The sequence below is a fragment of the Kogia breviceps genome, chromosome 15, assembly GCF_026419965.1.
Source record: "Kogia breviceps isolate mKogBre1 chromosome 15, mKogBre1 haplotype 1, whole genome shotgun sequence".
Classification (NCBI taxonomy): Eukaryota; Metazoa; Chordata; class Mammalia; order Artiodactyla; family Physeteridae; genus Kogia; species Kogia breviceps.
This window is the reverse complement of record NC_081324.1, coordinates 359232-640870: the sequence shown is the minus strand read 5'-3', so window position 1 is coordinate 640870 and position 281639 is coordinate 359232. Positions and strand designations below refer to the sequence as shown.

Genomic DNA, 281639 nt, shown 5'->3' with positions numbered 1-281639 from the left:
TGCCGGGAGGGAGAAAGGCAGTCACTGTAAGCCCAGGTATTTGGTGAGCTGGAAGCCGGCTGGGGGGACGTGGGCGCCAGCAACACCGCCAGCTGGCGGGTGCTCTCAGCAGCCGTGTCCCCGCCACTGCGTCCCGGTGCACCGTCAGACCTGGAATCCAGCTTCCCTGGAGGCCCCTGTGGCCGGGCAGGGTGCCTGGTCACCGAGGGGCCCAGCCCCCAAGGCCGGGCAGGAGGGGACTCCCCCAGACGGCCTACTGGGCAGCCTGCCCGCCCAAGAGACTGCCAAGGGCAGGTTCTCCCGTGAGCTGAGAGGCGGCCAGAGAGCGGGAGAGGGCGGGGCCCTCCAGGGAACGTGCAGGGAAAGCGACAGCCGAGGACTCCCAGAGCAGCCTGCAGCGGAGGGGCCAGCACCCGTGCACCCGGCCTGGACAAGCCCCGGCCTGCCCCTCCCCCTTCCACATCCCAAGTGTGGGCAACTCTAGCGTCCCTCCGGGACCGCGGGGAGGCCTGGCGCTGTGCGCACTGGCCACTCACTCCCCTTCTGTCCATGGAATGTTGGCCTGCGGGCTCACTCCAGGGGCGGCGAGGCCCGGTCACGCAGGGTGGGGCTTTGAAGGATGTTGAGGAGTTTTCAGCGGGAGAAGCATTCCCCAGCATGACATGTGAAAGTGCCAAGTGATTAAGCATCGGGCTTCTTCTAGAAATAACTAGACCCTCCGTGGCTGAAGAGCACAGTGTCTGAAGCGGGGCGAGAATGAAGCAGGAACTCAGCCTGGGACACCGGCCTCGTCCCTGGGTGCCTTCGTCTGTGCGTGCACGGCTGGGCCACATGTGAGCCTGGTCTCTGGAGGCTTCGAGAGCGGCCTCGGGGCAGCAGCGTGGGGCGGTCTTCCCGGGTCTGGCGGGGCTGCTGGCGTCCGGTGGTGGGGCCGAGGGGCGGGCACAGCTCTGGCCGAGGGTCCCGGCTGCGCGTTGCCCAGGTGGGCGTCCCTGGGGCATCCCTACTGATTCTGTTTTCAACCTCTTTCTGCCTAAAGTCATTTAAGTGATTTTGCTTCCGACTTAGCCACGGGCCACCAGGCTCGTTGCGGGAGGGACCGGGCCAGACGCTGGGCCTGCGGTATGTACCGAGGCTACTGCTGGCACAGTAGGCGCTCTATACACACTTGCTGGGAGAAAAAAGATGGACGGTCTCCGCATTGCTGCAGCAGGAGTGTGGACTAGAGCTGGGCGCCCGGGACGCTGAGACCAGAGAGAAAACCTAGAAACTGGCAGAAAGAGGGACCGGGTCCGATCCGCCCCGGGGGATGGAGAGGCGCTGGAGGGCTGGGACGCAAAGTGGGGGTCCGGGGTGCTCCAGTGGGGCAGCGGCCCAACAGCAGCAGAGTGCACGGGATGGACCCCGCACCTGTGGGGTGTGCTTTCAGGTGGGGCGTTCCTGGGAGGGAGACCCAGGAGGGGCGTCTGGAAGGATGAGTGTCTTCCTGGATGTGCCCGGTTCTGAATTCCTGGCTGCGACAGCCTTCGGGAGCCCCTCTGGTTCCTGCCACCTCTGCTCAAGTGTGTAGGGGAGCAGGAGAGAGTCCGAGCTGGGGCACCTCGAGGGCTGATGGGGGAGACTCCGTCCCTCCCCCAGGGCCCAGGGCTTGCCTTCTGAAGTTTGCACTTAAGCCCCCAGGAAGACAGCCAATTAAAGATCTATTTGGGTAAATAGCATTCTATTCTAAAAATGCAGATGTGTGTGGGCTATTAAAAGGCTATCAGTCATTTACACTTTAGTGTGAATAAGGCCAGGGAGCTACCGTGCTGTCGGAGCTCCGAGCTCCGGGAGGGGCTCGGCTGAAGGGGCCAGGCCCAGGTCAGGCGGGCCCCATGGGGCTGAGGGCCTGGGGCCTCCAACCTCAGAGGGCACCCAGGCCGCCTTGGGAGCAGCCCGAGCTCTGGGCAGCAAGTGAGGTTTGGAACCAAGAAGCTTTAGCTGGAGAACTTCCTGCTCGTGTTGAGAAAGGATCCCTCCCAATCCCAGCACCTCCATAGAAACAGCGTCCACAAGACATGGGCGCACAGGACCTGCAAGCGGCCTCCGGGGACGGCCTGAGGATAAGTCCGTGGACTTTCTCGCCGAAGCGCAACACACGCTCACGCACGCACGCACTCCTGTGCTCCCGGGACCCCTCTTCTCCACCTTCGCAGGGGTCGAGTCCCAGGAGAGGAGGTCGTGCTGACCTGTTTTCACTTGGATTCACCTGGCGCCAGGATTGTTTTAGCCCGTCCTTTTCCTCAGCAAATGTTCTTTATTAAGAGAAGTGTAATTGAGAACACTAGGCAGAGACCGAGGAAATGGTCCGTTTGGCGGTTGAGGCGGCAGCACCCTGGAGCCGCGGCCGTCAGCCTCCCGCCGCTGCCTCCTGGGGTTGGGGGCCTGAGCCCCACATCTGCTGCTGTTTGCGGCAGATCTTTCTTCACCGCGCAAGGAGCCTGGAGCAACAGAGTCCGGAGGAAAGAAGCAAAATCCAAACCTTCCCTTCAAAGCACCTTGGACGAGGGGCCTGTCTGCGAGCCTTTCTTCCCGCAGCCGAGGGGCGGTGAGTCCACAGGACCCCCTTTCCCCGTCTGACCCCCGTGTGCGTGTCCACGGCAAACCATCACAACGGGGAGGCTGAAAACAACAGAAACGTATTCCTCCTGGCCTGGAGGCCGTCAGTCCTGCCAGAGGCTCTGCGGGGGGTCCTTCCTGCCTCGCAGCTTACGGGGGCCCCGGGCGCCCCTCAGCTCACGGCCGCGTCCCCCTCTGCCTCGGTGGTCTCGACATCTTCCCTGGGCCTCGAGGATGGTCACCTCTGCAAGCACCCTATTTCCAAGCAGGGCCCTGTTCGTGGGTCCCAGGGTTAGGGCTTCGACGTATCTTTCTGGGGACACGATCCGACCCGTGACTCCCGTTTTCCCCGTCTACCGTGTTTTCCCACTAAATGAGCCGCGGGAGAATCACATTCCCCGCTCGGAGCTCGGCCCTCCGAGGCCTGATCTGCACCGCGGCCCAGCGGCCCTCACCCCGGGAGCTGCTAGAGCCCCTCGCCCCCTGCGGCCAGGCCCAGGCTGGCAGGCACCCGGGCTGCTGCTGCTGCCACCCCATCACCCGACACCCGCGGGGAGGCGCCGTGGGTGCCCCTGCGCTCAGAGATGAGGGAGCTGGGGCCCGCTGCTGGGGCGGGGGCGCGAACCAGGCCGCGGGGCCCGGGAGCCCACCCGGCTCTCACACCCACGTCCCGGTCTCGCCCTGGGAGCTGGGGGCACAGCGAGACCCGCCGGAGCCCCCGCAGACGTCGCCTACCTTCCCGGGCCTCCCCCCGGCCTGCGGGGGCCATGCTGCGGCCGGGAGTCCGCCTCCTGCCGCTAGGACATGGGGACTCTGGGGTCGCCGTCGCCCACGACACGCTGCCCTCAGTCCGGGGGCCCGTCTGGCCCAGGCCTCGGGGCAGAGGTTCCCGGCGAGGAAGTGCCCACTTTGTACACAAACCAGGCAGACAGACCCGCGGGCCTGTGTGTTCCAGGTCCCTGCTCGCCCCTGGGATGGGCCGAGCTGGCCGGCCCGCCAGGGCAGGAGCGGCAGGCGGCGGCTCCTGGGCTCGGGGACAGTCAGCCTCGGCAGGAAGCAGGGCCCGCTCTCCTCACCCGGCCCAGCTCCCTCTCGGCATGTAATGCCTTTTCCAGGGAGCCCGAGTCTGTCATCCTCCGTGGATTTGCTGCTCCCGGGCCCTGCCTGGCCTGGGCCCCTCAGCTGGGGTCTCATGGAGCCCTGGGCGTCGGGGTCACGGCCCTGCGTCCTTGGGCAGCTGAGCAGAGCGTGGTCCCAGGGCCCTCGACGTGGCGGCTCCCTTCGGGGCTGATCGGGGCGGGTCTCCTCTGCGGGCACCCGTTGCCACCAGAAGCTGCCCCTGTGCCGGCCGCGGGTGCCCCTCAGCGGGAGGACACACCCCAGCGGCAGAGAAGGGCCTCAGGAAGGGGCCCCAGGCTGTGGCCCTCAGCTCGGGGCCCAGAGGATGAGCCTGGGTGCGTCCAGACGCACAGACAGACCCGCCGGGCAGACGCGGGGCTCCGGGAGGAGGGAGACGAGGTGCAGAGGCCCAGGGCCACCGGCGGGAGGCGTGGACGGCTGCAGCAGGTGCAGGCTCCCTGTGCTGGGAGCCAGTCCCGGGCGGGTGTCGAGGGGCCGGCGGGATCCCACCTTCACCAGGGCAGCCCCCGCGCTCCTGGCCTTGGCCTCTGGGCCCTCGTGCGTCCTGCTCCCCCAGCCCTGGCTCCGGCCCCCCACTTGCCTGGCCCTCCTGCTCAGAGCAGGGGCGAGCTCACAAAAGACATGCCCTTGGCAGTTGAAGAGCCTTCCTCAAAATTTCCAAAGGAGTTCTGTATTTTGCATAATGTCAGTTTCTTTCAAATAACTCATATCATCAAAAACACACAATGATGTTACCAGAAAAGGCAGGCAGAATTATGAAATTTTTGCACCTGCAAAATCTTGCAGAGCATGACATTTGTGTCTTCCCAATACAGTAAATATGTCAACAAGAAAGCCAAATGAGTAACTGCTATTTTTGCACAGGTTATTTCTCACCCCCCCGCCCCCATCTAAAAAAATTGTTTCAAAGTACACGTTACATGAAACCACTGCGACCATTTTCGGAGCACAGTTCAGTGGTATGGAGCACATTCACGTTGCTGTGCAGCCGTCACCACCACGTGTCCCCATAACTCTTTTCATCTCATAAAACTGAAGCTCTGCACCCACTAAACACTCACTGCCCCCCACCACCCCCCGGCCCTGGTGCTCCCGTTCTACTGTCTGTGAACTGGACGACAGTTGGAATCTCGTACAGGTGGAATCATCCGGGTGCATGTCTGTGTCTGGCTTATTTCACCCGGGTTCACCCATGCTGTAGCCTGAGTCAGAGTTTCCTCCTCCGTTTAGGTTGAATGCTATTACATTGTGTCTATCACCACACTTTGTTTATCCACTCATCTGTGCATGGACACTTGGGCTGCTTCCACGTTTTAGCTATTGTGAATAATGCTGCTGTGAACGTGGGTGTGCAATATATGTTCAAGACCCTGCTTTCAATTCTTCTGAGTATAAGCCCAGACGTGAAATTGCTGGGCCATATGCTAATTCTCTGTTTAATTTTTTGAGGAACTGCCATACTGTTTGCACCGCAGCTGCACCATTTTACATTCCCACCAACGGCATACAAGGGTTCCAGTTTCTCCATAGCCCCGCCAGCGCCTGTTTTCTTGTTTGGGGATAATAGCCACTCTGATGGGTGTGAAGTTGTGTCTCATTGTGGTTTTGATTGGAACTTCCCTGATTAGTGATGCTGAGCATCTTTTCATGTGCTTATTGGCCATTTGTATGTCTTCTTTGGAGAAATGTCTATTCAAGTCCTTTGCCCATTTTTGAATCCAGTTGTTTGTTTTTTGTCGGTGAGCTTTAGGAATTCTGTATATATTCTGGATACTAACTCTTTACCAGATGTGTGATTTGTAAATATTTTCTCCCGTTCAGTGGATTGTATTTTTACTCTGTTGATATTGTCTTTTTTTAAAAAAAAACATCTTTATTGGAGTATAACTGTTTTACAATAGTGTGTTAGTTTCTCCTTTACAACAAAGTGAATCAGTTATACATATACATATGTTCCCATATCTCTTCCCTCTTGCGTCTCCCTCGCACCCCCCTATCCCACCCCTCTAGGTGGTCACAGAGCACCGAGCTGATCTCCCTGTGCTATGCGGCAGCTTCCCACTAGCTGTCTAATTTACATTTGGTAGTGTATGTATGTCCATGCCACTCTCTCACATCGTCACAGCTTACCTTTCCCCCTCCCCATATCCTCAAGTCCATGCTCTAGTAAGTCTGTGTTTTATTCCCGTCCTACCACTAATCTCTTCATGACATTTTTTTTCTTGGAATCCATATATATGTGTTAGCATACGGTATTTGTTTTTCTCTTTCTGACTTACTTCACTCTGTATGACGGACTCCAGGTCTATCCACCTCATTACAAATAACTCAGTTTCATTTCTTTTTATGGCTGAGTAATATTCCATTGTATATATGTGCCACATCTTCTTTATCCATTCGTCTGTTGATGGACACCTAGGTTGCTTCCATGTTGATATTGTCTTTTGATGCACAAAATTTTTAAATTTTCATGGAGTTCAATTTGTCGATTTTTGTCTTTTGTTACCTGTGCCTTTGGGGTCACATCCAAGAAATCACTGCCAGACCCAATGTCATGAAGCTTTTGTCCTATGTTTTTGTCCAAGAGTTTTGTAATTTTAGGTCTTACATTTAGGTCTTTGATCCATTTTGTGTTAATTTTTGTATATGGTGTGAGGTAGAGGTTCAACTTCATTCTTTTGCATGTGGACATCCAGTTTTCCCAGCACCATTTGTTGAAAAGACTGTCCTTCCCCGTGGAATAGTCTCAGTATCCTTGTCAAAAGCCATTTGACCTCACACGTCAGGGTTTTATTTCTGGGCTCTCGATTCTGTTCCTTTGGTCCTCACGTCTGTCTTTGTGCCAGGACCACCCAGTTTTGATGACTGCAGTTTGGGGATACATTTTGGAATCAGGACATTACACAAGTCATTTTTAAAGCTACGGTGGAACTGTGGTCACGGGAATTGAGGTGTGACCTTGGTGTGACAGTTAAGTCCAAGTCCTGAGGGAGCAGAGCTGGGGAACATGCTGAGCTCCGTGCCCAGGGATCAGGCAGCCCGGTGGGCAGGCCGTGAAAGGTGTGTTGAGAAGCTGAATTAAGGGCAAGTGTGGCAAGAGGGTTGCAGTGGTCCCGAGGGCCTCTGGTATGCTGGTGACAGGAGTTTCCCGACAGCTCTGACCGCAGCCCCTCGGCCAGGTTCCGAGGGCCAGCACTGCTCCTGTGACACTGACAGTGGTTCTGCGTGCAGCTCTGATTCTTCCCGTGCTGAAGGTGAGGAAACCGGCAGGTGGGCACCGAGAGCGGGTTTGGCCCTAGTCGAGGTTTTGTGACGCCTCCGGGGAGGTAGACTTGCCTGTGCCCAGTGGTGCCACCGACTGCGGGCTGACCGTCTCTCACACACACACACACACACACACACACACACACACACGCACGCACGCACGCACACACACACACACACACACACACGCACACAAGCTTCACACTGTCTCCTCTGCTCAGAGCAGGCCTGGTCCCTGGCTGAATGAGATCTGGGAGATGCTGGCCAGGGCCCTGCCCACGGCCTCTGTCCTGTCCCTCCTTTGTGCTGGAGCCGGTTTCCCGACCTCAGCACTCAGGACGTCTGCTATGTGATTCCAGGCGAGGGGAGCCCTGCACACGGGTGGGTGGTGGTCGCACCTGGCCTGCCCCCGCTGGATGCCAGCGCCCGCTCCCGTCCTGACCACCAGGAGTGTCTCTGGATGGTGCCCAGGGTCGCTGGGCCCACAGCCTCGGGAGGGGGGCCCTGAGCAGCCCCTGTCACCCGAGAGCCCTTCTGGGAGGTCCAGTGGGGCTCGGAGTCCTCTGACCGCCCCTGCAGGATGGCCCATCCGCAGGCTCCTGTTACCCCTGCCCCGGGGCCTCCAGAGCCTGGTCCCAACAACCTACAAGAAATTCAGGGGCGTGTCCGCTGTTCCATCATCAGGGAGAGACTTCCTAAGGAACTCCGAGCACTGTGCCCCCGAAGCTCACCCAGAGACTCCAAGAAATTTCCCTTTCCGATGTCTGTAGAAAATCAATGTAAAGATCATGCGTGTTCAGGACACGCTTCGGCCACCATACACCTGCAGCTAAGGTCATACTCGCCCTCGAGCTCCAGGCAGGGGGCAGGAAGGTTCGGGAATGCTTTCCCACACCTTTTGGTACAGGTGACACCATCTGGTGCAAAGTGTGTCTTTTCCTTTTTGGACCAACCATAGTGTCCGGCCAGCCGGTGCCACCACGAGGACGCGGCCGCGCTAAGCGTGCTTCACTGCCCAACGTTGTTCTGGAGAAGCGGCCTCTCTTCCAGCAGAACACGTGCAATCTTTCTCCAGTTTCCAGTTTTACAGCCAGAGGCGCGTTCCAGCGGAAACGCCCCTGGTCGGAGGGTCTGCAGGGCACGTGGTGCTGTGCTTCCAAACCTGTCCAGCCCGGCGGTCTGTGGGCGCAGCCAGGCCGTGTGTCCACGGAGGCTCGCGGCTGCTTTCCTGAACTTCCGTCCCGTGCTGTCTGCATCCCCCGCCCCAGGGAATTCCGGGGTGAGTTCCCGCCGCCCCCGCCCCAAGGACCCAGCCTGACTCTCAAAGCCTCGCGCTCAGGAAGAGCCAGCCAGGCCCTGGTTCTGCCGTCAAGTATTTGCATGTGGAGTGCATCCTCCTCTGGCCTCCGAGCCACGGACGCGGCTGCTTTCAGAGGCTCAGGCGCAGCTGCCAGCAGGACCTGGGAGGGAAAGAATGTTCCGGGCTGGCTGTGCTGAGGCCCTGGACGCTTCACTCTGGCAGAGTCGCTGCCCCCAGATCCCCCACCATCGGGACAGGCCTGGCGGTCACCGTCTTTCACTGTGTCTTCCTGGGCTGTCCGCCTTCCCCTTCATGTCGTAGGTAAACTCCGGGGGCCTTCTGGCTGGAAGTGAGCCCTGTTCTTCAGCCGCCCTGTGGCTTTTGGAGGCAGCAGACTTCAAATTAGTTCGTGACGATCCAGACACACATGGCAGCTCGGAAACCACACAGCAAGCCCGCCGGCGGGGGGGCCCCTGTGCTCAGGGCAGCCAGACTGAAAGTTATGAAGTCACCTGGGCCCCATCGGGCCTAGTGACAGGGTGTCCGCCGAACCACTGCTGAGTCACCCATGCGCTTGGCAAGATGGGTGGATGAGGAAACACAGGAAAGGTCAGACAGTAGGAGTTTGTCTAGACGCTCTATATTGGATTCTCCACGCGGCGTGTCCTGTAGCAACCTTTGCAAACACCGGTCTTTCGGCGACATCATGAAAGCTTTGTTCTCCTGCGACGGGGGGCCGCTCTGTCTGCATGTCAGCCTACCCGCCCCGCAGGGCCACCGAGGCCTCAATTTAGAAGCTGGAGGGAGACCCTCGGGAGGCCCCTCTCCTCCCCCGGGCCTCTCCCGGCAACGCCCAGCTCTCAGGAAGGACGCACCCCTTGGGAGGAGGCCAGGCCTTCCAGAGCACGTCCAAGGCTCAGAGGCAAAACACGCCAAGAAGTGGAAGCGGCTTGTTTTCTCTCTGAGCCTGATGGGAAGGCTGCTTGCGGTCCATCTCTAAGTCGTCTCTCTGAGGCTCGAAGCAGGCCTTCTGAGGGCTGAGGACCAGAAGTCACACGTCCCGAGCCGAGGAGATGCAGGAGGGTGGAGAGAACGCGGGGAGGGGGGAGAAAAGAGGCGGGGGCAGGTCCCGCCCAGCCTGTCTGCCCCCAGCTGCAGCTCCAGGGAGGCCTGACGACACCCTCCCCAGGGGCTCTCCACTCCACAAGGCGCAGGCACTGTCTGCAGAGGGGCCTCCAGAGGGCCACGGCCAGAGTGCTGTCCGTCGGACACGGCAGACTCATCCGGCGCAAGGGCCGCGCCGCCGAGGGGCAGAGACGCTGCTCTGGAGGCTCAGCCAGGCGACTGCGCCTCTGAGCCTCCCGCTGTCACTGCTTGTATCGCCTCCTCTCTCCCTGCACTCCTCTGCCTTTCGACGGCTTCCTGAGCACGGCAGGGAGGCCTGGCAGCCGCCGCACCCGCCCGCTGAGAGCGGGGAGCAGGTTTGCGGGGACTGGACCGCGGTCAAGGCGGGAGGAAGCCGGGCGCCAGCACCTGGGCCCTGCGCGCGGACGCGCACCGGCCTCGGTGCGAGAACGGCCGTGGGCTGAGGCTTCCTTCCCGGGATCCTTGCCGCGGGGGCTAGTGCGAGCCGGTTACTTTTACTCCTCGTAGCTGTGAGCTTTCTGAACGTCTGGAGGCCCCAGGGCCCCGTCCAAAGGGCTCCCCATGTGGCCGGGCCGCACTCTTTCTTCAAGGCAGCTCGCCAGACATCTCCAGGCTGGGATTGGGGCCATTCTGAGTCCTTATTACTTTGGAAACCTGTAGGACAGGCGACCCTCGGAGCAGGGTCCACATTCACCTGGCCGCTGCCCTGCGTTCACGGGCACACGCGGCCAGCACGTCCTCGTCACCTCCTTTGGCTCCAGGGTCACGGGGCTGCAGGGCCTGGAATTCCGTTTCCGAACAACCGCACACGTCACCTGAGGCTCACCAAGCAGGTCACCCCCAAGCTCACGCTGAGTACCTGACAGGGGTCTGTCCGCGTCAGAGGGAGGAAACCCACGGCACGCCTGTGATCTGACCCCGCAGAAGGGACCGTGAGACCTAGTTTGAATCAGAGCGTATCTGGGTGGTCACCCCACAAAGCACTGGAGAGGGGAGGAGGTGAGCAGAGAGGGCCACTTTCTCGGGTCGGTGACCACCACGTGAAACAGGGCTTGGCCCGAACAGCGACTCGGGGAGACAAAGCAAAACACTGTGGACTCGGGGTTCCTGGGGGGAGGGGCTGGTGCACCGGTCACGCCAGAGCCCCCCGGCGTCCGCCGTTCTGCCGAAAGAGATCTTGCTCACTTGAGCATTTAGTAAAGACCGTGCAAAGTCTGTTGACGGCCACAGAACCCATGCCGTAGAGTGAATTAGATATAAATTGGTAATTGTTGAAAAAATGTTACGCACTGACTTTCAGCTAAAAATAGTGAATAAACTGTCTCAGTTGTTTGTCTTCGCTGAAGTCACTTGGAAACAAGGAGACAGGAAGAAAATACAAACATTGTTTTTGACCAAACTGCAGACGCTGGGAATCTTAAACCTTCAACGTGGGGAGGCATCACCGATTCAGAGGAGATTGTTCCAGGATTGCAGACAGGCTATGAGTGGACCCTGCCACAGGAGGTCTCGGGCAGAGGAAGCAGGACACGGAATTCTGCACATTAGGTAGATACCCTGACATCAGAGCCCGTGATCCTGGGATGGAAAATGAGATCGGGGCCACGGGCTGGCTATGGGACCATCCCTGACCTTACTGGTGCCAGGGGATGGGGCGTGTGGGCTGACAAGGAAAGCCCCACAGTGGCCTGTCGTTGAGGTGAGCTGGGCGGAGCTCCCACTATGATTTCCCCGCAGGGCTGACCTCTGTTGCCGGAAGAAGTCCAGGTAAACCCAAGCGAGTGGTCCCACCAGGTGCACAGACTTGTGTGTGAGGCTCTGCTGAGAAGCAGGAAATGTCCTTCAGTCCTGGAACGCTGCTTTGACCATCTCCTGCCTGGACCTCTTGCAAATGGAAGGTCTGTAGAGAACTCACCATGTTAAGGGAGGATTAATAATCCAAAAGGATCTATGCAAAGATGCTGAAGGTAACAAGGAAAAGGGGATTAAAAACAAACAGCAGACAGAGAACACACACCATCAAAGAATACCCCAGGACAGATGAAATTATGTTGACACAGTGTCATAAATGCAAAGAAACGAAGGAAACACTCACCTCTTAAACAAGAGCTCAAGCAGAGATACAAGAGCTCATGAAGAACTGTTGAGATCATTGAAGGAAAGGAAAAAATAAGTAGCAGAATTTAGGACAGACATGGAAAAGAAAAATAAAACCGTCACAGGGTAAGAACTCAGAGAAGCTGAAAATAGGAAACTAGACTAATGAAAACATGGAAAAGTGAACAAAACAAACTTGTTATGAACAGAGGGGATGAAAAGATCAGAGGGAAAATCATTAAAATAGAAGACAGACCCCCAAAGAAGAGAAGTCAAAAGAGCCCGTCTCGTCTGCAATGTCCCAGTTCCTCCGAGGCTTCTTCCAAGGCTCCTCGTAACCCCTGCCCCATCCACTGCTGCAGCCCTCTCGGTGCAGCGCCCCTGGGATGAGGAGCCCCCCGTGAACCCACTCCTTCCAAGCTGGCCCAGGTGGCGAGTGTGGCCAGGGGCCAGGCAGCAGCGGCCAGGGCTCACCTCCTTGTGCCCTGGGCTCTCCCACTCTGCGTCCCATGGGCCCTGCCCCGCCCCTCCGGCTCCTGCGTGCCAGCTCGGCCCTTCTCAGCTCCCGAGGCGCTCATACCTGGGGAGCAGCCTGCCTGCGACACGGAGGGGGCCAGAAGGACCGGCCGGATTCTCCTGTTTGCGCTGCGTTTTCTTGTCATGGCAGTTCTTGAAGAGACCCCAGGGAAGAAACTTCTCCCCAGGTTAAATAGTTGAGCTAGTTTTGAGTAGCGGGGTGTAGCTTGCGACACTCTAAGGATGTTGGCGTTCTTCCCTGCTGCCCAGGAAGCAGAACACACAGCTGGCCAGCGTGGCAGGACCTCAGAACGTGACCCCATGGGGAACCTGGGTCTCTGCACATGTGATTTAGGCAAGGAGCTCGACGTGACGTGGTCCTGGATCATCTGGCAGGCCCCAACAGCCAGGGCGCCTGTCCCTATGGGAGACAAGGAACGGGACTCTGAGAAAGGAGTCTGCGTGAGGATGGACAGAGGAGAGAGGCCCAGCGGGTCCTGCCTTCAGGGCCGCCAGGAGGCGCTGACCCTGCCCGCCCTCCAGCTCGGACTCCTGGCCTGCAGGACTGGGAGGGAAGGAATTCCTTGAGCCGCCCCATCTGTGGGGCTTGGAGACAGCAGCCCCAGGAAACAGAACCACCCTTCACGGGGTGTGCTCTGGTGTCACGTCAGCCCCACCTTTGCCCCGGCCTCACTCCCTCGCCCCCATCTCTTTACAAGGGCTGCTGCACACGCGGCCTGCTGTAGCCTCACTGTGAGCATGCACTCAGGGCTCCTCTGGATTCGGGCATGGTGTCTGAGTGTCATCTGGGTGCTGCCGGCGTGTCCCTGGCATCAAGCCTGCGCCGCTGCCCGATGGCCCCGCACCTCCGTTGAACACCTTCCACCTCTTCACCGTCAGAGGTGACTCATAGCCTCCCGTGGGGGTGGAAAGGACACACGTCTTGGGCTGCTCCCACTCTGTCTTCCTTCCTGAGGCTCCAAGAGCCCCCGGTCGTGTCCTTTCTGTTTGAAAACCTCCCTTTGCCCATTGTTGGAGGGCGGGTCTGCTGGTGGCAAATTCATTCCCTGATTTACGTATTTATTTCTGCCTGACAACTTTGTTTCCCCTTCACCCCTGAAGAGTATTCGGGGTTGGCAGTGCTACTCTTTCAGCCCTTGAAAATATGCCACTTCCGCCTGTCGATGCAGGGGACACGGGTTCGTGCCCCAGTCCGGGAGGATCCCACATGCCGCGGAGCTGCTGGGCCCGTGAGCCATGGCCGCTGAGACTGCGCGTCCGGAGCCTGTGCTCCACAACAGGAGAGGCCACAACGGTGAGAGGCCCGTGTACCGCAAAAAAAAAGAAAAGAATAAAGAAAATATGCCACTTCCTTCTGGCCTCTGTGGTCTCAAGACGAATCGGCTGCTGCTGGAACCGTCAGTAATGTGTTTCCTTCTGGATATTGCAAAGATTTTGGTTTGTCTTTAGCTTCTAGAAGTGCAATCAGGATGTGTCTTGGCATGGGTTTGGGGGTGTTTTCCTATTGAGAATTTGTTCAGATTCTTGAATCTGTAGGTTTACGTCTTTTACCAAATTTGGGGAGCTCTCAGCCGTTGTTTATCCTAATTCTCTTTCAGCGTCACTCCCCTCCCATCTCCTCTGGGACTCTGGTGCCACAAAGCCACATCTTCTTAATTGTCCCACAGGCCCCTGAAGCTCCGTTCATGTCTTTTGCACTGTTCCTCTCTGCTGTTCAGACTGGGTGAATTCCCACGCGTGCTCAAGTTCGCCGATTCTATGCACTGCCTCCCCGACTCCGCCAAGGAGCTGGGGTTCATTCTGTTCGTGAGTATTTTGTCCTGGAATTCCCATTCGATTCATTATAATCACTCCTGGATTTTTGCTAAGATCTTCTATTTGGTTCAAGAGAATTTGTAATTGCTTGTTGAATCATTCTTAGGGTGGCTGCTTTAAAACCTTTGTCCAACAGTCCCAGCACCTGATTCATCCAGTGTTGGTGACAACTGATGGTCTCACCTAAGTTGTGATTTTCCTGACTCTAAGTCTTATCCTTGGGACCTCCCTGTGGTCCAGTTGCTAGGGCTCCGCGTTCCCAGTGCAGGGGGCCCGGGTTTGATCCTTGATCAGGGAACTAGATCCCACATGCCGCAACTAAAGCATCCCACATGCCACAGCTGGAGATCCTGCGTGCCACAATGAAGATGCTGTGTGCTGCAACTGAGGCCCGGTGCAGCCAAGTAAATAAATTTTTTTTAATGCTTTTTAAGTCTTATCCTGACATTTGTCCATTGTGACGGGAAACCATGGGTCCTGCTTGAACCCTCTGTTTTCGCCTGCAGTCACCTGTCTAGGCTTGGCCCTGGCTGTCCTGTGAGCTGCAGCTGGTCTCACGGGCACACACGTCTCGGCCTGTGCTGCCCTGCTGAGTCCGCTTGGTTTGTCTGGTTCCCGGGAGCTTGCACCGGCCCTGCTTGTGCTCCTTAGCGGCGGGGTGTGGGGGCGCGAGGAGATTCCCCAGGGCCCCTGGGTGCAGGGGGCTCTCTGGCCTGTAGGAAGGAAGGGGTTTCCTGGGTAGGCACATGCCCCTTCTGTAGGGCCCTCCCCTGGCCCAGCTCCTGGTCCCTTGGTAGAAGAGTCGGTCCGAGGGAGGAAGGAGCCGCTGCTGGGCCTGGTCCCCCTCCTCTGCTATCTCAGGGGGACGCGTGCTCCACGCCACCTGCGCCTTGGGCCTGGGCCGCCTCCCTCTGTGGTGAGATGACCGCTGCCATTTTGTTCCCCACTTCTGGCCCAAACCTCTGCCTTCCTTGAGGCGGCCCCTGCCCGGGGCTCCTCTGGCTGCATCCTGCTGCTTCCGGGGTTTGTAGCCTGGCTTAAGGAGGAGCAGGAAGGAGGCTCAGCCACCTGCCCAGGCCATAAGTGAGAACCATTTCCAACCTGACGTGGAACAGGGCAGACCATACGCAAGCGCAGCAGTGCAAGGACAGAGAAGGACCACGGGGACGCCCCAGAGGCCCCGCTGCACCCCCACTGCCCCCCCTTGGGGAGCTCACGGCCAGGACCCCAGGGGGCTCTGGAACCCGCCTGCCTCTGAGGGGCAGAGTCCGGCCCCACCCGAATCCTTCCTTAGAGGAGCCTCAGGAGCGGCCGTGTCCCCGCCCGGCTCAGCCTGTGAATCCGCAGCTCCACCTGGTCTCCACCCTCGCTTCTCAAAGGCCCTGGATTAACGTGGCTTTGAAATCTGTGTCTGCTGAGGGTCGTGACACAGAGAGACGGGTCCGACTGTAAACCTCACGGCCTCAGCGGGGGGCGGGCTGCCCGGGGCGGCGTTCCTGCCCCGAGACCGTGTCCCGAGCGGACGCCCGGGGCCCGGCGCCTCCTGCGACGCCTCCTCCGGCCGGTTCCCCCGCCCCGTCCCCGTCCCCGGGCTGAGCTGGGCATCTGGTGAACCACGCAGGTTTGCATTTCAAGCCGCTCCGTGAGGGAGCGGCCTGTGCTGGGGGGCCGCACAGCCGGAACAGCCAGCGCAAGCCCCGCCCCACAGGGCCCTCTGGGATCCCCGTGTCCCCTCGGGCGCGAGCCACCAGCCGCCCCCCGAGGTCCGGCCCTGCAGCCACACAAAGGCGGCTCTGGGGGCCCCGCTGGCAGTGGAGGCCGCCCCCTCCCCTGCAGCTGCCCTCCGAGGGGCCTGGGACGAAGAGCCTTCGGGGGGTGAGGCCGCCTGCCCGCCCAGCACCGCTGCAGGGCCGGCCGGGCAGCCTGGAGGTCCTGGGCACCTTCCCCCAGGAGCCTGAGCCCCTGTGTGCTTCCCCACGCCAGCCCTGAGCCGTCACCCCGCTCCCCTGCCAGGAGGAGCGACGAGCCCCTACCCTGCCGCTTCCGAGAGCGCAGAGCTGAGGACGGGGGCTCCTCCGAGACCAGAGCTCGGTGGCTGGAGACCAGCCCTGGACACAGCTCTCGTGTGTGGAACACTTAACTGCACCAGGGAGCCCACCCCTGGGTGGGGAGCGCCACCTGAGCGATGCTGGCAGGGCCTCCGGTGAGCCCGGCCAATGGCTGCTCCACACGGGGGCAGGTGTAACGCATCATCGCGACACTCTCGGCACTAATTAGCCGTGGCCTTGGGCAACTGCCCTGGGCCTCGCTCTCCCCCCGTGAGAAGGAGGTGGGGAAGTGGCGGCCTGCCTGGAGCAGCCGGGCGTGGGGCGCTGGGAACTAGGCCCCTGGGACCTATGGGTCCACAGCCCCCCAGAGGAGCAGAGCCTAGGAGGACAGAGACGCACCTGCCAACGCAGCCGCCAGACACATCTCACAGAGCCTTGTGTGCACACGGTGGCCCCAAACCGGCCACCGGCGCGGGGTGGGGGGGCGGTGAGGCAGGCAGTCCCCGGGCCAGACCCCAGACCTGCTGCCCCGGAAACTGCGCTCAGACAAGATTCAGGTGCTCCTGGCTCTAGACACTCGCCCCGCCCCGATCGCGCCAGGCCGTCACCTGCAGACCCTGATACGCCCTGTAGGGGCGTCGATAGCCCTTCTTTGCCTCCAGGTTCAGCCTCGGAGAAGCCGTCCTTCGGCCCCCAGCCTCACGCTGCGCCAGCATCGGTGCCTCAGACCCTCGTCCAAGAGCAGGCTCGAGGCGGGAGAGGTGGGGTCGTCCCCGGGCCCCAGCAAGACGACGCACGTGGAGTCCACCCTGCTCCCAAGGCATCCGTAGGAATCCGCGTTTGGGGCTTGGCGCGGCCTTCCGGGGAGTCGAGCTCAGGGCGGGTGGGCGGCGCCGGGGGCCTCGTGTGTCCCCCACATGCTGTGGGGCTACCATCTTCCATCCAGAGCGCGGCACGGGGCCCCTTGGGGACGCACACCCGCCCAGGTCCTCTCACGGAGCGGAGCTTAGTCGCAGGGTCTCCTTGCTGACAGGTGGGAACTTTTCAAGAGCAGATGGACCCAATTAATGGTCCAAGTTCTTCCAGGAAGCGCCCGCACCCGTCTCTCGTTCCATCACCAGTCTGTGAATTGCGCACCCACCCACCCTCCCTCCCTCCCTCGGCTGATGTACGGCTCTCAGGCCAGCCCTGGGGGTCCAGCGAGGACCAGCGATGCCCGGCTCCCTGAGACCGAAAAACTTGTACGGACAGCGTGTCCACAACATGACGGACGAAATACCAGCAACTGCACTTCCCACCTGTGGACTTGACACCCTTTGTACAGAATATCAAATAGCTCATGGGGTGGACACTTAGGGCCACCCCTCCAACCCTAGAACCTGCCTCGGACTCCACCACCAGCTCATGCAGAGCCAGGGCCGCCCAGACGGGCCCTGTCTGTGGCTCCCAGGCGCCCAGGGAGTGCACGGAGGGGCAGCTGGTCACGAACTGAGCTAAGCAGGGGTAGCCAAGGGACGCGCAGCCCGCGTCCGCCACCAGGAACGGGGCAGGGCTCCCCAGGGTTAAGTCGGGTAAGAGGCAGGCCACTCATTTGCCAAACTGTTTGAATCAGATTTTTAAAACTTGACCCTCCCCCCAGCAAAGGTACTCAACTGCTCAGGCCTGGAGGGTCAGGTGGGGACTGAGGCTGTCAGGCGCTCACACCGGAGACCACGCGTTGAGGCCCTTTTTACAGATGCGAAGACTGAGTCCCAGAGGAGCCAAGTGCCTTGCTTGAGCCTGAAAAGAAAAGAGGGCTTTATCCGGTGTGAAAGCTTTCTGTTTTAACACTATCCAGCAGTCTCGTCCGTTTCTCATTACTTTGCTTTAAAAGCCCCGCTGGTGAGGGGGGGCAGCTGCTCTCTGGCCCACGAAGCGCCAGCTCTCGCATCTGGAGACAGTGAGGGCGGCTTCCGGCTTCCTTAGGCCAGGGGTCAGGGCGCGGCCGGCCCTGGGAACTCGCCGTCCACGGGGACCTTCCTTCTCCGCCCCGACACCCACCCTTACCACCAAGCAGAGCGTCTCCGCCTACCAGGGATGCCAGAGAACAACGGGCAGGATTTGCATTGTTTTGTGGGTTTTGGGGGGTTTTATTGTTGCTGTTGTTGTTTACCATTGGGCAGATTCTATGGTCAAACTGGAAAGTTCAAACCACCCGAGTGAGCCCAGTGCAATTCCTGGAATGTTCCCTCTGGTGAATTTACCAGAAGGAATCATCAAATTTAAACCTAGAGCTTTTGTAGTTATTTCTGTAATTGGCCAGGAAAATCAACCTTTATAAAGCCAGTGTGTTGTTTGAACCATGCCTTATTCCGTCAGAACTTCGTTAAAGCAATTATATCTTAATCAATGTGGCCAAGATTATGGATGGCACTTCATCTCATAACAGACCCCGTATGCTGTAGCAATTAGCAGCCAGCAAATGAGCAGGACACAGCCAATCGCGGGGCCTGCGTAATGCTTTCATTACAGGAGCTACTAATAATCTATTAATCTCCCTCCAAACACGCAGCAACGTGAACACATTCCTCACCTCAAAGCTGGCTCTATGAAACAGCTTTAAGTCCACAAACTGGCGCGCAGGAGGTGGCATGTCAGCAGATGATTTATGGCATGAATTGAACACCTCTGTGTGAATAAAGACATAATTAACCCCCAGGAGTAAATTGTCATAATAGCAAACACGTTCGCTCAAGGCCGGCCCCGCGGGGCTCGCCCACGGCCCACGCGGCCTGCCCAGAGCCGTCCGTGTGCCCTGGAAGGCCCGTGTGTCCGGATCCATCCGAGCACCCGGGGGCATCCGTCTGTCCAGGCCTGCCTGCTTTGAGGAGTCTTCGCCCTGAGTTGGCCCTGACCCTGCTGGAAAGCCCCTGCAGCCGTCCCCAGGCCCCGGTCAGCCTCGGCCACCTCGGCAGGGTCGCCCCGACGAGGAACGGGCTAGGGAAACCGTGCCTTCTGCATTCGAGACAAAAACATTAAATCAGTTCATCTTTTCCAAACGCAGGTAAAAGGGAACGATGCAAGTCTGATGGGGCTCCTGGAATCTAACCTAATCTGTCCCTTATCGTCTCCAACAGAAACCAAACACTGTATGATCTCACTTATATGTGGAATATTAAAGAAAACACCCCAAACTGAGCTCACAGATACACAGAATATATCGGCGGTTGTCAGAGGCAGGCAGTGGGCGGGGGCAGAAAGGGAGGAAGGTGGTCAGAAGGTACAAGCGTCCGGAGAAACGTTAAATTCTGGAACAGCCCCTCCCTGGGGGTTGTGTCTGCTGCTCTAATCCTTGAGTCCACCGGCGGGGGTGAGCAGGACTCTTACACGCCCAGCACTTGGCACTGTTACGAACACTTGGGCCCTGACACAATTATGTTAAAATGCATGCATTGATGGTAGGTTTTTTTCAATACAAAAGGTTACCAAATCGGCTTAAGGTTAAAGTTACAGCTGAAGGGGTAGAGGGAGGGCCGGGCAGTGGCGTGGGTCCCGCCCGGCCAGACCCCAGCAGGGCTTAAGGGGAGGCGGCGGGTACCCCGCGGGGCGGCCTCTGTCCTGGAGGAGCCTCCGTCTCCGCGGGGGAGACCGTGCTCTCGGGACATGGGCGGTGGGGAGAGTGGGCGGGTGACGGGGACCCTGGTCGGGCAGTCGCTGGACGCGGGGGTCGGGGAGGACCAGCCCTCTGAAGGGACGGAGCGCCACGTGGGGGCAAAGGGGGGCTTCTCCCTCTGAGGTCAGACGCACCTAAGCCCTGAAAGCAGCCTTCCGCGACGCTGGGCCTCTTCTCACGGCTGGGGGTCACTCTTGCCTTGCGTCCAGGAAGCTCAGATGTCAGATCCAATCACCGCCCCCCCCTCTGGATTATCAGACTCGGGCTCTTTGCTGTCTTTGCATTTTCACCCTAACACAGACCTGTGTTCTCTTCACGGTAAAAGCCTCAAATGCCTTTTGGAAGCACATGGGCGATACCTGAAGTCTGGTGGGAGAACACACCCCGGGCAGCCCATGAGATCCCCTCTTCTGCACACGACCCCCCTCCACGAACAGGCCTGCTTTGCATCTGGGCCCCGGGGCCTCGGGGGTGTGGAGCGCCCACGGCCCTTCTCAGAGAAATGATTTTAATGCATAAAGTAAAAACGCAGGATTATGACAACTGCACCCAGCTGTGGAAATGTTTCTTTAAAAACACAATCATGAGATAGGGATATCAGCTCATTAAATAGCAATATCCTGTTCTAATGAATTCTGTAATCTTGACATAGTGACTCCTGTAAATGATATTCTGAGATTTCTGCAACAAGGGCAGTGTGATGTGAGCCATGGTTTCCGGTGACATGAACTTAATTCGCGGCGTTCAGAACCATCAGGTTCCTTGCGTGTCTCTACAGCCCACCGGCCCTGAACCCCATCCTGTAGGTAGGGAGGAGTCCAGCCTCAGCCTCCAGCGGCGCCCCTGCTCCAGGCAGGGCCGGGTGCTGGGGGCCTGACGCTCTGCCCGCCGTCACCGGGCCCCCCGCCCAGCCTGGAGCAGCCCCGACGTGGGTCCCGCCCGGCCAGGGCTGCCAGAGGGCACCGCGCGGCCCCTCCCCAGACCCCAGGGAGCTCCGTGTCGCCCACACCCCTCAACCAGTCCAGCTTCACCCCGGCCCGGAGCCGAGACAACAGAGAAGAGCCCTAGCAGGTGCTTTCGGTGCTGAGACCCGAGCCCCCAGGCGGGGGTCCGGGGTCCGTCCGCGCCCTGCGGCCGGAGAATAAGCAGCGTGTCCGATGCGTCGCCCGCACCGGCCGCCCCGGCTGAGCCCCTGGCCCCGTCCCGGCAGCCTCCCTCCCGGCTCACAGGGTGGGGGGCCTCCACCCCAACTCCGGCTCCCCCTTGTTTAGGAGGAGGTTTCACCCACAGGCCCAAGGTGTCCTTTCGGCCCAAGATCGGCCGGTCCCCATCCCCACTGGCGATCCCCTCTCCAGAACCCCCAGCGGGGTGACCTCCCGCCCGGTTTCCGGGGACCCGGCCGGGCTTCCGCCCGACTGCCCGCCGTCCCGGGAAACCCCCGTCCTGGGCCCAGGCAGCCAGAGAGCTAGTCGCCCTAAGGCCCGGCATCCTCCGCAGGCCCCCAGGTCCCGGGTCCGAGCACCGGTGGTGCCCCCCCCTCCCTGGAGCCTGCTGGGCCCAGGGGATGAGGGGAGCAGCCCTCGGAGGACACGGTGCGGGAGCTGCGGGCGTGGAGCCCGCGAGTTCCGCCACCTCCTCCCTGAGGCCTGCTTGCAGGTGGGTGAGGGTCCCGAGGCCGCCCTGGCCGAGCTCCCAGCCAGGAGGCTGGAGGCCTGGATCACAGTGTCCCGGGCCGAGCTCCCCAGAAAACCTACCAGAAGGCGCTGCTTCTCTTCCGGCCTCCGGTGGTGCTGACAGCACCTGGCCTGTGGCCACAGCAGCCCCGTCTCTGCCCCTTCACCTCTTCACCCCGCCTTCCCCCTGGGCCTGTGTGTCCTCCTCTCCCGAGGACAGTCACAGGGTTGGAGCCCCCCCAGGATGACCTCCTCCCGCTAATTACATCTGCGAAGACCCTCCATAAGAGGCCCCATCCCGAGGTGCCAGATGGACGTGAGTTGGGGGGTTACTGCTCAGCCCAGTGCAGCCGGCACCCGTAGCGGGGGAACCACAGGCGCCCCCAGCCCATCCCTGTGGGCCCCTTTGCTGTCTCACTCTGGGGTCCCGGGACCCCAGGGAGCCTTGGCATCTGATCCAGCTGTGGGAGCTTTCATGGATCTGTCCAAAAGGGCCGCCCTGAACCCCAAACCGTGAGCAGCCAAATGTCTCGAGACCTGCCCCCCACTGGCAGCTGACCAGCACCCTCTGCGGCCTGAATCCTCGGAGCCGCGGGCAGCACAGGCTGCAGAGCACGCGTGGCGCCAGACGCGGGCGGCCCGCTCGGGGCGGCGTGAGGGCCGCTCACGCCCAGCCGGACGCCCCACAAAGGTCAGGAAGGCACACGTGAGGGGAGCCTCGTCCAGCACCCTCAGGGGCTTGGGAAGCCCTGTGGTCAAACCTGTCCGCGTCGCCGCAAGGAAACAGTTTAATCCGCGCAGGAGGCGAATGAAGACTCCGTAGTCCACACTCATAGCAGGACGCCTGTCCCAGCAGGACTGCCCGCAGTCACCGATTCCCGTGCAAGGTCCCCCGTGCCTCCGTGGCAGGTGGCCTTTCAGACCAAGAGCCGCCCTATCAAATCAGTTTCTCCAGGTCCCACCACAGCCCCAACCTGCCCGACCGTGGCAAGTTAAACCTCATCCTTAGCGCTCTGACAAGGCCTGGGGTCCAGCAGACTCTGGGAAAGGGCCCTTTGCTCCTAGGGCTGCAGCCGCCTATATTGTCCACACCCAGGCTTGGCCCCGGGTCTGCGTGGAAGCCAGGACCCCAGTGGGCGTGGGCAGTGCAGCCCTGCCAGGTCCCGATGACTCCGGCGTGCAGCGCGGGCTGACTCTGCCCACACCTCTGACGCTCAGGAGCAGGCTGGAGCTGCCCTGAGGCGGGGCCAGGAGGCCAGAAGCCCTCAGGGTTCCCTCACAGCCCCCGCCTGGGGGAATGGCTAAAAGCACTCTCCTAAGCTCGGCGCTGTCGGGCCGCAGAGGCCGGAGGTGAGACCTCAGTGCGCCTGCGCTGGGTCCCAGCTAACGCTCAGCCTGGGCCCAGCCGCCCCACGCAGGGCCAGCAGGGGCCCAGGGCTCCGCCCACAGCCACGCCCCTCCCCGCTCAGCCTCGCGAGACTGGCCGCCCCGGGTTTGGGGACCGCGGTAGGAAAGCCGGCACGGTCAAGCACCCCTCCTTGAAACCTGAAAACTGCGGCCTCGTTACCCAGGACCCTATCTCGTCAGGACCAACCGCCCCTGGGACCCCAAGCCTGTGCAGAAAGACTCCGCAAAGTCACAAGAGGCAAGAGGGGAATAGTTTTCTTTTTAAATCTGACCGAAAGAAGAGGTTTTATCCTCTCCGTTATACCACTGTAATTTAAATTTACTTCTAAAATTGTTTAATAATTTTTTAATTTTAGATTCGTTTTAAATTTACATAAAAGCTACAAAAGTAGCAGAGAGTTCTCGTGAACCCCACAGCCAGTTAGCCGGTTGCTAGCGTCTTGCTTTACTGTGGTAAAATGTCGTAAATATGCACTGCATGATGCGCCAGTATTGACACGTAACTAAATTCCGTAACTGGTTCCGGCTTCCTCAGCGTCCCCTCATGTCCTCTCTCTGTCCCAGGATCCCACCCAGGTAGCCACAGGGCACTCGCTCATCGCGTGTCCTCAGGCTCCTCTGGGCCGAGGCAGTTTCTGAGACGTCCCCTGTTTCTGACGCCCCCGTGGCCTCGAGGAGAGCGGGCCAGCCGTCTGGTTCGACGTCCCTCTGCTGGGACTTGGCCGCTGTTTATCTCATGAGGACACTGGGCTGATGGGTTCGGGGACAAGTTCTCATCACATCGTATCAAAGGTGAGTTCCCTTGGGTCACCTGGCTGCGGCGTCTGTCTCGGGGGGGGGGGGGCGAATCCACGGAAATTGTTTGGAATTCTTCTGCACAGGAGATCTACCTGTTCCCTCCCTAAATGTACTTCTTATCATAATTCCTAAGCTTTTTAGAAAGTCTTTGTGTAGTCTTTGTTAGAAACGTAAGGGTAATTTATCATTTTTTTCTAACAGAAAAATGCAGAAAAACAGGTTCCTCTTAGCTGTCCTGCTCGCTTTTGAAGGGGGGTCGCTTCGCTGGCCTCCCAGGCTTCAGAGCCCAGGGGGGTGGGGACCCCCATCCCCCCATGGATGAGGGCGGCCACGGGAAATCACTCCTCCACTCCCCGCGGGAGGGGCGGCGGGGAGGGGAGCCCCAGCCTGTGATGGGGCCACCCCCCGAGGGCCCCCTCGAGAGATGGGGACCCCGTTGCACCCTCCACCCCACCCCCGACCCCTGTGTCCCCAGCAACCCATCAGGGACCAGAGGCCAGAGGCCCGGTGCCTCCCTGCCCCAGACAGGCATCTGCCCACGCACTCAGGCCTTTCCTTCCCCAGAACCCCCAGCAGGAGCGTCCCCTCCTAGGCCCCTCCAGAGTGGAGGGCGGGGACCGATGCACCCCCCAGCATCCTCCGCCCAGGGACGCCCCACACACCCGCTTAAAGGGAGTTTTCTGCTCCGAGAAACGGCCCGCGGGCCCAGCCCAGTGAAGGCAAGCAAGACCCCCGGCCTTCCCAGCTGGGCCGCGCCAGACCCCATGGCGGCACAGAGGGGAGCCTTCACCCCCAGGAGCCTCGCGACCCAAGACCCCTCCAGGGTCAGCACATGGCGTGGCCGTCCCCGCGGGGCTCGCGTGGAGTGAGGGAGCCCACCCAGTGGTGCCTGGTGGACGCTGGCCTCGGGACCTTGGGCCCAAGGGAGCCCCGAGAGGGTCACTCGGGGTCAGTGCTCGGCCTTGCGGGGTCCAGGAGCAGCTGTGGGTGGGAGGGAGCGAGGGCCGTAATCTAATATCTTCCTTCTGGCTGCAGCGATCGCACGCTAAGAGCTGCTGTCTCTTAATTAAGCTCCGCTCCCAAATCCTTTTAACCACGCAACTTTAAAAGGAGCATGTGTCTTTCCAAATTAGCTTTGTATCTAGGAGTAATAAGACAGCAAGAGTGTGTTAATGAACTTACAGGAGCTCCAAGGGCCCATCAGCGGGGGGGTTTTATTTGCTTCAAAGGGAACCAGCATCCATTACGCTAAGAGGATGATGCCCCAGGCCCCGCCGGGCACACCTCCTGCGTCCTCAAGGACTCTGCCCCCGCCGCAGACAGGAGGTTCAGAGAGCTGCCCGCGGGCCACAGCGGCCCGGGCTCCAGGACCCCCGAGTCTGCCCCAGAGAGCCCACGTTATATTACAAATGATATGAAGGTTTTACTCCAAATATTTGTTAAAGTAATATGCGGACTCTGCCTGGAGTAAGTGCTTTTTAAAAAAAAAGTCAGAGAAAATCTTCTTCAAAGAGTGGAATTTTCAAGGTACAGGGCCCGGACTCTGGACCCGCTGTCTCGGACCTGCGGCCTGGGGGCCCGTGCACAGGGCACAGGCCAAGGGCCGGCGGGTTTTCTGAAGCAGGTGGCGGGTCACGTTCCAGGCCAGCTGGGGAGGGGGTCGTTCTGGAGGGCGCTAGGGCCTCGCTGCCCCCCACTCGCCCCCGTCCCTCCCCCGAGCGCGGCCACCCGCAGAGCTCAGAAGGCGCTCGGGGACCATGTACAGGCTGCAGGATCAAAGTGGGGAGACTTGTAAGAGGAAGAGGCCGCGAGCTGGACGCGGTCAGAAGCACCGCCCGCCTCCCCCGTGACGCTGAATAGCCCTCGGCAATTCTCTCTGTCTGGGAGACAACTCTGAATTCTCTTTATAACCCACCATCGGAGGAAACATGCCCATCCGCCTTCCGGAGGCCGGTGTCGTCCTAAGTCCTAGGCCGTGCCCGGAGCGGAGGGACGGCCGGGTGACCCTCCGGGAGGAGTGCCTGCCACCGGGCTGGGCTCGGGCAGGGCCACGAGGACGGCGGAACAGAAGGGCCGCGGAAGTGAGAGGGCAGCAGCGACGCTGCACCTGGACACCACGGGCTCCGGACGCTTGCCCCGCGGCTGCAGGTCCCACCACGGGCTCCTGAGCAGGTGGCCGGCTCCAGGAGGGGCAGTGGTTCCCGCTGCCTCGAGGCCCAGCCGAGGCGTCTGTCCTCAGGCACAGGAGACACGGCCGCGGGCATGAAAAGAGAGAGGATGCTGAGGGAGGAAGAAGGTGCACGGAGATCAGCTGGGAGACGGGCCTGGCGGGAGGAGCTGGACCAGGAAGAGGACGATGACTCTGATTAAAGCCAGGAGACAGAGGACACGTGAGCAAACCCTGGGCAGAGGACGGAACTAATGTAGGTGAGCACAGAGGCCACCGCGGTGACTGGACGGAGCCCTCTGCGGGAAATGTAAACTCCTTGAGAGCAAAGGTGGTTCGCGCTGCTTTATGCCCAGCTCTGGAAACGGCCTGGTGCTCACCACCTGGTGTCCCAGAAAAGCGGGGGGCTGGGCAAATGACAGCGGGGGTGGATGCCTACACTGGGACAGCCGGGGGCCTCCTACGTGACCTGGGATGTCGTGCGTTTCATCACCAGAGAACGAGGGTCCAGTGATGCCAAGCAACTCGCCCAAACGGCTGTCGGGGTCCCTGACAGAACCAGGACCAGGACCTATGACCCCTGACCCCAGCGCCCTGGCCGGGGTCCGTTTCACTCTACCCATTTATCCAACCGCCGCCAGCCGGATAGCAGCCGAGATATCCGACTGGCTGTCGAGACGTCCGACTCCAGCTGCAATTCTGTCCCCAGAGCAGCGCTGGCTGGTACCAGTGCAAGATGTCACTGTCCTTCTCGGCCGTGTGGACGCCTGCCCGGAGGCAGGAGCTGTGGCTGGCAGGGCTGCTGGCCCCGAGCTCGAGCCCACGTGGCCCCGGGCGGTGCTGGTCTGCCACGCACGCGCAGGGAAGCCAGGTGACCCGCCGTCACCGAACTGTCCCGGACAAAGCAGACGATCCTGACTCGGTCACATGTGGACCCTCGGACACAGATCTTTTTACTGTTCTGTGTGAGCAGACGGGAAACACACATCCAAGTGCGATGGGGCCTCAAGAAGAGCGTGCGGACAAGTTGTGGGCTGAATCCACCCACTTTCACTTGAAAGAACAGCTGACAGGCTGTGGTCATTGGCACGTGGGCGTCAGGCAGACGTTTCTAGAAAACGAACAAGATGAGCCTGTGCTTTAAGTAAACAACTGACAGAATTTGTTGCCGATGACAAAATGTGAGCTTTCAAGCAAAAATTAGAGTTTTGGAACACTTGCAGCTGTCACTGCACTCTTCCAACGGTTCGACTTTTGCGAGGCACTTGGTGGTGACTTTCTGATACTGTACAAAGAAATGTGTCAACATGTGGAAGGTCTGCACGATCCGGTGAACTAACTTTCTCCAAACGACAAGCATCCAAACCGTGCTTGGGTAGCAGATCCACTCAGGACGCAGTATAGACCATCATGTGACAGGCTCTGAGAAGCCTGCCTTGTGTGGTTTCAGATTCCACAGGGCAGCTAACCTTTAAGAAACTACCATTTATCAACTTTTGTGCAATATCAAAGAAGACTGTGCACAATTATCTGAAAGGGGTAATAGAAGTAATCCAATAATCCAACTAAACTTTAGTGTGTGGCCCAATTTTCTTCTGTATTTCAGCCAGAGCAGTTTGAACACAGAAGCAGACATGAGAATCCAAGTGTCTGTTAAGCCAGACACGAAAGAGATTTGCAAAAAATGTAAAACGATGCCATTTTTTCTCACTAAAACTTGTTATGTTTCATAAAAATGTCATTGATGGTAACACTTGATGGGTTTATTATTGTTACTTTTAAATGAATCAATCAATAAATGTTTGTAAATTTCTGTTTTAATTACTACTATGGTGCATATCGATAGGTACAACCCACATAAACAAACAGAGATGAAGGACCATCAAGAGCTCTCCAGAGCCCGTGGCCAGGCCTCTGCGGGCGAGGAGCTCTGTCCATCTTTGGAAGGTGCAAGTGACGAGACTTCAAAGAGGCCATCTTGCTGACTGATCTAAATCTGGCCTAATTCCAGAAAGGTCGGAGGTAGATTAGATGAACTCAAATGCATGAAATGAATACAGAAAATCGAGACCCGAGAGACGGGTGGTGGGCCTGAGGCCCTTGGGGGGTGTGCTTTTCTCTCTCTTCCGGGAACCCGTCTATGTGCCTTAAATTCAGCAGAGGTGAGAGACAGAAAAGCGGCCTCTGATGAAGACCTGAGGCTGCAGCGAGGGGCAGGGGGTTAAAGCAGAGGAGGCGGGAGCCCCTGCCTCCCCGCAGCCCGGCCCACGCACGGGGCACACAGCCTGGGCCCAGGGCGGCCACTCGGCGGCCAGCCCGCAGGTGCATTTCCCGGGAGACGCCCTCGGGAGGCATCCAGCCTGCGCCTGCCTTGGGGTCTCATCGGGCAGAGCTGGTGAGTCCTGTGCAACCATATCTCCAACGAAGGGAGCAGAGTCCTGCGCGATGCCTCCGGGGGTCTGAATGGCCGGTGGGCTTGGAGCCCATCCCCCCCAAGTGTTTTGTTGGGAAAGGGAGAGGCGGGGAAAGGCTTTTTCAGTCTTGGAAAGAGAGGTGCACGCATTCCCAGCGCCAGCGGTCCTTTCGACAGACACGCACACAAGTGCGGTTATGGGCCTGTGTCCTGGTCTGGGCCTGTGTGGCCAGACGCACGGGCACGGGTGGAGGACCAGCACCAGGAGAGAAGCACTGGGCCTCCCGGGAAAGCCTGACCCGTCAGCGGGGGCTTGGGAGTCCGAGGAGGAGACCGTGGTGGGGTGGGGGGAGGTGGAGCCACTGACCCTCGGCTGGGCTTGAAAGACAAGCTTCCAACAAGCAGACTGCGTGTCCGAGGGGGCCATGCTCCAGGCCGAGGACCGTTGGGCCCCGCAGAGCTGGGCAAGCCGGGGAATGACAGAGGAAACCCTGGGACTCAGCGTCCACGTCTGTGAAGTAAGGGAGAGTCAAACCCATCCCCCTCATCCAAGTACTAATAAGACAAGCCCTGGGGATGGGAAGACTCCAGTTTCTAGAACTCTCCAGAATCACCTGAACACAGAGGAGGAAGACATTTCCGGTCCCCCTGCCTGCGTCTCTGTCAGCCTACTGGCTCCGAGGATAAGACCCCTGCCGGAGGCTGAGAGAATGAAAACGGGGTGTAAAGGACCCTCAGGGACCGGTAAGTTCAGCACCATTATTTTACACACCAAGAAACGGAGAATCGGTCCAGATTCTGTGCACACAGGATAGGCTGCTCCTTGTGACACACGCGTTTGGGAAGCCCGACCCAGCCCAGGTCTGGGGGTATCGCCCAGTGCAGTTCTGCCCTGCCATCAGTGAGGTTCCACGAGGACACGTGGCCCAAAGCTCCTCCGGGGGCGTGCCCGTCAGATCTCTCCGATACTGGGGCTGGGAGACCCGCACTCTCATGGCTCAGGTGCTGTCAGAAACCCCCTCGTGATGGCAAGTCGAACCGGCCTCACGATGAGACAGAACCGAAAGACTTTAAAGAAAGCAATCGTTTGGTGTCATTATTGAGCCAGTGGATCAAGCCATCCCTGACCTGATGCCCTGGACCTGTCAGCCGCAGGGGCCCGTAAATCTCCTTCGCTTTATTATCGTATAGACGAGTTTGAATGAACAGCAACCTAACCGATATAGCTGGGTATGCGTTAAAAGTTAGAGTTTAGTTTCATAGGGCCTTGAAGACCCACCTAGGCCAAGCGAAGCGCTATAGGTGGTATCATGCCAGGGAAACCCTCGTGCAGAGAGTCTTGTTAAAGATTTGCTAATTTGCAGTCGTTAGAGGATGGCTCTAACGGGGGCAGCTGCTGCAGCACCGCCTTACTCTCCTGTGGGTAGAGATTACAAACTTCAGGACGACAGATCCGCTGCAGGAAACCCAGTTTTATGAGACTTCTATCGAAAGCCTAATTCCTGGTATTAAAGAGAATATTTAAAATAGCGAAAACGACAACGTCATGCTTTTGAGAACAAACAGCTGCAAGAGGCCAACAAGCTGCTTTGTGAATGTCGAGTCCACTTACTTGTAAAGGAGCTTTAATGAAAATGTGGAACTCAGGGGAGGCCTGGGGCCCCGAGGGACTCTCCTGGGTGAGTGTCCACTCTGTACCCATATGTGTCACCAGTGGAGGGCTGTCTGTGGAGGGCTGCAAGCTAACCAAAAATACTCATGAGTGATCCAAGCTTCCTCTTTCAGAGAAAAGCTGGAAGTGTCCCCTTCCGCATTCCCGCGGAAGCCCTGGCAGGTGGGAGGGCACGAGGCTGGGTGTCTGGGGATCGGGCACCCCGACCGAGGCCCTGCGGCCCTTGACTCACAGGCCGGGCCCCGCTGATGAGGAACTGCAGCGCGTCCTGTCTCGGTTCGTCACCGGCAGCAGGTTCTGGGAGACGGTGATCAAAGCCTGAGTCAGTTCATCTCTTTGTGCTGGAACTTGAAAAAGCTCATGTTTCTTCTTGGAAAAGGACAAGAAAGGCAAAGCAAAACAAAACGAAAGCAAAAATCCTGTGCTTATAGGAGGATTGTGTCGCCAGCACACTGAGAGATTTAAGAAGATGCAGCCCTGGAAAGAGTGAGGGTCCAGCTCAGGCCCGGACAGACGGAGCGAGTGGGACGGACGGCACAGCCTCCGAGCCAGGACGCGTGGAGGCCACTGGGCGGAGAGCAGCTTCTTCAATACGTGGTACACAGACCACTTAGCGGACGGCATTGTCCAAAACCAACCCCAGAAGGGCTCGAGTTGGGAGCCTGGGGTCCTCCTTGCACGGACTCCCTCCCAGACTCTCAGCCATCGTGGGGCAAAGGGTCTGGCTCCCGATTCACCTCCAGGCTCCACGAGAACTTGGAGGTTTGTTCCCATCAGGTGCCGAGCCCGAGCCCGAGCTGCTCCTGGGGGAAAATCGTGGCCGCACGTCACCAAATGCAGAGAAAACGCACGCGGGGCTGAGGCTCCGCGCCCCCCTCCCTGGCAGGGCCGCCTTCCCCGTCAGGCCCAGGGACCCCTCGGCTGGCAGGAGCCCCATCCGGGGCGGGCAGCCGACCCCAGTCTCCCTCGAGGGGCCGCGCGCGCGGCAGCCCTCCCCGGGGCAGCCTCCAGACCGGCGCCCTCCGCCCAGCACGCACACCCCCCAAGGGCCTCAGGCCCACCGCCCGTCTCTCGGGTCTCGATTTTCTGTATTCATTTCATGCATTTGAGTTCATCTAATCTACCTCCGACCTTTCTGGAATTAGGCCAGATCTAGATCAGTCAGCAAGATGGCCTCTTTGAAGTCTCGTCACTTCCACCTTCCGAAAGGTGGACAGAGCTCCTCGCCCGCAGAGGCCTGGCCACGGGCTCTGGAGAGCTCTTGATGGTCCTTCATCTCTGTTGTGCTGCTCTCGGGACATGACCGTGGCCTCCGAGGTGCGTCAATTGCGCAGAGGCTCCGACGTGACAGCTGGTCCCCATTAGTGTCCACGTGGCCCCTCGGGGAGGGAGCTGTCAACCCCCGGCTAAGAATAACTGCACCGCGGCCCTGGCCACGGCCATCGGGAAGTCACCGCAGGTTCCCACCCGCTTTTGGAATCTGCATTTGGGAGAAGTCTGTGTTTAAAGGCCCCTAACAGACAGCAAGCAGCGTGCACGCGCCCACCCCCCCACCCCCCGGCCCAGGGCCGGCCTGATGTGGAGCCAGCTGGACAGGCTCGCTGGGTCCGGCACTGGCCATCTGGCCGCGCAGAGCGGCTCCGCCCCTCCAGTGCAGTGACCAGTCAGTGAAGGCACTGTTTCTAACACCCAGATAAGCAGGGGTCAGGCTTCTGCTGGAATTTGAAACTGGAGTTTCAACCTCCTCTCTTCCACTGGAAATGCAGCATCAGGGGATGCAGAGCCAGGCTGGGGTTCAGGTGAGGTCAGACGCCCCGGAACTTGGAGGCCGATAGCCTCGCGGCGAGGGGAGAGACCCGAGCAGGGAACGGTCCAGGGAAAGCAGTGGAGTCAGGCCCGGCCGGAGGAGCCCAGACGGGAGAAAGCGGGCTGGCTGGCCGGGGTTGCGGGCGAGACCCCCGGGCTGCGGCGGAAAGCCTCTCCGAGGCCTCTGAGCTGGGACTCGGTGTTCACTGCGGAGCCTCAAGGATGATGGTGACAGGCCCTGGGCCTTGAGGACGGCCCCTGGGACGGACAGACAGGCTGCCCCGGGCCAGCCACGCCCACACCTCACATACCGGGACCCGCGGAGGAGAGTCGGGGTGGCCGGGGCCTCGGGAGACGAACCCCTCGCCGGCCTGGGTCTCGTGTCCCACTTACGAAGCCTGGATTTCAAGACCGACTGCCCAAGTGCTCCGGAGGAGAGGGGCGGGAGGAGGTGCGGGGTCTGGATTCAGGCAGACCCTGAATCCAGAGGGATTCAGGGAGCGGCCTCCCTCCTGCTGCACCCCCCCGACCCCAGACCCGAGCTTGCTTGTGGGCGAACGACCAGCAGGGGGGCACCTTCCAGTGGGAAGTGACGGCAGGCAGTGACCAGGGTCCTCGCCGGGCTCGCGGCGCCCCAACGGGAACGGAACGCACAGCCTTGCCTCACGTTCGCCTAAAGCCCAGCCAAAGAGTGTAGACGAGGACGCGGCTGTGCGCTCTGGCCCCCCGGGAGCCCCTCCTCCCGCCGAGCGCTGCCCCGGCGCCGGGAACTGTCTCAGGCCGTAGGAAAGGAATCCTCAGGCCCTCGAGGCCCCAGGAGGGCAAGGAGGAAGTTTTGGGGCAGAATGGAATGATATGGGAAATTTACTGAAACATAACATAGGTTGGGGTGAACGTTGTTCTGTTGTCATTGAACCCCTGGCTCGAGGTAAAGAATTGAAAATGGTGCCTTTAGAAGGAACCTGGTCTGGAGAAGACTCAGAGTGAAAACACGTCTACCTCCGTTCTCTCCTGAAATTCAGTTTCTCTCTGCTGAAATTCAGCGCAGGGATATTGTAAAACAAAAGGGCACAGACGGGGCACAGAGGAGACAGACTGGGAAGTGGGTGGATTTGTGGCAGTGGCCTTCGAGACAGCAGGAGGGACAGCCACGCTGCCTGGTGTCGGGCGCCGCGGGTCCCCGAGGCTGGACGCCAAGTCTCCAGATGGGCCCTGGCCGGGACCAGAGCTCCTTCTCCGGGAGTCCCACCAGCCTGAAGGAGCCCTAAAATACTGACTTGGGGTGCCCCAACCAGAGGTCCCAAAAGGAAGCCCACAGCAGGCAGACCCCACTGCCACGCCTCCCGCTCCCTCCCTCTCAACTAGAATCAGACAAACATCAGAGCAAACGCGCTAACGTGATCAACGTAAACCTCCTGCAAAAGCTTATGCAAGTCAGTAGACACCGTGCAGGGAGAAAACCTTGATATCGTTTCCCTCAGAAAGGTGTCCCAGGCAGGAAATGTAATCAAAACACAGTGTTTACAACAGCAAACACAGGAGCCTGGAAATCAGAGATATGGTGACGATTGTTAAGAAAATCTACCAGGAAGTACAGCTGAAAGGCAACGAGATCAAAAATAGGAAAGAAAGGCTCAGAAAGCCCCAAGACCAGGCCACAAGACCAGGAGCCCCAGAAAAGGGGAGCAGTTAAGGTGGACAGGAAGAAGTCGACCAACGATGGAAAACAATTTCCCGGAGCTGAAGGCGTGAGTTTCCAGGCAGAGACCACGGGGGTCCCGCGCAGAGACCCTCGCGGCCAACCAGCGCTCGTGCAGAAGGAATGGAGCCCAGGAGACCAGGAGGACGCAGAGGGTGGGGTCTCGGCCTCCAGAGCAGCCCTGGGGGCTGGAAGTCAACGCAGCGCCTTGGGGTCCTGCCTCGGAAGAGTCCGGCGATCCGCGTCGATTCTCAGGGGTTGGAAACTGGGGGAAAGCCATCAGCTGGCTCCAGGCTGAAGTGTCCAGGGGGGACCGTGCCTGTGGTGGGGACAGGGCCGAACGGACATGCCGACGATCAGCACCCGGAAGGCGGCGAGGGCAGCTGGTGCCTCAGACGCGGGGTAGACGGCTGCAGGTAGCTCGGAGATCGGGAAGCGGGTGCCCCCGGAAAGGTGAGGGGCGGGCAGGGGTGCAAGGATGCTGCTTGAGAACACACTTAATAAAATTAAAATAAACTCCAACCTGAAGGATGCCAGCCTCTGACAGAGAAAGAGTTTTCCCTTGAACATCGTGGAGCACGGAAGGCCGTGTAACTCAATAACTGTGCCCTATCTTTATTATCATTACTGTTACCATTAGGGAGCTTTCGCTTGAAATTAGTATATTCATAATTAATATCGAATTGTCTTTGTGTGTGTCTCCCAGGGACGAGAAGATGCTGGTGCGGATGTGGAAAGTTCATCAGTTACTTCAAGTCTAATCAGCCTTCCAGATCTCGGTCCAGGAAAACACCATCGATCTGCGTGAGTTTCTCTTGTCTCCGGAGCCCCCGGGGCCGTCGGGTGTCCTGGGACGTCGGAGGGCGCGCAGACCGCCCTCCGTTGGCATGGGTCTGTGGGCAGAGCAACTCTGGGTGCCACGTCGGACGCGCAGCAGAGAGGCATTAACACCTGTATGCAGCCCAGCGCGACCCGTCCAGGCTGGCCCCGGGGTCCCGCTGCGGCCCCCCCCCCACCGAGCCATAGCGCTCTCCCCGGTCCCATGCCTCGGCTTCCCTTTGTCCTCGTGAGGGCAAGCGTTTAAGCGGACGGGAAATAAAGTGCCCCGGGGATAGGAGGGCTGTGGTGTGTAAGCCCACCACCACGAGGCAAAGCCTGTGACCCCACGGGCTCCTGACATGCCGCTGGGAGTGGCACAGCTACTACACCCGTGTGCGTGCGCGCGCAGCGTGTTCCTGAGCGTGCGTGCAGGCGTGAACGTGTGTGCCCGCGTGAGCGGGTGTACATGCACGCACGTGTGCGCGTGTGTGTCAAGACACGGTGGCGCACAGACAGCGAGAGCGAGAGCTGACCCGTCGGGGCCCCTGGTCCGAGGCGCTCGTGTGGCCCCTTCTGTGCGGCCGTCACTCTGGGGCTGGGACCCAGACGGAGCTGCCGGGCTGGGCAGGACCTGGAGGGCAGGACGCAGGGCTTTGAGCAGGTCAGCCCCTCCAGCTGGCCCTCCTCAGCACTTCCGTTCTTCGTTCATTTATCCCAGGAAGGAGTTACTGAAGGTGCGTTTTTCCTCGAAATGCCTGACTGATTGGAGGGAGAAAGGATGGAGGAGGAGAATCCAGAATCTACCGGCCGTGACCACGGCTCCAGGAGGGAAGGGCAGAGGAGGCCTCGGCCTTCACGCCCAGCTCACATCCTCCTCAGTCAGCTTCGTCAACCCAGCAAGCACCATGTGCATCTTCGTGGATCTCACGGGAGTGTCTGTTGAAGCATCTATGGCCTGTAAGTACCCCTTTGGGGGATTGTGAGCCCAGCTTTGAAGCAGTGCCTCAGATGAGAAGGTTGAGAGCACGCAGAACCCTACCGACGCGGTGGCGATGAGGGCGCCTGCCTGGAAGCACCCGAGCTCGAGCTGGGAGGGGGCTCGGCTGCGAGAGGCCAGAGGTCGCGGCCGGCCTGGCCGGCGAGGTGGGGGGCCCTCGGGCCGTGTCCCGACGCCATCCTCGCTGTGAGAGGCCGGAACCGCACACAGATTTACCCACTCACCAGCACGTCTGGGGCCTCCAGACGTCCCATCTCCTCTCAGGCCGATGCAGGGCCGCAGAGTGAGGGCCTGGGAGCGCAGGCCCGGCCAGGCCAACCTGGCACCCCTGCCCGTCACCACCGCGGCCGGGGCCCAGCTGCCCCGTGGCTCCTTTGCCCCAAGGACGCCTAGGGGAACCCCCGCTTGTGACTTTTCATGCGCGAGAACATTGAGTTAAGGTCGTTTAGGGAGAAAGAGAAAGAAGAAGGAGAAGCTGTTTTGGATGTCCATGTCCTTAAACACTGAACACAAAATTAAGAAATAAAAGCTGAGAACCACAGACTGTCCCAGGCTTGAGAACGAGGTCACATCAGCGACAAACCACAGGCCTTTGCAAGACTCCCCGTCTGGTGGCCCAGTGGTTCCCGGGGTCTGAGGGGTCCCGGGTGCTGGAGGCAGACTTGGGTGCGACCGAGGGGCGGTGGCGGGCTGGAGGTGGGCCCAGGCGGCCAGGCGAGGTGAGGCCAGGCCCTTGAGCCTCTCAGGAAAGGCCGGCCGAACATTCCAGCCCGAGCGGTGACCCCAAGAGCTCTGCCGACCAAGAAGCTGCTTCCGAGGCGTCTCCAGGGCCGAGCGCACAGACGGAGGGGTCGGGAGACATCCTCACGCCCAACCAGAGTGCTCACTGAAGGCGTTGTTAAAATACTCACTTTTTCCTCAAAAAAGAAGGCATTCTCGTTATGGAGTTTGGGAAAGTATAGAAAAATAAAAGCCGCTGGAGGTCACCCAGAGCACCACTTCCCAGATGCAGCAAGCTTGACGCTCCTGCGTGTTCTCCCAGCCGAACGCGTGCCTGTGATCGTGTGCGTGCGTGTGCGTGCCCGCAGAGGCCAGGGCTACCCCTCAGCGCAGCCTGGGCCGAGATCCAGCCCCGAACAACAAGGGGGCGTCTGTCCCGGGTCCAGAGCCCTGGTCCCCAGATCCCCCGTGAGAGGAGCCGAACCCTCGAGGCCGGGCCCTTGATCTCCGAGCACCTGCGCTGCTCCCCACGGCAGGACCATCCTTTGGAAATGTGGCTTCTATGAGATTATAGAGGGTGCTGCAGAGAACACCTCACGTGAGTCAAGGTGAGGGCCGTCTCGTCTCCCCTGGGAATTACTCGTGGACATAGAATTACTGACCAGAGCACGCAAACGCTTCAGGGATGGTGGCGCGTGGGGCCCAGCGGAGGAACTAGCAGGGCTGCGACCTCTCGTGGCCAGGGGTCAGAGTTCACCATGGCTTTAATTTGCTGCCCTGTGAACACCTCGGGCTCCGTGGGTGCCCAGCTCCTCAACAGCCGCCCCCCCCCCCCGGGTCCTAAACGGCCCCCAGAACCACTGGGTTGGCTTGCCGTGCGGCCCAATGTTCCAGGACATGGGAAGCGACACGGGACGGCCAGCATGTTGACCTTTGACCCGGGGCCATCCCAGGGCCTTGGGACTGCAGCAGGGGCAGGGTGAGAAGGAGGATTGGCCCCCGGGCATTTCTCCGGGCAGCATCATCTCCCACGGCCCTCAGCACCTCCCAGAGGGGGCCGCGCCCCGCCCCACCGCGTGGGACCCTCCTGCACAGCCCTCCACCGCTGCTCCAAAGGCGCCAGATGTGCTGGGAATTCCCTCAGGAGGCCCAGGTGCCTCCCCCCCCCGCCCCACCCCTCCGCCTCCCGCTGACCTTTGCCCTGTCTGTCCTACTTAAATCTGCGCCCTGCCCCCAGCGCTCCCTACCCTGGTTCTTTTTCTCGGTGGCTTGTTTCCCACCTGACAAGCACCTGCTTTGCTCCCTGCCCGTCTCCTGAACTGAGGTCCCCATGGCGTCCCCTGGTGTGAACACAGCCCCAGACATGGCCTGGCACACAGTGGGCCTGGATAGCTCACCCAGGCTGCCGGGCTGTGCCCTGCCGGACGCGGACGGGCCGGCCCCGCTCGCCACTTACAGGCCCTCCAAGGGCCCGGGATATGCGCCCACTCGGTGGTCTCGCAGCTGGGCCTGTCCTGCCGAGAAGGGCAGGCCGTCGTCCCTTCCTGGACATCACCCCACTCCGACCCCTTGACTACACGTCCCCAGATACACCCGGCCGGCGGGGGACAGCGGGCAGCCGGCAGAGGCAGAGGCCTCGGCGGCCGGAACAGAAACTCTGCTGTCCTTCCAGGTCCCCGGAGTCAGCACCGACATCCTGCTCGTGTTCTGTCCCGCGTGAGCCACGCAGCAAATGCAGCTCCTCCCCGACCCAAGGCCAGCCGAGCGGTAACGTGGGGCCCAGAGGGGACGGGGAGGCGCACAGGGAAAATGGGACGTGGCGTGGTTGGCAAAATCCCTGCGTCAGCAGCTCGTGTCACGGGCCCTCGGGGTAAGCGCTCAGGTCCGAGACCCGGGGCCCCTCGAGACCCCGAGCCTTGAGGGGACAGCTGGGCTTCGGGTCCCCCCGCCGCCCGAGCTCAAGGCTGAAACTTGTGTCTGAGTCCAGGGACGCGGAACTGCTGCCTTGAATCAGTTTTTGTTAATGTTGAATTTTCACTGTACTTGTCGTTTTGCGTGTGTATCTTGGTGTTAAGAGCTTTTAATACTTTTGGGGTGAAAAACCTTCAAGCCAAAACAGAAAGGTGGACGGTGAGAGGATCTCGTGCCGTGGCCAAACTCTTGAGGGGCCCCCGTGTCCAGGGGGACCCGTTCCTGCCCGGCAAGGCGTGTGAGTCACCTCCCAGGACCCCAGGTCTGCGGGCACGCGAGCGCTTCCCTCGTCGTGCGGCAGTCGATGCTCAGACGGGGGTTCGTGCTCTGCGCTGCCCGCCAGCCTTCACAATCTTTTCCTACTTCTGACGCATGAGAGCAGGTTTCCACGGGATGGGGAACTAAAGAAACTAAGGCAAATTACATTCAATGTTAGTTTATACTTGTATTTTTAAATACATTTTTTATTAGCGTGATGGGGTCCAAAGAGCTTGTAGGAATGCTCTAGGAAGTTGACACGTCTGGGAAACATCAGAAAAATAAATGATCCAAAACAAAAAAGCGAAAGTATAAGTAAAATAAATTAAATACGAATTCTGACTGTAAAAAAAAATCCCCAAATCTAAATGAAGACATGAATATGGGACAAGGGCTTCCCTGGTGGCGCAGTGGTTGAGAGTCCGCCTGCCGGTGCAGGGGACGCGGGTTCGCGCCCCGGTCCGGGAAGATCCCACGTGCCGCGGAGCGGCTGGGCCCGTGAGCCGTGGCCGCTGCGCCTGCGCGTCCGGAGCCTGTGCTCCGCAACGGGAGAGGCCACAGCGGTGAGAGGCCCGCGTACCACAAAAAAAAAAAAAAAAAAAAAAATATGGGACAAGCATGAACGTGGGCTGCCTTACAAGGGCTGGACCACATCCTGCCTCTGCGGCACGTTTGCTGCCGGCCAGGGGTGCGGGGTGGCCTCCTCAGGGACACCACGGTGTCAATAGATGTGGAATGACTTCTGCTTAGGGCAAAACTCTCAGGTACAAGGCTCAGGCCATCTCGCAGCAAAAGTCTACGTTCAGGGAAAGTAATTTATGTGCTACATTTATTGAAATGTGTTGAATTTATTGAATGTGTTCAATTGAATGTGTTCAATTTATTGAAATGTGTCTATAACACGTGACACAATCTTCATGAAGGACTATGTTACACTCTTTAGGCTGCATTTCTAAACACCTTCCCTCTGTCTGTCTTTCCGGGTGGCTCTTCTGCCGGACAGACGTTCCTCATCCTTCAGTCGCTTTGCTCTGTCATGTAGCTGCTCACCAACCAGCGTCCCCGAGTCCCCGCTGTGCAGGGCTCATCCAGGTGGCCTTGAGGTGAAAACTAAGCAGAAGGTCACCCATCCTCCACCCACATGGCAGTCCAGAAGGCGCCCTGACCACAGATACGGGCGTCGATGCGCAGTGACCCTAGGAGGGGTGACCTCGGGTGGGTGACCCCAGAAGGGTGACCCCAGGAGAAGTGACCCCAGGAGAGTGACCCCAGGAGAGTGACCCCAGGAGAAGTGATCCCAGGAGGAGTGATCTCAGGAGGAGTGACCCCAGGAGAAGTGACCCTAGGAGGAGTGACCCCAGGAGGAGTGATCCCAGGAGGATTGACCCCAGGAGGAGTGATCCCAGGAGGAGTGACCTCAGGAGGAGTGATCCCAGGAGGAGTGATCTCAGGAGGAGTGATCTCAGGAGGAGTGATCCCAGGAGGAGTGATCTCAGGAGGAGTGACCCCAGGAGGAGTGACCCCAGGAGGAGTGAGCTCAGGAGGAGTGAGCTCAGGAGGAGTGACCCCAGGAGGAGTTATCTCAGGAGGAGTGATCTCAGGAGGAGTGACCCCAGGAGGAGTGACCTCAGGAGGAGTGACCCCAGGAGGAGTGACCCCAGGAGGAGTGATCCCAGGAGGAGTGATCTCAGGAGGAGTGACCCCAGGAGGAGTGACGCCAGGAGGAGTGAGCTCAGGAGGAGTGACCCCAGGAGGAGTGACCTCAGGAGGAGTGACCCCAGGAGGAGTGACCTCAGGAGGAGTGACCCCAGGAGGAGTGATCTCAGGAGGAGTGATCCCAGGAGGAGTGATCCCAGGAGGAGTGATCTCAGGAGGAGTGACCCCAGGAGAAGTGACCCTAGGAGGAGTGACCCCAGGAGGAGTGATCCCAGGAGGAGTGATCTCAGGAGGAGTGACCCCAGGAGGAGTGACCTCAGGAGGATTGACCCCAGGAGGATTGACCCCAGGAGGAGTGATCCCAGGAGGAGTGATCTCAGGAGGAGTGATCTCAGGAGGAGTGACCCCAGGAGGAGTGACCTCAGGAGGAGTGACCCCAGGAGGAGTGATCCCAGGAGGAGTGACCTCAGGAGGAGTGACCCCAGGAGAAGTGACCCTAGGAGGAGTGACCCCAGGAGGAGTGACCCCAGGAGGAGTGACCCCAGGAGGAGTGAGCTCAGGAGGAGTGATCTCAGGAGGAGTGACCCCAGGAGGAGTGATCTCAGGAGGAGTGACCCCAGGAGAAGTGACCCTAGGAGGAGTGACCCCAGGAGGAGTGACCCCAGGAGGAGTGACCCCAGGAGGAGTGAGCTCAGGAGGAGTGATCTCAGGAGGAGTGACCCCAGGAGGAGTGATCCCAGGAGGAGTGACCCCAGGAGGAGTGACCCCAGGAGGAGTGACCTCAGGAGGAGTGACCCCAGGAGGAGTGATCCCAGGAGGAGTGATCCCAGGAGGAGTGATCTCAGGAGGAGTGACCCCAGGAGGATTGACCCCAGGAGGAGTGACCTCAGGAGGAGTGATCCCAGGAGGAGTGATCTCAGGAGGAGTGACCCCAGGAGGAGTGATCTCAGGAGGAGTGACCCCAGGAGGAGTGATCCCAGGAGGAGTGACCCCAGGAGGAGTGACCTCAGGAGGAGTGATCCCAGGAGGAGTGACCCCAGGAGGAGTGACCCCAGGAGGAGTGATCCCAGGAGGAGTGATCCCAGGAGGACTGACCCCAGGAGGAGTGACCTCAGGAGGAGTGACCCCAGGAGGAGTGACCCCAGGAGGAGTGATCCCAGGAGGAGTGACCCCAGGAGGAGTGACCTCAGGAGGAGTGATCCCAGGAGGAGTGACCCCAGGAGGAGTGACCCCAGGAGGAGTGATCCCAGGAGGAGTGATCCCAGGAGGACTGACCCCAGGAGGAGTGACCTCAGGAGGAGTGATCCCAGGAGGAGTGACCCCAGGAGGAGTGACCTCAGGAGGAGTGATCCCAGGAGGAGTGATCCCAGGAGGAGTGATCTCAGGAGGAGTGATCTCAGAAGGAGTGATCCCAGGAGGAGTGACCCCAGGAGAGTGACCCCAGGAGGAGTGACCCCAGGAGAGTGACCCCAGGAGGGTGACCCCAGAGGGTGACCCCGGAGGACTCACAGCGAGGGCCTGGGACCATCGAGCTCCATGTGGGCGGTGAGTGTCCCTCAGGGCCCAGAGCCCGAGGTGAGAGGGGACAGAGAGCCAGTCAGACGGCGCGGCGCGGCGGAGGGCGCTGAGGAGAGCAAGTGCAGGGCGCTGGGGGCCGTCGGTGCGTCGCAGCCACAGCCACAGCCATCCGGGGCCGCCGCCTCCTCCGGCCACAGCTGCAGGGCAGGCAGACAGGCCGGCGCGGGCCGGAACGTGAGGTGCAGGGGACATCAAGGTCCGGCTCTCTGGCCGCGCAGGCCCTGGCACTGAGCTCCGGCCGGCGTGGACCGCGGGGAGGCCGGAGCAGGCACGCGGGGCAGGGGCCTCCGGAGCCAGAAGGCGTCCCCCACGTCCTTCAGAAGGGGACTCCGCCGCCACTTCAACTGAGCACGCGGTGTCAGGCTCACGCTGCCCCAGGCCCGAAACACGCCCCAGATGTGCCCGCGGCGGTGACCTCGCCCCTGAGCCTGGGCCCCGCGGGCCACGGCAGCTCTGACTTGCCCCTGTGGCCTCAGCGAGGCTGAGGGGTAGGGGTCGGCTCTTGGAAGACTTGGGGGAGGGCTGGGCCCCTGGCCCCTGACGGGCACCGGGGGAGGAACAGCGGCCCAGCCCCGCGCGGGTGGGCCTCGGGCTGCCTGTGGCCTCTAGCAGGAACGGCCCCTCTGGTCGCTGTGACAGGGGCAGAGGCCAGGGAGGGCCTCAGAGAGAGGCCCCCCGAGAAAAGAGCAGGGCCCCCAGGCTCCCGTCCACATCGACGTCACAGCCCCGGGTCTGGAGAGGTGCTCGATGGAAAGCTCAGCCTCCGAGCTGGTCAGCGGGTTTCTGAGCCGCCAGTGCCCCTGAGGTCTCTGAAACTGGGCGGATTCCAGCTTCTTCTCGCGAGGTTCCACACTTGCCTCTCCAAGGCCTCCTGCTGGTAGCCCGGCAGCCCTGCTTCTCTCCTGGCCAGAATCAGAGAAGAAGGTGCCTGGAAGGGGCGTGTCCACCTGGCATTGTCACCAACCTTGTGAAAAATGTTATCGGTTTTCAATGTCTCTGTTTTAAAGTGAGAGATTGCTGATCAGCTCTGACCTCCCCTGCCGGCATCTGCGCCGAGGCAAACTTTGCCAACGTTTGGAAACTGTAAATAAGAAACTCCAATCTAAAACGTCTTTATGGACTTGAATGTTTCAGCGAAAACATTTCTTGAGAAGTTTCTGTAAGAAAAGAGTATTTATTTTGTTTCCGTGTAAGCTGGCGGGTTGCCCTGCTCTTCGAATTGTTCTAGCTGTGCTTTCCGTCCTCAGACCAGCGACTTGGGCTGAGACGCTTCCGATGGCGTGGGAAGGCTCTGAGGACACCTCCCTCAACTGAGGCACGTGTCGGCAAGGCGCCGCGGCCCTTTGTTCGGGGGAGGCCCCGAGCCTGAGTCGGCAGGAGGACAGGGACCCACAGGAGGTTCCTGGCAGCTGGAGACTTTTCCACTGGGAGTCTGAGTGGGAGGAAAAGGCCTTGGACCATCAGGGCAGGTTTTATGGGACTTGAGAAAAAGAATGACATCCACTTAAAATATGTCACAAATTCCTTTCACGGGATGGATGGAATGTGGCCGGCCATACTACACGGAGTGAAAAGGGCTGGGAGAGGGCGCAGAGGACGTGGCCCTCACGCACGTCCAGGGAGCACGCAGCTTCTCCCAGGGGACCCTGCGGGTCGACACCCTGACGGGGGCTCTGTCCCCTCTGTGCCTGAAACACCAGCTCCGAGCGCTGGTCCTAGCGTCTCGCTGTGATGCTGGAATTCCTCCTTCCCGTCTGAAAGGAAAGAATCAAAACAGAGCCCACACGTTTCGTGTCTTTGCCTCCGGAGGAACGGGGCCTTCAGAGGAGCCCTGCAGACGAGGCCCTCGCTGCACAGCAACCTCGGAGGGGCGCCCCGCGACGCGCCCGTGTGTGCGAGTCCTTCCGGTAACGGCGAGAGCTCCTTCCCTGTGTTTACAACTGTGACAAACTACACGTACAATTTTCCACCCTGAGCGTTTTCAGTGCACAGCTCAGTGGCATTTTAAGCACATTCACGCTGTCGTGCGGCCACCGCCATCCATCCCCGTAACGCTTCATCCCACAAAACTGAAGCTTGGTCCCCGTGCAACACCAACTCCCCTCCCCCTCCCCGCGGCCCCCCCACCCTCTACTTTCTGTGAATCTGACGAGCCTTTGAGCCCCTCTTACGAGTGGATGGGACAGTATGTGTCGTGTCGTGACGGGTTCATCTCCAGGCTCACCCGAGCTGCAGCCGGAGTCAGAGGCTCCTTCCTTTTTCGGGGATGAATCGTATCCCCCTGTGTCTGTCGTCACATTTCCTTACCTGTCTGTCAGTCAGCAGACAGACAGCCTTGCGGGTTGAGAATAGTGACACTGCGGGCACACAGCTCTCAATTCTCTTGCGGGCACACCTAGCCGCCGTCGTATTTGAACGTGTGACCTCACCGTGTTCTCTAAAAGCTACTTTTACGCAGGTTTCTAAAACTTAACCCCTCCAGCTGACATGCACCTGTAATGACTGATTCTGACATATTGACAACCAGTGTCATCTCCAGACAAGGGCTCTGCTAGTAGAAATCCATGGTGAGAAGGAGGGAGGGAGAGACAGGGACAGGGACAGGGAGGAGGCGGCTCCGGATCCTCGCCAGCGCCCAGCCCGGCCCCCGCCCGCTGGTCACACAGGGCCTGCTCTTGAGCCTCGGGGGCCGCCCGGCCGGGGCTCCAGGCTTTTCACCAGCGTCGACCCGCGGCGCCTATTAGACCCCCGTCTAGGCTTCGTCGGGCGTCACTCGGGGAGCCTCTAAAGGCTGCGCGGCGTGAGCCGGGCCGCCTTACGCCCTCGCCCCGCGCCTCCGGCTCCTCTGGGGACCCGCAGCTCACTCCCCGGCACGAGGACAGCGCTCCTCTCCGGAGCCCGGTCCTTTCTTCCCGCGACGACTACACCAGGCTTCGCCTTCTTCACGTGGAGGTTGCTGAGGACAGACACAGATCCCGCTCGCACACGCCCTCCTGAAGGTAAATTGCACCCCAGTGCGGTGACGGGGAAGAATGCAAACCGGAGAGCCCCGCTCCAACGTGTGGGTGACAACTGGTCCCCACGGGCGGCTCCGGGGGGGGACCCGCCAGGGACAGGGCGGCCACACCAGCTTCTCTGCAGAACTCTGGGTTCTGCAGATTCTGGTAGCTTGTGAATCCCTTCAGACCAGGTACCGTGTTTATTGTCCAATTTATCCATCCATTCATCTCAGCAGACACTGCTTCGTGCACGCGTATCCCCCGGCATTTTCAGCAGACGCTTTACTAGCAGGAGTGTCACCCCTTATGTAATATGATCACCCAATTCCACAATCCGTTCTCACAAAGGCAACGAGTTAGTCCATGAATCCCTCCCTCAAACCTGCAACACTCTCTGATGAGGAGGAACGCTGTACTGTCTCAGCTTCTCCATTCCAATTGTTCTCCCCACAAAAAAGCTGGCAGTTACCACGAGAGAGGACTCATGCGCGTATCTGTGCAAGTGCATTGTCGTGCGGGGGTGAGAACAATCCGGAGAAAGCATAATCCAGAGGGAGGACATCTGGGGTTAGAAGAGACCAAACTTCAGATGCCATTTCTCCAGTAACCGAGTACGTTGCTCAGCTGCTCTGGGCGTCCGTTTCCTCGTCTAGAAAACGGGGATTCCGCGGCCTCTCGCCTTACGAGGCTGTCAGGCAAATGAAGCCGGAAGGAGGCGAGCACACCCGAGCACGGTCCTGGGTGGGGTGGGGTGAGGAGCTGCGGGGTTCGCTGCGGCGAGGGGCGGCCAGAGTGGAAGGAGGCTGCGGAGCACCGAGCCACTCGCCCGGTCCCAGGCAGGGCTCCAGGCACGCACAGGTGCGCCTCTAGTTCTACGAAGGGCCGGCTTCCCAACCTGCGTTATCAGCGCGAGGAGGTTCCAAGCGACTGAGGGCAGCTCTCCGCCCGCATGGCTGGCTCTCTGAGAGCATAAACTAAATCCAAGGGCTCTCGCTTCAGAGGCCCGGGAGAACGCGAGTGTAAGAGCCATAGGATGACTCCCCGCTGATTAGCAGGCGGAGGACTCAGTCCATACGTGAGAGGATCGTTCGTTTCTGGAAACGAACTTCCCATCCTCGCTGTGGTTAAGGGGTTCTTACTGAACCCTCCCAGCACTGTCCCCAGAGCACAGTGGCCTGAGCACCCACACGGCTTCTGCCGCATTCACACGTCACTTGTGATAGTTACGTAATCGTTTTCTGTAAATTAACTTTAAACGTAATCCTTTTTAAAACAAAAAACGTGTCCTTATCCTCAGTAAGACAAATAACATCATGGCCTTAATGTATTCGTTGTATTTTTTCTATTACACATTCAAACAAATACATAATAAATATATAATGAATAAATTAAAACATGTTCGTCCCTAGGCTGCCTAAAAAGCCTCAGCGTCGCAATTTGGGGAAATTGCTTGAAACAACAATGTTTGCCTTTAGAGAAGAGCCGAGGACCCTGCAATCCAGCACCGAAGCCCTGCTATCCCCACCCCAGCACAACTCAGGACGAGGCTTCGCAGAGAAATTCGCTGAAGGAATGTCTCCATCTAGTGGCCGTGACCTCTCATTACACCGAGAGGCGAGCTCCTGCTAAACATTTTAGGCCCCCGGTTTCCATTTGGGGGAAGTAACAAAAGTTCTTGAATTAGAGAGTACTGATGGTTGCTTACCTTTTTGAATATACTAAAACCCACTGAATTGTACACTTTAAAGAGATGAATTACATGGTAGAAATTATATGTCGATTCTCAAAAAAGAACAATTGTGAAAGGATTCAATATGAACAGAAAGAGAAAATACTGTCACTGCCTTCTTATGGTGAAGTTAAATTATCTAGAGCATGGCGGCGAGGGCGTCTTTTTCTCTGCTTTGTCTTGGGGACATGAAGTTTACATCCAGGGGCCAGAAGGCTTAAATAGAAATCAATTTCTTCATTTGTTTGTTTGTAAACCGCAGCTACAGTTCCTACTCAACACAATTTTCCCAGGATTCCTTTGGCTGATATTCTAAAAAGTTGTTTCTTTTTAAGGCCATTTCATCCCCCCCCCCAAAAAAGTGCTTTCAAGCTGCAATTACACAGATCTGAAATGTGCAGCCTGTGCTTTGCTCTTGCTTCACAGTGGAGTTGGTGGGTGCGGTTAAATTATGATGTTTTATTCTAAGGGGAGGCTGAGAAACATCTGCTCCTTGATGGAAACCATGTGTTATTACAAGACGCTACGTCAGGCAGTTTAACACGATCTATTCCTTACAATTACACTTATGAAACAGAACCCCACTACAGAATTCCCACCCATGTTCTCATCACACACCAACTCAAGAATCTTCCCCTGTAACTCACAGGGGATTGATCAGTGCAATTACTTTGTAAAGGTCTTTGTCAGTGGATTCAAAATAACCAGAAACAGTAATTATTGTTATTTAGGATTCAAGTGTTAATTTTCCAGCTGAGATGCAGCCTCAGCCTCATGCAGCTACAGGTGTGGATAAAGTGGAAAACAAACGCTTCCGGGCACAGCACATTTTCTGGGGGGCAGAGCACTGGGGGTGGCCTCCCATCCTGCCGGGAGCTCCCGTTGCAATGCATGGAAACGTGGCCCCGAGGCCGCCAGAGAAGCCAACGTGACCTCCGTTCTGCTACGGGCACAGCTTGCGTCTTCACGCCCTAAGCTTGTCTCCCTCATCTGGACACTTAGGAGAAGGTGCCCTCGTGCGTGGGGTCAGAGAAGCTCCAACCCCGATCCGCCCGCCAGGAGGGCTGTGCTGCCCCCCCTGCTGCAGAAGCGGGGCAGCCCCTCCAACCTCGGTGCCTCAGCCAGGGCCACGGGGGCCTGAGCAGGGCCGGAGGAGAAGCCCGAGCAGCGTCTGGGGCCAGCTCTGACGGCCACACAGCTTCACCTCTCTCCCCTGCCCAGACCTGCTCCCGCTACGTCCCCCTCACATCACACACCTCGAAGCCCATCTGCACGTCAGCCCCAGTCTATTGCTCAGGACAGCCCTCCGCGACAGAGACTTCTTCAGCCCCAAATGTCAGTCGTTCTCAAGTTGAGAGACCCTGAGCTAGACCGGCCCAGGAGAAAGAGAAGAGACGCAATGAGCAAAACCGGCAGTGCAAGAGGGGCTACGACGACCAACCGTACTGACAAGGATGATACGGAAATACTCCGAACTTTACAGCAACCAAGATGAAATGGACAAATTTCTAGAAAGACACAAATGATCGAAACTGACTCAAGAAGAAACAGGAAATTGGAATGGACCTGTAACAAGAAAAGAAATTCAATTGGCGATTTTAAATCGCCCCAGAGAAAAGCTCAGTCCCAGATGGTTTCAACGGTGAATTCCATCCAATATTTAGAGAAAAGCTCTTTCAGAAAGAAAGAGGAGGTAACACTTCCCAACTCATTCTAGGAGGCCACCACCACCCTGACGCCAAAGCCAGACAAAGCATTACAAGAAAACTTCACACCAATCTCTCTCACGAACTTTAACGTAAGAACCCTTAGCAAAATCTTAGCAGCACATAAAAAGGATTATAAACCACAAGCAATTGGAATTCATCCCAGGAATGCAGGTTGGGTGAACATCTGAAAACCGATCAATCAATAGTTGTGGAAAAATCTCATTGACAAAATCCAACACCTATCCATGATGAAACAAACAGACCAAAACCTCTCAATAAACAAGGAAGGAATATCCTCAGCCTGATAACGGGCATGTAAACAAACCTACACATCAGAGTCAGTGGTGTGTTTGCCCTTCCTAAGACTGAGAACAAGGCAGGGATATCTGGCCACTCCCACTCAACGCTGTGCTGGAGGTCGTAGAGAGCAACACTTGCTCCGCCAAGAGAATGAGAGAATGGAAAGGACATTGAAGCATGAAGATTGAAAAGAAGTAATAAAACTCTCTATTTACAGATGACCCGATCCTGTACAAAGAAGATTCTAATATAACAAAATAAACTCACTAGAACTAATAAGTGAGCTTATCAGGATTGCAGGATACAAGCCCATTGTGCAAAAATCAATTCTATTTTCATATACAGTTGACCCTTGGACAACACAGGTTTGAACTGTGAAGGTCTACTTACATGCTGATTTTTAAAAATAAATTCACATATTACTGTAAATGTATTTTCCTCATGATTTTTTAATAAAATTTTCTCTTCGCTAGCTTACATTTTATAAGAATACCACATATAAATATATATATAACATACAAAACGTGTTACTCCACCGTTCATGCTGTCGGTAAGGCTTCCAGTCAACATTAGGGTATCAGCAGTTAAGTTCCGAGGAAGTGAAAAGTTATACAAAGTGTGACTGCATATGGGGGGGTTGGTGCCCCTAACCCTCATGTTGTTCAAGGGTCAACTGTACTATCATCAAACAACCCGAAATGAAATTAAGAAAATAATTCCATTTGCAATAGCATCAAAAAGAATAAAATACCTCGTATTAAATGTAAAAATAGAAGTGCAAGATGAATTCACTGAAAACTATAAAACATCACTGAGAAAAATTATAGAAAATTTACATGGAGGGACATCCCATGCTCATAGATTGAAAGATTCAATATTATTTATATGTCAATTCCCTACAAATTGTAGAGATTTAACGCAATCATTATTATCAAAATCCCAGCATATGTTTGTAGAAATTGACAAACTGAGCCTATTAGTTATATAGACATGAAAAGGACCTAGAATAGCCAAAACAATTTTGACAAAGAACAAAGTTGGAGAACTTACACTATTGGATTTCAAACTTACTATAAAGCTATAGAAAGCAAGATCATCTGGTGTTAGCATAAGGACAGACATAAAGATCAATGGAACAGAACTTGAAATTCTAGGACGTTCACGGTCTGTATCATAAAATTTAACACAAAATAACATTTGAAAGAGTCACTGGAGAGAGATTTCTTCCTCTTAAGGACTCTCTCAACCCCATAGTATATTTTCATGTCTGTCTTGTGCTGGATTCAGAGGATGGATTGACAGGAGAGGACTCCAACCCACTCTCTGATGTGAATTACACTAAGACGGTCATCTTGGGACCTGCTTTTTATAAACTCTTCTCTCCAGAGGCTGTAATGGAAACTTGGCAGTCATAAGATGAGAAGCATATTAGGAGGTAATGTGTAGATAAATTACACGCGGAATTTATGCAGGAAGATTATTTCCCCTAACAGAACATTTTACTTTTTATTATGAAAGTTTTCAAACATGCAAAATACTGACGTTTCTCTTACCCTTCTCCAGCAATTATCAGTACAGAACCTATCTTGTTCAATCATATGTACCATTCACTAAACCTGATTATTTAGAAATAAATCCAGGTATCCTATTATTTCATCTGTAAAATATTTCAGCACACATCTTTAAATGATAAACATTCTTCTTAAACCCACAGTCAAATAAAGCATCAATAATCTCCTATAGGAATTTAAGAAATAAACAGAAGAAATCCTCATAAGCTACACGGACTCTCTGCATTCAGCCTATAAAGGCTAGCTTTCTCTTGTGTTTTTTTTTTTTTTGTGGTACACGGGCCTCTCACCGCTGTGGCCTCTCCCGTTGCGGAGCGCAGGCTCAGCGGCCACGGCTCACGGGCCCAGCCGCTCTGCCGCACGTGGGATCCTCCCGGACCGGGGCACGAACCCGCCTCCCCCGCATCGGCAGGCGGTCTCTCAACCACTGCACCACCAGGGAAGCCCCTAGCGTTCTCTTTCAACAGCCTTTTTACACCCATCTGATGATGTAAAATCAAATGAGTCTCATGCTCATTTTCCCCAAAAATACACTTTTTGCAGCAGCAAACATTATGATATGCAGTGGTCAGGAGCCTGCTGTCCTGCTGTTCCAGAGGGAATATGTGAGATAAAATGAACACGGCAGAGCCCGTTAACTCATTCCCCCTCATGTAATGCGCTGGGCCCATCTCAGACCTAGAAACGCTGACCCTCAGTCCAGGAGAAGGGCTGACTATCTAGTTCTGAACCTGATAAATTTTCAAATGAAAACTTGTGGCTTGGAGTTGTGAATCAGATTCACTCTAAACTATGTTTTCTTAACATCCAACTTGAAATAATAATTTAAAAGATTAAACCCGAGCCATATGGGAAGGCTCCACTCGTAAAATGCCTCCATTCCATCTCTACCCCACTATACGTGACAGTCTACCTGGTGAGGGCGCTGAGAAAACCAAGCCCTTCTAACTCTCTGTACTGTCACTAGAGTCATAATCTCATGGGCTATTCCAGCAGAAGCAAGCAGACTTCATAGCATTTCCCTTTGCTGGGAAGTAAAACAGTAAAGAGAGCAGGGAGAATCCGTCTATTTCTTCTCTCATGAGGACCTAGCTGCTCCGAAGAGCTGGGAAATGCTCCTGGACAAGTCACGGTTCGTATGAGAAGCATCCTGGAAGGTCTCGCCAGGCACATGTGTGGGTTCTGATGCACACCCTCTATTCTGGTATTTTTCTGGGATTGTTTAAAGGGACTGTATCTGGCTCACGGTGAGAAATCAGCCCGCACAGCGCACCAGCTGCTCTCAGGGTAGCAGAGCCACAACGTCCGCATGCCTAGTGACGGCCTTCTCCTGAGCGCGAGGACCATTTCCGTGTTCCCCGCTGTCTTTTCCTTTTCCAAAATGCACACCCTGTGTACTACTGCCCCCTTTGTAAAAGAAATGGTAGAATGTTCCTTGTAAGCCAAAATAACTTTGCTTTCATTTTTCGTCTGTTCTCAAAGAGCCATTTTACTGAAAGTAAAATGCTGTGTAGCCAAGCCTATGGGAGTGGTAAAAAGGGTCAGTAAATCATTGCTAAGCTAGAATAGTCCCGATACTGACACGCTTTATAGAATAGATTTAATTGGTCTGTGTATTGCGTCGTACAGTACAATTATTCTAATCTACCGTGTAATAACATCCTATATGCAGATGTATTGGTGGTTTGTAAATACCTTCTCTTATGGAGATTTCTCCTCCAAATGACTTAAAATTCTTAAGTCACAATTATCTCTTTCCCAGACGTGTCAACAGTGCTCTTCCACTAACAGGAAATTTCTCTATTTCCACCTTTTTCCTCTGCCCCACCCAGCGAAACAAAAGGGACAGCGAGCACATGACTCCTCTAAGACCAGTCCCTCGAAATACAGACCAAAGAAGGGAGACAGACAGGTGGGGAAAGAGGGGAAAACCAGGAGGGGATAGGGGTGGGGAGAGAAGGAATGTCTTCTCCTTTGGTCATTTGATCCAGTTTAAAACAAACAGAGAAGAAAAATCCGAGAGAAGAATTTCCACTTTGGGTGGTATGGCAGTGTAGAAACTCTGAAGGAACCCTCACACTACAAAACAAGTAGATTTTTGTCTAGGACTTAATTTTCCATGTCAGTATTGGGCTCGAAGGAAGTAAGGGACATCCTGAAGTCTCTCAAATCAAGGAAATCCTAATGAGGGATCCAGGGAGGGAACTCCAGTAAGAAAATACAAGAAGCAGGGTTGCCTTCAGAGAACTTGCTAGTATCAGAACTACCTAAGGTTGCAGAGGTGGGGAGGGTAAGCCTTGGGCTCCTGACACAGCAGGAGAGGTGAACTCTAGACTCCTACCCTGGAAGGATCCAAAGTGTCCCCATCTTGGGCCCTCTGGCTCTCGCCATAGCAAATGTCACAAGGATCTCCACAGATTATCAACCAAATATGAGCTCACAAACAGCACCAACTGTAAAAGGAAACACACTTCTATAAATAAGAATGGGTAGGAAGAACTAAAAATACAAAACAGACCCACAAAGACATCAATTATTCAAATGATCAGAATCAGAATCTGACAAATTAGGTGTGAACCTATAAAAGAAAAAAGAAAATTACAAAAATTATAAGCAAGCATTGTAACAAATAGGCTATAAATGAACAGGCATATTTGAAAAATATCCAAACAGAACTTCCATAAATGTAAAAAATAATTTTTGAGGTAAAGCTTCAAAAGATGAGTTAGACAGCAGATTACACACAGATGAAGTGAGATTAATAAACTGCAGCCAATGTTTGATGAAATTGCCCAGAATGCTGGACAGAGAAATGAGGAAAAACTTTTAAAAGATTGAGATGATTATAGAATAAGAAATTTCAACAAATATCTACTCAGAGCTCCAGAGAGACTAAAGAGAAATATTTAAAGAGATAATGCTTGAGAATTTTCAAGAATTAATGAAATCCATGAATTTACAATATATTTCAAACAGTATAAACAGAAAGAAACCTACCATTAGACACACTGAAACAAAATTACAGAACCCCAAAGACAAGGAGAAGACCTATCACCTACGAAGCCACGACCAGATTAACAGACTTTCAACAATAAAAAATGGAAACCAGAATCTAATGAAATGTCTTCTAAATGAAAAGAGCCACTGTCACTCTATAGCTGTATGTCTACCAAAATTACCTTTCCACAATGAAAGTAAAATACAACATTCTCAGATAAACAGAAACTGAGAGTTTAACTCCAACAGAACTTTACTAAAGGAATTCTAAAGAATATACTCCAAGGTGAACCCTAATCCCAGAGGTAAGATGTGATTTACAATACAACATAGTATACACAAATGTGTATGACATGTACATGTCATATGTAGATTATATATTATACAAATATTTTAGGTATCCATCATTTTAGTAGAACCTGTTTATTTTCATTGGAATGTATCTCTTTCATAATAAATTGTTACCAAAAAAAAGGATGTGAAATGTTAAGAAAAAAATGATGAGAAATAAATTGATAAATATATGTTAAAGCAAAACTAACATTGTCTAGAAAATAATGTCTACTTTGGGAATTGTAAAAAGGCAGAACTGAAATATTAGACAATTATAGTGTGTAAGTCTGGAGAAGAACAGAGGTATAGTGTTTTAAGATCTATATATTGTTTGGAAGGAAACTGGAATATTCACTTTAAATTTACTAAGTTAGGAATACAAGGTTCTTTCGGCTTCCTGGACCCAATTCCAATGCATGTGTGTGTGTGTGTAGGCTTCCCCTCACCAACAAGAAATTCTCAGATGCCAGCAGGATGTCCAAGAATTCGAATCAATCCTGATACTGTCTCCCTGGAGATGGAATCAGATTCTACAGGTTAAGGATCAGTCCCACAAGACAGCCCTCCACTTCAGACTCCAGTCAAAAGCCCAGGTTTCATGCTCCTGACCCACCGGAAACAAATTCGAGATCCCAATGACCCCCTCCAACTCAGGATGCCAATCAAAAGTCCAGTTGTTACTTGTACTTCTGATCGACTGGCTATGAATCAGAGGTTTCCACAACCTCCACCTCAGGTTGGATTAATTTGCTAGAACAGCTCACTGCACTCAGGAAAACCCATTTTCTTACTGGATTACCAGTTTATTACAGAAGGATATGGAGAAAGGATACAGATGACATCCAGATGAGAGAGATACACAGGGCAAGGTGTATGGGAGGGGCGTGAAGCTTCCATGCTCCCTCCAGGTGCACAACTCTGCCAGGTCTCCACATGTTCACCAACTTGGAATCTCTCCAAATTCTGTTCTTTTGGGTTTTTATGGAAGCTTCGTTACTTAGGCACCATTGATTAACTCACTGGCCGTTGGCAATTGATTCAACCTCCAGCCCATCTCTCCTCCCTGGAGTTCAGGGTCGAGGTGGGGATGGGGTGAAAATTCTAACCCTCTAATCATTTGGTTGGTTCTCCTGGCAACCAGCCCCTACCCTTAGGTGGGGCCCTACTGAAAGTGTTTTCAGGAACTAAGGACAAGAAACCAAATATTATCCCATTGTTCTTATCACTCAGGAAATTCCAAAGGTTCTGGGAGATGTGATCCAGGCACTGTGGATGAAGACCAAATATATATTTCTCCTATAAATCACAATACGCAAAGATAAACTTCAATGGTGATCGCCAAAAGAAAAAAAATGGAGTAAGAAAAAATATAAGAAAATAAACAGAAAACCAGATCTCAATATATCCCCAAAGGGAAAAAAAGATGATAAGGGAGAAAAGATATCCAAAGAAAAATTGGAAGGTTAAATATAAATGTACTGGATTTTCCAACTAAAAGATGGAGATTGTCAGAATGAATTATAAAAGTCTAGCTAGATGCCATTTATAAGAGAATACCTAAACTAAAGGTGTAAAAAGTCTAAAAGTAAAAGTGAAGTATATACCAGGCAAGCATTTATTTAAAAAAAGTTAAGACAGTCATATTATTTCAAGCAAAAAACATTTTAATAGATAAGCATTATTCAGGATACAGAGAGCTCTACATAACAAAAAGTTTCAATTCCTCAAGGATATAAAAATTGTTAACATGTATGCCTTAATAACAACCTCCGCCCCCAACATGTTTGTGTATGTATGTATGCATACAATTGTGTGTACGTGTTGTGTGTGTACACACAAAAAACTAACAAAACTACAGAGAGAATTTGGTAAACTCACTATCACAGTGAGAGATTTCAACATATATCTCTCAATCATTGCTTGGTCAATCAGGAAAAAAAATGGGAAATTTTAATAACACATTCAACAAGCTTAACTTATTGAGTAGATACAGACTCCTGATTCAAATAAGGAAAGATGACACATTCTTTTGAAGTACATATTAACCATATACTGGAATTATGTTAACTGCATTAAATTTCAAAGAAGTAGAATCATTCAGATTATGCTATCTAACCATAATGCAATTAACTTAGAAGTCAACAATTTAAAAAAAGGAGAAAAATTCCCATGCTTTGGACATTTTCAAATATAACCCATTTGTCAAATAAAAAGGTCATAATGGATATAAATGAATAACTGAATGACTGGTAATGAAAAAACTACATATCCAGACTAGTGAGATGAAGCAAGAGTGATATGCAATAGCACACAAACGGCATTGAAGTTTTACTTTAAAAGAAGACAATCTAAAATTAATGCTTTAAACATCCAATTTAAGATACTAGAAATAAGAATGAATCCAAATAAATTGACAAAATTCCTAGAAAATGCAATTTCCGAAATGACTCAAGATGAAATAGAAGGTGTGAATAGACCTATAACTAGGATAGAAATTGAATCATCACGGTAAAATCTTCCCACAAGGAAATAGCAAGACCAAAGTTTATAAAGGCTAGTTACACCAAACTTTCAAGAAACAGATCATTCCACACTTACAAAAAAAAATCTTTCAGAAATAGAACTAGAAATAGAAAAGAAAAGCTCCGCAACTCATCTCATGACACCTACTGGCCTTGAAATCAAGTTAAATAAGGATAATATAGAAGAGGAAACATATGGACTATTCTCACTCATAAACATGGAATGCATAATTTTAGTTATGTAAACAGAATTCATATATCTGTGTGCATATGTGTATATGTACATGTATGCATATATATGCATATACATTATAATTTTAACAAAGGAAAAAGCCACATGATCACCTCAAAAGATGCAGAAAACATTTGATAATATTCTAAGATAGTCATAAGAATCTTTTAAGAGACTATGAATAGATTGAAGTTTCTTTTACCTGATCATGAATATACAAAAAACAGTCATCACACATCTTTCCTAATGGGAAAATGTTGGAAACATTCCCCTTAAAATGTGGAATAAAACAAGGATACCACAATAACTGATCCTGTTCATCATTGCAGTATAGGGATAAATTAGCACATTAAGACAAGAAAAGAAATAAAGCTTTAAAACTTGGAAAGGAAGCAATAAAACAATTATTTGTAAACAATATGAACTCCTACGTTGAAAACTCTGAAGAATCTACTGATACACTATTTAAAATAAAAGAACTTATTAAGGTAAATGGGTATAAGATCAGTTCACAAAAATCTACTGCATTTTTATATACCACCAACAGTCAATTAGAAAATGTCAATTTTTTAGAAGTATCATGTATCAACAAAAGTATCAACAACAAAAAATAAAGTAACTAGGAATAAATCTAACCAAAAATGTGCAAGTCCTATATGCAGAAAATTATAAAACCTTATTGGAAGATTTTAAAGGGGGCCTAAATAACTGGAGTGATATACTATTTGTGGGAAGATTCAAATAACAAAGATGTCACTTCTCCCCAAACTGAATTATAGATTCCATATAGTTCTGATCAAAACTCTAACAGGTTTTATCAATAAACTTGACACATTAATTCAAACATTTATGAAACAAAGGCCAAGAATAGCCACAAAACTTCTAAAGAAACTTCGAAATAAGTAAACTACTGTGGGGCAATTGCCCTCCCAAATGTCATGCCTTATTTTGAAGCTACAGCAATTAAGACGATACAAGAACAACCCAGAATAGAAAGTCCAAAATAAGCTCATACCTTTATGGAGACTTACTCTGTATCAGATATGGCACCACAGCTCAGTGAGAACAAGGTAAGCTTTTCAATATATAGTGCTGGGATAATTGGTTACCCACATGGGAAAGAAATCAGATCCCTGCCTTACAACATATACAAAACATCCATTTCTTATTATTTAAAGATTAGCTGTAAAAGGCAAATTTTTACAAATTTTAGAAGTAAAAAAGGAAGCTATCTTTATAACCTCAGGTTAGCGAATGCGTTCTTAAAATTAAGGACTTCTGTTCTCAAAAGATCATGAAAAAGACAAGCCAAAAATTGGTAAATGATATGAGTAACATATGAACAGTAAAGGAGCTGTATTCAGAAACCATAAGGAACTACCACCACTCAACAAGAAAAAGACAAACAACCCAATAGAAAGGTGAGCAACAAACTTGAATAGACATTTTGCAGAAAACAAAAAAAGTAAATTTTAAAAAACAGGAAAAGATACTAAGCCAAAAGGCTATCAGAAGAGTGCAAATTAAAACCACAACCTAATTTTAACACAGATTTTCATTTAGATTGGCAAAGATAAAGAAGTCTGATAATACCAAGTTGTTGAGAATGTGGTGAGAATATAAACTGAGACAACCATTTTTGCATTATCTCATAAATCTGAACATTTACATATCCTGATTCAGCAATTCCACACTTAGGCACATATCCTCAGATTTTAACTCTTTACACCAAGTAACACGGCAGAAGTATGTTCACTGTAGCAATTTTCAGAATATCAAAAAGCGAAAACAATCCAAATGTCCATTCACAAGATAATAGATAAATACATCCTGGTATATTCACACAATGAGCTATTATATAGAAGTCTCAATATATAAACTATACCCAGATAAAATAATATGAATAAAATTCGGATTCATAGTGATGAATGAAAAAGCCATTCAGATTTAAAAACATGATGCATTTTTATAAACCTCAAAAAAAAGTTTGACTAAACAGTATCTTTGTGCATACATATATACAAATGCAGTAAAACACCATACAAAAGGAGAAAGACAAACATGAAGCTGAGGATGGCAGATACCTCTGGTGGGGAATCAAGGAGATAAGATGGGATGGTAAGGAATGCATAGGTAGTTGTAACAATATTGGTCATGTTCTAGATTTCAGATTGGCAGATATGTTCATTTTAGGGTTACACAGTCTTTGGTATGCACATAATTTACATAATTTTTAAATGGGGGGAGAGAGAGAGATCCAACTAAAGACCATGACAGGTCTACCTCAGAGATATTACAGGTTTGGCTCCAGACCATTGCAGTAAAGTGAATATTGCAAGCCTCACAAATTTTTGGTTTCCCAATGCAAATAAAAGTTATATTTACATTATACTGTAGTCCATTAAGTGTGCAATAACATTATGTCTAAAAATAAGCATACATACCTTAACTTAAAAATACTTTACTGTTAAAAAAAATGCTAACCATTCTCTGGGCCTTCAGTGAGTCGTAATCTTTTTGCTGGTGCAGGGTCTTGCCTGGATGTTGATGGCTGCTGACTGATCAGGTCGGTGGCTGCTGAAGGCTGGGGTTGGTGTGGCAATTTCTTAAAATAGGACAGCAGTGAAGTTTGCCACATCAATTGACTCTTCCTTTCATGAACGATTTCTCTGTAGCACGCAATGCTGTTTGAAAGCATTTTACCCACAGTAGAACTCCGTTCAAAATTGGAGTCAATCCTCTCAAATCCTGCCGCTGCTTTATCAACTAAGTTTATGTAATATTCTAAGTCCTTTGTTGTCATTTCAACAATCTTCATAGCATCTTCACCAGTAGATTCTGTCTCAAGAAACCACTTTCTTTGCTCATCCATAAGAAGCAACTCCTCATCTGTTAAAGTTTTATCATGAGATTGCAGCAATTCAGTCACATCTTCAGGCTCCACCTCTAATTCTAGTTCTCTTGCTATTTCCACCACATCTGCAGTTACTTCCTCCACTGAAGTCTTGGGTCCCTCAAAGTCATCTATGAGGGCTGGTATCAACTTCTTCCAAACTCCTGTTAATGTTGATGTTTGGACCTCTTCCCATGAATCACGGATGTTCTTAATGGCATCTAGAATAGTGAATCCTTTCCAGAAGGTTTTCAATTTGCTTTGCCCAGATCCATCAGAAGAATCACTATCTATGGCAGCTATAGCCTTACGAAATGTGTTCCTTAAATAATACGACTTGAAAGTTGAAATTACTCCTTGATCCATGGGCTGCAGAATGGACGTTGTGTTAGAAGGCATGAAAACAACATTAATTTCACTGTACATCTCCATGAGAGCTCTTGGGTGACCAGGTGCATTGTCAATAAGCAGTAATATTTTGAAAGGAATCTTTTTTTCTGAACAGTAGGTCTCAACAGTGGGCTTAAAATATTCGGTAAACCATGTTGTAAACAGATGTGCTGTCATCCAGGCTTTGTGGTTCCATTTATAGAGCACAGGTAGGGTAGATTTCGCATAATTTTTAAGGGCTCTAGGATTTTCAGAGTGGTAAATGAGCATTGGCTTCAACTTCAAGTCACCAGATGCATTAGCCCCTAACAAGAGAGTCAGCCTGTCCTTTGAAGCTTTGAAGCCAAGCATTGACTTCTCCTCTCTAGCTATGAAAGTCCTAGATGGCATCTTCTTCCAATATAAGGCTGTTTCATCAACATTGAAAATCTGTTGTGTAGTGTAGCCACCTTCCTTAATTATCTTAGCTAGATCTGGATAACTTGTTGCAGCTTCTACATCAGCATTTACTGCTTCACCTTGCACTTTTACATTATGGAGGTGGCTTCTTTCTTTAAACCTCATGAACCAACCCCTGCTAGCTTCAAACTTCTCTTCTGCAGCTTCCACACCTCTCTCAGCCTTCATAGAGTTGAAGAGCGTTAGGGCTTTGCTCCGGATTAGGCTTTGGCTTAAGGGGATGCTGTGGCTGGTCTGATCTTCTATCCAGACCACTAAGACTTTCTCCATATCAGCAATAAGGCTGTTTCGCTTCCTGATCATTCGTGTGTTCACCGGAGTAGCGCTGCTAACTTCCTTCAGGAACTTGTCCTTTGCGTTCACGACTTGGCTAACTGTTTGGCGCAAGAGGCCTAGCTTTCGGCCTATCTCAGCTTTCGACAGGCCCTCCTCACTAAGCTTAATCATTTCTAACTTTTGATTTAAAGTGAGAGACGTGCGACTCTTCCTTTCACTTGAACACGTAGAGGCCATCGTAGGATTAATAATGTGCCTATTTTCAATATTGTTGCGTCCTAGGGAATAGGGAGGCCCGAGGAGAGATACTGAGACACGAAACGCACGTCAGTGGAGCAGTCAGAACGCTCACAACATTTATCAGTTAAGTTCCCTGCCTTACCTGGGCGCGGCTGTCAGCGCCCCAAAACTACAACAGCAACACGGAAGGCCACCAATCACAGATCAGCGTAACCAGTAACGACGGAAAAGTTTGCTTGAATTACCACAATGTGACACTCAGATAGGAAGTGAGCAAAGGCTGCTGCAAAAATTAGTGCCGACAGACTCGCTCCATGCAGGGTTACCACAAACCTTCAATTTGTAAAAAACGCAATATCTGTGAAGCAGAAGAAAGCAAAGCGTTGCAAAATTATGCACGTACTACTGTTGAGTTGTCTGCCTTCCTTAAATTACGTCAGCTTTTGCTTCATGCACCTGGGGGCTCTGCCGTAGGGACAGGTGCTTATGTTCAAATCCCACCAGAGAAAGTGCAGCTCTTCAGAAATCCTATCAAGAAAGACCTTGAAGGCCCCCGCTGACGACCGCTCCCACTCCTCCCTGACGGCTCGGCTTGTCTCCACAGTGGCTCCCGGTCTCTGCGTACAGTGCACCTGCCCTCCCCAGGAGGGCAAGACGGCGAGTCGGCTCCGACAGCGCGGGAGGGGCCAGACCCCTAGAAGACCCCCAAAACACGCACCCCAGGGCGATGCGGGAAACCCGGCGCCCACCAAGCTCCAACCCCAGACCGCGCACAGCATGCTGGGACCACAGTCCACCACTCCCGCGAGGCACGTCGGGATTCCAAACGCCTGACTAGGATTCATGGGACAGCGGCGCGCTGCACGCTGGGCCTCGTAGTCCCACGACGGACGACCGGCCTCACCACGTGATGGGAGGAGTTGTGGGACGTCAGCCCCTGTTGCATGCCGGGACCAAAAGCGCCTGATGGGGTTTCCGGGAATTCGGCCTCGCAGTCCTAAGACACCAGCCAGCCCTCAGCGCATAAGGGGTTGTGGGAACAGCAGAGCGTTGCATGCCGGGACTTGTAGTTCTCATAGACGCCGGCCCTCAGCCGGTGACTGGGACTGCGGGACAGACACCCTCGTTGCACGCCGGGATTCACGGCGCCTTACGGGGATTCGTGGTACAGAGGGGCGCGTTGCACGCCGGGACTCAGAGTCCCACGATGTCCAGCCTCAGCGCCTCACGGGGCTTCTGGGCCGGCAGCCCCGCGTTGCATGCCGATCCGCAGCCCCAGATGCCGGCGCTTATGGGGTGGATAGGACGAAGGAACACTGTTCCCAGCGGGCCCAGTCGCAGAAGCGCGGTCCTAGGACGCGCCCAGTTCCTATGGCCGGCGGAGGACTTCTCGGGCCCCGCGTGGGCGTGTTTACACCCAGGCCCTCGGCGCCTGCGCGCACGCACGCGGTGGCACGTGACGTCGCACGCTGTCCCGGAAGTCGGCGCGGAACGGGCGGCTGGTGGAAGCCGGTGCCGAAGGGAGAATCGCAGCGCCGCTGCCGCCTCCGCCTGGGCCTGGGTCGCCCGGTAGCCCGCGATGGGCGCCGAGCCCTGAGCGCCCACCGCCGCTTTTCCACAGCGTCTTTGCTCGGCTGTGATGGAGGCACCGCCCGGCGGCCGCGTTCCCGCCGAGGGCGCCCAAACGCCGGCCGTGGCCGAGGTGCGCTGCCCCGGCCCCGGACCGCTGCGCCTGCTCGAGTGGAGGGTGGCGGCTGGCGCGGCCGTACGCATCGGCTCTGTGCTGGCCGTGTGCGAGGCCGCCGCCTCCGCGCAGCCCACCGGGCCCGCCCCTACCCGCCCCGGCTCCGGGGGCTGCGTGCGCACTGAGCGCAGGCTGAGGTCGGAGCGCGCGGGCGTGGTGCGGGAGCTGTGCGCGCAGCCCGGCCAGGTGGTGGCCCCCGGGTGAGTGGGAAGGAGGGAGGGGGCTGAGTTCTAGAGGGAGTTCTGGGCTTGGGCTGGAAGGGGGTCCTGGCCCGGCACTGGGTGGGAAAGGGTCTCCGGGGCTGCAGCTGAAGGCTGCGCTTCGGGAGAACTTTGTAACTTAGAGCCCGCAGCTGCGTGGCTGCCTGTTTTTCTAAGACTGGATGGCAGTCACTACTAGTGATTTTACTAATCAGAGGCAGCTGACGTAAAAAAAAAAAACTCTCCGTCGCCGAAATTGCACTCTTTGTAAAACAGTTGTGTTCCCTTTTCTCTCTTCCTGTAATAGATGCCTCCCCCCAAGATTTCACGTTTGTAAATTATGAAAACTAGGGGGTCATAGTGCGTACAGGACGAATCAGGCGTACTCCATGCTTGCTGTCGCAGTTCACCTGTTGGGAGGCGTGCACTTACTTAGGTTCTAGTAAACCTTGTGAAACGTGCTTGTAAAACTTGGTGCAATTCTGCATCTCAGCTCAGGAAGGGGGTGCGGCCTGGGCACAGGTAGATCAGGATGAGTAGTAGTAGTGCACCCTCCTGCCACAGGCTTTTGCTGTCGTACTTCTGTTTTATAGTAAAGGTTTTTCTCTTCTGTTTTAAAGTGTATGAACCTGTCAGTTTATATCTTCTCCCTACCTTGACCAGTGTTGTGCACAAAGGCGTGTGCATGTGACTGGTGTGGTTGTTTTCATCGTCAGGAATAGAAACCTGGGGCAGGTGAGCATTCCTGCCTCCTGCTTTGTGACTGGTGTGCAGTTTTCCTCTGTGGGGACCCCAGTACCCTGGGTGCTCCGTTCCCTTTCTGCCCACCCTGGCCCTCCCCGGGGGCAGGAGGGGCATCAGTCCCTGCTTCTCTCCCTGGGGCCCTAATTGCCCCTCTGGCTTTTGAGCACCTTCTACCGAGTCCACACGGCAGTGGGTGGCCAGGATAGAACTGGTCTCCCTCACAATCCTGGGAGTCTCATCCCGCATCCTCACATCCCCGGCACTGGGTGGGAAAGGGTCTCCGGGGCTGCAGGTGAAGGAGACCAGCTCCGCCCCCAGAGCTGTCTGCCTGGCCGCCTTTAGGGGAGAGGGGCTCGCTGTGCTGTGTGTGTGTGTGTGGCACACTGTTGGCATTACTTTGAAGTCAGGTCCTACCTGACCATTGCTTGGTCCATAATGAGCCTGTAAACCTGCCAGCTAAACGATGGAGGTGCACCCTGATGCTGCTGTTTCACTGTGTAGAAAACCCCTGCGCGAAAGACCTCTTCTCCACGTGGTTCTGTTCCTCTGCATGGAAAAGGCCACCAAGGCCCAGACAGCCCAGTTACTGGTCACAGCAGTTAGTGAGACTCACGTGCGTGCATGGGTCAGGACAGCCAGGCCTGCAGATCAGAGTAGCCCTGTGAGGTCATGTAACCGATCAGCCAAGTAGCTGATAGAGCGGCAGGCTCCCAGCCGTGAGGAATTTTCTTTTTGGTGTGTTTTTGGTGTTTCAGGTCTCGGGGTATCTTACTGCAGCGGTTCATCGCGGGGCTTTTTGAGGACCTGAAGAGTGGTAGCATTTCTCCTGGAAGGCAGGTGTTGGGGGAGGAAAGCACCAGCGCAGCGCTGGGCTCACCTGGCTGGAGTTGTCCTCGTCTCCGTCTGCACTGTCCTCTGCTGGACTCATCCTCACCACGTCAGAGGTTGTCCTCCGGCAGTGAACCGTTGCAGGAATGTGGAAGTCCTGCCTCTGGGTGTAGTGGAAATAATCAGTAGATACTGTTGTGATCTGTCACGAGATTGCACGTTTTTGTAGTGCTTCATGCTGTTGGGGAGAATGGGAACTATTGTGACTGAGACAGAGGAAGGGGCTGAGGTCCCAGGAGGTTTTGATGCACCAGCACTGTCCCTGCTGAGGCTTTGCCAGGGCTTCGTCTGCGCTGTGCTCTCCTTAGGCTGCGTTTCATCCAGAGCGTCCCCCTGGGGCGACGTCGGTAGAATGAGAGTGTTTCTGTCTTCATAATATATATGAGGATTGAAATTGTTTTATTTTCTGACAAGGCCCTGTCTGCCAGAGAGTAAATCTGTTAATTGTGTGCCTGATGATGTCTTTCCCCCTCACCTGTCTGGTTTTTTTTCAATTCACTCGGGTACATTGATGTCTCCAAAAGAAAGGAAAATATATACATAAAATAATCAGGAAACAAGTCTGGTGATGGATAAGGACCGACACGGGAGGAGGCTGTGTAGGTGTGCCTTTGCATCTTCCACTGACATCCAGCCAGCTTTATCTGTGCCTCTCTGAACCTGCTGTCTTTATCAGGGCTGTACAGTGCCGATGTCCTTAATTCCATCGCCTCTGCTTTATTTCTTGCTTCGTTTTTAGAACAACTAATTTATCAGTGTGGATTCAGGGGTTCTTATTTTACTCAGTGGATTATGGTCCATTCCGATTACTTGCCTTAATGCTCAAACTGTCCTGGATTTGGAAGCGGGCGCCCTTCCAGGTCCCGCTAACGTAGAGCATGGTCCTGTTTTCTGACACAGATGGCTTCTGCTCTCCCAGCCCCAGCCCTGGAGTCAGCCATTTCTCCAAGAAACCCTGCTTTCTTTTAGTGGAGAATGGCATTTAGAAACCACGATCTGGGGCTTCCCTGGCGGCGCAGTGGTTGAGAATCCGCCTGCCGATGCAGGGGACGCGGGTTCGTGCCCCGGTCCAGGAAGATCCCACATGCCGCGGAGCGGCTGGGCCCGTGAGCCGTGGCCGCTGAGCCTGCACGTCCTGAGCATGTGCTCCGTAACGGGAGGGGCCACAACAGTGAGAGGCCCGCGTACCGCAAAAGAAAAAAAAAAAAGAAACCACGATTTGGGTGCACAAAATAGTCTCTTTTCCTCCAATGTTCTTCAGCACTCAGAGGTTTAGCACTTAGAAGAGATCCCTTAGCCCTCCTAACCTGTAAGACCTTCCCAGACTTGACAGTGACTGCTCCAGGGACCCAGCTCCCTGACACTGCTCTGATACACCCTGTGCTCTCTGACCTTCCTATTGGAGCAGACACCAAAGCTAATGAGTACAAAAAAAAAATCAGGAGAGTTTGATACTTGCGTATTTGGGGGAAAATAACTTGTTTAGGAATTGCATTTGATGACTATTCTATGGATTTTCTTCAGGGACGAACCAGGAAAGTTGACCTTTGTGGGTGACTGGCCTGGCATTCTGCGGCTTGTCTCCTTGGCTGAAGCGCTGTTTTTAGAGTTCACAGTGCATCAGTCCCTTGGCCATGTGGAGATTTAGGGTAGAACACAGCCCACTCGGCGCCTTTCGCCTGGCCTGGAGCAGCGTCTGGAGGAGGAAACAACTTGTGCCGAAAAGGACGTTGCTGCTCTGCTCCTGTCTCATTCCCTTTCCCTCCCTCTTGGCATTTTCTCTCCTTTGGGGGGAATTTCTTCAGCCCATGCAGAGATGCAGAAGTCAGCTGGGTCAGACAGCGTCGTACTCAGCTCTGACCCTGGACGGTAGTTCTGAGTGATCTAGTAATTGACAGAAAATACAGTCGGCCCTCCGTACCGCAGGTTCCGCATCTGTGTATTCAGCCAAGCTTGGATCGAAACGTTGGGGGGGTGGGGAGGGAACTTCAGAGAGTTCCAAAAAGCAAAAAACTTGAATTTGCCACATACTGGCAATTATTTACATCGCGTTGACGTTGTGTTGGTATCATAGGTAACTGAGAGGTTATTTAACGTACACAGGAGGATGCACGTGGGTTATTTGCAAAGACTAGGCCATTTTGTATAACAGGCTTGAGCATCCTCGGATTCTGATGCCTGCAGGGTCCTGGAACCGATCCCCTGTGGATACGGACGGGTGACTGTCAAGTCTGTTTCCCCTCCTTTTAATTTGGGCTGAGTGTTTCTGAGCTGCCGTACCCCGTAAGTTTCACTCCGCCAGCTGTGGCTGCCAAGAGGGGCCGCGTGTGGAGGCTGAGCCCCCAGGTCACCGCTCCTGGGCCGGGGGCCCTCGGGTCACTGATGTTCGTGTGGCCTGCACGTCCTCACAAGGTGGCAGGTCAGCGGAGCCTGTAACTGAAGTGTAAGCAGCGTCAGCATTTTTAAACCTCTGGGGTTGGTGGACGAGCCAGTCACTGTTTCTCAAACACCGGCCGCCAGCATCCCCGGTGGTGAGCGGCAGCCTTTTCACCAGGTGCCGAAGGGGCCACGCGCACCGCTGACCCGTGAGCAGATGTCTGAGATGCGCCTTTGACCTTGAGCAGAGCGCCTCCGGTCCACTTGCTGGCTCCACCACACTGTCACAGATGCTTCCTGGGGCGCAGGAGAGCAGGGCCGGCTGGGAAGGGGCCCCGGCGGGGAGGGGTCTGGGAGGGTGGGCGCCCTGTGTCAGCAGTGAACTCCCCCCAGAACCGACCAGGCAGGGAGGACCAGGTGCGGCCCGGCAGTGACCTCACCCTGGAACCCAGGGCATGGCCTGCGTGCGGCCGAGGTGCCGTGAGAGCTGGGAAAGCAGAGACCCCGACCGGGCGGCGGCAGAAGAGCCCTGGAGGCGCTGCTGGGTGAAGGGGTCGTGGGCGCCTCGTGGAGGGATTTGGGTGGACGTGGGGGGCTGAGGGGCCATGCGTGGAGAAGGCCAGCCAGGGCAGGGCTCCCCTGGGTGCCGATCGCCAGGGGCCGAGGCGGGCGGGGCCTGAGGGGTGAGGTCGAGGGAGGAGCCGCGTGCGCTCAGGGCCGCACCTCCTCCGCTGCTCCTGTTTGTCTAGGATCGGGGCGATGGGGGCGGTGTTGGGGAGAGGTAGAGACGGCGTTGAGGCTGGAAGAGGGGCCCGGCCGGCGGGGCCAGGGCTGGGCCTGGCGTGCCCTCCCCGCCCAGCACCGGGGTCGGGGGGCGTCCTGGCCCTGATGAGCAGCGGGGCCAGAAGGGTGGGGGGAAGGAGGCCCTGCTCGGAGGAGGGGTGTCGCTTCCCTGGTTTCTCCCCCCACTGGGCAGCTCTGTCTGCCCCTGAAAATCATTTGCAGTCCAGAGCCTTTAGGACAGAAACGGGTGAGGAGGGAGGGGTGCAGAGCCGTCCGCCCTCACGTGTGGGGCGCCGACCAGAAGGCTGCTGGGCCTCAGAGAGGGTCTTTGCTTTGTGGGCAAACGCCCAGCAGGGCCTCGCTCACGACACTGGCACGGGGCCCAGGTGTTTCATCATCGATGAAAAAGCCCTTCATTTTATAGCCAGAGAAATGGCACCCCTGGAGGGTGGTGTGAAGTTAAAGTTATGCGCGAGTCACCGGGAGAACTGGTACCAGAGTCCAGGTGCCTTTGCGCCCGCTCAGATGCTCTTTCTAGAGGAGCTGGGTAAAGCAGGAGATTTTAGTCCTTGCTAACTTGTGACCGTTTTCACCCCCGATTCTAGGGCGGTTCTCGTGCAATTAGAAGGATGTAGCCACCCCGTCGTCATGAAGGGCCTGTGCGCTGAGTGCGGCCAAGACCTGACCCAGTAAGTTCTGGCAGCTCGAGAGTGGGACACCGTTCCCCTGGAGCCGGAGGGCGGTGGGTGTGAGCGTGGAGGGACAGGACGCCCGAGGGGCTCGGGGGGAGGGTCTGTCTCCGCTGTCTGCCCGCATGCAGCCCGAGAGAGCCCGCCTCCTCCCTGGTTTGAGTTCGTGGAGCTCTGGAAGCACTAAAGCATGTCTGCCGCCCACCCCAGGTGTGGTAGGAGACAGCTGGTGGGTTGGGATTTGCCTTCCCGTCCCCGCTGAGTGAGCCGCGCTTCCCCACTGGGGCTGGCCGTCCCTGGGCGCAGCCGGCACTTCACCACCCCCAGGCCCCCGTCTCGCAGCCCGCGCTAGTTTGCCACCACCGTGGACTCGCTTCCCCCGTTTGTACGTGTAGAGCAGCGTGGACCGTCCTGTACTTGTGCGCTGTGGGCCTCTGTGTTTCAGTGGGACCACCTGTATTTTCAAAGGGAGCTCTGTGAGTGTGACCCTTACTTAATTTTTTCCTCGGTTTTCCTGTCTGTTTTCAGACAGTGGGGGAAATTTCAGCTCTGAGCCCGCAGGCCTCCTCAGCTAAAGTCTGAACTAACTTTTCCGCCTAAGTTAATGAGCTGCAGGTGTCGCTTCAGCAGCCCCTTCTCACTTCGCAGGCTGCAGAGTAAGAATGGGAGGCCGCAGGTGCCGCTGTCCACGGCCACCGTGTCGATGGTGCACAGCGTCCCTGAGCTCATGGTGAGCTCCGAGGTAAGTAAGTGCACCCCGGGCAGGGCAGCGTTTGGGAAGATGGTTCCCGAGAGCCGTGAGCACGTCTGCGGGCCGCTCGGAGCGACAGGAGAGGACACCCGCCCTGTCGTCGTCGTCACTGTGCTCCCAGCGTGCCCGCGTGGCTTATGTGGCGCGTGCGGGCTGCCCGCGGGTGAGGGCTGCGGCCCTTCCTCCCCCTGACCCAAGCGATCCCGCCTGCAGGCGGCCCTGCTCCGCTGGGCTGCGTTGGGTCGGGAGCTCTCCAGCGTGCTGCAGCCGGGCCCTGGGCTTGGAGAGCTGCGGGGAGGGAAGAGCCGAGGGGGGAGCTCAGCCTGGGCGGATCGTGAGCAGGGGTGAGGGGAGGGCATCTCGAGGGCTCCTGCCCGGGGTGCAGGGGCCGAGCAGGAGAGGGGAGGTGTCAGGTCTGATCAGCGCTGGCTGCGCGGACGAGGGGTGGAGGGAGAGGGCCCGGCGCTGTGCTTTCGTGTGCAAAGACGTGCGAGTGCTGGAGAAATGTCTGGAAAGGAGAAGGTTGCTTTTTGTACATTGCCGTGTTGGTCAGAGGCCTGACACCTGGGCCGGGGTCCACACGGTGGGGTGAGTGAGCGTGGCCGGGACAGGGCAGTAGGCACAGCACCCACCTCGCGGGGCTCTGTAACAACCGGCTTCTTGTCTTATCGCAAGGCAGTCTCAGAGCTCGGTGTTTTTGCAGGTGGTAGGTAAAAGCTTTCTTCAGTGTCATAATTGTATTAGGTGTGAGCTTTTAAATGATACGTACCTACTTTATTTTTCATGGGAAAGACAAAGTGCCAGGAACATGATTCTTGCTTTTCTGAATTGCTGAAATTTAAACAAATACAGATACGTAAGTGTATGTTTAAGACGAAATGAGGAAGTTTGAGGATAGAAAGAGAGGAAGGCGGCCCCCGTCGTTTCTGCTGTGAAGGGCTAACCCTTGCCCGTCCTGCACGAGCCGCTTCAGGAGCCGACAGTGGAGTCCCCTCCGCCCCACGCTCGGCTGACCGCGTGTCTCAGCTCTGCCGGTCGCTTGTCCTGAGCGGCTCCAGAGCCTTCAGCCGAGTCCGTGTAGACACGGCCACTTTCTTCTCAGCCCCCGTTCACTGGTCTACCTGCTTAAGGAAAAGTAGTCACAAGTCGGAGTGGCTTGAAGAGGGTTGGACCCCACAGGACTGGCTCTGGGCACTGGGACCTAGTCCGCAGGCCGCTAGGCTTGTGAGCGAGGCGGGCAAGGCGTGCAGGGCAGTGAAGACCACCGTCAGCTTCCTTTTCTGTCGTCTGATGAGACTGAGTTTTGCTTTGGATCCACACGTACTTCCTTTGTCATCTCCTTTTCCTTTTTAACTAGCAAGCCGAGCAGCTAGGAAGGGAAGACCAGCAGCGACTGCACCGCAACAGAAAACTAGTGCTCATGGTGGACTTGGACCAGACCTTGATCCACACCACGGAGCAGCACTGCCAGCAGATGTCCAACAAAGTGAGCTCCTCGGGGGGCGGGGGCGGCTCCTTCGGCGCTGGCACGGGCCTGCGCAGCGTGGCTACAGGCTTCGTCTGGAGGAGCGTGGGTTCCTGGCTCCGGAAGGGGGCAGGGGCAGGCGCAGGCCGCCGCGCGGAGGACGGTGAGGAGCCGGTGAGCGCTGGCGTTGAGAGCCTCGCCCCCAGAAGAGCGTGTGCTTTTCAGTTATGTAAGTTTTGGTGTCGCGGGCTCTCCTGTGAGATGCTCCTTGTGTGACGTCCGCGATTGGCAGGCATCTCGGGCGTTTCCTGCATCACAACCGACCGCTGCACTCAGGCTGGGCGGGGCAGAGCTTGAGGGCGTGAGCCACTCGGGGGGCTGGCTCTGCCTGCGAAGCCCAAGCCGGGCCTTCTCATTCCTTTCATAAGAGTTCGCACGGTTACGCCGCTCCCATTCTCGGCTTGTGTGGCAGGAGGGTGTCCTCGGGGCTGTGTGGACGGTGCTCAGCTGCTGCTGGGGGCTTCCCTGTGCCTCCGCCCACACCTGCCCACTGGCCAGGCCCCTCTGGACCCCCAGATGGCATCCGGGACACATGGCAACCCCCCTCCCCGCCCCCAACTCCGGACCCACAGGACACCTGCTGGCGACAGCCAGAGAGGCACGTTGAATCCTTAACCTCGGCAGAGATCCTAACTTGGGGTTTTAAGGATGTTTCCGTTGCAGCTTCTGGACGTTTTTAGCTGTTGGGTATGGTGGAAGGTGTTTTATACCATTTCACACTCCCAGATGCTTTACCAGAACAGCCCCATCATGAGGGGTGTGACAAACTTAGAGCCAGAAAAAAATTAACTAGGCCTCAGGTCATTTCCTTTCTTTTTAGTTTAGTACTGAGAAAATGAATGATAAGGAGGATTAAAAGGATCAAAGTTTAACTCCTAAGGAGAGTAGACGTGCGTGCGTGCGTGCGTGCGTGCATGTGTGCGTGCGTGTGTGCGTGCGTGCGTGCGTGCGTGCGTGCCTGTTAATCACGTATAAGCCGGTTGGGGTTACTGATTTTGTCTGTCTCCTAAAGATGGCTGCGAGTGCTGTTTCAGCGTCTTTGTTTCATGTGTGAGGTAGTAAAGGTGCATCTTAAACCGTCCACGCGTCAGACTGAGCGATGTGGGACCCTCGGTTTGTGTTCATCTCTAGCTCGGGGAGACACTGTCTGTGGCCCCTGGACATGGGTTCTAAGCGGTCCGCAGCGGCTCTGCTGCTGGCCGCTCTGTGCGGTGACTCTCTCGGGGGTGCTCACTTTGTCCGTGATCAGAGAAACAGTGTTGGCAAGATGGTCAGGGTGTGTAAGCGTCCACCGGTGTCCCGATAGCCTTTTAGTGAAGCCCTCGGACAGCAGAGGTACCAGAATCATCACAGGAAGTTATCCCACGTAGGTAGTTAGCCGGTCGTTCTGGGTAGCTCCGTGCTTGTCCTGGGTGCTTACCATAGGTGGTTACCACAGCAGGGAAGGTGGAGCCGCCCTCCCCCGTAGAGCGTGAGAAAGGAGAGCATTTCTGTGGAGTGGGCGTGGTCGACTCCCGTGGTGACCTGTGCAGCTGTCACGTGTCACGTGTCAGCCACAGGGCCGAGCCTTCACGGCAGCAGCCCCCACGCCCTGACCGGCGCTCCCGGTGCCCTGTGACCGGGCCTGTTCTCTGCAGGGCATATTCCACTTCCAGCTGGGCCGGGGCGAGCCGATGCTGCACACGCGCCTGCGCCCGCACTGCAAGGGGTTCCTGGAGAAGATCGCCAAGCTGTACGAGCTTCACGTCTTCACGTTCGGCAGCCGCCTGTACGCACACACGATCGCAGGTGAGCGGCCATGGCGTTCAGGCCCCCCACTGGACACTTAACGTTTGGCCTCTGTCTTTTTCTCGATGTTTCTGGAAGATGAAGGGGAAAGATCAGGAAGGTCTCCCAAGCTCAGCTTCAGAGTCCCAGCTGGCAGATGGGGGCCCAGTTAGGTCGGTCCACAGGCTGCAGGCGGATGAGAACCTCCCTGCTCTTGCGGGCCCGCGGGCCGTGGCCAGACGCGCTCCAGTCCAGAGGGCAGGCGGCCGGCACTCCGGCCAGCTGCGCGCCACGGGCCACTCTGCAAGTTGGTCAGGACCACACGTACGTGGAAAAGCAGAAACTCTTTCTATGAGGGCTCTTTGAAAAAGTGCTAATCCGCCTGGAAGTAGCTCTGGAGCCGCGTTGCTGGTGTTTGCCTGCGGTGAGCCCTTCCAGCGCAGACAGAACAGTCTCTCTCGCTTGGAAGGGAGCAGCGTGATGACGCGTTGACCTGCTGTCCTCGTTCAGGCTCGTGGTTCTGTGCTGGCTGCGCTCGCGCATGGACACAGGAGCCCCCTGGCCCCCAGCTCTGGCTGGGGACGGGGTGAAGGGCACCAGCTTCCTCTGCATAGAGGCACATTCGGGCTCCAGCCCACTGGGGCCCATCCGTGGACATCGGCACCTGCAGTACGTCACAGCCCCCTAGGATTAGTACAGGGACGTTAAACTAAGTACTTTTAAACGCAGACGCCTTTGCAGATGGGTCCTGGTCTTGTCAGTGGGGAAATCCATTTTAAATCCCCGTTTCACACTTGGTGCTTTTGCAGGAGACGTTAGTCACAAACACAGAGGCAGCGTGTTCGTTAACCCGTCTCGTAACTAACGTTCGGCGTGCTCGCCTTCAGGGTGTGGCTGCCCTGCGGCTCCCCGGGGGCGTGGTTCCGAGACTGACGCGACGCGACTCCCTTGCGGGGTTCTCACACCGCTGAGTAAACCCCATGCCACATGGAAATAGCGAGTGACGTCTTCAGGTGCGGCCTCGGGCTTCTCCTGTGGCCGTCGCCTCTGGAGCCTGGCCTCGCTAGGTGTCAGTCAGTGAGGCACGGAGAGCACCAGCAAAGGTCCCGGGGGGGCCTCCCTGCTCGGCCTGCTGCCCTGCCCCCCCCCAGGGCCTGTGGCCATCACCGCTTCCTGAGGTTCCTGAGAGCAGGGCTCGCCCCATCTCAGGCTGCGCCGTGTGCCATAGAATCCCAAGTTGCAGCAAGTCCAGACGAGGCCATCACGAGGAGACCGCAGGCAGTGTCCCAGCGACGGTGGATGCAGAGACCCACCAAGCAGCACCTCGACCGGGGGACCCGAGGTGATTCGGCCACCCCGGTGAGGGCGTTGAGAGCGACCGCGGCTCACCTGCAGAGCGGGCCCGGGAGGAGGCGCGTGGCCCCCAGGGCCGGTGCCCCACGTGGCTCTGGGAGCTGCGAGGCCTTCGGGGGCGCGTGGATTTGAGCTTAGTGGGCACAGCGCTTGTAGCCTGACGGAGTCGGCTGATCGGCCGTGTCAGTCTGATCGTTTGCAGGTGACAGGCAGAGGCCAGACGTGCGGAGGCCTGACTGGTTTTAACAGTGATGGTTTTCGTAACTTCCTCTTCCTGGTCAGCTTTACTGTTTTCACAGAACGTGTACTTTCGGTGTAACGAGGATAGAAACGCTTCCGTTGGGGCAGAAGTGTTAAGCGCTTTGCGTGCTTTTCATTTATCGTAGAGGCTCTGATAATTAGTGTTTTAGATTTAGCCACTGAGAAGCTTCAGCGTTCATGCAAGTTCTTTACGTAATAAAACGGTAGTGTGTGTTTCTCCTGCGAGATGGGCGTTGTCTGCGGATGACGCACTGACGACTCAGTGACCCCGAGGCCCTGAGCACCGGGCGGCTGCCGCCTCGCTGCACAGGGGCCCTCAGGAGGGGCGCGCGGCTCTGCTCGGAGGAGGACCTCGGGCTACAGGCCTAGCGAGCGGTGACGCATCCGTCTCCGTCAGTAGCAGGAAACAGCGAGGCGTGGGTGTCAAACCTGCAGTGTCCGGGGTCCTGTCACGGAGGGAGGCAGCTCTGGGCGGCCGTGTGGGAGAGGACACACGTGAGGCTATGAAGGGGCCGCCTCGTCCACGTAAAGAGAGGCTGGAGGAAGCACGGGTTCTCCTGTCCCGGTGTGAGTTTAGGCGTGCTGCCCAAACACCCCGCCCTCCCCTTTGCTTTGCGAACACAAAGGCTCAGGGAGATGACAAAGCCAAAGCAGCATTTGAACTCCTGTTTGGGGCCACTTCTCTCGGCGATGGGCTCCTCCCTGATGCCGCTGCAAGTCCCCTGCAAGGTGGGCGGCCGTGGTGAGTTCACGTGTCAGTTACCCGCGGTCTGAGCTTCCGGGGTGATGTGAACTTTGTTCACCCCGACTGCTGTCCTAGCAAGAGTCCAGGTGATGTGAGATTCAGTCACCGTTTCCTGGACCAAAGCCCTTACCTGCGTTAAAATTAGAGGGAAGGAGCTGTAAGAGGGTGACGGTCTCCCCTGAAGGAGGAAAGCGCGTGACGCCCGTGCTCTGAGTCTGCACGTCGCCGCACACAGGAAGGGACTCGGTGCATCTCACACACGTGACCTTGTCCTGTTTTCTTTTCAAAGGCTTCTTAGATCCTGAGAAGAAGCTTTTTTCTCATCGAATATTATCGAGGGACGAATGTATTGACCCGTTTTCCAAAACGGGGAACCTCAGGTACGTACCTGGCTGTGCACATCTCCGAGGTCACCGTTCAGGTTCCGTTGTAAAGTCTGCATTTTGAGAATCAGACCAGTCGTTCTGTATTTATTCTCCCGGTGACCAGCGTCCACTTTCTGGCACGAAGCCAGCCCGCTGTCTTCTAACCAGACCCCTCCTTTCCCTGCTCTCCTTGAATGTCCAGGCACTGGTGGCTCCTGGGGCACTCGGGCCAGAGCCCGGGGCGACGTGGGTGTCGGGGGAGGACTGAGACCAGGGCCTGGGGGGCACGTGGAGAGGGAGTCTGGGCGGCCAAGTCCCCAGAGCCTCCCCAGAGGGCGAGGGGGCTGTTCGGCCTAGTCGGGCGTTTTAAGGGGTGTTGGCACCTCGGGTTTGTGTTTCCTTAACACCTCGTGCGCCATGCAGCGTACAGTCAGTCATCAGGTCCTAAGTCGTGCTGCTCTGCACTGGCGCTTGGCCCGTCGCCACGCCCTTCCGTCCCCATGTGCCCCTCCCCACCCTCGCCTCTGTGCTCTTACACCAGGGCTCCCTGCCACCCCCCACGGAAGGACTGATTTCTAGTCTTGGGAGTTTCCTGCTCGCTCTGTACAAGGAATTTCTACCCAGAGAGGTAGCCTCCCCCCATTATGATCCTGTATCAGATACAGCTTCCTTCATGGCTGTCGATTCCTAAGACTTGGACAGTAAGAGCTGTGGCCTCAGTGGCCTTTTGGCTGGCGTTGGCCACCCTTAGCTAACGTTTCGTGTTTCAGATTTAGGGTATCCACACAGACCGAGACCTGTTTGCGTCTACGGGATGCGAGAAGAGAATCAGAGTACTTGTTTCAGAGGCAGTTCTCATGTTTACTGGTTAGGCGTCCGAATGAGCAGATACGAGGACGAAGGACGCTGAGGGAGGTGCGCTGACTTGTCCAGGGGAAACCTGCCCAAGGATGAGCGCGTCAGAGGGGAGGGGCTCCACGGCAGCCCCGGGGGCGGCACTTGCCTCTGTTCCCCCGTCTCGATTTGCTGTGGTTCTCACCTCCCTCATCTGGAATTAAATGTGCTAAAGGCATTAACTGTGTAAGTCATTTTAGCTACCGCTGATGTTTTTGCCTGTGGAAAACAGACTCACCGAAGACGATTCTGGACACGTGAACGTTTTTTGCTGACTAGTTGTAGCCTTCAGTAGCAGCTAGAAAGCCTGGACAATGACATGTATTTCTCCCGGGTTTGTTTCTCGATCCTAGAAAACAGGCAGGAAGCACTTGTCCTTCTGAACTTTGCACCCTTGCGCCCGTCTGTCTGAATCTAAGTGTTGTGGGCAGAAATCGAGTGAAAGCACAGAGCAGGCCTGTGTCCGTAAGGTGGCTGTTTGGACGCTTGTTAACATCCTTCCTCCACCCGTACATCCTCGTAGCTTTGGGGAATGCAACAGTCACGTTTTGGACTTGGCGTCATGTAGGTTCCCCAGCCGAGGTTTGAGCGAGGCCCTGCCCTCCTGCCTGTAACTGATAGCTCTCCCCTGGCACAGGCCGATTACCTGTGTTTGTAAACAAAGCCGTGTTGGGGTGTGGCCAGGCCCATTGGTCCGCGCCGGCTTCCCCTGGGTGAGGGCTTTCCGTGGCCCCAGACAGGAAACCTTTCGGTCTCTGGCCCTTTGAAGCGTTTGTCCTGACTCTTGCCTTGAGCAGCGTCAGACACTGGAGAAAAGTGTACTTATCGCAGTGTAACTGTGTCTGGAAACTTTTTAAAATGTGAGCTAAACAAAAGCCCTTCGGTGCAGCTTGCATCTGGTTCTGATTAATATGCTCTCTGCTGGTTTCATATAAAAGGTGATCTTGACATTCGCTTGATGATGACCTCTTGTAAATTGTGCTAGTAGTTCCGATGCATTTTTACTTCTAGAAACCTTTTTCCTTGTGGAGACTCCATGGTTTGCATTATCGATGACCGAGAAGACGTGTGGAAGTTTGCCCCCAACCTGATAACTGTGAAGAAATACGTGTACTTCCAGGGCATAGGTGACATCAATGCCCCATCCGGGTCCCGGGAGCCCCAGGCAAGGAGGAGAGGTGGGTGGCCTCTCCTGGCTGTCAGATAGCGTCAGCTCTGTCCTGTCTCTGCTGTGGCTGCTGTTAATTCAGGATTCAGTTCGGTTTGGGTCATTTATTTATATTTCAGTAGTCATAGAAGTTGTGTTTGGTTTATGTATATTATGCTGAAAAACGTGGTATCGTTTGGTTTCAGTTTGGGGGGTTTTTTTTTCTTTTAATAGTACCAGCCTAAACATTTTTCCCGTTGAGTAAAGGTTAAAGAATACTATTTAATTTAATGCATCTGAATACTACTTTTCATCCTGGCTTTCCTTGAAAGACGAGCGTGACACTGGACGTTCGGTGTGTGAGGCTCCAGCCCGCGGGTGGTGGGTGCCGGGCCCCGGCCCCGAGCCTGCGGGGAACCTCCCAGGCCAGCTGGAAACCAGAGTCTGAAAAAAATTTAAAGTTTTGGTTTAAAGTGTTTCTGATGATCTTTAGCTTTTACGTAATCCATTCTGAGGCATACAGTTATTGCTGTAGTCACTAAAGTAGAACTTGGAGGTGTAGGCAGGAGAGTGAGACCCCAGGGCACCCCCGGGGGCGAGGCTGCACGGCACAGCTCGAGCAGGGCCCGATCTGACCACAGCCTGGGAACCGAGCGTGTCGTGCGCATCTCGTACCACTGTGGAACCCAGAGCGAGGTGAGCGGCTGAGGCCCGCAAACCTGAGATACTCACCCTCCAGCCCTTCCCGGCTGAGGGCGCCGCCCCCTGGCCAGAGGTGGCTCCAGCCAGCAGCTGGGGGCAGGTGGATGGAGTTTGCTTCCACAGGGGGTTTCCTCTTAAATGTTAGTTAACGGTGACCTTGTCCCTCGTGCACGTGTGCAGTCAGTCCTTCTCCTAAAGGTGCCGACGCCACGGAGCAGCCTCCGTCCGTCAAGGATCCCGAGGAAGGAAGGCAGATGTCTGGGGTCGAACAGACCAACGGCCTCGGGAAGCCCACGCGGGAGCTCAACGGGGGCGCGGGCCCTCGTGGGGGCTGGCCCTGTCCTGGGCAGGAGGAGGAGAGGGGCGCCCGGCCCGCCGCCCGCACCCCCTCGGCTGACGGCCGGGGGCCCCTGGCGGGCACCCAGCAGCACGGGCGGACACCGCTGGAGAAGAGGCCCGTGCGGGGTCCGGTGGGCCCTGACCCGGACCCAGATGTCCCCAGTGACAGCGGGAGCAGCAGCGAGTCGGAGGGCCGGCCGTCCCCCGTCCCCTCTGATGGGGAGAGTGGGGAGAAGAGGACCCGGAGAAAGCCTCCAGCCACCTGCCATGCTGGGGACGTTGCGGCACAGGGCGGCCCCCCGGGCGCCAGTCCCTGCGTGGAGCCCGGGCCCGGCGTCCAGGCAGCCGTGCAGGGGGAGGGCGAGCGGGACGGCCTCTGCGGGCTGGGCGGCGGCTGTGCCGACAGGAGGGAGGCCGAGACGGAGTCGCAGAACAGTGAGCAGTCGGGCATCACGGTGGGCGAGTCCCTGGACCAGAGCGCGGAGGAGGAGGAGGAGGAGGAGGACGCCGACGCCGACGACCACCTGGTCCATCTGGAGGAGATCCTCGCCCGCGTGCACTCCGCCTACTACGCCAAGTACGACCGCTTTCTCCGCGGGGAGACCCAGGAGGCCCCCGACATCCGGAAGATCGTCCCCGAGCTGCGCGGCCGGGTGCTGGCCGACGTGGCCATCATCTTCAGCGGGCTGCACCCCACGAACTTCCCCGTCGAGAAGACCCGGGAGCACTACCACGCCACGGCCCTGGGGGCCAGGATCCTCACCCAGCTGGCGCTGGGCCCCGACAACCCCGACCGGGCCACCCACCTGATCGCCGCGCGGGCTGGTGAGTCACGCCCTCCTCCCCCACCCCCAGCCACCTCTGGGTGGGGCTCCGGGCTCCAGCTCCCCCTCAGAACCGGCTGCCGCCACGGTCCGCGCTGCAGGGGCACCCAGGTGTCACTGTGCCCCGAGGCCCCGGGCTCGAGGCTCTGGAGCGGCTACCGCTGTAGAGAAACGGGGCCCTTCCGGAGCCATCACGTGGCGGGCCCTGCCCTGAGGGCCGTTCCCTCCAGGGCCCCTGCTGTCCCTGCCGCCCCAAGCCCTGACGGCAGACCAGTGGCCCGCGGCGGCTCCGAGCAGGGTGCGTGTGCCCGCAGGCACGGAGAAGGTGCGCCAGGCCCAGGATTCCGGGCGTCTGCACGTGGTCAACCCCGACTGGCTGTGGAGCTGCCTGGAGCGCTGGGACAAGGTGGAGGAGCGGCTGTTCCCGCTGCGTGGTGACCAGGCCAAGCCCCAGAGGTGGGCACCCGTGCGCCGGACGTGGTCGGCGGCTCAGGGGGAGGGTCCGCGCCCGAGCCCCGCCCACGCGCACGGCCGCTGCTCCCCCTCGGGAGACGCCCACCTGTCCCCCCGCCCCGCCCCCCCCCAGCGGACGGTCACAAAAAGCATCTCTGACCAGTGTCACCTGGAGGAGAAGCGGAAGTGCTTCTCGTAAGACACAATTGTGTGAGCTTTAAGCAGCAAATCCTACTTTGCGGCTGTTTCTTCCACAGCTGGGACATGGTCCCATCGAGTCACAGGGTCTTTACAGAGTCCAGCGTGGCGGGAGGGGGTGGCCAGGACGAGGGACGGGTGCAGAGGGCCCATGGGTAGAGCCAGGCAGCAGTGACGGCACACCTGCTTCATCTGAGTGGGTGCTGTGTTTAGAGGTGAAGCCGAAAACAGTGTCAGAGAGATAGCGGTGCAGCCCACGCTCTCCAAGGGGCCTTGTGTCCGCAGCCGGGGTCGAGCCCCAGGCTTAACAGAGAACCACGACTTCACTTGCAGATTCACAGTCCCGGCGGGAGGGAGGCGCGGGGGGTCCCGATCTGTTCCAGCCCCTCCTCACCGCCCTCGTTCTCGCTCCCCCAGGGAGGACGGCCCGGCCGCCTTTCCCGACAGGCAGGGCCTGCTTCCGACCACCCTGTTTCATCCGACACCCGTGCATCCCAAGGCCTCGCCTGGCCCTGAAGTTCGGATCTACGACGCCAGCACGGGCAAGCTCATCCGCAAGGGGGCCGCGGGCCCCGGGCCCCCCGGCTCCCTGCCGGTACACGCGGAGCTCTCCTCCTTCAGGTACACGCACCCCGCATGCAAAGGTGTCCTCGCGGGGCTTAGCCGGCAGGCAGCGGAGTATGGTCCCTGTGGGCTCGGGCCGGGGGCACAGGCCTCACCCATGCCCGCGTCGGGCCTTTCTGCACGTTCTTCCGTCCTGTCTCTGGTCCCGGGACTGGGGCAGACGAGTCCGTGGCTCAGCCTGGGCCTGCACACGCCCCACCTTTGCTCGGTGCCAAGGGGGGGGCCTCAGGCGGCTGGACCTGACCCTCCTGCCTTGCCCTTCGGGTCCGTCCCCGCTGCCACCCCCAGAAGGGCCAGTCGGGAGTGGCTCTGTTCTGTAGCCCCGGCCCTCAGGTCACAGGTCACACTGAGGGCCCTGGTGGCCGTGGCAGTTGGTAAATAGGAACATAGAGACCCAGGTCGGGGAGGAAGGCACTGCCCTGAGGGAACGTGGCCCGTGGTTTCCACACGTGTCTCCGTGAGTGTCTGTTTCCTTTCTGCACGTCGACTGGAAATCAGCGGAGTTGGGGAGCTTACAGAGCACCCTGTAAACACCTTAGCACTCCGAGGTGTAAACGAAAGGGACCTGAAGCTTTGTTTTGTTTTTGACGAGTGGCCACTGCTTTGAAATGCTTGTGCTTGTGCTGAACGCACGTGGTCTTGCCTCCGGGCCCCCTCCTTTCTGGAGCCCTGAGCCCATCCTGAGAGCCACCTTCGCTGTTAGCGGCCCACGTGTGGCGGTGCATTTCTGCTGCTCTGGGGGCCTGGCAGGCCTGCGCTGACCGCGTGGCTCCACCAGACTGCTCTTTACAGTGGGCGGCGGCTCACCCGATTCCCTCCCCTCTGGCCATTCTCCGGCCTTGGCAACACCGCGGGGGCCGACACGAGCCCGCTCGACGCCAGCAGAGCGGATGTGGACGAGGGGCCCCTGGAGGCCGGCGGGGTGTCCGTCGACCCTGCGGCTGGGCTCCAGATGTGGACAGGCACCCGGGGTTTAGGCCAGTTTCAGTTGGGCTATTGGTTGGTGGATTATTTTGTTCTAAAAGCATCGTCGCTGATTAAGCTTTGATTTTCTTCCGACAACACGATATATAATTACTTAAGAAGATGCATCATGATCTCTTCGTGCTGCATATACTTCCCACGGAGTTACCTTCCAGAAGCAGGATTACTAGGTTAAAGATCGTGGATGTCCTTGACTTTAATAAATGGGGGCAGTTATTTGCTACTTTGCCAAAGGTTTGGTGGGGTTCGTGTCCCGCCCGGCAGGGCCGGCCCCTCCCTCTCCTTCCTCCTTGGCGTGCCTCCAGGCGCGGGCCGCCCCCTCTCCCCGCCGAGTCCCCGGTTGCCGAGCGGCGTGAGGGCCGCCGCACGTGTTGCTGAGTCTCCGGGGCCTCACCCCAGTGCACTGGCTTTCTTTACCCTTCATTGACCCCTGTTTCCTTACTGGGTTTTGGAAGCTTTGTCCCTGTCCCTTCTGGGACACGTTTGCCGTAAGGCAGGCGATGTCACCCCTTGGATGCAGGAGGGAGGTGCCTGGCCGGCTCCGGGTCCCGTGGTTGTTACCGAGCTGTGCTGCTGCTTCATCCTTGTTTGGATACGTGGGTTGCTGGGATTTTTTCTTTATAGTGAGCGTTCATGGCTCAAATGTTTATAATTGCCGTTTCACTGTCAGATCGTTCTTGACGTAGAGCCGGGGTTTGGGCATCCTCTGTCGCCAGAGCAGCAGCTAAGCGCGTTGCTGGTTGAGTAGAGGTCATGCTGAAGCACACGGTGGACCTGACCTGTGCTTACGGAGGATGCACCGTCAGCGCAGAAGTGCTTCAGTATTTAGAGCAGCTCATGCATGTCATCCTGCAAACAGTTTGAGTTTTGTTTTGTAGCTCTGTATTTTACTGTCCAAAAGAATCTCAGGTAGTTTGTTGCTTTAAACGTAGCCCCGTCACGCCTGCCTTGAACTCCTCACGTGTGTAGGCCTGTGGTTGTTAGGCATGTCCCGCTTGTCACCACCTGCTGTGTGTTTGTCGTGCGTTCGTTCTGAGGCTGAACTGTTCTTTAAAGTGTTGAGATCACCCCCATTTCTGAGGTCCCTCTATGTGAAAGTAAGCCCGACGGGTGTGCGGGACACACCTCCGAGGGGGACCCGGCCCAGGCAGGACGTGGGCCCGGGGTCTGCGGCAAGTATGGGGCTCCCGAGGCAGACACCGCCAGGCCTTGAGGTCAGGGTCAGGGTTAGCTGAGATGTTAAGAGAACTTCCAGCAAGGTTACAGCAGAGGCCGCCAAACACCCTGAGTTAGAGCGTAAGGCACCTGCTCAAAGGGAGGCTGACATCAGGGCGTGAGGGACACGCAGCCCTGGAGCCGTTGGGGGATGGGCGGGGATCTGAGTGAGCTCAGGACGCCGGGCGCTGCGGAGCAAGCATGGGCAGTGGGGTGACGGGAGCTGCGGGTGCTTGCGCGGGGAGACGCGGGGCCGGGCAGGTGGTGGCCAGGCCAGGGGGCAGTGCCGGCTGCCGTTTCTCACATCTTCAGCCAGCAGAAGATTTAGACGTGGTGGTCCAGGGCTGCACCGAGCCCGCCCGCCCGTGCTCGAGGGCTGTGGCCAGCACAGCGCAGCAGCTCCCGGCAGCGTCCACTGAGGACTGGCTCTGGCTCGGGAGTCCACTCCAGAGAGAGCGCGAGCCTGAGGTCAGCGCCCGCCAGGGGAGGGTTTCTGGTCCTGGCAGCCTGGCGCTGCTCGGGTTGCATTAACCCTCCTGCAGAAGGGAACCAGAATGCTGCGCAGAGCGTGTCGCGCGGCCACGTGAGGGTGTCAGCCAGCATCCGGCACAGCGGGTCCCCGAGGGCCCCGTCCCGTGTGGCTAGTGGGCAGCGCCGAGCCTGAGGCAGTGCCTCCCCGGCTCTGAGACGAGGTGGGGCTTTGAGGCCATCGGAACAGATCTCGGAGGGGAGAGTAGACAGGGGGAGCCCAGGGGCCCTCGAGTCCCAGGCCATACAGGCTCCTGGGCTCCCAGGAGCCTTCGGAGAACGGTGACTACCACGTCACTAAGACAAAGAAAGGACAGGCGTTAAAACGGGCGAAAAGGTGGAGAATCTCAACAGAAGATTGCAGCCTTTGAACATCCTTTGAAAAGAATCTAAGGGCTGTTCTAGAACTGAGAAACGCGAAGCCTAAAATTAAACGGAAGACGGCCCATGAAAAATACGCAAATTGGGTGCACAAAGGAAGGAATGGGACAGGGGAGACATGGGGACCCGCGAGACCCCAGAGGAGAGGAGGGGTGGGTGGGCAGGTCCGCGTGGAAGTTCCCTAGCCCACAGGGAACAAGCACTCACATCCCAGAGCTCGGCGTCCACGGGCCAGTTTCTTAAAACCAGACAGAGAAAGCCTGCTTGAGGTATCTGTTATACGACCCTGTATGTGTTATATAATGTCAGTTAGTGCTAATGTTAGTGGTATATCGATATTCTATCATACTGTTAAGTAACTTTATAATTGTACACTGCTACGTTAAGTGTAACTACATAGCTGGTTTTTACTTGTTAAACTTTAACATTTCTGTATAGCAAAAGAATTAAAGCAAGCTGTTTGTCACAAGTATGTCAGGGCTAATAAATTAATGGAAAATAAGGTCATCTAAGTAAGAGAAGCTAGGCATTGAGCACGACTCTGGCTGTGCACGTGTGGGTGGAACTGGGTGGGTGCGGGGCGTCAGGCGTCGGGCCGCAGGGAGCAAGGGTGAGGCTGGCGGCTGGTGGCCCTCCTGCAGCGGCCGCGCCTTCTCCGGTGGGGAGGCTCCGTCCGTTGGGCTTCGGAGGCCTGCTTATGTTTTAAGCAACAGAAAGCATGGCTGTTGGTGGCATCCTGGGAGGAGGTGGTGACGCCAAGCTCAGGGAAGCCACTGCTGTGAGCGGGGGCCCGGGCTGGCGGCCACTGTCACGGACCGAGGGGAGCGCAGGGAAGACCCGCACCAAGACAAAAGCCCGCGTGGGCTCGGGGCCCCGGCTGCCCGTGTGGCGAGGGCGGGGCGGTGCCCGGGGTGGCTGCGTCGCCCGCCCTGCCTGGGCTTGGGAAGGTTTCCCAAGAAGGCTGGCTGCGCCTGACGCGGGGGCGCCCACAGTGAGCTGGCCGCCCACCCGCAGCGCCTCCCGACTGGACTCGGAACCTGCAGGCAGCGGAAACGCCGAGGGCTCAGGCGCGGTGCGGGGGGAGGTGCAGTTGATGGGTAGGTGTCTTGAGGCCCCTCCGAGCGTCTAGCCCTGCGCTTTGCGGGGTGCTAGGGCCACGCCCTTCTGGCTCGCGGGGGAGGGTGTATAAATGGTGCTGGGAGGTGGGTGGTGATGGGCATCTCCACGAGCAGCTCCTTCGGGAAGTACGCCCCGATGCTTCCTTGTTTCCCAGGTCACATCCGTGTGGCCACTGTTATGATCGGACACAGGGGCCCGAGAGCAGCGGGGAGGTGCGAAGCGCCCATGCGCCTGTGCAGGGGCCCCTGCCCAGTAGGGGTGGACCTGGTAGGGGACGGGCCTGCGATGAGTCTAGAGTTTCCAACGCGGGTGAGAGGAGTCATGACACAGCCACAGAGATGAGAGCATTTCCGGTTTTCAGGAGGAGGTTCTGCGGTGTTAGTTCTTTGTTTGGCTCAGTCAACTTCCAGCCTTTCGCAGAGTTGACAAGCCTCCCTACGCTGCCTGGCGATGGTCGCTGCCTAGATTGGCTTAGATGGGCATCACGTGGAGTAAAACGACGTTATGGTCCCCGACACTTGAGATGAGGGAACACGAAGGATGGGCCGTACCAGCAGCAACCTGGGCCCCTCTTCAGAGAATCACATTTCACTGCCATCTCGCTGGTTGTGTGGTCGCGTTTCTGTTCCAGGGGGTGGTCTGTAGATTTGTAATTTGAGTCAGGAGCACATCGACAGGAAAGATGTGTGCGTTAAAATGGCACAGAAGTGCAACTTTACAGTAACAGTTATGTAATTTCAAGCATCACGAAGTCAATATTGTCCTGAGCTTTACCTGAGCTGTTCCTGGTTTTAGAATCTGCTTTCTTTTTTTTTTTTTTTTTTTTTTTTTTTTGCGGTACGCGGGCCTCTCGCTGCTGCAGCCTCTCCCGTTGCGGAGCACAGGCTCCGGACGCACAGGCCCAGCGGCCACGGCTCACGGGCCCAGCCGCTCCGCGGCACGTGGGATCCTCCCGGACCGGGGCACGAACCCATGTCCCCTGCATCAGCAGGCGGATTCTCAACCAACTGCGCCACCAGGGGAAGCCCTAGAATCTGCTTTCTTACCGCTGAAAATAAAATCACATATTGATTTATTTCTCTAACATGTAAAGAACAAAAGCACATTGTCTTAAACTGTTTGGAATGTTTAAAAATTAGGTACAAAAGTGGTTTTCCGGGCTTCCCTGGTGGTGCAGTGGTTGAGAGTCCGCCTGCCAGTGCAGGGGACGCGGGTTCGTGCCCCGGTCCGGGAAGATCCCACATGCCGCGGGGCGGCTGGGCCCGTGAGCCGTGGCCGCTGCGCCTGCGCGTCCGGAGCCTGTGCTCCGCAACGGGAGAGGCCACAGAGGTGAGAGGCTCGCGTACCACAAAAAAAAAAAAATGGTTTTCCAATTATTAAGCCCTGGTGGAAGACAGTAGCAGCAGGCTTGGGATTTCTCTGATGAGAGGAAGTGATTAAGTGCTGTCTGAACACAGACCCAAGGATGCGGGGAGAGTGCGTCTTTCTCGAGACGTACGACACTAATAATCAGGCGACAGATCACCACGTTTGTTCTCAGATGTGCAGAATGTACGTGAACAGCAGTAATTCAGTTCCAAGTGACATCACAGTGTTCCAGCTCTGCCCAACTTTTCTCTGGAAAACACACGCGTCGGGCTGTCGTTTATTCTAGTGACTTGACTTTGAGGAAATTTGTTCTTTTTTGAACTTGGAGGTGTGAATTTCACCAAGACATTAACTTTTTTGGTAATTATCAGACCGCCTAGGTACACAAAAGAGCGTTACTGTGACTCACTGAGTCTGCTGGCCGTGTAGGTTTTGTAGGGGCAGTGCTGCCACCCCCAGACCGGTGCCTGGTCCTGATGACGACGGTCACGGCGGGAGACCGCAGACGCGCCTTCTGGATAATGTCCGGCGCTCATTACACCCTTTCTCGCCTCGCTTGCAGGCGTGGGAAACTGCTGTTCTCCTGAAGTTGATGGATGTTGGTACAGCTTGTTGATAGTTCTGTGTTCAGAACTGATGAAAGGACCAGTTTGTATAAGAAAAAGGCAGAAGTGTGAGGAGACGGGCACCCGGCAGGCGCTTCCTTCCCACTTAGTTGGCTGTGGGGCCCCCAGACGCGTCTGTGCCTCACCCATCCACGCACCCACACCGCTGCGCCCTTGAGCCCTGGGCCCCCGGCCCTGCACCGGCCACCCCGCCGGGCCGCTCGGCCCTTGGCCGGTCCTGCTTCCTGGAGTGGCCCCTCACCCGCCGTGTGCAGAGGGCAGGAGCAGGGCCCCTCCCCGGGGTGGCGTCTCGGCGGTGTGCTGAGCCCGGAACCCCACAGACCCTAGCGTGACAGGAGCTGTCAGTCGTTCCTTCGTTCCTCGTGCCCGTCTGGGAGTTGTAAGTCTCTCTAGTTCCTGCTTTGCCCTTCTGGTTCTGGGCTAGGGTGCGGGCCCAGCGCGGGGCTTGGAGTCGGAGGTCCCTGGGGCGCGCGGGGCGGAGCCCCCCCCACGGGATTTCCGCACATGGAGTGCTGTCAGGGTGCGGACCTCGGAGCTGAGGGCCGTTGCTGGGCACCGTCCATCCCATGCAGCTTCAGTTCAGAGCCCCCGGGCTAGGGCCCGTGCGACAGGCGTGGCTCCAGGGGTCACTGAGCCTAAACTGGGCTTCCCGCAGGCGACGGCCTCAGGGGTGTGTCTGAGGGTGAGAGGTGTGGGGCGGGGGCAGCACCCCTCACGGAGACAGCGGGCCGCGAGCGGCCCCGGGCTCCCGGGCATCACGCACCGCAACGTATCAGCGTCTGCAGCGACGAACTCCTTTTCATTCACCCGTTGTTTGTTGTGCGCTATAAGTTGTGAGCATTTGGTTTTCTTAAGTAAAGGTTTTATTTTGAGGCGATCGTAGGCTCACAGGCAGTTGTCGGAAATAACAGAGATCCCAGGGACCGTTGGCCCGCTTTCCCCGTCGGCGTCATCTCACAGACCTGCAGCCGGTCTCGAGCCGGGACGCCGCCACTGGCCTGGTCCGCCCGCAGCATGCATCTCCACCAGGGCCCCCCGGCCCATCTCCAGCTCTCCCAGCCCCACCCGTGAGCCTAGCCCGGCCACCACGGGTCTGTCTCCGAGCCTGTCCTCCGTCACCCCGAGAACACGGGGTAAGTGGAGTCACGCTGTGTGCAGCTCCGCTCAGCACAGTCCCTGGAGATTGTGCCCCGGTGTGGCCGTGGCCGCTGCTGAGGAGTGGTCCGTGGGAAGAGGTACCGCGGCTTCTGGGGTGTTCACCCGCCAGAGGTCATCTGGGACGTGTCCAGCTCTGGAATGTTGCTGGTACGGCCGCTGCTGTTATGGACGTCCGTGTATGTCTCTGTCTCTCCTGAATGCGTGCCCAGGAGGGGGACTGCTGAGTTGTACAGCGAGTGTGTTTCGTTTTACAGGAAGCCGTCCACTTTTTTCTGCAGTGGTGGTACTTTTTACGTCCCCACCAGCAGGTGGGGGACACGGTTTCTCTGCCCCTGGTGCCCCCGTTTCCACTTGAGCCGCCCCGAGGCCGTGGGCCGTGTGGTTTCGTGCTCCCCCTTTCTCGCGGCCCTCTGCCTCTGCGGAGTCTCCGCAGCGACCCGTCCCGTCGCCTGCCCGTGCGCTCGAGGCGCTCAGGGTGCCTCGGGTCCTTGTCCTTCGTCCGTCGCGAGCCTTGTGGAAGCTTCCCGTGCTCTGGGGATGCCTGCCACCTTCTTAACAGAGTCGTCGGCAGAACAGACGTTTCTCGTCTGGGGGGGCGTCTCTGACTGGCCGTCTTCCCGCGGGTCGCGCTTCGGTGACAAGTCTGCGGACCCTGCCTGGCCTGGATCCTGGTCGTTTCACGTGTCGTGTTTTAGTCCGTGGCCCGTCTCGAGTGAGTCCGGGCCTAACGCGAGAGGTCTGAGGGCCGGGCCGCTCGTGGGCTCTCTGTCTCTTCCAGCGGCCGGTGGCATCTTTGCCTTTTCCTTAGTCTGAGGGTGAAAAGGTTGAGCCCCTCACCGTCGCGTGTGGTGTCGGCTGCGAGTTTCGGTAGCCGCCCTCGTCGCATTCCCGTCCTCCCTGGGTTTCACCCTGAATGGGTGTTGAATTTCTTCATCGCTTTATCTGTGTTGACCTCAAGCTCACGCAGTTTTTCTCCTTTGGCCTGTTATTTGAGTCGTATTTCCCTTGTAACTGGAGCAGCTTTTCTCTCACTGCTTTCAAGATTTGTTTTTCCTTGTCTTGAATTGCAAATTTGATGGTGATGTGTCTTAATATGGATGTGGGCGTTTATCCTGTTCTGGATTCACTTAAGAGTCTCGAATCTGAAAGTTTCACGTCTTTTTTGCCAAACTTGGAGCATTTGTTTCCGGCCATTATTCTTCAAGTATTTTTTCAGCTCCGCGTGTTTCTCCTCTCCTTCTGGGGCGCCAGCGACATGAACGTGGACTCTCCCTGTCGTCACGTGGGCCTGAGGCTGTGTGCGTTTTTCCTCTTCAGTCGGCTTCCTGCCGTTTACGTGGAGTACTTTCTAGGGTGTCTTCAGATTCAGATTTCCTTCTCTCTGTCCCCTGCGTCGCGATACTGAGCCCACCCAATGCATGTTTTTGTTTGTTTCCGCTTCTAAGATTTCCATTTGGTTCTTCTTTTTATCCTCTGTTTCGTTCCTGAGGCTCTTTGTTTTTTCCATTTATATCAAGTGTGCTTGTAATTGCTTGTTGAAGCATTTCTTTTTATTGCGGATACTTTGGAATCTTTGTCAGACAATTCTGTCATTTCTGCCACCTCAGTTGACGTCTCCTGATGGTCTTTTTTCAGTCACTTGGAGATCCTCCTGGCTCTTGGTGTGACAGGTGGTTTTCAGTTGAAACCTGGGGACAGGTCTCTCTCTGAGAGTCTGGACCTTGCTGGAACCTTCTGTTTAGCTGGCTTTCGCAGGCTGTGCTCCCGCAGCAGAAGTTATAAGGCACCTCCTCACCACTGCCGGGCAGGGGCAAAAAAAGTCCAGGGTCCCCGCTCGGCCTCCGCTGACGCCAGCCTGGGGGTCACTGTTTCTGCCGGGCAGCCTTGGCACGGGGTCCACGACAGTCTGACGCCTCCCGCTTTTTGCAGGTGGGTGGGCTCCACTGACACTGCAGGGCGTCACGGACCTGCTTAGAAAATGTAGACCTAGGATCTCGGACCAGGCAGGGTCCGCACACTTGACAGCGGAAGCATGACTCATAGAAAGAAAACGGATCGGGAGCTTCCTCCAAGCGAGAAACCTCTGCTCTGCCAGCGACCCTGCCGCCACCTCTGTGACCGCTGCCTGGGAGGAGGGCCCGGCCCCCACGCAGTGGGGCGAGGCGAGGCGAGGCGAGGCGAGGCAGCAGGCGGGGTTGCTCTCGGGTCCTGGTCCTGTCCCGGAGGCTGCGGCCGCTCCTGAGCCGGGCCTGCCCGTGGGTGTGTCCAGTTGCCGGTTCCCCGGATGAGGAGCAGGAAGCCAGAGAAGCCACCGCGGGACCTGGGGCTCGGGCTGTGCGTGCGGAGCCCGTTCAGAAGCCACAGGGAATCCGCGCGATTGCGTCTCGCAGTGACGTTCCCGTCGGGGGGAGACGTGCGAGCGGGTGGCAGCGGGCTGCGAGCTAGCCCTCCGGCCGTCGGTCCTGGGGGCTTCGTAGACTGGTGTTCACCAGGTTAGAAAGCAAAACCGAGGCTCCTTTAAAGTACTCGCTTTCCCTTCATCTCAAAAGAGCGATAAACCACCGCACAGTAACACTGTTTTAACCAAGAGTGGCTCTTCTCCAAATCGAAAAGAAATGTGATGAGAAGGGCGGCTCGTCTGCATTTCTGCAAATCTCTCTGGCTTAGTGGAGGACGGGGTTCCCACCTGCCTCCTGGTCTGCCTGGTGTGACACCGGAGGGAGTTCTGGCCTCGCCCGGTGTGTCTCTGGAAGAGGGAGGATCTTGCGAATGCCCCGAGGGGGTTCTCAGGAGCCCCCAGCGCGGTGGCCGATTTTCAGCGTCTTCCACATGGAAGAACATCCTGCCTTTCCAGGTGCTTGTGCGCAGCTCAGGCTGAGCCCACACCCCGCGGCCTTGAGGACCAGTCGGCCCCCGGGCCCATGAGCCTGACGTGGGGGGTGCACGTGTTCTCACCTTCCCCGTTCCGGGGGTCTGAAGGGAGGCTGTGCTAGTAAAAAGGTACTTCTGTCGTTTTCCATATTCGTAAGAGGAGTTCTGGGTGGTGGGGTGGCGGTGAGTGGGTGTGGGCCGAAGTGCAGCCTGGTGCCCAGGTCAGAAGACAGGACAGGAAGCTCTGAAGCCGCATGAATACCTGGAGGCGGGCAAGGTGGGCGGGCCGCCGAGAGGCTGGGGACAGAGTGGGACTTCGGAAGAAGCAGGCTCGGCCGTTTCTAGAGGGCCCTTCGTGCTTCTGGGCCAGAGGTCTTAACCACGTCAGATAGCGTGTGGTTAGCCCGGTACCGTTGCTTCCTTTCAGTTTTGTGACTCAGACTTACTACCACCGTTTTTCTTCAGAGTAACAAGGTTTTGCTGCGTCGTCTTCAGTTTCCTGGTGGCCGTGAGGTGCCCACGGCCAGCTCCAGAGGAAGGCACGGCCGCCCGCTTCACGAAGCCCCTTAAGTTCTGAGGCCGTCACGGGCAGTGACCCGTGCTGGGGGCCGGACACGGGATGAGAGCGTTTGCGGGGGGACGGGTGCTCTGGGGTCGCTTCCAGGTGGAACGGAGAGGGTAGCTCAGAGGACAGTCACTGTCACGCCAGCCTGGGCTCGGCTCCAGGACAGAAGCATTCTGGGAACAGAAGAGTGGCTCCTCACGCAGTGTTGATATTTAGTAGTTTAATAAAACCACCCGCGTGACCCCGAATGTTCCTGTCCTCTGTGGATGGGTGGGCTTTCACTTTAACCCAGGGCACTCTGGGTCTTAAACTCACCATCCCGTTATTTCTACTCTTGTAGCCTGGATGATATAGAAATGGTTTGTTTCTTGAAATCTTAAGGCTGCTGGATCTTGCCTTGAGGATAAATTGCACTCCGGCTGCTTTCTGGGCAAGTGTGCACCGTCTCTCTCCACCTTTGCCCTTTGTTCTCAAATGAGTCCGGCCAGGCGGATGCTCTGGACGGTGCGGTTCGTTGATGGGAGGAGCTAAGTGTTCACTTTTAGCTGGAAGAAGGGCGGGCCTGACTGGCCCACAGCCTGGCTGGACTAGCAGGGATTTGGTTTCGTAAACAAACCCATATCAAGCCTGACGAGACAGCGTGTGTGTGTGCGCGCGCGCGTGTGTGTGTGTGCGCGCGCGCGCGCGCGTGTGTGTGTGTGTGTGTGTGTGTGTGTGTGTGTGTGTGTGTGTTTACCTATCCCGAGAGTCGGGAATCTGATTCAGGGCTGGAAAGGTGACTTCAGACCGACTTGCCTCACATGGGGCCTGTGAAATTCCTTTCAGAGCCGTGCAGCCGCATCACCAGCAGATGTTTGGCGAAGACTTGCCAGCTAACCAAGATGGCGAGCAGCCCGGTCCTTCCAGAAGGAAGCGCCAGCCCAGCATGTCGGAGACTATGCCGCTGTACACGCTGTGTAAGGAGGACTTAGAGAGCATGGACAAAGAGGTGAGCCCCGGCCGCGCGGCAGCACGCCTCGCGCGTGGCCTCAGCCGGGCCTTCTGGTCGCCACGGGGCGCGTGGGAGAGGAGGTGACGACAGCAGGAAGTAACCGCTTGCTGTGTTGGCAACATAGAAGGCAGGTTTCTGCTCCCACCGATGGGCCTGACCTCCTCCTTCCACCCCGGGGCCCACAGCGATGTCTGGCGTTGTCGCTCATAAGGGGGCTCCTGGCGTCGAGTGGGTGGGCGCCAGGGGAGCCGCCGAGCAGCCTGCAGTGCCCGGGCGGCCCCCGCGTCCTCGGGGCCCAGGTCGAGACACCCTCTGCCCTGTCAGGTTGCACGTAGGTTTTGAAACACACCCAGATCTGACTGGGAGTCGGCTGTCCCACCACTAACAGGTTTCAGGCAGCGTGGGTAGAAGTAGTGTTTTTTTCCCAAGTGCTTAATTGTGGGAATAATGACAGTAGGACCCAGAATCCCTTTTGAAGTGAAGATTAAATACAGAGGGGCTCCTCCTTAGGAGCAGAGCAAAACTACAGGTAATTTTGCAAGTCCGCTGTTTGTCTGTGGCCCACGAGGGAAGCAGCGGGAGTGGCCGCCAGCCGCCCCGCGTCCCTCTCGCCCTGTGTCCCGTGCCGCCGCAGGGCCTGTGTGCCCCTCGTCCGTCCTAGGCCAGGCCCCTCAGAGGAGGCCCCCACCGGTGGAAGGTGGCCTGGGCAGCGTGGCTCTGGGGCTGCTGTTCTGCGCAGGCACCGTCGCGGACACCGCACCTCACGTCCCGCTAAACGGAGCCGGGCCTGGATCAGGACCCGCGCTTCTCCGGCTCCCGGGTCTGCGTCTTAGAGGCAGGCAGCCCCCGCGGCCACTCGTACTGCACAGACAGCGGTCGTCCTCGGACCGTCGCGGATGCCAGGGAGGGCCCTGAGGACAGAGATGCGTTTCAGCTCGCTTCCGGCAGCAGCAGGAAAATGTCATGTTCAGTATAGAATCCTACCAGCAAGTCAGACCATCGCCTTCAGACGATAATTTATCCCGTGACTCTTAAACCTGCTTTCAGATGTGCCGCATTTCTCTATTTGCCGTTTCCTGCCTTTCTGAGCATTTAGCCAGCACACTGCTGGGGTTTGTTCATAAAAATGTTTTCTTCTAGAAAAAGCTTTTTAGCCGTAAGCCTGTCTTCTTGATCAAGGATGTTGGTTGTTCTACGTGAGGGACGCTCCCTGCTAGGGCTTGGCGGGGGACAGCTGGACACTCGCTTCTCTCCTCCTGCTGCCCTCTCGCCCCGGTCTTCCCAGGTGGACGGGGTGGGTTCGCTGCTGGACCCCTGCAGAGACATGGTTCCATTGGTCAAGCAGTGGCGACGATTTTGCTGCTTGTTTGTTGCACATCAAAGGGTGTCGAAATCTCAACATGAAATAAGTGTTAAATACACTTCCCGTCACTCTGAAACCTGACTTTTCTTTCAGAAATGAAAATTAGCCTTAAAACCTTAGTTTTGGCTCTTCAGGAAGAAAGGTTTTGAAGGAGAGAGAAATCCTGGACTTGGGATTCCAGCAGACGTGGCTGTTGTTTTATAAATGAGGGAACCAGGGGTTGGTGTCCAGCAGTGCTCAGGGGGTCCTGCTCGATTCCCGGTGACATCTGGGCCCCAGAGAGACCGCTCGGTCAGTGCCGGGCACCAGATGACCAGGGGAGCGGGCGCCCGGCTCTCCATCTTCCCTGCGTGGCAGGGCGGGGGCCGTGTGGGGCTTTAGGATTTGAGGCTGGACAGAGCTGGGCAGAGACCGTGTCCACCCCCCTGCAGCTCTGCCCAGAGAAGGCCAGGCTGTGGTCCCCAGGGCCGCACGAAGGGCGGGAGGTCCCCGTGGAGCCGCGGCAAGCGGCTGAGGCCAGAGAGGTGTTCCCTCTCCTTAAAGTTCAGGGAAACAGGACTACTGAAGAGGGTGCTGCCTGTGTGCTCGTCTGGGCGGTGGCTCTGAGCCTGTTGTAGTTGTAGTTTACTCCACCAGAGGGGGCTCTTCAGATGGGCCCGGACTGGCAGCGACAGGTGCTTGCTTGTCTGCTCTACACTTTGAGGACCACGTCTGGGGGCTCCACAGCCAGGGCGTCCCAAGCACAGATGCCTCCCCAGCCCCCAGCCGCCCGGAACCCTTCGTTTCCAGGTCAGCTCTCACCAAAAGGCACATCTCACCAGCACCAAGGTGTTCTGTACTCGCAGCCTGCACCTAAACCTGATTAGGAATGCCGCTGTCCTTGTAACACGCCACGTGCAGGCTGGCGTTTCAGATGAGCACCTTTGCAGACCCAGAATCTGAGCAGAACCTCCTCGTTGCTGTTTTCAAAGAAGCAAAAGTATACGCACATCTGGTGTGGTCACTGCTGTCTTTGTCTTGTTGATGCCAGAGGGTTGTATTTGGGTATTGTGGTTCACGTGAAGAAGCTGTTTGCTGAGTAGAGGCTCAGCAACTCCCCCTCTGCCGTGGTTCAGGAGGAAGCGGTGAGGGTGTGGCCTCTATGCGTGCAGCCCTCGTGCAGACTTTGGGCAGCAGTTCCCTTTCGGCACCGCAGCAGCCTCTGTCGAGGAGGAGATTGTTGACTTTATTTGACAGTTTGGGGGCATATGCTCTGTCTCCGTTGACATGTACGTCTGTTTGGACTGGCGAGCACCACTCGTCAGCACAGCGAGGAAACCCTGTCTCCTGTCCCGTCTGTGGACGTCAACACGTTTCACTGGAGAAATTGAGGCCTCGGGCACAGGTTTCCTTTCTGGTGGGTTAAAGCCTTTGATACGCAGTAACCAACGTGTCCGAAGGCGGCCCCTTGACCCCGAGAGAGCGCCGCTGCACACGGGCGTGGCAGCTTCAGCCTGCTGCCCTCACTACCGTGCTCCATTTTGCCGCGCGTGTCGCGGGGCTGTTGCCCCAGGGAGATCTGCAGAGTTGCTTATCCCACCCCTGACAGCGGGTCCACTGTGTGCTGGCGGCAAACGCTGTCTTGTGAGGATTGTGTTCTGATTAAGATAGGCACATTTTCCACGAGCTTCGAAACGTTCAGAAGAAGCCAGGTGATCCCAGAAGCTACTTGAAGACCCAGCTTCAGGGAGTTGGAGGCTGGAGCAGGCGTGATCCGGCAGCGTTTGAGTTTGTGTTCAAACGTCAGGGCCGTTAGCGCATTCGTGATTCTTTGCGCAAATGATGATGATTCTTAGGATTGATGTGGTCTTCCATTCTGCGTGGTTGCCATAAAGCTGTCATCTCCCAGAGGCGGTGGCGTCTTCTCACAGCATGTTTTTGCTGGTGATCAGTTCTGTCAGCATTTGTTTTTGTTCCTAGCAGATGCACAAGAAAAGCGTGGCAAGTTCTCGTGGCGCCTGCCGTGCGGCGTCTGCTCGGCTGGAGGTGCGCAGTTAGCACGATGCACAAGCGGCGCACGCGTCGGTGGGGGGGGGGGGGCAGATGTGCGCGCGTGTGGGCGGCGCCCGTGTGGCCCCGCCCCCCGGCCAGTGCAGGGTTGGACTCTTCCTCTGGCGCGCTTGACGCGGCCGCATCTCATGCCTGCCGGTGCGCTGAGCGCACGGCACACCTCCCTCCTCTGCCGCCTTCCTGCGCTCCTCGCGCTCTGCGGTGGCCCGCGTGCGCGTGCGCGTGTCCCTGTGCTGCCTTGGCTTCCCACTCCGTTTCTGCTCCTCCCACTTTTTCTGTCTTTGACTGTTTGTTAGAAGTCGATCCCAGTCGTGCTGGGTGTGGGGCGGACAGCGCTGCAAAGGCGTGAAACTCACGTCGCAGTCCACGGCCGGCAGGACAGAACTTTCCATCTTAGCCTGACTGGGCTGGTCACCTGCTAAGACACAAGACCCTGTTCTCCAGAGCTTCTACCAGGACAGAATATTCAGGACGTCCAGCACACCATTTAACAGTTACTCAACACGTGAACACAGGAACGGGCGATTCCCGAGAGAGTGACAGCAGGCGCCTACCCGGATAGCCCAGGCGTTGGGGCCATCAGACCAGCACTACAGCAGTGGGCGTAGCCGTGGCCGTGGCCATTGGGAGAGGCACGGCCTTGAAGAGTGCAGACCACGAAGAAGAACCACGTGGAAACATCAGGACTGGACCCGCGCTCAGGCAGATGCCCTGAAATTCACCAGGAGGAGCCCTGGTGACGGGAGTGTCGAGGAAAGATTAAGTGACCTTGAAGACAGGGCTTTAGTAGCCACTCTGAGGAACGACAGGAGACCAGATCGGGCAGGGGAGTCAGAGTCTCAGGGACGCCGGGGTCAAGTCAGAAGTTGAATGTTTGTGTCGTCCAAGCTGATGAGAGGGAGAGATCAGTGCAGAAAAAATACTTGGGGAGATAACGGCTGAAAATCTCAAATTTGGCGGCATACTTAAATTTACTGCCTTTGATGGCATAAACTAGTTTGGCCAGTTGTGGAATTTCTTCCAAGGTGGTCACGACGTCCAGGCTCCTTCTCCCCTGGGATGGAAGTAGGCTGTGGGAAAGGCCGGCCCAGCGGGACACAGATGGTCACGGGTTGGGGGTCGGGGTTGACGCCCGCTTGCCCTCCTCGCCCCGCGTGTGGGCTCACCTGAGCTGATGCGAGGCCAGAGCACGCGTTTCTCGGGTACCGGGTGGACTTACTGCGTGTTTTAGGAGCAGTACGTGTCTGCGGAGGTTTAACGGTTTGTTTTCACGACCACCTGACTCTTCTCCTCCTTTTGTCTTCGGCCCTTTTGCTTGGCCGGCTCTCCCTGTGTTCCCGGGACTGTATCCGAGCCTGAGGCGGGACGGGCGCCCCCGGGCTCCCAAGTCAGCGTGTCTTTTACTGCCGTGCTGGGCCGCCTGGGTGTCAGCAGGGGGCGGCCCCGCAGTCGCTGTCGTGGGCTCCAGGCGTTTCGAGGTGCCGCACGCTGGGCTTTAGGAGAAATACTTGAGATCGAAGGAAACCCACGCACGGAAACACCCCGTTAGTGTGCTGACAGAGAGGTAGAGGCACGTCCTAGCCCGGCTCTCGCTTCCCAGAGGGACTGTTCCGCAGACTCTGCTGGGCCGGCCCGTTGGGGGGCGGGTGCCGAGCGCGCGGGGGCCGTCGGGGGCAGATGGCTGCCCGAGGCCCGGCCACCGGGGCGCTTCCTGCGGAACGTGGGGCTCTGTGGGCCCCAGGAGAGCGTCCCCTCCACTGCCGCCGAGGGGACAGCAGACTCTGGTGGTGTCCCCCTGAAGCGTGAAGTCTGGACGAGGGTCGACCACGCGGGTATGTACACAGCTGCCTTCTGGTCCCCTTTTCCGCAGTACGGGAACGTCGTCGGAGAAAGTTAAGTTTAATAGGCCCAGTAGTGCTTTCGGTTTTATTTCGTGAGAATGCAGCATATTAAAGGAGAATGACCAGGACGTTTGTGCTTCTGGCCAAGAGGGAAGTACATTGGTGCTGGTCTAAAGCCCCTTCAGGTGGTGTCATTCCTACCTTACCGGAAGCGTTTCTGTGTCTTGGGATTCACGCACGTGGTCCTCGGAGGCGCGTCCTCTCCCCAGGCGGTGCTGCTGGCCGCGTAGGAGCTCCCTCACGCTCTGCGCACGGCCCTCGCTGCGCCAGGTCCCTCCCGCTGCAGGCGAGGTAGCAGAGTGGGGAGGAGGTGGTGCTGGGACGAGGGCTGGGACGAGGCCGTGTCCCCTCTGGCCGCTCCTGGCTGGACTTGGCTCTGTCTCCATTTCTTCTGCTTCTCACTTCCACGGCTCGGAAGCTGAGATGAGTTTTACTCACTCTTCGTGATCCGGCAGCTTCCAAGTCGACGGATGGAAACGTTCCCGAGAGCATTGACGTCATTCGTACTTTTGCTCTTTGAGAGATTTCAGTACTTGAGGAAAAAGTGAATTTTGCATTTCTCTTCACATGCCTGCTTTTAGCTTTTCCCTTAATTACGATTTTTAAGCATTTACGCGAGCGTTTTTAAAACAGCATTCACGAAGTCAGTGGTTCATTGCAGACGCCTGTTTCTCAGGAGGCGCCAGGTTGTCCTCCTGCGGAACGTTGTGTGAGGGAAGCGGCGGGGGGAGCCCCCCAGGCAGGGCTTCGACGGGACCAGACCTCCTGCCGGGTGAGCCCGCGCTGTCCGCCAGGCCTGGTGCTCGCGCCGCCGAGGCGCGAGCCCTTCGTGGGGGGCCCGGCACGCGGCCCAGGCTGGGGTCGCCCCGCGGTCTCTGAGCTGCTGGGATTGCGTGCTTCGGGCAGATTCTGAACGATTAGCTTCTTTTAGTTCTTTCTTTTCCCCTGCAAAGATGGGATGCGGAGTTAAAGACCTGAAGTATTTTCAGAGCAAAATTTGACAAGAGGAGGTTTGCTTATCAAAATGAAGTTAAGTCCAGCCAACCAAATATACCAGTGAAGTGTAAGTGCCAGTAACCTGTTAGAATTAATATAATTAGATGCTTTTTGTTAAGTGCCTATAGTTTAACCCGAGAGGATATATTAGTGTGAAGATGTTGTGACCCCTGACGATAAAGCCAACACTTTAACTGTCAATTAAAACGTTTCCGTGTTTTAACTTGTGAGGTCCCTGTGCACCGTCCCTCCCTAAAGTGCGTGTTGATAGATTTGAAATTGGATACAGTGGTTCAAAGACGTCAGCCTTGGCCTGAGCGCTCAGGGTGTGGCTGGTGGTCGCTGGTCAGAGTTGCTCTGTAGAGGGGGTGTCCCCCCCCCCCGCCCTGGAATTCAATCAGAGGGTTGAAACCGGTCTGTCCCATTTCCGGTGCCTTCCCTGGGGTGTCCCTGCCATCCACTGCGAGTCCACGACTCTCACAGGGAAGCAGGCCCAGTAGAGCCACGGAGAGCGGCGGGTGTGCAGGGCACACACCCAGGGGGGCGCTGCGGGCGTGGCCCTCCTGGGTTCTGGGCCCCACGGGAGCCTCCCTGACTCAGGGCTCCGTTAGAAGTGGGTGGTTTGCTGGAAGAAGTCAGAGTTCCCGTGAGTGAAGTCCACCTAACAGCCTTCCTTCCTTGGTGTGTTTTCTGAGCTTGATCAAGTAGCCATCCCGCCCCGTAGTTAAAGTTCAAAAAGCCCAAGAGCCCGCGTGGGCGCAGCCCTCGTCAGCCCCCGCAGGCCGCCCTCTGTCTCTCGTATGCCGCGCGGCCCTCGAGTGCTGGCTGTTAGCTGGGTTCCAGCCTTGCTGTGCTGGAGCCGCAGGGGGTCATCCCCTGAGCGTTTGGTGGACGGTCGCTCTTGCTCAGTTGACCAGGGGTGTGGCAGTGCCCACCTGGCTTTGCCCTGAGACCTGCGCCCCCAGCCGCAGCCAGTAGTCGAGAAACCCAGGGCGCGCACGGCCCCCGGGACTCCCCGACGCCAGACGCCGTCGTCAGTGGGAGGTCCCGGGTTGTCACATGTCCTTCTGACCAGCCGGCCGCCTGTCGGTTCCCACGCCCCTGCCGGGACGGCTGAGAACCTGGGAAGCGCCGAATCGGGCACGCGGTCGAGGCCTGACCGGCAGCAGGTGCAGGGCACACGGTGTGGTCGGGAGGGTCCCGGCCAGAAGCTCCCGAGCCCTGTGCCTTGGGGGTTCTCGGGAGGCTTCCTGGGGCCGGGGTGGGGCGGAAAGGTCCAGGCCGCTCATCCGCGGTCGCCTCGTTAGAGCAGAGGCGCTCCCTCGTCCGGGAGACCCCGGGGGTTGGGGAGCCCTGGCTGGGAGCGGGGGCCGAGCCCGATGAACAGACCTCTTGTCCTTCCGCCCACGTGAAGTGGCTTCACAGGTCAGACTTGTCAAGTCATGACCCCGCTCTGAGGCCACAAGATCGCAGTTACTCTACAGCCAACGGGACATGGGTCTCTGCTCCTTCCCAGAAAAGGTGCTGGCAGGCCCGTGTTCAGGAAACGGGCCCATCCTCCTCTTGCCGCTGCCTTCCTCTTCCCAACGCCCCGTCCTCCGTCGTGGGCATCAGGTGTCGTCGGGGCCCTGCCCCCTGCCCCCCAGCCACCCTCCCTTGCCGTGTCTGTGAACACTTAAGCCTGAGGTCTGTCAGAGAAGACCGACGGGCAGGCACCCCACACGCGGCCGCGTGGGTCCCAGGAGCCGGCGAGGTGGGCGCGGAGGAGGGACGGCCTGGGCCGCCTCTGCCTCCCGTCGTCCACCCCGTGGGCCTCGTCCTCGCTCCTCGGTGCTGCTGGTTTGCGTCCGTCTCGCGGCAGGCCACGCGTTGGAGCCGTACGAGGTGTCCCGCGTGCTCCGTCACGGGACGCGGGGCCCGTGCAGAAATCTGCGGTGGTGTCACTCGCGGGGGAGGGGCCGTCGCGTGGACTCTTCAGAAGGGCGATCTTGTGCTGACTCTTGGCCCTTTGTCAGGTGGATGACATCCTAGGAGAGGGCAGCGACGACAGCGACAGCGAGAAGAAGAAGCCGGGAGACGCGGAGGAGCGGGAGTGGGGGCCGAGGCCCGGGCCGCCCGAGGTCCTGGGGGCCCCGGGGGGGGCCACGCCCCGCTCAGCGCCAGCCCCCGAGAGGAGTGCGGCAGACGGCCGGGGGCCCAGGTGAGGGGGCCTGCGAGAGGGGGGGGGCCGTCGGGGGGCTCAGGTGGGGGGAGGGGGTCCTGTGCGCGGCCCCGCGAGCGCCAGGCACCTTCCGTGCCGATCGGTGCACTGTCGTTATCCTGTTGTACCTTCCCGGCGTCGTTACGGACCGGGGCGTGCGGGTATCATTTTCAAGGCCATAGTGAAGGGGGTAAGAGACCTAGAGGCGTCCGTCTGGGTGGTCCTGAGAGGGCAAAGGTCACTGTCCTGTTGCTGAACCATACAAAGCACGCTATGGGTTTTTTAGAATGTTACATTGGTGGTGCCCTCGATCTTTATCAAGCTGTTTCTGATTCAGTCACCATTTGGGCAGATGTAACTCTTCCCCTTCACACAGTGCCCAGTGTCTGTTGTAGGTGGTGGTTCGTGCCCGGGTGTGGTCCCAGCGGCCCGGGAGCCCGCGGTGGGGCTCCTCTCCCTGAGTCCCCGCTCATGTCTGGAGGGCTGCTGCGTGTGGACCCAGGACGGGACAGGGCCAGGAGCAGCGTGCTGTCCACCGCTGGCGGCCCCGTGCTCTGTGTGCAGCTGCACGGTGTGTGTTTGCAGCCCCTGCGGGGCGGCATTGGTCTTCCCGGGGTTTCAAGCGTTCAGAGGCAGGTCGTGGTGAGGACCGGACCCCGCGTGACCTCACGCGTGTGCAGGGCGTGGGCCGGGGGCAGCTGCCAGCACCAGTGTCTGCTCTCGGGGTTACTCAGCTTGTTAGCACTGTAAGTGCTGACACTGAATCAGGTAGGACGGTACGATTGTGCTGTCTTTTTTATTTTATTGTATTTTACTTTATTTACTTATTGGTATGTACGTATGTATGTATGTATGATTTTTATTTTTATTTTTTTTTGCCATACCTCGCGGCATGCGGGATCTTAGCTCCCCAGCCAGGGATCGAACCTGTGGCAGGGGAGGGGTGGTTTCTTTCGGGATGATTCAAGGCATTATGTTTATTGTGTACTCTATCATTATTACATTGTAATGTATGATGAAATAAGCATACAGTTCACCACAGTGCAGAATCCGTGGGAGCCCTGAGCTCGTTTTCACTTGCCGCCCACCGATAGGGTTTTGATACGAGTCTGCGAGCCTTGGATTTATGACGGTCCCTGTGCAGCCAGACCTGCCTGCTAACGATCCTCTGTATTTGCAGCCGCTCCGCAGCGCTGGCGTCACGGCCTCAGCTCCCCCTCAGATCCTCGGGCGCTAGATTCTCCTAAGGAGCGCGCAGCCTAGATCCCTCGCGTGCGCGGTTCCCCGCGGCGCCCGTCCCCCTTGAGAACGTGATGCTGCCGCCGACCTGACGGGAAGCGGAGCTCGGGCGGTGACGCGAGCGACGGGGAGCGGCTCTAAATACAGACGGAGCTTCGCTCGCTCGCCCGCCGCTCGCCTCCTGCCGTGCGGCCCGGTGCCTAACAGGCCGCGGACTGGTACCGGTCCGTGGCCCAGGCGTTGGGGACCCCCGCCTTACACAGTTGTTTGACTCAGCTGCGTCTTCGGCTCAGTGCGAGGGTCCCGTGGGGCTCTCGGGGGACGCGGGGAGCTGGGGCCTCCCTGGGGAGTCGGCTCCCGGAACCCCGGTTCCAGTGCTGCTGGGCTGCTCTGCGTGCCTGATTGTTTCCTCTGCCAAGTGAAGAGAAAGACGTAAAGCCTTTTCTCTAAGACGGGGAAGGACGGGCCGGCGTCCTGCTTTGTCTCCTCGGAATCATCTGCCCGCACGTGAAGTAGCTCAGGGCCGCGCGGAAAAAGCCTCGCCTGCGGTGGTTTGGGGCTGCCAGCGCGGCCAGAGGCGTGTGGCCTGCGTCCACCGCGGCTCCGCTCAGCCCTGCACGGTGCCAGGGAGTCCAGCGCCGGGGACGGTGGCCTGGCCCGGGGCTGTGGTCCTCACTGGGCCGGCGTGGGGCGGGCGGGGCTGTGCTCCGGAGCCCCACCCCTGGCCCCAGTCTCCTCACCGGCCTCGGTGCAACTGCTGTTTCACACCACGCTGTGGGGCTCGACCTCAGTGGTGTGGGACCCTGAGATGAGGAGGGCAAGCCCAGGGTCCACCCAGACGCCACCTCCCCCGGGTGGCCAGAGACCCTTGTTCCCACCCCGCCTGCCCCTCCGCCGCTCGGCGTCTCCCCGTACCCGACGTCGAGTCTGCCCTGCGTCGGGGCTGAGGCGCCGTGATCAGGCTCGGGAGCTCATCCCTTTCTCTGCCCAGAAGTTGGCGAATGTGGTTTTCGCGTATGTTTTATCCTTGTCAGTGGGCTCTAGGTGCGGAAGTGTGGATGCTTTGGACTTTCCCATAGTCGCGTTTTTACTTGAAATTAAATCAGACGTGTTTGGGGGGTTTGCTTCTCGCCTGCGGAACATTTCGGTCCATGGCCTTCGCCGCAGGCGGTGGCGCCTCGCGCCCCGGATCGCGACCTGGCTTCTCCCGAGCGGTCGGCAGCGCGTCCTGCCGGCCCGAGTGGCCAGGCTCTTCTGCAGGATCTTAATGTCACTGGAACTTGGAGGTGACTTCTGATGGAAGGACAGGGGTGGGGTTTTGGCTGGTCCACTGCGAACCATCCACTCTTCTTTCAAATGCCCGTTTTACACAGGGCAGCTGGAGGGGCGCTTCCGCTCCTTGAGGTAAATCCCTGAGTAAGACGTCAGGGCTGTTTGGCAGGCACTTGCCAGACAAGATGTCCACAGGCCTTGGAGACGCCGCCCTGTCCCCACCACTCGCAGGAGACGCGCGACGTGGAGACTCGGCCTGGGGTCTTGCGTCGCGGGCGGTAGGCTTGGCCAGCGGAAGCCGGCCATCTCTCCCCAAAGACGGTTCTCTGAGTGCCAGGGAGTTGAGTCTCAGCACCTTGCCCGCCCCACCCGGCCCCGAGGCGAGCTAATCGGAGCATCACTCCACTTCGCAAGGCCAAACCCCTGGCCCGAGTCCCGGGCTCCCGCCACCCAGTCCCTCTGCCGCCTCCCCTCCTCCACAGGGGCGCGGTGGCCGCCGCGGTCCCAGCCGCACGGGTAGACAGGCGGTGCAGAGGTGTGCGGAGGCCCTCACGCGTGAGAGCGGTTCTCAGTGCTGGGTGGTCGCCGAGGCAAGGCTGGGGAGGTTGGTCATTTCTAAAGATGAAGGAGACGTGGGCCTGGTGTTTGTGACCAGAGAGCAGACCCAGCGCTGCTGCCGGGCTGGAGCCCGAAGGCCGCTTCCCAGCCAGCCCTCCGCCTCCACCCTGTCGCTGCTTTGCCGTCGGACACCTTCTGCCTGGGCTGCCAGCTGGCGACCCCGGGACCAAGGTGCTTGGTTCAGGTTGTAAACTCCCCAGGCTCTGGCTGAGGAACTGCCCTCTTGTTGCGTGGACACGTGGCTTCCCGTCGATTCCCGTGTCGGTCTGTGATGTGTGACCTGCTGTAGCCGACAGCACCGCGGCGACACCCTGGTGCCCCAGCCCTTTGCGTGCGCAAGCTCGTCACACACGGCCGGTTTCTGAAGGCGGGATCGCCGAGCTCGGAGGGCCTTTGCGCTCTTGACCTGGTAGCTGCATCGAGCTGCCCTCCGACCGTGGAGGGTCGCGCCGCTGGTGCGGGGCTGGCTGTCGCCCACCCTCCCTGACACGGTGCTTCGTGACGGCTCCTGGCCCCTGCAGCGTGGTGGATAAAAAGCGGCGCTGTCTTAGTTGTGTGTGCCTTTCTCTCTCCCCGCACTGAGCCCGCACCCAAGGCTGGACCCCCGAGACGTTGCGCTGTTGGCGGGCAGGTAGCGGGGGTGCCGGTGCAGCAGCTTCACCGGATCAGCCCCGCCCCGGGGGGAGGGGAGACCAGGGCCCAGAGTGGCTGCAACGCAGTAACTGAAACGTCCAGTTTCCAGCAAAAAGAATCACGAGACGTCGGAGAGACAGAAGAATGACCCACAGACAAGACAGAAGAGGCCAGAGAAGCTGCCCGAGAGGGCGACCGCGTATCAGAGGACCAGACGGGATACGTTCCCGGAGCCGCGGAGACTGAGCACCGCCGATGGGCCCGGGAGACAGCGTCTCAGATGGCACCGCCAGGCCCCCGGCGCGCACGTGGCAGGACTGCCGGGACGGGGTGACCGGCGCCTTCCCGAGTGTGACGGGGAATGTCATGTGACACATCCCGGGAGCTCAGGACCCTCCCCGGGTCAGCTCAGGGGTCCCCATCTGCACGCTTCACGGTGAAGATGCAGGAAGCCAAGACCCGGACAGGGGTCAGAAGACCCGTTTGTCTGAAAATAGGTGATGTCACCTGAGTTGTCAGGCTTTTCAGAAACAGTTGAACAGATGTGGTCGGTACGATTTCTCCTTGGAATGTGCCCTGTGGCCCTGACCCGATCGCACACCCCGGAGCCCGCTGTTGTGTTACAGGGACCTACACGTGCATCTCTTTGAAGAGGCAGCAGAGCCTCCGCTGTCGTGACCGGACAGGGCAGGCAGGAGCCCACGTGCGTCCTCTCTGCCTCGGGGTCCGGACGGCCTTCCACACTCTGCACGCATGTGGACACGTGCACACACGTAGCTGAAACAGCTTTTGTTAGGTAAAATAGTGACCTTACCACCTGCCGTGCTGCTCTGTTCTTTTTCTTTCTGCCAAAAATGCTAAGCTGGTTGTAACCAGCAATTTGAAAAATAAATGCGTTATGGATTGTTTGACTTGGTTGGTTAGACACCGGTATAAAATAATAATGTGTGTTTATTTGCCGTAGTTGCTAAAATAATTGTGTGTCTTATTAAACGGCAGACTTCAGGTGTGGGTCCACGTGCCTCTTCACAGCAAAGAGCTCAGAGGCCGGGACATGAGGGAGGCAATGTACATAGTGATTTATGTTCCTGTTCACGTTCTTGGTTTATTCCACGTTGAATCTGAGCTGATTCTTGAGCCTTAAATTTTCCCCAGATTAAATCTGTTAGCGTTTCTCTAGGGGACTGTGCTGTTGGTTGTGAAAACAAAATACAATTATTGCACGTTCTGCTGAGAGGAGAGGAAGCTGGTATCAACTTTAGGCATTTATTAACCACGACTTGCAGCTGTGTCCAGCCTTGGAGGTGATTTTTAATTACTAAAACGCAATCGTGTTGGGTATAGGAATACTCCAAACATTATTTAACTGAGACGGAAGGTTTTGCTCTTCCCAGCACAAGGCACTGCCACTGCGGCCCCCAACCCTGGTCCCCGGGCCCCAGGACACAGCCGCACGAGTGGACACCGAGGTCCCAGAGCCTCTCCCGCAGGACCAGCCAGGTTTCAGCACAGTCGACGTTTGTCTCTCTGCCCAGAGGCTGCGACAGCCGTGGGGTCCCGCCTGGCTGTTAGCTGGCGTCGCTCTGGGGGGCGGGAGGGACACCCTGCGCAGCCCATGCTGTCCCGAAAGGCTGCCCTGCCGCGGGGTCTCCAGATGCAGTGCGGGAGGCTTCGCCAACAGGACGCCCCGGGGTCCGCCTCCTGGGGGCCTGCGCTTCTCCTGCCCCAGGGTCCCTCCCCGGGCCGCCCGCGCCACCTGTGGGGCCGCCCCCGCAGGAGAGCACCGAGCCCGGATGACGCGGCCGGGCGCCATCCTCTGACTCGGCCCCGGCTTCCTTGTTGAAGCACCTCGGGGTGCATGAGCGTCTCTGTACACGGGCAGAGGGCCCGGCTCTTCTGGCCCCGGGGGCCTCCTCACCAGTCACGGAACGCCTCCTCCTTGCCCTTGTATCTGGAACTTCCTGGAAGCTCGTCCCCTCGGTGACCGGAAGACAGGGATCTGCTTCACAGCACCCACGGCACCCACCCCGGGGACACCCAGGAGGCGGGACACGCCGGAGGTGGAGGGCGGTCGGGGAGGAGCCTCGAGGACGGACCGCATCCCCGCGTGCTCTCAGCGCCGCCGGCGGTGCAGCCACAAGCGGGGGCCTGGAAGGTGGGCTTCAGCCCTCTCTGCCCGCCACCCGCAGCTGAGCACAGCTCAGGCCCGGGCACTGACTCTGCTCTGCTCTCGTGTGTGTTACTGCACACGCGCACACGCGACCCCCGGTTCTGTCCCCGGGCGGCGGTGCTGGGCGGTGCCCCGTGGAGCGTGGGTGTCGTTGGGGTTATTTGCAGTAGTTTGAACGGCAGAGGAGACAGCAGTCTCTCCAAGCTGTTCCATCTACACGTCGTTCCTGCGTTTATCTGTATGTTCACCACTCAGCGAAGGGGAAGCGTGTGAGCGCCTCCGATTAATTACGCCCAACACCGTCTTTTGTTCCACCGTCTCTCGCGAATCCAGACTTAACCCTACAGTGTGTCTGAGGGGCTGGACCTCGGGCCGCAGGGCTGCGCAGATTCGGCTCGAGCTGGCGAGGCCCGGGCGCCGTGCCCCAGGCAGTGCTCGAGCAACACCTTGGTCGGTGCCTCTCCTGAAAGCGCGTCACAGAGTTCCACACGGTTCCGTCCTCTTGTCCTCCCAGCCGCCCCGCTTCCTGCACCGACCTCCTCCCGGTGCCGACAGGACCCGAGAGGAGGGCTTTCTTTGCGGTTTACTTTCCCTTCCCTGTCCTCACGCCCCCTGGGGGCCCAGCTGCGGCCGCCGGTGCTGATGAGCCAGGCCGGGCGGCGGAGCCGGGGCGGCGCCGGGTCGCAGTAAACGTGCGCGTGCGCGTCCCCTTCGGGTCACGTGCTCCCTCCGGGCCGGGGTCCCTCTCCTCTGACTTCTGCCGGCCTGAGGGCTGAATGTGCTTCCCGACGGGCACCTTGATTCGCTTTTCAAATTACGTAGTAGTGTCTTTTTCAGTGTTCGTCGGCCCTTTTTTCTGCCAACTGCCCTCTTCTGTTTGAGGAGTGTTTCTCACAATTAGGTTCTTCCTTGTCTGTTGTAGAAATTCCTGGGTGTATCATAGGTCTTAGGGTGTAGACGTCATAATCTTGCACGTCATTTTCCCACCCTCGTGTGTGTCTGTGACTGCTTGAGATGCCTCTTTTGTCTCTAAGAGGTAAATCTTTTGGGGGGTTTCTTCCCTTCAGAAGGTTTCCCCAAACCATAGTAGTTGGGGGGGGGGCGTATATATATTCCTACATAACGTTTCGATAAATGATGTCCAGATTGATGTCCAAATGCAGAATAATTAATCGGAGCCCACAGTCAGAAATGTACTCAGCGGTTAACTCAGAAGACCTGCTCACGTAAAACATACACCCGTCTGCTGGCGGCCGTCCCCGCCTCCCTTCCCAGCGGCTTGTCCAGCTCCAGCCGTAGCCCCCGAGCTCGCTCTGGGTGCCGCCCTCACACGTCCTGGGTATTCCGTTACCCGCCGGAGACGGAGGCCTCACTGGTGCCCAGCCTGTGCTGTCAGGGCTGTTCCGGAAGCATGGGGGCTGGCGGCCGAAGGGCCGGGGAGCGTGGGCGCCCCGAGCATCTCACGGTGCGTGTGCTTCCCTCGCAGGGGCCACAAGAGGAAGCTGAACGAAGAGGACGCAGCCAGCGAGTCCAGCGGAGCGTCCAGCTGCGAGGACGAGGAGGGGGGCAGCTCGGAGGCGGACGAGATGGCGGCCGCGCTGGAGGCCGAGCTCGGCGACCTCATGTGACCGTGGGGCGGGCACTCGGGTCACCTGCGTCCCAGGGGGCTTCCCCTCCTCCAGAGGGACATGTCTGTTTGCAGAGCTCCACCTGCAGAAACACACTGTTTTGCAGAAAGAGGTGTTTTTAGAAGTTTCACTACAAGAAAGCCTACTTGTTAAGGAGAGCGGGGCAGGGAACGCGGCCATGCCAAAGATCCTGGGTGAGCCCAGCAGAGCTGCACAGCAAGACTGGAGTTTGCGGCTTGTTAATCAGGAAGGGGGGGTGGGGGGTGGGGAGGTGTTTTTCCTTTAAATACCGCAGCATATTACTTAGCGTGAAGGCTGGACGTCCGACCAGACAGAGGGGTGATGCAGCAGGAACCCAGCATCCTCTGCTCTTTCACAACTGAAGCTACCAGAACACGCACAGGTTTCAAGCAGGGCCGCGCATCGGCGGTGACGAGGACAGGCCTGGGGCCCCCAGCTGCCCCCGGGGCCCTGCAGCTCCCGCGGGCGCCGGGACGAAGGGCCCTGCCCTCGCGGGCAGCCTTTGGCTCCTTTGCGAGATCGGGTGTAAAGTTTTGTATCTCTCTTTCATAATTGACCCACCACACAGATTTTTCTTTCCTTTAATAAAAGTCCCTTTTGTAAGCCTTCTTCTCTGCCCGGTTCCCTCTTCACGGGATCCAGCTCTCGCACCCGCCGCGTGCGCGGGTGAGCCGCCCTGTCCTGCTCCCCGCCAGGGAGCTCGCGGCGCAGATTCCTGGGTGAGCGACCAGGGCCTTGGACGTTGAAACAGAAAAGCAGGTGATCCTCTCAAGCCGGTCCGCGGCTCTTGGTCTCTCCCTTACTGCACCAAAGCTTCAGGAATGCCAAGGACCGCCGTTATTTCTAATCACTAGATTTATGAAAATCTGACCTGAGACACCCAAAGAAACCGGAGGCAGTTCTGACCTGGGAGCTCAGTGCTGACAGGGTGTGAAACTCGTCGTATTCAGTGTGTCAGCCGGACAGCATGGCCACGTGAGGTCCCGCCTCCGGGGTCACAGGTCTCACCCACAGGCACCGTGCGCTCGGGCGGCCCCAGGAAGACCCCACCCGGCACCGCTGGCCCGAGACCCCCGGGCGTAACGCTGGAGAACTTGCCTTCGTGCCTCCTCTGAGACGGCCCCTTGGTCCTTCCTGCGTGATCCCTCCGGGTCAGGCTGCAGGTGGAGGCACCGGAGCCCGGGCTGTGCCTGTGACGCTGCGTTCCGCCGGGCTGCTGGGTCACCAGGACACGGAAGGTGTGCCTCCGTGCAACTCTACGTCAGCACACAGCAAACGTTCTTTCCTTTTCCTGGGCTAATTACTGGATTAAAAGTGAGTGTCAGGCTCGGGCTGTGTCCTCTTCACACTCTTCAGCTGCAAGTCACAGCCACAACTCCAATGAGCTTGTCTTCCTGTACCGACTGGCTTGTCTGAGGAGTGGGTGGGGAGCTTCAGGTACAGCTGGATCCAGGTGTCCACCAGACGCTCGGGTGTCATTGGGAACCTGAGTCCTCCTCCCGGGGTCTGTCCTCGCTCTGACCGTCCGATGCCACACCCCCTCCTGCTGATGGGGGTGGGAGGGGAGTGGGAATCACGACGCACTCGGGGCAGGTGTGGGCCGGCAGGCGTCGAGAAGCCAGGCACGGTGCCGCCTAGCTTCCTCACCAAGGTGAGCGTACCTTCGTGTACTTGCCAGACTCCACGACAGCAGTTCCTGGCCAGAACCACTCCTGGGGCACAGCGAGGGGGAGGTCCCTCTGATGGGTCTGTACTAGGGCAGAAACGGAGGAGACGGAACTGGGAACGTGAGTGATCTCAAGGTTTCCCCCTGAAACCCGGCACAGCCTCTCGGGTGGATATCCCTGAGAGGGATGGGGGTAGTTAAACGTCTCCTTGCAGCCTTGTTCTCAGGGGCACGTGCTTGGGATGCTGAGCCGTCGCAGGGGGCCGGGGTGGCACCGAGGGTCCCCGGGGCCCCTCGAGCCTCCCGAGGAGGTGGCGCCACCCTTGGGGGAGGGTTGCCTGGGGAACGTGCATGCTGTCTCACAGAGAGAAGTGCACTCGAGTCAGGGAAATGCTGGATAATTTGTGCAACTCCTCCAAGTGACATCCTTTCTAGAAATTTTAATAGGAAGCTTGAACGTGCCATCCTGAACGTAACTTAAACGTCAGGCTTTTTGCTTAAGACAGCTGTCTGGAAATTCATGACCAGGAACTGGGAGAGACAATCCCTTAGGTCCATGAGAAATCTTTGCACAAGCAGATCGTAAATTTAAGCCACTTTTTACACTCAAAAGTCTGTAACACTTGAAATGTAGTGAAATTTTACCCTCTTCCTTGAAAAACGGAATGTTGAAATTCTGTGTAAACGTGGGTGGATCTCATGTCCCATCTGAGTTTTTCATGTTTTTTCACGTTTTTAAAACAACCGTGAAGCTGTGAGGTGGGGACACCTGTCGTGTGAGTCTGAGCCGTCTGTGGGCCCACCCCCTGCGGGAACCCGAGTCAGGGCTGGGGGCTGCCCAGGTGTCAGGGCGGGGACACTGGCGTTCCCTGCAAGGACCCGGGCTGCGCCACGCAAGCGGAAGAGCCTGGAGGGTGACCAGAGAGCCACCCGCTCGCGCGCCACAGGGCCGGCTTCATGGTACACGCCTTGTATTTTCAAAGTCAGGTTCGATCCAGTGTGGACTGCTGAGCGTGTGCATGTGTGTGCGAGCATGTACACGTGTGCACACGTGTGTACACGCACACACGTTCAGCGCTGCAGCCTGGTCTTTACATAAAGCTTTTCCATTTTGAAAGTGCTGCCCAGGTGGAAAAATTTTCAAGTACAACAAGGAAACAAAGGACGTTCATCACACCACCCAGAGGTGACAGTCGCATTTAGCGTTTACAGTGCTTTCCTGTGGTCACGTGCCTGGCTTTTAAAAATGAACCTAATTGTGAAATTTTAACATAGACCCTATCGAAGATGAGGAGGAAAAATTGCTGTAATCCTGCCACCAAATCTAACCACATTAGCATTTCAATGTATTGTTTTAGTTTTTCCTGCATATTGTTTTAATGGAATTTCGTTTTTCGAGTAGCTTAAGGCTAGCAGCGGTTGAGGGGGAGGTGTGGGCCTTTCCTGCGCGCCCCCTCCCGGCCCGTGCACGGCCTCTCCCGCCATCACCATCCGCACCGGACGGTACCTTTGTTACAGTCGATGACCCGACGCTGACACATCATCACCTAAAGTCTGTAGTTGACATAGGCTTCACTCTGGGTGTCGTACGTTCTGTGGGTTCGGACAGATGTGTAATGACGCGTATCCGCCATCATGGGGTCATACAGGGTGTTTTCACTGCCCTAAACATCCTCTGTGCCCCCCTGTTCCTCCCTCCCTCCCCCAGCCCCTGGCACCACTGATCTGCTCACCGGGTCCACAGTTTTGTCTTTTCCAGGACGTCCTGTAGTTGGACACACGGTGCGCAGCCTTTTCAGATGGGCTTCTTTCACTTAGCAACATGCGTTTACGTCTCCTCCACGTCTTTTCATCGTCGATATCCAACATGCAAAAGGCAGGCTGCTGGAGAGTCCGTGAGACAACTTGGCTTCTTCAAAAGATAATTTGCAAAAAAAGCAAAAGAGATGGAGGGGAACCTATTGATTAAAGACTGAAGCGTGCCAGCCAATCCCAACGCGTGGGCTTGTTTGGATCCTAATTCACACAAACTGAAAGTAACACAGACACAGCGTGACAACAGGAATTTTCAACGTGAACAGATGTGTGATATTAATGAATATTGTTCACTTATTTTAGGTGAAGTGTAGCTCTTTTAGGAGCCCCCTTTTTAAGAGGACGTACTGAAAGATCTGTGATGGAACGGCGTGGTGTCTGGGGTTTGCACTGGAACCGTACGAGGCGCAGCGGGCGGGCTGAGCTTCCGAGGGGAGCGAGGAAGGTCAGTGCGATTTTCGCTGGGAAAGCCTGAGTCCTGCCTACTTTGTACGTGTTGGGAATTTTCTGTAACAAAAAGTGACGACAACGTGAATAAAGTCGCTCGGTCTGAGTTTTAAAGATGCACAGACAAGGCCAGTTGCTTTGTAGCAAAGGCCGGTTCGGTCGGCCCCGCGCGCCAGGCTGCAGACCCAGGCCCCGGTCGCCCCAGAGACCCCAGACCCCAGCCGGGCAGCCGGGCTGGCCCCCGTTGTCGGCTTTCCTGCCAAGGGGCCCCAGGGGCCCGAGGTCAGCGATGTCCGTGGCCCACTCTGGACCCGCTGTACTGCTCGCCTAGTCCTGCTGAGCGTGTGACACCCCCCCCCCCCAGGCACACGCACACGCGCCACCCAGGGTTGACCGGTGCTGCGCGCACGGGAGATGGTCTCCCGCGGGCTCTGACCTCTCTAACAGCTGAGCGCCCGCCGCATCCTGGCACCAACCAGGGGCCATCTGTGCGGAGACGAAGGCCCCTAAGGACCTGGCCTTAGAGTCTGAGCTCCGAAGCAGCAACACGAGTTGACAAGGTCACCGTGTGTCGAGTCACCCGAGAGGCTGCACCGGGTTCCAGAACGCTCTCCAGGCAGCTGCTTCCAGGCTCTCTGGCTCCCCTGAGACGGCAGTGCTCCAGAAAAGTCGGCCTGGATTTGAGGTTGGGGGCGAACTGGATTCGCGTGTGTGCTGCAGGGATCACGGTCAGGACTCCCGGCTCTCGCCACGGGGGACGAGGGGCCACGATAGGTTGGGTCAGCCCTGCAGACCGAGCCCCCCGTGAAGTCTGGGGCCCCGACCTGCTCGCCCTGTGAGGGGCCTCCTCAGAGCCCAGCAGGCTCTCGGCCCCTCCCCTGCCCTCTGCAGAGTCGCTGGGGGAGGCTCAGAGGCAGGTCTCGTCCAGCTGCATCTCTGGGGGCGGAGCTGCCGCCCAGCACTCGGCTGCCATCGTCACCTCTGCTGAGAAGGAAACAGGCCAAGGCCCATGGGCGCCACCCTGCTTGCCCTCGGGGAGGCGGGAGCCGCTGGGGGGCGCGGGGCAGGAGAGGAGGGCACCGCCCGCCCCCTCTGGACCAGGGTCTCCAGGGGCCACTCCGGCTTCTGCGGGGCAGCTCCCCTCTGACCCCCTGGAGGGTCCCAGGGTAAAGACCCGGGGCTGCGGAGCCGGCAGCCCCTCCTTGCCACGGTGATGCCCCCCAACCCCCCAGGGTTTCCTCGTGGACTTTGTGAGGAGGAGGAGCCTCCCGACCCCGGGCTGAGATTAACGTGTGGCCCTGGTTCCTCTCTGTCCCCACAAGAAAGAGCCGCCACCTCGACGCCCGGCGAGCGCCGAATCCTGCTGTTCGAGATTCACTCCGACAGCAAAAGTATGTCGTGGATTCTGATCCCTGGGAGCGAGGGGGGGCCGGTCCACAGCCGCTTTATGGTTAGAAACGAAGTGAAGCCACGGGGCCCCGGGGATGAAAGGGGCCCGGCTCCCGGAAGCGACTCCCCCCGTGCCCCCCGATGAAGTGACCCGGGAGCCCCCGTCCGAGCCCTGAGTGCCGGTGGCGCCCGCCGGCGCCCAGGCAGCGCCCAGTGACCTTCTGTTGCTCCAGATCCAACGGGTCCCCGGAAGCAAACAGGAGCCGTATTCTGCCCCCGGCCCCTGCTTCCCTCCCGGGACTCTGTGCCGCCCCGTGGCGCCTCCGCGAGCACCTGGCGGGCGGGGGGGGGGGGCTCCCTGTCCGTCCGGTGTCTGAGATGGCAGCGGCGGCGAGAAGGGAGCCTCTGGCTTCCGGGAGGGTGTCGGCTGGACCGATGGGTCCTGGACGGCGCCTTGCCGGGACCCCAGCCGTGGCCCGGCTTGTGCCCTCGCGGAAAGGACCCGCTGCCCTTCTGTCGGCTCACGTGCAGGTGTGCACGCGGGACCCAGTGCGAGGAAAGGGCTTCCTGCTAAATAAATAAGTGATCAGAGCAACAAGGGGAATAGCAATGCTTGAAACATCTCTGACTTAATACCCTGATAGGTACTTTCAGCACCCGAAAAAAAAAAAAAAAAAAGACATCGTCTTTTCCTTTGCTGAAAAAGTCACTTGATGTGAAAACGCAAACCCGGGGGAGACCAGTGCTCATCCTCACAGGAGCTGGTCTTGACGAGCGTTTCTGGTCAACGCAGTGTCGTGAGTGGCTCGTCCGTCCAGGGGGTCACACCTGCACTCAGTGACTGGAGAGAAAACAGCGCCCGCACTGTCAGCGCCCACACCCAGGGCATCTACAAGGAGCAGCTCGGGGAGAGAACAAACCCTCACCCGGGCCCACGCAGAGCCGACCTCGCCGCGCAACGGGGGGGCGTGAACTCTGGGACCGGAAGCCTGGGAGGGCGGGTGGTGTTCGATCGCCGCCCCCAGCCGACGCGACCCGCTCGGCAGAACCGGGCTGGGTGCGGGCGGCGGGGCTGGGTCCCCAGCCACCACCACCGGCTCGTGCTGTCCCCGCGGGGCCCTGGCGGCCCGTGGCTGTGTGTCACCGGGGGCGGTGGGTGAGGAGCGGGTGCCAGGGGCCCGGCCACCTGACACCCTGGGGACAGGTTGTCCCCTAGGGTCCCCCGTCTGGCCCTCGGTCCGGCCCGGCTCCGGCGTTTCCTCAGTCGTCGGGCCCCCTCATCCCCTCCAGGTCCTCAGTCTTTTTCTGTCACGACCCAGACCTTTGGACCAGCACAGCCAGGGGGTCCCGGACGGTCCCTCAAGGTGGGCTTTTCTCAGGTTCCTGGGACCACGCAAGGGGGGGGGCGGTCAGCCTGTGTCGGGGCTGCAGTCAGAGCAGCAGCCGCCAGCTTTCTACTCCACTGTCAGCAGTTTCTGAGACCTGCAGCCACCCTGCCCGTGGCGGAGCTCCTGCACTAATTTTAGCCGCCGTGGATGGTCTTAACAACAGTTACTGCTCTGGTTTTTGCCACATAGGGGGCCTTGAGGCCCAGCCCGCTCTCCGGGGGCCTCTAGCAGCCACGGGCCCCCGAGGCCCTGCCCACCCAAGCTCTGGGCACACCCGGGGGTGGGCCGGGCCGCGGCCGGCGGCGGCTACCCCAGCAACACACGCACTGGAAGACAGTGCTGGTCTCCAGCACCCAGGAGAGCCTCAGAAATACCGTCCACGTGAACGAGCGAGCGGCCGTATTTGCTTTGATCGGGGAAAACTAGACTTACACCTCCTAATAGCTGAGCTGCATAGAGGAGGTTTTAAATTCTTCTTTGGTTTGTCTGCGTTGCTTTAACCCTCGCCCCGTAGAGAGCGGCACGGGCGAGCAAGCAAGCCGTCCACTGCCAGATTTCCTGAACGTCGGGCCAGGCCCTCCATCCGCAAGGCGGGTCCAGCTGTCCGCGTGGTGGGCGCCCGAGGGACCCCGGAGCCGGCAGCGCCCGCTCTAGGCAGAGGCGGGCTCCGCGGCCGTGACCAGCACTCCCGGCTGAAAACGCTCAAGACGCGATGCCGCGAAGGCGCAGAGACCTTCCCCAGGCGCCGGAAGCCCCACGTGCCTCCGTGGTGAGAGCAAAGTGGGCGGAATAGACTGAACGAGGTTAAGGCGGGATTGAAATCGGGGCCTGCGAGGCCAAGGCACGCGAGGGCTTGAAAAGTGGCGGCCCCGGTGGACGCCCCTCCCCGAGGACGGACATGGCAACCTCAGAGTCTGGTCCCTGCACAGCAGCTCTGGAAACAGGATCATCAAAGGAGTAACAAGGGGGCCCTGAAACTTCCAGAAAGATAGGCAGGCACACAGGACGCAGTCAGACCAGTGCCCGGTGACCAGCATCAAACACGCCCGTCGAGCTTCTAACGCCTTCGCGTTGGGGGGTGTCCTGAGGATACAAAAGTATTCGGCTATGCCGGAAAGAAAACCCAGCGAAGCCTGCACCCCAGAGGTCAGAGCCCACTCTGCCCTCTGACCTCTCCGTGCTGACCGCTTCCTGCGGCCCCTCACCTCCTGGCTGACCTCTTGTCAGGCCGCCCCTCACGCCTCTGTCCCTCGGCCTCCACCTGTATCCAGCCTCCTGGTTGTGGCCGCCACCGTGGAAGCCTGGGCCACGCTTCTAGAGGGACACGTGTGTGGCGTCCAGAAGGGCCGGGGGCTCCTCCACTTCTCTCAGCGCGATCTGGGGTATTTGCAGCCGGTGGGGGACGAGGGCTGCCCCCTGGACGGTAGCCTCCGTGCCCTGGAGCCTCGCTGGCCCCTCCTGTCTGCGCCCGGCTTCCAGGAGACCCGCTGGCTCATTTCACAAGCCTGTGCTTCTCTGTTTCACTTCCACTGACAGTTACTCAGCTGCCCGCTGGGCCCAGGGGACTTCTTCCTTGTCACCTTGACGCGGAGCCTGCGCTTTCCCATTTAAGAGGCTTTGTGGGGACAGCAGCTTTTACTGACCTCCACCTTCTCCGATCTGTGAGCCGCAGACCCGGTGCGGCAGCCGCTCGCGCCCCTCGGACTCCGCCTGACCCGGGAGCAGCCCGTGGTCCCGCGGCGGGGCCTCAGACGCCCAGCGATGCTCTGGGGCAATCTCTGCACAGAGCACACGAGGAGAAAGGAAAATCCGACCGCGAGCTCTAGAAGAACCAGCGTAGGGGTTCCTGTCCACTGTTCAAACATCAGCGTTGTCTGAAGTATATGAAAAAGATAAAATATAAAAATACGCTGGAGACAACACAATCCGTGTATCAATGATTTATTTATATATACGTACGTATAACATATTTAGCAGCAGATTCATTTCTGCAACAGAAAAATATAAACATGAAACCCACACGCGTATGAACTTAACTTTTGCTTGCGTTTCTTCCACTGTAAACACATACGTGCGTCGAGAGGAGAACGGTGCGGCCCAAACGCAGAGCCTGGCGGGCGGGGCCCCTGCTCCTCCGTCCAAGTCCACGAACCTTCCTCCGCGGTGCGAAGCGGGTCCTGGTCAGACCCTCTGGGCCGCTGAGTCATCCCCCCGGCTCCGAGTGGTCGGCGGGGGGACAAGCGGGCCCCGAAAACGGGCACGAGGCTTGGTTTTGAGCTTGCGCCGAAAATTCCTCCGACGGCCGTCAGCTGCGCCGGCGCGCGGAGCATCCGTGAACAGCCGCTGCCCACGCCAGCAGCACGCCCTTTGACGCGCGTGTTAGAGAGTTGCCAGCGGGCCGGTGACGGGACAGGACCGCGCCTCCCGGTGGGGCTGCCTTCTCATTCGTTCGCACGTCTAACACGTATTTATTTGGTGCTGGTCAGCGCGCTCGGCAGCGGACGTGCAGCCACGAGGCGAGGGCAGGATGGATCGAGGGGAGACCCGCTCTAGTGGTCATTGCTCAGCGGGCCGGGCCGGGCGGAGGGCAAGGTGCAGCCCGGGAGGAGCGGCTCCGCCTGCCGCGGGGAGACCCGGCCATCTGCCGGCGCCGGCAGCCCGCGCCCTGCAGCTGCTGCGGAGGCAGGGCGAGCCCCCTTTGGCCTTCTGGTGCAAAAGTCTCCTCCTAATCACGTGCGAGTAAAAAGGTGCACACGCAGAGCCCCGGGCTGCTCCCAGGGGATCCTGTGACCCCGCTCGCCTTCTGTCTCAGACCAGGCCCTGGAGTTCCCGAGTCTCGCTGGAAGCGGCCGTCCCCCCCGACTCACAGCGAGGCTGTGGACAGACAGGCGCCTGCGCTGGGGACGGATCAGGATCCCCGGGGGCTGGTGTGCGGCATCTGCCGTCCCCGCGCTGTAAGGACTCCCACTTGGGGCTGGTTTCAGACCCAACGCAAGTGACCCAAGAGGCAAAGCAGGACGGCAGTCAGGAACTGATGCGTTTTGTTCTGCGATACATTATTTCACGGTCAGGTTGCGAATGCTAAATGGTCGATTCACAATTTTAATAACAGCACCGCTGCACACGCCCTGCGCAGACATTGAGCACGAAGGTTCTTCATCAGCATGTTGTGCTGTTGCCCTTTGGCGAGAGAGTCTCTCTCCGCTGGTCCCTTTATGGCCTCTTAAGAGCCTTCCCTCTTGTCATAGAATCAAATAAATGCAGAGCTGGACGGACTTCAGAGATGGGAGGCCCAGCCTCGGGCACGTGCTTGCAAGCGGATGAGTGGCCTGGGGCCTGATAAAACGGAGGTTCTGCTCCGCGGCCGGGGCGGAGCCTGAGCCTGAACCTCCAGCTCCGGGGCTGCAGGCCTGCCCTGCGGAGACCCCACGCGGGCAGCTGCGGTCCACCCGTCACACACCCAGAGAGCGTCCGTAACTTCCCCCAGATCGCACTTTTAGTCACGTGGACAGACTAACTGCCTGCCTCTCCTCCGACTTATTACAGATTTTCAGCTCTTTTCAGTACACTCACCTACACACGCACACACTTACTAAGCAAACCTCAAGAATGATCGGAGATCCCTCTGTAAGTAGAACCCCCCGGGGATATTTGGCTACGCAATTACACAGCGTGAGGTATGCAGCCCCCCCATACCGCGGAGTAACCCATATGGGGGTCCGAGCCTGCAGACACCTGCTCTCCAGGGTTTCACCCCCCAGCAATGACCTGGGGAAACGCAGGTGACAGGACTGTGCTGCCAGGGCGGTTCGGGAACGGCCACCGTTAGGCCTGAGTTGCGCTGGCCTTTCTGGACCCGTTTCTCACAATCACCACGAGGCAATAACCCGGCCCGCGGTTTATCGAACAGCAAATGTCCCCGTTCTGGAGCTGAGCGGACCACCCCCCGCCCCTCACTGAACCCAGCACAGGCACTGCTTCAGGCTCGGTTTGCAGCCGCCTCCCTGGCCCTGCCTCTGCCCACGTCCACCGATCCGTCCTGGCCCAGAGGCCCCGAGCACCAGGGCCTCCCCCACCGCCGAGAACACTGCGGCATGAGTTTCCCCGCGTGCAGCCCCCCGGGTCCAAGCTAACGCTTTGCGATTGGCCAAGCGGCCCCTCCCAGGCCCTGCGTCCCCTCCGGACGCTGCCCTCTGGCTGCACAGCGTCCAGGGCAGAGCGGGCTCCGTCCGCTGGGGAAGCCAAGACCCACAGCCTCCCCTTCGTCTCCTTGGGGCAGGAGGGCAGGGCCGGCCAGGTGCGATCTCTGTCTCAGAGCCTCAGCCGCGGGTGAGCGGATGGGTCGTCCCCCAGGGAAGCCCGTGGAGGCCTCTGCGTGTGAGGTCTCCCTACCAAGCTCTTGTCTCGTAGGGGCGTGGACTCCCGGGCACGTCTGCGGTTGTGATGAAGGTAGTAATGCTGGGAAGCTTTTAAATTATGCGCTGGTTATATTTGGAAACAACGCAGGGTACGGTTCATAATGCGGGATCTTTCTCTCTGTATGTGTTTCGTAACAATTGTTTCTGCAAGACCTGGTATCACTCTTGAACCCGTGGGCTGTTGCGTTTCTTTCTAAAATCTAAATGTTCAGCTTTCGAAAGTGGCCAGAGTCCAATCTGATAAAAAGAAGGATTTAGAGCTTAGCAGCATTTGGTACTTTTTCCCCTAATAGCAACTGTCTCTCTAATTGCTTGGCTGTCTTGGAGCCCCTGATGGGGCCGGTGGAGGAGGGCTGGGGAGCCTTCAATCACCTCACTGCTCCTCTTTGAAAAGCTGTGGGTATCTTTTTATTTTTGGTTCTGGTAATCTCTGGCTCGTAGGCGTTGAGGGATGGGGAATTTTCCAGTCACTCCACAGCAAATACAGGAAAATAAGCGAGCAGGGTAACCGTTCAAGTACCGGGCCTCTGCCTTCCGAGCCTCTGCAGGGCCGTGATTGTTCCCGAGTTGTGTTACCACAGCTGCGTACCAACCAAGGGGGAGGTCGACCACGGACGCCCCAGCGCCGCAGACCCCTGAAGGCGGGGGTCTGTCTTTCAGCTGCTGAATCAGTCCCAGCGAGCGGCCCGGCACCCGGCCCTGGATGGGGCCCTGGAAACTGCCTTCGCGACAATAAACGAGGGGACAGCTGAGTGTTCACGTTCAACCCGAACAAAGCGACGCTCTCCTAGAAGCGCCCCTTTCAGAACGCCTTCACGCGCTGGGCGGCTGGGTTTAGAGACACCCGGGCCGCGTGGCTGCAGGCGGGAGAGGCTGGCCTCTCTCTCTCCTCTTGGTCCCTCGTCTCTTCCAGCCCTGGTCACCCCTCCTGTGACGCTGACCCCGATCCCTGCCCCCGAGGTCGCTGTGGGAGCCTCACTGCTCCGTGCTCGGGCCGGCGGGGGTTGGGGGCTCCCGGGGCTCCATCTCAGGCACCCGGGAGCTGCAGGCTGAGCCCAGAGCCACACCTGCTCCCCCGCCCTCAGCAGACCACCCCCCAGGTCACGTGCAGCGACACGCCTTGCAGGAAGTGAGGCGTGCCCAGGGCATCACTCGCCTGGCTGTTAGAGCCCGTCCATTCTGCCCGGAGCTGGACGGGAGTCGGGGGCCAGCTGAGAGCCAGTGGAAACGTCTAGAAAGACTTTCCAATGCTCTTCAGATAGGTCCTTCCAAAAAGTGATGTCCTGTCAACGCTTGTTATCCTGCTGTCAAACAAGTAAAACTTCCTACCCAGAGCAAACCTGTAACCAGCACCCTTGTCCGTTACCGACGATTCCTCACCTGGTAATTCTCTTTCCCACTTCTGATAATAAGTAGGAGAGTCCACCCCACTGGGGGAGGGAGGGGGCGCGTGGGCAGAGAGCGAGTCGAAGGGCAGTAGAAACAGCCTGCAAGCAGCCCAAGGCTAGTTTGCCCCCTGACCCCGCCCCCGGCCGCATCGCCCATTCACGGCGAGCCTGCTCCGCTTGTGACATCACGTGGGTGATGATGTCACACTTGACGTCCCACAGCGACAGGCCCGTCGCCCGTCCCTTAGACCACCAGCCCAGCACTCTGCAGGGAGCCGCAGGGGGAGATGTGACCTCAGCGTGGGTCACCGGCTCCCTCCTTTCCATGAGGGTCCCAGAGCCACCTCCACTGCTCTGTCCTGCAGGCTTGGCCTCCCCCAAGGACACCGCCCCCCAGACACCCGGGGCCCATCGGGCCCCGTCCTGTCGTGCCGTGAAATGACCCTTCTGACCCTTCATCCAAATACACAGCCCACCACCGCCGGGTGTGCCCTACACGTGTCCTCGTGGGAGGGGATCGGGGGCAGGAGGGGCGCCAGGGCCAGAGGCCTTCTCAGCGTCCGACGGTGTCCCAGCTGGGAGCTCGGGGGTGGGGGCCTGCATCCACAGGAGGCCACCCTCGGGCTGGACTCGAGCCCGCAGAGGCTGCCACGCTCGGGGTCAGACACGGCAGGCAGCGGGGGGGGGGGCCCGTGGCAGACGCCGGGCTCGGGGCCTCCATGCTCCCGGCCCCCGGAGGTGGGCGGCGTCACCGCCCTGAATCCGTGCGCGGCAGCCGCCCGGGGCGTGTCCCCCGGGAGGCAAGCCGAGCCCGGCGCCCCCTCTTACACGTGGCTCGGCCGGGGGCGTCCCCCCCCCGGCTGAGTTCTTCCCTGTGGATGCAGGCACCGCTCTCCCCCGAGGAAGCCCAGCCCAGAGAGGGTCTGGGCCTTGCGCCCGGCACCCCAGCACCGTGCCCATGAGCGTCACGCCCCGTGAGGTCCCCGCCTGCAGCCCGGCACCAGTGGGCCTGGGGCTGAGTCTGTGTCTGCTGCCAGCTGAGAACGTTCTAGCATCTCTGCTTCCTGGGGCCGTCTGTAGAGGAAACGATAGCTCTCGTCCTGTTGTCTGTGGACCCTGCTCTTTCAGACCACACATGCTCCTCTGAGAGTGGAAGCCGGGAGGGGCCGCGGGCGCTGCAGGCACCCGAGTTTCTGTAAGACCTGGGGTGCTGAGCAGGGGAGGGGCCCGCCCGCCCGGGAGGGCGTCAGAGCGAACCTCCTCACCATCTTCGCCGTCCGCACTGCTTACAGCTGCAGAGCTGGGCCACGGTTCACCAGGGCTTCTCCCCGGAGCCTTGAGGGAAAAGGGCACCTCGGTCCCGGGATCTTCGGGAGCCGGCGACCCCTGTCAGGTGGCCCTGGGGACTTGGTGCGCTGACTTGGTGCGGCGGCCGGAACTCAGAGGCCTCGAGCCCATTTACACCTTCATAAAGGCCCTGAAAATGCCTGGTGCGGAGAAGCACCCAGTCCCGCCCGGGTCCAAACAGCGTGCCAGGAGCATCTGAACGACAGTGACACGTCTGACCCCCGAGAGCCTGTCTCCTTGGACGCCAGGAGGGTGAGGGTGCAGGAGGAGCCTCGCTTGCAGCACGCTGTTGCTTCGTAACTGGGGCAGAGGCTGGGAGCGGGACCGCTGTACTGGGCGTCGCCCAGACACTTCTGAGAGCGTGAAGCAGGGGCCACAGGACCGTCGGAAACCCTGAGGCGGCCTCGGAAAGATGTGGACGTGCAGGGAGGGGTGCGTTCGGAGGACAGGCCAGAGCGGAGTCAGCAAAGCGGGAGGGAGGCGGGGCGCAGCGGGAGGCCGCCCAAGGGCGTCTCTGGCCGAGTCCCCTCCCCTCCGCGGCCATGGCTCTGCCCAGGTGAACGGGAAGCCGCACTGCGTCTGGACGCTGCCTAAAGAGCTCCCTGCCTGGCCAGGTGCCAGCTCTCCCGGGGCTCGGCTAACAGATGTCTTTCCCCGCCCTGGAGGAGAGACACTGAACCAAGGCCCACGTGTGACAAGGGCAAGGGCATCCGGTGGTCCGAATGTCTGCACCGCCACACCTGTCTACCCACATGGTCACACCTGTGTACCTGAGCATCACACCTGGCCACCTGCGATGTCACACGTCGACCTGCACGGCCACACCCGTCTGCCGGCACCACAGCGTCGGACACCTGTCTACAGGTGTGTCTCCCCGACAAGAGCAGAAGCTCCTTGGTCACGGGAGCCCTTTGCATGACAAGCGCCTGGCACAGACCCCGCGCCGAGAGGGTCATTAAGGAAAGTTCGTAAATGAGAGAGAAAAAATTGCAAGAATGGAAAACGCAGCTAAGGACAATGTCCACGCACACCAACAGGTGCTTCCGTGGTGGATCCGACGGCCAGTTGCCTAGAAAACGGGAGCCTCCCAGGTAAGGGCGTCGCTGTTGGTAAAGGGCGTGTGGGCTGCAGTCGCAGGACCGGCACCGCGCCCCCTGCCACACCGCGCAGGGCGCAGGGTGAGTTCCCCTCGAGACGCTCAGCTACGGCTCCTGGACGCCACCCGCTCTCTGCGCCCCGGGGCCTCGAGCCAACTGGACCCACTTCGGGCGCCAGCTCAGCCCTGGTCTCCCACAGCTTGGAAGGGAGAGGCAGGGCTTGGGGCCGTTTCCTGCGGAGCCACACACGCGGGTAACTGCAGGGTAGAGAGGGCTTGTGAAACATTGTAACGGAGTTGGGATAGTTAGCTGGAAGAAGGGAGGAGACAGGCTGCATTTGTCACTGGAACATGTCAATCTTTAGCTCCCGAAACTCCCATTTTTGAGGTTTAGGGCTTCGGAAAACTATGGGAGGCCGTCAGTAGCCGCAGGGGCACACAGGGCAGCTCGTGATGTGGCCACACATTCTGCGCCTGTGTTCTCCTGCGTTCAAGTTCATTCGTTGCAGTCGGTAGTGAGCCCTGGTGAAAATCAACCAGAGCTTGCCTTTTCTATTCCTGTAAGTTGTATCTGAGACATTAGTAACCTGTCCTCACCTGTCAATGAGAACAGGTCCAAACGAGCTCTGCCATTAGTAACCTGTCCTCACCTGTCAATGAGAGCAGCCCAAACGAGCTCTGAGATTCAGTCCAAGCCAACTCATAACTGATTGCAGCTCCGAAACGCGATTTCCTTGCTTCGTTCTCACAGAGAATTCCCGATGGCTCTCACCGGGGCAACCCCGCCGCCGCTCCGCGGGGACACTGGGCTGCAGCTGGAGAGCCCTGGTGACACGACGGGGTGGAGGGCACTGCGTCTCGGGCCGGGGGCAGGCACGTGCTGCACCTCGGCCACAGGGCCCCGGGGACGACCCGCCCTGGAAGCTGAGGGAGCTGCGCCCTGGCGCGCCCCTCCCCGCCGTCCCAGGCGGATGTGCCGGGGGTCCACGCCTCTGGACGCGGTGACCCGAGCTTAACCAGCCAGGTCCCTCCTGCAAGTGTTGCCAGAACCTTCCCTCCCCTTGGAGCCGACAGGGCCTTGGCTCAGGTGCGGTCCTGCCGAGGGCAGGCCGAGGGCACAGACCAGAGAGACATGTGGGCCCCGAGACAGCGTCTGAAGCCTCGGCTCACATCCTTTGCCGAGAGGAAGTGAGGTGCGGGGCCCCGTGCCCGCCCACTTACCTATGTAACAACTGTTTCCAGTAAGGAGGCAATCGGCGTAAAGAAATATAAAGTCACTCACCATTTAATAGCACTCTAGGAGAACAGGGAGTGATTTGGCCAAGCCTACAGTTCTCTGATCTGAGGCTGGAAATGTGTTTCTCCACCGGAATTAGTTTTCTTTCCTTCTTCCCTTTTTAATGTGAGGCATTTGGTTTTTCTCTGTTGAACTTTCTTTCTTCGCTCGGCTGGTCTATGGGTAGAAAAAGCACTTTCGATCCGCAGTTTTTACCAAATTGTAAAAGAACCTGTTCTCAGAGCAGGGCTAGGCCTTCCCGGAGAAAACCCTGGGGAACCCTCAGGTTTTCCAGGTTAAAACACAGGCTTTTCACCCTGAGGGAGGGCCCAGGGCTGGGGGGACCCCTGCGTGCTGTTCATTTCCCACCGTGTACGGTTATGAAAGTTAACCAAATGGTTTGCAGGAAATAAGGCAGATGCATAAAAGTCACTGCAACCCACAAACGAAACGCAGGACACAGCACGGGGCGCCGACGCTTCCGTCCTCTGTTCTCTGGAGCAGACGCCCTGCCTCGGGCCCCCTCCACGCAGTTTCACACCCTGTCCCGAAAGCAGGCTCTCTCGAACGCCGAAGCGCCCTCCACGAGCCGGGATCCTCGGGACAGTCTGAGCTTGACGCTGAGTCAACCCCCATTTCCCAATATTATATGATTGTGTCTCCTGTAAACACTCTTAGAGCCCAACTTTTCCATCTCCAGCCCGTTGCCTTCAGAGGGGTTTTCAGAACAGGGTGACTGGGACCGTTGGAAGATATTTCTTTTCATTAGGAAAAGTGGCATCTTTTCAACTTGCAGTGTTTACTTATAAGTGAGCGTAAACAGTTTTTCTAAATGTTTGTTGACATTTTGATTTTTTGTCACTTTCATTTTAATCCCTTGGGAAGGAGCCACTATTCCCAGAAAGCAAACAAACAGAATTAAAACATCCCCTGGACCCAGAGCGGACGGCTGCCCCTGCAGGGGAGGCGGTGCCGCGCAGTGCGATGAGGTCGCAGGGGCCTTGGTCACGGTCTCCACAGGATGGGGCTGAGCTGTCCCCCGTCCCCGCGTCCCTCCCCCAGCTGCCCAGAGGACCCGGCACAGAGAAGAGCCTCCTGCTGGAAGGGCTCTCTCGTCCCCGAAACCAAACGCGGCCCAAGGTCTCCGTCAAGCCGGTCACGGGACATAGGTCGGGGCCTGCTACTTCTAGAAATTCACACTAAAGATCTGTCTGCCTTGAGAGCTAAGTACTGTAGCCCTTCTGATGAGCAGAGAGCTGGTTTACTACTTTTCAGTGGGAAACTGGGGGTGAAGAGCCGCCACCTCGACCCTCAGAGAAGCTGGGAGCAGGGGCCACCAGCACCGGGGCCGCGGCCGGGAGCCCGGGCCAGTCCGAGGGCGCGAGCGGCCGGCCCGTCCCTTAACCAGCGCAGGGAAAGCTCTCCAGACGGCTGGGGCTGTTCCTCGGGCCACCACGTGGGCCCTCCTCGCGCCCGGCCACATCCGCGCTCCACGGGGGGAGGACAGACCGAACTCTGCCTAGAGGCTGACCCCACCCTCGCCGCCCTAGAGCCACAGCCCTGGTAGCCCCCACCCGTGTCCCCGCTCCTCCACCACGAGGCCGCGGGGGGCCCCCGAGCCGGAGGGGCAGATGCAGACTTGCCCCGGAGGCAGGGGAACTCCGCTGCCCGCCTGCCTGGCCCTCCTCTGCCCCTTACAGGGTCCACCTGGGGCCGTCCTTCCGAAGGGCTCGCCCCATCTCAGCCGCCCCCGGATAGGAAGTCCGCGGGGCGCTCACGCCCAGGGCCCCGCCCTGCACCCCGCACCGCACACCGGGCCCAGCATCTCCGAATCCCGGAGGCTTCCTCCCCCAGGAGTGGGAAGGGGCACGGAGGGGTGGGGGACGGAGGGGAGCAGCTGAAATCAGGACAGAAGGAACCCCGGCATTTCCCACCTGAAGCGCCGTGTTCCTCCCCGAGCGCGCGCACCTAGCGCCTGCCATGGCACAGCGCGCACGCACACACACACACACACACACACACACACACCCGCCTCACGGGTGCACGCACACATGCACGCACACGGGCTGTCTGCCCAGGGCCCTCGTCTTGTCCGAGGGGGACGTGACCAGACTCCCAGCCCCCCGGGAAGCGCGAAAATCCTCGATGACTGCGCTGTTTCGTAAGCAGGGCAGGAGCTCCGCCCCGCGCGCGCGCGTAACCGCCGTGGGCGTGCTGTTCTCTTGTGGCAGATGCGGGCAGGACAGCCACAGATGGAAGTGTTGTCAGAACCGAGGGGACTCCTTGTAATTAGGATCGGGCCTCGTTATTCCTCAGCAAAGAAAAACCCCAAAGCCAGCATGGGAGCTCGAAGCTGGCATCCCCGCCAAGGCCTTCCAATGCCCCAGAGCCACGGCGCCCGAACCGTAATTAAAGCCCAGGCAGACTGAGCCCCCCCCCACCCCGCCGCCGAGATGTCGTGGAGGTGGGTGTGTACGAGGGAACTGTTAGCAAGGGTGCGAGGCTGAAAATTTACCCAGGAAGGAGGCCAACAAACAGGCATTTCGGCCTGAAGCACAACGCGCTCTTACGAGCAGCGGTCGTGCCGTGTGTTGCGGGGAGACGGGGCACGTGCAGGATGGATGGCAGCCTGTCGCCCGAAGGAGGGGGAACGTCGTGAGCGAGGACCACGGGCGGCCGGGAAACGCGGCGGGGCCACCGGCAGGCCTGACCTTGGCGCCCGGACAGCCGGGCACCCGAGCGGGCTCGGGGAGACCAGCTTAGGCCCTGCGAGCAGCACGTAGGGGCAGGCAAGGGTCACGGCGCTGGAGGAGGCTGGATTTTACGTGTTGGTTTGCCTGCTTTTTAGTTAGGAAGCTCTCACCACCACCCCGGCGAGAAGAGGCGGCTGGCCGGCCAGGGCGGCGTCGGGGGGCGGGGAGGCGGCCCTGCTCCGCGCTCGGGCCTGACGGGGACGGTCACCCTCCTTCTCGGGGACAGAGGACAGTGCGGTCAAGGGCGGCTGGGGTGTCGCTGCTCGGCGTCTGGGTTTACTTGTGTCGCACCCATTCTGCTAACCCTTTTCCGAGCGTCTCCTGCACTGCTTTTTTTTTTTTTTTTTCTGCGGTACGCGGGCCTCTCACTGCTGTGGCCTCTCCCGTTGTGGAGCACAGGCTCCGGACGCGCAGGCCTAGCGGCCATGGCTCACGGGCTTAGTTGCTCCGCGGCATGTGGGATCTTCCCGGACCGGGGCACGAACCCGTGTCTCCTGCATCGGCAGGCGGATTCTCAACCACTGCGCCACCAGGGAAGCCCACCTGCACCGCTTTTAGTATTACCTGCAGGAGATCCTCTGTGCAGCCCCTCTGATCCATTCGTCATTACCTGAGGAGGGAGCCCACGTCCAGTACAGGCCATCACGGGCCCGCTGCTTGCTACTGCTTCGTCCAGAACAGCTCTTCGCTCCGTCTGGGCGTGTGCGTGTGTGCCGGGGGCGCGGGGTAGGCTGTAGCTTCTCCCTGTGTCTCTCTGTCTCTTTCTCACCACTGTCCCGGCCTCTGTGACCTGAGACACCACTGTTCTGCAGAGCTTGCCGGTGAAGCACAGCGGGTTCCTGCTCGCGGAGGAGAAGTTTAAAGCTCGTTGAAAGGCTGAGCCGATCCGGCATGAATGATGACTTACTGAACTGCGTGGGGGTGACTGGCCTGTCCCCTGACACTTGAGCCGTCCAGGGCTCTGCCCTCTTCACAAAGGCAAGAGAACTATTTCTCTGCAGCGTGTCGCTGACGCCAAAGAACTCAGGGAAGAAGCAAGTCCCAATCAGCCAGACCCTCACTCAGTACTCTATACAGGATTGAGCAATTCAAACAATTTAAAATGTTACTGCATCGCATTTGAGGCCGCTTTCGAGCGGCATGACACAAGTGAAAGTGCATGTTGGAGTCATAAGCACGAACTGAGACTGGCAGCAAGACCCTTGCATCCCGCTGTAGCTTTAAATTAAATGACGAGCGACTCCTGTGGAAAGCCTGCTGCGCTTCTGGGATCACGAACATCTCATAATAACAAAAGCCACGTGGAGAAGTGTCGCACGAGTCGCCCACTGAGGCACAGATTCTGAAGTTCACAGATAGAAAGCAGCAGAGCCGGGCCCACGGGCCTGGACCACAAGTGTGTCTGCTCGTTAGGACGAGAGGAGGGCCCAGTCCCGGGAGGAGCCTCGCTCCTCAGATGCGTGGGGTTAAGAGACTGCAAACGCGTGAGCCGCCCACCCCCCAGCCGCGGAGCCAAGCTGGCTGCTTACTCTTGGCAAGAACCCACCGCAGGCCCCTGTCCTCAGAGGCTGCCCTAAAGTGATGCACACGTTTCAGAAGGACATCTCTCCCCTGGGTGAAACGCCGTCCTGTTCTTGAACCACAGGCACGAGGAGAAGGCCCCGGGCCTCCTGGACGATGCGCTGAAGCAAGCGATCTACCTTTTAGTAGGTGGTGCCCCTGTATGGAGCTCAGAGTAAGATGAGGAAATGGAAGAAGAGAAGTGCAGAGCGGGGGGAGTGGGGGTGGATGATGAAAGAGACGAACAAAGGGGAAATTCTGGGGAAGCTCAAAGGCCTGGCCTCCCGTGACTCGGGGCGTGTGATCCATCAAAGCAGGAGGACGGGGTGGACACGGGTGGAACAGCCACCAGTGGCCTGAGGGTGGGGGGAGCACAGATCATGGGCGTCTGAGGGAACTACAAAGTCACCAGAGCACGTGAAATGCTGCAAACGCTCCGGAGAAAGAAGAATCAGAGAACAGAAAGGCAGAAAGAGAAGTGTTTTCAAGTAGCAGCGGAGTGAACCAGGAAAGGTGATTCAGGTGGGGAGAACCACTGACAGGGAGAGGGCTGGTTCCCCGCAGCGCTCAGAGGTGAAGGGTGACACACGCCAGAAACGGACATGAACAAGAAGAGACGGCAAAAAAGAAAGCCAAGAACAGGCAGATAAACAAACAGAAGAATGCAAGTGTCTGAAAGGCCGACAGGCTCTTGAACGGAGCTCTGAGCACCTTGCACTCAAAAGGGACAGGTGGACAGACAGACAGACGGACGGACAGAAAGTGGGTTCGTGTCACCAGGGTCCGGGGTTCTTTACGCGGAGGTGAAAGTGCTCTGTCACTGACTGTGACGGTTGTGCGGCTCTGCGGGCATCCTAAAAGCCACTGAATCGCACACCGGAAGGGCACGAATTGTGCGGTACCTGAATTATTTCTCAGTAAAGCTGTTACCAAAAAAAGAGGAGGGAATGTATCCTCTTGTTTCAAAAAGGAGCCAACTCGTGAAAATTTCAGTTAAATACCCAGAAGAAAAGTACTAACTGGGAAAACATTGGTAAAGAATGTAATTGGACGTGCTTATACACTCACAGTAAACACCTTCCAAACATGTACATGGGTGCCAGGTCCCATCTATGCTAAGGACAAGGAAGTGAAAATAAAAATTTCCCTGCACAAGAGGATTACTATCTGCTGAGATTTACTATCTGCAAACTTCCTATTTCTTCAAGAAAAGGAGTTCATTCACAGCAAGGATTTTCCACTAATAACATACCAGTCAGTATTTACTGATATGCTACTATAGTCAAGAAAGTGGGTTGAGATATATCTCGAAAGCTGTTCTGGCAGAAGTATTTTATGATAGTGGAAAACTGGAGAAAACATAGATGTCAAACCACAGAGTTACAGTACGGTACCAGCCACAAGAAGGAGTCCTGTGTAATCATTTAAAATGATGTTGGAGCCTGGAAAACACTGAAGATGTTCATTTCCTATTAAAGCCAGTGAAAATCCAGGAGCTACTATGATGCTATTTTTATATCAAAACAAACAAAAATATATTCTTACAAGTCCAAAATGGGGCTTCCCTGGTGGCGCAGCGGTCGACAGTCCGCCTGCCGATGCGGGGGACGCGGGTTCGTGCCCCGGTCCGGGAGGATCCCACGTGCCGCGGAGCGGCCGGGCCCGTGAGCCGTGGCCGCTGAGCCTGCGCGTCCAGAGCCTGTGCTCCGCAACGGGAGAGGCCACGACGGTGAGAGGCCCGCGTACCACACACAAAAAAAAAAATCATCAAACAGCAATGAATTTAATATTATTCAGAAAAAGCAACGATGAGTCTGCCGGGGCTGATGGTACCGTCTTCTGCAACCCTGTCCCTGACTCCCGTCCTGTGGACCAGCAGTGCATTTATAGAATACCTGCAGTGCTGGATCCCCAGACACGTGGCTGCCAGAGGGTCTAACACCCACAGCATTAGCTCCTTACTGACGCTGCCTAACAGTGGTTTCAAAACGATCAGCAAAACAGGGCAAAACATTCAGAAGTCCAGAAACAAAGCAATAAAGATAATAAAAGGGAATGAGACACACATAATGAAGGAAGTTAAGGGGCTTAGAGAGACAAGAAGAGTACTTAAAAAGCAAGTGTGAGAATGGTCTGTCCCTCTCCGACACGCTGAACTATTCGCTTGGTTTTAGGGGGAGGAGTTGGCCACGTGGAAGGGTGCCCACAGTGTCCATGGCATCTGCGGGTGCCAGGCAGCCCTCGGGCGGAGGCTGGACTGCGTGTCCTCCCCAGGGGCCCCTGGGCCCGGAGTTCAAAGCTCCTCGGTTTGCAGACGTGCTCAGCCTCTTGTTTCGGCATTCCTACCACATTCTAGATTGTTACTGCTCTGTAAGCACCTCAAATAATGATGATAATTGGTTTTGTTTGCTATGGCCCAGATGTGTCCTAGCATCAACTCATTTCAGTATCAAAACGGTGAAGGAGGTTCTACTGTTATTTATAGACAGGGAAAGTGACACACAGAGAGGTAAGTGATTTGGCCAAAGACGCACTGAGGCTCCTAAGTGATGGACCAGGATGTGCGCCCTCTGCCAGCAAGCCCACACTGCACTGTTTCTGAAACAAAGTGCTGACGGTTAGTCCATCACGACGAAGTCAAGTTAAACAGACCACGCGTGTTATCCTTTTCTTTTCATTTTTGTAAAATTGGTAGACTTACCAGTTCAGATGCCGAATGAGTTTTGCTTCTATCTCAGAAAGGCATTCAATTAAGTCTCCCAAAGAAAACAGAAAGTGTGCGTTGCGAGAACAGTCTAGATGGGGGTAGAGTGTCCCTGGCGCCATGATACGGCAAGTTGATTGCAGTCGGCACCAAACAGAGGCACAGCTCAGTGGAGGCCCCGGCCCCTGGGCGTCCTCCTCTTCGGAGAACGTTGAGTCTCCGCTTTTCCACCAGCTCAAGGTGAGGACAGAGCTAATACACTGTATGATAGGCTTAAGCTTCTGAAATACCTGACAGGCTCACCAAGGAGGTTAGTAAAAACTAACGAACACGATTTAATAGAAACAAATCTACTGCACCTAGATTTTAAAGAACCAAATAGCTGAAAACCGCAGATCAGGAGAAACCAAGAACAACTGCACCAGTAGAGACTGGGGAGATGGAGAGATTTGTGCGGACTGGAAACGCAGAGCTGACTGAGAACGTGACGTGGTCCCAGGAAAGGCTAGTGAGTGCTTCGGCTGGATGCACAGAGGCACGGGGTCTGCAGGGGGGAGGGGGAGGGGGTCGTGCCACCCTGCAGATCACAACCACGGCACAAGCAGTGAAGGGGCAGCCGCGGGGGAGCTGGGGCTGGAAATTTCCTCCCATGAAAAAGGTTAGGGTCCGGGGAGTATTTAGCCCGAGACATCATACATGCCCATCCACACTCAGACCTATGTAAGCCAGAGGCTGGGCATTCGCTGTGCGCCAGAGGGCGCCGAGACGTCTCCATAAGCCGCCTTGTTTGCTCCTTTATCCCTTAGTGTTTCCTGGAGTTGGAGGGCTTCTGTGTTAAAGGGATCCTCCACCTAGTTCTGCCTCGGCAGCTACAAAATCCATGCCCAGGAGGCAAATGCCCCACCATCCAGAACAGGTTCTGCTCAGCCTAGGACCGACTCTGTGCGGAAAACGCGGGACAGCCAGCGCCCAGAAGCCATCGCTTCCTGGGGGAGAGGTGGCCTTTCAGGGACAGAGAGGTGGCCAGGCCTCTCCGGCTCTGATATTCAGTGAGCGTTTCTATGAAGAAAGAAACCTTCTTTCCAAGGTTTCGGTGTCCAGGCTCAAGCTGGAGAGGAACATCTTCTTCGTGTAAATACACATGGTGAAACAGCCCCTCACAGAGGCCGTCAGGATCCAAGACACACTACACACGCATCTGGCAGTGCCGGCCCGCAAAGAGCAGGCTCTCCTGGTGACCGACCGAGCGTCTCCAGACCCCCCAAGCGCCCTTCCTCCGGGCTCTCGCGACTGCGCCCACTGGAGAGCCCCTCGCCTGCCCCTTTCCCGCAAGGGCTGCTTCCGCGTGTGGTTATGGGGGTGGCGGGGGTCTCTGCGCCTCTGGAGCCGCCCCTGTGTTGCGGGGGGGAGCGCGAGCGCCTGTCGTGTCGGTGGGCGCGGGGCGCAGAGCGGGATCCGCGCCTCGTGCGCCCCCGAGAGTTCGCCCTGAGGACACGTCCCTGGGCTCCCGGCCGGACCGCCGCGCCCAGGGGTCCGCTCGCCCTAGGGACCCGCGGCCGGGCGCGAGGGGGCGCCGCGCCACAGCCGCCGGGCGGATCGCCGGGGCCGGGCCGGGCCGGGGGCGGTGCGCGGGGCGGTGCCGGACTCCGCGGGCTGCGGGCTCCAGAGACGCCGCGCTCCTCCTGGAGGAGGCCGCCGGCCCGGCGAGCCGAGCGGCAGCCCGCGGAGTCGGGGGCCCCGAGGTGAACTGCGCGCGCGGTGGGGCCGGGGACCCACAGGGGAGGGTGCCGGGGCCGGAGCGGGGCGGGAGGGCGCAGTAGGATCTACACCGGGGGGTCCCGAGGCCAGAGGGGAGACGGGGGGCGGGCGGGCGCGGCGGGGAGAGAGACCTACGCGGCAGTCTTCCGGAGCCGGAGCGGGGACAGGGGGTCTACACCGTGAGATCCTGGCGCGGGAGCGGGGGCGGGAGGGGCGCGGGGTCTACACGCGAGCGTCTGGGCGGGCGCAGGGCAACGGGGGCGCAGGCGCCTGTCCCGGAGCGGCGACAGTCGGCGCGCGCGGTCTCTACTCGGTTGCGCGGGGGGCTGGGGCCAAGCAGATTGCGGGAGGGACATTTAAGCGCCCCTCCCCCACCCCCCGGCCACCGGAGCGGCGGGCGGGGCGGGACTGGGCTGGGCGCCGCCCCCGGCCCCCGTCAGGCTCCGAGTCCCGCGCTGGGCCGGCGCCCGGCCGCTAGGCGCGCGCGGGCTCCGCCAGCTTCGTGCGCTTTCATGGAGGTCCGGGCGGCCTTGGCCGGAGCCTGGTTCCAGCTGCCGCCCCGTCTGTCTGTGTCGGATCTGCAGGAGCCCAGGTGAGGGGACGGAGGGGTGGGGGGACAAAGCGGCGTCCGCGACCGGGAGCGGGGCGGTGACCTAAGCGGAGCTCGGGGTGGGGGCACCCGAGTGCGATGGCCAGGGATCTCCCAGGCACCCTCCCTGGCTGGCTGTGGGCGCACCGGCTCCGCGAAGAGGGCGCGGGACGTGGGCGAGTCCCCGGCGCTAGGGTGCCCTTTCCTCGCCCCTTCCTGCCGCCCCTGCTGTGCAGAGGGGAACGTCGCCCCGTATACACAGCGGTGCGCGCAAGGGTAGCCTTACACACACACACACACACACACACACGCACGCACGCACGCACGGCCGCCCTCCCAGCCTTGTCTTCTCTGGCCCGGGCGCGGAGCCGGGGCGCGGACCTGAACCCGGGAGACGGTCCGCGAATTCTGCCAACTAGGAGCCCAAGCGCTCCCCGCGCCCTCCCCGTCCGAGCCGAGCCCAGGGGGCTCCCACACTCGCCCTCTGAGCCCAGAGCGGGCGCCGGGGCTGGGGGCTCAGAGAGCAGCCCGGGGTCCGGATAGAGGCTCCGGAAATGAGGTGGGCGGGTGCTCAGGGGGTCCTGGGCTTCAGCAGGGATGACAAGGACGTCCAGAAGGGCGAGCTGGGGTCTCTCTGCGCCCCTAATGCTCCCCCAAGCCCCCGAGTCCCTGGGGACGCTACCGCGTCCCCGCGCCCGCGCGGGTTTGCCCTCCAGGGGTTTCGGGTGACCGGTGGAGCCCCCTCCCAGCGCCCGCTGGTCCCAGCAGACTCGGTTTCTGATTTCCGACTCTCCGGGCAGGGCTCTGATCGCGGGCTGTGTCTCCTTTTGTCACCGTTTGTCACCTCATCCGAAATTCCAGCCCAGAGCTGGGTTTGGGCTGGGTGGATTCTACTTGGCCTTTGCAATTCCCTGCCTGGGCCTCCCCTTCTCCTCCGTCTCGCTGGGCTGCAAAGATGCCAGTTTCCTGCGTCCTGTACCCAAGGCCAAGATTTGGAGCCAGTGGCAGTGACCCCGCTGGGAGGTGGCCTCGAGGAGGCGGTGGTGGCACCTGGTTTGCCCCCACTCGTCCCCCGGGGCAGCTGCCAAGGGGGTCAGTTAGGAGAACCCCCAAGGTCTCCCTGTCCACCGCGGGTGAGAGCACAGAGACCCTCCGTCTCTGCGGCGACCTCCAGGGCGATCCCACAACCCAGGCAGTTTAAGCAGAAGAGGGCGCCGTCCTTCCCCCACCGCTAATCTCTAGATGGTGCAGTGTATACAGTAGGCCTCCCGAGGCTTCACTACATCTGTGATTCCCCGTTAAGCAGTGGATGGACTCGTTCTGGCTTCCCTTAAACTGCATGCGGGGGGAGCATTGTGGCTCATTTGGGGCTGGAATCCCCTGGCTGTGGATCCCTGTTGCTTATCAGCCACGCACACACTAAGCATTACACAGTATTGCCAACGAAAGGCTAGCACATCTGCACCTTCACTGGGGACACGTTAGGAGAAACCTCCCAGATCCCTTCCGAGGCCAGTGCCAAGTGTCCTGATCCTTTTCATCTTACAATTTGTGTATTTCCACTTTGCAAAAAAATTTTTTTAAATACCTTGAGATTTCCATAATTTAAGAAAAAAATTGGATGTTTTTGTAGGCATGGGAGAAAAGGAGGGACGCCAGTTCTTGCCTGGTACTGAGGCCTGCGCACGCCAGATGCTCAGAAAATATGTGCTGGTCGATTCATTGTTTGAGTTTAATTCAGAGTTTCTACCCAGGGTATGTCTGGGACCTGCACTATCATAATTACAGGTGTGTGTGTGTGCAGACTCATAGGTCGTGTGGAACACGTGGGTTGGTAGGCAATGATAACATGTTGGGTTTTGCGCTGGCAAAAGCAGGTGGGGTCTGTGTCCCTGGAGGATTTGAAAGCCAGCGGTGCGGGCAGCCGCGCCCCTACCCCAGCTCTCCCACCCAGGCACCAGGCGTTTGGAGCGGGGGGCTGCCTCTCAGCTCCCGCGGCAGCGTGGATGGGAGGGGTGGGAGTGAAAGGGGAGCAGATGAGGCGGCGCCAGACGTGAGGGCCCGGGGGGTCCGGGAAGAATGGCCACGTGTGTCTGAATGTCTGAGCACCGTGTTCGAATGGGCAGTTTCCCGAGGGACAGGGACATTTTAGGGCTGAGACAAGGAGCCCGCACTGCCCGCGACGTCACTCAGGGTCGGGCTGAAGAGGGCGCCACTGGGTAGCTCCAGGCCGAGGTGGAGAAGGGTGCCAGGTGAGAGCCGCTCACACCCCAGCACCCTGGCCACCCCTCCCCCGCTGCCCCACAGCGGCCCGGAACCCGCAGCGTCACCCCCAGAGCTGGTCAGGGCTCAGACTCTGGCCCCAGCCGGCCTTTCAGTGGGTGATGAGTATGCACGTCACAGCTGAAAGTGGGTCCGCTTGGGCGTTGAAGAAACAGCTGTGTCATATATACAATGGAATATTACTCAGCCATAGAAAGAAACGAAATTGAGTTATTTGTAGTGAGGTGGATGGGCCTGGAGTCTGTCATACAGAGTGAAGTAAGTCAGAAAGAGGGAAAAAAATACCGTATGCTAACACATATATATGGAATCTAAAAAACAAACAAACCAAAAAAAGGTCATGAAAAACCTAGGGGCAAGACGGGAATAAAGACGCAGACCTACTAGGGAATGGACTTGAGGATACGGGGAGGGGGAAGGGTAAGCTGGGACGAAGTGAGAGAGTGGCATGGACATACATACACTACCGAGTGTAAAACAGATAGCTAGTGGGAAGCAGCCGCATAGCACAGGGAGATCAGCTCGGTGCTCTGTGACCAGCTAGAGGGGTGGGATAGGGAGGGTGGGAGGGAGACGCAAGAGGGAGGAGATATGGGGACATATGTATGTGTATAACTGATTCACTTTGTTATACAGCAGAAACTAACACACCATTGTAAGGCAATTATACTCCAATAAAGATGTTAAAAAAAAAATTAGAGGTTACTACAAAAAAAAAAAAAAAAAAACAGCCGTGTCTCTGTCACCTCCCAGTGGCTCTCCTGAGAGCTTCAATGCTTCCCAGCCGAAGCAGACGAGACACAGGCCCGCTCCCCGCTCGGCGTCGCGCCTGCGGGCCCCTGCCAGGTACAGATGGTTACTCGGTGCCCCGTGCCATTAACGCACCCAAGCAGGAACAGGTGCGCGTCGCTGTGAGGCCAGACGCACGCGAACTGGGCCTCCTCGGCCGTGAGCCGGTGGGCAAATGTTTCAGCTGCTGCTGTTTTATCTTTTCTGATCCCTCCCGTGTCAGACGAGAAGGCTGGGCTGAACCATGCCGGCTCCCTGACTTTCGGGGGAAAACCCGTTTCTGTGAGACGGGGCCGGGCATACGTTCACGCAAGATGAAACTCCCAACGCTTTAATTTGATGGTCTGTTTAGAAAGAAGACAAATTGCGACGTCACGTATCAATAGTACAGGAGACATTACGTTCTTTTTGAAATTAATGAAGCCGAGGGGCCAGAGCAGACCGCGCACACGTAGGGGCGGACGGCGCCCCGGGCCCCCGACGCCCTGCGCGGCTCCCGAGGGGCTCAGGCTGGGCCGCGGCGCTCCGCCCCCACCTCACCCACCCGACACCTGCTCTGTTCTCCCCCCGCCTCCCTCCTCCCTAGACAAGCCTCCTCGGGCGGGAGCAGATAAGCTCCAGTGGCGGCAGAGCCAGAGCCCTGGGCTGCAGTTCCCAGAATTTAATGACCTTCCGGGATATTTTTAACCTTCTCAGATATTTAAACGACGGAGTTTAAACCTTAGATTAGACTTGGGAAGTGTTGGGCACATGAAAATCAAGGCTAGGATTATGGGGCCCCGGCATAGCCTCAGAAACCCTCGGGCTGATCTGAATGTTGGGTTTTTACTAAATTCTAGCTTGAAGAGGCAGATTTATTTTTGTAAAGGGTTAGCCTTTTCCGGTAGGAAAGGCTGTGATCTCTGTGTTCCTGACTCAGTCCTCGCCGGCCTGCAGCCACCCGGCCCCAACAGGACTCAGGGAGGGGGTGTGTGGACGGAGGGTCTGCCCCGCGCTGGCGTGGCTTCCCGGGGCCCCTGCGCTCCCAGCCGGGGGTCTCCACATGCACCCTCCCCCCTCCCATCCCCAGAGGGCGCCTGCCTCCGTCTGTCCGTCCGTCCGGGGAGTTGGCCTGGGGCCTGGGCTTCGGAGCCTCAGCCGGAGCCCAGGTGAGTCCCACCACTGGGACAGTGGGAAGCTGGTTGTGTGGGTTGTAACTGGCGTCTTTGTAGCAGGAGTGGAACAGAAAGTGCCGGCATGTCACGTATTATGGGTGCAGTTCTCTGTGTTCTGGGTCACGACGTTAAACGGGTTCAAAATAACGGAAAGGCCCTGCCCAGAACGTGAGGCGGATCTCCCCGCTGAGGTCAGCCGAGCCGGGCGGCCAAACGGCCAGGCTCACAGCAGAGCGCAGGGCTGCCCACAGGGGTGGGGCCGGCCTGGGCCGGGGGGGTGGGGGCCGGGGGGGGCGGGGCGCTGGCTCAGGCCCCGCCCCTTGCTAAGCAGGCACCTGCCGGACTCCCTGGTCCCGGAGTCCCACCCCCAGTGCGGTGGGACCCCAGAACTCAAGGGTGCCTTCGCCGGCCCCTGGGGCAGAGGCCCCGCGCGCTGTCTGAGCCCCCGACCTCCGGGCCAAGCAGATTGCAGATCGTCTCCCTGAACAAACAGCGGCCAAACCGGGTCTGGTAACGGCCGGGAAGAGGGTTCCCCCTTTCCGGGGGTCGAGGAGGCGTGTAGATTAACATGGGAAAAAGTGCACGACGAGTGTTAAATCCGAATGCTTTATGTAACATCATAGCAATGCATGCAATGGAGCGTAACGCTTCAGTGAAAGAAAACGCCTTAATAATTAACGCCCGTTCCGTAGATTAGCTACTTAGTCACGGGAAGGGCACAGTCTTGCTTCTCAGCCTCTGACGTTTGACTGTGGCGCTGTAATGTTGTGAGGCCCCGTTCTGGAGAATTTAGCTGGTTCCCAGTAACTTCAAGAAAATGACCGCCTCCGACTGTGGACAAATTTTCTTGATTTTTTTTTTTCCACCAAAAGAAAAAAAAAAGACATCTTTTAGATGAGGAAAGATAGGAAATATGTATCGTTGGCTTCTTGAATACTCACCAAATTGGAAGTAGAAAAATTCTAGAGTCTCAAGAAAACGCAGAGGTTTGCGGGGCAACAAGTACGACGAACAAGGTGGATTTTTATCTCCCGGAATCCTGGCGTGTTGTTTTCACACGAAACCTACAACTGAGGGGCGGAGGCTTTGGCGAGTAAGACGCTTCCGAGGGGCTGTCACTCCCGGGAAACACCTGCCGGCCGGCCGGGGGCCGCGACGCACCCGAGCCCACGCCCGGCCCCCAGGGAGGGGGGCGCCCGGTGCAGCCACCGGGGCCGGGCTGCGGGCAGACAGGCCGTCGCGAGGGAGAGGGGCCCCCTCTGCTCGGCGGCGTCACGGGTGGGTCACGACCGGGCTGATGCCCCGTTATGTGAAGAGCCTATTTCACCCCGAAGGGAACGCGACCAAAGAGAAGCCGGCTCCAAGCCCAAGGAGCAAGTGGAAAGGTGGTGCCTCATGTTCCCAGATACAACAAATGCAACGAAAAATACCTGCTATTGCTTCTCCTTCACCATGAAAGAGGTTCTTTTTTATCATAGAGGAACTGGAAGCGGAGATTAAAGAGAAGCATAAGGTTAAGAAAAAGCTTGTGTAATTCCACTCCTAGAGGGAACGGCTACTGAGTTGTTAGCATATGTCCTTCTTTCGGGGTTTATATACAGAATTACCACCCACATTCCCATGTACACACACTCTCACTCAAGCATTTGGGATCATTTTATGTCTTCATGTTTTCACTTGTTAAATTGAATGTTTTTGGGTGGATTTGTCAAAATGTGTTTGTGTTTCCTTCTATTGTTGGCCATGTGGGTTGTTTCTCATTTCTCAGTATTCTATAATAGACATCTTTATCTTCAAAAAGCGCTTCATTTGGGCGCAGCGCATGAGCTCTCCGGCTTTTGATACAAGACGCCAAATGGTTTCTCGGGACAGTTGTGCTGAAGTTCCCTGCACGCCCCCTTGACTCTCATCACATCTCGAATCTTAATCCCTACGTTTCTAAAGCCGAGGTCTTTCTGTCGGAAGGTACCGCGGGGTCGTTACAAAACACGCGCGCAGGAGAAAGTGTGAATCAGGACGTGTGCTGCCACCGAGCTGGCCAGCTCCTGGGCTCTTTGTCACGCACGTCCCTGCATGTCCTGCACCGGGAGACGCCTGGTTTCCTGCGTGTGTTTTCAGGGATCACTGCTGCCTCGGTTGTCCCGTCTGTCTCCCAGGAAGGCTGAGCTTCTTCCCCCGCTGCTTTTTCCTCCTGTCCTCTGTTTCTCTGTGGCGGCCTCACTTCCCCCATTTTTGGCGTGTGCGTCTCCCCGGACCACCGTTTGCCCGCGCTGTTTGCATTTACCTCCAGCCCTGCACTGGGCGCCCACCCTCTGGCCTTGGCCACATGGCTGTGTCCGTGCTGCAGGGCCCAGCACGCATTAGGTCAGCAGACGCCTCTGAGTGTTCACGGTGAGCTGGGTTCTGTGCTAAGCATCAGAAAGTATATCTTGAGCCTCTAAAATCTGGAGTCCAGTTGTGGAGGAGGAGATGTATACAGATACAGAAGGATGGACGCAGCTACACACACATGCACATCCATACACACGTGTACACACCCACGTATACACCTACACGTGTGCACATCGACACACACGTAGACATGTATACACACGTACATACCCAGCCACATGTGTACACGCCCACATATACACACATTCACACGCACGCACGCATGCACAAGCCTGGCGGGCAGGGGAGACCCTCAGAGAAACCACCGGGCAACGCCCAGTGAGCCACATGGCCTGGAGACCTGGAGTGGCGCCCAGGGGTTGGGGGGTCTGAGCTGGGTGGCCCGTGTGCGCACGTGGGGGGAATGTAGATGACTTTGAGACGTGTCCTCACTGAGCGGCGTGCGGCCGTCATCAAGCCACACGCCTGCCCTGGGGCTCCCCACCGTCCCCCTCCACTCCGCCCCCCCCCCCCCCCCCCCCACTGCAGCAAGGCTTTGTCCGCGCTCGGTACTCAGTCGGCCTCTCGCTGCACCTGCCCTGCAGCCCGTGTGGCCCTGGGCCAGGTGCGGCCTGCCCTCAGGCCTGGCACGGGCTCCTCCCCTCCCACCGCCGCAGCCCCGGGGAACAGGAATTATTCTGTCCCCACACACACAACGCGCGCCGCCTAACTCGGCCTGGAGGAGAAGGACCCCGGAATCGGATGTCTGTTGGCGCCATCCACGGCTGCGGGGAGGAGGCCTTGGCACGCGGCTCTCCCACAACCCCGGCCTGGGAAGGGACGTCCCGCTGTCCCTGTGGCGGTGAGACCAGAATAAGGGCTTACAAGACTCATGTCAGGCAGGTGAAGGCAATGTTAATGGAGAACAAAGAGGACAGCTCTGAGCATCTGTTTTCGAAACTGCCATTGGCTCAGGGCCCGAATTAGAAGTTTCTGACTTGAGTTTTGCAGCGTTTTCTTTCTTCACCCTCCCCATGGGTCTAGGCTCCGTGTAGAGTCTCAAGGCTGAACTCCCTCATCTTTTTTCATGCTTAAATATTAGAATTAGCCCCAAACCTGGGCCACCTGAGACTCCCAGGTGTTGAGCTGGAAAGAACTCGGGGAGACTCACCCTAAGGACAAGGAAGCTGACCTGCCCGCAGTCCGTCACGGCCCTGGGCTCAGACCTTGACCTTGGGTCGGTGCCTGGGGTCTGCAGGCAGGCGGGCGGCCGTTCTCTGCTCGCTCTTCCCCGACAGCGGGGCCTCCGGAGGTGTGTTTTGAGAGGCCTGTGCCCCCCGGGGCTTGTCTGTTCTCACTGTCCATGTGACTCCTGCCTCTTGGGGCTCCATCTGCCTGGGGTGTCGTCTCCCAGATGTCCTCTCGCTGGGGGGACAAGCCCTGCCGCCAGAGGTCCCTGGGCGGGTCATTTGCTCCGTTGGATGATGAGAAACATCTGAGTGATGAGCTCAAGGCCACACAGCTCCCGATTGAGAGGCCAAGGCTCACATTTTCTGACTCACAATCCTTTCTAGCCCCCGTGGTTGCGAGGCCCCAGATCCGGGCTGGAGTCTGCACTTGAGAGCCTGGTGTGCGGCCCCCAGCCCCATGCAGACACCCCGGCACACGGACTCCTGATGGGGCATCCCTGCCATCCCTCCCTCACAGCAGGGCGGGCACTCGGGCCCACTGCTGACACCTCCAGACGGCACCTCTAGGCATCCCCGCCTAGAACAGAAGCCTTCACTTCCCCTAGGCACTGTTAACAGGAGTCTCGCCGAATGCCTACCGACTTGGGGCCCAGCCTCCCTGCCTCCGTGATTCACTGCTGTGGTTTCCAACCCCTCCTCCTGCATCATGGGCGCCCAGCCTCCAGGGGTCGTGAGGTCGCTGAGCTGGTGGCCAGTGTCCATGTCACTCAGGCACCTGCGGCCGGGTTCAGTCTGGTCCCACACTGCTCACACGACTGCTGTCCCTATCGTGACATGGAAACAACCCCCGTGGCCTTGCGGGCAGGAGAGCAGGCAGGAAGCGCTGTCGGCACCCAGTGTGGAGCTTCCTAGGTAAAAGCCTTTCTGTTTTAGGGCAGAAACTGATATTTCAAAAAGAGGAGGAACTTGGAAATAGCCTGAAAGAAAAAAAATCAAAGTGAAGAGGGACAAAAAGAGAAACTTAGAAAGGAAGTGTTGGGAAAGAGACAGGAGAGGCTGGAGAAAGACGCCCATGTCGGGAATGTGGCACTCATGATGGGGCACAGGCTCTCCTGGGACATGGGGTGGGGCTCCATGGCACTGAGGGAGGCTCATCCTAGCACTCCAGGGAGCAGGGCAGGCTGACCAGGATGCTGGGGCCGGGGCTCAACCAGTAAGAGGAGACCGACTTTGATGTCATCCAACACCAGATACTGAGTAGAGGCTGTGCATACTGAAATCAAACATTTTAAAACAAACTAGAAAAATCTACAAGTTACTATTTAAAGTCTCTGGAGGGACAGGACTTTCCAACCTCAGAAGCAGTGGGCGATATCCATCAGCAATGACTGTGATAAAAACAAACCAGAACTTAAACAATACTCAAAAGCTGGTTGTGTTTCTATACACTAGCAGTGAACAATCTGAAAAGGGAATTAAGAAAACAGTTTCATTTATAACAGCATCAAAAAGAATAAAATACTTAGGAATACATTTAACCAAGGAAGCGCTTGTACACTGAAAAATACAAAGAAATTAAAGACCTAAATAAATGAAGAGACATCTTGTGTTCATGGATTGGAAGGCTTAATATTATCAAAGTGTCAGTACTCCCCAAACTGCCCTACAGATTCAGTATGCTCCCTGTCAAAATCCCTGCTTCCTGTTTGTAGAAATGGCTGGTCCTAAAATTCATATGGAATTGCCAAGGACCCAGGTAAGTCAAAAAAATCTTGAAAAAGAAGAACAAGGTTGGAGGACTCACACTTACTACTTATTGAAACTTACTTCAAAGCAACAGTAATCACAATGGTGTGGTCTTGGCATAAGAAGAGATGTATAGGTTAATGGAATAGGGTGGGGAGTCTGGAAGTGAACCACCAAATCTGTGGAGGTTGATTTTCAACAGAGGAGCCAAGACCATTCAGTGGGGAAAGAATAGTTTCCTCAACAAATGGAGCTGGAACAATAGGATTCAACATGCAAAAGAATGTCCAAAAGTGTCTCTGATACAAAAAAAAAAAAAAAAATCACTCATCATACCAAGAACCAGAAATATCCAAACCTGACTGAAAAAAACACCATCAATAAATGCTGAGATGAATCAGATGTTGGAATTATCTGACTAGTCTTCTAAAGCAGCCTTCAAAAAAATGCTTCACCAAGCAATTATGGGTTTTCCTGAAACAGACAAACAAACAGAAAACAGAAAATTTCAGCAAAGAAATGCAAGTTATTAAAAAAAATACAAAGAAATTATAGAAGTGAAAAATACAATAATTTAATTTAAAAACTTGCTGCATGGGGTAAAAAGCAGAGAGGACATAACAGGATAAAATCAGTGAACCTGAGATTAATCAAAACTGACCCGTCTCAACAACAGAGAGAAAAAAAGACTGAAAAAAAAAAATAAACAGAGTCATAGGGACCTGTGGGAAAATAACAAAAATATCAACATTTTTATCATCAGGCCTCAGAAGGAGAGAAGAAAGGGAATGAGACTGAAAAAGTGTTTGAATAAAGAATGCCTGAAAACCTCTCTAACTTGGCAAAAAATACAAACCTACAGACTCAAGGAGCAGAGCAGAAAAATGACAGAAAAATCTCTAAATTCTTGGGAATTAGATAAAACACACAAACAATTCATATGTCAAAGAGGAAGTCTCAAATTTTAAAATATATAGCACTGAAAGGAAATGAAGACACAACAAATCAAAATATGTGGAATGCAGCCAAAGCAGTGCTGAGGAAAATTGATAGCACTAAAATGCTTATATTAGAAAAGAGGAAAGATCTCTATATATGATACTATGTCAATAATATAACTTTTTAAATTGTGTTAATTCTTTAAGAACTCCTAAAAAAGAGAAATCTCCAGGTCCTGGGGGTTTCACTGGAAAATTCTACCAAACATTCAAAAAAGAATTAATCTTACCAAACATTTAACAAAAAGGAGGGAACACTTTCTAAATCTCTTTGAGGTTAACATTACCTGGAGACCACATTAGACAAAGACAACACACAAAAAAGAGAACTACAGATCAATATCATTCATGAACTTGGACACAAAATCCTAAACAACATATTGGCACTTTGAATCTAGTGATGCATAAAGTTACGGGACCAAGTGAGATTTAATCCAGGTATGCAAGTCTGGTTCAACATTCAAAAATCAGTCAGTATAATTCACCTTATCAACAGAACAGATATACAATCACATCAATTGATGCAGAAAAAGCATTTGATAAAATACAACACCCACTAATAATGAAAACTCTCAGAAAACTGGAAATAGATCCTCAACTTGATAAAGAGCACCTGAAAAAAAACATACAGCTAACATCATACTTAATGGTGAAAGGCTGAATGTTTTCCCCCTCAGATCAGGAACAAGGCAAGGGTGTCCCCTCTCCACCTAGTACTGAAAGTTAAATAAAGCAAGAAAAGGAAATAAAAGGCACACAGTTCAGAAAGGAAGAAATATAACTACCCCTCTTTGCAGATGCCATGATTATCTGTGTAGAAAATTCCAAGGAATGTACCAAGAAAACTCCTAGAACCAATAAGTGAATACAGCAAGATCACAGGGTAAGATAATAAGACACAAAAATCACTCACATTTCTGTATACCAACAATTAACGTGTGAAACCAATTAAAAACACAAGACCGTTACAGTCACTTGAAAGAAAATTAAATACTTAGGTATGAATGATGCAAAACACTTACAGGGTCCATATGCTGCAAATTATAAAATGCAGATGAAAGATATCAAAGAAGACCCGAACAATAGAACGACATACCATGTTCACAGATTAGAAGGCTCTACACAGTACAGTTGTCTATTCTCCTGAAACTGATCTATGGGCTTAATACGATTTCTGTCAAAATCCCAACAAGAATTTTTGTAGACATGTACAGCTTATACTAAAATTCATATGGAAAGGCACAGGCTCTAACATAGCTAAAACAATCTTGAAAAAGAAGGATAAAGTGGATAATTACTCTACCCATTATTAATGCTCACTATATAGCTCCAGAAATAAGACGCAGAGGGATAGACAGATGCGTAGAACACGGAACCCGGTAGTGGACCCACACAGGTACACCTAACTGATATTCAACGAAGTTACAAAACCAATTCAGTGGAGGAAGCATAGCCTTTTCAACAAATGGCAGTTCAGTTGGTCATCCACAGGAGAAAAAAAGAACTCATCCTTAACTTCACACCTTCTATAAAAATCAACTCAAACACAACACTGTAAATAAGTTATACTTCAATAAAATAAGTGTTTTAAAAATTAACGCAAAAATGGATCACCGACTTTAATGTAAAATGTAAAACTGTAAGACTTTTAGAAAAAAATAGGAGAGAATCATCTGGATTTAGGGTTAGGCAAAAAGTTATTAGACTTGACACCAAAAGCATGGTCTGTAAAAGGTAGACTTGATAAATTGGACCTCATCAGAATTAAAAACTGCTTCCCCAAAGACCCTTTGAAGAGCATGAAAGGAAAAGCTACAGCGAGGGAGACAATATTTGCAAACCACACATCCAATAAAGGACCCAAATCTGTAATATATAAAGAATTCTCAAAACTCAATAGCCAACAACAACAAAACCAAAAATATCCAGTTAAAAATGAGCAAAATATATGAACAGCTATTTCACTGAAGAGGATATAAAGATGGTAAATAAGCACATGAAAGATGTTCAACATCATAAGCCATTAGAGAAGTGCAAATTAAAGCCACAAAAAGGTTTCACTACACACTTATCAAAATAAATTAAAAATATACACCAAATGCCGACCGACAAGGATGTAGAGAAATGATCTCTCACACATCGCTGGTGGGAATGTAAAATGGTACAATCACTGTGGAAATTTGTTTGGCAGTTTTTTATGAAATCGATTATGCAGCTACAATATGACCCAGCTGTTGCACCCCTGGGCATTTATCCCAGCGAAATGACAACTTCTGTTCACATAAAAGCCTGTACACGACAGTTTACTGCAGTTCTGTTTGTAATCATCAAAAACTGGATACAACCCAGATTCTTTCTATGGGTGAATGGGTGACTGTGGTCCGTCCACACCATGAAATACTACTTGCAATAAAATAGGAGTGAGCTATTGATACCCACAGTAGTTTGGATCAATCTCCGGGGAATTTGCTGAGTAAAAACACTTTTTACAATGAGAAATCTATTTACGTGTTAGTTAGTAATATACTTTAAAATATATTTCTATTGGGGGTAGGGAAGGCTTCTCAGAGAAAATGACTTGAATATGCAAAAGGGTGTTCTCTGCAGCCTTCATACAAGTGTCTAGCTGTAAAGTAACAGTAAACTGGTGTCCAGTGCTAGGGCAGCGCTGAGGGAGGGGTCACGGCTCATCCTCGGGGTGAGGTGCCCCCCAGCGCCCGCCCACACGCTTACAGGCAGGCAGAAGAGCTTAGGCAGGACTTCGAGGGGCGTCGAAGAAGAGCCAACGTCCTGTTTCCATGGGGTTCCCAGTGCCAAGGAGAGAACCACGCTTTAGCAAAAATGTGGGCGTTTCCTTACAGCCCCCGCTGCCCGCCGACCCCGTCCCACCAGCCAGACCTCTGCCTTCCCGTCTGGCTGGGAGGGAGCAAAGAGGAGAGCTGTGGAGTCTGAGGACATGTGAGCTCCAGTGCTGCCCCGGGGGCTTTCTTGACTCTCCTGCTGTGGACGTGGGGGGGGCCTGCAGGCGCCCACCCGTCCATCTCCCTCCCCGCCGGGCACCGTGCCCGCCGCAGCTGCCAGCAGCCAGAGGTCAACTCAGCCGACGGTGTCAGGACACGCCAAGAAAGGGGTGGGGGGCCCCCGGATCTACGACGGTTGTCGGTGGTGATGGGATTAAAGGTAATTCTTCCTTCTATGTTATTGTACTGTCCAATTTTCCACGCCTCCCATGGCTTAGGTTTATAATTGGAACGTTATTCTTTATGAAGATGAACGTCTAAGACTCATTTATGCAAATTAATGTAGAGATGAATAAGAAACATCAAAACATACCCATCTTGTGGCTGAAAGGAAAAGTGTTGCGTCCGTGGTGGGAAGTCTTGTCGCACGCCTTTCTGACAGACCTCCTCCCCTGCGCCCAGCAGCCGACCCGTGGCACCTGGGGCTCTTGCAGGGTGGACGGGGCACAGACGCCCCCCTCATTGCTGGGAGCTGGGTCACAGTGGGATCGTAGTTTGGGCTCAATCAACCCTCCAGTCCCGTTGAAGCAGCTGGACCGCGTGGGGCGGGTTGGGCAGGGCCGCAGGGGCGCAGGGGCGGGGCGTGTCGTCTCGGGGGCTCGGGATGCTGCGAACCACGTACGTTCACATCCTCCCGTGAAAAGCTCGGAAGCTCCTTAGGACCCGGCGACGCTCGGGATGCCGCATACCTGAGACAGGGTCCGGCAGCCCTGCGTGTCCCCTGGAAGGCGGCCGCTGGAAAGGCCCAGTGCCGGGAGGGCTGCCAGGAAGCTGCTAGGATCAGGCTGTGGGCTCTTCCCTGACGGAAGCTTCTGGCGGCAGCGGCCCCCTGCCCCCTGACTGGGGCTGCTCCGAGGGACCTGCTCGCTGCCTCCGCCCACACCCCCAGGAAGACCTGGCCGCTGCTTGGCCGTCATCGCAGTCGTGAGTGCGAGGGGCCGGGGACCCCCACTTGTTCTCCCGCCCCAGGTCCCTCCAGGCCACGCTACGGAGGTGCCGACGGAACCCGCTGGGTGGGGCCCCCAGGTGAGGTGCCCGGGTCGTGGAGTCCCCTCCCTCGGGGCTGCCCTGGGCCTGTTGAGCCCCTCCCTGCTTCCTCCTCATCCCCGCACCCCCACCCGCTCTCCCGCCCTCTGAGAGCAAGTGTGCATTGGGAAGGTAAGAAAGTACGTGGGGGCTTGGCTTCCCTGGTGGCGCAGTGGTTAAGAATCCGCCTGTCAGTGCAGGGGACACGGGTTCGAGCCCTGGTCGGGAAGATCCCACATGCCGCGGAGCAACTGAGCCCGTGCGCCACAACTTCTGAGCCTGCGCTCTAGAGCCCACGAACCACAACTACTGAGCCGCGTGCCACAACTACTGAAGCCCACGCGCCTAGAGCCCGTGCTCCACAACGAGAAGCCACTGCAATGAGAAGGCCGCGCACCACAACGAAGAGCAGCCCCCGCTCGCCGCAACTAGAGAAAAGCCCGCGCGCAGCAACAAAGACCCAACGCAGCCAAAAATAAATAAATTTTAAATATAGATAGATATTTTTAAAAAAGAAACTACTTGAACTGAAGAGAAAATGTTCTTGAAGCAAGTGGCACAACTGTTTATTTTGGGGACTCTGTTAACATCAAGCTGTATAAACATGAAATGACACCAGTTCACCCCAAGTAGCTCGTCGTGTGCGGCAGCCCCTCCCCAGTCAACGGAGTTTCCCGCTGCGCTTCCCCGCAAGCCTCACCTGAGCCGGGCGCCTCGTTCAGAGCCGGCCCGAGGGCCTGGGTACCCCGGGCCATCGGAGAGCGGTGGCAGGGCCTCCCACAGGCAGACACGTGGGCTTTGTTGTCATGGTAGAGACGGTCACACGTGGGCTGCGGGAAGGTGATGGCGCTGCCTGAAATGAGCAGCGATGGCCTCGCTGGTTCCCTCCCTGGTGATACGGGCGCCGTCACTGCCACGTGCCGTCGCGGGTGGAGAAACGGACACAGGGAAGGCAGTCGACTTGCGAATGTCACATAGCTCTCGAGGAACAGGCCTCGACCCTCGGACCCCGGGCTGGAGGCAAGAGCCCTTAAGTCTTTCTTGGCTGGGTTTCTGGCCCTTAAGTCTCTCTTGGCTGGGTTTCTGGCCCTTAAGTCTCTCTTGGCTGGGTTTCTGGCCCTTAAGTCTCTCTCGGCTGGGTTTCTGGCCCTTAAGTCTCTCTCGGCTGGGTTTCTGGAAGCGAGCGGCCGGTGTTGACCTTGATGGGAGGAACACCGGCTGGGAGGCCGGCGGAGCCGTGGCAGCCCAGCTTCTGGAGCGGACCGGAGGGCTGAGACTCGGGGCCTCTGGTTCGTGTGGCTTTATCAGCTGCGCCCCTTCGATATTTACCCTGAATAACTTCAAGAGAACAGGGTGCTTGTGGTCGTGTCGTTGGTTAGTTATTCAGGCTGTGGGGGTTGCGGTGAGGGGCTGACACGTCCATCTGGGGATGGTTCCCACGGGCTAAAGCTCAAGTATCCGGACAGGTGCCCGACCCTGGCAGTTCCCCGGTGGCTCCTGAGCACAGCCTCGGTGGGAAACAGGAGAGTGGCCTGGGGGGGGGGGGGGGGACACAGCCGGGCGGGGAAGGAGGGGGTCTCGGGGTGCATGCCAGGGAGGGGAGCCCAGGAACCGGAGCTGAGCCTGTCGGCGGGAGCCCCTGAGGCCTCCCAGAATAGCCTCCTTTGTGCTGAGTCCAGGTCAGCCTCCAGCCCCGGTTCCCACCACCTCCTGAGAGAAGTGGCACGGCTGCCAGCCGTGGTCCCACGGGGACTCCCTCGCGCCCCCCGGGCGCCGCAAGCTTGCGGGGCCCCCAGGAGAGCAGGCGGGGGGCCCCCCTAGGGCGGGGGCGGCTGTCAGTTTCTGGGAAGGCTGAGAGTCCCTGCTTGTGACCTCACAGCACACGGGACAGTGGGTCTTTGCGGCGGCTCCACGCTGCGTCACTGCGAGCGTGAACCGTGTGCAGGCTGCTCTGGGGGTTCCGAGGCAGCCTTCTGGGAGGGACGTTTTAGCTGAGAAGGAGGAATGGACATAGGAAAGCTCGCGGAACCACCGCGTGTGCCAGAGGGAAGGTACAGACGCCACGGCCAGGGTTCCTGAAACATGACCGAAGTTTCACGTTTTGGGCGTCTAAACAGTGCTGTTGGGCTTCCCCGGTGGCGCAGTGGTTGAGGGTCCGCCTGCCGATGCAGGAGACACGGGTTCGTGCCCTGGTCCGGGAAGATCCCACATGCCGCGGAGCGACTAAGCCCGTGAGCCATGGCCGCTAGGCCTGCGCGTCCGGAGCCTGTGCTCCGCAACGGGAGAGGCCACAACAGTGAGAGGCCCGCGTACCGCAAAAAAAAAAAAAAAATTAAAAAATAAAAATAAAAATAAACAGTGCTGTCTTCACGATCCCTGTAATCTGAAAACCAATCAGGGATAAGATCTAGGCAGCTACACGGCTGCTTGCAGTAAACTACACTTAACGTAAAGTTTACCATTTGAACCAGTTGTAAGCGTACAGCTCAGTGGCATTAGATGCATTTGAATTCTGGTGCAACCATCCCCATCCTCCGTCTCCAGAACTTTCTCATTTGCCAGTTCACACTGTCCCCGTGAAGCGCTCACCCCTCCTCCCCTCCCCCAGCCCCCGGCCCCACCCTGCTTTCCGTCTCTGAATTTAACTCCTCAAGGGACCTCCTACAACATTTGCCCTTTTGTGACCGGCTTCTTTCACTTAGCACGGTCTTCTCAAGGTGGGTCCGCGTTGTAGAGGAATTTCTTTCCTTTTTATAACACGACACGAGAACATCCTCCGCGTCCGTCAGCGCCTGCTGCGAATCCACCCGTCTGCTGGTGGACACCTGGGTTGCTCCCACCTTTGGCGGTTGTGAATCGCGCTGCTGTGAACGTGGGCGCACAAGTGTCTCTTCGAGTCCCTCCTTTCGAGTTCTTCTGGGTAGACACACGGACCTGGCATTATTGGACCATACGGTGACTCTATTTTTAATTTTTTGAGGGACGCCTGTACTGTTTTCCACAGTGACTGTACCATTTTACACTCCCACCTCCAGTGCCCGAGGGTTCAAATTTCCCCGCATCCTCGCCAAGACTCTCTTTCTGTTTGTTTGTTTTCCTTTATAGTAGCCACGCTACTGGATGTGAAGCGGTATCTCACGGTGGTTTTGATTTTCATTTCTCCAATGATTAGTGTTGTTAGAGCATTTCTTCATGTGCTTATTGGCCATTTATATATTTTTTTCTTTGGAGAAATATCTATTCAAGTCCTTTGTCCATTTTTAAAATAGGTTTTTTCGGTTGTCATTGAGCTGTAGGAGTTCTCCACGTATTCTAGATATCAGTCCTCTATCGGATATACGGCTTGAAAATATTTCCTCCTTATCATCTAATCTGTGGGCTCTCCTCCCACTCTGTCAACAGTGTTCTTTGGTGAACAAAATTATTTAGTGTTGACGAAATCCAGTTAATCTACTTTTCCTTTTTTTCCTTGTGCTTTTGATGTCATATCCAAGAAATCATTACCAAATCCAGTGTCATGAAGCTTAGAAGACAAGCTCCATTTTCTTCTTAGAGTTTTATGGTTTTAGCTCTTATGTTTAGGTCTTTGATCCATTTCGAGCTAATTTTTTTATTTGGTGTAAGGTAAGGATCCAACTTCCTTTTTTTTGCATACAGATATCCAGTTTTCCCAACACCATTTGTTGAAAAGGTGGTCTTCCACATTGAATGGTCTTGGCACCATTCATTTAACCATGTATTCGGGGTTTATTTCAGGGTTCTCGATTCATTCTGTTGGTCATAAATCCATCTTTATTCCAGTGATGCACTGTTTTGCTTGCTACAGTTTTGTAGTAAGTTTGGTTTTTTTTTGCGGTATGCGGGCCTCTCACTGTTGTGGCCTCTCCCGTTGCGGAGCACAGGCTCCGGACACGCAGGCCTAGCGGCCATGGCTCACGGGCTTAGTTGCTCCGCGGCACGTGGGATCCTCCCGGACCAGGGCACGAACCCGTGTCTCCTGCATCGGCAGGCGGATTCTCAACCACTGCGCCACCAGGGAAGCCCTTGTAGTAAGTTTTGAAATCAGGAAGTGTGAGGCCTCCACCTTTGTTCTTTTTCAAGATTGTTTTGTCTGTTTCGGGGCCCCTGAGGTTCCACATGAACTTCAGGATGACTCTCCTATTTCTGCAAAAAACCTCAGTGGGATTTTGACAGGGATTGCACTGAAGCTGCAGTAGTGAAGATATCATAATCATATTAAGTCTCTCAGTCCATGAACATGGGATATATTTCCAATTACTTGTGTCTTCTTTCATCCCCTTTAACAACCTTTCATAGTTCTCAGGGAACGGGCTTTTCCCTCCTTGGTCGGGTGTATCCCTAAGTGTCTTGTACGTGGACGTTTCTTACATTTACAACGGCCGGGCCTTGATATAGCCCAGCTTGTAAAGCAGGGCCCACCCCAGCAGCCCTTCGGGCACTGAGCCCCCGCCCCACCCCCATCCCCGGCCCTCCCCACACAAGCCCCCTCCTGGGGCCCAGCTGCCGAGCCTCCCTTCCCCTGCTTCTGCCCGGGGGTCCTCTGGGCTTCCGCCGCGGACGGAGCCCCCTCCACCTCTGGTCCAGCCGTGTCCCCGGTGAACCCTGTGCGGTGAGGTGGGACCACGACTGGGACACATCCTTACTGCTAGTGCCCTTGGCCTCCGAGGAACTGACTTCCCAGAGGAGAAAATGTAACCAACACAGATGTTTCCCAGGAAGGGATCTCCCATCGCTGACTGACGCCTGGTCCCTTCAGGAGCCTCACGGCTGGCGCCCCATTGAAGGGAGGCGCACGGGGCCTCCACGTGGCAGGGGGGGCCCTCCTGACTCTGCAGGAGCAGGATGTCAGTTTTTACTTATTTTGACCCATTTTTATCTATAGCAGCTGTGGATAAAGGAGAAGGGGGGAAGAGTCTTCCCATTGCCGACAGGAAACAGCATTTCTTCTAAAAACGTTTTCTGAAGACTGAAGTCACAGCGGAGGCTCCCCCCCAAATCGCTTAAGGGCTGCGAAGGCGTCTCCTCAGGGGCCCTAATTACGGAGAATGTGGGTTGCTGTCAGAGCAGCTAAGTCATCACCTCTGGGTACGTGCGATGCTGAACCAGCCCACACCTGCAGAGCCTCTGCGTCCCCAGACAGAACCTTGTCCTGGAGACTCCGGGAGGCTGGCGCGGTGCTCTGCGTGCCGCTTTCAGGGTGAGCCTCTCCCAGGGAGCAGAGGTGGGCGTCCAGCAGCCCAAGGTCTGGCCAGGCTGCTGGGATCACCTGTGACTCTCGGTCCAGCCCCTCGGAGCCCAGGGCCCAGCCCGGTGCCTTGACGGTATAGCACCTCAGTGAACGTGTGTCAAAGAAGAAACTGAGGCATCTGCAAATGCTCAAGAGATGCAAGAAGCAAAGTAAGAAGAGCAGAGAGGTCACAGCCATGGTGGGGGGGGTGGGGGGGGTGAGACCCCCTTGACTCGAGGCCAGCAAGTGGCAGTGGCCACGTGGGGAGGCCAGCAGACGAGGCCACATGCCCACAGGGCGCCGGCTATGGGAGAAGCCGGCAGGACAACGCAGGCAGGACCCCGCGGGCCGTGGCCGCCTGGGACGGCTCCTCCGCCGGCACCGCCTGGCTGTCCCGGGCACCTGCCCTGGGGCAGGACACTCGGCCTCGCTGTCCTGGGAACTTCCCTGGCGGCCGATCGGGAACAGCTGGGGCTCAGGTCACAGCGTCGTGAGCAGACGGGGAGGGCTCCTCCATACCCACCGCAGGTCCCGTCACTCACGGGTGTGGGTCCGCCCCGGGTACCACGCTGAGCACGCGGTCCACGCAGGCGGTGCGCAGCTGGCGGCTGCTGTCTGCTCTGCTTGGGCTGCGTCGGGGCCGCGTCACCGGTCAGGGTCACGAGTCAGCCCAGGCCACAGCTGGAGGCTCCCCACCGCATACAACGTAGAGTTGGCCGTTTAAACCATTTTAAATTGCACCGTTGTGGCATTAACTACACTCACCGTGTTGTGTGACCGTCACCACTATTTTCAGAATCTTTCATCACCCCAAACAGACCCTGTGCCCGTTAAGCAATAATTCCCAATTTCCCTTCTGCAGCCCCTGGTAACTTCTTTTTTTTTAAATTTATTTTTATTTTATTTATTTTTGGTTGTGTTGGGTCTTCATCGCTGCGCGCGGCCTTTCTCTAGTTGCAGCGAGCGGGGGCTTCTCACTGCGGTGGCTTCTCTTGCTGAGGAGCACGGGCTCTAGGCCCGCGGGCCTCAGTAGTTGTGGCTCGCGGGCTCAGTAGTTGTGGCTCACGGGCTCTAGAGTGCAGGCTCCGTAGTTGAGGTGCCCGGGCTTAGTTGCTCCGCGGCGTGTGGGATCTTCCCGGACCAGGGCTCGAACCCGTGTCCCCTGCGTTGGCAGGCGGATTCTTATCCACTGCGCCACCAGGGAAACCCCAAGCCCTGGTAACTTCTAATCTACTTTCTGTCTATACAAATTTGCCTCTTCTAGCTGTTTCATACAATATTGGTCCTTTTGTGTCTGGCTTATTTTGCTTAGCACAATGATTTCAAGACTCATCCACCTGCTACGACACCTGCTGTAGCATGTGTCGTTACTTAACGTCTTCATGTCTTTCTGCGGCTGAGGAATATCCCCTTGCGTGGATGGACCACATTGTTTATTTGTTCATCTGTTGAGGGTTGCTCCCAGTTTGGCTATTGTGAATAATGCTGCTGCAAACACTGGCTGATATATGACTGTTGGAGTCCCTTCTTTTGATTATTTTAGTATATACTTAGGAGTGGAATTGCCGGGTCATATGGTAATTCTGTGTTTACTTTTTTGAGAAACCATCAAACTGTTTTCCCCCGAGGCTGCACCATTTTACATTCCCGCCGGCGCTGTGTGGGCGTGCAGTTTCTCCAGTTCCTCCACATTTCCAGTCAGTGCTTTCCGCTGTCTGTCTATCTGACTAAAGTCATCCCCATAGAATCTCACTGTGGGTTTGCTTTGCATTTCCTCGGGGACTAAGGATGTGTGGCATCTTTTCATGTGCTTTTTGGCTGTTTGCCTTCTTTGGAGAAATGTGTATTCAAGTGCTTTGCCCATTTTAAAACTGGGTTGTTTCTCTTTTTGTTGTTTAGTTGTAAGAACTCTTTCTATATTCTCGATATTAAACCCTGATGAGGTATGTGATTTGCAAATATTTTCTCCTGTTCTGTGGGTTGTCTTTTCACTCTGCTGATAGAGTCTTTCAATGCACCAAAGTCTAATTTTAATCAAGTCCAATTGATCTATTTTTAGATTTTGTTGTGTATGTTTTTTGTGTCCTATTTAAGCATTGCCAGATTTAAGATCGTGAAGATCTGACCCCGTTCTTATTTAATTTTTATAGCTTTAGCTCTTAAACTTAGATCACTGACCCATTTTGAGTGAAGTGTCACGTGTGGTGTAAGGTAGGGGTTCAAGTTCATCGTTTTGCACGTGACTGTCCGGAGTTCCCAACACCATCTGTTAACAAGACTGTCCTTTCCACATTGAGTGGATCTGGCACCCACGTCTAAATCGGCTGACTGTGATTGTGACGCTTCGTTCTGGGTTCTCGATTATGTCCATGTGCCAGGACCACACTCTTAGTTACTGCAGTCTTGTGGTATGTTCTGAAATTGGAGTGTGAGACCTCCAACTTTGCTCTTCTTTTGTAAGATTGGTTCAGAGTCTCTGGTGTTTCGTGTGAATTTTAGGATGGTTTTTTAAACTTCTCCAGAAAGCGTTGTTAGGATTTGATAGGCCACACTAGAAGTGGGCTGAGTGTCTGGAGGTTTTGCCTTTGAGGAAATCCCAGCGCTGATATCGGGGGAGGGGGCGTGAATGCTTAAGTGAAACTCATCAAATTCAGACTCAAGGTGCTTTTCATTCCAGTGCCTCAGGGTTTAAACAGAAAAAGTTAGATTCAAAAAAACCTTCTTATTTGAACTATTTTAAACTTGCAGAAAAGCTGAAAAATTAGCGCAGAGTTCTCCTGTATCCCCACCGAGGTTCCCCTCATGTTAAGATCTTCTGCGAGGAACACAATGCAACCAGGGAACCAACACTGGTCCTGCACGGTGACCGCGCTGAAGCCCGTTCTGGGGTCGCCCGGTCTCACTTGTGCCCCGGGGCTCTCGGATCCCTCCCCACGTCTGGGCTGTGTTTCTCCTTCATCTCCTGAGTCTGCAAGTTCCGGTTTTTCTTTGCATCTCGAGCTGCTGACACTTCAGAAGGATGTTCTCAGCCTCAGAGTTTACCTACTGGACACAGCCTTTCACGCCCAGCTCTTTGGTCCGTCGCCTCACCGCCGTCGATGCCGTTTCCCACGATGCCGTTTCCCACGGTGCAGTTTCCCACGGTGCCGTTTCCCACGGTGCCGTTTCCCACGGCTTCTCGGGCGGGTTCCTGTCCTCCCCCAACCCCTACTGTGAGGCTCTTACTCTTTCCTCTCCCACCCGGCTGTTGGTCGTTGGTGGCAAAGGGAACGTGGAGTGAGTGGCTCTGGGAGCTCAGGGGAGGCCTCCGCCCTGTGCTCCCCACCTGCCCAGCCGGGGACCAGTCTCCGTGGTCTCTGCTTATCCTTCCTAAGTGTCTCCCGCACAGGCAGCCCCGTGCGTGTTATATGCCTCTGTCTCGCTAGACTGCGCGTCTCCAGATGTGCGTTTGAACGCACGTCCCGGAAGGCATCACGCCCGGCTGCAGACCTCTTCCGCGGTCTCTTTGCAGTGGCCGGCCCCTCACTGTGTGGACGACGGTAGTTACTCGGTCACTCTCCTCTGTGTGGGCAGTTAATTGGGTTGTTTCTGATATTTTTTTTTTTTTTTTTTTTTTTGTGGTATGTGGGCCTCTCACTGTTGTGACCTCTCCCGTTGCGGAGCACAGGCTCCGGACGCGCAGGCTCAGCGGCCATGGCTCACGGGCCCAGCCGCTCCGCGGCACGTGGGATCCTCCCGGACCGGGGCACGAACCCGCGTCCCCTGCATCGGCAGGCGGACTCTCAACCATTGCGCCACCAGGGAAGCCCATGTTTCTGATATTTTGCAGAAACACCGCGGCCGAACCAGAGAGAGAATTTCTGGTGCGTGAGGTCTTCAGAGGGAGGCAGTCGCTTCAGCCTTGGATTGAAGACGTATTTCTGCAGAGACTAGGCAGCACCCCCTCTCCTGAGCTGCGCTGCTCCGTCCTTGAGGGGCTCGGGGTGCACAGGAGTCCCTTGCTGTCGGGACTCCCTGGCGAGGGTGACAGCACAGCGGCGCCCCGCGGCCTCGCAGGGGCTCACACGGGCTCACGTACGTGCGTCACATTCTGTTGCAGAAGGTGTGGGAGTGATTAATTACTTGTTTAATAAAATTGATTTGAAAAGGGAATTACCAGTTAAGAATTGTCCTGACTGAAAAGCAAAAATTCAATTATCTAGAAACTCTGCTTTGTTCACTTCCTGCTCAGGGAGCTGAGATCGGATGTTTGGAGCCTGTGAGGAGGCCACCTGCTCTTCCTGGGATCACTGGAGGCCTCTGGTCTTTTATGGGGATGCGCTGGAGGCCTTGGGCCTCCTTCTGGGGCCCCTCACTTAAGGCCCCAGGGAGCCCAGCGGCCCCGGAGCTGGGGTTGGAGGGTCTGGGGGCTGGTCCGGGCCAGCCCTGTGCCCTCAAGCTGCAGGCCCTCCTCTCAGGTGCCGGGGATACTGGTCCGCACAGGGACGCCCCCCGACCCCCTGTGTGGTAGGCAGAGAGTGGTAGCGGGTAGCGGCCGTGACCCACGAGAATTTCAAACCATCGTCTTTCCAGTCACTGCAGTTTCAGTAGCTCCGTCCTGTACAGACGTCTGCTCTGGGGTCAGTGTCCAGGGCCAGGCCGGACCGCAGGTCCGGCCTCTTACCTCGGGAAGCCCCCCGGGGCCCGGCGAGAGCTCAGGCCTCCACCAGCGGGGCAGGGCCAGGGGGCTCGCTAGCTCAGAACAGCGGCTCTCAGACTTCGCCGTCTATTTGAGACCATTCGAGAGCTTTTATTACGTGGGTTTAGAAATTGATAGGGGTGGGGGCAAACCCACTGGAGGGCCCTTGACACACTGAGGGCGCATCCACCGTCCCCGAGAGATGCTCAGGATGGGTTTGGGAAACGCTGTGGAGAGACAGAACGCCAGTGTGAACCCCTCCCTCGGGGCGACGTTTCCTCCAAATCACAGGCTGGAAACCGGGAAACCACGCGTAAGGGATGGGGCGACTCCCTTCCCGCGGCTGGCGCCGCAGCTCCGAGGCTGGGTGGAAGCCCCTCTCCTCTGGGCTCCAGAAGCAAAAGCACCTATGCAAATAGCGATTTCAGAGGAGAAAATGGATGTAACGGACGTCTGCATTCAGACGTACTAATTATAACCCTCTTAGCTATACACTGACGCCGACTTAGCAGTTACGATTGGCCTGGAACACAGGATGCTTCTTCCAGCCCGCAGGCTCACGGGCACAGGGAGACCCACTGAAATCCGCGAGGAGGTTCGCGCCGAGGACCCGGAGACCCCAACCCTGCTGAGGGTGAGGCCCAGGCCGCCTCCGAAGCGCCGCTGGTCCTGTGAATCGCACAGCAAAGCCCGGGGCCCGAGCCCGCCCAGAGGCCTGGGCCACGGGCAGGGGCTGCGGTGCGCACACGGGTCAGCTGGGCTCCGCGCGGCCGAGAGTGGTGGGCGGGCGGCCTGAGCCCCGGCGAGCCCTGGGCTTCGGCCCCCGCGGCTCCTCGGCTCGGGGACAGCTCACTTACAACGTGCCAGGAGGACGTCGGGCCTGTGGGGGCAGCGGGGCGAGCCGGGGAGCCCCGGGGGGCCCCGGGAGGGGAGGGGTCCAGAGGGACGCGCCGCTCAGCCCCCGAGTGCCGTGTGGGGTGGGGGCGGGGGCGCGCCGTGGAGACTCTCGCGCAGCAGGGAGGGCCGGACAGCCGGGGGGGCTGTCCTGGCACTCGGGGCAGGGGTGTCCATCTGTGAATTGCTCGTCTGCTGATCAGAAATGCCCACGGGGGGCTTGGAAGGGGGACTAATTGGGGAGGCGAGGCGGGATGAGGACACAGGACACGCGCCGGCCTCCAGAAAGAATCCTCTCCCTGAAACAGGGAACACGTGGTCAGGGGCCTTGCGTTGGAGGCTGGAGGTGACAGTTCTTACATTTATAGAGCGATACGCCGAGCGTCTGTCTAGGTCACTGATGGGAGACCGAGAGGCGATAAGAAAGGAACAAGTTCTGAGAAGCTATTATGTTTCCATTTGTCTTGTCAAAGCCCTGCACTCAGAGCACCTGCACACCTTGGAGACGCGAGTGAGAACGTTGATTGGGGAAAAGTACAATAACCGTCACGACGTCATTAAGTGGGTCATTGGGATAAACATAAACTTCCCCCCGGGACCGTGGGGCCCTGTGACCACGGCCGATTTCAGAGGGTCCTCAGAACCCCAGACCGACCGTGTACCTTATGAGGCAGTGAACCGTGTTTCCTGGATTCTGTAAGAAGTCAATGACCAACCAATGTCCAGACACGGCGCCCTAAAGGAGGGCCGACCTGTCGTTTCAGGGGTTGGAGACGCACCGGCAGACGGCCTGGGAGACAGCAGCTCTGGAAGAGGGCTCCCTGGGATGAGCCCTGACGCGGGGACACCAGCCAACGGTAAGAGGGTCCTGCGTGTGGCCCGGACGCCCCCGGGGAGAATGGGCTCATCGAATTAAAACCATCACCTGAAGAGTCTCAACACGTTGACACCTGAAAACAGCGATTTGCTCAGAGGTTAATGCACAAGAGGGAGGAGGATAGAGCTTTGGGGAAAGAACCAGCGGGATGGACTGGCCACTCGGACGCCTGTCCCCACCGGACAGCCCCCCAGAGCCTGAGGCTGTGCTGGGGAGGAAGGAGAGAGACAGAGACAGAGAGAGAAAGACAGAGACAAAGCGAGAGAGACAGAGACAAAGAGAGAAAGAGTCAGAGGCAAAGAGAGAAAGAGGACAAAGAGAAAGAGACAAAGAGAGAAAGACAGAGTCAGAGAGAGAAAGACAGACAGAAACAAAGAGAGAAAGACAGAGACAGAGACGAAGAGAGAAAGACAGAGACAGAGACGAAGAGATGGCCACGAGGAGCTCTGAGTAGAGAAGAGTGGGCTGGTGGCAAAATGAAGAACTCGGGGCCCCCAGAGAGCCTGTGTCCACTGTCCCCTCCCATCCTTGTCCCCTGGGTGCCCCGGGCTCCAGCCGACCTCATTCTCCTCGGGGCTGCCTCTCCCCAGGACACAGAGGTCACAGAGGACACGTCACTTTGTCCCAGGACCCAGACTGAAAGTTGGGCTGGTGGTCGAGGGTGCTAAACCCGTGGTGGAACTGTGTCTACCTGCCCGCAGGTGTCCCCCACCTGCCCAGGTCTCTCTCTTCTTCAGGCTTTGCTGCTACTGCCCTCCTCCATCTTCCCGCCCTCTTTTGCTTTTTTCCAAGAGGCCAGGCTTTCCGTCTTTTCCACTCTTATCTGCTATTTATGGACCTTGAGTCTGGAAGAGGCCTAGGGATCATCTCATCCAATTCCTTGATTCACCGATCGGACCCTGAGACCTTGAGAGATTTTAAATAACTTACAAGTAACTGGCCCGGGCACCTGGCTTCTGGCTCCATCCCGGGTTTTCCCGCCTACATGCGGGAGTCTCGCTGCGTGCGGCACCTGGCAGGCTTACGAGGTGTTCGCACATTTACACGTGTTGTTTTCAAAGAAATATGGTCTTGGCTCGTTCCCTTCTCGCAGCACGTGCCGGCCCTGCGAGAGCCGGGCCGGTCCCGCCTCACCTGCTCGCCTGCCAGCTGGCACCTACCTCCCCGTCGCTGGGGCAGGCAGAGGCCCGATTTCCCTTAAAAACTGGCCGGGAAGGACGTTGCGTAACTTTGCTCAGTGTTTCTCAAGCTTATAATGAATTGAGGCTCTCTCACCACGTAACCTAAATCTCTCCTGCTGCAGTTGGATGTGACTGTTACGGTCCTTGGGAATTTCCCTTGTGACTCTCATTGTTTTTCTTTCGACACCCACGGTGTGAGTGATGTTTGCAAAGTGAGAAATTAGTAAGGACGAGTTTGTAGAACAAAACCCAAATCTGTGGCCACGGTATTTTAAAAGAAACGAACTTTCGCAGAACTCCCCCACGGATGGACAGGAGCCGCTGGGAATGGGTCAAAGTGTGCTGGAAACGTGAATGACTAACGGACAAGTCAATATGTGTAAAAGAGCCATTTGGCCCATCTGGTCAAGGCCAGTGTGGTCAGTTCTGAGCGATGGTTCTGATTGAAACAGCACTAAGGCAGATCCACACGAGCAAAGCTGAGCCCTTGACCGCGGCCTCTGTGTAGGAGGGTGTGCGGGGCTCTGTCCTCGCACAGCTGGCAGGCGCCGGGAAGGGAAAGGAAGGTGGGGTGACCCGCAGCCGACGTAAGCTGCCAGCCCAGAGACGCCGCGAGCCGCAGGAGCAGGGACCTGGCGTCGGGCGCCGGTGGACGGGGGAGGGGGGACCTTGCAGGGCCGAGAGGCAGCGGGCTTGGCTACATAGCAGGGTTTTTATCTTTAAAAACCTTCCTGCTAAGACATAAGATGTAAGACACCCACGTCAGGGAGGGCAGTCTGCTTTACTCTACAGATTAGATGTTAATCTCATTCAAAAACGCCTCGGCGGAAACACCCAGAAAAGTGTTTGACCAGATATCTGGGCCCCCCGTGGCCCAGCCTAGCCGACACAGCATAATCATTATTAATGTTTCCATAAATAACAATGGAGGCGTATGTTGTTCCGCATCCTGCTTTGTGAGGAGAAAAGTAATGTCATTAGAATTACGTTTTGTTGGTTTTGGCAGGGGGCTGCTTTTTCCTAGCTCCTCTTTTAAATTTATTTATTTTATTTTATTTTTGGCTGCGTTGGGTCTTCGTTGCTGCACGCGGGCTTTCTCTAGCTGCGGCGAGCGGGGGCTACTCTTCATTGCAGTGCGCGGGCTTCTCACTGCGGTGGCTTCTCTTGTTGCGGCGCAAAGGCTCTAGGCGTAGGCGCGCGGGCTTCAGTTGTTGTGGCTCGCGGGCTTAGTTGCTCCGCGGCATGTGGGAGCTTCCCGGACCAGGTCTCGAACCCGTGTCTGCTGCATTGGCAGGTGGATTCTCAACCACTGCACCACCAGGGAAGCCCCTTTCCTAGCTCTTTTTAAGTGAAAAATTTCAAACATACAAAGAAGTTGAAAGCGTAGTACAGTGAAAACCTAGCCATCTGTGTGGAAGTATATATATATATATATAAAATGTGTGTATATATATATGTGTGTGTGTTCATATATATATGAAATGTATGAACCATTTGGAAGTAGTTTACAGAAACCAAGACAATTATCCCTGAATAGTTAAGCATGCATCTACTAAAAATAAGGTCATTCTCTTCTGTAACCAAATTCCACTGTAACACCTAAACAAGTTAACAATAATGAATATACCAGGTCCAAATTCAGATTTCCCCAGTTGTCCCCAAACTGTGTTTTGTAGGTTTTTTGGATAAAATCTAATCAAGGTTTATGTACTTCATTTCGTTTTGTCTCTTGATCTCCTTTACCCCACCTTCTAGAACATCCCTCCCACCTTTTATTTTCCCTGGTCATTGACTCTGAAGACCCCAGTTGTCTCTCCCTCTTCCTGTATCCTCCAGACGCAGAGACTTGGGTCTGGACACCTGTTGGAGCTCGTCCTTGGCCAGGGCAGAGCCGGACGGCTGCTGGAGGCTCTGACCGCTGCACCTTTACCACAGCCCAGACCCTTGGCGCCAAGTTCGGCTACGGGATTCGGGGTGGACATGGTTCGCACCCGTCGTGAAGCCCGCCCCCCTCTCGATGACCTGGTAGCCAGCGCCGTGCGGATGTCTTGTTTTCCGACGGTGAGTGTTTTTTCTCTTTCTTCCTCTCTTTGTCACTGTGTAGACTGTATGTACCATAGACTCGAGGGCTTTACTTACTCGTGTTGTAAGTCCAGTCACTATGGATTTAGACTTTCAAAGTCTGCCTGAAGGAGCCCTTCTGTGTCACCCTCGACCTTCGACACATGCCCTTTCACACTGGAGCTCTGCTTTGCTTTCTGGCACACGGTGTCTGATCTCACGTTGGACCTGGCCTGCTCCCGTCAGAAATGAGCCGCTTCTGGTGAGAAACGGTTCTTCAGTGGGAAGAAGTGGTCCCAGGTGGTGAAGTGCGATTGCGGTAGAAAGAGAAAGCGTTTAGCTGTACGAACCTACAAGCTGTGCTGGCGTGTTCATGTCTACGCTCTGAGCAGATCGGGGATTTCTTTCCTGTTTATGCAGTAGAACTATCTGAGCTTAATAAACACTTAGAGGTAAATTAACCCAGTCTAGGCTTATTGATTTCAAATCCCCAAAAGGCAGAGGTTGAACAGAGGGGTCTGAGTGAGAACTGGGCCATTACTGCCACCAGGTGCCGGTACAAGGTGGGAGGCAGGTGTCACATGCTGCTGGGACCAGGGCCGGCTGTTCCCTCAGAATTGGGTGGCGTGTAGGTGAAGATTACTATTAAAACTCTGAGTCATCCTGGGGAGGCCAGAGCCACTTTCAGTGACTGCTATTCTAAGAATAATTTTAGAAAAAAATATTTGTTTGGGAATCAGAGTCAATGGACACCTAAAACATCTGTTTACATATTTATATTTAGACACAGCTTCCAAAAAATTTGTAAGATACTGAGCAGCTAGAACATGAAGACACACTAGATGCTCAATGCATATCATTTAAGTAAATTGTAAAATTTTTAGAGGAAAAATTACATTGGTTTTATTTTATTGTAACTTGTTTCCAGAGCCGGCAGAATTTCTTGAAAATGACTCTATTATAAGTCACAAGCTTAGTGAACATTTTATAGCTTGCTTTCAAAATCTTTGGGGGCTTCCACTTCTGGGAAGATGGTGTAGACATACTTTCCTGCTGAACACCTAAGTCCCACACATTATATAAAAATTAAGTCAAATTAAGTCCGACTTAAACGTAAAATGTAAAACTATTAACTCTAGAAAAATAACTGTAGAAAATCTTGGGGATGTTGGATCGTGTACATCATTCTTGATACCAAAAGCGCAGTGAGGAAAAAAAGAAATGTACATGAGACTTTATCAAAAGCAAAAACTTTTCCTCCACTGGCTATTTAACCCAGATAGGGGGAAAAAACCTTTATGGAAATGCTTACAGCAGCTTTGCTCATAACCGCCCGATCGTAGAAGTAACCCAGGTGTCCTTCACCTCGCGGGCGGTTAAAGAGCTGTGAGCGTCCACACCATGAGAGCTCGTGGAGTGAACTGCTGATACAGTAGCAACCCGGTGAATCGTCAGAGAATTATGCCGCGTGAAAAGAGCCAGTCCTCAAAGGTTACATAACAGTGCGGGTCCTTTTATACACCATTCTCGGGATGACAGGAGTACAGGGACAGAGAACAGACCAGTGGTGGCCGGGTTAGGTTTGGGGCTGGGGCCGGGAGGGCTGGAGGTGGGTTGTGGGGGACCCTGGTGGTGACGGATGCCCTGTGTCTGGACTGTGTCAGTGTCTGCACCCTGCGGTTTTGCGAGATGCCACCACTGGACAAATTGGGTAAAAGGATGTCTACAAGCTCAAAATTGAAAGTTGAATTTAAAAAACCTCTTCAGGGCCATTATATGCAGCTCTGCTGTATGTATACATCATGCTTTGTGAATAAGAGTGATCAGTTATCAAATGTCTATGTGTCTTACAGATTTGGAGATTATATGTGGTTCTCATAAATTATAACTGAAAAATAATCATCAATCTTCCTCTCAACAACATGGCTAAAAATTAGATCTAATGAGCAAGCTTTGAGTTGTGTTCATATATACACTTTAGAAGCCTTTTGTAATTTGTGTAACTTTGACATATAGAAAATAAATGCATTTGAAAACAAAATAGTTGAACACACTGGAGTTTAACAATTGGAAAGAAATTACAGGAATGACACTAATAGTACTTATCTTTAAGGCTGAAATTTCCTAAGAATCATGTTTTATTTAAAATTAGTTCTTCGCCTTTGGATCTTTGTTTTTAAACAATAGATGATTTTTATTTTAATTCCTATGATGTTTGTCTTGGTAGGACAATAAGAATTGAAAAACAAAAAATGCAGCGGCTCACCAGATATTAACCTGTGCTCTCTTTATTGTCAGGAGGTTAGATGCATTTTTATTTTAAACTAGCTCAGCCGCAGTCATCTGCTAGTTGGTTGGTTGGAGAAAAGCATTTCTTATTTAGATCACTTTTTCCATGCTGTCACATGGCCTGTTTTATGTGTTCGTTCTCGTGAACCTGTGTCAGCTCAGAGGTTAAGCGTTTCAGCTGTAAAGCAAAGCAGGTACCTGGAAGGAGAGACCAGCCGAGAGGCTGGAATGGTCTTTGTGGAAGGGCTGGGTCACGGCCCCCTTTTCCCGCAAACCACGGCGTGGCTGACGGGGAGGAGAGGGGAGGGAGGAGGTGGCGTGTGAACCGAACTTGTGAGGATTCCGAACCAGAACTGAGGCAGGAAATAGTTTATCAGAGCCTTTAATCACTGGATTAACTATCTGGCCACATTTACGGTGTGAAATAATGTTTCAGATCCTAAAGCCACTGGCTTTTAAGCTGAGATCAAACGCCCACCTTCTGGACTCATCTGGGGGCCTCCTGTGCCCTCGGGGTGCCTGGTCCTCCCACCCTACCCCCCTGCCCCACCCGTACCCCAGCCCCGCCCCCAGCCCCGCCCCCTACCCCCGAGTCTGCACTGAGGCCCCTCCCGGGGACGGGGCCTCAGGGTCTTCGCCACCATGGCAAGAGCTGCCCCGGGGAGCAGGAAGGCTCAAGCGTCTGTGGCCTGTGCTGGGCAGGAAGGCACAGCTGGGAGTCCACCAACGTGCACCCAGACCAGGGACGTGGGGGCCACGGGGGGGGCGGGGTGCCCAACACCACGGGTCCCTCGTCCCAGGTACAGCCAGGGGTCTCATTTTAAAGGGCACCTTCTCCAAGTAAGAAGCTGTCTGTTTTGTACAAGGAAAGAAATCTCTCCTAGAGAATACTTCGCTTGGTGACACCCCAAACTTTATCTCTGCTAAAGAGGTTTTAGTCTGTTCCAGTTCGTGGTTTTAAGCCTAAATTGGTAAATTCAGCTACAGAATAAATATTTCCTCCACTGTGGGTTGGCCTTCTGGTATTTGAGAACCCCTTCCCAGTCATGTGCTTCTCCCCCTCTTCATTGTCATTCACACACGGCCCTCTGCCCGCGCTCCCTTGCAGGGCCCCCCCGGAGACGCATCCCTAACCGGCCCCACCCATGCCCGCAGCTCCAAGGACCCAGGGACGGAACGCGGGGGTGCCAGCCGGGGTAGGACCCGGTGGGCGCACAGCGTGACGGGCAGACGCCTCCCTCTCCTCTGGCCACGGCTGCCTCGGAGGCAGTGGACCAGGCCCCTGGCCCTTTCTGCGGTGACCGCTGAGTGTGTCCAGCTCCAGTTACAGTGTCACGGGGCTTTGAGATGAGCGGGAGGGAGGCTGTGCCGGACATGGTGGCGTCTTTCCCCAGAGTAGCTACGAAGCCAAGTCCCACAGCACACATTCCTTTTGAGGACTAAAGCCCCCAGGTCTCCCTGTAAAGCGCCAGGCGTGGAATCTCCTCATCCTGTCTGTCACTGAGCCTTTGCAGATGGATGTCTTCCATCTTCACCACATTTTCGTCACTTGGTTTATTTTCACCTCTTCTTCTGGGATTCCTAGTAAACAGAATTGATCACTTTCCTTTCTCCTTTGCTTGCTCTATGTGTCCTTCTCTCTGATGTCTGTCTTCCATTGACCCCTTTTGGAGGGTTCCTGGGAGAGAATGCCTCCACCTGACCCAACCTGACCTCAAGCTGACCTAACCTGACCCAACCTGACCTCAACCTGACCTCAAGCTGACCTCAACCTGACCTAACCTGACCCAACCTGATCTCAGCCTGACCCAGCCTGACCTCAGCCTGACCCAACTTGACCTCAGCCTGACCTCACCCTAACCCCAACCTGACCTCACCCTGACCCTAACCTGACAGACTCTACTTTCAGTCTCATCTGTTCACCTCTGGAAACTGTCTTCCTTATTCAGATCCTCCTGGGCTTTGTGATAATGTCCTTCTTCCTCTGGGGTTTTAATTCCTTCTTTGATGTCTGTAAATATTTTTGATAATCCTATCATCTCAAGTTCCCAGGAGCCTGATCCAGTTATTCCTGTGTCTGCTGGTGTTTGCTCGGGTGGGATTTGGCCCTGTGTATTTTATAATTTCAGTGTGTAAATTCATTCTCAGTTGAGGTTTCATCAGCGGGAAGCTATGAGGCTTGAGTGGTGAGTCGTCCCTCTAGACCAGGGGTGCTGATGGCATTGGGCTGGGTCTGCCCTTATTCTGGGGTGTCCTGCACGTACGCTGTAGGGTTTCATAGCACCCCTGGCTCCTTCCCACACCCACTCACGACAACCAAAAATGTCCCGGGCCGTGCCAGGTGTCCCGGGGGCAGAGTCACCCCAGTTGATTATGTGTGTCTCCGGGATATCGCCAACCTGGGACCACTTTCACGGGGGATAATTTTTTAGCTTTGGGTTTCAGAGACAAAAGTTTCAACCTCAAATCCATTGTGCAGGTAGGCTTTTTGACACATATTCTTGTAGAGCCAAGCAGAGGAATCTTGTAATCCTCCTATACCATAGGCAGATTTTTTTCTAGTTTACCCTTTCACTAGGGCGTAGGGAAAAACGTTGGTGCTTCCTGTAGGATTAGTTCAATCCCTCCGTCTCCTGTCATGATGGTTTACCAGTTTACTATCTATCAGAAATGAACACGTCCGAGAGACCCCACATCCTTGGCAATTAAGTGTCATCAAACCTTCCCACCTTACAATGTGGTGATTTGAGATGTTTATTTTTGCTATTAGAAATGAACTGGAGGGACTTCCCTGGTGGTCCAGGGGTCAAGAATCCGCCTTCCAATGCAGGGGACGCGGGTTCGATCCCTGGTCGGGGAACTAAGATCCCACATGCTGTGGAGCAACTAAGCCCACGCACTGCAACTACTGAGCCTGTGCTCCTCAACTAGAGAGCGAGAAAACCCACGTGCCACAACTAGAGAGAGAGAAAACCCGTGCGCCACAACTAGAGAGCCCGTGCGCCACAACAAAGCCCTCTTGCCACAACGAAAGATCCTGTGTGCCACAACTAACACCCAAGGCAGCCAAATAAATTCATAAATTTTTTAAAAAAAGAAATGAACTGGGGCATCTTTTCATATATTTAAAGTCTGTGTTTTCCCTTTACTGTAAACTCTGTGAGAATTTGCCCATTTTTTTCTATCGAGCTGTCAGTCTTTTCTTAAAATCCACGGCACTTGAATGCCTCTTAATGCCCCACACGGCGGATAGGGACGCACTTCAGGGCTCTCAGCAGTGACTATCAGTCTCTTAAGAGAGAACCTGACTTAAAAACACTTAGTAACATATAAGTTATGTTTATATTTGTACATGTATACTCCAGGGAAGAAAACCCTTTACAGGAAAGTCGTAGGATCTGGCTGATTACCCAGTTATTTTAACGATCAGTCATCCTTACCTACAAAGAATTCGGAGCACACATTTGGTGTGGCTACAAAAGGAGTTGATTAGCCTTTGCTACAGATTTGTCACGTGGCTCCGCGGGGACAGGAAGACGTGGAGGACCCCAGCCTAGCGCAGGCAGGGTGGGCTTTCCCACTCCACACTTGTCTCTGCTCCTCACGGTCTTCCAGGCAGAAGCTGCTGTCAGCTCTCGTTCTGATAGTTACGGGGAAAGGACGTGAGGTCACGTGGCACTTTCCCTCGGGCACACCTCGGCCTCAGCCCAGAAACTCGTGAGCCTGCCCTGGAGGAATCCATCCTTCCCGGTGGCCTCGCACGGCTCCAGAGAGCGGGGCACCTCCCGTGGGGACCCCCGCCTGCCTCCTGGGCAGATGCTGAGCCCCCTCCGAGCTGTCTGGGGAGGAGGTCGGCTGGGAGCCGCTGGCATCCTCGATGTGGAACTCGGAGCCGCCGTCCCTGGGTCCTCGATGAGAAGCAGTAGCTTGGGAGATCTCTGCAACAAGTTTCTGCGACCTAAACAGCTGACTGCGTTGGAGGAAAGCAGGCTCTTCCTCCTCAGCATAACCTCCTCAGATTTCCCCAACCTCCTGCCGGGCCAGCGAGGCTGCAAAGCCCTCGGGGCAGCCTCTCCTCTGTGCAGAGCCGGCCTCGCAGTGTTGGAAGTGCCGGCCGTCCTCGCGCCCCCGGCTCTCCCCGCCATGAGCTCCAGCATCGCGCGTCCAGCACCAGCATTTGCTGCATGAAACGCCAACCCCGAGGCGTCAGCAACACGACTGAGCCCTGAGCGCCTCTGCCTTCAAATCCTGCAGTGACTGGGCAGGCACGCTGGCTCTCTCCCCACGCACGACCCCTTCTGTTTGGTTTTCTCCCCCTCCCAAATCTCGGGGTCCGTGGGCACCCGGGCCGCATGCCGAGCACCCCTTGGGCGCCCACCGCTTTACGGTCCGTGAGTCGCCCTGGTGGTAGGTTTGCCTGGCAGTGGTTAGAGCATGAAATCCTTGACAACAATGAAAGGTCTTGATTTTGGCAGTTGAAGCGGTGGTTCTCAGGCTTTGGTGCACTACACCTGCTCATTGACATGCACAGAACCGGATGTCAATTTTTTTTTTATTGAAATGATAATGTCCATTTTAATGTGTACAATTCAGTGTTTTTAGTGTTTTAACCCTCACCACTACCTAATGCCAGAGCATCTTCATGACCACCCTGTCACCATTAATCGGTCACTCCCCCACGCCCCCGGCCCCAGCCCCTGGCAACCACTAACCTACCTTCGTGTCTGCAGATTTGCCTCTCTGTCCGGCCTCTTCCACTTACACCATGTTTTCAACATCCATCCGTGCCGTGTCCTGTGTCAGCACTTCATTCCTTTTTGTGGTTGATTGTGTCCCAGGACGTAGGATGGAGCACATTTGCTTATCCCTGGGGCAGCTGACGGACACTTGGGTTGTTCCCACATTTCGGCTATTGTAAAGAACGCCGCTGTGAATATTCACGTACACGTTTTTGCGTGAACCTAGGCTTTCATTTCTCTTGGAGTAACACTGCTGGGTCCCAGGGTAAGTCTATGTTTAACTTTTTGAGGAGCTGCCCAGCTGTTCTCCCCAGCAGCTGCACTATTTCACATTCCCACCAGCAGCGTACGGGGGTCCTGAGTTCTCCACGCCCTCACCGACACTCCTTTTTCCGTTTGTTTGGTCGCAACCAAGCTAGTGGACGTAAAGTGGTACCAAGTCGTTTTGATTAGCGTTTTCCTGATGCCCCATCACACTGAGCATCTTTTCAAGTGTCTATCAGCCAGTTTTGTATCTTGTTTGGAGAAGTCCTTCAAATCCTTTGCCCACGTTTTAATTGGCTTGTTTGTCCTTTTGTTTTTGAGTTGTAGGAGCTCTTTGTATATTCTGGACACTAGACCCTTCTCAGATATATGATTTGTCAATTTTTTCTCATTCCATGAGCTATCATTTCATTCTCTTGATAATGTCCTTTAGTGCACAAGAGAGTTTAAGTATGACAAAGTCCAGTTTATTTATTTTTCTTTTGTTGCTTATGCTTCTGTTGCATTTCAGAAACCATTGCCTACTCCAAGGCCGTGAAGATTTATTCCTGTGTTCTTCTAATCAGATTCTTCCCCTCCCCAGGGTTTGTTGTAATTGCTGTTGTTTGTTTGAGTGACTTTTCTGGACGAATTAGGCAAAGTCTATATGTCTTTGTCTTGTGTGGCCACTGATATCTCTGTCCCATTAGCTTAATGGTCAGCAAGTCACTGGACAGAGATTCTCACATGCCTGGAACAAAAACAGAAACAAACCTGTCTTTGCAGACGGGCTCTGTGTGTCAGGGCACCCTCAACGCCCAGCAGGCCTGTCCCTTGCCTCTCGCTTCACCTGCTGCTTGTGCAGAGCTGCAGGGCAGCTGGGGTCGGGGCGGGGGGAGAGTGTAGGGCCTTCTCAGGTCTTTCCTGAGCGTGCACACGGCCCCAGGCACGTGAGCAGCGTTGTAGATTTTGAGCAGTTTGTCGGAGCATTTCCAAAGCGTCTCATTCCCCAGCCTCTTCTCCCAAGCTTTCTGGTTAGTCTATTTTTTGTCCCAACAATAATGTTCATCCATTGCCTCAGCAAACATTTTCGTGTAAGTGATTTCCACAAACTGCCTGGGTGGCCACTTTAGCCCTGGGAGAGTCCTGAGTTAGGGGAGGTACAGGCAAGCCTTCTGACGCGTCTTTCGGGGGAGCCACCAGAAAGGTCCAAAGAGTTATGTTTCCTCCTGAGTCGGGTCCACTCGCCTCTTCCAGTACCAGTCCTGGTACCAGGAACGCAGGCTGTCATCTTCAAGGCGAACGCTGAGCTGGGAAGCAGGTTAAAATGCTAAGAGCTCACTGTTGTTACCAAGATTCAGCTGTTTTTACTCAAGTGTTCCCCTGGCTGCTGCTACCCTTTGGTTAGTGTCCAGAGTTCCACGAAAAGTTGATTCTGATGGTTTTACCGGTTTTCTCATTGCTTTAATGGGGGGGATATTTGGGGGTCCTTACTATGCAGTTTTCCAGTCACTCAGAATTTTAAGTGTAGAGGCAGGAATATACTTTTTTTTGCAGGTTCCCTTGATAATTTTGGTGCTGTTGGCCCTCAGTCCACACTTTGAGAACAAATCTGGAACTGTGTCCCTCCGCTCCAGATTACTGCCTAGCCGATGTCTTAAGATGGTAAATGGGACCTTCGGAGTTTATGTCCCCGGATTGGTATTTGCCTGTTTGCTCTGCTCTGTCACTGTTGCCACAGTGCAGAGAAGTGCCTGGTGCCCAAGTGCTGACCCCACTGTGTGAACAAGTCAAGGGGGACCCTCTGAGCAGGATCTGGAGGAGGAACAGAACCGCCCTCCCGCGGTGTGGAAAAGAACCCGCAGGAGTCTCTGCAAAGGACGGAGTCATCAGTGTTACTTATGGACCCTTTTTGATATGGTTCCTGAGTCAGGGACCCTGTTTCCAAACAGATACATAGACGTTAAGGGGTGACCCAGCACTGAGCAGAGGAAGGAATGTCAGATGCGGCTGTGGGTATATACGCCACAAAACTTTAAATGTCCACATCCAGGGCAAAAATGATTTTGTCTCAGTAACATGTTTTGTGACACGTCCTTTTAACAAGTGCTGAGTAAACCAACACACTGAGGAATTTTGGTTGCTGGTCTATGCACAAGCTATGATGAGATACTCATTAATAAGAATACGATTTCTTTTGTGAGTTTCTTGAACCCTGGTCAAAGAATAAAACAAGTAATCATTCATATAAGAAACTCACCTGGAATCTTACCTTTGCCCAAGCATTCTTAAGAAGGCATCCGACAACGAATGCCAAAGTGCACATGCCCACCAGCTAGTGTGGGTGACCCATGTTCAAAATATTTTAAAGGGGATCCGGGCTAGCAATTCCCACACTACGAGGATATTTCCCTCCCTTATATGTTTGGAGCTGTGAGCTTCATTAAGCTTTGGGGCCACAGATCCCTTTGAGAATCTGAGGATCCTCTATTAGAAAAATGTGTACACACACAAGTTTGCATCTAATTTTAGATGCAAATTTTAGATCCCTGAAGAATTCCCATGGACAACAAATAACCTCTGGTTTAGAGAATCAAGGCAACCGAAGAAGCATCGTTAGTTTCTCTACATCAGTGCCTCTCAAACCCAGCTGTGCAGCAGAATTATCTGGAAGATTTTAAAAGGCAAAACAAACCCGTTTTTATTAGGGACGTTTGTAAATGTGCGTAAAAGCAGAGCGAAAGTATAATGGCCCCGGTGTTCTCATCACCGGGCTCCGGCAGCAGGTGAAGTGTTTTGTCTGCACGCCACCTTGAGAAAGATTCGCTTAATGAAGTTTCAGACCTCATTTCACGTGACTACCTCACTGTGGACCTCGAAGGGGCTGAAACCACCGCCTGCTTTTCACGAGTGCAGTACTAGTCTCATGCCTTTAAAAAGGCTTTAAAATCATAGATAGTGCTGGGATTTTCTTATTTACTCTTAGATGTCTTTTTATAGTTGGTTCGCTCGAATCCGAATCCAAACAACGTCCACAGGCTGTTCTGGCAGTTTGGCTGACGCTTCTTAAGGATCAATACATCCGTAGCAGCCCCCTCCCCTGGCCCCCACTTGTTAACCAGCTGGAAACACTCCAGGTGTGGCCTTGCCATCATCTCCTGAGGCAGCATCTCCTGGGCTGCCCGCCCTCCTCCCTCGTGCTGCCCGGCGTTGGCCGCGTCCCTAGCCTCCAGGCAAGAAATTAAGGCCCTGGTAAGCGGGGGCCTGCTGGAAAGATGAGGGGCGGGCTCCTGGGACCACCTGCAGGCATGAGGGATGCAGGAGAGAAGAACCGAGCTGCTGGGCCAACGGAGCCCTTGGTTTGGTTCGCTCCCCAAGCCCCAAGGTCGTGCGTGGGCGGGGGTGTCCCCGAGCTCCCGGCCGGTCTGAGGCCTAACGCGCGCTCCCTTCCTTCGCAGGCCCAGCCTCCGGACCCTGGTGCGGTGCATGGGGCCATGGCCCTCCCCCCCGGGCCCGCGGAGCCCCCGGGCCCCGAGCCCCCGGTTGGCGGCGGCGGCCTTGGCGGGGCCCGCGCCCGGCACGTCATCATCAACGTGGGCGGCTGCAGGGTGCGCCTGGCCTGGGCCGCGCTGGCCCGCTGTCCCCTGGCGCGCCTCGAGCGCCTCCGCGCCTGCCGCGGCCACGACGAGCTACTGCGCGTGTGCGACGACTACGACGTGAGCCGCGATGAGTTCTTCTTCGACCGCAGCCCGTGCGCCTTCCGCGCCATCGTGGCGCTGTTGCGCGCCGGGAAGCTGCGTCTGCTGCGCGGCGCATGCGCTCTGGCCTTCCGCGACGAGCTGGCCTACTGGGGCATCGACGAGGCGCGCCTGGAGCGCTGCTGCCTGCGCCACCTGCGCCGCCGCGAGGAGGAGGCCGCCGAGGCGCGCGCGGGGCCCGCGGAACGCGGGGGCCCCGGCAGCCCGGCCTGCGCCCCTGGGCCCGGCGGCGGGCGGCTGGCGCGCGGCCGGCGGCGCCTGCGCGACGTGCTGGACGACCCGCGCTCGGGCCCGGCCGGCAAGCTCTTCGCCTGCGTGTCCGTGGCCTTCGTGGCCGTCACGGCGGTCGGCCTCTGCCTCAGCACCATGCCCGACATCCGCGCCGAGGAGGAGAGGGTGAGCGCGGGGCCGGGGCGACTGGGCCGGGCCGGGGGCGGCTGGGACGGAACCGGGGAGGGAGGGCGGCAGCTGGGCCGTGAGGCGCCCGCTGGGTGGTGGTCTTAGGCACCGCGACTCCTTTGGTCGCTGAAACTGCAGGCCCTGGAGCCCTGTGCACCCGCCCAGGGCAGGTTCGCCGGGAGTGAGCCCTTGGCGCGGCTGCCGCGTCAGGCCGCCCGCTGTGCGCTGCCAGCAGAGGCTCCAAATTCCAGCCAATTTCAAAAACTCGGCAAGGCTGCCGGGCCCGCGGGCCTTCTCACTGAAATTCTCTGACGGTCGGGCCTTGAGGCTTGGACAACTTGGAGTTAAAACGCCCAGTCTAGAGAGTGCTGTGCTCTAAAGTCAAGTCCTGTCGTCCTGGACCACAGGGACAGGACCTCTGAATTCTTCCAGGAGCCCAGCTCTGGCTCACCCAGGGCTGGCTTTGTGGAGTTGCTGGGGCTCGTTTCTGAGCAGACAGTAGACTTCCGGCCTCGTCTGTTGTCCCGTGAGGCTGCGGGCAGAAGTGTCATCCTGGGGTCAGGATGTCACCCGAAGCTCAGCAGCGTTTGTGCGATGTGCGCGCTGCGGAATGTCTCGGCAGCACTCGGGGAAGGCCCGAGTGGGTGTCGTCCGGGTCGGGCTTAGACGAGAGGAGGCGCTGCAGTATTTGAAGGATGCGGCTGCGTGTTGCCCTCAAAGCGTTGCCTGTGTTTTCTCACCGGGTGGCGGGGGCGTCCCGCCTTAACCTCTCCAGCTCCAGCTTCCAAGGGGTGGCAGAGGCTCGGACTTGAACCCCCCGGCCCCAGGCACTGCAGGGCAGAGCTCGTGTCAGCCTCTCAGTGAGAGCCCCTCCGCAGTCCGGGGAAGTGCGCGAGCTCGCCCGCTGCCGTCAGCTCATGATTCAGAGACACAGAGCTCGGTTCTCGTGGAACATTAGCTGTGAGCGGCCTTGACCAAGAGCCTGGTGATCCTGACTGCAGATTAAATTGAAATGTAAATTTTAGGAGATTGGTTTGGCTTCCTTCATTGTTCGGGTGTCTGATTCCTGAGCTGTCGTTTCCAGTTGTCTTAACTAGGCCCCAGCTGGGGATTCTGCTTGTAAAGACGCTCGACGTGTTTGGACTTTCTCAGTAGCAGGAACTCCGTACAATCCGAGGAAGGAAATCACTTACCCAGGGATCAGGGAACAGAAGTTAGGGCTGTGTCAACTAATGACAGCGTCACCGGAGGTCGAGCTGACCCTGAGAACCCTCTAGGCGTCATCTGGTCCCCACGTCAGCCACCATTCACGTCCGTCACCCACCTCTTCCCCATTTCCAGAAACACTGCTTCACACCCCCCAGATGCTGTCTCACCAAATCAGTCATCAGATTAGGAAGTAAGGATCCCAGTGCTGGTGAGCACGTGGTGAGTGTGTCCATGTGCTTGTGAGGGGTGCTTACGAAGCCCCCGGCCCGTTGCACACAGTAGGTGCCAAATAATAGTAGGTGTTGTCACTGCCACAGGAAGGGAGAAGTTTTATGTTTCATCAACTCTGTGTGTGTGGTAAAAAAAAAAAACATAAAATTCACCATCTTGGCCATTTTTATGTGCAGTTCAGTGGCGTTAAGTACGTTCACAAGGTTGCGCGACCGTCAGCACGCTCTGTCCCTAGAAATCTTTCGTCTTCCCAAACTGAAGCTTTGTCCCCATGAAGCACGAACTCCCCAGCCCCTGGGACCCAGCCTGTGCCTCTGCCTCTGTGAATTCAGCTACTTCAGGGACTCATTTAAGTGGAATCACACAGGCAGCATCTTTCTGTGACTGTCTTGTTTCACTGGGCACAGTGTCCTCCGGGGTCCGTCCGTGATGCAGCAAGTGTCAGAGCCCTTCCTGTTTAGGGGCTGAGTAACACTGCCTTGTATGTATCGCCTCACTTTGTTCATCCATCATCCGTCCGTGGACGCTTGGGTTGCCTCCTCCTTTTGCTGTCAGGACTAACGCTGCTGTGGACACGGCACAAACATCTGGTGAGTCCCTGCCCTCGGTTCTTTGGGGTTTATGCCAGGGGTGCACTAGCTGGATTCTGTGGTGATTCTGCGTTTACGTTTGCGGGGAGCCTCCCTGCTGTCCCCTGCAGCTGCACCCTTGACGGTCCGACCACAGAAGTTTCCAGGCACGAGGCCATCAGGGATGGAGGGCAGAGAAGAGAAAAACTTGGAATCCTTCATTATTTTCTTGTTTGTTGGGGTTTTTCCAGTAGAAATTTTTAAATTTTATTTACTTATTTCTTGGCTGTTTTGGGTCTTTGTCGCTGCACACGGGCTTTCTGTAGTTGCCACAAGCAGGTGCTACTCTTCGTTGCAGTGCGCGGGCTTCTCATTGTGGTGGCTTCTCTTGTAGCACAGCACGGGCTCTAGAGCGCAGGTTCAGTAGTCGTGGCTCGCAGACTCTAGAGCGCAGGCTCAGTAGTTGTGGCTCGTGGGCTCTAGAGCGCAGGCTCCGTGGTTGTGGCGCACGGGCTTAGTTGCTCCCCGGCATGTGGGATCTTCCCGGACCAGGGCTCGAACCCGTGTTCCCTGCATTGGCAGGCGGATTCTTAACCAGTGCGCCACCAGGGAAGCTCTCCAGTAGAATTTAGCTTGCAAGTCACAAGGCTGAAGTATTATCTCTATGTGATCTTTGATTTTGATTAAGTGGCTAAATAATTTCTTTGTGAGATTTCAGGTCTTCTCTTGAAGGCTCCAGAAAGCATCCTCTGAGAGGCACAGCACCGACAGTTCTGTGGGCCTGAGGTCCTCATCCTCCACCAGTGACAAGCAGGGATGCTTCCCCAACGCACCCACATTCTAGTTGGCACTCCAGTTAAATGCACCCAATTCCCTCCTGAAAAACAATCTTGGGGGAGCAGGGAGTGTCATGAAGAATCAGGGGTGAGCTGGTGCAGCTCCCTTTTCATCAGTCTGTCTGGTGACATCTCTTGTCATCTCAGGCAGCATTGGCATTGGTGGTTATTTTTGTGTGTTGGTGCAGAAAAGCATCGAGGGAGAAAAAAGATTATTATCCTCCATTATTCAGGTACTCAGGGGAAAGTTGATTCCTGATGCCGATCCATGAAATGCCCCTTGAGTGGCCGGGCCCCCACCCGGGCTGGAAGGAGGCCCCCACTGCACAGAAATCCCAGCCCCCGGCTCCAGGGTGGCCGGGACGCGGCCTTTGGGTGCAGGGGCCAGCTTCCTTCGCCTTCTGTCTTGGCCCCAGGACAGACTCTGCATCCAGACGCCCCAGTCCGCTCTGGCTGGTGACGTGGCCTGAGTCCCAGGGTGGCTGGCAGAGCTGGGCGAAGTCCCCGTGCTCCCCAGGCCACGCAGGCGCCGTGTACTGGTGGGTGGGCGTCCTTGCGGTCCGCGCGCCTCTAGAATCCAGGCTCTCGCTGTCCAGCGCTGCCCCTGTGTCTCCTCGGTGCCCTGGAAGTTCCTGTGCCCGGTGGTGGCTCCATCCAGAATTTGCTCTTCGGCGTTGTAACTGAGCGAGAGCTAGGTGTCCGCTTTTCACGGTTTATGGGAAGAAGGATGTTGTGAAAGCATACCTGCGGGGCGAATCTTGAGGACGTTTTGCCTCATGAAACAAGCCAACTGACGGGTCAACAGGACAAATCCTGTCTGATTCCACTCATATGAGGCACTTAGAGCCACCAGATCCGTGGAGTCGGAGTGCGGACGGGCCGGGTGGGGGCCGCAGTGATCCGCAGGGCGCAGGCCGTCCCAAGTCAAAGTAGCTGGGGCTCCGGTGCGTCCGACCGACTCAGGAGGCCCCGAGGACCCTCAGCCAGTGGGGGCCCAGCACCCTCCCCCATGCGTAGTGAGAGCAGCGCAGCCCCGGGCCGAGCAGACCCGGCATGGCTGCTGCAGGAAAGGCCACAGGGCCCACGGACACACCGGGACTCCTTGCTGCCTCCTGCGCCCCCATCAAGGTGCGGGGGGTCCCTGGGCAGAGCCGCCCCTCCAACTCCATGGCCGTTTGGTGTCCAGGTGGGCGCGCGGGTGGGGGCCCGGTCCCCAGGAGCGTCTGCGGGGCAGTCCAGGTCTGGGCTCGGCCTTGGGGTGGGACCCGCGGGACCCTCACGGCCCCTCCTCTGGCTCCTGCCGTTCTGAAGGCGACACGGTGAGCAGTTAGGCCCCGGCTCCGACGTGGACTGCGCGTGTCCCCTGCTGCCGTGAAATAAACCACCACGAGCTGCCTCGTGAAACGGCACGACTTGCCCTCGAGGTCCCGGTGGGACCTGGGCCTCACGCGCAGGGCTGGTTCCTATAGAGGCTCTGGGGGACCCGTCGCCGGCCCTCGGCCCTCCCCTGTCCTCCCAGTGCGTCACCTGGTTCTCCTCTCCCACTACCGTCCCCTCCTCGTGATGGGCTGTGGGGACCCTGTGACCACCCTGACCCCGTAACCAGGATGCTCCCGGCTCCGGCCTCGCCGTCTTCCACCCTCTACGGCCCCTTCTGCCATCGGAGGCGACGCAGCCGTGGCCCGAGGACCAGGATGTGGACGTCTTCCAGGCATTATGTGGCCCACCACCGTCATGAAAACACTCGAGGGCAAGACCCCTGCTGCATGGCCCCACCCCCCCTTCCCGGTCGGGGCCACGCCGGCGCTGCCCAAGGAGCTGTCTCCCTCCTGCGCTGAGGTCTCAGCCGGGAGCCCCTTCCAGCGCTCAGCTCTGCCCTCGTGGACGCCTGTCCTCAACCTTCCGTGTCCTGTTCATAACCTCAGACCCAGCGGACGTAAGGATCCCACCCCTGTCTGAGGGCTTCCGAGGGTTCGAAACCCCAGGCGACATCAGAGTTGTCCGTGCAGAATCTCCAGGCTCGGACGCTGGTTTTGCTTTGGAGATGAAGACAGGTGTTTGCAGGGTGAGGAGCTGGCCAGCGGGAGGGCAGGACACCGCCACCCGGAAGCCCCGTGGAACGCACACCAACCCCCAGTTATCTTAGCGCAGCGTTCACTGTGTGTCGGCAACGGCTCTCGGGAGCGCTGCTGTGGCGTCTCGGATGTGTACTGGGTCCGGAGCACAAAGAAGGACCGGGGACCCCCGGCCCCCCGCCCACTGCTGCACCGGTGTCCCCCCAGCTGAATGAGACTTCGGGGGCTGTGGCTGCTCTTGCCTCCGCCGGCAGGACCCAGGGGCAGGGGTTGGGGGCGTGCACGCGGGACCTGCTCCGTCCTGTCCCGGGAGGTCCCCGCCAGAGGGGGCTCAGCCCCTGTGCCTGGTCCACGGCGGGACCATCCACGCGGGAAGGAAAGGCTCCCTGGCATCCAGTGGGTCTCGTGACCAGGCCTCGGGGCTGTCTGCTCAACAGTCCCTCCTCGTCTGCAGAGATGGAGATTAGTATAACCAAACCCCTAAACACCGTGGCCACAGAAAGTTACCGTGAATTCTCGGACCCCAAGAGTACGTTCTGAGCCAACGCACCGCCTGGTTCCTGGGAGAAACGATCGCGGCAGTCACCACCCCGAGATGCTCCCCGTCTCATTACCGGGCTGGACAGTCTCCCCTTGGCACGCGAGCAGAAGTTTTAATGCCAGGCGCTCAGAGGGAGCAGGAGGGGTCTGTGTCCCCCGACCCAGTGAGGTGAGGTGGGGGGGCCAGTGCTGAAGGGACGCCCCCCAGCTCCTGCGGACGGCGAGGCAGCTCCAGCTCCAGGGCTGACCCCAGACCCCACCTGCAGGTCGCTGTGGGAGCCCCAGGCCAGAGGGGAGGCGAGGCCCCCGACCCGCTGCCTCAGGGGTCTCCAGGGGGCCGCTGGCCTCACTCCTAGGGCACTGGGGGCTCTGTGAAGGAGACAGAGCGTTTCTGCAGCCCTCCCCACCCCACCCCCTGTCGGGCAACACGCAGGCCCGGGACCTGGGCACCAGGCCAAGCCAGAGCCCACGATTGCTGCAGGATGATCCGCCCTCGTGAGGCTGTGTCGGGCGTGGTTAGGGGACCACGGGGACAGGTCGTGCCATCGGGGCCCTCCCCGTGCTGGACGTCACCCCACGGCACCTGCCCAGCGATCAGATGCTGAGGACAGGCCTTCAGAACCTCTGGGAGGATGGGACAGAAGCCTTTGTTTCAGCAAACAGCTCGCAGATTCCTTCATGCGGTGGCGGCTGTCGTTGCCTGGAGACAGTGCTGAGCCTGGTGGCATCGGGACGGGCTGCAAACCGGCCTGGGGGGAACAGCGCGTCCTCAGGAAGGCTGCGCTCAGAGCCAGCACTTCCTTTCCACGGAGGCTGGTGTTTGGCTTGCGAGTCGATTTTTTCCTTTAAGCTCATATGATTAAATCAAGACCCACATAATTAGTTATGGATTTCATGACTGGGACTTCACGTATTGAACCCACTAAGACGTTTGGCAACAGCATCGGAAGCTGGTGACAGAGCGTCCGCTGCGTGTGGGCACAGACACACACGTCGAGTTTGCCAGCCTGGAGCTGGGGTGAGAGCTTTGCTGCTTCAGAGCTGTGTCAGCCAGGGTTCCTGGGGGAAACAAACGGAACCAGTGCAGCGGGCTGTCTCTCCCTGCTTCTCCTCGGTGGGACCCCGGCCCGCCGTGGTGCGTGGAAGCACGGCACTGTCTGGTCACAGGCTCACAGCTGCAGGGACTCTGCCTCCGATGACGCGGCCTGCAGTCCCCACCACCCGCCCCCAGCCCGCCTCGGATGACGTCAGGCCTTAGACTCTGGAGTTGATGCTGAAGCGATTTAGACTTTGGGGGCTATTGGATGGAATGCAGGTGAGAAGGACATGAACCGGCGGTGGCGGGGTGCAGAACGCTACCAGCTGAATGTCACGTCCCCCAAATTCACGTGCTGAATCCGAACGCCCCGGGTGTCGGGGCCGGGAGGGCTCTGGGGGTGACGAGGTCATGAGGATGGAGCCCTCGTGATGGGATTAGTGTCCTTGTAGCGGCGACCGCAGAGCTCCCCCGCCTCTTCGCCATGTGGGGATACAGTGAGAAGGTGCGTCCGTGAGCCCGGGGCAGGTCCTGAGCAGACACCGATTCTGCCTGGACCCCACGCGTCTGGCTCCAGAGCTGCGAAGGATGAACACCTGTTGCTTCAGCCCCGGCAGCAGCACAAATGGACTGCGCCGGTGGCAAAGGAGCCCCTGAGCATGGGGACCTGGGCTTCTTCCCAACTCCTGGCAGAGCGTCTCCTGTCCACGACGGTGTAAGAATGCTGCATTCGGGCCCTGCCACAGGGCCGGACCGTGGGCCTCTCCCACCAGCATCCTCTGGGCGCTGGGGCTGCATGTGACCTCCCCCTCGTCCCAGGAGGCTCCAGTCCCCACCCAGCAGGGGAAGGTGGCTTCCCTGTGGAAACGTGGCCCGTGATCCTCTGTGTCCCATCGTCACACGCATGCGAACGGACTGGGGGTGCTGTCCTGACCTGGTGGCCACAGGGCCCAGTGAAGCTGAAAGGAAAAAGGAAGGATGGAAACCGGCTAGCAGCCTCTGCCGACACAGCCACCCTGGGGCTGCAGGGAGGGCCCCTGTGACCCCAGGACCCCCAGGGACTGAGCTGGGAACAGAGGCTCCCGGGACCCCTGAAAATGGATAATAGGTTTGGCTGCTTTATTTTCTTGTTTGCAAAGATCTGATGCAGGAACCCCCAAAATCTGGTGGCAGATATTCTGCTGTGGGCAAAACCTCATGTGAGAGCCGGACGTTCCTGGTTCAGGTCCTAACGCTGATCATCCGTCTCTTCTGTAAAATGAGGATGATGGCTCCAGGGCTGCTGAGAAAGGCGAGGCTTCAGCCCCTCCCCATGACGCGTCCCTTCTCCCCCGCCCCTCGCCACCCAGAATTGTAGTCCAAGGCCCCTAGCAGTCATTGGCCGCCACGTTGGAGGGACGATTGCCTGTTTTCATGGGAGACCCTCTCACGTGGCTCTTAGAGGCGCTGGAAACCGAGCCAGATGTGCCAAGGGATAAACATGAAGCTCAGGGCACTTTCCTCTACTTTCCATGTAAATTTGGCAGGAAAAATAGGGGATTTTTGTTTTGGATTTGTGCTTTAGTCTGAGGGGAAAAAAAGACTTGTGCTCAAATGCCCAGAATAGAAGCTACAAGACTCTTTTTTTTTAAAGACAATTTTTTAGAGCAGTTTAAAGTTCACAGCAAAATTGAGAGGAAGGCACAGAGATTTCCCATAGGCCCCCTGTGCACCCCCCCCAGATGCACAGCCTCCCCCAGGATCAGCACCCCCAGAGTGTGGGTGTTTGTTACAAGTGATGAACCTATGCCGACATGTCATAGTCACTTAAAGCCCACAGTTTACATGAGCGTCATTCTGGGTAGTGTACATTCTGTGGGTTTGGACAAACGTAAAATGACATGAATCCAGCATAATAGCGTCACACAGAATCATCCCACTGCCCTAAAAATCCTCTGTGCCCCCCCGTATTCATCTCTCCCTCCCCTTCCCCAGGCCCTGGCACCACTGATCTTTTTACCTTCTCCATAGTTTTGTCTTTTCCAGAACGTCTTATAGTTGAAATCCTCTTCAGATTGGCTTCTTTGACTTAATGATATGCATTTAAGGTGTCTCCATATTTTTTTCATGGCTTGACAGCTCATTTCTTTTGGACCTTGAATAATATTCCATTGTCCGAATGCACCGTAGTCTCTTATCACTGAAGGACCGAAGGACATCTTTTGGTTGCTTCCATTTGGCAATGATGAATAAAGCTGCTATACGCATCTCTGTGCAGGTTTTTGTGTGAACATAAGTCTTCGTTTCCTTTGGATAAATACCAAGGAGCTCGATTGCTGGATCGTCTGGTAAAACTGTTTAGTTTTTGAAAGAACCAAAATGTTTTCCAAAGTGGCTGCACCATTTTTGCGTTCCCACCAGCAATGACGAGAGTTCCTGTTGCTCTGCATCCCCACCAGCCTTTCATGCTGTCAGTGCTCTGGGTTTTGACCATGCTAATAGGTGTGGAGTGGTGTCTCATTGTTGTTTTACCTTGCATTTCCCTGATGACATATGATGTGGAGCATCTTTTCATGTGCTTATTTGCCATCTGTATGGGGTTTTTTGAATTTTATTTTATTTACTTTTTACACAGCAGGTTCTTATTACTTATCTATTTTATACACATCAGTGTATACATGTCAATCCCAATCTCCCAGTTTGTCCCACCACCGCCACCACCCGCCACTTTGCCCCCTTGGCGTCCATACGTTTGTTCTTTACATCTGTGTCTTTATTTCTGCCCTGCAGACTGGTTCATCTGTACCATTTTTTTAGGTTCCACATATATGCATTAATATGCGATATTTGTTTTCTTCTTTCTGACCTACTTCACTCTGTATGACAGTCTCTACATCCATCCACCTCTGTACAAATGACCCAGTTTCGTTCCTCTTTATGGCTGAGTGATATTCCATTGTATATATTTACCACGTCTTCTTTATCCATTCGTCTGTCAGTGGACACTTAGGTTGCTTCCATGTCCTGGCTATTGTAAATAGTGCCGCAGTGAACATCGGGGTGCATGTGTCTTTTTGAATTATGGTTTTCTCAGGGTATATGCCCAGTAGTGGGATTGCTGGGTCATATGGTAATTCTATATTTAGTTTTTTAAGGAAGCTCCGTACTCTTCTCCCTAGTGGCTGTATCAATTTACATTCCCACCAACAGTGCAAGAGGGTTCCCTTTTCTCCACACCCTCTCCAGCATTTGTTGTTTGTGGATTTTCTGATGATGCCCATTCTAATTGGTGTGAGGTGATACCTCATTGTAGTTTTGATGTGCATTTCTCTACTAATTAGTGATGTTGAGCAGCTTTTCATGTGCTCTTTGGCCATCTGTATGTCTTCTTTGGAGAAATGTCTATTTAGGTCTTCTGCCCATTTTCTGATTGGGTTGTTTGATTTTTTAAGATTGAGCTGCGTGAGCTGTTTATGTATTTTGGAGATTAATCCTTTGTTGATTCGTTTGCAAATATTTTCTCCCATGCTGAGAGTCGTCTTTTTGTCTTGTAGTTTCCTTTCCTTTGCAAAAGCTTTCAAGTTTCGTTAGGTCCCATTTGTTTTTGTTTTTATTTCCATTACTCTAGGAGGTGGATCAAAAAAGATCTTGCTGTGATTTATGTCAAAGAGTGTTCTTCCTATGTTTTCTTCTAAGAGTTTTATAGTGTCCAGTCTTACATTTAGGTCTCTAATCTGTTTTGAGTTTATTTTTGTGTATGGTATTAGGGAGTGTTCTGATTTCATTCTCCTACATGTAGCTGTCCAGTTTTCCCAGCACCACTTATTGAAGAGACTGTCTTTTCTCCATTGTATATTCTTGCCTCCTTTGTCATAGATTAGTTGACCATAGGTGCATGGGTTTATCTCTGGGCTTTCTATCCTGTTCCATTGATCTATATTTCTGTTTTTGTGCCACTACCATATTGTCTGGATTACTGTAGCTTTGTAGTATAGTCTGAAGTCAGGGAGTCTGATTCCTCCAGCTCTGTTTTTTTCCCTCAGAATTGCTTTGGCTATTCAGTCTTTTGTGTCTCCATACAAATTTTAAGATTTTTTGTTCTAGTTCTGTAAAGAATGCCACTGGTAATTTGATAGGGGTTTCACTGAATCTGTAGATTGCTTTGGGTAGTATAGTCATTTTCACAATATTCATTCTTCCAATCCAAGAACATGGTATATCTCTCCCATCTATTTGTATCATCTTTGATTTCTATTATCAGTGTCTTATTGTTTTCTGAATACAGGTTTTTAACCTTCTTAGGTAGGTTTATTCCTAGGTATTTTATTCTTTTGTTGTAGTGGTGAATGGGATTGTTTCCTTAATTTCTCTTTTTGATCTTTCATTGTTAGTATATAGGAATGCAAGAGATTTCTGTGCATTAATTTTGTATCCTGCAACTTTACCAAATTCATTGATTAGCTCTAGTAGTGTTCTGGTGGCATCTTTAGGATTCTCTGTAATATCATTACATCTGCAAACAGTGACAGTTTTACTTCTTCTTTTCCAATTTGTATTCCTTTTATTTCATTTTCTTCTCTGATTGCTGTGGCTAGGATTTCCAAAACTATGTTGAAAATAGTGGTGAGAGTGGACATCCTTGTCTTGTTCCTGATCTTAGGGGAAATGCTTTCAGTTTTTCACCATTGAGAATGATGTTTGCTCTGGGTTTGTCATATATGGCCCCTAATGTGTTGAGGTAGGTTCCCTCTCTGCCCACTTTCTGGAGAGTTTTTATCATAAATGGGTGTTGAATTTTGTAAAAATGTTTTTCTGCATCTGTTGAGATGATCATATGGTTTTTCTTCTTCAATTTGTTGATATGGTGTATCACATTGATTTGCATATATTGAAGAGTCCTTGCATCCCTGGGATAAATCCCACTTGATCATAGTGTATGATACTTTTAATGTGTTGGATTCTGTTCACTAGTATTTTGTTGAGGATTTTTGCATCTGTATTCATCAGTGATATTGGTCTGTAATTTTCTTTTTTTGTAGTATCTTTGTCTGGTTTTGGCATCGGGGTGATGGTGGCCTCATAGAATGAGTTTGGGAGTGTTCCTTCCTCTGCAGTTTTTTGGAAGAGTTTGAGAAGGATGGGTGTTAGCTCTTCTCTAAATGTTTGATAGAATTCACCTGTGAAGCCATCTGGTCCTGGACTTTCGTTTGTTGGAAGATTTTTAATCACAGTTTCAATTTCATTACTTGTGATTGGTCTGTTCATATTTTCTATTTCTTCCTGGTTCAGTCTTGGAAGGTTATACCTTTCTAAGAATTTTTCCATTTCTTCCAGGTTATCCATTTTATTGGCACAGAGTTGCTTGTAGTAGTCTGTTGGGATGCTTTGTATTTCTGTGGTGTCCGTTGTAACTTCTCCTTTTTCATTTCTAATTTTATTGATTTGAGTACTCTTTCTCTTTTTCTTGATGAGTCTGGTTAAGGTTTAATTTCGTTTATCTTCTCAAAGAACCAGCTTTTAGTTTTATTCATCTTTGCTATTGTTTTCTTTATTTCTGTTTCATTTATTTCTGTTCTGATCTTTATGATTCCTTTCCTTCTACTAACTTTGGGTTTTGTTTGTTCTACTTTCTCTAGTCCCTTTAGGTGTAAGGTTAGGTTGTTTATTTGAGATTTTTCTGGTTTCTTCATTGTAATTTGTCTCTAGGTATTTTTTTATTTTCTCTTTGATTTCTTCAGTGATCTCTTGGTTGTTCAGTAATGTATTGTTTAGCCTCCATGTGTTTGTGTTTTTTACGTTTTTTCCCCTGTAATTGATTTCTAACGTCATAGTGTTGTGGTTGGAAAAGATGCTTGATATGATTTCAATTTTCTTAAATTTACCGAGGCTTGATTTGTGCCCCAAGCTGTGATCTATTCTGGAGAATGTTCTGTGTGCACTTGAGAAGACAGTGTAATCTGCTGTTTTTGGATGGAACGTCCTATAAATATCAATTAAATCTATCTGGTCTATTGTGTCATTTAAAGCTTATGTTTCCTTATTAATTTTCTGTCTGGATGATCTGTCCATTGGTGTAAGTGAGGTGTTAAAGTCCCCCACTATTATTGTGTTACTGTCCGTTTCCTCTTTTATAGCTGTTAGCAGTTGCCTTATGTATTGAGGTGCTCCTGTGTCGGGTGCACATATATCTATAATTGTTATATCTTCTTCTTGGATTGATCCCTTGATCATTATGTAGTGTCCTTTGTTTCTTGTAACGTTCTTTATTTTAAAGTCTATTTTATCAGATATGAGTATTGCTTCTCCAGCTTTCTTTTGATTTCCATTTGCATGGAATATCTTTTTCCATCCCCTCACTTTCAGTCTGTATGTGTCCCTAGGTCTGAAGTGGTTCTCTTGTAGACAGCATATAGGTGGATCTTGTTTTTGTATCCATTCATCGAGCGTGTGTCTTTTGGTTGGAGCATTTAATCCATTCATGTTTAAAGTAATTATTGATATGTATGTTCCTGTTACCATTTTCTTAACTGTTATGGGTTTGTTTTTGTAGGTCCTTTTCTTCTCTTGTGTTTCCTACTTAAAGAAGTTCCTTTAGCATTTGTTGTAGAGCTGGTTTGGTGGTGCTGAATTCTCTTAGCTTTTGCTTGTCTGTAAAGTTTTTGATTTCTCTGTGGAATCTGAATGAGATCCTTGACGGGTAGAGTAATCTTGGTTGTATTTTCTTCCCTTTCATCACTTTAAATATATCGTGCCAGTCCCTTCTGGCTTGTAGAGTTTCTGCTGAGAAATCAGCTGTTAACCTTATGGGAGTTCCCTTGTATGTTATTTGTCGTTTTTCCCTTGTTGCTTTCAGTAGTTTTTCTTTGTCTTTCATTTTTGTCAATTTGATTAGTATGTGTCTTGGCGTGTTTCTCCTTGGGTTTATCCTGCCTGGGACTCTGCACTTCCTGGACTTGGGTGGCTCTTTCCTTTCCCATGTTAGGGAAGTTTTCGACTATAATCTCTTCAGATATTTTCTTGGGTCCTTTCTCTCTCGCTTCTCCTTCTGGGACCCCTGTAATGCAAATGTTGTTGCGTTTAATGTTGTCCCAGAGGTCTCCTAAGCTGTCTTCATTTCTTTTCATTCTTTTTTCTTTATTCTGTTCCATTGCAGTGAATTCCACCATTCTGTCTTCCGGATCACTTATCTGTTCTTCTGCCTCAGTTATTCTGCTATTGATTCCTTCTAGTGTAGTTTTCATTTCAGTTATTGTTCTTCTCTGTTTGTTCTTTAATTCTTCTAGGTCTTTGTTAATCATTTTCTTGCATCTTCTTGATCTTTGCCTCCATTCTTTTTCCGAGGTCCTGGATCATCTTCACTATCATTATTCTGGATTCTTTCTCTGGAAGGTTGCCTGTCTCCACTTCATTTAATTGTTTTTCTGGGGTTTTATCTTGTTCCTTCATCTGGTACAAAGTCCTCTGCCTTTTCATTTTGTCTGTCTTTCTGTAAATATGGTTTTCGTTCCACAGGCTGCAGGATTGTAGTTCTTCTTGCTTCTGCTGTCTGCGCTCTGGTGGATGAGGCTGTCTAAGAGGCTTGTGCAAGTTCCTGATGGGAGGGATTGGTGGTGGGTAGAGCTGGCTGTTGCTCTGGTGGTCAGAGCTCAGTAAAACTTTAATCCGTTTGTCTGCTGATGGGTGGGGCTGGGTTCCCTCCCTGTTGGTTGTTTGGCCTGAGGCAACCCAACACTGGATCCTACCCGGCTCTTTGGTGGGGCTAATGGGGGACTCTGGGAGGGCTCACGCCAAGGAGTACTTCCCAGAGCTTCTGCTGCCAGTGTCCTTGTCCCCACGGTGAGCCACAGCCACCCCCCCCACCTCTGCAGGAGACCCTCCACCACTAGCAGGTAGGTCTGGTTCAGTCTCCTATGGGGTCACTGCTCCTTCCCCTGGGTCCCAATGCGCACACTACTCTGCGTGTGTCCTCCAAGGGTGGAGCCTCTGTTTCCCCGAGTCCTGCCGAAGTCCTGCAATCATATCCTCCTAGCCTTCAAAGTCTGATTCTCTAGGAATTCCTCCTCCCGTTGCCAGACCCACAGGTTGGGAAGCCTGACGTGGGGCTCAGAACCTTCACTCCAGTGGGTGGACTTCTGTGGTATAAGTGTTTTCTAGTTTGTGAGTCTCCCACCCAGTGGTTATGGGAGTTGATTTTATTGTGATTGCGCCCCTCCTACCATCTCATTGTGGCTTCTCCTTTGTCTTTGGACGTGGGGTGTCTTTTTTCGTGAGTTCCAGTGTCTTCTTGTCGATGACTGTTCAGCAGTTAGTTGTGATTACAGTGTTCTCGCAAGAGGGAGTGAGCGCACGTCCTTCTACTCCGCCATCTTGAACCAATGCCCCGTATGTTTTCTTTTCTCCCATATTTACTGTAAGAACCTCATCGAGCTCTTGGTGGTAAATCTCACAATATTGAGGGCCTCCCCTGACAGGGTGCCCTGGAGCTTATAACTCTCAGATTTGTTCACACTGAGCCTCCAGCAATTGAAAAATCACAGTTCAGGTTTTCCTACCTGGCGCTGGTTCCCATGGCAGCTTCAAGTCTCTGCCCCAGGAAGCTGGACTCCCTGTGTTCACCCATCTGTTTCTCCAATCTTGGGGGCAGTGATTTGCCCTGTGACCTCACCTTTCTTATGGACCCAAGAAGAGTTGTTGACTTTGCAGTCTGTTCAGCTTTTTAGTTGTTGTTTGGAGGGAGGAGCCACTGCCATGCACTTGACGTGCGGAGCTGGAAGCTGGTCCCAAGGTTCTCTGTGTCGTAATCTAGCCAAGGCCTTTCGTTCACCGTCCCTGTCACCAAAAGAGGCAAAGCTGGGTGCTGGTTAAGTTCTCAGACTTAAACGCGGACCAGGGCTCCCACCCCAGCTCTTGTAACCCACTGCTGAAGACCTGACAACACTTCCATCTCCTTTCAGAGCCAAAGTTTCCTCATCTGTGAAATGCAGATACTTCAGAGCTGCTGAGGTTAAATTGAATAATGCTTGGAAACTGCTGTGGACGGTGCTTTGCACACAGAATTAGGTGACAGCTTTTTACCCTTTTGCAGACAAGATGCTAAAGCACGTGCGGGATACAGGGTGGGCGGTGGCGACGAGGCCGCGTCCAGGCACTGACTCTCCTTCCCCAGACACGGGTTTCTGTAAAGGACACAGCGGGAGTTGTTGGTCCACAGTGGGAGCAGAGGGGAAGCCAGTCCGAAGGGGCAGCTGGGGAATCAGACGACCGGCCCCTGCATGGCTGTCAGCTGGCGCCTCATCGCACTCGGGATGTGACCCGGGCCCGTGGCGGGGGCCTCTGTCTCCCCAGCCGGTGTGGAGACCGCAGGGCAGGGCGACCGGGAAGCCGCTGTGCCAGGAAACAGCCCTCTGGTCGCTTCCCCACCCTCCCTCCTGGTGCCACCGGGGGTCCCCATGCCATCCCCACACCCCAAGTCTGCACTGACCCCCTCCGGCCTCCATGGGAGAGACTGGCCACTGCCCTTGGCTTCAAGCGAGGAGGCCTGAGTCCTGGTCTCCCGACACAGCCACCTCGATTGGGCCCTTGGACAGTCCCTCACTCCAGGACAGAGCGGGGACAGAAGCGGACAGAGAAGAAAGTGGTGGAGCCCACGGGCCTCCCTGAGCCCGTCCCCACCCAGCCCGTCCCCACCGAGACCCCTCCCTGGGCGCAGGCAGGGAGGACGGGCGTCACCTTGTGTTGCAGTCAGTGCCAGAGGACCCCCTGCCCCCCTCCTCCACGGCAGCTGGTGTCGGGGCAGCTGTGAGAACATTGAATGTGCCTGGAAATGAGTGGGGGTCAAGAGTCTCTCCCAGTGTACGTGAGGCCATGGCCTCAGCACTTCCCTCACAGGGTTGAGGTATTTTGCTTTTTATAAGCTGCACGTTTAAGGCAGCAAAATTCATCCAGCACCAGCCAGTTTGTGGGAACAGACCTGAACATTCAGGTGATTTTAGGCTCACTAAGCCTAAAATATTAAGTATAACATGAAGGAATGTTTTTAATCTTTGTGTGTGTGTGTGTGTGTGTGTGTGTGTGGTATGCGGGCCTCTCACTGTTGTGGCCTCTCCCGTTGCGGAGCACAGGCTCCGGACGTGCAAGCTCAGTGGCCACGGCTCACGGGCCCAGCCGCTCCGCGGCACGTGGGGTCCTCCCGGACCGGGGCATGAACCCGTGTCCCCTGCGTCGGCGGGCGGACTCTCAACCACTGCGCCACCAGGGAAGCCTGAAGGAATGTTTTTAATGAGAAGACATTAACTATTGTAATTCAGCAAACTGGCTGTTCCCAGATGAGGAGCTTGTGCTGTTTATTTTACCCCAAATTCTAATTTATCAACACCCATAAGATCTTTGGTGAGGGTCAGGGTTACTTCAGTGGGTCGGCTTTGTTTGTGAAATCCCCACGTTGGCAGCTTGTAGGGAGGCGGGCGGTGCCCCGAGGCGCAAGGTCTCAGCAAAGACTGGGGGGGTTGGGAGAGCTAGTGTTTTCTGATGTGACCCGGCAACGAGCATCTTGAGAAGTAAACCCTGTGCTCCTGTGAGAACGGCCACGTGGGCTCAGTTGGGTGCAGAGCTGGGAGAAAACAGCCCCCAAACTGCAGATCCTGTCCTGGACGCGGTCAGCCAGGCCCCTCGCCCGCCCAGCGCGCCGGCCCGGACGGCCTGTCCGTTTGCTCCCCACCAGCCTGAAGCGTACCCACTCTAAAGAGTGTTTTCCTGGTTGTAAACGTGATGCTCCTTCTTTACGGAGGCTTGGCAGGTACAGAGCCGTGTACAGAACAAGTGAAAATAAAATGAGAGGTAATTGCTGAAGCCTGAATGCATTTCACTGCCTCAGCTCGCGAAGCCTCTCCGTGCAATTGTGAAAGTGGTGCGGTAGCGCGTAGGCAGTCTCGTAGCCACCTGGTTCCCGTAACAGTAACGTGAAAGCAGTGCTGTTATTTGGTCCTTTTACGCGTTCCCTCCCTGCAGCTCGTTTCCAGCCCTTCCTGTCACGCTGCTCACGGTCTTGCACCACTCGACCACTCGGCTCATTAGGTCCTCAGCTGTACCCGTCGGGGCGGGGCTGTGAGCCCACGCCCCGAATGCTGCCCCAACGGGGCCTTGCGACGCCTTCGTGGGCTCCAGTGCCTGGACCCTGGCCCGGCCAGTGCTGGGCGACCTGGTAACATTTTGCCTGGCTCTTAAAACAAAGGCCACTTCTTGGCTTTTAAAATTTGCATTCGCTCACTAGCAGGCTGACGTCTTTTCTCATCTCCACCTCCACTTGTACTTGGCGACGATTCCCTTCTTCTTTCACCTGCCTTGGGTGGTTGGTTCTTGATTCGGTGTGTGCGTTGCGGACGCTCCCCCAGTGTGAGGACACACACCTACCGCTCCCCTCCTGAGCAAGAGGGGCCCCCGCCCGGGGTCCCCCGCCGCGCCCCCCGCTCAGCCTGCCCTGCCCGCCTGGCCCTCCGTCCTCTGCCCCAAGGCTGTCTGTGCGGTGTCGGCACCGCCCCGGGTCCTGCAGAAAACCTGGGCTGGTCCTGCGGGTCCACAGCGCTGCCGCTGCTGTCCAGTCTGTGACAGGGTGGCTTCATGACCCTGCTGATGCCCCAGCTGCAGGCGACAGCTCGGCTTGGCTGTTTGGACCGACGCAAGGTCCGCGATGGAGGGATGCCAATCGGTCCAGAGCTCACACAGGCAGCAAAGGGACGTGAGCGTTTTAAGACTATAAATACACCCTAGATAAGCACAGGGAGAGCCTGCGAGCCTCGGGGTCTTTGGTGGAACGCTCCCTGGGGTCGGATCCCTCGGGCCAGGGCGACAGGCGTTCAGGCTGAGCTCAGCGCTGCCCTCGAAGTTACGGGTCCCACCCTCCTGCCCCCGGCCCCCCGGCCCCGGCTCCTGTTCCTCTCCTCGGCCTCACACCTGGGTTTATCTACGAAGCGTGATGGCACACAGTCTAATAGTGTCAGCAGCTCCTGAGCAGGACGAATGCGACTGAATCTTTGATGCTCTGAAATGAGAACGAAGCAGGCACTGGAGGTGCAGCCAGGCCAGGCCTCTGCTGCCCCCCCACCGGCCCACCGCGCCGCCGGCCACCCCTCAGCCTCTGCCACTGAAGAGACCCGGCCGGCTGTTTATTTTCACTAGGAAATCAAAGCAGGGTCGGTGTCGAGTGAGGGCCGGGCCGTGGAGGCCGTGCGCTCCGAGAACAGTTCCCAGACGGCTTGGTGTCCGGAAGCCCTGGTGTGGAACCAGCCTGACCTGTGCCCTGGGCTCCACTGTCCCGACGGTGCTGCTTCTGGCCGCCTGGCCCCCAGGAGCCCTGGGCCCAGGAGCGGGTTTGGGGTGCAGCCGCGTAGGGTGTGGGAGAGCCTGCCGTGACCGACCTCAGCCGCCCCGCACCCCCCGCGGGCACCTGGACGACCCTCCTCTGGAGGCGCTTTCTCCCGACGGGGGAGAGTCCGGCCGGCCGGCTCCGGGACCCCGACGTGGCCGCCATGCCAGCTTTTCACCTGCGAAGCCCGGCGGCCGACGGGCCCGTGGTGCGGGCAGCTTCCACATGGTGCCCCGGCCCTCGGAGGAGGAGAGGCCTGTTGGGAGAGGAAGCCCATGGCAAAGATGGGCGAAGGTGGAGCTTGAAGGAAACAGGAGACCCCAAGGAGCCTCACTGGCACCTGTGGAGGCCCGAGGGGAAGGGCCGCGTCCACAGAGCCAGCGGGGGGTGAGAGCGGCCCTGAGATGTAATCGCAGCACCTGGTCGGAAGGGTTGGCGCCCGTCTAGGGGGCGCTTAGAGGCGCCGTGGAGACGTGGGGGGAGGGAAGGAGTCGGGGGGTCGAGCCAGGAGGGCAGCCGTCCCTGGGAGGAGATCAGGATGAGCAGACAGAGAGGGGGATAAGGGGACCCTCAGTCTCTGAGACGCGAGGGCCCGGGTCCTGGGTTGACCAGCCCCGAGAAAATACCCGAGAACTTCCGCAAGGGAGGGAATCGTGACGGGTGAACAGTCCCCGCGGCGCTGGACCTCAGGGGAGGGACCTTGGGGCGGACCTCGGGGCGGAGTGGGCCTGGGCGTGGCCCTCAGGTGGACCTCAAGGAGGAAGCCTGGGTGGCCTCAGGGTGGCAGGCTCGGGAGGCTCAGCTGGCCATGTTTGGGTTCCGACCTCTGCCGGCTACACGGTCGCCTCGGTTGGAAATGCACTGACTGAGATTTAAGCACTTCCCCCTGTCAGCGTTAAGCTTCACCAGCAACACTGAGAGCTTGGACGTGATGGGGCAGCCCCCTCAAACTTCCGAGTGGACATGGACTTTCTGCCCATTGCCTACATCAGGCCAGAGCAGTCCAGCACGCAGGTAGAATAAGGACTCTCCAGACATGCAAAGGCTCAGAGAGGCACCCGCCGCGTACCTCCTCTCGGGGGGGCACCAGAGGATGTGCTTCGGCAGGAAAATGGAGTAAACTGAAGAGGAGACACCGCGTGTCACGGTGCACGAGGAGCCCCAAACAGAGAGGAGCGGAGAGCCACTCCGGACCACAGTTTGCAGCAAGAGGGCAGAGGCCCCTGGAAGGGGAGGCAGGTCTTGGAAAGGAAACAGAACCATCCGATGTGTTTTCAATTTGGAGAAAATACACCATGATTTATAGCAAGCTAAGCAACTTTAGAACAGGGCCATAAAACCTGAGGAAAAGAACAAAACATTTTATGAGGGAAAAAAAATGTAATGCAGCGTAGCCCACAACCTGGCTCGGCAGTGAAGCGTCTCCACCTTATCTTAGTAGCTACAGATTTTACCTCAAAGCGTGACACTAACTGTTTCCAGAGGAAAGGGATCATGGAGTGGTGGGGATGGTGTCAGAGAACCGAATCCTCAGCTACACAAGGTCATAGAAACGTATACAGTTAGTACATCAATAACTAGCCAGGTAAGTGCATTATTTAAAAGTATGGAAGTAACTATCTGATGGCGTAATTGAAAGCTGTCGCCCCTGGGAGATGAGTCGTGGTAGGAATACTGTTTTTTCCTTTATAAGTCTATCCTTTTTGTTTCGTAAAACAAAAATTAAATTAAAAACATGTTCAGTCACCAAAACTCATTCAAGAAGGAGCAGATAAGCTATGCTGATTACAGAAATTTAATTCATAGTTTAAAACCTTCCAAAAAGAAAACTCCAGTCCCACATGGTTTCACTGGTGAATTCTACCAAAAGTTTAACAAAGAAATAATACCAGTTCTGTACAATCTCATCCAGAAAATAGAACACTTCCAGTATTATTCTGGCACCAAACCAGACAAAGACACTACAGGAAAGAAAAAAAGCACAGACCGGTGTCTCACATGAACATAGATGCAAAACTCGAGCAAAATGTTAATAAGTGAAGTACGGCAATGTATAAAAAGGGGAACACATCATGACTAAGTGGAATTTTTCAGGAAAGCAAGCCTGGTTCAGCTTTGGAAAATCAGTCAGTGTAAATTCGTAAGATTAACAGAGCAAAGAAGAAGAGCCATCGGGTCATCTCAATAGGTGTCGAGAAAGTGTTTGACAAAATTCAGTGTCCATTCACGATTAAAACAAAAACATTCAATTCCAGAAATAGGGAATTCCTTTAACCTGGTGGAGAACCCCTATTTAAAAAAACCTACAGCTGATGACATACGTAAAGACGAAAGATAAATGACGATGCTTTCTCCCTGCCATTGGGAATAAAGCCTATTTATTCGGCATCATTCTAGAAGCCCTACCCTGTGCAATGAAGCAAGAAAAAGAAAGACAAGTATGTGATGGGAAAGGAAGCAATAAAACTATGAACACACACAAAAATCCCAAGAAATCCACAAAAAGTTTGTAGAATGAATGAGTGAGTGCAGTTACACGGGGTCAGTGCCCCCCTGGGTATTTATCCAAGAGAAATGAAAGCATGTCTCCACGAAAGCCCCAGACTGGAAGGCACCGCCGCACACACCGCGGATGAAGGGGTAATGACACATCTACGCAACAAGCCGTCAGCAGTGGAGAGCAGAGCAGCACAAGTCTCAGGATGCGGCGTGGGAGAAGCACGCTCGCAGGTCTGCACACGGTGTGAGTCCGTTGGTGAGCTGTTCCGGAAAAGGCACAGGGATCTGTGGTTGCCAGGTTGGGGTGGGGACGGCCTGGCTGTAAAGAGGCGGCGCGGGGGCCTCGGGGTTGGTGGCGGTGGCTCCGCGGCTCCACCCCCGGCCTCACCGGAGTGCGTCTCCTTGCACGTAAGCCCGTGGCCACGTGTCGACAGTCCCTGAGGACCCACTCCCCAGACGGGCTTTCCAGGTCGAAGGGTACGCACCCCGTGAAGGCTTCTCAGGTGTGTCCGTGAGACGTTCGTACCGATTTACACTCTGCCCAGTGTTCTGGGCCCCTCTCGATCCTTGGCCTGGGGCCGCGGCCCCCGTTCCCCCGGCCTGGTGGGGAAGCGGGTGAATTGCGGAGCTCCTGAGGGCAGCAGCTCAGCAACTTCTGATAAACGTGAAAATGATCTTGTCTACCAGCCAGAGGCTGCCACAGCCCTGGAGGAGCGCTGTCAGTTTCACTGGGTTGGTTTTTCGGTGACGGTGGATGATAGTGTTCACGTGAGGTTTGCAGTCCGGCCCGGCATCTGATGTGCGGCCTTGAGATTTCCGGATGTGCGGGGACACGGACAGCGTGGCCACGCGGCCCACTGCCCTGCGTCCACGGCTGCGGTCAGCTCAGACTCGACGCCGCGGTGACAGAGCTGCTTCCTCGGGGGCAGCTGGCCTTCGGTTCTTGAGCCACAAGTACTTGAAGGCTGCCCAGTGACTATTCCAGAAGAACAACAAACTGAGGGAGGGGGAGGGACCCGGTGCCCAGGGCAGCGCCTGCCAGAGCGTCACGCACAGACTCTCAGGCCGGCGCCGAGATCCCGTCCTGGGGGAGGGGGCGCGGCGTCCCGCGGCCTTTCCCCAGGAAGGGAAGTCTCCCGTGGGACCAGACAGGACCCAGGGCCCTGGGGGAGGTGGCGGTGCCTCACGGGAGGCCTGGCAGAGCCCATGAAGGGCGCCCGTGCAGGCTGTGGGGGGGGAGTGCAGCCTGGGGAGAAGGCCCTGCCTCCAGTGCTGGGGGCCCTGCCCACCCCCATCCAGCTGCCACCTCAGCCCCACAGCTGTGCTTCCGGCCTCCCGAGGCCAGTCCCAGGCCACCCGCACCTCCCTGTCCCTTCTCGGCCCTCCTCGGGAACCCTCTGGCCTGTGGGGGACCCTCCCTCCCACCCCCAGCCCGGCTCTCGCACCCTCAGTGAGAACCCCCCGCGCCTGGTCCTGGTGAGTGGCGAGCCTGTGACGGTTGCGCGTGGTCCGGCCTGCGGAGCCCGGGGCTTCCTTACGGCAGGTGCCGCGCCCTCAGCTCCCCGCACCCACGGGTGGCCGGACGTGGAGGGGCTGAGAGGGGCCAGGGCTCCGGTGCGGCAGCGACGCAGCCAGAGAAAGGGGCTCCGGGTCCCGGGATTTCCTTTGCTACTCCCGCGTTTCCTCTGTGGAGCCGAGAGGTGCTTGTGACTCTGAAGGGGGAGCCCTTTCCCTGGGCTCTGAGGGTTGCTGGTCCATTTGAGTGGCTCTGGCACATTCCAGGCCATCTTCCTGGGGTCAGAGGTGTCCCTGCAGCCCTCGTGGGGAGCCCCCGGGGGATGCAAAGGGTGGTATGGAGGTGGGACGGTCCCACTCACTGAGACCAGACACGGAGGCTCCCCCACCGCCCGCGACCGGCCCAGGGTGTAGGGTCCACCTTCTCTCCCTCCGGAAACGACCGCTCCGGGGTCTCCGTGTCCTCCCCAAGCCCCCGAGACCGGGCCCTCGCCTCCCGCCCCGGCAGCCGAGGCCGCGGCGGCTGTTAGCAGGCGCCCCGTCCGGCCCCTATGGTCAGCCCCAGCCTCGAGCCAGGCAGGCAGGGTGTGAAAGGTGCACTCGGCTCGGGCAGGGGCGGCATAGCCCCGCGGCCGGCGCACAGCAGCCCGTGCGGGGCAGCTGTGGCCTAATTACCGACGTCCGCGCAAGTGCAGGCAGCGGGGCCTTCAGAAGTGGGTGAACCGGTGGAACATAGATTTATCGCTGACCCAGTTTTGGCCAGAGAGGCCAGATGTGTCAAATTATGATAAATCAGCGTCATTTTCTGGACTGAAAGTTCCAGAAATAGCTCCCTCCAGTGAGCCTCCTGGCTGGTCCTTAAGGGGGTGAGGGGAGGCACGCACAGTGCGCCTCTTCCCGGACCCACCGGGTGATCTGGCTCCAGGCCGGTGCGCTGGGGTCGCTCCTCCAGCAGGGGGCGGGGCGGCCGGGGCCTTCGTCCCTCCCGCCACCAGCACACGTGGCCGAAGCCCACCTGAAGGGGGGCCAGCAGCTGCACTTGGCCCAGGGATGGCGGACCCAGAGCCCCAGGTCGGCCCGGACGCGGGGGCGTCGTCGCGGGTGCTCCTGGGGCGGTGGGTCACGGGACCCCCAAGCGCCCCTTGGGCTGAGGCCATCAGAGTCCTGAGCAGGTGAGGCAGGTACGACCCGGGGCTCCACCCCCCCTCCCGCTCACCGACCCGCGGGTCTCCCTCCTCCGCCCAGGGTTTGCAACCCTGTCAGTCCCCGCGGCCCCAGCTGCGTCTTCCTGCCTGAATCCAGTTTTCCTGGAGCTGCTGTGTCCTGGGGCCCCAGGCCCAGCGGGAGACGCCTGCTGCCTCCTGTCCAGGGCCCGTGCCTGGTGGTCAGCGCCGCCCGGGAGGCTCTGTAACCTCTCAGAGCCTGACAAGGGTGTACCCCAGGCTCACCCTCGGGGCTTGGAGCGCCCGCTCCCCGGTGCTCGGGGGTGGGCTCAGCTTTTCCGCCTGTGCGCCCCACGAGCGGGTCCGAGACCGAGATGGGGTGGGAGCCTTTCGTCCAGCTGGAGCCGCCATCACCTCTGTTTGAGAATGGACCTGCCCAGTGACATTCAGGGGTTTATCCTAAAGCTGTGACCTTCCCCGGGGCCCACCCTTGTGTCCGGGGCCACGCGGGGAAGTAAGCACACGGCTGGTTTTTCCAGGCGCACGACCGGGAGGCTGACTGATGTAGAGGCCAAGGCGCTGGGCTCAGACAGCTCATTAACGAGAACGCCAGGCTCCGCTCGATACACATAAATCGCCCTGGGCACTGGGCGGCTGGCTCAGAAAGTGCAAGTTGGTGTCCGGCTCGGGGAGCAGCCCTGCAGGGTCCTGCTCACCTCTGCGCCCTCAGGGCACCGGGGCCAGTGCTGCAAATGTCTCCTGAACCACGACCTGCTCCCTGCTGGGAGCACCAGGCGGGTCCTCACGTCCGGTCCACGTGGCGATGGGAGGTCACCGCTTCTTGCTGGGCGGGGACTCAGAGGGACGTGAGCCAGGTGGGGGCGGTGCGAGGCCTCGGGTCCCCTCACGCCCGGCGTGAGCCGCGCCGAGAGCAGAGAGCACGAGGGGCGTCCGCTGGGTCTGGTGTGTGCTCCTGACCTTTCTTTCCTCCTGTTACTCAGCGGTGATAGAGGTAACCTGGGGAGGGGACTTGGGCTGGCTAGGGGCTCAGGGGCAAAGGTGAGGCGTGGCCAGACGGGGGCTGCTGGGGAGGTCTGCACGCTCTCTGGCTTCTGCTCTGGACGCCCTTGCACACGGAGCCCCGACACCGGGGTCCCCACTCACTCTCCACCCCCAGCCAGCCACACTCTGTGGGATTAATTAGTAAGTCTTTTTAAAAAAATATCTTTGCTGATATATAATCCACACACTATACAGTTTGCCCAGTTTTGAGTGTACAATTCAGCGGGTTTTCATATGTTCTCAGGTTGTGCCGCCATCACCACCGTCTGATTTTGGAGCATTTTCGTCTCGCAAAAGAGACCCAGTGCCTTCAGCACTCACCGCCCGGCCCCATCTCTCCCCCCACCAGCCCCGAGCAACCACAGATCGACTTTGTCTTTATAGATTTCCTTGTTCTGGATCCGTGAGAACGGAACCATCCAGCACGTGTCTTGTGTAACTGGATCCTTTCACTCTGAAATACCTTCAGGGTTCGTCTGTGTTGTAACAGGAGTGAGCACTTCATTCCTTTCCGTGGCCCGATAATGTCCCATTGTATGGAGCTACCAAATTTTGTTGATCCATTAATCACCGGATGGACATTTGGGTTGTTTCCACTTCTTGTGAGTCATGTGGGCACGAACATCCGTGAACAGTTTCTGTGTGCACATGCATGTTGACTTCTCTGGGCTCACTCCTAGGAGTGGAATTGCAGGGTCATGTGAGGAACTGTATGAGGAACAGCCAGGCTCTTTTCCAAAGTGCCTGGACGGTTGCGTGTTCCCGTCAGCAGCGCACGAGGCCCTGATTTCTCCAACGCTTGTCTGCTCTTTCATTCTGGCCATGCTGCTGGTGGGTGTGAAGTGGGACCTTCGAGTGGGTTTGATCTGCACTTTCCTGATGATTAACGGTGCTGAGCCCCGTTTCGTGCGCTTCTTGGCCGCCTGTGTATCTTCTTTAGAGAAAGGTCTATTCAGGTCCCTTGCCCATTTTTTTAATTGGGTTGTTTGTCTTTTTTATGGTTGAGTTGTAGGAATTCTTTCTATAGTCTAGATACAAGTCCCTATCGTATATGATTTGTAAATATATTCTTCCAATCTGCTGATTGTCTTTAAAGGCCTCACCTCCAAAAAGTCACCTTCTGAGGTACTAACAGTCAGGGCTTGAACGAAGGATTTTGAAGAGGAGCAGTTCAGGCCATAACAGTGTCCTTTGAAGGGATTACGTTGTAAATGTGATTAAGTTTAATTCATCTATTTTATCGTGTGTGCTCCTGCTTTTGGTATCACATCTAAGAAGACTCTGGGATCACGGGTTTTCAGCCTGCAGACCTTCCTTGGGAGTTTTTGTAAGGCGTCTGGGCAAGTCTTCATGTCGCCCTCATTTTCTGATGACGGCGCTGCTGGATGTAGGAGTCTCGGGCAGGCGGGTGTGTTCTGAGCACTTTGAACGCGTCGCCCCCTGCTTTCTGCTGAGATGGAGGTGTAATCTCACCCGAGTGAGCTCTCGGGTGACCTGTCGCTGTCTCCGCTGCTTCCAAGGTCTCCTCCTTCTCTTCGGCGGTCAGCATTCTTCCTGTGATGTCTTTTCCCTGCTGGAGCTCAGTGAGCTTCCTGCGTGTGTAGGTCCTTGTTTTTCAGTAGATTGGGAAGTTTCCAGCCACGGTTTCTCGAACACCCTTCTCCTCCTCTCCTCTCCCCTTCCCGCTGGGACCTGGATCCCTTGGTGCCAGCACGATCCTTGCGTCCCTCTGTCCTCAGCCTGCGTAATCGCCACCAGTCCATCTTCAAGTTCACCAAACCTTCCCTCGGACAGTTCACATCCACTGCTGAGCTACTGTAGTGAATTTTTTGTTGTTGTACTTTTCAACTTCAAAATCTCCGGTTGGTTCTTTTTAAATTTTTCTTTATTGATAAGCTCCATCTGATGCAATGGACGGTGGTCATACCTTCCACTACTTCTTTAATCAAGTTCTCCTTAGTTCTGTGAACGTACTTATAAGGGCAATTTTGAAACTTTTCGTTAAATCTGACGTTTGGTCACTCTCATAGGCAGTTTTTGTTGCCTGATTTCTTTTCTGATGTATGGGTCATACTTCACTGTTTCTTTGCCTGCCCTATGATTTTTTTATTGAAAACTAGACATTTAGACAATACAATTCAGGAACACTGGATATTGCCTTCCCCTGCCCCCCCGTTCAGGGCACGTTACTGTCATTTGCTTGTTTAGTGATTGGTTGGATTATTTGAGTGAAGTGTATTCCTGCCCTGCCCCCGCCGCACGCACGCATGCACGCACGCACGCACGCACACGTGTTCAGCCCTTGGCGCTGCTCCTTTAAGAGGCCCAGTCACCCTGGGAGGACACTGGTTTTGGTAGCACTTGGGTCTCTTTCCCTGACCGAACTTTGAAACTCCTCTAATTGCTGGTTGATTGCTCTCTTGTTTTCAACTGCCCTGGGGCATAAATTCCTCTGGAAACCAATCCAGCCACATTGTGGCTCTTAGGATGGAACAGTTTCTGAGGTCAGTACTGATATTTGTTCTGACCCCAGGAGGGCTCCTCCAGTTCTGTACCCCAGTTCTCTCCTGCAAACTGGCCACCCCACAGCCTAGGCTGTGTCTTCATTAGGTCCACAAACGTCCTCTTGTTTTCCTTCACGGCAACCTCTACCACTCTTGAGAGCACCCTTGGGTTTGAACTTCACCACTTTCTGTTGCAAATGAAGTCAGTTCCTCTGGGAAGTGATATGGGGCATCTGTCTTACAGTCTGCGTCTCCCCTACACAGTCCCTCTGGGCCAGGGCTCTGGGGGTGGGGCAGTGGCAGGCTCCTTCCTTGGTGACCCCCATTCTCTGAGCTGAGGGCCCTGCAGAGAGACGGGGAGCCGGCGGGCTGAGGTCCTCCCTGTCGCCCCTCCTGGCACGGAGCCACCCTCACAAGCTGGGGCGGGGGCTCTGCGGGTCCCGGCGTCCTCGGGGTGCAGCCTCCATGCCGCTGCAGGAGTGGGGGTTGCGTGGGAGCAGGTGCCCTCTCCCCAGCCGCACTCCCTCCCCGGGGACTCAGCCCACGGGGACAGGGAGCCCGCGTTGGTGGCTGCAGCCTCTGGAGAGGAGACCCCCCCCCTCGCTGAGCCGGGACGCTGGGGGAGTCTCGGTTCACATACCGAAGACTCTCCTTTTAAAACCCGTTTCCGTAGATTTTCTTGAATACATTTTTCATTTGCCGTTGTCCTTAGGAGCGTTTCCAGAGGCTTTAAATGGTTGTCTGGTAACGATTCTCTCTAGTTTCGCTGGGGAGCCGGTCAGCTGAGCTCTGCTTGCTCTCCTGTGGGAAGCTAGCCTCCTCGTAAATTTTTGTTGCCGTTTTCCCTACAGGAATCGGGCTTTTCTGGTTTGCGACCCTTGCCCTCGCAGTGGCACCTGCGCACGGGTGGGCGTCAGCAGGAGGGGCGGCCCGGGAGGGGCAGGCCCCCCCCCGCCCCAGCACGTGTCCCCTTCTCCCCCCAGGGCGAGTGCTCCCCCAAGTGCCGCAGCCTGTTTGTGCTGGAGACGGTGTGCGTGGCCTGGTTCTCCTTCGAGTTCCTGCTGCGTTCGCTGCAGGCTGAGAGCAAGTGTGCCTTCCTGCGGACACCGCTCAACATCATCGACATCCTGGCCATCCTGCCCTTCTACGTGTCGCTGCTCGTGGGGCTGGCGGCGCGGCGGGGCGCGGGCGGCAGCAAGCTGCTGGAGCGCGCGGGGCTGGGGCTGCGGCTGCTGCGCGCGCTGCGCGTGCTCTACGTGATGCGCTTGGCGCGCCACTCGCTGGGGCTGCGCTCGCTCGGCCTGACCGTGCGCCGCTGCGCGCGCCAGTTCGGGCTGCTGCTGCTCTTCCTCTGCGTGGCCATGGCGCTCTTTGCACCTCTCGTGCACCTGGCCGAGCGCGAGCTGGGCGCGCGCCGCGACTTCTCCAGCGTGCCGGCCAGCTACTGGTGGGCCGTCATCTCCATGACCACGGTGGGCTACGGCGACATGGTGCCGCGCAGCCTCCCCGGGCAGGTGGTGGCGCTGAGCAGCATCCTCAGCGGCATCCTGCTCATGGCCTTCCCGGTCACCTCCATCTTCCACACCTTCTCGCGCTCCTACTCCGAGCTCAAGGCGCAGCAGCAGCGCGCCGCCAGCGCCGAGCCCGCGCTGCGCGAGGACAGCACACACTCCGCCTCCGCCGCGGAGGACGACGGCTCGCAGGGCCCCGACGGCACCGGCCCGGCCGGGGACTCCGTGGCCGGGCCGTGGGCGCCCGCGGGGCCGCCCTGATCCGGCGGGGACGCGGCACCGGCGAGGAGGCTGCTCCTCCGGAGCTGCGGGACCGGAACCGCCTTCTCGCCTCCCGCCGCGCGGAGGGACAGGGACGACTTTTGCTCGACCCGCGCAGCCCAGAACTTGGCCCGGGGCTGACCCGGGCCTGAATCCGGGGCCAAAGCCGACTTGTGCTTTGAGTAAAGAGTTGAGCTCCAAGGAGCGTCACCAGCCTGTTCTCCGCTTTCCTTTTGTCTCTGGACTTTTGGCTCCGTGACGGCCAGCTAAAAATAAATTCAACAATCCCAGAAGCTCCAAGCCTGTAGCAGATGCCAGAAGGCCACGCTCGTCCCCAGGCCTCACCTTGACCTTCCCCTGCTCGTCACTGGCCGGGCGCAGACAGGCTGGGAGAGGGCTCGGTCCCTTTCTGCTCCTGCTGTGTCACCCAGTGGGCCATGCCGCATCAGAGGGGGTCTCCCCGCCACATCTGCAGAAGCCCACATCCCTGCCCAGCGAGAGCGACAGAGGGGTGACACGGATGCTCACAGCACCCCAGTTCCTTCGAGGGGGGGGGGTCCCTGCCCTGACCTCTGACCTCCCTTCCCTGGCACGAGCTCCGTGGGGATCTTCCGGGATCCCTCCTCACCTGTTCGCCCCTGAAAACGCCCAGCAAAGCTGAAGGCCTGCAAGGCAGCCGGCCCCACGCCTCCCCTCGGGCACCTCGGCCCCCGGCCCCGCCCGGGGTGACTGGGCTGCTTCTCTGGAGGCCACAGGAATCTGCTGACGCATCGCTCTTCACCCAGCACGGCTGGTCGTCCGGGAAGAAACCGCTTCCTCCTGCGGGGCAGGGAGGCCTCGCCGATTTTCCCTCCAAGGGTTCGGTCAGTGGTGGACTGACCCAAGGCAGCTGTCTCCTGTCCCCGCCCCTCCTCGCTGCAGTGGCGGTGAGGGCATCCAGGCGCCCTGCAAGACCAGAGGCCACCTTGGATCACGGGATGGGGTGCCCGTCGGCCGTCCTGCTGGGAACCGCGGGTGTGTGGGGAGGGGCGGAGCGCCAGCCGCCGGCTTGGCTGCCCCGTGTCCCCGCCGCCACCCCGAGCCCTCCAACACAGTCCCTCCGGCTGCGCTCTGGCAGGCTCCGCCGGCTGTGGCCTCGGCTGCCCGTCTGGGTTGGGGGCCAGGAACTGGCCAGGTCCCCGCCGGCCTGCTCCCTCCCTCACACACGCCAAGGACACCCGGAGTGGAGACACAGCCCTGTGCGCCTCCTGCAAGATGGGGTGCTGCCATCGCTGCTTCCTTGGCCACCTGCTGAAATCGCTCGAAAGCACTGCAGGACGGAGCGCAGGAGACTGGGTTTGCGAATGCAGCTGTCTCAACCCCCCAAGTGCTGTGCAGAGAGCCACGGTCAGTTCCCGCCGTCTCACGACTCGCTGACGCGGGGGCACTGGGTTTTGATTGCTCTGGCCACCAAACCAGTGGGCAGGCTGAGTGGGCCAGGCGCACACACCTGTTTCCCCACCGGTAAAGCCAGAGTGACCCCGAAGAACCCTCTGGCTCCACAGCCCCAAGATGCAGGATCCTGGTCCCTGCCAGAGCTCTCAGGTTGACCTCAAAACGTCTGTAAAGCGTTTAAGCGGGAGACTTGTATCTAATCAGCCAACACTCCCCTTCCCCTCAGGGCTGCTTTCTGCACGTGCTTTGCATCCTCCCTTGGGCCCTGACCCGCCCTCCCCCACCCCCGGCTGACCCACGTGTGCCACTCAGACTGAACAGGGCGGCTCCGGGGCGGAACATGCTCCACGGTCAATGTTGAGGGTCGGAGGCCCCCGTCTTGGCTTCCAAAATAGCCCCAATTCCTGTACCCCTTGTCTTCGGGGAAAATGCATCCCCCCCCCCCCCACAAACACACACACACAGTTTCTTCTTGGCCAGCTGGATACCAGGGCTGGGGTGGCGAGGGCAGCCGAGGGCTGTGGGCAGGGTGCCGGCACCGTTTGCAGCTCTGTATCTGCTCAGAGCTTTCAGAAGCTCAACTGAGTGAGATGAACTTTCTCACGCGCCCCAGGATTTGTTGCCGTTTCCAAAATACTCTCCTTGTTGAGAGGAGGAGCTATAAAAATAAACAGGACCTTTAGGGTTTGGGGGGAAAAGTGACCTTCATATATTGTTTTCAGTAGAAGCCCCGCCTCTCGGGGGCTATTAAAAGCGTCCGCCCTCTCGCTGGTGGATGGCTGTGCCCAGAGCCCGGGGCTCAGAGCGCTCTCGGCCGGGCCGGCGGCTGGGCCTGTGAAACAGCTCCCTCTGCTCTGTGCGTGAAGGGCGGCTCTCGGGCTCGCTCCTCACGGGGGCACGGGGGCTGTTCGGCGCCGCCTCCTGGCTCATCAGTGAGGCCCCCAGACAAAAGGCACCTTCGTGTATTTCGGGGGGTTTTTTCGTATTTGAACTTCTACGGCATTAATTTTTTAACTAAAACAGTTATTTTCAATTAACACGTCAGAAGGAAAACAAAAATCCACCCCCAGAGCAGGACGCCTGTCCTGCGTGATGCAGTACAAGGGCTCCAGGGTCCACACCGAGGCTCCCTGCTGCCTGGGGCGGCCACATCGGATGTCACCACCTTTGATCAGCTCGCTCAGACTCTCCGAGGCCAGCGCTACAGGCTGGGGTGACTCACTGAAAAAACTTAAAATACATCACTTCCGTGTATTTCGACTTTGTTGATTTTTTTGGTCTTGCCCTCAGCGTAAATACTCTGCGTGAAAAAAATAAAAACTGCTCAGTACAGACGGATCCAACCCTACTTGCTATACAGAATTACCGGTTTTCCTTGAAACACTTCTTTTGGCCTTTCAAGGAGACACTCCCCAACCCTTTGAGGCAGCCCATTGTTAAGGGAACTGCGTGAACTGGTGGAGACCAGGGGGCCACCGCCTCCCCCCGCCCGGCCCTGCTGGTACAGGGCGGTCACTGTCCCCGGGGGCCTGAGGGAGCAGCCCCGGTCTCACAGGGGCCAGGACTGTCCCCCTAGGAGGAGACTGCTGGCCCAGCCCTCCCCTGGGGTCCCCGGAGGCGAATGAGGACGAGACCGGTCCTTTACTCTGCCCTGGACCCCCCACTCCGACTCCACTCACAAGGCCACACTGGATCCGCGAGCAATTTATTGAATTAAAGCCACCCTGACAGAATCACCAGTGCTCCCACAGATGGCATGTAGGTCACCCCTGCAACTGGTAATGTTTTAATTTGGAGGCAATGACTGCTACAGACATCTCCTTTCATTTTTTAAAAATAAACGTCTTCAAAGCATCTTGCAGGCCAGAGAACTAAGCAGGATCCTCAAACATTCAGGAGTTTTTGAGGAAAACTCAGGAGGAGGAAACAGCTTCGCACGCCTTCCACTGGCCACGGCAGATGCTGCAGCTTTGGCACCAGCCCCAGGACCGTGGACACTACAGAGCCACCCCTCTGCCTGGGGGAAGGGAAAGCGCCTGCGGGAGCCGTGTGGAAGCATCTAAACACTCGCCCTGCGGGGCCTGCAGCTGGAGCAGGGCCGCTGGGCACGGCTGAGATGCTCGTGTAAGCCGAGGGGGGACCAATGTCAGACCAGCAGCGCCCCCCACGCCAGGCACAGCGGGTGCAGAGGGCTGCACAGGAGGAGGGGGGCGGCAGGGATGCCCCGCACGGCGTGGGGGACACCTGCCTCGCTGTCCCCTGCCCTGACCCGCAGGCATCTCCAGGCCTGGAAGACAGACACCTAAGGCCTCATCTGCAAGCACACGGTTCCCAGAGGAAAGGGATGCCTGTGCAGTAGCCCTCTGTGGGGATGGCCGGGGGCTCTGCCCGGCCCCAGGCCCAGGCTCTCGGCCTTCCCAGGCGGCCCCGGGGTCTGCTGCACCCGCCGGGCCTCAGCACCCACCGAGAAGCCAGGCCCCGCTCCCAACACCCCAGGGCTCACGCTGGCCGGAGCCCAGCTGGAGACGGTGGGTCCACAGCAGCCTGCCCAGGAGGGGCTGCAGAGCAGCAAGGCCACTGGGGGCCCTGGAAAGGTACCTACCTAGGGTTTTGCAACCAGAGCCCTGTGATGCTTCGGTACCTCATCCCCACGAGTCCCGGGCCCACCCTGCTGTGAGTCACCCCCAGCCAGTCTGAGGCTGCGGGCTCCGTGGGCTGGGACCTGGCCTCTCCCGGTGCCATTTCTCACTCCTGCCCCCCGTCTCGCCTATCTTAGGGCTCCCCAGCCCAGCTGCAGGCCGGCCCCCTCGGCCCCATCAGCCACGTCGAGGCCACGGGGGCTGAGATGTGGAGGTTTCCTGAGGTCCTCGGTCCTGCAGGGCCCAGGGTGGCCTCCTCCTGGTATGTGCACATGACCCAGGCTCCAGCCAGCAGTATTTTGAGCCAAAGTGGGAGAGGAGACCTGCTTTTCCGTCACCTTGAGCACAGCAGGTGCCCAGCCTGGGGGGAGAACCTGCTCACACGAGTCCTGGATGACAGAGCACAATGTCAGCACCCAGGCCCGCATCGCCCCCCGAGAGCCACAGAAGCTGAGCAAGACCCCAACGCTTGGGACCCTGTCTCGGGGCCGCAGCACCCACCTGCCCCACTCGGGGAGGACAGGTGGCCGGGCCGGAGCCCACAGCCCGTGGTCCTGCATCCTCATCCTCCCGGCTGCCTCAGAGGGCCTTGGCGCTGGCCGGGTGCGCCGCGTGGGGGGCCGGCTTTAGGGGGTGGCGGGTGAACACGTAGGCCTGCCCCAGGATGGCCAGGTCCACCAGCACTTGCAGCAGCCCGCACACCGAGAACTGCAGGGGCGCGCCGTTCAGCAGGAAGTAGGCCGTCTTGAAGGTGTCGCCACTTGTCCACATGAGGACCATCTTGATGCTGTGGAGACATAAACGGTGGTCAGGGGTCAGGGGCCAAAATCTAGGGGTCAGGCGACATAACCCAGTAGTTAGGGGTCATAATCCAGGGGCCAGGGGACATAGCCCAGGGGTCAGGGGACATGCCAGGCCTCGGCCCACCCTCCCATCCCTCCTGTCCTGCCCATGAAGCCACCGCGGGCATGGCCACAGGGACAGGAAGGCCCAAACCGGGAGAGGAGCCCATGGCCCAGTGCAGGGATGTCCACGTCCCCTGCTCTGCCCACTGACCGTGCAGAACCGGGACAGGAGGTGGACAGCTCCCCTGACCTGCACCCGCAGCGTCTGGAGGCTTCTATGATCCTTAATCAGGAGAACGACTCAGGGCTCGGGGAGGCCCAGAAGGCTGGTTCCCGTCAACCCTGCAGCCGACCCTCCCGTCGGAACGGCCCCGTGCGTCTCACTTGGCTTGTCGTGTTGACTCACATGGCATTTAAAGACTTTTGTTTTTAATTAGCTGATAACTCTGCATTTAAAAATCCAGGTTATTCTACATCGTCAGTCCTTTTTCTCTGGCTTTCAACATTTATTTGACTTCGGTTTTTAGCAGTTTGTGATGTAATGCATGTTTGGGACTTGCTGAATATCTTAAATCTGTACGTTGATCTTGCATCAAATTTGGGAAGTTTTCAGCCATTATTTCTTCAGCATTCTTTTCTGCACCACTCTTTCCCCTCTCCTGTGGTCTCAGGTGACACGAATGTTAGATTTCATGGTGCTGTCCCTGAGTCTATTCTCTTTTTTCCCCGATTTTTTTTCTGTTGTTCAGAATGGATGACTTTTATTGATCTTCAAGTTCATTAATTCGTCCTCTGTCATCACCATTCTACTACTGAACTACTGAAGTACAGTTTTTATTTAGCTACTGTATTTTTCAATTTAAAATTTTCTAGTTGGCTTTTCTTATAGCTTTTATTTCTCTCCCGAGATGGTCTATCTTTGCACTGATTTAAGAGTGTCTGCTGTTGCTCTTTAGAGCGTAGTTATACTAGTGCCTTTAAAATCTGATCATTCCAGTATCTGTGTCACCTTAGTTGACTGTTTTTCGATTCTTTGTTGTCTGTTGATTGTCTTTTGAGAGTTGTTGAGATTTTCCTACTCTTCATGGTGAGTCATTTTGGTTTATATCCTAGACGTTTTTAACATTACGTAAGGAGACTCTGTCTTGCCTCAATCCCGTGGAGAATGTGGTTTTTTATGTTCTACCAGGGAACTGACATGGTTAAGTTCAAGCTGCAAGTTCTGGCTGGTTTTCAGGGGCTGCGGCTCAATTGCAGTTCAGTTTTCAAAACCACTGCGGCGCTATTTGTATCTGCACCGCGTGGGCAGCCCTCGGTGGCCAGGCTGGGACTTGGGTGGCGGTCTGCCCCACAGGTCCTGGAGGAGAGCCCTTCCCGCTCCTCGGACCAGGCAGAGCGGCTCCTCCCGGACCTTTCTACCCAGCACACCGTCCTGGACTTGGGCCTGTGCCGGAGGCCAGGCTGGCAGATGTGAAAAAACAAAACACCTCGTGTCCTTCATACTTCCTCCCCGCAATCTGTCTGCTCCAGCACCCAGAGCTGCTCCGTGCGTCCCGTGCAGATTTGTAGCTGCGCCCAAGGGGAAAGGTGGGCCCCTCCTGGAAAAGACCTGAGATCAGTGGCGTCCCATCCCTGGCCGCCCTGTGCCGCATGCCGCGTTTCGCCGGCCGTCGCTGATTGGCCCCTGTGGACGCGTGACGAGCAGACCCTGGGCGACGGCCTAGGAGCAGCAGGGAGGACGCCTCGTTGCTGTCGTCTCTTCCGCGTGGCGTCTGTCGCCGCAAAGTTGCGCCTCTCTCTCCGTCTGATTTCTGTCCCGCTCTGGTGCACCAGCTCGGAATTTGGGAGTGAAGCGGTGGTGTGACGAATGGCCTGTAGGTGACTCTGCGTCACGGCCCAGGGACACGGGGGACTGGACAGGGGCCGCCCAGCAGCGGCTCAGGTCACCCTGCACACGCAGAGCCCCGGGGGGATCGCAGAGGCTGGGCGGGAGGGAGATGCACGTGACACGGTGGAGAAACGCGCCAGGGTGACAGCTGCGGCGGGAGAGGCGTGCGTCGGGGGGCTGGGCACCGGTGCGGCCGGGTGGCACCAGGAGGCTGCGGGCACCTGGGCAGGCCGGAGCCAAGGTCCTCCCATCTGAGCTACAGAGATGCCCGGCCTGCCGGCAAGGCTACCCGCAGCTCGGAGCACTTCCACTTCAAAGGAAAACCCACACCCACAGAGCAAGCATTTCAAGAAGCTCCGACAAGCAGCGCAACCGCTGTTTCTGCAAAAGGCCGTGAAGACAGGAAGAGAACCAAGGAGTCATAAATGAGTCTAGTTCCATTTCACAGAATTAGGAGCTGAGGCACAGTCTCCCCCAGAGATACCCGAACTTAATAGGAGACCCAAAGACCCTCCCTCCAAAAACAAACAGCACGGGGCGGCCTGTGCGGCCCCTGCTATGGAGGAGCGGCTGAGGCACAGAGAAGTCGGGTGGCTCGCCCAAGGGCACACAGCTAGTGCCTCGCACTGTGGGAAGGGCTGGCGGGGGAGGGGGGCAGAAGGCACAGCTGGAGCCTGTCCCGGGCGGGTGTCCCTCTGGGCCCTGAAGGCACAGGTGCACCTTCACCCCGCAAGTGGAGACGTGAGGTCATCGCAGAGAGCTGGGCCCTGCCTGACGCACACGAACGTTTTTAGCTGCCCAGGCGCCTCCCGGCCCCGGCCCGCCGTCGGCTCTCGCCCCTGGGTCAGGAATCCGACAGGCCCCGCCACCGGCCCCACGCGTCCAGGGCTCGGGGCAAATGTTAATCAAGCTGCTCCCGGCCCGCCCGTCTGAGCAGAAGACCAGTGCCAGCCTGAGCGACGTGAGCCCTCGTGCAGGGCGCTCTGGACGGACAAGCTCGTGCCTCGCACCCTCTGGTCATCCCAGACCCTGCGGCGCCCTGGGGACGTGTGCCGAGCCCAGGCCCATTCTCCCCACACGGGTGTCAGGTCATCGTTTACCCTCAACAGCTATCGGGCGGGGCGAGCCCCGAGGCTTGGCTACCACCGGCCAGCAGGCCAGGGACGTCCTCGTGGACACCACGTCCGGAACTCGCCTGCTGCGCACAGCTGGGTCTCCAGGAAGACTCCTCCTCGACAGAGGGCTCAGCCGGCCCAGGGCTCCGACGATGCCGGGGCCACAGGGCTCAGAGAACCTTGCAGGAGCCCGTCTGGGTGGGAGGGGAGACTGTCCCCAGGCTGCATTCCTCCAGCTCAGGGGTCGCCTGGAAGCTGGATTCCTTTTCCTAGGTCCCTCCTCACACCGGTCCCCAGCCCAGCTGCTGTCTCAAGTGCCTGGCCCTCCCCGCCCTCCTGCTATTTTAATCTGGGCTCCCGTTACCTCATTCTTGGCTCCAGCATTTTTCCTCCCAAAGTGAGCAGGCAGAAGACGATTCCTAAAATACCTCTCACCTCATCCTCGCCCCATCCGGCTGACCAGAAAGCCTCCGCCCGGCCAGTGCCCACGAGGTGACAGCCTCACCCCTGCGCCTACCCCGGCCCCACGAGCAGCCCACACACCTCCCCGGCCGCGCCTCATCCGCACCTCCAGGCCTGGGCCACACCTACCCTCCTGTCCGCCTATCCAAAGCTCCCCGAAATTCAAACCTTACCCAGAACACATCCCACAGGAGTAGGTCTTTGTGACCGTGGGTCAGAAGAAACAATGGTTTCTTGGGTGTGACATCCAAAGCATAGCAATTTTTTTAAAAGATACATTGGACTTCATCAAAGTCAAATCTTTTGTGCTGCAATGTGAAAAGACAGCATACAATGAGAGAAGATATTTGCAAATCATATATCTGGTAAGAACAGTTAAAGATCTCTGCAACTCAATGATAAAAGACAAATAACCAAATTTTTAAATGGGCAAAGAATCCGTATAGACCTTTCTCTAAAGAAGACGCACAAATGGCCAGTAATCACAGGAAAAGATGTTTGATGTCATTAGTCACCAGAGAAACGCAAATCAAAGCCACAGGAGATCCCACTTCACACCCACGAGGATGGCTACAATCAAGAGGTCAGACGGTAACAAGCATTGGTGAGGGTGTGGGAAAGCCAGAGCCCCCGAACAGCCCTGCTGGGAACGGAAGATAGTGCAGCCGCCGACTCGGCAATTCCGCTGCTCGGTGTTTTCCAAGGCAAAGGAAGACATACGTCCACACAGAAACGGGTACACAAACGCTCACAGCAGCACTGTTCACAACAGCCAAAAAGATGTCGAACCCAAACGTCTACCAGCTGAAGAAGAAATAAGCAAAACTTGATCTGTCCGTACACTGAAATATTATTCAACCTTAGAAAAGATGGACACTGACAGATGGTACATGGACGGACCTTGGGAACATTATGCGGAATGAAAGCAGCGAAGGACCTCGTGTCGTCTGATTCCATTTACGTGACGTGCCCAGAGCAGACCGGTGGTTGCCCAGGCCTGGCAGCGAGGTGGGGGGCGGGGAATGGGGAGCACTAATGGGCATGAGACTGCTTTCTGGGGGACGAAAAGGTCCTGACGTTAGATTGCCGTGATGGCTGCGCCACTCTGTGAAAGTCCTGAAAGCCACTGAATTGCGTACTTTAAAATGGCGATGGTGGGATAGGTTACATCTCAGTGAAGTTTTTTTTTTTTTTTTTCAAAGTTCCAGGGCTTTTGCTGAATTCTCATTCCAGCCCTCCTCGTCCATCGACTGGACCCTGGGTGGGGCGTGTGCGTCCGTGTACTGTGGGAGAAGCGTGTGTGGGAGCCCACGCGTGCGCCGTTACCACGTGCATGGCATTCTCCACTCGCACCACTGTGGGCTTATTACGTGTCGGGGACGACAGAGGAAGATGAGTGGGGGGCTGAGAAGTGATGTACATGCGGCCCCCGGGGGAGACGCCGCCCTGATTCCCGAGCAGCCAAGGCTCCAGGCGCCCAGCCCCAGGTTCAAGGGCAACGCCGGAGCCGGACCAGGTGGACACTTCCCGGACGCTGCCTGTCAAGGCAGGGAAGTGTCCCCGCTGGGACAAGGCAGCAGGCTGGGGCGGCCCCAGGTGCTGCTGCGCCTCGGCATCCCCACCACACCACGGGGGCCACGCACGCACGCAGGCGCGTGCACGCACACGCACGCAGGCGCGCACACGACCTCCTCTCGCGGGCCCTGCTTGTCCCTGGGCTTCCCGCCTGCCCCTCCCCCTCCTCGATCGTAACCGGTTCCACGGCTGGTTTTCCCCACAGCTGGCCGCCTCTTCCCGTCCCACCCGCCCCCAGGCTTTCCAGTAATTACTTGTTGGGGAACATCTTCCGATCTGGCAAAACGCGGAGGAAGGAGGAGGGAACTTCTGCACTAATTAGTAACATGATTTCAAAAGCTGCATCACTTTCTATTACTGGTTCGGAAGCAACAGTCACTTAACATTTTGTAAAGGGAAATCATCAAGTATCTCTTGCGTTTCCTCCAAGAAATGTACGTGTGTGAAAATGAGTGTGTGCATGTGTGTGCGTGAGCACGTGCATGTGTCTGTGTGCATGTTTGAGCATCTGCCTTTGTGCGAGTGTGTGCGTGTGCACGTGCATGTGTGCGTGGGCTCACACCCTCTAAACGCGTCCATGGGTAGGCCCTTCCAAGCAGCTCCGCAGGAGACGAAGTCAGCCCTCAAAGAGGACCTCACAGCCCCTTCCCTTCTTACACCTCCTGAAGCAAGTTGAGGCTGAGTGTCCTGCAGCAGATCTGTGGTGGCCTTGACCACGGGGCTTTGAGAATCCCGAATGCCAGCGGGTCCAGGGCTTCTCCATCACAGAGAAGGCCGGGGGACGAAGCAGCCCTCCCGGCGGGCTCCCTGGATGGATGCCTGAGGACGCTGGGTCAGGCCACGCAGAGTGGCTGCTGGGAAGTGGGGACGAGGGCCAGAGGCAGGCCTCAGACCAAGCCCTGAGTCCACCCCTGGGTGCAGGGGAGAGCTTGGGACGGGAGCAGCCAACCTCAGCGGGCTCGTGTGTCCACACCGAGGGGGGCTGAACACACAGCCGGCCGGGGCATCCTGTGTCGGGGCAAGTTCTGGTCTGAACCTGGGCCTAACCGACCCCGCTAAGTGACCACAGGAAGCCCCAGCCTCTCTCTTCCAGGCCGGGATGTGGAAGGCGCGAGGGGCGCTTCCCTCACAGCCCCACTCTCCTCGCCCCACCCAGGAGCCCGCGATCCACCCTGTAGCAATCAGGCTGCAACGTGACGGGCCAGACGCTCGGGGGCAAACGTGCTCGACGGAGCTCGGGCTCCAGCGGGCATCCAGGCTCCCTGAACACACGGGGTGGCGCCGCGCTGGCCCTGGGGACGAGGAACGGGTCAGACGCAGGTCAGACCAGCCCAGCCCGCACAGGGGCACCTGAGAGTCTCATTTTCCGGACCGTGGAGTCGGGTTTATTGACCTTTGACACCAAGCTGTTCTGGGTGCTGGGGACACATCACTGAGCAGGGAAAGAAGGCCCCCACCCTGGGGACAAAGTGACAACCGAGACGGACCTTGGCAGGGATGGAGCAGAGACCGGGGTGCGGTTGAGGGAAGACACGCAGAGGGACACACACAGGCCCCGGTGCCCGTGAGCTGGGCTGGGAGAAGCCGACGCCGGCGTTGCGCTGTTTACGCACCTGCTTCAGGTTTAATCCATCACTGCGTGAAAATTCCTTTACCTTAGAGTTTCTCTTACACAGACTTCTTCGAAGAAGCACGAATTTTACAGGAAACAAAACTGTAACCAGGCTGCAGCCCTCACCCACTCTCTCTCCCAGCACTCAGTCTGTGCTCACCGCTAAGAAAAAGGGTGTCGGCCCTTTAAATACACACAGAGCAAGGTCACCTCTCTGTTAACTCCAGCTGAGCAGAGGACCTGTGACCCGCCCATCACCTCCGGTCACCTGCAGGGCACGCCACCCCACACCACGTGCAGAGGGCAGGGCCTCGGCTCAGGGCCCAGCTGGCCCCCAGCGGCCTGGCCCTGCAGACCCACCCACGGAGCCCTGCCTGCGGCTCAGCGGCCACGACAGCAACACTGAACAGGCCCCGAACCTAATTACACCTCCACCCAGAGCCCGTCTCTGGGCGGCAGGGGCCACGACTAGGTTAATCGTCTTAACGAGGATGCGTGGGCTCTTGAGAGGAGCCTGCACTCCAAGCTGATTGAATTAGCGGCCCGTGTCCGTGTCCGTGACAGAGACTGGCCCCCCTCTGCTGGCTTCGGGCCCTGCCGGTTGGCACGGAGCGGGTCCTCGTCCCCGCGCGGCCGGGCCTTCTCGCCAGACCTGCTCACGGCACTGACCGCGGTCTCCTTCCCTTCCCTTCCGCCTTTGCCTTCTGTCTCCTTTACCCAGCGCTGCCAGGCAGGCGGGTGGTCTGTGGGGGGGGCACTGGGGGAGAGGGGCTGGGTCACCGGAGGCTGACGACCACACGCATCCTTTATGCCCTAAAGCCAGAATCTCAGGAGCATGTGCGCCACCCGGCCCCTCAGGCCAGCGCCCCAGGGACCCGGGCCTCTTCTGCGCATCCTGTCACTCCCGAGGTCACCCCGAGACAGGAAGTGGGGCAGCACAGACCTCCACGGTCCAGCCTGGCATCCTTCCAACACTGCCTTTGCTGGATGAGTCACTGCAGCCCCACCCGGGACACGGTTCCCACCGGGGCCTTCTGCAACTTTTGCCGTTGTGCACAAATTCTCCAAGAATTAGCCCGATCAGCTGGGTACCTGCACTGGTAAATCTTCCACAGTCATACCTGCTTCCCCAAGTGTTCTCCTATTTCCCGAAAGTGATTTAGAGAGTCAACTATTTTAGTCCTTCATGAGTTCATTCAATAAATATTTACTGAACTGAAGTGCTGTAATTTTCCAAGCACGTTGTCAGATGTTGGGGAAAGAAAGAAACGCGATACAGGCCTTGCCTTCAAGGCTGTTGCTTCCACGTTTTATCTGTGATGAATAGTGCTGGTATGTTATGAACATGGGTGTACACTATCTCTTCAAGACGCTGCTTTCAATTCTCTTGGTTATATGCCCAGAAGTAGAACTGCTGGGTCGCACTGTAATTCTATTTTTAATATTTTGAGGATATGCCATATTGCTTTCCACAGCAGCTGGACCCTTTTGCATTCCCACCAACAGAACACAAGAATTCCGACTTTTGCACATCCTCACCAGCACTTGCTGTTCTCTGTTTTTCTGACAGTCACCATCCAGACGGGTGACAGGTGGCATCTCCCCGTAGTTTTCATTGTACAGGTCTTCCACCTCCTTGGTTAAGTGATTCCTAAGCATTCTATGCTTTTTGTGATGTTCTCATAAATGGAACTGTGCCTGAGGGAGGCGGGGAGTGCCTGAGAGCTGCTCTTGGTGGCGCTAAGGGGGAGGAAGCTGCCGCGTCGCCGCCGACGTTAGAGGGCTTGAACCTTCTGGAGACATCTGTGGACCCCTCCCCTCCTCTCTATGGCCCGCAGTGAGCTGCCTCACGGGAGGGTCTCGGCTTCCCCTCACCCGTTGCACATCAGGAGGTCCGAAGAGCAGCGTCCTAACCCGAAAGTGCTCTTGGACTGGCAGCTTCCCAGCAGAGCTGAAAGTGAAGCAGCAGGTTTGCACACGGGTCCCTGCCGCGCCCCTACCTCATGCCCTCGGTGGACTGGTGGCGGTGGTTGCGGCAGAGCTGCGGCATGCCCAGCATGGCCTCGGTCAGCACGGCCAGGAAGCCCAGGCTCTCCACGAACAGGGCTGAGTCGATGGACAGGTAGGTGACGCAGCCCGCCACGCCGGTGAAGGCCAGGACACACTGCACGTAGTCCGCAAAGCTGCTCCAGCGCCAGAAGTGCTGGGGGTCGAAGTCTAGGGCAGAAGGGAGAGAAATGTGAACTAGGTGTGCAGGCCAAGGTCAGTGTGGGGAGGACGGGACCGAGTGGGGAGGCCAAGGTCAGTGAGAGGAGGACGGGACCGAGTGGGGAGGTCAGGGTCAGTGAGAGGAGGACGGGACCGAGTGGGGAGGTCAGGGTCAGTGAGAGGAGGACGGGACCGAGTGGGGAGGTCAGGGTCAGTGAGAGGAGGACGGGACCGAGTGGGGAGGTCAGGGTCAGTGAGAGGAGGACGGGACCGAGTGGGGAGGTCAGGGTCAGTGAGAGGAGGACGGGACCGAGTGGGGAGGTCAGGGTCAGTGAGAGGAGGACGGGACCGAGTGGGGAGGTCAGGGTCAGTGAGAGGAGGACGGGACCGAGTGAGGAGGTCAAGGTCAGTGAGAGGAGGACGGGACCGAGTGGGGAGGTCAAGGTGAGTGAGAGGAGGACGTAAAGTGTGGACGCCATCTGCCTCCATTACGGCATTTCCGAAGGAGCCTTGATACAGATATTAGCTCCCCATAAGAGACACTAAAATCCTTAAATTTTTCCTGAAATAGTCTGATAGTGTACTGCGGGCTGGTACCAGAGCCTCTGGAACCTCTCTCCTGGTTAGAATCCCCATTCCTTCTCTCTACAACTTTGGATTAATTTTGTTTCTCCATTTCCTCAGATGTAATAGAGGAACAATAGTCCCTACCTCCTAGGGTTGTTTTATTGGTTAAATGAGTTAATCTTATGAATCTCAAAAGTACCCAGCCCATAATAAGGGCCCAGTAAAACTGTACGATATCACCACACACTTAGCTGATACGATGTTATCGTTTGCTGCATAGACGTGTCCTGCCGAAACCAAATTCACAAGCACTCACACAAATGAGCAGTTTGCGTGAGGTTCCTGGGCTCTGGCAGAGACACACGGGGCTCCTGGACACAGATGTGGCGGCCGGGAAGGTCAGGGAATGGGGATAAACACGGAGGGAGTCAGGGAGGGCGCGAGGTGCCGAGCCTGACCCGGTCCTTAGACTGGGAGGGTCCAGAGCCCGGCACCCCTTCGAGAAAAGGCCCGGCAACGGCTGCCGGCACGGGCGAGGCCACCAGGAGCCAGCTGTCCAGGGGGCTGGGAGGTGCCATGGGGGAGGGTCCAGGCTGCACCACACGCCCTGCCCCCCACATCCGGGTCCCCCGCTACCTCACCCCATGTGAGGACACTGTCGGCATCGGAGCTGGGAAGGGGGATGCCCTCCCCCTTCTGGCAGGGGCGCCAGAGGCGGAGTGGACGCGGCCTGCGGCTCTGAGGTCCCCTCCCCGAGGACCTCAGGCTCCTGAGCCTGGCTGCTCCCTGAAGAAGCCCCAGCTGTGGTGTGTGGGCCTGAGTGGGGAGGTGGGCAGGACACGGAGCCGCGGGCCCACGCACAGGCATCCCAGACAGAGGGCCCGCGAGGGTGTGGCAGGGGAGGACTCGCAGGCCTGCCGAGTTAGGTCCTGTCTCTGTGCCCGAGGAGCGGGGAGAACATGGTCACGGCTGAGAGCTCGGGCAGGACAGGGACGTCTGAGGACCCAGGTGAGTGTGCAGGGACCTCAGGAAGCTGGGTCTGTCTGTGGTCAATCGATCGGAAACCTTTCTATTTTAGGTTCTCGGAGCAAGTCAGTTGGCAAATGGCTACCCAGAAAACCCTTGTCAGAAAGTTCCTGAGAAGAGACTGAGGTTGGGCCCCTACCTTCACGTGCAAAAATTAACTCAAAATGGACCAAAGACTAAACATACTAGATAAAACTAGAAAACTCTTAGAAGAAAATACAGGGAGAAAACATCATGATACTGAATTTGTTAGTGATTTCTTAGATATACCAAAAGCACAGGCAGCAAATGAAAAAATAGATAAATTGGACTACATCAAAAAAACTTCTGTGCTTCTAGGGAAAAAGCTCCTTGATATGGGTCTTGGCAACGATTTTTTGGATATGATTCCAAAAGCACAAGCAACAAAAGCAAAAATAAACAAGTGGAATTACATCAAAGTAAAAAGCTTCTGAAATCCAGAGATATAAAGAACAACGAACTAGTAGTTATGGGGGGGGGGTCCAATACAGGGCTGGGAGGGCGCAAGGTACAAACTACTGGGTGTAAGATCAGCTACAAGGACGTACTGTGCAACACAGGGAATATGGCCAATACTTTGTAAATGGAGTGCAACCTTTAAAAACTGAATGAAAAAAGAAACAAAAAGCTTCTGCAGAGCAGAAGAAACAACCAGCAACATAAAAAGGCGACCTGTGGAATGGGAGGAAATATTTCCTATCATATAAGGGGTTAGTATCCAAAATATACACAGAACCAGACCACTCAACATCAAAAAAACAAACAACCCTATTAAAAACGGGCAGAATGGGACTTCCCTGGTGGCGCAGCGGTTGAGAGTCTGCCTGCCAGTGCAGGGGACACGGGGTCGAGCCCTGGTCAGGGAAGATCCCACGTGCTGCGGAGCAACTAAGCCCGTGCGCCACTACTACTGAGCCCGCACTCTAGAGTCCGCGAGCCACAACTACTGAAGCCCAAGAGCTACAACTACTGAGCCCACGCGCCTAGAGTCCGTGCTCCGTGACAAGAAAAGCCACTACAGTGAGAAGCCTGCACACCGCAACGAAGAGTAGCCCCCGCTCACCGCAACTAGAGAAAGGGTGTGTGCAGCAACGGCGACCCAACGCAGCCAAAAATAAATAAATGAGTGAAAAATTTATTTAAAAACGGGAAAATAAAGTGGGCAGACGAACTGAATAAACGTTTTTCCAAAGAAGACATATAAGTGACCGACCGACAGGTACATGAAAAGATGTCCAGCATCACTAATCATCAGGGAAATGCAAATCAAAACCCAAATGAGATGTCACCTCACACCTGTCAGAATGGTCATCATCAAAAAGACACGAAATAACAAGTGTTGGCGAGGAGGTGGGAAGAGGGGGCCCGTGCACTGCTGGTGGGATGTAAACTGGTGCAGCCACTGCAGAAAACAGGACGGCAGTTTCTCCACAAATTAAACACAGAATTACTGTATGATCCAGCAATTCCACTTCCGGGCATACACCCAAAAGAACTGAAAACAGCTCCTCGAACAGATATTTGTACACCCAGTCCTGAGGCTACCGGACGTCAGCGCGAGCTTGGACAGAAGAATTGGTGCCCAGAGAGTAGCCGTGCCAGAGTCACGGCATCTCTGCCCGCCCGCTGCCCCCCGGGAGGGTCAGGCCTGGGGCTTCACCTTGGCTCCAGGGAGGCCGCAGGGGGCCCACGTGGCCACCTCCGACTTCTCGCTAGTTCTCTTCAGGCCATCCCGGGCCCCTGGTCTGCTGGTCCACATCCCGCTGCGTCACAGGCAGGTTCTGCAAAGCCGGTGTAGCCAAAAGATCATCCACACAAATGCCAGAAACAGGGCACAGAGAAGGTCGAGGCCACCCCACGGGCACTCGGTGGAGTCAGCGTCCTGTCAAGCCCCCTGCTCAGCTGACGCTGAGGACAGGACCCCTCCCTGCGTTCACCAGGACGGACTCACGGGAGGGACATGAGGGCCAAAAGTGGGGTCGAGACGAGGGGGGACGGCGTCCGTGGGAGCGCGGAGGGGCCGGGAGCCCAGCTGCCATTTGCCAAAGCACATGACTGTGTTAAGTCTGCCGAGCGATCTGCGTTTACACGCGAAAACACAAAGTTGCGTTTTATGTAATTAAGCTCACCTGTGGCAGAAAACACAGCCTCTTGGAGACATTTTGAAAGAAGTCCTTTTGGAAGCAAAGGAGTACGTACAGGCACATGAGCCCTCGCCCGCCTTCCGCCCCCAGCATGACGGACGGCTCGGCCTCCTCCCATCGGCCTGGCACCAGCCGGGGGGCCCTGGGCGGGCGAGCCGGGCCGGCTGGGAGGCCACGCGGGCCGGCAGGACGCACGGCGCGCGCCCGCTCCCGGGACTCGACGCTCAGGAAACTGGCCCCTCCGAAGGATTAGGTGCCAACGGTTCACTTCGAGAACCTAGGAGACGGGCCCTGTCACCGTGACTCACCGTGATGACCCGTGGAAATGAGCGTAGTTCCTGCCGTTCAGGTTTATAAAACTTCAGCCGCGCGGGTCCGAGTCCAACAGCAGCGCCCGGGCATCACAGCTGTCAGTTCTCACCCGACAGCCCCTCACCCGAGCACCCACCGCCGTGGTGGTGACGAGGCTCTGGGCTGCCCACCGCGGCCACCGCGGTCACCGGGACGCGCCCCTTCAGGAAGCCCGACCCGAGACCAGCATCCGCCTTCCGCAGCCGAAGTGCTGTCCCCGCGCGAGGACCACCCGCGGAAGCAGCCGGCAGCCCGCGCGAGCGGGTGAGTGGAGCGGGCGGGCGCAGAGGCGTGCCGGCCGGGCGGGGGGACGCGAGGGCGGCCCAGCAGCGCCACCAGGCCCCGCGTCTGAGTGCGGGGGGGCTTCGAAACCAAAAGTCAGGCAGCTTGCTCACAGGTCTGTGCTCAGGAAGAGGTGGGACCAAATAAGCAGCTTCTGAACGAGTGACTCAAGGTGTCTCCTCCAAAGGCCCAAATGACTGTCAATCAGCGTGAATCCCGAACGAGGTGTAAAGCCGTCCAACGCAACGCCCATCTGGCAAACAGCACTTTGCCGCCTCAGAGAACAAGGTCCAAGAGGTCGGTGCCTCCGAGGCCACTGCTGCACAGTGACCGCCGCACGCCCTCCGGGGGGCGAGGACAGAGCTCCCTGCGAACGGGAAAGCGCAGGAGGAAGTGTGACTCGGGGGGGGACAGGAGCTAGTCATCGGGGGAGAGAGGGCCTGTCATGATCGATGCCCACTTCCCAGAAGTCTGTCTCTGCCTGTGTCACAGGCAGGGGAATCGTCTCTTCCAGGAGCTGTGCTGACCACTCTTGCTGAAGTTCCAGGAAAACGTGCCAGCACCAGGGAGCACCTGGCCCTTTACAAGGTGACACGGCAGTGAATTGCCAGAGGCAGGAAAAAGAGCCCTCACGTGCATTTTCACAATACTTATCACATATCTGAGACGAAAGAGGAAGGCCGAGTGTGGGGAGGTCAAGAAGACGAGAGCTGGGCTTCCCTGGTGGCGCAGTGGTTAATGATCCATCTGCCAATGCAGGGGACACGGGTTCGAGCCCTGGTCCGCGAAGATCCCACGTGCCGCGGAGCAACTAAGCCCCTGCGCCACAACTACTGAGCCCACGAGCCACAACTACTGAAGCCCGTGCGCCTAGAGCCCATGCTCTGCAAAAGAGAAGCCACCGCAATGAGAAGCCCGTGCACTGCAACCAAGAGTAGCCCCCCTGGTCGCCGCAACTAGAGAAAGCCCACGTGCAGCAACAAAGACCCAACGCGGCCAAAAATAAATATAATTAATTAATTAATGTTTTTAAAAAAGAGGAGGAGGGCCCCACAGATGACCAGCTGTGTTTCCATGGCAACAGCATGACTCGATGCCTATGGGCTTCAGATGCAGTCACTGTCCCTTCTCTGTGGCCCAGCCACTGAACTGGAACTTCCAACCCCGTCCAAGCCTGTCAACTCACTCAGCCTACAATGTTCACTGAAGGGCTTCCCTGGTGGCGCAGTGGTTGAGGGTCCACCTGCCGATGCAGGGGACGCGGGTTCGTGTCCCGGTCCGGGAGGATCCCACGTGCCGCGGAGCGGCTGGGCCCGTGAGCCATGGCCGCTGAGCCTGCGCGTCCGGAGCCTGTGCTCCGCAACAGGAGAGGCCGCGACAGTGAGAGGCCCGCGTAGAAAAAAAAAAAAAACAATGTTCACTGAAAATCAAGGCTCAGGGCCTTCCTAAAAAATAGGCACTGGTAAGCCGAGCACACCCTAAGCCACCTCAATTCACGCATTTACCACAAACAGAGCCACCTAAGGAGGCCCCCAGAGCAGCAGGGGGACAGCTGGTGCCCCAGCGGGGAGGGCACGGGGCTTCCCTGGGACACCCACAGTGGCAGCTCGCACCAGAGCAATGGAGCGGAGGGAAGCGCCTGTCACAGGTACCGCCGCCCTGAGAAGAAAGGTTAATCATCCTTCCAGACTCTGGCAGATCCCAGGCTGTAGGGCAGGAACATAAAGCCATGCTCGCTGGGCATTCACACCTGAGCGGCCAGGGGTGCCCAGAAGAATACAAAGGCTGGAAAAGTGACAACTGAGCTGCCACTTCTCTTTCCAGCCAAGATGGGGCAAAGGGGCCACATCTACTCTCCCCAGCGACCAAAACACGGTCAAAATATGTGGAGTTTTGGACCAAAAATGGGCAAAATATATCCTCGTAAGACGCCGGACACTGGGCAGTGAAGGACAGCGATCTCTGAGATGGGAAACCGGTGTGGTGAGCCCCAAACTGTCCCAGTTGTACCCTGAGAGTCCCCAGGACACGGCACAGGAGGTGGGACCCTCACAGCCGAGCCGGCAGACACCCTGAGTGACGGCGCGGGTCTGGGAATGAGCAGGTCTCAGAGCCGCGTGGAGGCCGAGGGCCTGCAGGATGGCGCTCAAGGGCTCGGCAGGGCCCCCACCAGCGAGGGAACCAAGAGGGTTCACATTAGCAGCCCTCACCCCAGCCAGCCTGCGAAACAACAAATGCACAGGCACAGGGGCAACGTGCCCCAGCAGCAGAGGGAACAGCTAGCCCGGGCCGGGCGCGGCTTTGGTTCCACTGGACTCACCTTAAAAGCAAGACCTACGAAGAGCAAACTGGGACGTCCCTGGTGGTCCAGAGGTAAAGAATCTGCCTTACAGTGCAGGGGACGCACGTTTGATCCCTGGTCAGGGAACTAAGATCTCCCACGCCGAGGGGCAACTAAGCCCGTGGGCCACAACTACCGAGCCCACCCGCCTCAGAGCCCATGAGCCGCAGACCACAGAGCCCACAGGCCCCGGAGCCTGCGTGCCACAACTAGAGAAGAGAAAACCCACACGCCACAACTAGAGAGAAGCCCATGCACCACAACAAAAGATCCCGCCTGCCTCAACGAAGATCCTGGGTGCTGCAACTAAGACCCGATGCAGCCAAAAATAAACAAGATAAAAAATAAATAAATAAATCTTTTTGTAAAAAGATCAAACTGTTTCCAAGTTACTTAACTGCACCCTAGAACAAAGCTCAAGAAAATTTATAGGCCCACAAAAATATCCACTCAGCAAAGTAAAATCCACAATGTCTGACACCCAATCAAAAATGACCATTGGGGGCTTCCCTGGTGGCACAGTGGTTAAGAATCCGCCTGCCAATGCAGGAGACACGGGTTTGAGCCCTGGTCCGAGAAGATCCCACACGCCGTGGAGCAACTAAGCCCGTGTGCCACAGCTACTGAGCCTGTGCTCTAGAGCCCACGAGCCACATCTACTGAGCCTGCGAGCCACAACTACTGAAGCCTGCATGCCTAGAGCCCGTGCTCTGCTACAAGAGAAGCCACCGCAATGAGAAGCCCGCGCATCACAACGAAGAGTAGCCCCCGCTCGCCGCAACTAGAGGAAGGCCACGTGCAGCAACGAAGACCCGACGCAGCCAAAAATAAAATAAATTAAATAAATCAATTTTTTAAAATGACCATTGGAAATGGTAAATAAGTGGGTGAATATATATGATTTTTCTTATCATTTAAATCTTAATAGATAAGTGACTATTTAAACAAAATAAGAACACTGTAGCATGGGGCTTTGGCACACATAAAGTTAACCATACGACAACTGCACTAAGGTAGGCAGGGGATAAACAAAAGTACGCTTTTCCCTAAGATCGAGGACAAAGCGGGTACGCTCACTCTTACCACTTCTAAGCAACACTGTGCTGGCGTTTCTATCCAGAGCAACCAGGCAAAATAAACAAATAAAAGGCATCCAGGTGGGAAAGGAAGAAGTAAAACTATCCCTATTTACAGATGATGTGATCTTATTTATTAAGTATCTAAGGAGCCCACTAAAATCCACTAGAATGAATAAATGAGTTCAGCAAGGTTGCAGGCTATCAGATCAATATACAAAAGTAAATTGCATTTCTACATACTAGCAGTGAACAATCAGAAACCGAGATTTAAGAAACAATACCATACATGATACCATAAAAAAAATTGACATACTTAGGGATAAATCTGACAATGTGCACTGTTGAGGGAAGTGAAAGCAGACAAAAGTGGAGGGCCACACGGTGTTTCTGCGCTGGCGGCCTCAACACTGCTGTGTCGGGGGTCTCCAAGACCATCCCCAGGTCCGATGATCTTTCAGGAGGACTCACCCAGCGTTGTCTCCAGAGCCACAGCCGTGATCATTACACCACAGGATATACAGCAAAATCCACAAAGGTCAGGGCAGGTGGGGCGGCGTCTGGAGGACTCCAGGGCTGAGCCCCCAGGAGCCTCTCCCAGGACCCTCCCTCGGATGAGCTTGATTCCTCCAGCAACGGACGATGAGCAGGGAAGCTCATTAAGGACTCGGTGCCAGAGTTTTTACTGGGGGCTGGTCACGCAGACACCCACTGCCTAGCACACACCAAAATCCCAGACGTCCAGAAGGAAAGCAGGTGTCCAGACAGTTGAAGCATAGAAAGCCCCTCTCATCAGTCCTGAGAACGATGGGAAGTACGCCAAACTCCAAGTTCCCAGACATCAGCCAGGGGCCAACTTGTCAAGCGGGCTTTTCTAAGGACAGCAGTCCCAGGCCTGCTGTGTTAACACTTTCTGCACAATCGTAAAGATGTCAATTCTCCCCCAAATTAATCTATAGATTCAAGATAATCCCAATCAAAATCCTACCATGCTTTTTGTAGAAAATGACAAACTGATTCTAAAATTCATATAGAAATGCAAAGCATGTAGAACAGAGAACGAAGTGGGAGACGAACACTGCCTGATTCCCAGACTGAGTACCGAAAAGCTACCGCGATTAGGACAGTGCGGTGCTGGCACGGGAATCGAGAAATCAATCCGTGCGGCAGAGCAGAGTCCAGAAATGGACTCCCCACACGCAGACAGCTGATTTCTGACAAAGATGCAAAGGTGATTTAGTGGGGGGACAAAAAGACGGTCTGTGGACGTCCATATGCAAAAGCAATAAAGTCGGAGCCACACCTCACACCGTGAACAAAAATTAACTGACATATAATTAGATCACAGATCTACATGTAAAACCCAAAACTGCAAAACCACCAGGAAAAAAAAAATAGGGAGAAACCTTTGTGCCCTTGAGTTTGACAAAGATGCCTTAAACCTGACACTAAAAGCACAACCGATAAAAGAACAAACTGATAAACTGGACTTCATAAAAATTTAAAACTTCTGCTTGTCAAAAGAAACCACTAAAAGAATGAAAAGACAAACCACAGACTGGGAGAAAATACTGCAAACCATGTATCTGATAAAAGGACCTGTATCCAAAACATTAAAAACTCAAAATTCAATAAGAAGAATTTTTAAATGGACAGAAGATTTGGATACTTCACCAACGAAGGTATAAGGATGACAAACAAAGCACATCATTAGTGAAATGCAAACTAGGACAACAGTGAAATGCCACCACAGACCTATCTGAATGGCTACACATTTTTTAAAAAGGTCCATACAAAGTATCGATGAGGATGCAAAGCAACTGGAATTCACGCGCTGCTGGTGGGGATGCAAAACGGTAGAGAGCTTCGGGAGACGGCGCGACAGTTTCTTAAAAAATTAAACAGACACTTACCATAGGGTCCAGCCAGTCCACTCCTAGGTATACACCCGAGAGAAAAGAAAGCATATGTTCATATAGAGACCTGTATGCAAGGGTTCATTCACAGCAGTTTTATTTGTAACAGGCAAAACCTGGAAACGACCCCAAATTTCTATCAACCAGTTAATAAACACACACTGTAGTGCAACCATATAACTCAACAATAAAAAGGAATGCACTATTGATATACTCTGCAACCTGGACAAATTTTAAAACAATTATGCTGAGTGAAGGAAACCAGACAAAATAGTACACACTGTACAGTTCCAGTTCTGTCAAATTCTAGTAAACGCAGACGAATGTGTAGTGAGAGAAAGCAGAGTCGGGCCTGGGGGTAAAGAGGAAAATGTGTGTGTCGGGGGGGACGGTCATGTTCACTGTCCTAATTTGGGTGAAGGCTGTGTAATGCCCGGCGGGACCAACACCGCACACCAAGTGCGCTCACCGTGTGCTGATCGGGCCTCGGTAGAGCTGCTGAAAGAAAACGGAGCTGCTTAAACGGGGCCCAAGGAGCGAGCCACGCGGCCCAGGAAGCCCACCCCCACGGCTAGGTGTCCGGAGCTGCACGTGGGGTCCGTGAGAACTGGCGCCGTTTCCCCTGCCCCTCTGCTCGCGCGAGGGAGGGGGTCTGCTTCCCCGTTCAGAGATGAAGACCGAGGCCCCTCCCAGGTCCCCGACCGACTGTCACTGTCACTCGTGCTCCCTCGGATGCGAGGAGGGGCCCGCGCAGCCTCACACGAGGGAACTGCCGGTGTCCGGACCCCACCCCGGCCGCAGCCCCGGCGCAGAGGGCCCCACCGCCCCTCTGCGCGGCTCCTCCCACCGCAACCCAGCCCCCGGCCGCTCCCCACGCAGGCTCCGTCCAGGCCCCGCAGCCGCCCACTCCTCTGCCTTCCGGACTCGTCAGAAGTTGAGGAAACCCTCAGGGGATGTGCTCTCAGCACTTCCTCGTGCCATGGCCGAGGACCAGGCAAGCCCCGAGGGCAGCGCCCCGAGGGCAGCGCCCCGAGGGCTCCTGAGGACCTGACTCCTCCAACCACTGGCCGCTACGCAGGGGCCAGGAGAGGAAGCACGGGGGCCGGGTCACCTCCCGAGACGGCTGGGCCAAGCAAAGCCCTGAGAGACGCTAAATCAGAGACATCTACAAAACGAGCATCACTTACAGCTCCCGGGAGAGGCCGACAAGCACACGAAAAGATGCTCAGCGTCACTAATCATAAGGGGAACGCAAGTCAAAACCACGACGAGGCACCAGGTCACGGTTACCATGGTGGCAAAAATAAACAAGACAATAAAAAGTGTTGGTGAGAATGCGGAGAAACTGGAAACTTCATACACGGCTGGTGGGGATGTAAAATGGTGCGGCCACTTTGGGAAGCCGTCCGGCAGTTCCTCAAATGATTCCACACGGAGTAGCCGCGCACCCAGCAGCTCTACTCCTACGTAAACGCCCAGAAGAACTGAAAACATATGTCTGCACGAAGACCTCCTCTGAATACTCACAGCAGGACTATTCACAACAGCCAAAAGGTAGAAACAACCCAAATGACCGTCAACGGACGGACGGACGAACAAAATGTGGTCCAGCCACACGACGGCATTTTACTCAGCCTTAAAAGGGGGTGCGGTACTGACCCGTGCTCCACACTGGATGAGTCTTGAGAACACTACGCTCGGTGAACGGGTCCAGACACACAGGCACATGTTGTGTTATTCCCCGATGTGAAGTGTCCAAAACAGGCAAACCAGTTCAGTGGCTGGCAGGCCTTGGCGGAAGGAAGTTGGGAGGTGTGGGGTCTCTTTCTGGGGTGATAGAAACGTTCTGTAAGTAGACAGTGGTGATGAGTGCACGACATCGTGAATGTACTAAAAACCACTGAACCGTGTACTTCCAACTGGTTAAAACGGATTCCTTTGGGTGACTTTTATCTCAACTTTAAGAATTTTCAGGGTAAGTTTTATGGTATGTAAATTATATCTTAAAAATAAATGTTAATGTATAATAAAGTGTTTCATATATATGATTTGCTTTTCACAGAGAGATGCAGACGTAAATACCCACTCTAGTAAATATATTTTCTAATGCTGAAATTAAAAATAGTTCTTTTAAACTTCAAGTTTTAGGTGCTGTCATTTGAAGCCTGGACAACTTAAAACACATTCAGCGACCCATCTACCCATCAACTGGAACTGACGTGTTGCGGTGAATTAAATCAAGCAGTGGGGAGAAAAAAGTAGGAATTATATGAGGAAAAATGTCAGCTGAAGATATACCACTGGGTAGATATAGGAAGCATGAAATGAAATTTGCAGAGTGTAGTCAGAAAAAGTTAGAGGAACACAGAAGCTGCTTAATAACAAGTAGATTCCTGATCTCTAATCAGATGTGACCAGACATTTTTTTCTACTTCTTTAGGGATTCCTATGTCAGAAGATTTTCTCACTAATAATTTTAAAAATAAGCTAAGAAAGAAGAGAGGTCTGGATTCCCTTTCAGAAAACCCGGTGCTAGCCCAGGCACGGGGGCGGGGGGCACGCCGACTCCCCAACGCGAGCCACACCTCCCTTCCCCGGGGCCCCCGGAATGTCAGGTGCAGGTGCAGGCATGAGCAGCGGTGCTCAGAGAACAGGAACACGGGCAGAACACGGCCAGGAGGATGCCCGAGGAACTGGAGGCGTTAACAGAAACCGCACCCTGTCACCATTTCCGTAGCGAGCCCCGAACTCAGGCACGATATGCTTTCTCCCGGGATGTGGTTTCCAGACAGTGGCCCCCAAAAGGCAAGACTTGAAAGCAAGGCATTTAGAGCTGAAGGGAGGTGCCCAGGACTGGCGGCCGAGCCGCGCGTCGCCTCAGATGCATCGAGCTCACCTGCTCCCTACCCGCCTCTAAAGACACCTGATGGTGATGAGCACATCCCCGAAGCTTCCCAATTACTGAAATGTTTCTCGGAAGGTCTGAGGCTTCCCTGGATCCACAAATCCATCCCTTCCTTGTTCAGTCCGATCACCTCTGGGTTAAGACGTGATTTACCATTTGGAGAATCTGCACCAGGAGGCTGTGTCCTAGTGGCAAGAAAGACTCTGTTTCTTATCGGAGTGTACCTTTACGCTCCAGACGAATATGGAAGACATCAGGCCTAAGAGGGTGTAGACCGGCCACCGGTGAGAAGAGCAGAGACCCGGGGGAGGTTTCCGAATGCGGCTCCAGACAAAGAAGCCGCAGCACCACGGAGCCGACCTGGGTCGCCGCACTCAGCCTGGTGCTTTCCTTAGCGAGAGAAAAGCAGGAACGGCGCGCAGACGCCCCAGGTACCGCTGCACGCAGCCTGCAGCCGCGTCCGGGCAGCCCTGCCTGGGCCTCCGCTCCGGCCGGCACGCGGGCCCCTCCCCAGGCAGGATCGCGGGTCCTCACCGGGTACCTGCGAGGGACACGCACCAGCCGGCCGGCTCAGGAGCCCCTGCGCCCCCAGCGACTTGTCTAGAGCGCACTCCCTCCAAGTGGGTCTCCGCTGTATGTAAACTGCACCTCCACAGAGTTGATTTTTAAAAATACACAAACCGCTCACCTGTCTCGATGCAACAACTTGGTCCTCTCAAACCGTGAGGTCACATTTCAAAGAGGAAGGAGGCTTGTGGGGACGCTGTGGGCACTGCCCTCTGACCCCGGACGCCCGGGCCTGGCCGGCAGCAGGGCCGGTTTGCTGCCACCGGGCCTGGCTGTCGGGTCCGCTCCTCGCGTTGCCGTCCGAGGCCATGGAAAACCGCACCACCGCCTCCCGGGCCGCCAGCGGGGCCCGGACCCGCCCCGCCCCCAGCCCGGGGCCCGCCCCTCCCATTAAAGCCGAGACCCTATTAACCACGGGCAGCTGCAGCTCCGCAGCAACTGACGCTCAATCCCGGCCTGGCGGCCCGCGCGCGCCCCCGTGCGACCCGCTCCCGGGAAGCGACCGGCCGGAGGGCCCCGTGGGGAGAGCGCGCGAGCCCCGGGGCGGGAACACCGCCATCAAGGGGGCTCCCCACGCGCCCCACTCCCGGGGGCAAGACCACCCTCGGGATGGCCCCGTTCTCAGAAGACCCGCACGTGCCAACCTTCCATCCCTTCCAAGCCCTGGTTCAAACTGAAACCCGGCTCTTAACCCCACTGCTGTCTCATTCACCTGTTTATATGACTCTGAACCCCCGCTGGGTCCTGGGACACAGCCCTGACCTCCGAGCCCACGTCCAGGGCTCACCCTCCAGCAAAGAAAGAGGGTACGCCAGCCCCCATGGGAGCACAGGGCCATCTGAGAAAGCCCAGGGCACGGCCCGGCTGGGCTCCAGGTAGGGGCTGACCTGGAGGGAAGCCCACCCAGGTGCGGACCCTTCCCGGCCCCCAGCCTCACTTTATCCAAATGACCAGGGACGACACAGGACTCAGCGAGGGTAGCCAGCGATCTGGTGCACGAGTATAAATGCCCCCTCAGCCTACAGAGCCTGGTTCACGTTTCGAACCCACCTTCCATCCCGTATGCCCCCAACACCACCCCCGCCCAAAGCAGGCAGGCCACGGCCCAGAGACTCAGAGACCCGGCCGACAGCCCCACCGGCCCCCTAGCTGGGCAGGACTGGCCACTGAGAGGGGACACAGCCCTCATTCAAACGTGCCACCCGGGACGTGAGCCCCCCCGGGCGGGTTGAGCTTCCCCGTGGGTGCCGGTTGCCATGGCACCCGCATGCTGCACCCAGCTGAACGAGTGCCAGAAAGGCCCTGACCCGGGCAGACTGGGATACGTTGTTTTCCCCAAATCAAAATAGCAACTTCACTTTAAAAGTGAAGTTTTAAGGCTACTTCTCAAAACGTAAGGGAGGACACGGCCTTCTGGTAACGTGAGCCTTCCAGAGCACCCACTTGACAGTAAAACCCACAGAGAAAGCTCAAGCTCCCCGAGTTCACCCATAAATAAATAAAAACAGAAAAGCCAGTGCCCTCCTGGCCCGAAACATCCTCTGTACTTCGGCCAGCAGGGCTTCAGTCGGGTGAAAAGCAGCCGAGGGGATGGGCGCGTCCAGGACAGGGGTGTGAGGTTCTCCGCAGACCCTCTCCCCAGCAAAGCAACCCTCACTGGCGTGCGTCATAAGAAACGAGCATTTAAAGTCTCTGGAATGGAGAGGCACCTATCTGGGAAAAGAGCCTGGGCACGGCCCGCTTCCTGCCCCGACCCCGACCGTGACGACAGCATCACCCCAGGCGGGGGCAGCCCAGATGGGCCCCTCCCCGCAGCCCCCAGGAGCAGCAGGCACAGAACACCCCTCCTGCCTCCGCGCGCTCATGGGGTGGAGGTCCCACGACTGGAGAGGAAGCCGGGGATACCAGGGGCTACAACCCCCACTGCCTGCACTGAGAGCAGTGCTGTCACCCCAACAAGGGCCACCGCTGCCCGGCCTCCAGCTCCAGAGCAAGCGTTCAGAGGGCCTGCCCTGGAAGTGGGGGGGTGAGGACAGAGCGCTCCACAGCGCCCCCCAGAGGGGTACCTTGCTTGGAACAGGTTCAAGCCCAAGGGCACAGACAAGAACAATAGGTAACCTGCCCGAGGGGAAACTGAGGGGAAGCTGGCCGTTTATCAGAGAGAGACAGCAAGAGCGGCCCTCCTGGACACAGCCACTGTCAGAGGCTGGCCTCAGGCCTCCCCTGCCCGACTTTAACTGGATCAGACCTTAGAGCGCTGCATGGCCTAGGCCGTTATCAAAACCAACAATCAGCTGTTAATCAGTAGTGGCGGACCCTGGAGAAGCTTAACAGGGGGGCCAAGGAGAGTCAAAGACAGCTGGTCCACAGCCAGCCTGGCGGGGGAGCGGGGAGAGAGATTCTAAGAGGGCACCCATCAAGCCAAGTCACTAAACACACAGACAAGCAAACAAGCCCCCCAACCAGGGTGGGGTCAGTATCCAGAGGTGCTACAGTATTTTACCTAAAATAGCCAGTTTTCAACAAAATATGTATGGAAAGTGGCCCATACACAGAAGAAGAAGAAAGAAAAGAAAAAGAAGGAAACATTGCTTTTGAAGGGACAGAACCATTGGACTTAGCAGAAAAGACTTCAAGGCAGCCATTACAAATATGTCCAAAGAACTAAAGGAAACCATACATAAAGAATTAAAGGAAGTATACTGACAATGTCTCATCAAATAGAGAATATCAATAAAGAGGTAGAAATTATTAAAAAGAGCCAAATAAAAATTCTGGAGTTGCAAAATCCAGTAACTGAGGTAAAAAAAAATGCACAATTGGGGCTCAGCAATAGAGCTGAGCTGGCAGAAGATTCAGCAAACTTGAAGACAGATCAATAAAGATTATGCATCTGAAGAACAATGAGAAAATAGAATTCAGAAAATTGAACAGAGCCTCAGAAACACATGGAACAATAGTCAGTGCACCAACATGTGTGTGACGGGTGCACTGAAGAGAGGAGAAAGGAGAGGAAAACAGCCTAAGAAATAATGACCGAAAACTTCCCAGATTTGATGAAAATATCAGTCTACACACCCAAGAAGCTTAACAAGTGCCAAAAAGGATAAGTACAAAGAGAACTACACCCTCACTGAATACCACAGTCTAAATGTTGAATGCCAAAGAAAAAGACAGACTCTTGAAATCAGCAAGAGAGGGAATTCCCTGGCGGTCCAGTGGGTAGGACTCCATGCTTCCACTGCCAGGGGCCTGGGTTCAATCCCTGGCCAGGGAACTAAGATCCCACAAGCCGAGTGGCACAGCCAAAAAATAAAAAAAGAAGAAAGAAATCAGGGACTTCCCTGGTGGTGCAGTGGTTAAGCATCACCTGCCAGTGCAGAGGACAAGGGTTCGATCCCTGGCCTGGGAAGGTCCCGCATGCCACAGAGCAACTAAGCCTGTGCACCACAACTACTGAGCCCGCGGCTCTAGAACCCTCGAGCCACAACTACTGAGCCTGTATGCCACAACTACTGAAGCCCGTGTGCCTAGAGCCCGTGCTCTGCATCAAGAGAAGACACCACAATGAGAAGCCCACGTACCGCAACTAAGAGTAGCCCCTGCTCACCGCAACTAGAGAAGGCCCGCGTGCACCAACGAAGACCCAATGCAACCAAAAATTTAAAAAATAAATTAACTTAAAAAAAATAAAGAAATCAGCAAGAGATAATGAGTAACATATTCGAAATGCAGCAAAGAAACTGTCAACCAAGATTCTTACATCCAGCAAAACTTTATTTTGTTTTTTATCCTGGCTGCACAGCTTGTGGGATCTTAGTTCCCCAACCAGGGACTGAACCCGGGCCCTGGGCCCTCAACAATGAGATCGTGGAGTCCTAACCACTGGACCACCAGGGAATTCCTGCAAAATTTTTTTTTAAAACAAGGGCAAAATAGAGACATTTCCAGATAAAAAAGAACTGGGAGATTTTCTTGTTAGCAGACCCATCTTACAGGGAATACAAAAAATTAGTTCTTCATGATGAAAGAGACATCAGGCAATAATTATAATCCACCTGAGAAAAACAAAAAGTATAGGTAAAGGTAATTATGTAGGTAATTATAAAAGACAGTATATGTCTGCCGCATAGCACAGGGAGATCAGCTCGGTGCTCTGTGACCACCTAGAGGGGTGGGATGGGGAGGGCGGGAGGGAGGGAGACGCAAGAGGGAGGAGATATGGGAACATATGTATATGTATAGCTGATTCACTTTGTTGTAAAGCAGAAACTAACACACCATTGTAAAGCAATTAGACTCCAATAAAGATGTTAAAAAAAAAAAAAGTATACGTGCGTAGTTCTTCTCCTTTCCTCTCTTAACTGATTAAATAATTAAGTTAGTATAAGCCTGAAGTAGATTCTGGTAAGATGCATATCATAAGCCTTAGAGCAACCACCAAGAAAATAACATAATATAATATAATGTGATATAATGTAGTATACACACACACACAGATATGTATGTGTGTCTATATATATATTTAAGGCTCATTAAAGGAATTAAAATATTACACTAGAAAATGTTCACCTAATACAAAAGAAAGCAGTAAAGAAGGAACAGTTGGGGGTTAGGGTAGACATGAGGATAGACAACAGAAACTGAAATGGCAGGTGTAAATCCAAACATATCACAATAACATTACATGTGAATGAATTAAACAATCCAATCAAAGGGCAGAATTGCCAGAATGAGTTTTTTTAAACGATCCACTATATGCTGTCTACAGGAGACATACTTTAGATTCAAAGATACCAAGAAGTCAAAAGTAAAGTGGAAAAAGGTACACCATACAAACAGCAATCACAGGAGATCTTCAGTAGCTACACTGCTATCAGAAAAAAATTGACTTTAAAACAAAAAATTAATAGAAATAAAGGAAAATTTTATAATGATAAAAGAGCCACTCTATCAGTATGATAAAACTATAAACATGTGCACCTAACAACAGTGCCCCAAAATATAAAGAGCAAAAACTGACAGAAGTGAAAAGAGAAACAAATAATCTAAAGGTAGTTGAAGATTTCAATACACACTTTTAGTAATGGACATAACAACTAGACAGGGGAAAAAGGGAAGAGGAGACCTGACCACACTACAAACCTAACAGACACCCCTCCACCTCCCCCTGACAACAGCAGAATATACGTCGTCCTGAAGTGCACATGGAACGTTCTCTGGGAGAGACCATCAGCCAGGCCATCAAACAAGCCTCAATTTAAAATGACTGGAATAGGGACTTCCCTGGGGGTGCAGTGGTTAAGAATCCACCTGCCAATGCAGGGGACACGGGTTTGAGCCCTGCTCCGGGAAAATCCCACATGCTGCGGAGCAACTAACCCCGTGCACCACAACTACTGAGCCCATGCTCTAGAGCCGCAAACCACAACTACTGAGCCCACGTGCCACAACTACTGAAGCCCACATGTCTAGAGCCTGTGCTTCGCAACAAGAGAAGCCACTGCAATGAGAAGCCCATGTGCCACAACGGGGAGTAGCCCACGCTCGCCCCAACTAGAGAAAGCCCGCGCACAGCAACAAAGACCCAATGTGGCCAAAAATAAATAAATAAATACATTTTTTTAATATAAAATAAAATGACTGGAATAATACAAAATATGTTCTCCAACTACAATGGAATTCATTTAAAAATCAATAACAGAAGGAAATTAGGGGGATTCACGAATATGTGGAAATTAAACAACAAACTCAAAAATAACAAATGAGTCAAAGAAGAAATTCTGAAGGAAATTTAAAAATATTTTAAGATCAATGCATACAAAAACACAACATACCAAACCTTACAGGATGCAGCTAATGCATTCCTTACAAGGAAATTATGGCTGTAAATGCTATATTTAAAAAGAAGATCAGGGCTTCCCTGGTGGCGCAGTGGTCGAGAGTCCGCCTGCCGATGCAGGGGACGCGGGTTCGTGCCCCAGTCCGGGAGGATCCCATGTGCCGCGGAGCGGCTGGGCCCGTGAGCCGTGGCCTCTGCGCCTGCGCGTCCGGAGCCTGTGCTCCGCAACGGGAGAGGCCACAACAGTGAGAGGCCCGCGTACCGCAAAAAAAAAAAAAAAAGATCAACTATATGTCATTTTAAGAAAAGAAGAAATATCTCAAATCAATATATTAATTCTATCTTAAACTAAAAAAAAAAAAGCAAACTAAACCCAAAATAAGCAGAAGGAAAGAAATAATAAATACTAAAGTGGAAATAAATAGGGACTAGAAAAACAATAGAGAAAAATCAATAAAACCAAAAGTTGGCTCTTTGAAAAAAAAAAAAAGCCAATTAAATGGACAAACCTTGAGCTGGAAGAACCAAAACAAGAAGAAGAGAGAAAGGGAGGAGAGTCAAATGACTAAAGTCAAGAATTAAAGAAAGATCATTACCACAACTTTACAGAAATCAGAAAGATTATAAGGGAATACCAAGAACAATTATATGCCAACAAATTAAATAACAGATTAAATGGACAAATTCCAAGAAAGAATTTCTATTGAAACTAACTCAGGAAGAAATAGAAAATCAGAATAGATCTACAACAAGTAAAAGACTGAATTAGTACTTTTAAAACTTCCCACAAAACGCCCAGGCCCAGAGAGTTTCACTGGATAATTGTACCAAACATTTAAAAGAATTGGTGAACTTGCAACAAGCAGTAAATAAGCCCCATAGATCTAATGCAACTATAGTGAATATAGATAACAACACCGTATTATAATCATCAAACTTGCAAAGAGACTAAAAGTAATTATTCCAACTACTAAAAAAAAAAAAGATAATTATGTAACACGATAGATGTGCTCATTATCACTACACGGCTATCATATCACAGTATATAAATGTATCAAATTAACACGTACACATTTAACTTACATAATGTTGTTTGTCAAATATATTTCAAGTAAAACATTTTAATTAATAAAGAATTGATAGCAGTCCTTCACAAAGTCTTAAAATAAAAAAAAAAAAATAGAAGAGGAAGGAACACTTCCCATTCCCCACTTACTTTATAAAGCCAGTTCTATCCTGATACTAAAACCAGTCATCACAAGAAGAAGAAAAAAAAAGACCAATATTTCTTATGAATATGGACACAAAAAGCCTCAACCTAATACTAGCAAACAGAATCTAGCAACGTATAAAAAGGACGATACACCATGATCAGATGAGATTTATCCCGAGAATGCAAGGTTGCTTCAGCAAACAAAAACATCAAGGGAATACACTGTAATAGCAGAATAAAGGACAAAACCACACGATCATCTCAACAGACACAAAAAGCATTTGACAAACTTAAATATCCTTTCATGATGAAAGACCTCAACAGACTCAGAATAGAAGGGCACTTGCTTAACCTAATAAAGGGCATGTCTGTAAAATCCATAGCTAACATCATACTTAATGGGCAAGGACTAAATGCCTCTCATTACGAACAGGAATGAGACAAGCACATCTACCCTCCCACTTCTGGCCACGGTTATTAGGCAAGAAAGAGAAATGAAAAGCATCCAGATTGGAGAAGAAGGAGCAAGACTATCTCTACCTGCGGGTGACATAATCTTGCATATAGAAAATCCTCTATTAGAGGATTAGAATAAATGAGTTCTGCAAAGTTGCAGGACACAAGATCAATATGTGAGAATCAATTTTACTTCTACAAAGTAACAACGAGTAAACCAAAGGAAATCAAGAAAACAATTCCATTTACCGAAGAATCAAAAAGAATAAAATACTTTGGAATAAATTTAACAAAAGAATTCCAAAACTTGTGTTCTGATCATTTCTCTTTCTTTCCACCTCTCCATGCCCCTCCCTCCCTCCCTCCCTCTCCCCCCCACCGCCACACACGGAAAATGGGCAGGTTTCTAGGAGCTACTTCATGCTCGGAAACAGCAGGTGTGGTTGGTTAGCTGGCTGGCGCCTCGGCCACACTGGGTGGATACCGTGCATGCAGGGTGAGGATGTGGCAAAGATGAGAGCAGAGACGGAGAGGGACCGAGCTGCACGGGAGGAAGCGCATGCGGCGTGGTACCTACCCAGATGCGACCGCCTGGGGGGACGCATGCGGCGTGGTACCTACCCAGATGCGACCGCCTGGGGGGGCGCATGCGGCGTGGTACCTACCCAGATGCGACCGCCTGGGGGGGCGCATGCGGCGTGGTACCTACCCAGATGCGACCGCCTGGGGGGGCGCATGCGGCGTGGTACCTACCCAGATGCGACCGCCTGGGGGGACGCATGCGGCGTGGTACCTACCCAGATGCGACCGCCTGGGGGGACGCATGCGGCGTGGTACCTACCCAGATGCGACCGCCTGGGGGGACGCATGCGGCGTGGTACCTACCCAGATGCGACCGACTGGGGGGACGCATGCGGCGTGGTACCTACCCAGATGTGACCGCCTGGGGGGGCGCATGCGGCGTGGTACCTACCCAGATGCGACCGCCTGGGGGGGGCTCTGGCTTCATCTTTATTATCTGCAGCTACATTTAAAGACAGAGAGAGAGAAAACAGGAAGGAAGAAGAGACAAAAACAGACTGGTTTTAACACTGCTAAGTCCTTGTTGTATTTCTTAAAAAAACAAACAAACAAACAAACAGTGGAGCAGGAAGACAGCAAGCTTTTGGTTTCTGTGCATTAGGAAATCCACTTTCTGAACCATTTTTCTCCAAACCTACCCTCCTCCAAATAAGTGCTTGGGACAGAGGGGAGAGAATGAAAAGTCACCTCATTCTCCCTTAATTTCTAAGGTCAGAGGTGCTGGCAGAGGTACAGCAGCCCCTGCGTCCACTTTACCCTGGGAACTCATCCGTGTGCGAGCCCTGGTTGCAAGGTACTTGTCTCAGGGTCCAAACGCTCCAGAAGGTTGCTCAATAGAGCTGTCTTCAGGGGACACTCAACAGACCACCCGCCGTAAATGGAGAGCTAGCTCAGCACGTGAACTTGACCGCCCTCAGAGCTCACACGCAGTCAGGGAGCAGGTCTGGCAGCCGTCTCCGCTGTCGCTGTGGCCCAGGAAGGAGTACTCGACCCAGTGCGCGACAATTTGACTGCCGGGTGCCTTGTCCCCCGCCAAGCACCCCACCCCACCTGAGACCTCCCTAGTCTGGGCCACCCCAGGACAATGACCGACTGACCTACAGACCAGAGGCCCTGAAGACAGAGCACCTCCAGCTGGGTTCCACCTGCAGGTGGGGTCTGGGATGGACGGTAGTTAAAGAGAAGAGTCACTGAGGTCAGAAAGCAGAGGCAGGACCAAAGGTCGTGTGTCACCTGCCCCAGGCCGTGTACACTCTACCCCAAAATGGAAATTTTGCAAGTAATCAGCTAAAAGCAAATACCAGACTTGCTGCCTAGACCCGGGAGGAGCTGGGGGGCCGGCGCAGTGGTTTATAAACCAACACAAATTGCAGTCTCCTCGCCTCACCCCACCTCGCTCCCCGGCGCCCCCTCCTGGGCCTTCTGGGTTCTGACTCCTCAGAGTTGGTCAGATTCTCTCAGCTTTTTGCTTCTATTTCTTTGATTCAGACCAATTTCACCATTCGTGGGCACCTCCTCTATAGATCAAAACCCCAAAAGAGGGAAGGAGGGGAGAGGAGAGAGGCTGCAGGAGACAGCGCTCAGCTCAGGTACTTGTGCGTTTCAGACACGGTTTCCCTTCTCCTCTCCAGGCTCGACCACACTGAGCTGACAAGCAGAGCTTCACATGCAGAACCACCGGGCGTGGCTGCGAGACGCACAGGAGCGCGCGGGCGCGGAGCTGGGGGTCGGCAAGGAGAGGGCCGCGTAAGTTGGGTGGGAAGGGCCCATCCCTGCGCACTGCGCCAAGCTACCTAAGGTTCCTTGGCTGGAAAGCAACACGATCAGATCTACGTTTTAGAAAACACACCTTTGCATAGGACAGATGGAGGAAAGTGGGCCCTGAAGCTGAGAGATGCTAGAAATGTTTTCAACAATCATGTGCTCCCACAGAGCTGTACTGGGGACACACTCCAGGCCAGGCACGAAGGCTCCAAAACAACTGCACTGGGACTTCCCTGCTGGTCCAGTGGTAAAGAATCCGCCTTACAGTGCAGGGGACACAGGTTCAATCCCTGGTCAGGGAACTAAGATCCCACATGCCACAGGGCAACCAAGCCCACGTGCCACAACTGGAGAGCCCGCGTGCTGCAAACTACAGAGCCCATACGCCCTGGAGCCTGCGTGTCACAACTAGAGAAGAGAAAACCCGCATGCCACAACTAGAGAGAAGCCCGCACACTGCAATGAAAGATCCCGCGTGCCTCAACGAAGACCCTGCGTGCCGCAACTAAGACCCGACGCAGCCAAAAATAAATAATAACTGAATCTTTAAAAACAAACACACACACACAACCACACTGTCCTCAGACTCTCCCCTCCCGCACCAGGAGGTGGGTCTTTGCCCCCTTGACTACGGGTGGGCCTGAGACGGCAAGTCTTCAGAAGTGATGCTGTGTGAGTTCCAAGACTAGATCTTTAAAAAGATACAGCATACACCCGGTTCTCCCCCTTGAAACCCAGCGCCACTTTATGAGGAAGCCCAGGCCTCATGAGGAGGCCACGCAGGGATGTTCCAGCAGAGCCCGGGTGAGGTCCAGCCAACAGCCAGCACCAACCCAGACACATGAGAGAGAAGTGAAAGAGAGGGAGACAGAGACAGAGATAGAGGGAGAGACAGAGCAAGAGACAGAGAGCTAGACAGAGAAGGAGGGGGAAAGGGGGAGAGACAGTGAGAGGGAGAGACAGAGACAGGAAGAGAGAAAAACGGGGGACGGGAGAGAGTGAATGAGACAGTGAGAAAGGCGCTCAAGCAAACAGCCAAACCGTGGAGTCCAAAGCAAAAATGTCCTTTCACGTCATCAAGTTTTGGGGTCACTCGTCGAGCAGCCCCAGAGACAGGAACCAGAGACGACAAGGCAGAAGTTCCAGCGGAGCTGAGACGGGAGAGTCAGCCTCTGGTGGCCAGCAGGAGGCCGGGGGTGGACGAGAGGCAGGCCCTCAACTGCCCCAGGGGCTGTAGTCCTGTCACACCTTGAGACTCACTGCTGGGGGCACCTTGGAGAGACCACGCAGGGACAACGGTGCCTGCGTGTGGTGGGGGGGATGACGGCTACAGGGGGACGCGGGGGACCAGGGACCGGGAGGAGTATTATCACGGTGGTCCCGGCAACACGAGAACAGGAGACCCTGTGTCAGCTCCGGGGCAGCAGGCTGAACTGGAGCAGGGTCGTAGCCTGATGTCCGAGGGCGCCACGGAGCCCTGGAAAATGCAGGACGCTCTGTGGATAAACATCTTCCTGAGGAAGGGGGTGTCCTCAGCTTTCAGTCTCAGGATGGTACGTGACCCTCCCCAGCCAACGTGTTTGTACAGCTTTACTGAGCTGTAACGACACACCGTAAAAAAAGTCACTCTCCCAGTGGTGTGTAGGATACTCACAGGTGTGTAGCGCAGCCACCACCGCTACGGTATTTCAGAACTTGCATCGCCTCACAAGGAAACCTGACCCCTTCAGCAGTCACCCCTCCCATCCACCTCCGCAGCCAACGCCACCCCAGCGCTGAGATGTGGGGCAAACCTCGGCTGAATTCACGCCTGCAGCCGGTTGGTGACACCCATTGGGAGGCGCTATTCTCAGTGACAGTACAACACGGGAATCTGGCGGGAGGGACGTGCGGCCCTGAGGACCCCCGAGGAAACTTCTCAGCAGCCTCGCTGACGGAACCTGGCCAGAAGCCATAAGGGAGGCGCCTGGCGGAGACGCAACGCTGTTATCCTTGGGTCCCTGAGCCGCGGCGGGAAGATCAGAGCCAGCCAGGGCCCCGTGAAGGGCCAGCCTGGGAGGGGACACTCTGTCTCCCGGGAAGCCTCCAGGGCAGGCTCCTCGGACACCTGGCGGACCGCAGGTCAGGGGCAGGAAACTGGACAGCAAGCTCAGAGCATCTTGTCGCACCCATGTGTGGGGTCCACAGGACCAAAGGTCGAAGATCAAGAGCCGACGGCAGAGGCTCCCACCGGCCAGAGGTGGGTAGAGGGGCTTCCACTACATGAAACACAGGATAACGTACAAACAAACGTGCTCACCGCCGCAAGATGCTGGGAACCAATTGTGAAAAGTGGCAAATACAGAGGAATAAGCAAGCCTGCACCTGCCTTCCTTTACAAATCAAACTGTCGGAAGACCAAGCAGCGTCTGTGGGGACGTTTCTCTAGAGAAGCTGAGATGGCAGAGCCTCGGGGCTGGCGGCCCGGGCCTGACTCTCGGGACTGGGCCCTGGGCCCCCGTGGCCGCCACCACCCAGAGGGGCCAGCTGACGGCCACACCTAGAGGAAGGACGCAACAGTCCTGCAACGACGAAGGGCCAGACCTGGGTCCAGCTGTCTTTTAAAATGTTCTCTCTCTACAGGGCGTCCCAGACAGACGTGGTTCAGCAGCCCGATCCCGTCCAGATGCCGCGGGCCCGACTCGCCCCGGACTCCGCTGCTGGTCCGCTGACCCTGTGCCGCGCGTGCAGCGCTCAGCTCACAGCAAACGACCCGTGTCAACAACGGACAAGTTCCAAGGAGAAAGGGGAGCTAGGGAGAAGCTATAGATTAAAAAGACACATCAACAACAAAAAGACACCAGCCAATCACAGTGTGTGCTGCATCCTGGTTTAAGGAAACAAGCTGGCCAAAAAGTCAGGAAACAGGGCTTCCCCGGTGGCATAGCGGTTGAGAATCCACCTGCCGATGCAGGAGACGCAGGTTCGTGCCCCGGTCCGGGAAGATCCCACGTGCCGCGGAGCGGCTGGGCCCGTGAGCCGTGGCCGCTGAGCCTACGCGTCCGGAGCCCGTGCTCTGCAACGGGAGAGACCACAACGGTGAGAGGCCCGCATATCACACACACACACAAAAAAAGTCAGGAAACGGACAAGACAGCTGGAAACTCACACACAGGTGGTGGTTTCATGATAAGGAACCACTGGTTTCTTGTGCGTGACGATTTCTTTAGACGTACGTTACAGACTATCTATAAAGAGGCTACATCTGGGATTTGCTTCAGAAACTGCAGGAAAAAAGATGTGAATGGGGTCTAGAGGTGGTTACGGTCCCACACGGAGCTCCGTTATGCTACTCTCCCTACTTCTACGTGTTTGAAATTCTCCAAGATAAAAAGCGAAAGAGGAAAAGCACAGCACCTTCGAGATAGACACCACTCCTCACGCCCAGTTCACAGTTAAACAGCAGGCGCTTATTAGTGTCTCCAGCCAATTTCTCCCTGCAACACGTGGTCTCGGTGGATGCCGTTTCACCTGGGCCAACCCGAGGAGGGGGACCCACGCCCCTGGCCCTGCCCCCATTACACACAAGGGCATGGAAAAGCTGCCAGTGGAATGAGAGGTTTTAAAACGTTTGATCCTAATTTTGAAAATGAGCCCGATTTTGTGATAGGAGACTGACTAACAAAGAAAAAACTGGAAAAATATACCAAAATGTTCAAAGTAGTCACCTCTGGGCGGTGGGACGGAAGGCTTTATACTCTTACCGTGTATCCTGTCTTCCCTAAAGTGTCTGCAACGAGCACATGCTGCTCTTCAGATCACAAATTAGATACTTAATTTTCTAAGTAACCTGCTTTTTCTCCTCACCACCATCTATGTTTCTTTAACCTTGACTTTCAAGTTGAATTAGTGATCTTCGAAGCTGCAAGCCTCTATAAAAGATAGCTGGAAAACGTGTAAGCTTTTTGCTCGGCTGCCTGGCCTTCCTGTGAGAACCAAGAAACAAAGCTCGCCAGACTCTCCTGGAGTTACTGTACTTTGCATGGTCAGTTCCCCAAGAAGTCTGCGGCCCGAGGCCTCGGCTGACATGCCCGTCGGGAAGCGGAGGCCGGCCACCTGCCACGGAGGGTGGGGGGGAGACGGGGGCCGCGCACAGCAGCCCACGGGCTCCCAGAGCTTCCAGGCCCGAACCGCTTGGCTTTTTCACAGCCCACCCGCCTACTTCTGGCAAATGCGAGGAAATAAGCCCACACGTTCATTAAAAGCTTCCCATAGCGGGGTGCTGAGACCTGTGTGTCTCATAAACAGTAGAGACGGAAACATGTAAATCCGACCTGGATTCAAGTGTTGAACGCTCAGACTCTCAGCCATGTGGGCGGAGGTTAGGAGACGACTCTCCCTGAGGCCGCAGTGGGCCAGTGGGGGGAGGGGGAGAGGGTCAGGAGGGGGCCCAGAGGTCAGGAGGCACAGCCCTCCCTCCACCACAGCCCACGGCGTGCACCAGCAGACTGGCCGTCACCGGGAGCTGCCATCAAATGCTCAACGTTAAACTCCAAGTTTGCCGCGTGACCCAGAGGCCCCAACACCTGCCGTATCTGGCACCCTCCATCCTCACGACCCACGCACAGTTTCAAACGAGGTCACAAGCCTGGTCTCCCGCTGCGGTGCCCGAGGCGCAGGACCACGAAGCCACCAGGGCACCGGGTGTCCTCTCCAGGCCTTGCCCCCGCCCTGGGTGAAGACACACCACTGACCACCCCGCACGGCCCGCTCTGCACTCGGCTGTGAGATCCTGCACCCGTTACAGGGGAGGCTCAAAAGGGCACAGACCACAGAGGGCAGGGGCAGAGGCCGCTTGGGCAGAAAGCCCTCGACTCAGAGAAAACCAAGAGGCAGCTCCTCAGCTCATAAGGGGTCCAGGATACAGAAGCCCTGCTTTCTAGGCAAGACCTGCAGTACAGTTGGCACCGCCCCCCCCCCCCCCGGTGTGATTTCCTGAATCACGGCTGGGAGGGCGGCGTTAACGGGAGAACAACGGCAGAAACGCACGGGAAGCAGACGGTGGCGGGGGGCCCTCTCTATCGTCCCAGTGACCCTAACTGATCCAGGCTACTCACTGGAGCTGAGGCGGACCCATTCCCACACAGACTGACGTTAGCACACACTCACTCTCACCCTAAAAACAGAAGCTACACAAGAGGAGAGGGGTCGCTCAAAGGGAGAGAAGATAGCCATCAGGAAAAAAATCGCGCGGCAAGACCTCAAGTCTGCAGGAGTCCCAGAACTAAACAAACTCCAGAGAAAACGCTTCTCTCAGCAATCGCTGAGACTGAACACACCCCCATTCTCGGACAAAATCGGAGGGGAGAGCGGTCTTAGACTTAGTCATCAGAAAAACCAGAAGCGCGGCATCAACCGTCCGCACAGAGAAGCCCGCCGGCCGCGCGGTCAAACACAGAACCTCAGCTCGGAAGAAACATCTTCAAGGGAGAAGGCGGAACCAGGAGCAGCATCCTCTGTCTTCTGAGCCGCGAAACAGCTGTGGGGGCTGAGCACGGGGTTCGCCTGCCCGAGCTCGCGGACCCCGCGTGCCCACCCGAGGCCCACGGAGCATGACGTCGCGTGAACGTTTAACAACGTACGTGAGAAAGGTCCCGGCTGACTCAGCCCCAGGGAACGCGAGAAACAGCGAGGCTGCGTCTGGCTGGTGCACGAGCCACACACAAGGTCAGAGATAAAACCGCCTCTGCAGGAAACGTCTGTCTCCAGCCTGATCAAGCCAGAGAGAGACCAGCAGTGCCACCCTCCTGCCCCAGCTGAGGGGCCCGCGTGACGACGGCCACAGCAAGGGACACGGTGAGAACAGGTCGGAACTCGCCCGAGCTCCGGCTTCACGTGATACGGTGTCGACGCGGCCCCTTAGCCGACTGCGAACACTGGGGTCGAGACAGACGCCCGCGCCCCCTGGCGAAGCCCGCGCTGCTCCGGAGCACTGGGTGGAGGCCCCCCACCGCGAGAGCTCCGGCCGAGCCTCGCTCGTTGAGTTACTGGGCTTCGTCCCCAAAGCCGCGGCCACCCACCTGCAAAGCCCCGGCGTTTCACGTTCAGCTCGTTGGCCACGCGGACCTCGGTGCAGAGCTTCAGCATCAGCAGCATGGTCAGGATCATGACGACGCTCTGCCAGAGCAGCGGCGCCTCGAAGCGCCTCCCGAACCTGCGGGGGAAGAGGCCGTGGCGTCAGGAGGCGCCGGCCGGGCGCCCGCGGTCACACCTGAGCAGCCCCAGGCGCTCAGGCCGACGTGGCCCCGTGCGCCGGCCGCCCAGGCCTCCAGACGCCGCGGGGGGACGGAGTGCCGGGGTGCGGAGGGGCCGGGCGCCCCCGTGGACGGCCAGACCGGGCCTCCACCGCCCCCCAGAGCCGAGTCACGGGCAGGCTGCTCCACCGCTGCCCCCCTCCCCGGGAACCGCTGCGACCCCCCCAGGGCCGAGGGCGGGGGGGAGTGGGTCCCTTGCACCCGCCCCCCACCCCCCCACCGAGTCCAGCCAGCTGACCGTCGCCCTTCTGCAGAGGCCCAGCCGCCACCAGGCGAGAAGCCCAGGTTCTGGAACACCTGCCTCCCCACGGCTCGTTCCAGAGTCTGGAGACCGACGGCAGCCCTGGCCCCCGGCCGTGGGGAGTGGGGTCTGCAGGCCAGCACGGCCCCCGCTGTGAGCAGAGTGGGGCAGAGCACTGCGGGGGGGGGCCACCCAGCCCTCACCAGAGAAGAGGAGACGCCAGGCAGGGCACGGTCCCCACTGCCAACCTCAGGCCCTGAGGCCCGACCCAGGCCTGGCTGACCCGCACGGAGGCCTCATGTCCGCTCTCTCCTCCGAGCCCCAGCCCGCCCAGCCACAGGCCCCACGGCCTTCCTGCTGACTTTTTTCCAGTGTGTTGAGCATTTCAACAACTCGGCCAAAACTTCCTGGAGGCCAGAGCCACAATCCAGTGACCGGCACCCACCGGGCCCATCAGAAGACCCCAGGCCAGGGGCTGCTCACAGCACTGCCCTCCACACACCAGCCGGGGCCTCGGACGTGGCCACCAGCAGCACAGGGCTAGCCTGCAGAACCGTCACCTCCAAGGCGAGGCCTGGGCACAGCACCCTTCAAAGCCCAGGCCCCCGTCCTCGCCTGGCTGTTCTGGAGCAGAGATCCCGCCGGCACCAGCTGCAGTGCGGCCTGACGGGGCCTCCCAAACCTGAGTTAGTGGCCGACAGGTCACAGTCAGGAGGTCCTGGATGGCAGTCTGACCTGCAGCTCCTCCTGGAAACCACGAGACACAGAGACACGGCCCGGCCCACCTCCCCTGGCCTCTGTCTCACAGCCGCCCCTACGAGGAGAGGGTCACTGGCAGCTGGCTGGGGGGGGGCCACACATGCACTCCACCCCCGGCTGGCTCTGGGGACCACGCTGCCCCCCGCCTTCTCGCTGCGCCCCACCCCTCCGGGCTTCATCCCCTCTGTAAAGTGCGCACACAGCCCTACAGCTGCTTGAGGACGTTTCTAGCAGCTCCAGCAACTAGTCCCCACTGGCCACCTGACCGAGCCCGGGGGGCTGACTAATGAGCAGGTAACCCAGAGGAGAAGACAGAGGAGGTTCTGCGCGGGCCGGGGAGACTGGAGCGGGTGGGCATCACAGAAAGTCCGTCAGTCTAGGGACCAAGCTCATTTCCAGTGAGTTCTAAGGCTGAAGATGTGCCATTTGGGCCTGTATGTAATGAACGCCACTTCCATTGTTTTCAACAGAAACAATGAGTGACTAGAAGACCTGGGGGTGGGGGGGAATGAAGGCTTGTGCTTCCCCTTATACCACACACCAAAAATCGAATCTAGGTAAATTCAGTATTTACAGTAAAGAATGAGACATTTACAGTGAAGTAAGGGGGGCAGAGTGAACTGCTTTTAGGGTGAAGACAGGCTAAACAAGACACAAAATTTCAAAAAGCACGACTTTCCACAGAAGATATACAAGGGACAAAACAAATATGAAACAAAGTTCAGCATCATTAGTTTAAAAGCCAATTAAAATAGAAAGACACTGGGCTTCCCTGGTGGCGCAGTGGTTGAGAATCCGCCTGCCGATGCAGGGGACGCGGGTTCGTGCCCCGGTCCGGGAAGATCCCAAGTGCCGCGGGGCGGCTGGGCCCGTGAGCCATGGCCGCTGAGCCTGCGCGTCCGGAGCCTGTGCTCCACAGCGGGAGAGGCCGCAACGGTGAGAGGCCCGCGTACCACAAAAAAAAAAAAAAATAATAAATAAATAAATAATAAAATAGAAAGACACTATTTTTTACTTATCAAGTTTGTTAAACTTCTGCCTTTAATGCTAATAGTCTGTGCTGGCAGAGGTGTCACGGGGCACCTCTTCCTCCCGTGCCCTGAGAACGCGGTTGGCAAAGGCCGGTCTGCTGCAAAGGATAGGACAGCCCAGCAGACGAGCGTGTGGCCTGCTGCTTGGAGCAGCCAGTGTGAAGCGCCGTCCCCCGATGCAGCGCACACGTCTGGCTCCCAGGGGGACGCACGCAGCAGAGAACGTGCACTGCCTCACCGAGCCCGAGCAAAAGCTCCCACAAAGGAACACCTTCTACGCGTCTTCAAAGTAGCAGAGAAAAGCTCGACTGGAAGAAAAAGCTGTGTATCTACTTCCCTGACTGGCTTCGCGAGTAGCAGATTGTCACTAACCCTCTGCTGCAGTGTCACCACATCTCCGGTTCAATTTTACTACACCCGCAATACAAGGTCACCACATCTCGTCTCAGGTACAGTGTCACCATATCTCTGATCAGATAGGGCTGGGGCTGGAGAACTAGCTCTGTGAATGCCTCAGGCCCTGGTCAGATGGCCCTGCAGCACCGTCCTTGCATCCTGGCCCCCTCCCTCCCCTTCTCATTTACAGAATCACTCCGCCCTCTGGCTTCGGACAACACAAAGGCCAAATCCTGCACGTCAGCATTTTGTATGATCTGCTCACTGCTGGTTCTGCAAAAGGATGGGAAGAATTGCAAGAAATAAAGGCATGAGAGTTCCGTGAGTTACAGAGACGCCGGGTTTCTACAGCTTGCTCAGCCTCCCCCACCCCACCCCCGACCCCCAGGACTGCAGAGCTGCTCACGTGCCTCACACCACACATTTCCCCGGGCGGCTTCAGAGGCCGACTGGAGTTCCGAAGACCGCGTTCCCAGCCAGCTTCGGGAACCGTACTCCTCATTTCCTCTAAGCCCGTCACTGCCCTCGTCCCGCCCACCACAGCTCCCAGCCGGCGCTCTCTCCCTCCCCACCACCCATCACCCGTACACACACGTGTCTGGCACGCTCCATACGACACTTCTGCTGCAGCGGTAACCCTGCAGTGTCTGCCCAGTGTCTGGCTCATGGGAAACCCTCAAAAACCTGTTAAATCCAACGGGCTGCTAGGGGACCCAGGAGTAGGGGCTTTGGAGGCTCCAGAGAAAGGAAGGAAAGGGAACACAGGCCTCGCCCGCAGAGCAGTGGGGCCTTGGGACCACGTGGGCAGAGACGCGTGTATTTGTTACAGGTCGTAGACGGAGCCCGGCCTGTCTGCTGGGCTTCACCACACGAACTACAAAGTACTGCCAGGTGTGAAATACAGGGAAAGCAGAACCCCACGTCAGAGGGATCCTGGAGGAGAGACCTCTGCCAGCGCCCCCTTCTTCCCATAGGGTCCCACAGTCTTCTGGAACCCTGGCTGAAGGCAGCCCTGTGTGTTCACACGGCAGCCACTGAACTCACGGAGGGACCCAGGACAGCTCAGGCAGCTGATGCTGTGGGAAAGGGGCAATCAGATGTGCAGAAACAGACGTGCCTGTGGACAAAGGTCAGAATCCCACCAAAGACTCTTTCTTTCTCAGAGGCTCAGGCCCTACAATGGAGAGAGAACTCCCAGTCCCAACGCATCAAATGCTTGCATGTTAAACCCAGAAACACCAACGAGATGGCATTCAAGAAACTGGTTTCATTTCTGATTTCTCCAACACAGATAGTTAGAGGTAAATCAGATATCCTATTTTCTTTTTGCAATTCTGAACGATAAGCATACCTGGGGGGAAGACCTCTCGAAGGAACTATTCTCCGTAAGAAGTGCAGCCTCAGCCAATCCTCCGCCACTCCTCTGAGAAAACTTGCCACTGCCTAAAGGAAACGCTGCTTCCCAACCTAACGCCCCGGGGCCTGGGCTGCGGGCTCCGGGGGCCACACCCGGGGTGCTCAGGGTTGACAGCAGTGTCACACGCGATCACCCGTCTGGGACCTGCTTCTACGTGAGGGGCAGCTGAGAGAGGGAAGGGGGGAGTCTTGCGGCAGCGGTCGAGTGCCATCCTCAGCCACAGGGGAAGGAGGAGTCTCCAAATGCGGTTTTTCAACTTGCGCTAAACAAGTTAAACGAGAAGCACCCTCCGATGCCTCCTTCAGAAGCGGACTGGCCCAGAGAAAGGGCTCATGGTGTGACAGATTCTTCCAGAAGGGGTCAACTCACCAGCTCACGTTTTAAAACCTCAGACTGCGCAAAAACGCGGTGAGAGGGACCAAGGGCTGCCTCAGGCCATGTGGCCGGAAGGTGAAGGAGCAGAGAGACCTTCTGGACTCAGGAGACTCACACCCTGATGACGGCAGAGGAGACACCGACCAAAACTCATCGAGCTGCACACGCTGCGCCACAGGTGAGATCGTCTTCCCCGAGGGTCATGCCCCGCAGTAAGGCTGACTTAAACTCCATTAGCAGGAAAGCACGATTACTCCAAAGAGCCAAAAGAAGGAGCCAGCTGCCCAGGCCCAGGCTGTCCTGGCCGTGCTCACAGAGGGGCCTGGGACCATCTAGAAGGAAGGAAAGTTCCAGGCTTCTTTGGCCTTACGGTGAGGCTGCGAGACCTCTTTTCACTTCCACTGAAAATGCACCCTCCCAATTATGTCTGGCTTCAACAACTGTTAAAATTAACTTCAAGTTCCTGACCAGAATGCAAATGATAATAAGAGGAAGTTGGGCTGGGAGGAGCAAGAAAAAACAGTCTCTTAAGTATTATCCAGAAAGTTGACTTACTGTTGTTAAAAAAAACAAACCCGCACACACAACGCAGAAGGCAGGAAGGGACCACCCTTCAAGGCAGACCACCACCCCCCCCAGCGCTCCTTCCTGTCTAGTTCCCTCCTGAGAGCCTTTACTGGCCAGTGGTTTGTCCTTCCTACGCTAACCACCTCCTGTTACTGGTATTCATTAATTCCCTTCGTTTTCTCTCCACCACCCCCAAACCTCACCCAAATTCCTAAGGGCGTGGACCCAGTCCTAGGACGCAGCCCCACAGAAAAGGCCCTGGGCAAGCATCCAGTACATGTACAAGCCACCGAAAATGAAGACGCAGATCCGAGATTATGTGAGATTCTCCACTTCAATCCCACCAGTTTCCCTGGGAAAAAGTCTCATCCATTTCACCAGCTCCTTCCCAGGAAGCGCAGACACTTCCGCCCCCCCGGCCTCACCCAGAAAAGGAGAAAGCCATCTCCCTGGGAGCACCCCACAGTAAGAAAGCCCTCAACCTACCAGAAAAGGATCCGTAAGATATTGGCCACCAGGAGCACCAGACACACGTAGGTCGAGAAGCCCTCGGCGTTCTGAGTCCTCCGGATGTCCCTGTACTGCGGGATGTACGGCACCACCCCTCCGAAGACCATGGCCCCAGCTGCCCCCCAGGAAACCAGCTGGTGCAGCGGGACCAAAAGCCAACCCAAGCCTTCTGCGTCCATCCCGAGCGCCCGGCGGCCCCGCCGGCAGGCTGACGTCCACCTGGCCCACGCGCGCTCCGCGCTCTCCGGCTCCTGGCGCGAGCGCTGTCACCCTCACATGCCGCCGCTGCCCTGGGCCGTCCTCCGTCGCGGGGCCTGGCGAGAGAGGGAAGGCGGTAAAGCACCCGGGCCGGGCCTCCACGCCCAATGGGGGGCGCACCGCCGGGCTCGCGGCCGGGGCACGACCGCCTCCTGCGGGGCGCCGGCCCGGGGTGGACTTTCAGTTCGGGGTGGGGGCTCGGTTCCGGGGAGGGGGTCGCACAGTCTGGGTGTCGGAGGGATGGAGGAGGGGGGAGAGGAAACACACAGCCCAGGGGGCCCGGCCCGGGATGGACGCTCAGCCCAGCGCGGCGCTCGCGTCCCTGCGCGCTACTCACCCCGCCGGGCTCACCCGCGCTGGCGGCTCCCGGCGGTCATCCCACCGTCCTTCGGTCTGTCCAAGCGCCGGGCCCCGCCTCTGCGTGACGTCACAATACGTGGCCCCGCCCGCGCCGGGCGGAGGGGCGGGCGCCGCGGGGTCCTAGAGCGCGCCGGTGGGCGGGGAGGTGGGCGCGGGACCAGGAGCGAAGCCAGGGCTCGGGAGTTGTGGCCGGGGCGCTTCGTGGGCCCACCCGGCCAGGGTTAGGAAGTCGCTGCCTGGCGGGGCCGCTCCTTCTGGGCCAGGGGCCCACGTGGCCCCGGCGCCATCTGTCCCGCGGCGAGTGGCCTTGTAGACGCGGCGCGCCGCCAACGGGAGCAGAGGATCGGGTCCTGTCGCCGCGCCGAGGGTCAGCGCGAGGCCTGGGGACGCCCCCCTCGTGGGGACTCGGGCAGGGTCTGAGCGGCCCGTGATTCCAGGGGTCCTTCCACCGTTCATGGTCGGCCGGGTCTGTGGGGCTCCCCATCCTGAGCCGGGCGGGTCCCTGAGGAGCGAGCGGCGTTCGGAAGTTTGCAGAGGGCCAGGGCAGTTTTGGCCAGGCTGGGGGGCGGGGGCGCGACTCCTCCGGGGAAGCGAAAGCCCACCCCGCAGCCTGAAGCCTCTGAAGGTCCGCTCTGGCTCTTCGGGGCCCAGGGCGGCAGCAGCCAGGACTGCCGTCCACAAGTGCGTTAGGTACCTTGTCACTGAAGACAGTGCTGGCCGGTGGAGCTCGGATCTGCTAAGGGTTTCGTGCGTCATCTCAGCCGCACAATTCTAGCACTTACAGATAGAGAAAATAGGAATTCCTGAGTGTGTCACCTGACCAAGGTGAGCCCTCGGGAACGCCAGGGAGATAGGTGCTCAGAACCCAGATGCTGGTGGGCAAGGGAGGGGTGGGGGTAAGGGTGGGTCCTGTGAGACGCCAGCCAACCCGCCCAGGACCCTGTGCAGGTGGGCTCAGAGCGGAGAAGACCACCTGCAGGCCCCCAGGATTCTGTCTACACAGGAGCTCCCCCAGGGCTCCCACCTCCACCACAGCAAGCCCAAGTCACCCCAAAAAGGAAGGCCTGGTGGGTGAGAGAGTGGGGTCCCCAGGGGCACACAACCGGCCAGCCAGCTTCCTACCTGGTACGCTTCGTGGGAAATCCTAAGAACAGGTACAACCTCACTTAGAGCAACTCCCAAACGAGCCTGGCTATAAGGAGAGCTCTCCGTGAAACACAGGTTGCTCTCATCCTCTCCAGCCTCTGAGGCCAGTGTACTTCTGAGTATCCACCAGAGAATGCCGAGAACACAGCACCAGAGATGTACAAAGAAGTCAAGCACAGGTGGAGCCGGAAGTCCTGGAGGGGCTGGGAGAAGAGAAATAGATGCTCCTCCTTAACCAGATCCTCCCCCCGAGCTCTGGAGCCTCCAGAATGTTCTGTCCTCTTTATGGTGGAGGCTGAAGTAGGGCTATAGTCTTCCCTGCCCACTCACTGGAGCATCTGAGGTCACTGCATCTGGCCCTGTTTGTCCTGGCGTACATGGGCAAATTGGTGCCAGCCCATAGCCAGCTGCTGCCCTGGATCCGTCAGCTGTGCCAGGTGGAGCATGGAAGCAGCAAGTGCCTCCAGAGTCCTGCTAAGTGGATACAATCTTGCATTCTTGATCCAAGATTTTGCCCCACAGAAGGGGCCTGTAATCCTTTGGAACCCCACCTGTCTGGAATAGAGGGGCACCCACTGGTCCAGAACCATCGGTCAAGCAGAAGGAAAGAGCTCATCTCGGCTGCTGCACATTACCTGGCTTCCTGTGTTCCCAAACAAAAGAAGCCGACCAAACTGTGCAGTCTGAAAAATGATACCCAGAACCGTCACATCCTAGTTCCCGGAACCTGTGAATATTACCTTATGTGAAAAGAAAAAAATTGCAGATGTGATTAAGTTAAGGATCTTGCGATGCAGAGATTATCCTGCATTATCCAGGTGGGCCCTAAATGCCATCACGAGTATCTTTATAAGAGAGAGGCAGGAGACTTGAGACACACAGAGGCCATGTGATGAAGGAACAGAGAGAGATTTGAAGATGTGGCCTTGAAAGTTGGAGTAATGCAGCCAAGGAATGCTGGCAGCCCCCAGCAGCTGGAAGAGGCAGGGAGCGAATCCTCCCAGGAGCCTCTGGAAGGAGCAGAGCCCTGCCAACACCTTGACTTTGACCCAGTTAAACTGATTTCAGACTTTTGGCTTCCAGAACTGTGAGAGAATAAATTTCTGCAGTTTTATGCCACCCAGCTTGTGGCAATTTGTCACAGAAAACCACTGGAAACTAATATAGAATCCATAAAGTGAAGGAGAAACATTTTCTGAGAAAACAATGACACCAAGGAATTTATTGCCAGCAGACCAACCCTGTAAAGAAATGTTTTGTTTTTGGATGAGTTGGGTCTTTGTTGCTGCGCACGGACTTTCTCTAGTTGCGGTGAGTGGGGGCTACTCTTCCTTGTGGTGCGTGGGCTTCTCATTGCGGTGGCTTTTCCTGTTGCGGAGCACGGGCTCTAGGCACGTGGGCTTAGTAGTGTGGCGCATGGGCTTAGTTGCTCCGTGGCACGCGGGGTCTTCCCAGACCAGGGTTCGAACCCATGTCCTCTGCATTGGCAGGTGGATTCTTAACCACTGCGCCACCAGGGAAATGCCCAACCCTGTCGGAAATGTTAAAATCTCCATAAAGAAACGAAGAGCCTCAGAAAGAATAAATGAAGGTAAATCTTTTTTTTTTCTTATTCTTAATCTAAAAGATTATTGTTTATTTAAAGCAATCGAGTAACAGTGTATTGGGTGATTATAGCATGTGGATCAATGAAATGAATGACAAAGGATGTAAGGGAGGAATTGGGGAATATTCTCATGTAAGGTACCAGCACTACACATAAAGCAGTATATGTTATTTGAAGGTGAACTTAGATAATTTTAAAATATATATTGTAAACCCTCGGGCAACCACTAAAAAAGTTTTTTTAAACCATAAATAATACACCAAGAGATGAGATAAAAATGGAATTGTATAAAGTGCACAGAAAATGAGGAGGAAAAGGAAACAAAGAATAAATGCAATGAATAGAAAACAATTATAAAGTGCTACATTTTAATCCAGCTATATCAATAATCACTTTAAATGTGAGTGGTCTAAACACACCAATTAAAAGACAGAGATTGGGCTCCCCTGGTGGCGCAGCGGTTGAGAGTCTGCCTGCCGATGCAGGGGACGCGGGTTCGTGCCCCGGTCCGGGAGGATCCCACGTGCCGCGGAGCGGCTGGGCCTGTGAGCCGTGGCCGCTGGGCCTGCGCGTCCGGAGCCTGTGCTCCGCAACGGGAGGGGCCACAGCAGTGAGAGGCCCGCGCTCCGCAAAAAAAAAAAAAAAAAAAAAAGACAGAGATTGTCAGGCTGGATGAGGTTCAGAAATTAGCCTCCGCGAGTGACCCTGTGCTCCAGCCCCTGCACCCGCCGCATGACCCACCTCCGCAGGCCTTGGGACAGGCCGTCACCCTTCCAGCTCTCCTCTGGCCTCTACTGGACTCAGCTCAGGCCCTGGACATCTTCTGAGGTCAAGGATATGACCGCCCTTCTCAGCCTTGCCTCTGCCTTCCAGAGCCCCATGCTGGAGGGCCCCCCACCTCCGCCTTTGTGCAGGAGTGTCATGTAGCCGATGGATTGCTAGGACCTTACACAAGAACCCTGTCAGCTCTATAGCTTTTAAACGACAAACTCACAAGAGTAAGATAAAAGGACAACAAAGGGGAGGAAATATTCTTTTAGCAGCAGGAAAGGGAAGATGTGCATCCTCAGAGGTGTCCCGTCTGGCTCCTGGTTGTGAAGCCCCGAGGTTTCCCTGGTGAGATGGAGACAGAGCTCCTGGGCCGCAGGCCAGGCCAGACGGAGCGCCAGCCAAGATGCACAGGTGCCCCCCCCCCCCCCAGAAGCAGTGAGGAACCCCCACACGGAAACGCGGACTCCACCTGCAATGAGATCAGGAGGGCGGCAGAAACACCAAAGACCACTCAGCACGTGGGGCGGCTGCCCGAGCACAGAGGTGGGACACCACCTGAGCAAAGTGAACGGGGCGGGGGCGTCCCGCAGCCGGGAGACCACCGGCTGGGCCCCGAATTACAGAGCAAGCCCCCAGCTTGAGAGGCGGGTGGTAGGAAGGTTCGGAACTAGTTAGAGCCCCGTCGGCCCCCAAGAAAAAGGAGGAAGCAAGGGTGCGGAGGCTGGTGTCGGAGACCTTTGAGAATCACGAGTGGAGCAGCGCCCGGGGGCCCTGGCGCTGCTGCCCACGGGGGTCTGAGCCTGGTTTTCATGAAGTACTTGGGCTCCCGGCACCCTCACTGCTTCGTCAGGAATCAATTGCTTTGCCACTTTTTTTCTGGGAACTTCACTTTCCAGAAAGTGCAAAAGACGCCAGCGACCGAACAGCAGAGTGTGCAAAAGTTTTTAAATATCTTCAGAGAAATAGATGCAATTCTTAAAATTTGTCGGGTGATGGTAGCATTATGCACCAAAAGTAAGTGAATAAGCAAACGTGCCTGTGAAACTGGACAGATCTAACGTCTGCAGTTTAGCCGGTAGCATTGTGGCAACGATGTCACATCCCCTGGTTAAGTGAGCCATCCTTGCGGGAGGCCGGAAGTGTATACAGAACAAGATGCTCTCTGAAAAAGAGGCTGAGCTGGGGGTTAAAACTGCAGTTTGAAGAAACTAAACAAATGCTAGTGGGAAATCTGCTCATAGGTTGAAGACTAGAGGAAAGCTAGAAGGCTATGGAACTATTCCAAGTTTTATCGAGGAATTATTTTGTAAAACATCCAGAGGAAAAAATAGCCCATAGTGAAATTCAACTGACTAAAGATGAAGTCTGAATTTGATCACATCTAAAAAGAAAAGACTAGAATAAGCATGTGCAGTTACTAGACAAAGAACAGTCCAGATGTGAACAACGTGCAGAGCTCAAAGGACTGAGGGGGGTCACATCAGAAGTCTCAAAAGACCCAGAAAAGGTTTCACTTATTTTAAAAAGTGACGCGGAAGTTCCGTGCAGTTGGTGTATCCAGCAGACTAGGTGGCAGGTGAGCACAGGGAAAGTAAGAGGAGGCATGTGAAGGCGTCTCGTGCTCCAAATTCTTTGTTAATAGTTGGAATAGAAACCATTTCAAATTCAAACCAGGTAATTAGATCTCAGCTACCTGTGAGATGAAAAGTAAAAACAAAGAAGTTGGGATGTGACCTTTGTTCGCCGTGTTTGGCTAAAAATCCACTGAAAATGAATGCAAGATCTTGTAGCACAAAAACAAACAAACAGAAAGCAGTGGTTTGCAACAAGCTCTCATAGCAGCAGTTCATGACTCTGCAAAGGGGACTGACTCGCAAGGGAAAGAACGAGGACAGAGCTGGAGGCGGCAGCGGAGGGCGTGAGGGCTGACAGCAGAAATGGAGGAGGAGTCCAGAGGCAGCATCGCCTGTGAATCCGAGGTGGCTTCGCGGAGAGAAAGGCTGCGTCATCGGGGTTCACCACTCATTCATTCAGCGAAAGGAACTCTTGCTGGAAAGGAGATGCAGAATGCAGGCTCGGTGCAGATTACTACCAGTCGGCCGAGAACAGCAGTGCTTACGCTGAGTGGTACCCTCAGGAGCTCACAGCACACGCGCACGGTCCCCGTCTCCAGAAGCGCGAGCTTTCGCCTGTGAACCTTCCTCTTCTTTGTTTTTAATTGAGGCAAAATTCATGGAACAGAAAATTCGCTCTGTTAAATGAACAACTCCGTGGTATATAGTACATTCACAATGTGGCGGGAGCACCATTTCCATCTGGTTCTGGAACGTTTTCATCCCCCAATAAAACCTCATGCCTCTTAGGCAGTTTCTCCCCAGCCCCTGCCCCCTCCGGCCCTGGAAAGCAGCAGCCTACTCTCTGTCTTTATGCCTTTGCGTGGATGCTGGCCTCGTGTCTGCTGCTTCTACCAGCATCGTGTTTACACCAAGGAAGCAGGGGTGCGGGATGCTCATTCCCTCCAGGGACCCGCTGATGCTCCTTCCTGCTCAGCTGCCTGGTGGCCTGCTCTTTAAATGATAATTAACGCGCTCGAGCTCCAGAAACGTTTCAGGCGACTTAAGTTTTCTGTCATTCACATTTCCTCAAGTTTCTTACCTCTTAAGACTGTGACCTGACCAGTGGCAAAAAGCACCATTTTTTATTTGAAAAGTCATACAGTAAAGGGAAAACAGACTGTACTAAACAGAATTTTAAAATACAAAGTGTGCATTAACTTGCTACCAATCACCCAGAGGCTTCTTGTTCTTGAATGTTTCCTCCCTCCCTCCCTCCCCCCACCTTGCCTGAGAGTTTCCTGGGCCCTCACCCCTCGCTGTGGCTGGAACAAGCACCCCAGGCTCCCCAGAGAGCTGGACACTTTCTGTAAAGCTCATGCAAGAGTTTCCTTGAGGTCCCTCATTGACACTGTGATGTGATAGGGAATTCGCTGGCAGTCCAGTGGTTAGGACCCAGCGCTTTCACTGCGGGGGGGCGGGGAGGGCGGGGAGGGCCTGGGTTTGATCCCTGGTTGGGGAACAAGATCCCACAAGCCACGTGACGTGTCAGAAAAAACCAGAAGATTGTGACGTGATAAAATTGTTTACCTGGAAAAGAAGCAACTTCGTTTTTAACTCAGACTTTGGATTTTCTCTTCTTCCCAAGGCAACCGTGGGCCACGGACAGGTGCCCACTGAGAGGCTCAGAAGTACCTGTGAATGCTAACATGGGGCGGGGGGTGGCCAAGAGCCAGCCCTCAGCCCCAGAGTCTCTACCTCTGAGGAGCTGACAGCGAGACACTGATTTTCCTTAAGTGTAAAAAGCAGAGCTGATTTTATTTTCACTCGGCAAAGAAAGCTACTTCTTCATTGTGTATTTTTCTTGGGGTGGCTCTTGAGAGGAGTTGCTGGAGCGGTGGAACACCAACGCTGGCACAGATGCTGGGCTGCAGAGCAACCTTGGAAGTAAGTATTAAAAAGCTCTTAAAGAAGTTTATAGGTTGGAGAGGATTCTGGGATGATGGCGGAGCAAGAAGCACTGGGAATGGCCCCCAACTTCAGGGACAGAAGCCATCTAATGTAACTAACTTGGAATCCAGAGCTGGTGAAGGCTTGCAAGTTCCAGGGGGAGCACTGGATGGTTACTGCAGTCAACTGTGGTGACCTTCAGGTCTTAGCATGTAGCACCTACCCGTCCCACCCTCAGCCACGTGGCAGGAAGCCATACGTGTGTTCCTGGAGCAGCTTGCAGAAGCCAGGGTGCACCAAAAGGACCTTGACTTCCAATAGCAGGAATCTGTGCTCTGATGCTGCTTCTGATGGCAGAGACGCAGCCAAAGAGGCAGGTGGTCGTTTTTGTCACACCTCCCCCCTTGATGGAAACCCCTCCCCCACCAAGTGGATTTCAAGGGCGAGTGCCCCGTTTATCCCCCTTTGTTTTTCTCTTTTTCCCCTTTCAAGCCAGACATTAAAGACTAGGGCATTGAGAAACAATTGCATATAGGAGAAAATTAGAAAGTGACTGCACATGCCCAAGGAAAGGCTCAGGAAAGACCTGAGCAGACATTAAGTTTCCACCTCAGGCTGATCTTCAGCTCAGACAACCTACAACAAGCAAAGAACAAAAACAATAACAAAAAGCATCAGACCTTGAGGAAGGGGGAGAATCTGATTTCCAGAGTTACCACATTATTGGATTCAAATGTCCAATTTTCAGCAACAACAAAATAAAAATCACACGGCATACAAAGAAACAGGAGAGTATGACCTGTTCAAAGGGAACAATTGATTTATAGAAACTGGCCCTAAAGGAGACCTGATGACAGATCTACTTGATGAAGACTTTAAAACAACTGCCTTAAAGATGCTCAAGGGGGCTGCCCTGGCAGCGCAGTGGTTGGGAGTCCGCCTGCCGATGCGGGGGGCGCGGGTTCGTGCCCCGGTCCGGGAAGATCCCACATGCCGCGGAGCGGCTGGGCCCGTGAGCCGTGGCCGCTGAGCCTGCGCGTCCGGAGCCTGTGCCCCGCGACGGGAGAGGACGCAACGGTGAGAGGCCCGCGCACCGCAAAAAAAAAAAAAAAAAAAAAAGCTCAAGGAACTAAAGGAACATAGAACGTTGAGAAAGCAATGTGTGAACAAAGTGGAACTATCAGTAACAAGGGAGAAAACCTAAAAGAAACCCAAAAGAAATTCTGGAGCTGGAAAGTACAATAGCTGCAATGAAAAATTCCCTAGAGAAATCAAAGGCAGATTTGAGCAGGCAAAAGAAAGAACCTTTCGAAAATCTATCTTATTTCAAGTTCTAAACAACTGGCAGTAGGACATTGGTCTATGTCCAAACTTGAGAAAATGAAGACCCTTTCTGCCTTTTGGGAGGTTTAAGCCAGTTCCTCCTTTTCTGTTTTCCTAAATCTGTTCATTCCGCGGTTTTGACGCCTTGTTCACACACCGAAACCCCTGGAGGGCTTTGAAACCACAAATGCCAAGGCGTCCGGAGTGCTGACAGATGTTACATGGCTCTATCGTGCAGCCAGGTCTGAGAGCCACTGTTTTAAAATTCACGACTAGTTCAGGAAGCCCTCATGACTCAGGATAATTGCTTCTGGGAAAGGCCACTTACTGTAAATGGTGCCAGAATTGCATAATAAATAGTGCATTAAAAAATAGTTAATTATGTTGCATTAAAAATAAAAGTTAAAGGCTTCCCTGGTGGCGCAGCGGTCGAGGGTCCGCCTGCCGATGCAGGGGACGCGGGTTTGTGCCCCGGTCCGGGAAGATCCCACATAACGCGGAGCGGCCGGGCCCGTGAGCCGTGGCCGCTGCGCCTGCGCGTCTGGAGCCTGTGCTCCGCAACGGGAGAGGCCGCGACAGTGAGAGGCCCGCGTACTGCAAAAAATAATAATAATTAAAAAAATAAAAGTTAAAATTATGAAAACATTGCAACAATTTTAGAATCAATAAAAGGAAGCAAAAAATCTATGCTCAAATCTGTATATCCAAATCAGTATCCTGAAAGAACCCTTCTTTTCTTACAGAATTTATTTAAGTATAAATTTTATACATTTCTGTCTTTAAATTTATTTATGGCTGTGTTGGGTCTTCGTTTCTGCGCAAGGGCGTTCTCTAGTTGCGGCGAGCGGGGGCCACTCTTCATCACGGTGCGCGGGCCTCTCACTATCGCGGCCTCTCTTGTTGCGGAGCACAGGCTCTAGAGCGCAGGCTCAGTAGTTGTGGCTCACGAGCCTAGTTGCTCCGCGGCATGTGGGATCTTCCCAGACCAGGGCTCGAACCCATGTCCCCTGCATTAGCAGGCAGACTCTCAACCACTGCGCCACCAGGGAAGCCCCTCCTACAGAATTTTTAAGTGAGAATTTCAAACATACACAAAAGTAGAGATTGTAACACAGTGAATTCCATGTATCCATCACCCAGCACCAATAACTATAAAAAAGCTCTTTAAATGAATATAAAATAAAAAAACAGCACAGTCTAATCAGCAGCATTCCTCCCTTTCTTGGCAATAATGGTACATCTTAAAATCAGCAGCATCTTAGATTTAAGGTCTTAGAAATGAAGCCATTCACATGGAATCAAAGGGGCATCTGGGCACTTCCGCTGGCATTCACGCTTCACGGGGTCGAACTTCCTCGTACATTCGGTCACCCTATAATCTCATCTCTCAAAGTTAAAATTTTACTTTTCTAATTTAAAGTTTTGTTTCATATTTAGCTGCTCCTCTGTGGTCTGTGTCTTTGATTCCATTATGTACTTCTTACCCAGATTCTATTTTCTTCCCCAACCTATCTTTGCACCATTAAAAACATCATCTAATTTCTGCAGCTTCACAGCACACTTGAATACTGTCCTATTGTAGATTTGCAAGACGAATTGCATTCGAGAATTTTTCCCCTGAAACTAGTTCCTGAAATGTAATATCCTTAACAAAATGAATTTTTGTTGAGTGATTCTCGCTTCCGTTTTAATGATTTTGTCCCCCACGGATGCAGAGCTCAGAATTTGATCCCTAATTAGGCAGCGTTCAGGTGCAAGATGTAGAATGACAGATTCGATTTCTCCACTAGAGACTGGGTTCTCGGGGTTATCAGAGAATGTCTGAGTGGGTTTCCACTGGACCACAGAGATTACAGTTGAGAAAGATAGACACACACTAAAAAACACAAAGGGGTAGGGAAAGAGAGGCACAGGTTCCCTAGCTCCTGGAATTCTTAGCCTAGGGTTTGAAGCTGGGGTGATGTACTTAAAATACATGTGTATTGTGGTAGAATATACATAACATAAAACTTACCATCTTTATTGTTCTGTATTGAAGTACAGTTGATGTGCAACATTGTGTTACTTTCAGGTGTAACTTTAACCATTTTAAAGTGTACAGTTCGCTGGCATTAAGTACACTCATACTGCTCTGCAGCCATCACCGCCATCCAACTTCAGAATTTTCCATCTTTCCAAACTGAAACTCTGCACTCACTGAACACTAATGCCTTATCCTCCTCTCCCCAGCCCCGGGCACCCACCGTCTACTTTCTGTCTCTATGGATTTGACTGCTCTCGGGACCTCATGTAAGGGGAATCATACAAAGTTGATCCCTTTTATGATTAGCTTCTTTCACTTAGCATAATGTCCTCAAGGCTCATCCATTTTGTAGCATGTGTCAGGATATCCTTCCTTTTTAGAAATAAATTATATATATATTATTTTATTTATCCATTCACTTATCCATCGATAGACACGGGTTGCTTCCTCCTTTTGGCTATTGTGAATGATGCTGCTATAAACATGGTGTACAAATATTTGTTCAAGTCCCTGTTTTCACTGCTTGGGGGTTTATACCCAGAAGTGGAATTGATGCATATGGTAAGTGTATGTCTGATTTCTTGAGGAATTGCTGTAGCATCCTGATTCCCGCTCTCAGGAAGCCCGCCAGGCTTCAGCCTCCGGCGTTCCGAGGCCGTGCCTCCCCAAGGCTGGACCTGGGCCATCTCCACCAGATCCACCTGGGGAGACCCCTGCCATCCACCCCTACCTCCGCCCACTCTGGGCGAGGGCCTGGGGCTCTGGTTCCACAGGTGAATGCACCTCCCCAGTGGCCCGCTGTGCACATGTGATGCTGGTCGCCCTAGTCAGGCTGTTCTAGAAGCTTGAACTGGAAGAACCTCAGGCCAGGCGGCAGCCGCACAGAGAGGCCCCTCCAGGGAAGGGACAGCCCTCACGGCTCTTTTGAGCATCTTGCCACACAGGAAAGGGGCACGATGGCCATGCTTTTAAAAAGTTATTGTATTTCTTCAAAGGAGACATGCAGATGGCCAGGAGGCACATGAAAAGATGCTCAACATCGTTAATTATTAGAGAAATGCAAATCGAAACCACAGTGAGTTATCACCTCACACTGTCTACAAATAATAAATGCTGAAGGTGTGGAAAAAAGGGAACCCTCCTACACTGTTGGCGGGAATGTAAATGAGTGCAGCCACTATGATAAACAGTATGGAGGTTCCTTAAAAAAAAAAAACACTGAGGGCTTCCCTGGTGGCGCAGTGGTTGAGGATCTGCCTGCCGATGCAGGGGACACGGGTTCGAGCCCTGGTCTGGGAAGATCCCACATGCCGTGGAGCAACTGGGCCCGTGAGCTACAACTACTGAGCCTGTGCGTCTGGAGCCTGTGCTCCACAACAAGAGAGGCCGCAATAGTGAGAGGCCCACGCACCGCGATAAAGAGTGGTCCCCACTTGCCATAACTAGAGAAAGTCCTCGCGCAGAAACGAAGACCCAACACAGCAAAAATAAATAAATAAAATTAATAAACTCCAACCCCCAACATCTTCTTTTAAAAACAAAACTGAAAATAGATCCAGCAATCCCACTCCTGGGCATATATCCAGAAAAGATGAAAACTCTAATTTGAAAAAATACAGGCACACCCATGTTCATAACAGCACTATTTACAATAGCCAAGACATGGAAACAGCCTAAGTGTCCATCAACAGATGACTGGTTTAAGAAAATGTGAGATCTATATGGAGAGATATAGATATACAGAGGTATAGATACTCGGCCATAAAAAGAATGAAATATTGCCATTTGCAGCAACATGGATGGAACTAGAGATTATTATACTAAGTGAAATAAGTCAGAGAAAGACAAATATTATATGCCATCACTTATATGTGGAATCTAAAAAATAATACAAATGAATGTATATACAAAGCAGAAACAGACTCACAGACATATAATACAAACTTATGGTTACCAAAGGGGAAAGGGAAGGAGGGATAAATTAGGAGTATGGGGTTAACAGATACACCCCACAATATATAAAATAGATAAGCAGCAAGGATTCACTGTATAACACAGGGAACTATATTCAGTATCTTGAATAACCTATAATGGAAAAGAATCTGAATATAGATCTCGATCTAGGGTAGAGATAGAGATAGATATCTGCAGCCTTTTGCTGTACACCTGAAAACTAACGCGACATTGTATACTTCAACTATACTTCAATGAAAAAGTTACAATTTTAACAACCCTATTGAGATGTAATTCACATATATATGAGATACAATCCACCCATTTAAAGTATACAATTCAATGATTTTTAATATATTCACAGGGTTGTGCAACCATCACCACGATTTGACCTTAAATATTTATTTATTTGTTTATTTTGGCCGAGCCAGGTCTTAGTTGTGGCACATGGGATCTGTAGTTGCGGCACGCGGACTTCTTAGTTGCAGCCTGCGGGATCTAGTTCCCCAACCAGGGATCGAACCTGGGCCTTCTGCAGTGGAAGCGCAGAGTCTTACTCACTGGACCACCAAGGAAGTCCCCCCACAATTTGATCTTAGAATATTTTTGCCCCCCAAGAAGAAACCTCTTAACTGTGGCACAGTCTCTCCCCTTCCCCCTCCACCTCCCGTCTCCATGGATTTGCCAGTCTGGACACGTCACACGAGTGGAATCCAACCACGTGTCCTCTTGCGATTGGCTCTTCTCTCGCTGAGCATCATGTTCCCGAGGTTCATCCGTGTTGTGTCATGTGTCAGGCCTTCATTCCTTCTTTTTTTTTTTTTTTTTTTTTTTTTTTTTTTTTTTTTGTGGTATGCGGGCCTCTCACTGTTGTGGCCTCTCCCGTTGCGGAGCACAGGCTCCGGACGCGCAGGCTTAGCGGCCATGGCTCACGGGCTTAGTTGCTCCGCGGCATGTGGGATCTTCCCGGACCAGGGCACGAACCCGTGTCTCCTGCATCGGCAGGCGGATTCTCAACCACTGCGCCACCAGGGAAGCCCCTCCTACAGAATTTTTAAGTGAGAATTTCAAACATACACAAAAGTAGAGATTGTAACACAGTGAATTCCATGTATCCATCACCCAGCACCAATAACTATAAAAAAGCTCTTTAAATGAATATAAAATAAAAAAACAGCACAGTCTAATCAGCAGCATTCCTCCCTTTCTTGGCAATAATGGTACATCTTAAAATCAGCAGCATCTTAGATTTAAGGTCTTAGAAATGAAGCCATTCACATGGAATCAAAGGGGCATCTGGGCACTTCCGCTGGCATTCACGCTTCACGGGGTCGAACTTCCTCGTACATTCGGTCACCCTATAATCTCATCTCTCAAAGTTAAAATTTTACTTTTCTAATTTAAAGTTTTGTTTCATATTTAGCTGCTCCTCTGTGGTCTGTGTCTTTGATTCCATTATGTACTTCTTACCCAGATTCTATTTTCTTCCCCAACCTATCTTTGCACCATTAAAAACATCATCTAATTTCTGCAGCTTCACAGCACACTTGAATACTGTCCTATTGTAGATTTGCAAGACGAATTGCATTCGAGAATTTTTCCCCTGAAACTAGTTCCTGAAATGTAATATCCTTAACAAAATGAATTTTTGTTGAGTGATTCTCGCTTCCGTTTTAATGATTTTGTCCCCCACGGATGCAGAGCTCAGAATTTGATCCCTAATTAGGCAGCGTTCAGGTGCAAGATGTAGAATGACAGATTCGATTTCTCCACTAGAGACTGGGTTCTCGGGGTTATCAGAGAATGTCTGAGTGGGTTTCCACTGGACCACAGAGATTACAGTTGAGAAAGATAGACACACACTAAAAAACACAAAGGGGTAGGGAAAGAGAGGCACAGGTTCCCTAGCTCCTGGAATTCTTAGCCTAGGGTTTGAAGCTGGGGTGATGTACTTAAAATACATGTGTATTGTGGTAGAAGATACATAACATAAAACTTACCATCTTTATTGTTCTGTATTGAAGTACAGTTGATGTGCAACATTGTGTTACTTTCAGGTGTAACTTTAACCATTTTTAAGTGTACAGTTCGCTGGCATTAAGTACACTCATACTGCTCTGCAGCCATCACCGCCATCCAACTTCAGAATTTTCCATCTTTCCAAACTGAAACTCTGCACTCACTGAACACTAATGCCTTATCCTCCTCTCCCCAGCCCCGGGCACCCACCGTCTACTTTCTGTCTCTATGGATTTGACTGCTCTCGGGACCTCATGTAAGTGGAATCATACAAAGTTGATCCCTTTTATGATTAGCTTCTTTCACTTAGCATAATGTCCTCAAGGCTCATCCATTTTGTAGCATGTGTCAGGATATCCTTCCTTTTTAGAAATAAATTATATATATATTATTTTATTTATCCATTCACTTATCCATCGATAGACACGGGTTGCTTCCTCCTTTTGGCTATTGTGAATGATGCTGCTATAAACATGGTGTACAAATATTTGTTCAAGTCCCTGTTTTCACTGCTTGGGGGTTTATACCCAGAAGTGGAATTGATGCATATGGTAAGTGTATGTCTGATTTCTTGAGGAATTGCTGTAGCATCCTGATTCCCGCTCTCAGGAAGCCCGCCAGGCTTCAGCCTCCGGCGTTCCGAGGCCGTGCCTCCCCAAGGCTGGACCTGGGCCATCTCCACCAGATCCACCTGGGGAGACCCCTGTCATCCACCCCTACCTCCGCCCACTCTGGGCGAGGGCCTGGGGCTCTGGTTCCACAGGTGAATGCACCTCCCCAGTGGCCCGCTGTGCACATGTGATGCTGGTCGCCCTAGTCAGGCTGTTCTAGAAGCTTGAACTGGAAGAACCTCAGGCCAGGCGGCAGCCGCACAGAGAGGCCCCTCCAGGGAAGGGGCAGCCCTCACGGCTCTTTTGAGCATCTTGCCACACAGGAAAGGGGCACGATGGCCATGCTTTTAAAAAGTTATTGTATTTCTTCAAAGGAGACATGCAGATGGCCAGGAGGCACATGAAAAGATGCTCAACATCGTTAATTATTAGAGAAATGCAAATCGAAACCACAGTGAGTTATCACCTCACACTGTCTACAAATAATAAATGCTGAAGGTGTGGAAAAAAGGGAACCCTCCTACACTGTTGGCGGGAATGTAAATGAGTGCAGCCACTATGATAAACAGTATGGAGGTTCCTTAAAAAAAAAACACTGAGGGCTTCCCTGGTGGCGCAGTGGTTGAGGATCTGCCTGCCGATGCAGGGGACACGGGTTCGAGCCCTGGTCTGGGAGGATCCCACGTGCCGCGGAGCAACTGGGCCCGTGAGCTACAACTACTGAGCCTGTGCGTCTGGAGCCTGTGCTCCACGAGAGAGGCCGCAATAGTGAGAGGCCCGCGCACCGCGATAAAGAGTGGTCCCCACTTGCCATAACTAGAGAAAGTCCTCGCGCAGAAACGAAGACCCAACACAGCAAAAATAAATAAATAAAATTAATAAACTCCAACCCCCAACATCTTCTTTTAAAAACAAAACTGAAAATAGATCCAGCAATCCCACTCCTGGGCATATATCCAGAAAAGATGAAAACTCTAATTTGAAAAAATACAGGCACACCCATGTTCATAACAGCACTATTTACAATAGCCAAGACATGGAAACAGCCTAAGTGTCCATCAACAGATGACTGGTTTAAGAAAATGTGAGATCTATATGGAGAGATATAGATATACAGAGGTATAGATACTCGGCCATAAAAAGAATGAAATATTGCCATTTGCAGCAACATGGATGGAACTAGAGATTATTATACTAAGTGAAGTAAGTCAGAGAAAGACAAATATTATATGCCATCACTTATATGTGGAATCTAAAAAATAATACAAATGAATGTATATACAAAGCAGAAACAGACTCACAGACATATAATACAAACTTATGGTTACCAAAGGGGAAAGGGAAGGAGGGGTAAATTAGGAGTATGGGGTTAACAGATACACCCCACAATATATAAAATAGATAAGCAGCAAGGATTCACTGTATAACACAGGGAACTATATTCAGTATCTTGAATAACCTATAATGGAAAAGAATCTGAATATAGATCTCGATCTAGGGTAGAGATAGAGATAGATATCTGCAGCCTTTTGCTGTACACCTGAAAACGAACGCGACATTGTATACTTCAACTATACTTCAATGAAAAAGTTACAATTTTAACAACCCTATTGAGATGTAATTCACATATATATGAGATACAATCCACCCATTTAAAGTATACAATTCAATGATTTTTAATATATTCACAGGGTTGTGCAACCATCACCACGATTTGACCTTAAATATTTATTTATTTGTTTATTTTGGCCGAGCCAGGTCTTAGTTGTGGCACGTGGGATCTGTAGTTGCGGCACGCGGACTTCTTAGTTGCAGCCTGCGGGATCTAGTTCCCCAACCAGGGATCGAACCTGGGCCTTCTGCAGTGGAAGCGCAGAGTCTTACTCACTGGACCACCAAGGAAGTCCCCCCACAATTTGATCTTAGAATATTTTTGCCCCCCAAGAAGAAACCTCTTAACTGTGGCACAGTCTCTCCCCTTCCCCCTCCACTTCCCGTCTCCATGGATTTGCCAGTCTGGACACGTCACTTGAGTGGAATCCAACCACGTGTCCTCTTGCGATTGGCTCTTCTCTCGCTGAGCATCATGTTCCCGAGGTTCATCCGTGTTGTGTCATGTGTCAGGCCTTCATTCCTTCTTAAGCCTGAATTATATTCCATCGAGAGGAGGGACCACGTTTTGTTGATCCGTTCATCTGTTGGTGGACATTTGGGTTGTTTCTACCTTTTGACTATTGTTAATAATGCTGCTATAGACATTTGCATACACGTTTTTGTGTGGACATAAGGTGTCATTTCCCTCGGGTACACACCTAGAGGTAGAACTGAGATTCTGTGGTAACTTTATGTTTAACTTTTTATGGACCTGCCAGACGAGCTGCACGACTTTACATTCCCACCAGCGTGTGACGCTCCGACTTTGCCGCGCCCTCGCCACACTTGTTATTAACGTCTCTTTTGATTGTAGCCATCACAGTGCATGTCAAGTGGACCTGGCGGCGGTTTTGATTTGCATTCTCCTGATGACTGAGGATGTTGGTTTTCTCTGCGTGCAAGGCTGTGTTTCGCACGCATTCAGCAGCCAGGTGTCCCCGCGTAGTTACTTGGCTGGGCTCCCGGGGTGTTGGCAGGACCCAGACAGACACAGCCCTGCCCCACAGAGGGGTGCAGACATGTAAACAAAGCAGGTACTTGCCAAGAACAGGGTCCTGGGACATCACCCATAAAGTGCCCCATGAGCCACAATCCAGACAGGCCTAAAGGGCACCCGAGGGAGGGAAAGTCACAGTGAGGTCTTCCTTCCAGATCTTTGATAAAATCAGAGCAGAGATGCGAGTGTTCGCAGCCTGCTGGAGTTGGTCACAGAACATAACTATTCTTTGTCTTTTTTAACCATGCAGCGTGCTGCTGGTGGGAGCTGAATTCCCCCAGCCGGGGACTGAGCCTGGGCCTTTGGCAGTGAGAGCCTGGAGCCCTAACCACTGGACCATCAGGGCAGTGCCAGAGCATAAATCATCTTAAAGTTGACAGCAGACACGGCAGGGATCCAGAGAAATGGCCGCGCCTGCCGGATGGATGACCCCAGGCCCCAGGACCGCGGTGCGAACTTGGGCTGTGGGGTGACTGCAGCCAGATTCCATCCCCACCCCTGCCTCCAGGACGCCCCATCAGACGGGTGGCGACCGGACACAGGGAAGCGCGAGCGCCGGGGGCTGGCGGGGCTGGGGAGCCGGTGTCTCCTGGGTGCGGAGCTTGGCCCGGCAAGGTTAGGAAGTTGGGCGGAGGCGGTGGTTTGCACAACGGTGTGAACGTACCTTAACGCCGCCGCACTGCGCCCCGGAACACGGCGAGAACGGCCACTCGTGGGCTGTGGGTTCTTTGCCACAATGATAATGAAGAGGTCGCGCTCACTCTGGGCTCTGACGCAATGAAAACGAAGCCAACAGCGTAGCTGGGATCGGCTGCTCCGGCGAGGTCCCGCCCCGCCCGGACGGCCACCTGCGCCCCCGCTACGGCCTCACCTCCGTGCCCGGCTGCTCGGCCCGGTTCGGACGCACAGCCCGGGCCGCGCGGGTGGATCCACAGCCATCGCCGCGGGCGGCGGAGCGGAGCCGACACAGCCACCGGCCCCAGGACCAGCCGACCCACCTGGACACCCCGCACCCCGGCCCCGGGGGACACCCCCATGGCCGCGCGGGGCCCCGAGGCCCCCAGCGGGCGCGCGCTGCGGGAGGCGGTGAGTCGGACCCCGCGCGCGCCAAGCTTCGCTCCCGGGCTGGAACCCTCCCCTCCCCCCTCCCCCTCCCCTCCGCTCCCCTTCCTCCCCTCCCCCTCCCCTCCGCCCTACCCCCCAACCCCCCGCTCCCACCCCGCCCAGCGCCGGGAGGCCCGCGGTCCTGCTTCCCTTTCGCTGAAGGAGCCGCAGCGCCGGAGAGGAGACAGCCAGTGATCAGGACTGATCAGTTTGCCTCGTTAAAAAGAATTGGTTAGCTGTGCACACTCGAATCCACGTTCTCCTGACCTGACTGAAGGGAAGAGCTCCTGACAGAGGGCCTTCTTCATACGTAAAAGCTCCAGGTGGAGATCCGCCTCCATATCCTGGGCTCTAAAATGGAGATAATACACGGGTGCCAGGAGTGAACTGTGTCGTAAATGGTATGAGATTTAAATCTGTAAACTGTAAGGCGACTTACAATACCGCCTGCTGTCAGTCACCGTAGATGATATATCCGTATGGCCTGGTAGACAGTTTCTGCAACCCCAATCCCAGCTAATAAATACCCACAAGTGTAGGCGAGGGAAGAGGCCCACGGTGGGTATGTCTGGTGATTGTCTCAGGCCTTCTTAAGTCTTTGAGGAGCCCAAGGTTATTAAGATTTTCTCCTATGTTATCTTCTAGATATCTGATACTTTATTGCTTATATTTAAGTGTATGATCATTTTGAGTTAATTTTTGTGAATGGTGTGAGGTGAAGTTCAGGGCTGCTTGTTTAGTGAGTTATGCATTTGGCTAGCACTGTTGCAGTGCTGTTGGTGGAATAGATCTTCTTTACCCTTAGAGTGGGAAGGCCTTAACACCTTGTCAGGAATCAACTAATTGTGTTGATAGATGGTTCTCTTCCATGGCGCTTGCAATGCTCTGCATCACAAGTAAATATATATTCACTTGTGGTTCATTTTTCAGGCAGAAAATCTATTTCAGGAACTTCAAGAACATTTTCAAGCTCTGACTGCAACATTAAACCTCAGAAATATCCTTTTCTATCTCATAACAAATTCTGCAATGCTTTTGGACTATTGAACTGTCACGGACTATCTTGTTTTCTGCTATTAGTGGATAATTGTTGACCTAAGACTTCCTGGTGTTTACATCTGTGCCTTTACATGGCGTCCTGATGTATTAATTACCGCTCACAGGTAATTACTTCCTGCTTGACCAGCAATACAGGGCATTTCATGAGGCAAGGATAAAACACAAGGACACACATACAATACATACTACCCAGTGGGGCTTTCCAGCAAGCTCAATAGCGTTTATCCTCCCGCAAACAGTCAGAACCCAGCACATGTACTGGTTAGGTCTCCAACGTAGGGTACGCTATCTGGCTCTCCTTGCCTTGTTTTGTTTTGTAACTTCAGCAGCTCACCGTTTGGTAAGCCATGGATTCAAACAGAGTTAGGTGGAATGTTTGTTTCCGGTTTAAGAAAATCCGGAAAAGGGGACACTTGCCCTAAGACTTGCCCAAGTGAACTCACTTCACACAATTAAACTCCTGCCTTAAAATGGGCGCAAATTATTTGCAGAGAGATCCTGTAGATGGGCTCCCACAGGGGAAAGGAGATTCTGAAACAGGATAAAATTAAACAGTAGGAAAGTTTGTTTTAAACAGAGTTAATTTTCATTGTGTTTACATACTGATTAGAGTTTGGTTAAAACATAGTTAAACATACCAGACAACCTCGTATCCCCTAATCCACGTCCACGGAACGGAAAGGGAGCCAAGGTTTCAGAACTGGGCTCACAGTGCAGAGATTAAAGGCATGTACAAACCCCAGGGATGTGATTAATGTGCACTGACTGAAGGTGTTGGTACACGTCCGCTGCCTTTGATTCCCTCATTTTAGATGCACCACAGGGCATTTTTATCAGCCCTGGTGGCGCAGTTTACGTGGAGGCTTTGAGTGGACCTGGGTAGGTGCCCGTATTCCATGTGCTGTGCTCCTTAACCTTGTACTGGAAGACATGGGAGGTCGCATTGAAGACTTGCAGAAAGACGTGAACGACTTGATGGTGCAAGCTGGGCTCGAAGGTTCCGCTCAACAGCCAATGGTGAGGCCTTGCTGAGGCACTAAGATGTCCGCCGTGTACACATCTTCTGCTTGCATCTTGAAACATTTAAGCCCGTATTTGTTCACTAAGGGAACTACTGCTTCTGCACTGCATGAAAAACCTTCGGGAATAATTTTAAAAATTCACAAATGCTCTTTTCTAAGGAGAACAGAAACACTCTTTGTCACTGTTCCTTTAAAAGGGCACATTTTAAAGGAAAACTGTTATTTAAAAATTGGATTTTGTTCAAGGACTTTGCACCCTCATCCCTCAAATTAGTTTTCAATCAAAATACAAGTCACGGGCTTCCTTGGTGGCGCAGTGGTTGCGAGTCCGCCTGCCGATGCAGGGGACACGGGTTCGTGCCCCGGTCCGGGAAGATCCCACGTGCCGCGGAGCAACTAAGCCCGTGAGCCGTGGCCGCTGAGCCTGTGCGTCCGGAGCCTGTGCTCCGCAACGGGAGAGGCCACAACAGTGAGAGGCCCGCGTACCGGGAAAGAAAAAAAAAAAAAAACACAAGTCACGATGAACGAGTGCTTGGGGATGACATTAGTGGCTTCAGTTTGAGAAGTTCATGGAAGGGTTTAAAGAAGACACGTGTGCATTAGGTTCTCACCCCGTTTCACGAGTGGTTCCTGAGGCCACCCCACGCCCCAGAATGCAAATATTTCTTTTCCAGTGGAATTTTGCATTTCATTTTTTTTTTAACTATTTTATTTTTAATTTTTAGTCTTATTTATTTTTTTATTTTTTATTTTTTATTTTTTTTTTATTTTTTGGCGGTACGCGGGCCTCTCACTGTTGTGGCCTCTCCCGTTGCGGAGCACAGGCTCCGGACACGCAGGCGCAGTGGCCACGGCTCACGGGCCCAGCCGCTCCGCAGCACGTGGGATCCTCCCGGACCGGGGCACGAACTCGCGTCCCCTGCATCGGCAGGCGGGCTCTCAACCACTGCGCCACCAGGGAAGCCCTAGTTTTATTTTTTAATTGAAGCTTTTATTGCAGTTGACGTACAATAGTATATAAGTTATAGGTGTACAATGTAGTGATTCACAATTTTTAAATGTTATACTCCATTTATAGTTATCAGAAAATATTGGCTGTATTACCCATGTTGTACAATGTATCCTTGTAGCTTATTTTATACATAATAGTTTGTACCTCTTAATCCCCTACCCGTAGTTGCCTCTCCCCCTTCCCTCTCCCCACTGGTAACCACTAATTTGTTCTCTATATCTGTGAGTCTGCTTCTTTGTTGTTATATTCACTAGTTTGTTATATTGCCCACATATAAGTGATATCATACAGTATTTGTGCTTCTCTGTCTGACATTTCACTTAGCATGGTGCCCTCCAAGCCCATCCATGTTGCTGCAAATGGCAAATTTCATTCTTTTTTTATGGCTGAGAAGTATTCCGTTGTAGACACACCCCACATCTTTATCCGTCATCTGTTGATGGACACTTGGGTTGCTTCCATATCTTGGCAATTGTAAATAATGCTGCAATGAACATTGGGGTGCATGTATCTTTTCGAATTAGTGTTTTTGGTTTTTTTCTGCACTTCATCTTGAAGATGCAGATAAATGCTTGGCTTCAGGTCTTGGACTGAATATGTATCTGTGTGACATACCTGGAGACACAAACCTTTTGTCTTTTATGAAGATACTCAAGCATGTTTCACCGACATAGCATTCTGATTCTATGAGCACATGATAATTTTAGTTGAACAATTAGATGCCATTGTTTTCCTTGCTTTCCCATTTCTCTGTCAGTTGTTATCCCAAGTCAGCTGGCAGATCATCCATGCTTATCGGGCTGAATCAAAGTGAGTTCACCTGTCAGTGACTTATTTATAAATTTCTACATCTGCTGTTCTGGTAGAAAAGGTAATTGGACTCTTTGTCCTGCACACACGAGCTGCAGATCTCAGGGAGGGCACTCCAGTTCTGTCTGCAGGGTGAATACTTAGCTCTATCCAGGAAGGTTGCATCAGACGGGTCCACCGGCCCTGGAGCCTTGTCCCCCCTCCACCCTCTGGGTGATGAGGACCAGGTTCTGCAGGGCACCAAGCCCAGCTCTGGGCACGCTGCCAGGAAGGGGAGGGCGGCCAGCAACTTAGTTCCTTCCTGTCATCACCCAGACTCCAGCTGCCTGTTTTAAATTTGCTCAAAACCCACCATATAATAGGCATCAAATTAAATGGATGAGTGGGTATCAAAACCTCACTCTTTTGATGCACGTACAGCCATTATTTAAAGCAGCATGAGAGAAGGTCAGATACCTAAAAGCGTGTTTAAAAGCTGATAATGCCTTTTAAATTCAAAGAAGGGACCTGAGTGCGTCTAAATCTGTGCTTGTTGGTTTTGCTGGGTCAAGGGTTCCTAACACAGTGCTGCGGGTTTCGGGGGATTCGGCAAACCCCCTAAACTTGCTGTGTTCCTGCCGTGGGGAGGGGCGTCCATGGCCCCCAGACGGTAGGAGCTGCTGCTCCGTGTTGCAGCGTATTCAGCCCCCCGCTGCCCCGACTCGGTGTGGCGTCTGAACGCCTGTCCCGCTGTGAGGAAGCAGGCGGGCTGTTGTCCGAGGAGAACCTCTCCGCACTGGGCGCAAAGTAACGTTCTGTCGCCTGAAGAACACACCCCTTAAGTTGTGACTCCACACAGACTCCATCTGACTAAAATGCACATCATTTAACGTTTAGGTTTTTCTGTGTCCCGAATTTTTCCTGTACAAAACTGTTCTAGTAATTACAGGGAAGCAAGCTAATTTTATGGATAGCTTTGGATTCCAGTTTACTTAACTGTACGTTAATTGATATAAAAATCAATCGTTACTTTCAATTTTTTTCTTACAGACTTGAAGACAGAAGAGCAGTCATTGGAAAACGTGAAAACTGTACTTTTTGAGTAATAATGGGCATAACACGAGTCCTTATGTTTAGTACTTGAGCATTCATTTTAGTAAAATAAAAGATTAAAAGAACAAAGGCAACGCAATAAGAATGTAATTAAGAAGGTGACAGGGGCTTCCCCGGTGGCGCGGTGGTTGAGAGTCCGCCTGCCGATGCGGAGGACGCGGGTTCGTGCCCCGGTCCGGGAGGATCCCACGTGCCGTGGAGCGGCTGGGCCCGTGAGCCGTGGCCGCTGCGCCTGCGCGTCCGGAGCCTGTGCTCCGCAACGGGAGAGGCCACGGCGGTGAGAGGCCCGCGTACTGCAAAAAAAAAAAAAAAAAAGAGAGAGAGAGAGAGAGAAACAAAAAAGAAAACAGAGGGAGATTTAACATGTCAAAAAATAATAAGGTGGGGGCTTACCTAGTGGCGCAGGGGTTGAGAATCCACCTGCCAATGCAGGGGACACGGGTTCGTGCCCCGGTCCGGGAGGATCCCACGTGCCGCGGAGCGGCTGGGCCCATGAGCCGTGGCCGCTGCGCCTGCGCGTCCGGAGCCTGTGCTCCGCAACGGGAGAGGCCACAACAGTGAGAGGCCCGCTTACCGCAAAGAAAAAAAAGGTGATTAACCACTTAAGAAAGATGGTTGTAAAATGGCAGAACACTTTTCAATGCGTACCTAATATTTGTAAATCATGGAGGAAAAGCGTGAGTTATATTAGGTCAAATTTCTTTTTTCCAGAATGAAGTTCTATATAGATCCTTCTTTAAAATACCACAAGCAGTTTTCTGATAGAAGTTGCTTTTTTTTGGCCAATGCAGCATGTGGTATCTTAGTTCCCCAACCAGGGATCGAACCCACACCCCCTGTATTGGAAGTGCAGAGTCTTAACCACTGGACTGCCAGGGAAATCCCAGAAGTTGCTTTTTTAATAACTGCATTCCAATTCACTAATTCCAGTCACATGGTTTTGGGGAGGACTTGGTTTAATCTGCCCGGTCCAAGCAAATTCTAACAGTATGTTCTCCAAACCCAAGGAAACCAAATCAAAGGACAACCAAAGAAACAGGTGATGCAGGAGCTCCATTATTGCTTCCTGGGACACCCTCACCCACTCCAGCCCCCACAGAGGTAGTTACCGAGGAGATGCACAAAGATTGCACCTAAGTTTACTTTGTCACTTAGAGATGCTTTCAAACAATTGTTCAATTCACCTGTCTCTGAGCCAGAGTACAAATAGAGCTATGATCACCTAAAAAGGCTCTCATTGTAAAAAACAACATTATTCCTGCATATAAAATAAATCATTCTCTTTACACAAAAGTCAAAATCACTCATAATTCTACAATTTAGAATTAACCACTGTCGATACTTTTTTCTATGCAGGCACTTTTATATAGCTGATCATATTATTTATAATCTAATATCCTGTTCTCATATCATAAACACTTTTCTCCAGGTGAAAGTTTCATAAACACTTTTTATGGTTACTAATATTCTATTATGTGGTTGAAATAATTTAACCATCCCTTAACTATTCCTTGGACTTTGAGGTTATTTCTCACTTCCTTGCTTTTATAAATAATGCTTTCATGAGCATTGTTACCCATGAATTCTCTGCACATTTCACTGGGGCCAGAAGTATGGCCACAGGCCAAGCGCACTGAGCACAAGGCACCTACGAAAAGAAAGGAAGGGTCATTTCACGCCCCCGACGGTGACGCAAACCCAACGTTTAAACCCAAAGTTTTAAAATAGCATCATTTAAATTCAATATTCTTGGTGGTTTAAAATCGCGTTATTTCCATTTGATTATGTGAAAAATCTCAGAGCATCTTAGCCATAATTATAATTTTAGCAGAAACTGGAGCAAATACTTGAATTAAAGTAAACTAAACAGATCTGAGTCTTCATCAATAATATAGAACACAATTTAAAGTCCAGGATTTTTAAGAAATTAAATAAGTAGAAAAGAAAGCTTCTATTAGTTATTAACTAAAATAAAAACATTGGTATTGTCAAAAATATACTAACTTCTTTCTGAAGAAAGTCCCAAGCTGATCCCCTTTTATTGGCTCATTTGACTGACATCTCAATTCTTCACTCAAACCACAGACATCTGGCTTTAAAGAGATTATTTGGCATTTTATAATATCATACCTGTTTCTGTATCTTCCTAATGTTTTTTTGTAAAGAATTGCTATTTTCCAGCACCCTTTTACATATATTGAAAAGAAATGAGAATGTTTTCATAAGGAAAAGAGGGAAAGTAACAGATGGGTTTACACGTACTTAAACACTCTTATTCTAATCTAAACTGGACTAACACAAAATTTTAGTAGAAAGCAGTGTATTCATTGAATACTTAAGTAAAATGGAGTTACTTCAATATCAAATCCTGCATTCATGTATCTGTTATGAAACTTATGAAAACATAAAGCTCGATAATAAAGGGTTGAATCTATAAGGCAGAAGTTCTGGGTGCAGTTGTCTGAAGTTTTAAATTCTCACATTTCACTTCCTTTTTTACAATCGCCCAATCGATTACCAGAGATTTTTAACTCCCCCCAGATCCCCCTGCAGCCGCTGCAAGCTTGGGCAAGAAAGAGCTTTTCAGAACTGAAATTCCATCACCTTACACCTCCTTCCCCAAGCAAAGCCTCCGCAGCTGCCAGCACCCCCCTCCCCCCCCATCCCACTACACTCTCCCCACAAGACGAGCCCCACTCCCTGCCACCATGGGGCCTGGCTCCTGAGGTCCCCTCTGGAATGGAGTTACAGGCACGCGCGCACACACACACACACACACACACACACACGCACGCGTGCGCGCGCGCCTAGTTAGCACTTTTTATATCTGATCTCAGCTTGAAAATAATTCCTCAGAGATTCTTTCCTTGAGCGCCTGTCTGGGTCTGAAGTAATTTTATGGGATCTCTTGCAGACTATCACAGTCGTAATTTTACTTTGATGTGATCATTTGATGGCCTTCTCCACAAGGCAGCAACCGCATTGATTTTGTTCTCCCCAGGTGCCCAGATGCTACTCAAACATTTTCTTTGAATTAATGAATTTTGAGAGTTTCAGAATACTTTGCAATCTTTTACATGATGCTTTTTGTCCGTGGAGATGCGTGAGAACTTGACCATTTTTTGAACAAGAAAACCGGAGGCCAGAGGGAGGGCTGGGGACAACAGCAGGGACTGGAGAAGACTAGCTGTGATGTGGCCCCCAGAGAGCAGGGGAGGTGATGCTGAGCTGCGCGGGAACTGCGGTGGTTCTTATAGAACCTTTGATGGTAAATGTAAAAATGCCACAGAAGATGCTCCGATCAGATGCGTTTTAAAAGCCATTCGTAAAAACGACGAAGGAAAAACAATTCAAAATGATGCCCACTTACAGCAAGTCTTCCCAAATGTCCTGGTCTGATTTTCAAGACCTCAGACTTTCCCAGGAAATCTGGGGAGGTCACAAGAACACCCTGCATTTTAACTGAGCAACCCAAGAAACCAGACTTTCAGCGTGGTTTTGGGAATCGTCAGTGACGCGGTTTTCTAGGGTAGTTTTACATAGTAGATGCTTTGATCCTTTTGGCGCCCCAAGGTCCTCATCTCGTCCGGGCTCAGCACAGGCAGAACAGGGCAGTCAAGACTACAGACCCTTGGATGCCTACATAACAGCCGAGTGCAAACACAGGAGGCTGCTGATTGTTTTACCGTCTCAGATACTGTTTGGAATGTCTTAAAACTATATGACCGGCATCATGCCATGGTATCCTTCTGGACCTGCCTTTTCCATTCAGCAGTTTGAGATTCGCCTGTGTTGATATGTATAGGTCTAGATCAATGTAACTAACTTCAGTGTAATAGTCCTTTGACTATTTGCCATTGGTTTTCAAATGATGCTGCAATGAATACTCTTGCATGTCTGCTGTGTGTATGTCCGTCTCTCTAGTGTACCCCACAACTTACTATATTCCTGAATATATTCTGTACCTCCTAGGCTGGTTGCCTCTGTGTCAGCTGCCATGTCTAATTCCTGGACTTTGCATAAAAGCCATCCTGGGAAGGTTGGGAAACAGAAGTCACTCGATGCCCAGAGAACCAGGGGTATCGGCGTACTTTCTCTACTAGTTAATTTCAACTTGATTAAAGCAATATGCACAGCAGTGAGGTAAGCTTTGGTAGCCCTGCAGATCTAGGTTTTGAATTCATGTCCTCTGCAACTAGTTGTAACTTTGGGCAATCTCTGCTTTAGTTTCCTTCTCTGCAAACTATCTACCGGGCAGGTGCTTGGAAGGATTTGAGAAAATGGCTTATAAGTTACTTGGTTCAGGGTGAGGTAGATAGTAATAAGATATAAGCTTATTATTACAATGATAAGCTTATTACAATAAGATATAAACTTGTAACGAAGAGGCCAAATCATTATAAATGCAACAATATTGCAGTTACAAAGCACCAGTGAAAAAGATAGTTATTAAAGTCAAATGTGAATGAACTTGTTACAACTTATAAATAAAACAAATTTACAATATACAGTAAGTTTACAAATGTGAAGTGTAACCTTTTTGCTTGCTTATTTTTTGTTAACAGTTAATAAAGCTTTATCAATGAGAGATATAATTCACATGCCATACAACTCATCCAGTTAAAGCATCCAGTTCAATGATTTTTGGTATATTCACAGAAATGTACAACCATCACCACAATCAATTTGGGAACATTTTCATCATCTCAAGAAGAAACTCTACCCATCAGCTATCACTGCCCAATCTCCCCATTCACCCCAGGCTCAAGCAACCACTGATCCACTTTCTGTCTCTGGGTTTACCTATTCTGGACGTTTCCTATAAATGGGATCGTACACTATGTAGTAACGAGCTACTTACTTAATGTTCTCAGGTTTTGAGCCTCTGTCAGTACTTCATTCCTTCTCACGACCAGGTGACTTCCCGCTGCGTGTATGTGCCACATTTTGCCCTCACCCACTCGGCAGCTGGCGGACATTTGAGCCGCCTGCCTTCTTTGGCTCTTATGAATAATGCTGCCGTAAATGTTCGTGTCCAGCTTTCTGTGTGGACATGCATGTTCGAGTCTCTGAGATCTATAGCTAGGAGTGGCACCGATGGGTCAAATGGTAATTCTACACTTTACTTTTTGAGGAACTGCCCAACTGTTTTCCAAAGTGACCACGCTACCTTACCTTCCCGCCAGCAGTGTATGAGGGTCCGATTTCTCCACATCCTTGTCAACACTTGTCGTAAGTGACCTTTGGATCTACTCACACCCATTCTAGTGGGTGTGAAGTGGCATCTCCTGGTTTTGATTTGCATTCCCTCAGTGACTAATGACGGTGAGCATCTTTTCAGGTGAGTACTGGCCACAGTATTTGTTTTGAGTAAGTGTCGGAAGTATATTATTATTTTTTAAAAATACATTTATTTATTTACTTGTGGCTGCGTTGGGTCTTCGTTGCTGCACACACCTTTCTCTAGCTGCGGCGAGCGGGCGCTACTCTTTGTTGTGGTGCGTGGGCTTCTCACTGCGGTGGCTTCTCTTGTTGCAGAGCACGGGCTCCAGGCGCGCGAGCTCAGTAGTTGTGGCTCACAGGCTTCAGTAGTTGTGGCTCGTGGGCTCAGTAGTTGTGGCTCACGGGCTCAGTAGTTGTGGCTCGCGGGCTTCAGTAGTTGTGGCTCGTGGGCTCTAGAGCGCAGGCTCAGTAGTTGTGGCGCACGGGCTTAGTTGCTCCAGGGCACGTGGGATCTTCCGGACCACAGCTCGAACCCGTGTCCCCTGCATTGGCAGGTGGATTCTTCAGCACTGCGCCACCAGGGAAGTCCCGGAAGTATATTACTGGATGTCTCTTATATGCCAGGTACTTGGGGTCA

At 55.2% G+C, this 281639-nt stretch overlaps 4 protein-coding genes across 16 annotated transcripts; 3 read left to right on the top strand and 1 right to left on the bottom strand.

The window, feature by feature from the left end:
• The first annotated feature begins 61287 nt into the window (after window positions 1–61287).
• Window positions 61288–158984, top strand: CTDP1 (CTD phosphatase subunit 1). 4 transcript variants are annotated; one of them, XM_067015089.1, is made up of 13 exons: window positions 61288–61825; window positions 67222–67305; window positions 67954–68047; window positions 69414–69542; window positions 71219–71369; window positions 73997–74087; window positions 75978–76144; window positions 77014–77979; window positions 78293–78434; window positions 79047–79250; window positions 90894–91056; window positions 99384–99568; window positions 106987–107757. In XM_067015089.1, the coding sequence occupies exons 1-13, from the start codon at window positions 61521–61523 to the stop codon at window positions 107126–107128; spliced, it is 2823 nt and encodes a 940-aa protein (XP_066871190.1). In that variant the 5' UTR covers window positions 61288–61520; the 3' UTR covers window positions 107129–107757. The 4 variants fall into 4 exon arrangements, with proteins under 4 accessions (XP_066871190.1, XP_066871193.1, XP_066871192.1 ...); XM_067015092.1 differs by having other exon boundaries at window positions 61511–61583; XM_067015091.1 differs by lacking the exons at window positions 61288–61825; window positions 106987–107757 and adding an exon at window positions 158904–158984.
• Window positions 158985–162173: 3189 nt separating this feature from the next.
• Window positions 162174–205169, top strand: KCNG2 (potassium voltage-gated channel modifier subfamily G member 2). 2 transcript variants are annotated; one of them, XM_067015093.1, is made up of 4 exons: window positions 162174–162258; window positions 171087–171194; window positions 172988–173683; window positions 202249–205169. In XM_067015093.1, the coding sequence occupies exons 1-4, from the start codon at window positions 162178–162180 to the stop codon at window positions 203035–203037; spliced, it is 1674 nt and encodes a 557-aa protein (XP_066871194.1). In that variant the 5' UTR covers window positions 162174–162177; the 3' UTR covers window positions 203038–205169. The 2 variants fall into 2 exon arrangements, with proteins under 2 accessions (XP_066871194.1, XP_058896465.1); XM_059040482.2 differs by lacking the exon at window positions 171087–171194.
• Window positions 205170–206159: 990 nt separating this feature from the next.
• SLC66A2 (solute carrier family 66 member 2) lies at window positions 206160–270778 on the bottom strand. 9 transcript variants are annotated; one of them, XM_067015094.1, is made up of 7 exons: window positions 270345–270778; window positions 253198–253424; window positions 252067–252852; window positions 251434–251771; window positions 238496–238546; window positions 216608–216824; window positions 206160–207897 (listed from the first exon to the last, which is right to left on the bottom strand). In XM_067015094.1, the coding sequence occupies exons 3-7, from the start codon at window positions 252090–252092 to the stop codon at window positions 207690–207692; spliced, it is 840 nt and encodes a 279-aa protein (XP_066871195.1). In that variant the 5' UTR covers window positions 252093–252852; window positions 253198–253424; window positions 270345–270778; the 3' UTR covers window positions 206160–207689. The 9 variants fall into 9 exon arrangements, with proteins under 9 accessions (XP_066871195.1, XP_066871196.1, XP_066871198.1 ...); XM_067015095.1 differs by lacking the exon at window positions 270345–270778 and having other exon boundaries at window positions 252067–252577; window positions 252770–252852; window positions 253198–254595; XM_067015097.1 differs by lacking the exon at window positions 270345–270778 and adding an exon at window positions 245928–246061 and having other exon boundaries at window positions 253198–254587.
• On the top strand, window positions 268683–273030 carry HSBP1L1 (heat shock factor binding protein 1 like 1). The gene is made up of 3 exons (XM_059040496.2): window positions 268683–270766; window positions 271715–271781; window positions 272766–273030. Exons 1-3 carry the CDS (start codon window positions 270716–270718, stop codon window positions 272873–272875), a joined length of 228 nt encoding a protein of 75 aa, XP_058896479.2. The 5' UTR covers window positions 268683–270715; the 3' UTR covers window positions 272876–273030.
• Window positions 273031–281639: the final 8609 nt, after the last annotated feature.

Bases quoted from the DNA above. Each gene is read 5' to 3' on its own strand.
- CTDP1 (XM_067015089.1), top strand. From the start codon at position 61,521: ATGGAGGCACCGCCCGGCGGCCGCGTTCCCGCCGAGGGCGCCCAAACG. The intron at 74,088-75,977 runs GTACGTACCTGG...TTTTACTTCTAG, and splicing joins TCCAAAACGGGGAACCTCAG to AAACCTTTTTCCTTGTGGAG. The intron at 79,251-90,893 runs GTACACGCACCC...AATTCCTTTCAG, and splicing joins GCGGAGCTCTCCTCCTTCAG to AGCCGTGCAGCCGCATCACC.
- SLC66A2 (XM_067015094.1), bottom strand. From the start codon at position 252,092: ATGACCGCCGGGAGCCGCCAGCGCGG. The intron at 251,772-252,066 runs GTGAGCCCGGCG...CTCTCTCGCCAG, and splicing joins GCCGGGAGCCGCCAGCGCGG to GCCCCGCGACGGAGGACGGC. The intron at 216,825-238,495 runs GTAGGTACCACG...CTTCTGCCCTAG, and splicing joins CCCCAGGCGGTCGCATCTGG to ACTTCGACCCCCAGCACTTC.
- HSBP1L1 (XM_059040496.2), top strand. From the start codon at position 270,716: ATGGCCGCGCGGGGCCCCGAGGCCCCCAGCGGGCGCGCGCTGCGGGAG. The intron at 270,767-271,714 runs GTGAGTCGGACC...TTCATTTTTCAG, and splicing joins GGCGCGCGCTGCGGGAGGCG to GCAGAAAATCTATTTCAGGA. The intron at 271,782-272,765 runs ATATCCTTTTCT...TTAACCTTGTAC, and splicing joins TGCAACATTAAACCTCAGAA to TGGAAGACATGGGAGGTCGC.
- KCNG2 (XM_067015093.1), top strand. From the start codon at position 162,178: ATGGTTCGCACCCGTCGTGAAGCCCGCCCCCCTCTCGATGACCTGGTA. The intron at 162,259-171,086 runs GTGAGTGTTTTT...TTTTTTTTGCAG, and splicing joins GGATGTCTTGTTTTCCGACG to GTTCCCTTGATAATTTTGGT. The intron at 171,195-172,987 runs GTAAATGGGACC...CTTCCTTCGCAG, and splicing joins CTAGCCGATGTCTTAAGATG to GCCCAGCCTCCGGACCCTGG.